This window comes from Carassius gibelio, chromosome B3 (assembly GCF_023724105.1).
Source record: "Carassius gibelio isolate Cgi1373 ecotype wild population from Czech Republic chromosome B3, carGib1.2-hapl.c, whole genome shotgun sequence".
NCBI lineage: Eukaryota > Metazoa > Chordata > Actinopteri > Cypriniformes > Cyprinidae > Carassius > Carassius gibelio.
In genome coordinates this window covers 25520484-25760288 of record NC_068398.1, presented here as the reverse complement: position 1 = coordinate 25760288, position 239805 = coordinate 25520484, and the positions used below count along the sequence as shown (strand labels likewise).

At 38.4% G+C, this 239805-nt stretch overlaps 4 protein-coding genes and 1 long non-coding RNA gene across 15 annotated transcripts; 2 read left to right on the top strand and 3 right to left on the bottom strand.

Moving 5' to 3' along the window:
* Nucleotides 1-4943: 4943 nt before the first annotated feature.
* LOC127952683 (sodium channel protein type 4 subunit alpha B) lies at nt 4944-37677 on the bottom strand. 2 transcript variants are annotated; one of them, XM_052551338.1, is made up of 25 exons: nt 37526-37677; nt 21550-21874; nt 21315-21433; nt 21037-21126; nt 20632-20760; nt 18880-18971; nt 18503-18754; nt 18276-18339; nt 17953-18094; nt 17133-17330; nt 16835-17045; nt 16493-16731; nt 16178-16351; nt 15261-15617; nt 14025-14381; nt 12581-12698; nt 12343-12497; nt 12094-12267; nt 10635-10757; nt 10168-10449; nt 10013-10066; nt 9776-9917; nt 9592-9692; nt 9218-9488; nt 4944-8354 (listed from the first exon to the last, which is right to left on the bottom strand). In XM_052551338.1, exons 2-25 carry the CDS (start codon nt 21817-21819, stop codon nt 7117-7119), a joined length of 5352 nt encoding a protein of 1783 aa, XP_052407298.1. In that variant the 5' UTR covers nt 21820-21874; nt 37526-37677; the 3' UTR covers nt 4944-7116. The 2 variants fall into 2 exon arrangements, with proteins under 2 accessions (XP_052407298.1, XP_052407297.1); XM_052551337.1 differs by lacking the exon at nt 37526-37677 and adding an exon at nt 23106-23282.
* A 9120-nt stretch (nt 37678-46797) lies between these two features.
* On the top strand, nt 46798-50732 carry LOC127952692 (uncharacterized). The gene is made up of 3 exons (XR_008153029.1): nt 46798-49566; nt 49661-49708; nt 49817-50732. It is a non-coding gene; the product is annotated as an uncharacterized LOC127952692 (long non-coding RNA).
* A 1598-nt stretch (nt 50733-52330) lies between these two features.
* LOC127952686 (microtubule-associated protein tau-like) lies at nt 52331-92619 on the top strand. 5 transcript variants are annotated; one of them, XM_052551347.1, is made up of 12 exons: nt 52331-52385; nt 52506-52589; nt 53798-53893; nt 68500-68685; nt 74270-75460; nt 80540-80574; nt 81286-81349; nt 81832-81882; nt 82394-82626; nt 86342-86423; nt 86638-86744; nt 89696-92619. In XM_052551347.1, exons 4-12 carry the CDS (start codon nt 68517-68519, stop codon nt 89909-89911), a joined length of 2148 nt encoding a protein of 715 aa, XP_052407307.1. In that variant the 5' UTR covers nt 52331-52385; nt 52506-52589; nt 53798-53893; nt 68500-68516; the 3' UTR covers nt 89912-92619. The 5 variants fall into 5 exon arrangements, with proteins under 5 accessions (XP_052407307.1, XP_052407312.1, XP_052407311.1 ...); XM_052551352.1 differs by adding an exon at nt 88004-88142 and having other exon boundaries at nt 52332-52589; nt 89696-89833; XM_052551349.1 differs by having other exon boundaries at nt 52337-52589; nt 74273-75460.
* A 1513-nt stretch (nt 92620-94132) lies between these two features.
* Nucleotides 94133-161988, bottom strand: LOC127952684 (KAT8 regulatory NSL complex subunit 1). Of its 4 annotated transcripts, none has more exons than XM_052551341.1 (16): nt 160784-160911; nt 142862-144134; nt 126800-126880; nt 108780-108921; nt 107650-107745; nt 107119-107231; nt 106811-107006; nt 103573-103738; nt 100085-100267; nt 98833-99000; nt 98582-98721; nt 98386-98504; nt 98232-98289; nt 97751-97863; nt 96797-97052; nt 94133-96296 (listed from the first exon to the last, which is right to left on the bottom strand). In XM_052551341.1, the coding sequence occupies exons 2-16, from the start codon at nt 144043-144045 to the stop codon at nt 96063-96065; spliced, it is 3249 nt and encodes a 1082-aa protein (XP_052407301.1). In that variant the 5' UTR covers nt 144046-144134; nt 160784-160911; the 3' UTR covers nt 94133-96062. The 4 variants fall into 4 exon arrangements, with proteins under 4 accessions (XP_052407301.1, XP_052407299.1, XP_052407303.1 ...); XM_052551339.1 differs by lacking the exon at nt 160784-160911 and adding an exon at nt 159418-159940; XM_052551343.1 differs by lacking the exon at nt 126800-126880 and having other exon boundaries at nt 160784-161988.
* Nucleotides 161989-163297: 1309 nt separating this feature from the next.
* On the bottom strand, nt 163298-173990 carry LOC127952685 (cell division cycle protein 27 homolog). 3 transcript variants are annotated; one of them, XM_052551346.1, is made up of 20 exons: nt 173814-173974; nt 172528-172603; nt 171505-171652; nt 169738-169863; nt 168949-169046; nt 168653-168825; nt 168351-168562; nt 168095-168206; nt 166848-166963; nt 166669-166768; nt 166497-166566; nt 166365-166427; nt 165840-166012; nt 165572-165724; nt 165270-165478; nt 164996-165113; nt 164666-164794; nt 164146-164220; nt 163886-164051; nt 163298-163814 (listed from the first exon to the last, which is right to left on the bottom strand). In XM_052551346.1, the coding sequence occupies exons 1-20, from the start codon at nt 173838-173840 to the stop codon at nt 163726-163728; spliced, it is 2433 nt and encodes an 810-aa protein (XP_052407306.1). In that variant the 5' UTR covers nt 173841-173974; the 3' UTR covers nt 163298-163725. The 3 variants fall into 3 exon arrangements, with proteins under 3 accessions (XP_052407306.1, XP_052407304.1, XP_052407305.1); XM_052551344.1 differs by having other exon boundaries at nt 166365-166566; nt 173814-173990; XM_052551345.1 differs by having other exon boundaries at nt 163298-163811; nt 166365-166566.
* Nucleotides 173991-239805: the final 65815 nt, after the last annotated feature.

The following is a 239805-nucleotide window of genomic DNA, read 5'->3' as shown; positions in this document are numbered from 1 at the left end:
AGCCAAAAGACCATTATTTTATTTATTAAAAGGAATAATGTTGATATGAAATGGATACAAAAGCAAGTTTATACTCCATATGAAAGTTTGTAAAAACTATATGTGGTCATTATATTCTGGAAATGTTTTACAAACCACTCACTCACTATATACTCAATAAATTCTTTATAGTAATTCAACTCAAATTGTTTAACTTGTTTATTAAATAAATTCAATCCTGAAGTAGTTTAGTCTTTGGTTCTTTTAACTGTGATGATTTTGGCTCACATTTAACAAAAACCAACCAATTCACTCTCACAACATATTAGAATACTTCATAAGACCAATAAAAAAAAAAAACTTTTAGTGAATTGTTGTCCTTCTGGAAAGTAGTGGATTTACTGTACATGTACTCAATACTTGTTATGGGCTCCTTTTACTTAAATTACTGCCTCAATTCAGCGTGACATGGAGGTTATCAGTTTGTGGCACTGCTGAGGTGGTCTGGGAGCCCAGGTGTCTTTGACAATGGCTCATCTTCATTTTTTGGTCTCTTATTTTTCATTTTCCTCTTGACAATACACCATAGGTTCAGATCAGGTGAGTTTGCTGGCCAGTCAAATGAAATCAGCGTCTTCAAAAAGCTGGACAGTAGAAGGAAGCATGGAGTGCTCCAAAATTTCTTAGTAAACAGGGGCAGTGACTTTGGTTTTCAAAAAATACAACGGACCAACACCAGCAGATGACATCGCACCCCGAATCATCACAGACTATGGAAACTTAACACTGGACTTCAAGCAACTCGGACTATGAGCTTCTCCACTCTTCCTCCAGACTCTAGGACCTTGGTTTCCAAATAAAATATAAAACTTGCTCTCATCTGAAAAGAGATCTTTGGATCACTGGGCAGCGGTCCAGTTCTTCTTATACTTAGCTCAGGTAAGACACCTCTGACGTTGTCTGTGGTTTAGCAAATTCCTTGACACAAATGTATGTGGTGTCTCTTGATGCCTCGACCCCAGCCTCAGTCCATTCCTTGTGAAGTTCACTCAAATTCTTGAATCAATTTTGCTTGACAATCCTCATAAGGCTGCAGTTCTCTCGGTTGGTTGTGCATCTTTTTCTTCCACACTTTTTCCTTCCACTCAACTTTCTGTTAACATGCTTGGATACAGCACTCTGTGAACAGCTTCTTTGGCAGTGAATATTTGTGGCTTACCCTCCTTGTGAAGGGTGTCAATGATTGTCTTATGCACAACTGTCAGATCAGCAGTCTTCCCCATGTTTGAGTAGCCTAGTGAACCAAACTGAAAGACCATTTTGAAGGCTCAGGAAACCTTTGCAGGTGTTTTGAGTTGATGAGCTGATTGGCATGTCACCATATTCTGATTTGTTGTGATAGTGAATTGCTGGGTTTTTGTTAAATTTGAGCCAAAATCATCACAATTAAAAGAACAAAAGACTTAAATTACTTCAGTCTGTGTGCATTGAATTTATTTAATACACAAGTTTCACAATTTGAGTTGAATTACTTTATCTGAAATAAATTAACTTTTCCATGACATTCTAATTTATTGAAATGCACTTCTAATCCAGGGGCTGTATGAGAAGATATAATAATGAGAAGATGCATGTAACATTGCCACATAATCTGTAAATGGTGTCAGCTCCTTCCAAAAGGACATGTTTTCAATAATTATGAGAGTAAATCAGGTCATATACGTGTTTGCTGTCACTGTGGGGATGCAGGAGGATTTTCCTATTCAGATGTGGTGTTGGCCTGTGTGTAATATTCAGCAGTCTTGGGGTTGTGAAATGTCAGAGTGACATTAAGAGTTTAATCTCTTGCGGTGAAAAACAAAATACAATCTGTTTACCTGAACCTCATGGCTGTTTGGCCTGTCACTTTAGGTTGTCGGTATAAGGACAGTGTGACACTGAATAATGATGATGAAAATACAGCTTTTTCATTACAGGGTTAAACTACATTAAATATATTCAAATATCTTTAAAAAAATGTCATCCTCAACAGTAATGAGAATATTTTTGCTGTAAAACAATGACATTTTTATAAATAATGTCACATAATTTGTTACATTCCTCAAAATATAAGGAAATCATTTATACAAAATATAGGCCTATATTTATTTTCTTTTGATTGTGGAGTTTAATATGTCCTCTTCACACAATAATATGATATTCACACAATATTCACAAAATAACTATATTATATTATATTATATGTGTGTGTGTGTGTGTGTGTGTGTGTTTTCACAGAAGCTGGTCTCAGATCAGCTTGGCAGAGAAACATCTACAGAGTGAGCAGAACTGAGAGGCAGCACAAGCATTCAAAGACTGTAAGTTACTTCCACCCTGTGGTTACAGTCGGAATGGAAGCAGGTGCCAGAGGTAAATCCCCCATGATGCCTCAGCTGTTCATACTGGGCATTGTGATGACTGTCTATAGCCTACCGCCTGAACTTGGCACCTGTCAGTCAAGTGTGAGGAACCAAAACTCCTTGAAGAAACCCCTGTCAGGTGGATCTAGGCACACCATCATGAACCAAAAACCAACTTAATGAAAAGGAACAGAAAGAGAATATTAGGCTATAGTGACTGTGTTTTGTATGAGAATGCGTTGTCAATGTCATCTCATTTCTAGCCACAAGAAGGCGCCACTAAATTCTAGATCTTTTCTAAAGAAGTTGCATTCACGAAATTCGAGCTTGAATGGACTCTCATGTTTTAAAAGCCTCGAGTTATTTTATTTGGAAGTCTCGGACATTCACAGAAAATAGCTTACTTCCACTTTGAAAACTAAGGTGGATAGCACTTTAAAAACACTTTATAATTAAATGGAGATCAGTTCCCTCTCAAGTTAAGGTGAGCTGGCGCAATGCTGCTACGATCCCATGTCCAAGTAGACGGCTTTACATACCGGACACATTTAAATAACACGTTCTATATAGAGAACACTGTCTAACAGACACCGACCCGCTTCCGCTTCTGACTGCCGACTGAACCGATATGGGATAGGACCCTCTCTTTGCTCTGAAGGCCTATCACTTTTTTTAACTTTACCTTTGGCTTCGTTAGTAAGATGGTTTCTCAGTCAGACACACAAAATATGAATTGTCCAAGCAGCTTGTCCTATGTATATTTTATAAATAGCTTCAATGGAAGAATGAAAATCAACTAGATTGAAGTCTGTACAAAGAGATCAGACTGAACCCACGGCCTTGGTGTTGCTACCATAATATTGGCCTATTCTTGACAACTTTTAGGCAAAGAAGAAGCACCTGGCCCTGAAGCCGCCTGCTGCATGTTCACAATGACCTTTGGCCCTTTCATTGTAAACTCATTTTGAAAGTTTGACACCATTGATGTCCCTCATGGCCTTAGCTTTTCTGCACAAAGACAAGAGCTGTATTTCTGTGTCCTTAAACGGTTTGAGGACCTGGATGAGCTGGGCTCTTCCTTTAAGGCAAACTCCACCTTGTTCCCACTTCTGGTCAACTCTTGTTTCAAAGGGGGCGATGTTACACATCTACCCTGGAATGCTCTGACTCCGGTTCCACAGGCTGCTCATCACAGCTCTCCGGTCGTCTCATGTTGCATCTCTTCGGGCAGCTGCGGCTTCTTTGCTTTGGAGGCACCACTCGTTGACGGGACGACTTTCTCCATTGCTTCCTTAGCTTACATAGAGGCTGAATCCCAGGAGAGGCTGTTCACATTCCTGTCCAGCCCGTAAAGGAAGCAAACAAAGGTTGTTCAGGTCAAGTGCACCACTCTAAAAATGCTGAGCAATGAGTAATGTGTTCAGTAATCAGTTAACGAATCGCCTCGCGCACGTTTCTTTGGAAAAGTTACCGAATAAATGTTGGACCTGTGACCTAGCGGTTAGTGCATATCCTGCAGACACAGTTGTGTTCGTGTGAGTTACTAACTCCACAATAATGACCTGTCAACTGTTTCCATTAATAAGCAGCCCCTAAAAATAAAATATAACTAAATAAATAAAGGCAAAAACCCTAATGACAAATGTAGAAGAGTTAAAAGAACACAAAAGAGTACAAATAAATAAATTAAAAGAATGTTTAAACTGGAAAATGTATTAAAAAAGGAAGGAAAAGCAAGCAAATATTACATATGTTATAGTACGTTTATTATGATTCTAGTGATTTTTTTTTATACCATATGAGTTTCACGGTCATTGCCATGAAAGAATGTGTCTCCAAAGACACATTTAAAACTACAAACCAAGTTTTCATTGGTTTCAAATGTCTGCTTTCAGTGGCATTACAAATAAAGAGGGTTGATTTCATTTCCTAATCTTCTCTCCAGTATTAAACTGGACACTGAGTGTGTCACTCAAACGGCAGTGAGAATGAATGAGCATATTAACACCACTCGGCTTCCACTCATCAGAGTGAAAGAGATGCAGTGAACACACTGACCGGCTGTCCTGAGGTCACGCTTCACAGCTGACCTCTGACCTCATTTGTATGCATGGCACTTGTGCGGCTGTTATCCAGGGGATGCCGCAGTAGTTCTGTGACGTCCAGTGAGGGGCATGTGTGCTTATGTGTATAGGGTTTGAATACGTGTGTGTATGTACAGTATGTGTGTGAGAGAGTCACTAATGCCTTGACTGAAGTATTCAGTGCACCTTCAGTGAAGCCTTCATTTACCTCTGCAGTTCATTCATTTTAACAGATATTTATGCCTTTTTACCCTAGTCTTTTAAAGTGTATTCAGGGTTAAGCCTATGATGTTTTAAATATGATAGACTGGACGGATAAATAGTAAGTATTGTGACCTCAGGGTGCCGTATGTTTGCAGTATCAGCTGGACAATTTGCAATAGAATTATTATATATATATTTTTTCAATAATTAGTTTCGATAATGTAACAGTTCAATTTATCATCTCTTAATTGCATTAAATGGATTAAAACCCCAAGGCTCAAAAAACAAGTTTATTTCAGTCATGTAAACAGAGAAAATATACAATAAAATTTACAAATGTTTCAGTTCTTTAATTTTTAAAACAATTTTTTTTTTCTTTTACAAGATCTATTGCATGCATTCAGCGAGTGACAGATACTGTGAGGTGTAAATACATTCAGAAAGAGTGTTATTAATGTTAAGAACATTAAAATAGAATCAAAAAAATATTAACCTAAAATTTCACAATTTGCTGATATTTGAAAATTAAATGACCTGCAAGATTTTGATCATTGCATTACATGAAATACATTTTGATTAATATTATTATTAATATGTCTCGTACAATTGAATAAAAATGATAAATGAAAATGTTTTTCTGAAAAGCATTTGGCCTCTGTAAATACTAGCATTCAGTTATTCTGCATTCTCTCTGGTATTCTCTGCTTCTGCATTCTTATTTTTTTCTCTGTCACATTATTATTGCATGAACAAACTGAATTATGGATAGGTTACATTTGTCCTCGTAATCTTCTGTCTCTCTGCTCACCTCCCTCACTGTTGGTTTGCATTCTACAAAGAAATATAATAAAAGTGAAAGAAATGCCATTAATAAAAGTTTGAAAGCATCAGAAACTTCATGTTTAAAACTTCCAACATTTTTAGCACGGAGGGCTTAAATAAATTGGTATCGGTAGCCAGTGCATGTTTAATCACATAAAATGGATCCTCAAAAGTGCAAAATGTTTCACCAATTGAATAAAAAATAAAAATAAAATTATGTGAAATGACAAGCAAATTAAACAATAATAATAATAAAAAACTTCCAAATAATTCTTTCAATCGGTTATGTGAGAGACAGATAAATTGTTCACTTTGCAATAAATCGTTGATAACCAAAATGAGAATACATTTATGAGTGTGCAACTGTAATTTCTGGATGAGTATATTAAAACATAATAGGGATGCTAGCAGTCACATTAGCTCATTGTAGCAGACATAAGTAATGTGTCCACAGAACATCATGCACAGTTTCCACACAAAGCTTATGAAAAGCTGGCTAGATTTTTTTTACTTATGACCCTGACACATCCATAGATACATGTTAGTTTTTCTGACATACAATGACCTGGTGAAGCAATCCTTTGCATAGTTTCATTTACAGACTATTCTCTGTATATTTTGTCATTACATCCATCATCCACAACACAACTGGTCAGAACAACTGCAAATCTGGCTCATACAGTATATAATAAATGATATCTAAAAGTAAAAATAACAAATAAATGACCTACATAAATAAGCCAGGGATTTCACAGACTATATACTTGCATTAAACAATTTGCAAGCACACCCCACACACACCACCTCATTACAGAATTCATATTTACAATATGTTCAGCTGGGGAGCTAACTGTTGGGAAGACTCTTTTACAGTTTGTGTGTTTTATGGTCTGACTTAGTTCATCTTAAAGATTTATTTTTGTCTTTGGGCCAACTAGAGATTCTGCTTTTACTTGATTTAAGGTTTAAAATACTGCCAGAGTCAAAAACCAAATTAACTGCTGTTAGTAAAGTCTGCATAAAGGCAAATATTGTTATATACAGTGAACTTTTAAGACTAATATGCTTTGCTAAATGCTAATAATCAGGTCATTTTTAATGTTAATCTTATTTAGTGCAAAAGTGTTTATTTTGAATTGAAATCATTCAAATTAGCTGTAAATATGGATCTCAGATGTGTTAAATGTTAAATGCAATAAAATTAGATACTACATAAACATATGCAATTCAGGATTTCTTTTAGGCTTTGCCAGGTATCATGACAAGTCCCTCCTGTTATTCCTCTTAATTAGTTAATTAAGGATTAGTAATCATTAACTTTTTTCTTTTTTAAAAATGTTGTCATGTCAGGTTCTGTGCATTAAAATCATTGATATCTGCACTAAGAGCCCAATCATTTCCATTGGCACTAGACAAACAGTTGGTGATCATCTTCTCAAGGGCAGTACTGAGAGGAGCCATCGACTGCATCAATAATACTGATTACAACTCGAATCTTCCCCATACTGACTCCATGAATTTCTTTCATTCTGGCTGTTGTGTGCCAAAGTATAACTCTGAACAGTCTCCTGAGGGGTCTCAGTATTGCTGGGCTTTTTTTATTTTTAAGTGTACATGTCTTGATCTTGTTACACAATGGACTCCCTCAAGTTTTCCGCAGTGGCTGAGGAGTCAGGAACGGGGAAAGGGGCAGAGTGCAAGACCACATCGCTCTGAACTCTCACCGGGGGACGCATCCCCCCATGTTGTGGCTTCCCACGTTGAGAGAGGGAGAAACCCTTAGGTTTGTCGTCTTCAATGGCTTGATCTCCATACAGACAACTCATTTTCTTAGCTATCATCCCCACTTTTTCTGGCACCTCTTCACCTTGTCTCTTCGAGTCCGTCTTCTCTCTGTACATATACGAGGCGTGTTTGAGGCCGCGTTTGAGGACGTGCTTGCGGTAGGCTCTTTGAATGGTCGAAGCGGACACTTCTTCTTGCTTCCGTCTGAGAGTGCTGGTGATGGGCTCATACGAAACCTTCGAGGGGTTGTTGGCCATGAACTTCTCCTCCATAGTTGCTTTCATGGCATCCATGGCATCAGAATCTCCCAGCACCTCTGTAGTGAGGGCCAGGAGGATGTCCAGACAGTGGATCTTATCACCGGGGACCATGGGAAGGTCCATTGTGATCAGCTTAAGGGTGTTCGGCTTCGCGATCCTCAGGGGGTCTTTCAGCGTGTCGCAGAACTCGGACAGTCTACTGTAAGCGATGAACTGAGAGGCGGTGGGGTCGAACTTCTCCCAGGTTTCGTAGAACATCTCAAAGTCGTCCTCGCACAAGGGGTCGCTGCTTTCTTCTGTCGCCACGTTGAAGTTTTCAAGGATAATGGCTATGTACATGTTGACCACGACGAGGAAGGACATGACAATGTAGCTGCAGAAGAAGACGATGCCTACCGCAGGGCTCCCGCAGTTTCCTCGGACAGGCGATCCCGGGTGCTCCACATCCGGGTCGCAGTCTGGTGGGCTGTTGAGTATAGGGGCCAGCAAACCATCCCAGCCGGCCGAGGTTGTGATCATGAACAAGCATATGATGCTGTTCCCGAAGGTCTCAAAGTTAAACATGTCATCGATGCCTCCTTCTTTTTTCACATAGCCGAAGTTGGACATGCCAAATATGGAGAAAATGAACATGATTAAGAACAGAAGCAAGCCGATGTTGAAGAGGGCAGGAAGTGACATCATCAGCGCGAACAGTAACGTCCGGATTCCTTTGGCGCCGCGGGTGAGCCGCAGGACGCGGCCGATTCTGGCCAGTCGGATGATGCGAAACAGCGTAGGCGACACAAAGTACTTCTCGATGAGATCTACCAGCAAAAGACCTGTGAGACGAGACAGGAAATGTTATAAGCAATGATTTATGAGAGAAAAAGCTAGTCTACAACAAGGTACTCTTTGAATTCATGTTGCTGTTTCTATGATTTTGAAGTTTAATGACCCTAAAAGTGTCATGTAAATCAAGTAAAAAATATTTCATGGATTATATTACTTTAATATAATAACTTTTATAATTATTAAGCGCATTTTCCTTACACCTTAACAATGTGTACATAAGTGAAAGCAACACACACACACACACACATACACACACATATATATAACATAGTATATGACATTTTACAACCTTAAATTTGCATTGTAATAAAAATGTAATAATTATATTATTATTTTAGGAGACCTTTATACACTGTTATTGTCACTGTCACTATGATATCATTTCATGTAAAAAAATTTTGCATCACATGACTAGCAAACACACACACACACATATATATATATACATTAATATAAATAAGCAGTGAAGCAGATTTGTTAAAGTATTAATTTTGTTGTAAGAAAAATAATAAAAGATTGCAATATTATCTTCTAAAAAGTTTTTTTTAAATGTATTTTTATTCTTTAATTTAATATCAGGACAGTTATATAACCCTGACATTTTCTCTGGCTTCATGCCTGACAATAAATAAATAACAAAAATATAATGTATATGATAATAAATACTATATAATGTAATGAATTTGGATTCAGAAAAACGTGCTCATAATATAATGGTATAGAAGATGAACATTAACTGTACTTAAATTGCAAAAACATGGAAGTAAAAAATGAGCATCCTGTCCCTGACCCATGAACATTTTTCTGCTTCATGATTACTTAATGATTAACATCAGTGAAGCAGACTTACCTAATATTGAAAGAATGACCACCACAAAATCAAAAATGTTCCACCCAATGGAAAAGTAGTGATAGCGCAGGGCAGTGATCTTGAGTATACACTCCCCGGTGAAGAGTACGATAAAGACGAAGTTGATAAAAAACAGAATATATTCCTTCTCTGCACTCTGGTCATCGGTCTCCACCATCATGGTCACCATGTTCAGGCAGATCATCACCATGATGAAGATGTCAAAGAACTGCTTGGTGACCAGGTCGAACACCAAACCTTGGCAGCAATTCTTCAAACATCAGAAGAGAAGACCACCCCAAGGAAAAGAAGGTGTGAGTTAGTACAGATTCAAGTCTTTTAATGGTTAATCTGGGGGGGGGGGGAACTATTACCGTAGGCCTTGGAATTGGTTTCTGTGGCTTTTTGGCGCCAAGTTTCTTCATGGCATTGTAGTATTTTTTCTGATCCTCGGTCATGAAGATGTCAGTTCCTCCTAAGTGTAGACACAGCGACAATTATTTCACGGCAGAAGGCATTTTAGTGTTTCTACAGATCCAGAAGAACAAGTGCCAACACTTATCTTTGCCTTTTGTTGGTTGAAATTGTCAATGATGACACCGATGAATAGATTGAGGGTAAAAAAAGAGCCAAAAATGATGAAGATGACAAAGTAAGTGTATATGTAGAGGTTGGACTCATAGTCTGGCTGCTTTTCAACCTACACAGAGAACAAAAACAGTGTTTAGGAATAAAACATGTATTACAGGAGAACAATTGAAGATCTGTTAGTCAAAGGCTGAAAATCAACATTACATCACGTGAATCCACAGCACTATACATGATGTCCATCCATCCTTTGAATGTTGCCTGGAAACCAAAATCATTTTTTTTTGGTTTTAAGTATCCAATTTTTAACATTGCAGTTGTTTATGGAGGGCAGACATTTGAAGATGAATATAAATGCTCACCACTTGCAGTAAGGAGAGGTATCCCATGCCTACGTTATCAAAATTAACCTTTGAATTCATCCATCGCACACTTGGATCATCCTCTGAGAGCATTAAACAGTCACTCTTATTGTTGACCAGATCGACTGGAAAACGTTCTTTGGATGTCATGTTATAGCAGTAGGAGAACTTTCCAGCAAAAAGGTTGACTCCCATGATGCTGAAGATGAGCCAGAAGATCAGGCAGACCAGGAGAACGTTGAAGATGGATGGAATGGCCCCCACCAGAGCGTTCACCACCACCTGTGAACACACACAGTGTGAGAGCTTGAACCATACCTTAAATTGTCTGTGGTTTTTAACTTTCAAATGTATTAGATGGGCACGAGCACAATATATGAAATGTGAGAACAAGGAGAGCTAATAATATTAGGGATTTGCTGATGAACAAATGATGTCCAGGTGAGGGTGGGCAGCGGAAAACTCACCCTCATTCCTTCAAACCTGGAGAGAGCTCGAAGAGGTCTCAGCGCTCTCAAAGTCCTGAGAGACTTAATGGCCCCCAGTTCAGAGTAACCTAAGATATTCGCAGTCAAACTGATCAGGGACACCTGCAGAGATATTCATTAAAAGACTTATTTTTCATCAATAATACATCTTGAAGTCATCTCTCAACAGTTATAACCATTTAAATCCATATTGTTTATCAGGAATGGGTTAAAAGTGACAAATAATATGCATGGTTAAAAAAAATCTATATATTTCCTCATATTTTTTAAAGAAACTAGGTAAAATATTATAATACAAATGTTAATAAAAATAAAATTATAAATACAAATCATTGATTTTCTGATTAAATTGAATGATGGCCATTGGCCTTTTACATTATTTCTTTTCAGGGGCTGTTAAACATTTTTTGTACACCACTGCCTGTCCTGCAAAAGTCGCTGCTTTTTGTCGATCTTTAACAATGATTTTCCAAATACATTTTTAATCACATAGTGATCCCTGTCACCACTACAAAAGAAAAATATTTTTTTTTGCTGTTGTTGTGAATGTGTATTCACAGTCTGTACTGCATGCAGTAAAAAGCAAAATAACATAAATGAAATATGAATCAAATTCAATTAGAACTGGGATTTGTTATGACAAACTCCAGTAACAATGATTCAGATTGACTAGTGAAATACGCAAAGACCAAACTTTTTTCCGATAAGATGTACACTATCCATACTTTTAGCAGAATAATGCATCAGAAATTAACTGTAATCTGCATTTTAAGAGGAAACCTGGTCCTGTATAAGCATGAAGACATTGAACTGTTCTATGTTGGCCGTCAGCGAACAACTTGACCCCACCCACAAACACATAATTTTACTGACGACTGCTTCTCCAATCTTGGGATGTTTAATGTGGGATTCACGAAACACTTGCTCTTGAAAGATGGATCAGTATCCTGTTTATCTGGAACAGCTGGCTCCACTGAATCACAAGTATGATAAACAATAGATGTTTATATTTTCTAACAAGTGTTCAAAATACGGAACTATGGCAACACGCCAAATTGTTTCCGACATGCTCTGTACGCGGTAGACCAATCACAACAAACTGAGCCATCTGACCAATCAGAGCAGAGCAGACTCACGGAAAGGAGGGGTTTAGAGAGACTGAACCTTTGAACTGTTGTGCACGAATTGTTTGAGAATCGCTGGAAAATGAGGTGATATTAAATGCTTGTTCTGAAAAAACCAAAGCGTTTTTTGACCTTGCATGCATGTAATCCTATTGTAGAAGACACCCAAAACAATATTAGGAACCTTAAAAATGGCGTAATAGGGCCAATTTAAGGATCACAGATGAACGAAGTTTCGTATAAAACAATAGTGTCAATTTTATATCTACTTTAACTTGACATTTTCTGTAAAATTAGGAACAACTGATACTCACATCAACGATGAGAAAGTCCAGCCAACACCATGCGTTTGTGAAATAGACCTTGAAGCCATAGGCTACCCATTTCAGAAGCATCTCAATGACAAACACATAAGTGAAGACCTGATCTGCATATTCAAGGATGATTTTAATCATTCTTCGCTGTTCAATATATATGTCCTCAAATGCCTAATAAAAAGAAACGAGGTTTCAGTGTACTGTGATTAATCAAGTATCATTTTTTGTTTCTTTCAATGGACTCACTAATGCTCCACTGCTGAGGAGGATCATGAAGATGATGAAGGTTTCAAAATAGCTGTGCTCCACAATGGCGTAGCAGGTTTTACGGAAATTCCACCATGTCCTCCCTTTACCTTGGGTCACGTCAAGCTCCAAGCAAGGACATCGCCTGAGGCAGTCTGGGAACGCAGACAAACCAAAACATTAAGAAGAAGAATATAACCCAGTACGGCATCATAATAAGTCATAGTTCACGTCTCACTCTCTGTGTAACAGTCTTTAGGGATGGTGGAGTCCTCTTCTTCCTCTTCTACCACCTCTTCTACCTCAGGAGGTTTGTCCACTGTGTTGCAGGTTGAGGATTCATCTCCATCTTTCTTCTATACAGATGACAACACTGTAGATCAATTTCTGGTAGGATTAGCACTTTTACAAACTCTTTTTCTAATATCCTCAGCTGGTCTGGCAACTGGCGAGTAAAGTCGAGGTCACACTAGACCAAGGTCTGGCAGACTTTACTTCCAACCCTGCTCCAACACACCTGGTTCACTATACAATGCATGGAAAATGTAAAACTATACAATCAATGCACTTCATTTTACCGCAATGCTTCAGTCTTGTGGATTTAAAGGTATTTTTGTTTTAAATTGGCTAAGAGTTCATGCTGTGACATATTAATTTCCTATTGGTCACACATCTTCACGTCATACAAATCCGCAGGCCTGAGTTCACCACAAGTTTCGCACAAGTTTGTGTTTCTTGTCTCTAGCGTTCACATGTGTACAAACTAAATCAATGGAAATATATAGTGTGATGCAAAGTGAAAGTTAAACAAAGAAAAACAAACCCTTCATTTTTTGCTAACTACCTGATACAAGCATGCAAAATTAAAATGGCTTAAACATCGTCTTAGGAACAAAATGATTGCAAAAATAGTTTTTACACTGACAAAGGGAATTTTTCTCAATTTCTCTGTGTGTTAAAAGTTACTAATGTGACTAAAAGCTAAAAGATGAGGCTTCATGTTGAAAAAAGTAAAGGTTAGATAATCTTTTCAGCTGTTCATTATCCCAGAAACCTCATATTTCACTTCAGATCTAGTTCGATTCTTCACACGAGACTTGAGTACAAATTTGCGTTCATGTTCCCTCTCCCTGACACATAGCTAGGTGTGAAATGCAGTGCTGTGCGACACATGGGGGCACGACATATGAACTGTGTTACTTGATCCATAGGCATGCCAACAAGCAGTTGCCTAATGAATTAGGGCCAGAGTGTTTCTACAAATAAAATATGAAATAAAATGCATGAACTGAACTGGAAAAATGTACATTTTACAGGGAATCGGGATTTAGTGAGGTAGGGATTTATGGCACTGACATGCTTTAAACGGGTTGTTGTAAAATGGGTGCTGATCAGAACGTTGTTCAGTAAGGTAACTAATCATGCTGGGGGTCTTTCCCACGCCCTGTCAGCGTGTCACATGGTTTCTGCCATTCCTTAGACATACTCTCTAAACAAGATGACCCGGGGGGCTCCAGATGGACTTTGCAGGTGTCACAGTATTTGAGACACATGTCTATGTGTCAAGAGATGTTGATGGACAGATGTCAGCGATACTCTGTAACCGGTTTTGCATTTGTGTGATCTTTCACACTAGATTGTAGGAACATAACTATCAACATTTTGCACTGAAAAAAACTCACTTTGGTATTTTTATCTATGTCCTCTTTGTCTCCATCCTCAGAAGAGCTGTTGCCATCATCATCGTCATCATCGTCATCCGATTCAGCGTTGGCTATAGGCACTTTGACATCGGACATACCCGAATTCATGGTGATTTTAGAAGTGCTTTCTTCGTTTGCTTTCACACCCTCTTCCTTAGGCTTCAGGCCCAGACATTTTCTCAAATGTCCGATAACAAAGGCCTTTACCCAGTCAATGCCTCTTGTAATTCTAGCAACGGCAATCTGCAGATTGTTCATCTCCCCTTCATCATCAGACGCTGACAGGTTGTCTCCGCTGAAGGAGCTGAGCAGCAGAGCCAGGAAGAGGTTCAACACCTTCAGGACGAGAACAAGGAAAAAGAAAAAAAAAAATAATAATAATTCAAAGATCAAATACAATGACATACTAAAATTGTAAAGTGATAGGGACCGGTGGCCCATGAGGCCATTCAAGAATATGGGATAGTTTGAAAATAGTATTTTCATTGTCAATAAAGGGATAGTTCACCCAAAAATGAAAATTCTGTCAATTACACACCCTCATGTCATTCCAAACCCATAAGACTTAAGAATTAAGATTTTTGATGAAATCCGAGAGCTCTCTGACCCTCCATCGACAGCATTGTAATAACCGTGTTCAAGGCCCAGAAAGGTAGTTAGGACATTTTTTTTAAAGTCCATGTAACATCAGTGGTTCAACCTTAATTTTATGAAGGCTCGAGAATATTGTGTTGAAGACTGGCATGGAAAAGAAGAGATTTTTGAATAAACTTCTGTTTTAGTTGAGCACAAAACGTATTCTCGTAGCTTCAGAAAATTATGGTTTGAGTTGCATTGCTGTCTATGCAGGATCAGAAAGCTTTCGGATTTCATCAAAAATACCTGATTTTCTATTCTGAATATAAATATAGTGTTTTACAGGTTTGGAACAACGTGAGGAGTAATTAAGAATTTTCATATTTGGGTGAACTGACCTTTAAATTGTCATGGTCATTAACTTTTAAGATCACTAAAAATCCAAATGTAAAAATAGCATTATCTGAAGAAGGCTGTCTATATCTATCATCTATCTATCTATCTATCTATCTATCTATCTATCTATCTATCTATCTATCTATCTATCTATCTATCTATCTATCTATCTATCTATCTATCTGTCTATCTGTCTGTCTGTCTGTCTGTCTGTCTGTCTGTCTAAGATGGAAATCCACTCACCACTAGGTTTCCTATAACCATGACCATCATGAAGACGACGATGCACATGCCTTGGCCAGCCACTTCCATGCAGTCCCACATTGTTTCGATCCATTCCCCACACAGAACACGAAAGATGATGAGGAACGAGTGAAAGAAATCTGTCATGTGCCAGCGAGGGAGGACACAATCCTCTGATATCTTACACACACAGTCCCTATAGCTTTTTCCGAAAAGCTGCATCCCCACCACAGCAAAGATGAAGACAATAATGGCCAAGACGAGGGTCAGATTCCCAAGAGCACCTACAGAGTTACCGATGATCTTTATCAGCATGTTTAGGGTTGGCCAAGATTTTGCCAGCTTGAACACACGCATCTGCAACCAAAGGAGTCATGATTTCAATAAATAGTTTAGTCCTGAAATTTTGAACATTGCAATTTCAACAAATGTTGTATTTAAAATGCATTAAAATGTACTTTTTTACAATGCAAAACAATTTCCCCCCACAGCCATTTCAAGTTTGGGGTCAGTAATTAAAAAAAGAATACTCTTATTCAGCAAGGATATATTAAATTGTTCAAAATTGTAAGTAAATGCATTTATAATGTCACAGAAGATTTCCTTTTCAAATAAATACTGTTCTTTTGAACTTTCTATTCACCAAAGAAACCTGAAAAAAGTAGCATGGTTTAAACAAAATTTTTTACATTATTAAAAACCGTTTAAATTTAAGCAATGTTTCTTGAGCAGCAAATCAACATATTAGAATGATTTCTGAAGGATCATGTGACACAGAAGACTAGTAAAAATGCAGAAAATTCAGCTTTGCATCAATAAAATGACAAATTAATATACTGTAAATTCAAACTGATGTATTTGTGAAGATTGGTGAAAAATCCCTTTAAGAGCGAGTCAAACAATGACATTTTCCCTACCAAACGGAAGGACCTCAGCACAGACAAGCCATGAACATCAGCTAAGCTCAACTCCACCAGACTCATGGTCACTATTATGCTGTCAAAAATGTTCCAGCCAACTTGGAAGTAATAATACGGGTCCAGTGCGATCAGTTTCAGCACCATCTCTGCTGTGAAGATACCGGTGAAAACCTGCAGGGGAAAGAAGACATCATAATGTAAGGAAAACACCAGATTTTGGGTGCTGGCAAAATAACTATAGTATAATAAACCTTAAGTTTTCAATATACATTTTAAAGGTTCAAGTTATGATTGATAGGTAGATCTATGTACCAGGTTTCCCACTGACAACATGTGTTCGAAATGAGGAGTCATAGGATAGTGCTCCATAGCCATGAACATGGTGTTGAGCACAATGCAGATGGTAATGCCCAGATCCACAAAAGGGTCCATTACAAATAGGTAGATGAGCTTCTTGAACTTCACCCATGGCAAGCAGCAATCCCATTTCAGGAATATGTCCGCAAACTTGTACCAGCAGGGAGGACACGGCCTTTGAGTATCCTCCAGCTCTATTGATGAAATTATTTGAACACACAAAACCCAAAAGGATAAACTGGCTTCTTAAATTATTGTGGATCTCGCCATCTACACTCGAGTGAAATGTGCACTTACCATCTAAAGCATTGTCTGTGGTGCTCACCGCACTCGGTTTTCTCATCTGCGAGTCAGGGACTTCCAAATAATTCATGCTACCTTTGGATCCATTTGACTTCGAGAGGGGCTTCAGTGCGATCCCGTCATAGTCCTTCTGCATTTGGTCATCATCGTCTTTCTTTTTGCTGGATAGTGATGTTTTACTGCCATTTATCATGTTGTTCTTCTGCTGCTTGATGCAAGCAAATATCAGAACTGACAATTAGTATTACTCAACCAAATGATCCAAGGGTCTATGACAAAGTTTATGACAAACCTCAGCTTGTTTCTTGAGCTGTTCCAGGATTTTCGCATACTCTTCCTCCTTCTCTTTAGCTTCTGCAATGGTGGCTTCGTTCTGTTCAGCATACGCCATGGCCACCACAGCCAGAATCAGATTGATGAGGTAGAACGAACCCAAGAAGATGATGACTACAAAGAAGATCATGTATGTCTTCCCTGCAGCACGGAGCGTCTGAAACGTTTAAGAGACTTTTTATGCTTCATTCGTGTTCTTGTTCAAGTCGCAGAAGCATAAAAAACAATAGTGCTGCGGATACTTTTTCTTTGCTAAAGAAAGTTCAAATGCTCACACGTTATTTTATGGTCCAGTTCTCGTTATTAACAAACCATTAACTATGATTTTGCCTCAATAAACTCCCAATTTGCTGCTTATTAATGGTTAGTAAGGTAGTTGTTAAGTATAAGTTTGGGGTAGGATTAGGAATGTAGAATATAGTCATGCAGAATAAGTGCTTTATAAGTACTAATAAACAACCTATATGTTAATAATAGACATGCTAATAAGCAACTAGCTAATAGTGAGAACTGGCCACTAAAATAAAGTGTTACCGTTCAAATGAACAGCATTAATTTCCTTCTTCATTTACTGGGTCTTTTCTGGATAAACATATTTTCTTATTAAAAAATAAAATAAAATAAAAACTCTGACCCTAACCATTTAAATGGCAGCACACCTAAAACAAGCTTATGTTAAGATGTGTTTTTTTTTGCTGCCATTGAAAGTATTGGAGCAATTTGTGCCACATAAAAGAGAGCAAAGAACAACGTGACTTTAACAAGATGCATATACCCACCAACTGGAACAAGTTCTCCCAGAAGTCTTGAGTCATTAGCCGGAAAAGGGCTAAGAAAGCCCACGCAAAGTTGTCGTAACTAGTGTAGCCATAATTTGGGTTTTGTCCAGCTTTCATGCATGTGTACCCTTCAGGGCACTTCCTGTGAACGGCAATGGCAAACAGGTCATTTAAACAACAATATATTTACAGTATGTTGAAAACGGCTTCCTTGAATACAATAAGTACTGAAATTTCTACTTGCTGCTGGTAATCCACAGTGTCAATTCAAAGTTGATTAAGAGTATTACTTATGAGGAAAATAACATATTTGAATAGCGTACCCTGCATCAGAGTTGTTCCCACATATTAATGGATCCATTTGGCCAGGCACATAGTAGTGGTTCGCTATGGCAGAGGAATGGAAATCAAATGATCAATACTACTGCAAGGAGAATCTGATCACTAAAATGGCTCAAATAATTTAAGCAACAAATTGTTTTCTTAATAATTCATATGTGCAGCTATCGTGGGCTACATTTCATGTCACATTACTGCTGCAAGAAGTCACCTGGGTTATCAATATATTCCTGAAAGTCGAATGTGCTGTTGGCAGTGCCATTGATGTCTGTGTAATTGAAGAGCATGGTCAGGTTATCACTGTCGCTCCAGCCAATAGACCGGACACACTTTTGCCGCAAATTTCCCATGAACAGTTGCAGGCCAATGAGAGCAAACACGCTGAGACAGAAGACAGTGAGGATCATGACATCCGCCAATTTCTTCACCGACTGAATCAAGGCCCCAACGATGGTTTTAAGACCTGGAATTTGCAGTTCAGCAAAACCTCAGCTCAGGTATTCCCAAATTATACAAAAACATGTTATGACTTCAAGTGATTAGCATTCATATTTCCTGTTGCCAGGTGAAATGACATGCTGTATTAACCTGGAATTACAGTTATTGTTTTCAGGGCACGAAGAACACGGAAAGTCCTCAGAGCGGATACATTGCCCAAGTCCACAAACTCAGTGAGGTACCTGAGGGTGAAGAGAAGAGGATTATTATTGGCTTATTACGCTTATTCTTTCAAAACCTCACAATTATACCACTGACACTTCATAAAAAACACCTTGAACATTACATAGATTTTTACAAGTTAGTCTTTTACCAAAGATTGACTATTACTGTTATTATAAAAAAAAGGTATATTTACGTATAATTTACTACAGCACTATTATAGACAATGTAATTACATGAACAGATAATAGTCAATGTTAGATTTAATTAATTGCAACCGCTTCCAACATGTCTGTTTATAGATTTCTGTACATCTGGTTTCGGTACATTGGCAGTGAACATGATTTATGTAACGGTTTCTTTTGAAATATTTCCGGCTGAAGAAAGTGTGCATTCAAAGAAATCTCTTTTACTGAAAGGAACTTTCTTAAATCATATTTTCGTGAGAGTTTGCTCAAGCAGAGTCTCAGCATGTTATTAGTGACACTTTGTTTTTCCTCCACAAGTATGGTCTTCTGAGAAGTGGAGAAACTGCTGGGGTAAGAGATATGTTCAGTGTAGACTATATTTAGCTGGAGTGCAACAGTCGATCACAGAAGCCAAATGGCATCATTATCTGTAAACTCTGGACCAATAGCAAGTTGGGCAACTGGATGACGGCGTGTAGTTTTCTGTGAACTGAATTTATGTAGAAGTAGTTCAGGAGATGTTTACTAAAATACTGTGAGAGAATATTGAGAGACATAAGCTTTGGCTGAAATTTGTAGCTAAAATATCCAACATCCTGCACTCCAACTTGATATATTGAGGATTCAATTGACTAGGCATCAAGGGGAAACACACTAGAAATCACAATTATTCCATTTTTCTGATAACCTACAACAAAAATAGTTCATAGACTACTGTAAGTATACTAACATACTTTTAGGTATTGGTACCAAGGAATACAATGGATGACAGCAGAGGGAATGCAGTGGTAATAACAACAATGTGGGATCTCAAAAGTCCTCGGACACCATCAGAACTACAATCAAACCACAGCCTTCCTTGTTCTGAGGAGGGCCGAAGTGGGAAGTTAAGAGTTACTGCTAAAAATAGGCCTGGTAAGTGATCTCGCTTTACAAGTGGATAAACGTTTTCATTCAGCCAGGCTGGGATTGTAAAGGGAGATGGGGGTGGACCTCGGGAACACGTATGGAGAAGCTGAGGAGGACTGCCTTGAGAGGACCAGGACCTGCACGCAGCCTCATTACACTTTTGGTGATGCTGTAAACAAACTGACCCTTGACCTCTCACATCTGAGCGGGTATTTTCACAATGCTTCTGTGTCTAATGTGGTTGCTGGACTCCACCTATCTCATGCGCCACATACCCTGACAGAGCAAAAACTGATTAGTCACACACTGTGTTGACTATTTGGATCGGCATCTGATTACGGAAACTGCTGTTAAAAATAAAACGGTAAACTATTCCAATCCTCTTCTGAACAATCCGTTTGCATTTAATCACACTGCTAATTGAAGTTTTTATAATGCAGCATTTTGCATTTACTGTCGCACTTTTTGTTTTGTTCTACATATTTTTTACATTCATCACTACACTGAAAGCCATAACAAATCTTTGCACTGGCTTGTTTAACCACGGATTTTTACATTTATAGTCATTCAGGGTCATACTTACGCCATGGAGATGACCATAAAATCCAGCCAGTTCCACGGATCTCGCAGGAATGTGAAGTCACCGATGCAGAAGCCTCTGGACATCACCTTTACAAGCGCCTCAAAGGTGTAGATGCCTGTGAAAACGTACCTGAGAGCGACCAAATTACACAATAAACAATCAAGGCATATAAACCTGTCTTAATAACTTCCACATTATGTTGCCGGTTGGCTCATTTTATGGGGATTTTAAGTCAAGAGCATTTATTATCAGGCTTGTGCACCGGAAATAAATGAAGAATGTCATTCAGTTTCCCTGAATTTGAATGAAGTTAGTATTGAGAATGGAGAATTGTCATTCAAATTTAAGGAAGCAGAATTATTAAGAATGCTGGGATAGATTTCGGAGATATGTTGCAAATCTTACTCCACTATTTTGCTCCATTCTGGAGGGTCACCCATCGTCATGAAAACGCAGTTTGCCAAGATGGTTAGCATGATGAACATGCTAAATAATTTGTTTTGAAGTAAAGGAGAACTCAGAAGGAATGATCTGTGGCTCTAAATGAAACCAGTCAAAGCATTACACAAAGTTGGAAATCAAAGAACAGATGGAGAACATTGTTATATGTTGATATACATTGACAAAATGACATTATATACAGTATATATCAGTAGTATTTTCACGGGTTATATGAAGGATATGAATGTATGAGTATTCTTATGGCCACTCGTCGAATAGGGCTGAATGGACTTAGAATGTAGCATGCAGGCTCAGCATTGAATCGGTATATTGTATTGCCTTTGGTGACCACGATGAACGTCTGCAAAACAAAAAAAGAGACACAAAATCTCTCGTGGTATAAACAATGTTCTGTTAAACCAGATTTGTAAATATTTCTGGACATCTATGCTTTGGTATTTCGCTTTTGCCACTGACTTTTTTGGCTTTGTAGAATGGATCCAACTCTTCCAAAGGAACATTGAGGAGATTCGGTGGAGGGTCTCCGTAGATGAAGGGTAGGGGCTTTCCTGCTTCTAAGTCACTGGTGGGTTTGGGCAGATCCTCCTCAGGTACCTCGATATTCTGGGCCTTCATCTGCTCCTGCTCGGCGGCCTCTTCTGCCATCCGCCGCTCGATCTCGGCCAGCGACTCCAAAGTGAAGGGGCGGAACACATCGGCACCTGTGGGAGGGAGCAGGCTCGCCATCTTGACATTCTGCTGAAGGAGGGCTGCCACCACTTCGGGGTCTCTCAATTGTGCCCTGCAGGGACAAAATGTATATATATTTTACATTATAAATAGCATCTACCATCACAGCTTAATTTCTGCACATACCTACAAAAGTTTTTCTAAGAGTTTGAAATAAAACAGGTTATTCTGAGATTTGAGTTTAAATAGTTAAAGTGACATCACGCTGCATTGGAATTATAAGTTCTATCTGCATTCTGAACAGTTTTGACACATTGAGATTCCAAGTTTTTGCGTTCCGTAGACTCCTGTAGATAGAAACCTTTTTGTTTTCTTAGAAAAGGTCCAAAATGCAAAATCCAAAATACTGTAAGTCGTCACAGAATAAGAATTTGGACAAAAATGTGAGATAGCGTATAATTCCTAGGTGACAATTCTGTACACTACTGAACAAAATACATTTTTTTTACTTTTTTAATACTTTTATATCATCATGATGCTTTAAATTGATTAAAATGTAAAGATTTATTTATTGTGTTATAAAACATTCTGTTTCAAATAACTCCTGTTCTTTTCAACTTTTTTTCATAAACGAATCTTGGAAAAAATGTATTCACCAAAATATTAAGCAGAGCAACAGTTTTCAACATTTACAATACTATTTAGAAATGTTTTGGGCATTAAATAAGTATATTTTAATGATTTCTGAAGGATCAGTTGACACTAAACACTGGAGTAATGAGGCTGAAAATTCAACTTTGCCATTATTTAAATAAAATGCTTAAAAAAATTATAATTGATCATATTTATTTCAAATTCAGACAAAAAAAACACATTTTACATTAAAATATATTTTAATTTATAGTAACTGTTAACATTATTACTGTTTTTTACTTAATTTTTGATTAAATAAATGCAGCCATTAAAAAATCTTACCAACCACAAACTTCTGAAATAACACAAAAATACACTAGTTTTTTTTTTGCTTTGTAGAAAGATCTAACTATCTATATAGTGAGATGACTTTATTAACATCATATTTATTTATTTATTTTTTTATAACTGTGAGATATAAATTCAAAATTACAAGAAGACTAATATACAAGGCTCTTTCTTTCTTCAGGACACAGAAAAATAAAAAAGACAACACTAAAAACTAAATCTAAGAACAATATTCGAGTTGAACTAAACTGCACAGTACATCACAGTTAAAGCACTATTTATATCACAGCACTGTCACATACAACAAAAAATGCTGTATACAGACCAAAGAAGTAACCTGTTTGAAAAGTTTTCAAACTTACAGTTGACGTGGCAATAGTTTTAGGTTCTTAGCTCTGTTTGGATGATCAGCACGATTCCTGCGCCAAACCTCCATTAGGTTTACCTTTCGCTTAGGCATGGCTGCTGCGTCCCCAAGTTCTGTGTACAGTTAAAAGCTCTCCACAAACTGAAGGATGTAACTTCAACTGTACGCTGAAATTTGGGGCTGCTTTTCTACTTTTGGGTCAAGCTTGACCAGGATGAGAGCCTGCCCCCTCAGAAACACAAAACAATTCAGATAACAAAGATTTGATTGAGGCCGAGTTCATTGGGTTGTCTACAAGTGGGTCGTCTGTGAGTTTCCACTTTAAGAGATTTGCTCCAGACAACCCTCACTTTTCTTAGAAAAGAAGTCTCACTTACGTTTCTAAATATGTAAGAACAAAGTTACATTTTTTCAAAATGTTTGAGTATATTTTCCAAGTTATGATATGTTGGAAATCATTGGGATTTTAATGTGAAGAATCAACAAACCTGCAGTCTTTTCAAGTGACCTTAGTCAAGTGGGCTTATTGAAGTGGCCTTATTGAAGTCTCTCTGTAGACTCTACACAGTGGCAATGTGAAGCGGTGAGTCACTGCACGTGTGCGTACATGGACAGAAGAGCACTGCTAACTTCCCAGAAGCTGTGTTTTGGTGCCAGATCCACCCAGCAGGGGGCTGGTCACTATCACATCTTTCTTCTGTCTTCACAGTTTTTGAAATACATTTTCTAATTTGAATGGATTTCTTTGGTCGTTTTGAAAACAGCAATATTGAATTTGATTGGCAGCCTCTATAGGACGGATGGTGAAAAAGTTATTTTTGTAGTGTTCATGCCATCACATTTTTTTAAGATATTAGGTAGGTCAACTAGAAATAATTTACTCCACATGTTTGGTGGACTATAGTATAAAATCAGCTTATTTCATTAAAAAAAAGGAAAAAGACACACTTTGACTAATAAAATGCCAAAACAGCTGCCATGTTCCACCTAGTCATTTCATATGTCTAAGTGTTCTACAATACAATTAATCTAATTTTTCATAACAGAATGCAATTTTTGTATTCAGATATGAAATATACCTCAGTCAATGAATTTTATGCATATGAAAACAAAGCTTTGTGGGACATAGTTAGGGTCTTTAATGTCATGCACTGTATAGATGTCCTAGCTCTTGTCCTAGTTTTTGTCTACTGGAAGATTTTTGGAAAAAATGTTTTGTCAGCTAAACAACTGTTTGGTTGTTAAGAGTACAATTCATTGAACATGCTGTACTTCCATCCCTCACAGACGCATTTTTTGCTGGGTGTATGCTGCTCCTTAAAGCACTGGTCTGCGGGCAAAGGCGAGCTTGGGTCATTCACAAACTCACCTGTTCTGACAGGAATGTGATACGACCTACAGTCTTTAATGAGGCCTATTATGCTCGGCACGCCTGCCGGTGATTAATATAGCTGTCACCCTCTGGCAAACAGGTGTCTGGGTCCTTCAGATTGTGCTACAGTGAATTTATGAAATTTGTTATGATTTAAAACGTCGGTCTGAAGTTGGGAGCGACCGAAGTCGAGGACTCATGCTGTACCTCAGCAGCTGCTGTAGGCCATCACCCCGAACGGCATCGGGTTACTGGTGACTCCACTCATTCCTGCCGTGTGTTTGCACGCTTACATTGTGCTGATAGACAAGCCCCGCCTCCTGCTAAATTCCTCCCCGCCCACCACTTCATCTCTCTGTGGAGTCTTAGCTTTTTTATTCAAGGACCCCTAAAATCATTATATCCTTTTTGTCAGTGCCTTTTTCTGTGTTTTAAATATATACACCAGTTGTGTTCTGAAACGAGGCGGCAAAGTCCTCAAAAATGTTTTTATTTTATATATATATTAGGGCTGTCAAATGATTAAAATTTTTAATCAAATTAATCAGAATTTTCAGTGGATTAATCATGATTAATCACTATTTGCAATTACACCTGAATCCTAACCATTTTTTTTTCTGAAATGCGTACCAAAAGATAAATAACAGGACACAGATACATAATTTTCATGTATTGATTCATCAATATGTGGTTCTTTTTTTCTGAATTTCAAAAGTTTAACATTTACTTAATCAAATTTACCTGAGCACTATATCAAACCATGCCATTTAACTACAGATAGTGTGAGAATATGAAAATATGCATAGAGAAACTTGAAAGAATGAACTCAGAAACACAAACGTACGCCACCATCACATAAGCGGCACTCTTGTTTTTGGGAGGTGTTCATTTGCTCTGCCACAATACTTTAGGATCGATATTTTCACGTTCTGAAGGCTTCAAGTGCCAGTAAAACCAAGTAAAAATGCAAATGCTTTTCCAAACAGCTGTAATTTTCACTGCATTGCATGTATGCGTTCTGTGCATGCGCAGTGTGAAACACAGGACGCTATAACAGGAAGAAGCTCCAGCGTATCAACTACCAAAGTCGTCTCTGTTTATCGAGCTTGGCATTAATGTATTTGAGAGTAACTGGGATCATCAGTCAGATTTTTGGGATCATCAGTCATAAGTGCTCAGTAAATATTGTTCACAAACGCGAAGAGGACACAAGAAGATTTGTTGTATGAACCAATCACAGCCGAATATAACCAATCATATCGAGATGGAGGCATTGCCTTCTCTCAGGTGACTTTCCCCCATTGATTCTCAATTACCCCCCACCAAACTCTCTGCACGCTTTAGAGGATCTGTTAAAACTCAATGGGCTCAGGGGAGGCAGGAGAGATGCAGAGTCGCTGTTGGATAATGTTTCTTTAGAAAAACATACAGTACACTTTTTAATGTTATGTTTTGTAATACTGGCATTGTCTTATTTTTGTACCACAATTTTTTTTTCATCCAATATTTTGAGGAGGCACTCCTCAGAGGAAACGCCCCTGATATACACACAGGGCTGTTATCAATATTAACAATTTTCTGTTATCTCTCTCTCTCTCTCTCTCTCTCTCTCTATATATATATATATATATATATATACGAACAGTAAACAATAATATTATGAAATATTTTGACTGTTTAAAATAACCATTTTATATTAGAATATATTTGACAATTTTAATTTATTTTTGTGATGCAAAGCTGAATTTTCAGCATCATTACTTCAGTCTTCATGGTCACATGATCCTTTAGAAACATTCTGATACACTGATTTGCCACTCCATAAACATTTCTTATCATTATCAATGTTGTAAACAGTTGTGCTGCTTAATATATGTGTAGAAACAGTAATACTGTATTTATTTTTTTAGGATTTTTAGATAAATACAAAGTTCTAGAATATAAAACCTTTGCAGCATTACAAATAGTTTTCTGTCACTTTTCATATATATGAAATATGAATATGAAATATATAAGTGTGTGTATAGAAATCTCTTCTTCCTGTTTTTCTTCTCTTTTATCAAGACTTCACACTGTACACAACAGATTCACTTCACAAGCTGAAAGTGCTCATGTGTCCCCTCCTCAAATGCCACCCTGAGCTCTTTCGCTCTTTCTGTGAGTCCACACATCATTGTGAGGTTGGTAAAAGGCCCTTCTGAAGCCTAACATCTCAGATGGGACACCCTACAGTCTTGTAGACTTCTCAGACTTGCAGGACTGCAAATGCACATCAAGTGCTCCATTTGGGACAGGGCCTTCCAAAGGACTGTAAACCCGTTAGATTGGGTTACATGTACTGGACTGCAAGCCACCTCAACTGTTCCCTCCTCCAAACATGCTCCTGTCAGGTTATTTTTCATCTCAGCTGCCAGAGATGAAAGATGGCTGATATTTTCCCACAACTATTGGGCTTCACAGTGCCAATCTGGTCTCCTTCAGATCCCACACTCTTGAGTTTGTGCTTTCTGTCTCCTTTTCTTTATCTCTCAGAGAGACCAGGGCAACAAGAGAGACACAGTCATCCCTGTTACGCAGTACCAGTGTAGTGTATTTTTTTTTTCTCCAAGCAATGTTTGCCTGGCAAAATAATGTCTCTGATATATCCTCATTTGGGGGCTTTTATTATCAAAGATTGTCACTTTCAATTAGTTAATTATCATATTTAATAGGTTTTTAATAATTTCACAGGCCTTGTCTAACAATATAATAAATCTTCTCTCTGATTGTATATATATATATATCTCTCTTAAAGGAAGGGCATACACAGAATCACCCATCAATGGTTTTTAATGGAATGTGTCAGACTTGGTGACAGCCACCCGGGCCATCAGAGCTCACAGTCAGCAGATCAGAGACACAGTTTCTGCTTGTGCCGAATCGCTACGCACCATATACTGTGAAGCAGGGGGCCCGAGGTGAGACCTGAGAACTAGCGTCTCCCTGACACAGACGCAATCCAAACAGGCCATTAAAGTCAGAAAATCTGATACATCCAAGCTGACAATAAACAGACAGGAGTGAAGTTCCAGATTGCAACATGTTCAATGAGTGTTTTCACCCGGCAGAACAAGGCATCAGTTGTGTAGGGCCAGTATAGGGTAAATGGGGATTTACACTAGTCGTGGACTCCTCACTGTGCTGACAATGCCACCAGTCACACGAGCAGAAAGGCTAAACTGGGTCTGTAGCGGCTAGAGGTTTGCCGTAACAGGGCCTTTCTATTCCAAAATGCTGTTTAGGATCATACTGGTCTCAAAACAACACTTCATTTTAGTCAACATACAGCAAGACTCAAATTACTTTTGGACTAAAGTATGGGGTAAAGTATGTAGGGATGTAGGGCAGAGTAGAGTGAGTATAGTGAAAAATAAATAAATGCATAAAAAAGGTAAGATGATAAAATGTAAAAAAATAAAAAATAAAAAATAAAAAACCCAGAAAACATGGAAAATGTCGATTTTCAGACACTGGAATTCTACCAAAAAAAAAATAAATAACAATTAATTAATGCTAACATATATTCTGAAAAGTTGCGTGCTGTTTTACCACAAGTTCATTTTCATATCTCAAATGATGCACAGACATTATATTACATTTCAAACATTTTTCAGATAATTTTTTGTTTTTTTCAACTTTTGCTAAGGCTAATTTCATAGCATTTTACAGTATGTACTCTATATACAAAATATATATGTGTATTTTTTTTTGGAAAGCTATAAATATAACTAATAAATTAAAATAAAAATGATTCAATAATAAAACAAAATTACTCAATTACTAAGTAAACCTTAATATATGATATGCTGGTATCAAATTTTCATGTTGCAATTAATTGCTAATGCTTTTATCATGGTATATCTATGGTATATATCATGGTATATCTTAAATCAATATCTATGGCATGTTGTAGTCCAGATTAAAATAAAATAAAAATTATAAATAGCCAATTAAGTCTAAATATTTAAGTATTTGGCGTTGTGATATAAATCATAGCAAATCCAAAAATCTGAATGGCTATTTAAATAAATTTTAAAAAGTAGCACAGCTGCTTTATTTATGGGGTTTCCAGGGTAGCGGCTGCATTTTCTGCAGTTTAGCACCATCTGCTGTCAGAGAGGGAATGTGCTTTCATTCAGCGCGTCTCTCACGTGTTCCTCATGTGCTTCTCTTATGTGCGCTTGTTTACATCAGAGCGCATGCGCTCTTTCAAGCAGCATACAGCGGTGTTGTGCATTTTGAAAAGTATTCTTAAAATGCACTCCAAATTCTGAATAATTTTTAATGTATAATTATTCACAGTTTTTAGAAATGCCCACGATAACAATATCGTGCATATTCATTACCATGATATATCGCATTACCGAATACTGGCACTTGTCTAGTTTTAATTAAAATCTTTCACCAAATTTTCATTTTCATATTTCCAATATGTATAGAAATAACATTTTGGTAATTGGCTTTCTTGACAATTTTTTGTTAAGACTAATTTCATAGCTATAGCATTTTATAGGATGTAACATAAATATACACAATTAAAAACACATTATGTCTTTTGTAAACATCAGTTCAAACAAGTATACAAACTGATGGAACAAACTACATAAACACACACTGATATTCTATTTAATACATAAATAACCATTTGATATTTTTTAGTCATAGTTTTAATTCATGTTAGATTTAATCTTTTAATGATGGATTTTCTTAGTTCTATTTAAAGTCTAGGTCTGAGACATAGGTTACTTAGATTTTTTTTTAAGAAAATGCATAAATAAATGTCCTGGAGGGAAAAAATGGATAAACGTGTTCATACATATTATAAGATCTGCTGTTGCTCAGGACCTGCCACATGAGAGAGGGCAGATCAGGCCAGCAGCGTGAAGCTGATCAACACAAGACTGTCTCACAGGAACAAGTGTCACTCCAGCATCAGGCTATTCTGTTCCACAAACAATGTTGCACGGCTTTAGGCCTTTGGCTCCAGTGCCAGAGACACTGAAGGAATCCACAAGCGTGTATAAAGCGAGGTGGAGGGGAGGTTTAGAAACAGGATGTTCGTGGAGAGCTGCCGATGTACCGTATCATGTGGAGGACTGACAGCAGGCCATGTTTATGAGCCTCTCGCACATTCTCAGTTTCACAAATAAGAGAATTTACATAAAGTGGAGCAGCAGCCCACTGTTAGCACAGTGAAATGGTAAGAGACTACTGATTCTACATGCATATATATTCCTTTCCCCATTAAGGCTATTTTTAACCAAACACAGCAGTGAATTACAGTGTAAGCTGTCAAATGAAATCTACATTTACATTAATGCATTTAGCAGAAACTTTTTTTCAAAGCTATAACTCAAGGCTTAAAAAGGCTGATTTAATAAAGTTGTCCATTATTAATACAAAAAGAGATTTTTTCATTTCACTAAATGAGCTGTAATAAAATAAAATACACAAAAGGCCTTGACAATCACAGTTTTCATATTAAACAAAGTTTAAAGTTTGGGCAGGGCATACACTACAGTTCAAAGGTAAGGGGTCAGTAAGTTTTTTTATTATTATTTTTTTTTTAAGGAAATAAATACTTTTATTCAGCAAGGACCTAATAAATTGATCAAAATGACAGTGAAGGCACTTGTACTGAAAAAAAAATACTTTTATTTTTTAACCAATTCAATAAATGCTGTTCTTTTGAACTCTTCATCAAAGAATCTTGAAAAAGGTTTCATGGTTTCCACAAAAATATTAAAGCAGCAAAGCTGTTTTTAACTTTGATAATGATAAGACAATGTTACTTGAGCAGCAAGTCAGCATATTCAACTGATTTCTGAACAATCATGTGACATTGAAACTAGAGTAATTATGATGCAAACAAAATAGTTTTGCATCACAGGAATACATGACATTTTACAATATATTCAAATAGAGAACTCTTATTTTAACTTGTCGTAATATTTAATAATATCCTGCTGTTTTCATTGTATTTTTTATCAAATAAATACATCCTCTGTAAACATTGAAAGAGATTTCTTTCAAAAAATCATACAAAGCCCAAATTTGAACAGTAGAGTATATTTTTTTAAAGTTGTCGATAGACTTGAATTATCAGTGTCAATAATTATCAATAATCATTGCCATTAACAATGATATTAGGCAGAGAAAGCCTCAAAGCTAACAAACATAGATCAGAAGCCACATAACTGTAATAAAGGTAAAGTCAAAGAAAGTAAAAAGTGACTGCAGGGAAACAGTACTAAAGAACGCCGGACATATAGGAATCAGCTCAGTGTTCAGAGATGACTAACAGTGAATAACGTGTCCGCTTGTTCAAGTCATGACGATAGGAGCTTTTTTGAGCAAGCATTACAACAGTGTTCATGACAACACTTTGTCACAGCTACAAGTGGCCACTCCACTGTCCCATCACCCCGCCGCCGCTGGGTCTCTCAGATATGAAATACAGTACCGTTCCTCCATCAGTGGCCTGTCATAAAACCACTCGTAGCTCTGATAAAGCGACGCCATAACGTGCTTTCAAAGAGCCCTGGACACAGACAGTCTCTCTCTATCTTCTTGTTCTCTTATGCATGCACACGTTGTGTTCTCCTGCTCTCGTGGAGTCATATCTCGTTTGTACTCGGGCACACTTCAACACTCTGACGCTTAGCGATCGCCTCTTGTCTAGCATCCTCACCCTGTGTGACCGCACGCGCTCCAGCCAAATACTCCATGTATGTATTCTGATGTATAGCCTACTCTTGAACATTTCATGAGGAAAGCAAAACCATTTCAAGTTCAACAGTGAATTCTGCTAACACTGCACTGATACTGAGAAAGATCTCCAGCAATGTTATGGCCATGGCAGTGTCCCCGCTCTCCCCTCCTGTGACCTCTGACATTACTAACCGCCCTTAACAACAGCTATTCTGCTCTTTCTGATTATATGAAATCATACTCATGTAGCTGCTTCACAATGTGACAGACCTAGAATATGCAGCAATACTACACTATTCTCTGTGGAAACACCAAAACATTTGGCAGTGCACTGAAACACAACTGGTGGAGAATTTACTGCACTCAGAAGTTCTCAGTAAGTTTCACAAATAATTACAAAGGAACAGCAATTACACATTGAGTTTACTGACAGAAATATTATTTTCTTGTAAACATACTCTAATAATCTTTGTTTTATTTACAGCTTTGAAAAATAGTTTTTACAGTCTAGCTCTAATAACTTCTAAATATCAAAACGTTGTTGTAATTTCACCTAATAACAGTTTTAAACTTAAAAAATAAAATAAATAATAATAATAATAATAAATCACTGACCAGCTTAACATCTTAAAATCTGTATTTTTGTCAAGTCTTACAATTAAGATTTTTCAATTAATCTTATACAGGGTTTCATTGTCTTTATCATAACACACAATGAAAAAATAAAATAAATTAAATTAAAAATAAATACATTATAATACAAAAATAAATAAAATAAAAAAAAAAACACAAAAACAGGGTTTTGTTGTTTATCATAACCACAAAAAATAAAAAATAAATAATAATAATAATAATAATAATAATAAAATAATAATCTAGGACATAGTCTTCACACACACACACACACACATGACTTCTCACAACATTTCCTCATGTCCTCCCTGACATGTTATCAGGGTTGTGCACTCTTCTCATTCTGTTAAACCCATTGGGACTGTATTTCTCCAGTTTCAGTGCTAGTGGCCAAGCAAGCATGAGAATCAAGACCTTGTCACAGCGGCCAAGAACAAACTAAACTCTAAGGCTAAACTCTACTGCTGTCACAAGCTTGGATCACTTTACATCCAATGCTGCTGTCTAGCGTGGCCCAGTTTTATTTTCCAATGACGAAAAGCATAAAACATCTCAATCATACGGTCATCACGCAGTCACAGATCATGACACACAGGTACACACACATACTTACACAAATTTACAACTATTTATTTGATCAAAATACAGTAAAACAAAAATAGTGTGGAATATTATGACAATTTAAAACAACTTTTTTTCTTTAATATAATTCTGTAAAAAAAATATCTATTTATTTGTGTTATGCGTAGCTGAATTTTGAGTCTTCAGTGTCACAGGATCCTTCTGAAATCTTCTAATATACTGATTTGAAACATTAATCCTCATTAACAATTTTGAAAACAGTTGTGCTGCTTAATATATATATATATATATATATATATATAATATATATTTTTTCTACTGTTTAAAAATTTAAAAGGACAGCATTTCTTTGAAATAGAAATCTTTTCTAACATAATTAATGTTTTCACTGTCACTTGCTGAAAAAAATTATCATTTATTTTAATTTTTTTTTACTTGACCTGATGTATATAATGTGTTCAAATAGAAATAAAGAACAAAACAGCAGCACTTTCACAAGTGGTCTCAGGCTTTGAGAGCCACTGTACCCCAGTGCACATTTATGAAAACATCTCCCTGCAGAGTCAACCAAACTAGATGAATGCGTCTTCAATGTCAGCACAGGCAAAAAATCTGCAGACATAAGATCTGAGGCTTCCAAGTGGGAAATGTATACCATTAATGCATCTTTATTAAGTAATCATGGTATACATTTCCAGCGCTGAAGGGCAGCGTAGGAAGTGATGATCTGCCTTGTGCAAGGCATGCATCTGAATTGAACAGGCAAACTAATTAAACGCAGAGGTGTGAAACTCCATCGCTCATGTGCCCCAGTCTCAAGATACCCACACATCACTGGAATTCACAACTGGAATTCATTCAATCTCACAAAGAGTCTGGCTTTTACCAGGAAAACATCTCTAAACAATGAATCAGTTGTCAGTTTTCCATTCCCATGCACAACCAATCCTAGCAAACTCTCAAAGAGGAGGTCCAGCGAGCAGTAGCGCAGGCGTCACTTCGAGGAGCCAGAGTCAGGACTTAAATGGAGTTTGGGCTGCTGACAGGTATTAATACGAGACAGAGACTCCAACCTGATCTGTGTGTCTAATGAAGGCCCGTGGGACAGGGGGCAACCTGGCCCCCTGAGATATCTTGCTCTCTTACTCATGGCATAAGCCTGGCAAGGATGTCGCAAGCTTTGGTAGGGTCTGGCAAAGAGTAGCAGGAGAGTAGTTGATCTGGGCCTAGACGTTCAAGAGCATGCATTTGATCCTCTCACTTCCAAAAGGCAGCAGATGAAGCCATCGGCTCCCTAAAGACAGCCCTCCACTCACTTGCAGGACAGCAGGTGATCATTTAGCAGAGGCTCGCATAGTGAGGTTGTCACGATACCAGAATGTCTCTAGTCTATGACCTACAAATTGAATTAGATTATTCTTGATTCTAGTTTCAATGCCACAGCAAAACCTAAAACGGCATTAAACACACTTGCTACTGAAAAGTTCTGTGACATGTAGTTCATGACCTTGGTCTGTTTGAGTAGCTATAGCACTACTGCTTGCCACTGTGTTTTGCTGCTGTTTCAAGCGACATTTCCAAGTTCAACTGCACCATCTTACTGTGATGAGGGCTTGGCTCATGAATATTAATGAGTTTATGTGACTGCATGCACCATGAAAGTTAGAAAACAACATTAGCACGACCAAATAACATAACATTCATGAAACAGACCATGCTTTCATAAACTATGGCATTCAAATATTTGGGGTCGGTACAATTTTGTAATGTTTTTAAATAGCAGTTCAGATTTTTTTTTAAAAAGAGCAATATTGTGAAATATCATCACAATTTAAAATAACTGTTTAGCCCATTCGTTTTCCAAGATACTTCAAATCCTGAAGCATTTATTTGAAATAGAAATGTTTGTAACATTATAAATGTTTTTACTGTCACTTTTGATCCATTTAATGCATCATTGCTGAATAAAAGTATTAATTATACAATCTGACTGACTCCAAAGCTTCGAACAGTAGTGACTCACTGGTCATTCTGCAAGCTCTTACTCTATTGTACAAGAGCAACATTTCTTGCCTCATTAAAACAGAAAAAAAAAAAAACAGAACAAGTTTCAAGAACAACATAACAAAATCAAAGCAGTAATATTTTGAGAATAAAGTCAAAATTAGGATAATTAAGATGATGCTTCTAAACCTTATATTGTTTGCTTAAAAATGCTTAAAAATTATATTTTTACTTAAACCAGACTTATATCTACTTATACAGAACTAAGAAATGTTGCAACTTAATATGCAATCACATTGTAATTGCTGTTAATAGTGCTCATCGTCAGGCTGACTACGTCTTGTATTCATTTTTCTGAAAATTCCTGTCAATTGCACATAAACTGACAGTCACCAATTATAAGCTAAGTCTAAATATTGTAGAAACTTAATTTTCTGTAAAGGTGCTTTGCAATGATTTGTATCGTAAAAAGCGCTATACAAATAAACTTGAATTGAATTATGGAGCAGCTAATGCCTGTTTTAATTTGAACCTACAATCTTTCTCATTTAACCATAAATGTTAAAATAATTAAATGTTGTACAAATAATCCATCAAATGTATAAAGAAAAAACCCCTAATTGAATATGTTCACACTGTATTACAGATGCTTATATGCTTGAATGGCCACACAGATTCACACATGTGAACTAGAGCGTCTGAGGTCAGTATGTCTGTAAACAGGATGTCTCTGGAGGTGAATATATGTGCTGAGAGATGGAAGAGAGACAGAATGTCGGCTCTAATGGCCAGATCAAAGGGAACTCCTACCAAAGAGACATCCTGCAGTGACATGGGACAGTCTCAGCCATGCAGTGCATCTGAAACCGAAATCTGAATCTCAGTGTTTTATCCAAGGGTAGGAGGAGATAGTTCATGTCCATAAGTGTCTGGTCAGGAGTTAAAACATCTAAAAGTGTCTCCAAAAATAAAGCCCGGCTATAAAAGAGGAATTCTATATTCATGCAGCAAGTTGCCTAGCAAAGGTAAACAGCCGACACTCTGCTTAGCGTCGTCATCTCTGGACCCTGGTTAAATCACTGTAACACATGCTGCCTGCTAGCTTGCTGCTTTAAGGGTTTTGTGAAATAAAGCTATTTGATAGTATATCCAAAAAAAATCACAAATCCATAAATATTACATTTTTTAATTTTACATTATCTGAAGGATTTATCATATCTGGAAGATGTTGTCATGTAAAAATTAAAATTTACAATTTTAAAAATTTTTTTTTACAAATAATATTTGGAACAACTTAGAAGTCTGTATTGTCACTTTTGATCAACTGATGCATCCTTACTAAATAAAAGTTTGGTAACACTTTATTTTAAGGTGTCCTTGTTACACATGTTACATGTAATCACTACAATATATTATGCATAATTACATGTAATTAACCCTAAATCAAACCTTAATCCTAACCATATAGTAAGTACATGTAGTTAATTAATATTACTCAGTACTTAAATGTATACTTACACTGAAACAAGGACACCTTAACATAAAGTGTAACCAAAAGTTTATTTGTTATTCAGTGTCCATCTTATTCTTCTCGTAAAAATGTGTGTGAATATTTGTCCGGTCTCACTTGCTTCATACTGATGTGTCATATTATATCAGTGTATTATCTGAATTATGAACACACTGGTTTGTAATGCAAACAGTTTTACCATTAACTGCACGTAACTCTTCTCAATATTTCCCTATAGCAGCTAATGAACCAGAAGTCTTGCACATAGGCTTACTTCCACGTTTGGGAAAAGGTGGATATCATTAGAAAGAAAATGACATTCTTGTCTCTTCTCACTTCTTACTCATCAAGATTCAGACCGGCACAGATTTCTAGCCTAAACTATCATTGCACAAATGAAGATGTGATCATTATACTCTGTCATAAAAACCTAACCTGTGATACTAATCAGTCTTTGACCCCGTGTGCTCTCTTCTAAAGTTCCTGATACAAATCAAAGAGTCAGTAACGATGAGCTCGATGGAGTGTCAGCCGACACATCTGCCAAAGACACTGTTTCCTCTCACCTCAGATTTCAGATTATCATTCATGCAAACCTGCAGCAGAACCACAAACAACAAGAAGTGACCCATCCTTAAATAATGAGCACATGGCACCCCATAAGCAGGGCTGTCATCCGGGGGGACAACATGAATGTTGTTTGGGGCTCTGTGATGAAGATGCGCACTAAGTTCCTCTGAGAGGAAAGAAAAAAGTTTCTTCAGGATTACAACAACAAGAAACAGCTGAAACTCCTGATAACTGATTTTAGGCTTTATCTCAGTATATCAGTGGACTTCTCTAACCAAACGAACTGCAAAATGAAGTGCAAGTGCATGCACTTCTTCTGTGAGCATCATCTTTAAGAGAAAAAATGATCAATAAAGTGAGACATAGACAGTTGATCAACACAGAAGCAGGCATGGGGCGATCAGAGAGACTGTTGGTGGGTACTGTGAGTGACCTCTCCACTGCAATCAGTGCCTCTGTGAATAATAATCAGCATTTCTCCATTAGTTATTTGACAGAAAAGTATTTATATAGAGAGAGTAGATCTTACAACTTTGAGATGTGTACTTCAAACACTGAATGTGTAAAAATATCAACACATTGTTTGCCTTAAAGAGCACCTATTACAACCAATAATTGGGCTCGGCAGGTGGATCTTTGTAATCCATACTATAAACAGAATATGTCATAAAAATCACAATAACAGAAAAATTAGGAAATAATAAAACTACAAAGCACAGATATACTTAAGTTTTCTAAAAAAAATAATAATAATAAAAAAAAAGTAGTAGCCTATCAGTTATAGCTGATGTTTTGAACCAATAGAATATTTGGAAAAACTTATTAGGCTATGTTGCATAAAAGCACAAATCAACTTTGAAGTTCAAACTTCAATGCCAAGTTATTAAAGACTAAGAAGATCAAGAGTGCTTTTAACCAGTCCATTAACATGTGTTGCCAGTACATGACGACCACTAAAATATCCTTAATCTTTTTTCTTTTTATTTTTTATTACCTTTCTCAGCAAGACAGAAGGTTTTCCTTGTATCGTACGTCCGAAGGTTAGTGTTTGTTCAAATCCACGCCGACACTTCTGCTGGTCTGGGAGAAAGTCCAGGCTCCGGGCAGCTGTCGCTCACGCGCGGGTGTCTTGCATGAAACCTGAGAAACGCCTCAGGTAGGATCATCACTTCGCCTTAAACTTCTGACTCTCTGCCAACTTCCCACAACTCTCACACTCCTGGGAGATAAAATCCTGATTACGATATAAAATTAATGGTAATTTTCAAACAGCATAGTAATGTTCGTGGATAATGCAGTCACGTAACGTTCACTATACCTATCTTAAAATGCTGACAGCAGTGAACAAGTTTGTAGGTTAATTAAGACGGTTCTTACAGTGGCGTCACAGCTGACTGAAGGTGCACGTTCAACATCATCTAGAGACTTTTAGAATTAATAACATTAACTTTCTCATATATGTATTGACAATTAAAGAGCTGTCATATTGAATTTTTAAATAGTTTACTACTTATTCACAGGACATCTGTGTCATGTCAAACGATTGCAACATCACCATAACCTGACATTATAAAATACGTGTCGTCTTTTCCTCTTAAAATACACTAAACACTAAATTTCTTACACTAACCAGATTATTTATACCCATATATTAATTTAATAGAGAAATGTTTCGAGGTTTGCCCCAGCGGTCACAGTCAAATGCGACAACAGCCATCTCGAGTAGCTATGTTCTGTTTTCTAACGAATCGTTGATTTTGAAGGAGCGTTTCATTGGTTGAACAGACTGAACGAGTCTCTGTTTTGAATTTGAACGCGACTCAAAGCTTAACTGAACTAGTACTCATCTTTCTGAACGAATTCATACACGCTTTCTGGAATCCCCTTAGTCAATTTGTAGACGCACATTTTACTAAACAAAAACATTCGTTCATTCATTTGGTCGCCATTTGGCATTTAATGAATCGGTTGAGTGAATGATTCAGTGAATCACTTATAACCTATATGAAAAAAAAAATCACCCACTTGTCACCATCTTCTGTAACTTGCAAATGACATGTTAAATAGCAACTGTAACGTGTCTACAAATTTCAGTGTCGGGGAATATGCTTTTAAAAGTAATGCATTAGAATACTGCGTTACTCCATAAAAAAGTAACTAATTGCATTACTTAATTACTTTTTAATGGAAAGTAGCCTAATGCATTATGTTACTTTTAAGTCACTTTTTGTCACCTGGGCTATGCTTGCATATTTTTTTATTTTGATAATAAAAACCCAAAAGTTGTATTTTTGTTAACTGTAAAGGCCCTTTCATCAAAAAGTGAATTAATAAGGCAGGCTGAAGGAAGTGCCTCACAGTACTCCGGATTTCTCTCAACATGGGAGAAGAGAGCTGTCAGTGAACAAATGGAAAAGCAAACTAACTTGTGTTACTTATTTTAAAAAGTCACTCTAAAGTAAATTTAAAAGCAATGCGTTACTTTCCTACTCATAAAAGTAATCTGATTACGTAACTTGCGTTACTAGTAATGCATTACCCCCAACACTGACCGTAACAACGAATTGTAACATGCAGAAACTTTTACAAAAAGAATCAGTGAATGAATCATTTTGATCAAACTGAGATGAATCAAAATCCTTACCATGGGTCGTATGCTAAATGTTTACTTTTATGCGGAGTAATTTTGCAAGGAAACTTTTTTTGAGTTATGTTGGGCACTTTTTCATTGAGAATGGGTAACAAATTTCTATGTGGATATTTTAGATCGGTCGTGGGCCCTGTGTCTCACCTGGATGCCCGGTGATGGTAACATTTCCCAAAGTTCTCAACATTGCTCAAAAAGTTGCCCATTCTGTAATCAGCCAGTTTCATGAATGCGGACCATATAGCTGATGTGAAGAGAACCTGATATGTTAATAAAATATGTTGGCTATTATTAATCGTATATACAGGCTTTATAGGGTTTGTCTTTCAGTGAACAGCAATGTTCTATTCATTTCTGCCAAGTGGCTCCTAGAAAGCACATTTTCATATAGTTCATAATGTTCTATGATGAACTGTATTAAGTCATGTTTTTGAATATCTGAAGATGAAAACAGGAAATCGACTGAATAGACTGCATTCATGCATATGACAAGATCCACTGTTCATGTAGTCTCGTGTGTATATTTCCAGAGGATTTGGAAGAGGGTAAATCTGGTCCAGGATTTTCCAGATACAGACAGGCTTTGTGGAAGAATAAGCTAGATCATACACAACAATACTGCATTCAAAGTTGCAATTCACAATGAAAACTCAGTAATGGACTAGAGACACCAAGTAGTCTGTGAGATGATGGATTGATATCCAGCATTAATTTAATATTACTTGAGACGTCAAACACAAGTCAACCTTATTTTGCTGTCAATGCTGCAATTGCAAATATAATATAATATAATATAATATAATATAATATAATATAATATAATATAATATAATATAATTAAATATTAGATTTAAAAATGAACCCAGTGTTCTGAATGGTGTGACTGATAATGCATCTAAATGAAATTGGAATAGTTCTTTAACAGACTTGTGCTTGAACTCTCTTTCCAGACAGAAGTTGTCAGTCCACCTGTCTCAACACCTGTCACTTCAGCTCATTCTGGCAGCACAATGGCTCACCCTATTGGTCATATGTAGTAATACACTAATTTGAGCATCAGAACATTAAAGACTAAAAATATAGTAGTATAGTAAAATAAACTGGAAATAACAGCAGTATCTTATCTACTCGCTGACTTGAAAAAGCCCATAGCCTATTTAAAGTAATAATAATAATACATGAATAATAATAATAATAATAATAATATATCTAGAAATACTGTATATCGATAGATAGAGAGAGAGATATAGAAAACAGAGCCTTGTTATATTTATGTAAATTGCAACATTCACTTTCAATTCTCAAATAACATTTGCCCATTTGAATAATCAACAGCAATTCAGTATCAGCAGCTTCTAAAGTTAATTAATGCTGCCCTCGTGAGGAGCATAAACAGAAAGACTGTAGATAAAGGTAGCAATTTTTTAGTTAAGAGAATCTTGTCTATTCTTTGTTCGAGTAGCCTATTTCAATGGAACAGTTTACCCAAAACTGAAAATTTGCTGAAATTGTACTCAACTTCAGGCCATCCATGATATAGATGAGTTTGTTTGTTAATCAGAACAGATTTGGGGCAATTTAGCATCACATCAGTTGCTCACCAATGGATCCTCTGCAGTTACAGGTAAACATCAAGATAATTTACAAGTACTCCACACATCTCCAGTCCATCAGTGAATGGCTTGTATAGTTAATTTTTGTATTTTGTAGTGTACTTTGGCAAGTTGCTTCTTGACAAAATACCAGCTATAGTGGATTACTTACATTATGTGATGTTTTTATCAGCTGTTTGGACTCTCATTCTGGGTGAGTAAAAGCTATTCTTAATTTTTTGGATAAACTATTCCTTTAACTATAACTTTATTATTATTCACTATTTCAAGGAACTGTTGCTGCTGCAATGTAAATCACTCATCACAAAATGTACACAGTGCAGCCATCATTGTTCTCTCAGACCACGATACTTTATTGAGTTACTCATCCTGGCATGATATACAATCAATGCATGTCTGCTTGAGTTATAAAAAGCTCAATCCAGTGAAGTAACAGATCTTAATCTGTGCACATACATACATCTCCCCTCCCACGCTGTCACTGAGACTTCATGCAGGCTTAACAACATGAAACCAGACACTCCCAACAGCCCTGCCTCTCTGTGTCTGGAGATGGGACATCCCACAGAAGGAGACCTAGAAAGAAGAGAGGAAATCACAGCAACAGAAGGGGGTCCCATGCCGCAGTCAGCGAGAAGGCTCCACAGCACTGTTCAGATGCAAGCAGAAACTGGAAGAGTTACAGGAGTTTACATCCCCCCGGTTGTCATGTGATTCACCACAGCTCAAGTGACAGATTGAATGGGAATATTTTATAGGTAGAAAATCTTAAAGGTGAGGTTCAGACTGAGCTGCAGGTAAGGTTACTGAATTTTCTGTGCCATTATATGCATTCAGATGCAAACAAATAAAAAATACATTCAAGTTTTAATGAAGCATTATATAGTTATCCTGAAATTAACATTCTTTCATAATTTAGTCCCTGGTGGTGGATGAGGAGATCCCTCCTCACAATGCAAAGCAATAATTATAATATAATTATTTAATCAGCATCATTTTATTCCAAACTCATATTATTATAATTTTTATTTTGTCACCAGGGGCAAATGAGGATTGAGAGCTGATTACCAGTGTATAGTGCCTTCAGTTTCAGTCCATTCCTCACACAAAGCATTCAGTATAAACCTTCAAATCAAATGACTTGAGATATACAGCAGTGTACACTGAAAATGACTGCTGTAGAAACTAGTTTCACTCAGGCCTTTCAGAGTTCAACACAAGCAACACACTGAATTTAACATCACATTTTGAAGTTTAAAGACTGAAAGTTTTTGTTTGTTTGTTTGCTTTACACAGTATACCTGATATTAAACCACTTTTATGGTACATCTATTTCTGTCCTTTTATTAGCTTTATGATCCCTGGTCCCTGTATACTTTTGTTGTATGGAAGAAGAAAAAAACTAACATTCCTCAAAATATCTTCTTTAAAGTTTCATGGATAAAAAAGTAATACAGGTTTGGAACAAAATGAGAATATGTGACAGAAAGTGTTCAATTGAAAAAAAAAAAACTACAAGACTTTTACATTGTTACAAAAATACAATAACTTTCTTTTAAACTTTCTAGTCATCCATTTAATATCATGATATCAGTTTATACAAAATAAATAAATAAAAATGTGCAGCACAACTGTTTTCAACACTGTTAATTAATAAGGCATGTCTCTTTAGCAGCAAATCATCATATTTAACTGATTTCTGAAGGATCAAGTGGCAATGAAGAATGGAGTAATGATGCTGAAAATCCAGCTCTGCCATCAGTTTTAAAATATATTACAATTGAAACCAGTTAGTTTAAATTCAAATAATTTTTATAATAAACCCCCCCCCCCCCCCCCCCCCCCCCCCTTGGTGAGCATAAAACACTTCTCTCAAAAACCTTTTTAAAATCTTACTTACCCCAAACGTACCGTTACACCGTTACTGGTTGTATTTCACAATTCAGACTTGCAATTCTGAGTTTATATTCTCATAAATTTTCTCAGAATTACGTGTGTGTATACAGTAAGGTGTGTAAAAAATGGAGGATGAAAACAGAAATTATGAACTATGAATTCCATGGAAAAAGAAAATCTAAATTGGAGATATAAATGCTCAATTCCAAGAAAAAAGTTTGATTTGTGAAATACAACCAATTAACCGTTTTATATTTGTATGCTGTGGCAGAAATAAGCTTCATCAGGACTAGTACATCCCACCTTCAGGCTATGTTGAGTTCAAAACATTTATATATTGACTGGTCTTTAACCTTGTTATTAAAGTATGTGACATTATATGCCATGAACAACATCAGTAAAACAAGGTTAAAAGGTTTCACACAAACTTTAGGCTTTAAAACCCCAGTCTCAATTGAGTACCTATTGTATGTGAAGACATAAATGTTTCTTCATATTGATTTGAGACCACATATGCAACTTGAACTAACCTGATGGTCAGTGATGGTCAGTATAAAAGAGCTTCCATGCGAGTGTCTGCAAGCTATTACAGTTTAACATCCCTGTTCTGTTGTCTGAGTGAGTCTCTCTCTCATGGGAACAATAAGGATGAGGTTTCACTGTGATACCCTCTGGTCCTAGAACAGACGTCTGTTATTCTTAGTCTCAAAGAAGGGAACGGCACTGTGATCGGCTCTGAACTTCGCCATGTTCTTTCAACATTGAGTAAATACAAAACACTGCTACACAACAGCTCTTACACTGTTTTGCTAACAAACCAAATGACTGCTTTGTTAAATTAAGAAGAGATTTATTTTTAACATACAGTAAGCAGCTTAAAAAAATCTGTGTTTGACTCCTGGGTTTACATATTTACTGTACCTTGAGATTAACGCTGCTGGAAACAAGCACGGAGCATCACATGTGGTACCTGCAGGTGAGAAACTGACAGAATCAGAGGAAGAACAGCTGATGGCAGGACAGGAGGAGGGAAAACCAATGACGGTTCTTACAGTGGCGTCACAGCTGACTGAAGGTGCACGTTCAACATCATCTAGAGACTTTTAGAATTAATAACATTAACTTTCTCATATATGTATTGACAATTAAAGAGCTGTCATATTGAATTTTTAAATAGTTTACTACTTATTCACAGGACATCTGTGTCATGTCAAACGATTGCAACATCACCATAACCTGACATTATAAAATACGTGTCGTCTTTTCCTCTTAAAATACACTAAACACTAAATTTCTTACACTAACCAGATTATTTATACCCATATATTAATTTAATAGAGAAATGTTTCGAGGTTTGCCCCAGCGGTCACAGTCAAATGCGACAACAGCCATCTCGAGTAGCTATGTTCTGTTTTCTAACGAATCGTTGATTTTGAAGGAGCGTTTCATTGGTTGAACAGACTGAACGAGTCTCTGTTTTGAATTTGAACGCGACTCAAAGCTTAACTGAACTAGTACTCATCTTTCTGAACGAATTCATACACGCTTTCTGGAATCCCCTTAGTCAATTTGTAGACGCACATTTTACTAAACAAAAACATTCGTTCATTCATTTGGTCGCCATTTGGCATTTAATGAATCGGTTGAGTGAATGATTCAGTGAATCACTTATAACCTATATGAAAAAAAAAATCACCCACTTGTCACCATCTTCTGTAACTTGCAAATGACATGTTAAATAGCAACTGTAACGTGTCTACAAATTTCAGTGTCGGGAATATGCTTTTAAAAGTAATGCATTAGAATACTGCGTTACTCCATAAAAAAGTAACTAATTGCATTACTTAATTACTTTTTAATGGAAAGTAGCCTAATGCATTATGTTACTTTTAAGTCACTTTTTGTCACCTGGGCTATGCTTGCATATTTTTTTATTTTGATAATAAAAACCCAAAAGTTGTATTTTTGTTAACTGTAAAGGCCCTTTCATCAAAAAGTGAATTAATAAGGCAGGCTGAAGGAAGTGCCTCACAGTACTCCGGATTTCTCTCAACATGGGAGAAGAGAGCTGTCAGTGAACAAATGGAAAAGCAAACTAACTTGTGTTACTTATTTTAAAAAGTCACTCTAAAGTAAATTTAAAAGCAATGCGTTACTTTCCTACTCATAAAAGTAATCTGATTACGTAACTTGCGTTACTAGTAATGCATTACCCCCAACACTGACCGTAACAACGAATTGTAACATGCAGAAACTTTTACAAAAAGAATCAGTGAATGAATCATTTTGATCAAACTGAGATGAATCAAAATCCTTACCATGGGTCGTATGCTAAATGTTTACTTTTATGCGGAGTAATTTTGCAAGGAAACTTTTTTTGAGTTATGTTGGGCACTTTTTCATTGAGAATGGGTAACAAATTTCTATGTGGATATTTTAGATCGGTCGTGGGCCCTGTGTCTCACCTGGATGCCCGGTGATGGTAACATTTCCCAAAGTTCTCAACATTGCTCAAAAAGTTGCCCATTCTGTAATCAGCCAGTTTCATGAATGCGGACCATATAGCTGATGTGAAGAGAACCTGATATGTTAATAAAATATGTTGGCTATTATTAATCGTATATACAGGCTTTATAGGGTTTGTCTTTCAGTGAACAGCAATGTTCTATTCATTTCTGCCAAGTGGCTCCTAGAAAGCACATTTTCATATAGTTCATAATGTTCTATGATGAACTGTATTAAGTCATGTTTTTGAATATCTGAAGATGAAAACAGGAAATCGACTGAATAGACTGCATTCATGCATATGACAAGATCCACTGTTCATGTAGTCTCGTGTGTATATTTCCAGAGGATTTGGAAGAGGGTAAATCTGGTCCAGGATTTTCCAGATACAGACAGGCTTTGTGGAAGAATAAGCTAGATCATACACAACAATACTGCATTCAAAGTTGCAATTCACAATGAAAACTCAGTAATGGACTAGAGACACCAAGTAGTCTGTGAGATGATGGATTGATATCCAGCATTAATTTAATATTACTTGAGACGTCAAACACAAGTCAACCTTATTTTGCTGTCAATGCTGCAATTGCAAATATAATATAATATAATATAATATAATATAATATAATATAATAAAATATTAGATTTAAAAATGAACCCAGTGTTCTGAATGGTGTGACTGATAATGCATCTAAATGAAATTGGAATAGTTCTTTAACAGACTTGTGCTTGAACTCTCTTTCCAGACAGAAGTTGTCAGTCCACCTGTCTCAACACCTGTCACTTCAGCTCATTCTGGCAGCACAATGGCTCACCCTATTGGTCATATGTAGTAATACACTAATTTGAGCATCAGAACATTAAAGACTAAAAATATAGTAGTATAGTAAAATAAACTGGAAATAACAGCAGTATCTTATCTACTCGCTGACTTGAAAAAGCCCATAGCCTATTTAAAGTAATAATAATAATACATGAATAATAATAATAATATATCTAGAAATACTGTATATCGATAGATAGAGAGAGAGATATAGAAAACAGAGCCTTGTTATATTTATGTAAATTGCAACATTCACTTTCAATTCTCAAATAACATTTGCCCATTTGAATAATCAACAGCAATTCAGTATCAGCAGCTTCTAAAGTTAATTAATGCTGCCCTCGTGAGGAGCATAAACAGAAAGACTGTAGATAAAGGTAGCAATTTTTTAGTTAAGAGAATCTTGTCTATTCTTTGTTCGAGTAGCCTATTTCAATGGAACAGTTTACCCAAAACTGAAAATTTGCTGAAATTGTACTCAACTTCAGGCCATCCATGATATAGATGAGTTTGTTTGTTAATCAGAACAGATTTGGGGCAATTTAGCATCACATCAGTTGCTCACCAATGGATCCTCTGCAGTTACAGGTAAACATCAAGATAATTTACAAGTACTCCACACATCTCCAGTCCATCAGTGAATGGCTTGTAAAGTGAATTTTTGTATTTTGTAGTGTACTTTGGCAAGTTGCTTCTTGACAAAATACCAGCTATAGTGGATTACTTACATTATGTGATGTTTTTATCAGCTGTTTGGACTCTCATTCTGGGTGAGTAAAAGCTATTCTTAATTTTTTGGATAAACTATTCCTTTAACTATAACTTTATTATTATTCACTATTTCAAGGAACTGTTGCTGCTGCAATGTAAATCACTCATCACAAAATGTACACAGTGCAGCCATCATTGTTCTCTCAGACCACGATACTTTATTGAGTTACTCATCCTGGCATGATATACAATCAATGCATGTCTGCTTGAGTTATAAAAAGCTCAATCCAGTGAAGTAACAGATCTTAATCTGTGCACATACATACATCTCCCCTCCCACGCTGTCACTGAGACTTCATGCAGGCTTAACAACATGAAACCAGACACTCCCAACAGCCCTGCCTCTCTGTGTCTGGAGATGGGACATCCCACAGAAGGAGACCTAGAAAGAAGAGAGGAAATCACAGCAACAGAAGGGGGTCCCATGCCGCAGTCAGCGAGAAGGCTCCACAGCACTGTTCAGATGCAAGCAGAAACTGGAAGAGTTACAGGAGTTTACATCCCCCCGGTTGTCATGTGATTCACCACAGCTCAAGTGACAGATTGAATGGGAATATTTTATAGGTAGAAAATCTTAAAGGTGAGGTTCAGACTGAGCTGCAGGTAAGGTTACTGAATTTTCTGTGCCATTATATGCATTCAGATGCAAACAAATAAAAAATACATTCAAGTTTTAATGAAGCATTATATAGTTATCCTGAAATTAACATTCTTTCATAATTTAGTCCCTGGTGGTGGATGAGGAGATCCCTCCTCACAATGCAAAGCAATAATTATAATATAATTATTTAATCAGCATCATTTTATTCCAAACTCATATTATTATAATTTTTATTTTGTCACCAGGGGCAAATGAGGATTGAGAGCTGATTACCAGTGTATAGTGCCTTCAGTTTCAGTCCATTCCTCACACAAAGCATTCAGTATAAACCTTCAAATCAAATGACTTGAGATATACAGCAGTGTACACTGAAAATGACTGCTGTAGAAACTAGTTTCACTCAGGCCTTTCAGAGTTCAACACAAGCAACACACTGAATTTAACATCACATTTTGAAGTTTAAAGACTGAAAGTTTTTGTTTGTTTGTTTGCTTTACACAGTATACCTGATATTAAACCACTTTTATGGTACATCTATTTCTGTCCTTTTATTAGCTTTATGATCCCTGGTCCCTGTATACTTTTGTTGTATGGAAGAAGAAAAAAACTAACATTCCTCAAAATATCTTCTTTAAAGTTTCATGGATAAAAAAGTAATACAGGTTTGGAACAAAATGAGAATATGTGACAGAAAGTGTTCAATTGAAAAAAAAAAAAACTACAAGACTTTTACATTGTTACAAAAATACAATAACTTTCTTTTAAACTTTCTAGTCATCCATTTAATATCATGATATCAGTTTATACAAAATAAATAAATAAAAATGTGCAGCACAACTGTTTTCAACACTGTTAATTAATAAGGCATGTCTCTTTAGCAGCAAATCATCATATTTAACTGATTTCTGAAGGATCAAGTGGCAATGAAGAATGGAGTAATGATGCTGAAAATCCAGCTCTGCCATCAGTTTTAAAATATATTACAATTGAAACCAGTTAGTTTAAATTCAAATAATTTTTATAATAATACTGTTTTGAATGTATTTTTAATCAAACCACCCCCCCCCCCCCCCCCCCTTGGTGAGCATAAAACACTTCTCTCAAAAACCTTTTTAAAATCTTACTTACCCCAAACGTACCGTTACACCGTTACTGGTTGTATTTCACAATTCAGACTTGCAATTCTGAGTTTATATTCTCATAAATTTTCTCAGAATTACGTGTGTGTATACAGTAAGGTGTGTAAAAAATGGAGGATGAAAACAGAAATTATGAACTATGAATTCCATGGAAAAAGAAAATCTAAATTGGAGATATAAATGCTCAATTCCAAGAAAAAAGTTTGATTTGTGAAATACAACCAATTAACCGTTTTATATTTGTATGCTGTGGCAGAAATAAGCTTCATCAGGACTAGTACATCCCACCTTCAGGCTATGTTGAGTTCAAAACATTTATATATTGACTGGTCTTTAACCTTGTTATTAAAGTATGTGACATTATATGCCATGAACAACATCAGTAAAACAAGGTTAAAAGGTTTCACACAAACTTTAGGCTTTAAAACCCCAGTCTCAATTGAGTACCTATTGTATGTGAAGACATAAATGTTTCTTCATATTGATTTGAGACCACATATGCAACTTGAACTAACCTGATGGTCAGTGATGGTCAGTATAAAAGAGCTTCCATGCGAGTGTCTGCAAGCTATTACAGTTTAACATCCCTGTTCTGTTGTCTGAGTGAGTCTCTCTCTCATGGGAACAATAAGGATGAGGTTTCACTGTGATACCCTCTGGTCCTAGAACAGACGTCTGTTATTCTTAGTCTCAAAGAAGGGAACGGCACTGTGATCGGCTCTGAACTTCGCCATGTTCTTTCAACATTGAGTAAATACAAAACACTGCTACACAACAGCTCTTACACTGTTTTGCTAACAAACCAAATGACTGCTTTGTTAAATTAAGAAGAGATTTATTTTTAACATACAGTAAGCAGCTTAAAAAAATCTGTGTTTGACTCCTGGGTTTACATATTTACTGTACCTTGAGATTAACGCTGCTGGAAACAAGCACGGAGCATCACATGTGGTACCTGCAGGTGAGAAACTGACAGAATCAGAGGAAGAACAGCTGATGGCAGGACAGGAGGAGGGAAAACCAATGTGTCAGATATGAAGGTGTGACTATTTTCCAAATTTGAAAAGTTAAAGCAAATATATTCGATGTATTATTCTATCATTTAATCTCGTCCTTTCATCCTTTCTCCCGCAGCGTTTGTTAAACACATCATGGCTGGGAAAATGCAAGAGCTCAGATCAGGTGATTATGAATTTGAAATGCATTGATGTTTGGTGCTGTTTCCAATTAGGATATAGATGGAGAAAGGAGGTTCTATTTTAATCTGCTTGTCTCACATTTTCCTTTTAGGCACTACTGTCCTCTGCAGTTATCAAGAGTCCTTCAGCCCAGCTCTACGCTCTCTAATGCCCTTGAACTAGTTTTCCTGTATCAGATTTATTTTTTTATTTTTTATGTGAGTTGCACAGATTTTCTGCATCATCAGACTAAACAATTATTTTGTAATGCGTTGCAAGGAGCAAACTCCCTCTAAGTGTGTCCTGAAATTGAATGCATTTGCTGGTATATATAGGCTATATTATGTATATTTGTTCTCATGAACTTATGTCAATGATTTTTTATGTGTCAGTGCAAGTCCACAAAGTCTAAAACTCACTGTCAGTTGATAAAAAAATAAACAAACTTCAAAATTAAAATGGACCTTACCTCAACAGAATCAGTTACCTACTTTATACGACACATGGAGCAGATTTTCTTATTAAAAACTTTTACAGAAACAGCTGGAAAGAGACAAGACTCTGGATCACTGGTGTCCATGTGAATTACAGATTTACAGGATGAATGATAAAAGGAAATACACATTACATGTGTAAAACATTTCTCTTCTAAGAAAGTGTCTTGGATCCTATATAGATTTGCATTTTGGTTAGTAGTGGTAAATGCTTTTAAATAAAGTGTTTATGTTGTAAATGTGATGTGATATGGATGGACTAAACCAAAGATATATCATACTGTGACTTATGTGTAATTACTGATGTAGTATCCAGCGTTTTCATACAACCGATGCTCAGATGTTTGTTTCTTCATGAAGAGGTGTATTTAGTGACAGTGAACGGCTAACTGTTCATGTTCTAACTTTATCCCATGTTAGTACAGAATTAAATATTTAAATATCAATTTGAGCTGAAACTATTTTATACATTTACCCATGTGTTATTCTAAAACCCAAAAAGTTGTCCAATGCACTGAATAAAAGCATTGCCCTATAGCAACAACAAGACATTTTCACAGAGTTAATTTCACGGTCAACAGTTGTTTGTATAAAACAATCAGGCACCAGTGTGAACACAGAGACATGCATTTTGATTCAGTTTTAGTTACACCAACAAACAGACTGATATTATACAGTGTGACCATTATTAGAAATGTCTGACCACTGGATACCTTGATTGACCAATCAGAATCAGGCTAGGTGAATAAAACATCGACAATACACACATGATTAGATTACAGACAGCTCATTCTCATGGATTAGTGATAGACCTGTGTGGGTCCACAGCTGGCAAGTGTTCATTCACAGACCAGAAGAGCTCTCCATTCAAAAGCTATTGTATTTTTCCTGTTTGTCTTTGTGGCTCATGGCAACGGAGATGCTGTCATTTGTCTCCCTTATTGTCAGGCTGTGGGACGCAAGCATCTCCTTTGATTTTTCAACACAATGACTCATAAATAGCACATTAGCTTCAGCTGTGTCCAGCAGGATTGAGAAACGCTGAGGCAGAGCGGGTTATTGTGTTAGTGACACATGGAGTGGTACGACGCGCAAAGATACACACAATCTATAGCTGCAGCAGCAGCACAAGAAGGGATTCTTCACAGTAAAGCTGCTGCATGGATTACTGTGAAGTTTGTTTTGCTAAATATATTTACATCCAGAAATAAACTGCTACTTCCTGTCTTGTTGCCAGGATACCTTTATATTCACAGTTTGAATAGCAATGTTCAGTTAATTTTGTTTGGCTATGGCGTGTATATTTACATACAGTCATAGTGTAACATGCTCTTGAAATAGATTTACAGGAACACCAAAAAACAAGAGGATAGCTACTGAAGACAACATTTAAACTAGTGTTGTCTTATCAGTTATATAATATCCGGTTCATGTTTTGTTATGGTCGAGGCTGGGACTAGTTGGTTGGTTTTATTTCTGGTTTTATTTCAGTAAATATTTTTCAGGATATATTTTGTATTGCCCTGGAAAAAAAAGCTTGCATTTACCTAAGTTACGATTAATAAATGTACATAAAATTACATCATTTAAATTACTATGTGCTATTATAAGAAAAAAAAATATATACTTTTTATTACATTACAATTTTAGAATGTTTTGAGCTAAGTGAAAATAACAGTGGCAAGGTGTAATGAAAGTATTTTATAAACTGTTATTATGAATTTTTATTTTTAATTAAACAAGTGCATACATTAATATCAAAAAGTCAGATTTATGCTGAAGAAAAAATCTACTACCTCAGTCCTGAAGAAGAACAGACAGTCATAGTGACAAGGCTGAGACGCCACCTAATGGCCAAAAGTGTTTGTAACAGCCAGACTTTATCTCCTGTAGGAAATAATGCAGCAATATCATCATTTGACATTTTAAAGTTGGTGTATCAAAACATATTGAAATTAAGAGGGGTTAAAAATCCAACCCAGGAAGGCAGTCAGTGCAACATACATTGTCAGTCTCCATTAGAAAATATATGAAAAAAGAAAAGAAAAAAGATGCCTATTCATTCACATGTGGTCTACTGTAGTTGCTGAGCAACTCCCACCCAAGCCCAACCTCAACCGAGCATCTCTCACATCTGAAGAACACAGGGACATTGAGAACATCAACAGCATCGCTCATTTTCATACAGTATTCGAAGATAATCTACTATTGTTGTTGTATGTAAAAGATCAAGATAACTTGCTAAGCAATAGGAAGGAGAAGGATTTACATTTGATTTTGCAATTTCTGTCTTTTGGGATAAAACAGCAGCAGGTTGTGAAGTGGTGAAACAGAGGAGCACAAGGACTCGTACTGTTAATGTGAAGCTGTCCAGGTGAAGGACTTGGCTTGGTATGTAACTCAGGGGAATATGGCTGAATTTGGGGGGCATATGGTGCAATGTGTGTGTCTGTGTGTGTGTGTGTGTGTGTGAGAGAGAGAGCTTGTGTGTATCATGATTGTCTGTTAAGATTAGACTGTAAAAATGTACAGGGGTTGATCAGAAAAGCACACAGTTTTTAAAACAGTAATGCATTAGCTTGCTTGCGTTCATTGTGCAGTGAATCAGCAAAAATCTGACCCAAATGTCTAAGACTTACTGTAGAACCAGCTCAAAATAAAAAGAATTGATGTCATATTTCCAAGTCTCGAATATGATAAGCTTTGGATGGCCTTGTCTGACCTTTATAAACACATTAAAGCAAGGATGTCCAATCCTGCTCCAGCGGGCCAACATCCTGCAGATTTGAACTCCAACACACTTGCCCAGAAGTTTCTAGAGAGATGAAGACTTTGATTAGCTGGTTCAGGTATTTTTATTAAGGGTGGAAGCTAAACTCTGCAGGACAGTGGTCCTCCCGGAACAGGTATGGACACCCTTGAATTAGAGTGGTCGCTAGTGTTATTTTAGTATAATTTACATAGTTTACATTTAATTGTATTGTTATATTTGATGCTTTTAGTACCCTTTTATTTAGTAATTTTCTGTTTTCTGTCATTTTCTAAATGTCTACATATTTTTATGCATTTTTTATCACTTCAAGTAAAACTGAATGAAAATTAGAAATTATGCTTAAATAAATGTATTTTAAAATTGTATTTGATGTGTTAATGTTTATTTTATTCCAAGTAATTAAAAAAAAAAACTTGTAGTCACAGTAGCATGTTTTATTCAGGTTTCACACAAAATCTTTAATAATAGTCTCTGCCAGGGATTTTCAAACTGAGGTCTGGGAACTTTCAAGGGGTTTCTAAAGGGGTCCATGTCTTTTTCTCACACAGTATAAGCTTCTTATAGGCCTATATGGAAAAAAAAAAAGTAAAAAAACTTAGGGTATAAAAAGGTTTGTAAACCCTTACTTCATTTTTAGAAAGCATCTGCAATAAATGCAGATGATCACAACGCAGACACCCTAAAAAGTAAAATATAATATAACACACAGGATAGCATTCGGTCGGTTGTGAATATGATAGAAATGTGATGTTATTAGTAGTGCACAGAGCTCATCCTGACATCATTCTTGGTCTCTCTCTCTCTCTCTCTCTCTCTCTCTCTCTAGCGCCATCCTCCCTCTGCAGGACGCTGAAGGAGCTGGCGGGGTTTGTTCATGCTGACTGCTGCAGTTGGACAGACAATAACTCAGTGTGCCACAGAGGTAAGTCAACCCGCTTTACAAACTCAAAGACTTGTATTTAACAGCGATTCATCATTGATCAAGCACTGAGATATGCTCTTAAGCCATAGCACCATGTTTTTCTTTTTTTTTTACCCCTGCGAACAGTGTATTGGTGTTGAGATGTTAGTGAATCCGACTGCTGGGTGTGTGACTGAGACATAACGGGCCTGATTTTCTTTAGTTTAATCTAGATATGAAAGAAAATGCATGCAGTTTCTCTGAGATTGCATCGATAAGAAAAACTGTTAATAAATCGGATTGCTTTCTTCATGCATTCGCACTAAAAGATAGTTGGTTTCATGGATGCACAATATAGACAATAACCATTTATTTTCATTTAAAAGAATATTACTTTGCATTATGTTTGCCTTTTAGCATGGCACGCAGGAATTTCATGAGATCTCGAGACAGTGTGGTGACAGAACGCATGCAATGGTTCACGTGCACGCGGTTTGCCGGTGTGGAAAAACCTAGAAGTATTGAGACACTGACGATGGAGCATAATGTGGCTCTCACCGGTGCGTAAAGTCAGTCGGGATGAAAGGTGGCCAGGTTTTTTTTTTCCCACAGGTCCGTTGTGGTCATAACGGATGACAAATCGATCATGAGGTTTTATGCGGCTTTTGCGCGTGGTCCTGATCCGCCTGACAGCGAGAAGCGGACTCGACGCGTCGCTGATCCTCCGGCGTAAAGCGATTTTCGCAGTTTGCTCTCGGCTGAGAATGGTGCTGATGTTGCGTGTGTGTGTTTCGCCATGGCTACACAAGGTTCTCCTTTATCTGTAGATTTAAGGTGGTTTAGAACCCAGGTCTTCGAAAGAACCCTCTTTTTCTCCTAAGCGAACACCGCTTTTTGAGGATGCTGACCGTTGTAACACCACAAGGGTCTTTTGTCTGGGCGACTCTGCAAATAAAACAGTCTATGGAACGAAAATGTGATATCACACAAAAACACTTCCACTAGCCTAATGGGAAATAGAAGCAACAAGCCTGAATCGGTAACATTTAGGCTAATCAATATCCCACGTATTTTTATTGCTTCAGTTTATATGTAATCTGACCGTTAAACTACATAAAACTCGCTGTTTTTCTTCTGTTTTATGATTTGTATGAGAATACAAGGATGTATAGACTTCATTCTGCATTTTCAAGGCAGCGGACACACCTTGCTCCCCCGCCCTCCCCGTCTCTCTCTCTCTCTCTCTCTCTCTCTCTCTCATCACGGCTGTTGCTTGGCCACACTCTCATCATCCTCGCCCATTGTTCGCTCCGTAAGTAACATTTCTTTTTTAAAATAAACATTATGAATTCGAAAATCTTGGCTGTAACATTTGAAACATAACGGTCGACTTGCATCTATCTAACACCCCCTCCCCCCCACGCCCATCTCCGCCGAACATGCCGCCTGCCTTGTGCCTTCAGCCCAACGGCACAGTCGCCTTCGTATCGATTATGTATGTAGTCTTTCATTTTTATAATATTGAAAGATCACGAAATGTCATTTGCGGTCGGTATTTCAGCATGGTTTTATAGTAGCGGCTCTTTCTGGAGAAGTTGATCGTTATGTAGGGTAATGGTCGGTCGGTTGCTATTCTGTCATACGTTTTTGTCATTGCCTGTCTGTGGAAATTATAAACACGTAGTTAACTAAACTCGTTATTTTGAGCCAGTTTTTAGATTGTAGAAAAAAAGGAGGAAATTTATAAAGTGGCCACAGAGTTCAAATATCATAAAAAAAAGATACAGCAAGGGATGTACCAAAAGAGCTGAGGAAATTAAGTACTAGTCCTCCTTATTAGCTTTGAACAGATTTACAAAAACAGACATTCCAGTAAAGCTGACAAACATTATTTAAAATTCAGACTTATTAACCGAAGTTGTTATACTAGATGCTGTCTGCAAGGCTGCTATAAAATAAAAGCCCCCCAAAAAGTTAATTACTGTAATAGTCTGGGGTGGGCAGGGGGGGTTGATTTTGCGTTCATAAAACTAAGCCTTTTACTGACAGTAGATCCCAGCGTTATAAAGAACCAAAGTGCCTTCTGTCCAGTTATGCCAAGCATAATCTAATTAACCATGGCAATTAAGGAGACCCATGGAACATTAGGTAAATCTGATTCGTTCACAGATCTCGCGATGAAGTGTGTGTTACTCCTGTTAGACAACCGCCTGTTACTTGCCTCAGTTTCTCACTGTTAGTCACTTATAGCTTCAGAATGGAGGAGGTTGGTCTTGATTTCGGATCACAGTTCTCCTTGCATTTAGAAGAAAATTCACTTCTTATAATGACTGCATCATAATTTAGCTTAGTTCATTAAAAAGTCATAATGATAAGTCATTTAATCAATATTCTCAATGAATTGCATTACCGTATGTAGTAATTGAGTCATATGTTTTTGACCATATGTTGTCAGAGGGTCTCCACAAGGGGGATGTGAGCAATAGAGTTCACTTTAATTTTATTAGAAAAACCATTATCGCTCAATAAGATCTCAGGAACATCCGGGGATACGACAAATACGACAAACCAGATTCAACAAGTCTTGAAGACAGTGAGACAGTGTCTCTCTGGTCTGGTAGGCCAGATCCCATGCAGTGTACACTGCAGTCCTGAACTCCCTGATGCACCATGGCAACAGATGACTAACTTCCTGTGTGCAGCGGCTGGAGATCACAAAAATGCATCTTGCACATATACGCAAGCTGATTTCATGGCGTTTATACATCTTATATTCTCAATATTGAAGCCGGTTGAGTGGTTTATGATGCCTGTGCCTCTCAGCTATCTGCATCCGCGCACATTTTGTGGTGGATGTATATCACCAGACTGACATTTTCCTCTTCATGACAGCATCTGTACAACACATGTTCACGTAAATGCCAACCGTCCTTTTCGGGGACTGAATATTTTCATATGCTAAGTGGATCATGCTGTTATCAGCAGCGACTTTGTCTGGCAGCATGAGCATTATTTCATGTCAGCCAGAGTCCGCGCACACAAACACATTGACTGCTCAGCCAGTTGGTTCATTTAACGTGCAGATTCAGTTCAGTGGGTGCGAACTGAACTCTTGTGGGGTCTGGGCAAGACTTGGGAGGTGGGTCTAGAACACATGGCAGATGGGAAGGTTGCGTCTCTCGATTAGATCAAGGACATCTCTGCTGTTGGATCTACACAGCAGTGTTTATGCATAAATGAGGCTTTTAAGTCATGATTGTAGTCATGCACATCATCTATGTTTTCTTTGAGAATGCTCATGTCATTATTAGTTCTAATAATCTTGTTCTGAAATCTTTTTATACACAAATAAAGGTTCTTTATTAGCATCAGTGGTTCCAAGAAGAAACATTAACACCCATAGAATTTTCCAAATGCACAAAAGTTTCTTTAAAAAGATAAAGGTTATTTATATTATTCAAATGTTCTTCACATTAAGAAAATAATATAACAAAACTTCAGCTAAATCTTCTTCACCTTGAGGATTACAAACCTATATGACTTTCTGTCGTCTTTGGAACTCAAAAGGTGCATCTCTGAAGAATATCTCAGTCACTTTGTTACATATCAGTTGAATTAGGTATGAAGACATCAAGCTCCAGAATGACCAATTATTTATTAATTAGTCATTATTCATGGAAAGTCTCTGCCCTACAGCTCACCTTGATGCGTTCATGAGATGTCCAATTTGTAAAGAAATCATTGTTTTCAATTCAGTGAATCAATTAATTTGCTCAAGAATCAGACCATTCTAGTTCTCACTAACTCAATGATCCAGTCTCACTGGATATCAGAGCAATGGAGTGAAGATTAATAGTGAATAACCACATAAATTAAGTTTTTCCCTCCAACAAATCTATCATGTGGCTTCAGAAGACATGGAATATAGTGAAGGAGCTGAATGGACCACATTAATAATGCTTGTATGATGCTTTCTGGGGGAATTTTGGAGCCATGCAGTCATGGTCATTGGCTTGATCATATTGAAAAGAGAGGCTAGAATCTTTTTTTAAATGTTCATCTGTTTAACAGGTGAAACAAACCCAAACTGTTTTGAAATGACATTTATTTACAGAATTTTGTGGGTGAACACATAAGCATGATTTTGGTGAGGGCCAATGAAAAGATAAGCTCCTGACCACTGGATTTAGTGTTTACCAGTTAATCTTGCTGGCTGGTGCAAGCATGCTGCAATGCTTGAGAAAATACTGAGCAATATCTTGATCAAGCTGCACCTGCCATGCATTTGGCACATGCAGACTTGCAGCCATCGCCCTCACTGATCTTGCTGCCCAGTGCTGGAGCTCTGCGGGAACAGACAGAGAGAGAAAATGAGAAAGAGATAGAATAAAGGGAGGAGACTTGAGATTGATGCACACTTCTGAAGTGATGCTGCAATCTGCGCTGCTAGCTGGGATGGACAAAACTGGGTCAGAGGCAGAGCGGCACCTAACTGTGCACAGACAGGGAAGCTAGCCGTGTTGCCCACCCTTCAATAACAACCAAAGCACACACACAATTATTACCGATCTACAAATTGTAAAAAAAACAGTAAACAATTTCACACTAAACTGCCTCTGGGAAGTAGTTTCACCTGAGTGGACTTGACTTGAGTGTTTGTTTTTGCTGCTGCATTGTTGCAGGGGCATTGCAGAACCATCTCCCGAACACTTCAATTACACCACGTATAGTGCACTTATGTAATTGGTCCGTCTGAGAAAACACTGAGAGAGACCAATAAATTTAGTGAACAGAAACGCTGAGCTGGAAAGGACAGTCTGGTTCATTTAAAGTGGTCATCGGATGCCTATTCTCCACAAGTTGATATGATTCTTTAGGGTCTTAATGAAAAGGCTTTGACATAGTTTGGTTAAATGTTCTCAATGATAGTGTAAAAAACTGCTTTTTTTTTTTTTTACCCTGTCAAAAACAGCTCTATTCAGAGGAAGCCATTTTCTTGCATTTTCCTTTAAATGTTAATGAGCTCTGCTGACCCCGCCCCTCTCTTCCTAGCCACTCTCTGAGGGACTGTTTAGCCGATTTCATTGTGAGACTTATTAATTAGCACATTATTAGGAAAGGCCATTGGCAAAGATTCAATAGAAAACCTTATACTCACTTCCTCTGTAGGTGAGGTAGCTGAAATTTTGAGAAAGGGGTAAAGATTTTTATATTTATAGGGTGGTTCTGTAAACAACATTGCCAACACACATTTCAGTTAAAAAAAACGGAAAAGTGCATGTCGCATCCAATGACCCTTTTAACCCTCAGAGAAGCTAAGGTATGAGTGTATCTCTGGGCTCTTAAAGGGGACAGATGATTAACAAGCTAGTATTTTAGTTGTAGGGCAATGACCACCCAAATATGGAGCTGTGTTCAGAGTATAGTAGCTGGATTTAAGCTCAGACATACCCTGTCTAAGGAATAGCTACCATGTCTAGACAGTCGTCTAGACCGTCATAGTTCATCTGCCTCCAGCCTGTTAAGGACAAAGTATATAATTTGGTTCAAAACATTTTTTTGTTATCCTGGTTGAAAAAGTCTCTTCACATCTGATAGCAATCACTAAGTTACGTTGTCTAAATGTATTTACATGTATTAATATCTGTGGAAGGCATAGGACCATAAAATCCTCCAAGGTTTATGAAAAGCTCATCATTTGTATGATAATACATCATCAGCATGTTCCATTAATATTGTAATATTATGAGCTTTGTACTCTAATGAAGGTGAAGGAGACATGAGGTAATCTGAAAGGGTAGCGTTCAACCCTATACCAATGCCATCTTTCATCGTGTCTCTGGTTAGTCTCTGGTCTGCCTGTGCACGTTCATGTGTTTTGGAGGAGGTGTGGCTTTGAATAGTGATTATGCAGGGAGGATGAGATCCTATGCTTCAAAGTGAGCTTGCTATCGCTAGCCTTTCCAAAATCACCTACCCTACATTTGACCTGGACATGACAGATATTTTGATGTAGGACTGAGAGATTCCTCAACATATTCTGAATAATGCATTATTAAACATTAGCACAACCAGGGTAATTGAAAAAAAAATCTGCATGATATGCTGTATGCAGCCGAACTTACTTCTACAGTGTGTATTCAACCATAAAGCTGATTTCAGTTAAAATAAGAGATTTTGAGATGACAGTTCACAAAGTCTTGAACTGAGTTATTACATTTAAAATAACATGAACAGATTCATTATTCACAATAAAACCAGGAATGTTTATTAAGAAATAAATGAAATAGAGTTAAAGTTTATTTCATGTTAACCTCAATGTATTAGAGGCTTGGAAAGCAGACAATCCACATAACATAGACAGGAAATGGAAGAGTGCAAACGGATGGCTTACAAATAATATATTTTAAAGCCACAAGGGTCTAACATAATTATTCAGAGTTCAGGACACTTATGTCATATGTACTGTTCTCATTTACTCTTTTCATTTAGACATGAACCTTCATTATGCTGCGAAGATTAAGATTCTTAGTGCTGGAAAAGCTATGGATTATGAACACCAACCAAGAAAAAAGATGATGAATTTCATGTGGAAGGAGGGTGTTTTTGTGTGGGAATTGACCATATTGACTTGCTGGGCTGGTTACCGTGGAAGCAAGAAATGTCTTTGAGAGCATTATGGGTATACATATTTAACTTGCCAGGTTTTTCCCTGCTTGTTGTTCGGCTCATTGAAGATGAGCGATTATTGATTTCTCTTCTTATGGCATCAGCTGGGTTCTGTCGACGTCTGCCCTTGCTAAGGGCTGTACATTTACTGACAAGCCCTAATTATACAAAGAGACATACATGAGGTAATGTGAGCTTATGTATTGCCATGTCATCATGTCGTGGCACACACACACCCCTACCTCCTGGTATCTGGTGTGCAGGGTTTGACAGATGGTCATTTTTCCAATTGAATAAGCAAAAGTCAGGTCAGTTTTGCAGAAAAACGGCCGATCTTCACCACACTAGGACCACTGACAGCTTACATAGCATCACATTTAGCACGCATGACTGGATTAGCATCATGCCATATTGAAAATTGGCCACGGGTTCTTCAATATATGACAAGGTTTCCTACGTTTGCACTATTTGCATCTGATCTAAAGTCGACAGTGCTGATTTTGACCATCTATGTACAGCTTTTAAAGAAACAAATATCTGATTGATTGGAAATGGCTCCAACAAAAGGTGGCAAAAGGTTTCATTCACATCACAATAATTGATGTATTATTAGTAAACTTATAGTATACAGATAACCTGTTTAGCCCGATAGCTTACGAATTTGCACTTACCTTACATGTAATTTTTTGTTTTTTATTTTATGTGTTAAATGTCCCAAGTTTTATTTTATGAATAAATGATTACACTTATTGACTTAATATATTTTTTTATTTATTAATTAGCAGTCAATCAGTTGTAAATGTTTATTATGCACTATATAGTAAGCCATACATATTTTACATTGTAACAGGATAAAAACTTAATTTCGGGAAGAAGGAGGCGGGAACCGGCAGACATTCAAATCAAAACTTTAATAACCAAATAAACACAAAACAGCGCAACAGCCCCTCGCGGACGACTGTCGTGCTCAAATAAAAACCAAACACAAAAAAAAGCCTAGGCCTGGTCCTCTCTCATCCTTCACTGTCGTTGCTCCTCTTTTGTATCCTTCCATCTCCTCCATAGGACGTGAGACCGGTGAGTGGAGCAGGTGTCGCTCATTTCCCAATCACTCGTCACATTCATATCATTCACATGTTTTTAGGATAATAATTAACTGATAGTTGATGGAGACCTTTCCAAGGAGGACACTACTTGTCATGACACCAGATGAGGCACGAAGACAACCATCCTATGGAGCTGCTAAGGACACATGGTGATGGAAATATGAGATGAGGAGAAACATTATACTTTAATGTTTACTCACAAAACTGTTGCATTCCTTCAAGAAACTTTGGGTTCTCTCGCAAAAAATTAGGGAAAAAAATTAGGGAAAAAAATTAGGGAAAAAAATTAGGGAAGTCGTGGCCTAATGGTTAGAGGGTAGGACTCCCAATCGAAGGGTTGTGAGTTCGAGTCTCAGGCCGGCAGGAATTGTAGGTGGGAAGAGTTTATGTACAGTTCTCTCTCCACCTTCAATACCACGACTGAGGTGCCCTTGAGCAAGGCATCGAACCCCCAACTGCTCCCCGGGCGCCGCAGCATAAATGGCTGCCCACTGCTCCGGGTGTGTGCTCACAGTGTGTGTGTGTGTTCACTGCTCTGTGTGTGTGTATTTCGGATGGGTTAAATGCAGAGCACAAATTCTGAGTATGGGTCACCATACTTGGCTGAATGTCACTTCACTTTCACTTTCACTTTCAAAACTGTAGCATTCCTCCAAGAAACTTTGGGTTCTCTCACAAAACTGTAGCATTCCTCCAAGAAACTTTGGGTTCTCTCGCAAAACTGCAGCATTCCTCCAAGAAACTTTGGGTTCTCTCGCAAAACTGTAGCATTCCTCCAAGAAACTTTGGGTTCTCTCGCAAAACTGTAGCATTCCTCCAAGAAACTTTGGGTTTTCCTCCAAGAAACTTTGTGATATCCTTTGCAAAGCAATTTGTGTTTGCTTACACATTTATTGCATTTCCCAGAGAAATGTTGTTGTTGTTGTTTTCTCAGTTTCTCAGGTAAATGTAAAGGTTTTGTGAAAGAACATACTGAGATATTACTTTTCCTCCCTTTTAATTTATTTCCATCACTATATGCCTTTAGGGGCTCCATTACCAATCAGATCAGAGTATACCAAATTGAGAAGGTCATCAAATGGTCAGCAAATGCACCCACTACATGGATACATGTCGGTGGGCCAAGCACAACCTCAAGTAAACTTTCAGATCTGCCGTGCTGCAGGATCATTTAGCTCCGTGTGCTCAGGCAAAATAACGTGATTTGATGAGAGAAGACAGGGCTGAGTGCAATGAAAATACCCACGATGCCCCAGTACTTTAAATGTGATGGCAGCCTATTGCACTGTTGCAGCAAAATCAGTGAAAGTCCCTCTAGAAATCTGCTGTATCATACAGCTGCAGGCTCTGTCTGCGTGTCTGTCACTCTTTCTTTTCTCTCGCCTGAAGTCCCTTCATCCTTTCATTCCCAAAGTGCTCTCTTTTTCTGTCCTCCTCCCTTTCTTTTTTTCTCATTTGCTGAATTCTTTCCTCCTGCAGTTTTGTCTTTGTTGTTTCGCTCTCCTTTCCGCCTACACGCTCTTGTCCTTTCAGCTCAGAAACCCTCACACATTCCCTCTCTGTCTCTCTCTGTTTTGTCTTCCTCATCACTTGTTCTCCTTTGCTCTCTGTTTACTGTATTGTTGCAAGCAGGGCTCAGCGATAAGGCTTATTTTCGGCTTGTTATTTACTTGCTAGTCTGGGCCAGTAATTCAGCAAAATTTTTACTAGCATCACCAATTACGCAATTTATTTAGCGATGTGTATAAAATGTGTCATAAAATAAAACTAAATTTCTTTAGGCATTGTTTCATTCTTTTTTATACTAACAAAAATAAACTAATAACTAACAAAGTAAATAATAATATATTTTGATTTTAATGTTTAAAAATGTTATTTAATAATAGGAAAAAATTACAGCTACTCCATGACAGCTGTAAATTCATAAACAGTAGGTTAACTAACACCTAACAAATAACAATTATTTTGAAAATCAGATAAACTGTTTAAGGGTTAGTTAGTTCACCCAAAAATGAAAATTGGCCCATGATTTCATGATTTAATTATTCCAAAAAAAGTATTCATGTTTCTGGATGTTTGTGCAAAAACGTGCACTTGTTCCAAGACGTGATTTTTTTTTTTTTTTTGCAATTCACCTAGATTTTTGGTGATGCTAAAAACATCAGTATAAACCAAATAGTTATGTTTGCAAGGCATGCAAACAATGTTCAACAGTGTAGTACAGCCCAAATAAAGAAAGTGACATTTCTGTCAAAAGGCCCAAAACTCCCAGACTCTGGCTCTGAACCAGCGTGTCATCCTTATTGTTGAGCTGTTCTGTTACATTAGTGTACTACATACCTCTTTCTTTTTCTGCCCCCCTCCTTCCTCTTTCTCTCAGTCTCCATTTCCCTTTCACCCTCTTTTTTGCTCTCTCATTCTCTCGTGCTTTCTGCAGTAATGTGTCTTGCATATTGATGAGGTGAGAGTTGCCCGTCTCTGGCTGAAGGCCAACTCACATTACAATTCTCTGTCTCACCCTTTGGCCACTTCGGTCAGGGCCACCCCTTAGCTATATCGACCACATGTTGCCCTGCGTTGTCTTTCAAGAGCCCTCTGCATTCCAAGGCCTACCCTTCATAAATCCAGCATTGCCCTTTCTGCTCCGTGGCAAGCCCTTAACCACAAATAAAAGACAGAGAGTGAGAGACATCCATCGTCAGGAAGTAAGGCGTCGGCTTCTTAAAGGGGCACTGACATTTTCACTGCACTGCCCAGGAAGGATCACAATCATTCAGAGCACCGTGAACAGCGATTGTTTGTCAATCTGAATTCCAGCCAGAGGAGACTGAATTGCATGAACATAAAACTTGGGCAGCAAAATCGGAACACAATGTTTCTGGAAATAAAAACAACATGAAATCTCAAATTGTACTGTAACATACTCCTGGATATTCATTGTGCATGTGATTGCACAGAAAGAAAATGTTTGTCTTTGCAGTCTTCTATCAGGATGTAATACCTTGCTCTGCCTACAATCTGGTTGATGTCATCAGTTCCTCTTATTCTTGAAACCCATCTGGTGTCTGCTCTCCACAATCCAGTCGATTCCCTATGGACAAGTTCAAGTGTTCAACTGATGGAAATTGTCATGCTTTTCATGACATGCATTCAGAGCCTTCTAGCAAACATTGAATTACACGCCAAACACATTTTTTCTTCTGTCCAGACCAGCATGCGCTTCCTCAGGCTAGTTTATGTTTTTTGCCAGCAAAGTCTGGTAAACCAGCAAGTGAAGCTGATTGATTGACTGAACTGTTTAAGATGGTTAAAAGAAATGTTCCATATAAAATACAATTCAAAACTTAAAATTTCTTCTGTGGAACACACAAACACAAAAATAAAGCATGTTCACACCGCTTTTTCAACAAAAACAATTAAATTGAAAATTAACCAGTAACCTTGGGCTATACTTAAAATTGGGTGGCCATATGCGCTGTTCATACAGGACACGTCCCGGACAGAATTTTAATATTGCCTAGAACATCCAAAGCAGTTTGATCAATAACATTCAATTAATGTTCATAATCGACCAATCGTGGGGCTGTGCGTGAGAAGGTGAGATCTACAGGGAACAATGAAAGCGATGCAAATATGCGCACGTTTGTTGTTCGTTCGACCTGAACTATTGCTGTGCACGATCAAATAAAAAGACACCAAAGTAGGTGCGAGAGTTATTCGAAAACATACAGAGCCGTCTGCTCTGCTCTCTAAAGCTCTCATGAATGACATACAACGATCGACCTGCACAGTGCAAACAGCCAAAATCTGGATATTTTAGGCAATATTAAAATCCTGGCTGGGACGCATTAATGGTGCATATGGTCAACCTAACTTAAAGCATCATTAAAATTATTGATATGGCCTCATGTACGCTATATTTCAACATTGTGTGAGGAAAAGAAAAAGAAAATCATGCAGAACCGTGTGAGAACCAATGGTATTTGAAATATTAATTTAATCAGTCAGTTTAAAAAGAAAGTTGCAATAAACCTTTTTTTTTCCTATTGTGACATTGGGAGTGAAATGACTTCTTGAATAAGGATATAGGCTTGGACAATTTTGTCAATCTGGAATTGATTGGATAAATCTCTTTTGCTAACTTCTAACTTCTCATATGAGTGACGGGTTGTTGGAAGAGATGGATTATGGTCTGATGGGGATTCCAGGATACCATGCTGAGGACAATCATCCTAAACGTACCATCTGCTGAAGGCTATCCTCCCTTTTTTTTCAGGTTTTAAGCATTTTAGATATTTCTCCCCAGTTTGTGTTTTCCGACAAATATTTTTGGTAAATAAACCAGTCCCTAATGATGTAGTGGTGGTTTCCACTGGTTATCTAGTTCTGGACTGACTGTGACTGCAGATGGTTTCTAAGCTCTGTTTACTGATATCACAGCTCGCTCTGAATAATGCATAAGGATCCTGCGGGAGTCAGGCTTGAATTTGCACCACGGCTGCCTCAGGGAAACCCAGCTTGTGAGAGTTTATTAAGGTGGTGACAGATCCTCCCTGGAGAATTTGGAGAACGACGCTTCCCAATCTTCAGGGCATTTGTGCAATCATGGTACTGGGGACAAAACACCTTCAAATACAAAGCATAAGGGAATAGTTCACACAAAATATGTCATTACAAACCCATATGACTTTGTGGAACATGAATGTTGAAAATTTTATGATGTTTTCCATATTCTTTGCAATTAAAATAAATGGTGACTGAAGCTTCAAAGCTACAAAATAACCATAAGTCATATGGGTTAGAAATGAAGACCGAATTTTCATTTTTGGAGGAACTATGCCCTTTAAAGGCCATTTTGGCTTCTGGTGTTGTTCTACCCTGCTGGTCACTGCTGACTTTGAGGATGATGTAATTGACAAATGTAAACCCACCCCTGCAGCTTTGGCACTATTTTCAGCTCCACAGCACTTCTTGCCTAAAACAACTTGGTTTTCATTATGACTCTCACATCCAGATGACCTTGATGTGTGGGTCTCGGAGGGCAGGCCAAACATTTGGGTGTCCGATAACGTACACAGGGGTCATCCACAAAAAGGAATTATGGGATGTGACAATGTCGTGTGTGAGCCATCTAATCCATTTCAACACAAATGGAATTCATGTTTATGGGCACCCCGTGTAAGGCAGATGGATGAGTGCGTTCACTTTTCTGTCTCCAGAGTTTACTAATAGCTCTGCTGGGACTACATAAATTTGGTTTAACATTGTGTAAAGTATAACTGCTAAAAGGAAAACCACATCCTAGTTGTATCAGGAAGAACAGACTCAGACACACACAGCACACCAGTGACCATAAGTAAAACAACAGGAAATGGCTTCCCCTGGGCATGATTTAAGTGTAAAAGAAATCCCAGTGCCATCAATCCATCTTTTAATACCTTCAAACAATATCTAATCTTGCTCTCTTCATTGGATTGAAAGGTTCTGGTACCTTCTATGTATGGCAGAGAGACTCGAATTGGCTTTCTGTCAGCCAGTAATTGGTTTTTACCTATAATGGACAACATGTGCACATTAGCAATTATGTGATCTCTACATGTTAAGAAGCTACATACCAGAAGCTGTTTCTGAGGAAGAGAGGTCTCTTACCACTTCCTGCTGTCCTGCTGTTTCCTGTAATCTTATTGCCCTTTGTGTGTTTCATTCACCATGGCAGATATATTCACTTTGCATCATGGGATTGATTGAACATTGATCATATAGAGTCTGAAAAATTGGGAACTTAATCATAATATATAGTTTTACCAAATAAAATAACTTGTTTTCCATAAAGGATACAAATTTTGACAAATAAAGATGAAACTGAGCAGAACGGATAACTGCTGAATGATTAGACTGAATACTCACTGCTCACATTGAGTTTATTAATCACTTGATTTATGGACTATCATTTGCTTGTATTTGCCCATCTTATCTCTCTGTATACAGTTGTCATTGCAGTTTTTGGTCAAATTATATTATGCATCTAACTTCTTCTTTTTATAAGATGTTTTGACACCCAAGCAACAAGAAAAATATATATCTGACAGAACTTCCTCCATGGGATGAATTTATACTAGAAGTTACTAGAAAACGACTTTGAGTGCCATTATTGGTCTCTATGGTATTTGAATGCCATTTTTGTCATTTTGATGTTGTTGTTTTTTTTTGTTTATTTATAAAATTGCCTATATTAGAATCTCTTTTAAAATGGACTTTTCTTGTGTTATTTGCTCTTGCCAGGTCACTCTTTGAATCTCAGATAATAAAGTAAGCTAACTAACTAACTGTGTTCCTGTAGCTCAATTGGTAGAGCACTGCCTTATCAAGCGCAAGGTTGGGGGTTTGATTCCCCGGGAACACATGATAGGTAAAAATTGATAGCCTGAGTAAGTCACTTTGGATAAAAGCGTCTGTTAAATGCATACATTTAATTTAATTTTAATTTAACTAAGATCATAGTGTAACCGTAGTTAAAAAAAAAGGTTACTAACCAATGAACAAACCAACCAACCAACCAGCTAACTCCTGACTCTATGTAAGTCATTTGTATCATACAATGGATCAATTTGTGATCATTGCTCCTGCCTGAGCTAGATCACCTTTTTTTTTTTTATCTCAACTAACTAAACTAAAACAACAACTAACAAACAAACAAGTAAATATGTCTGTGCATATGTACATCATTCTGCTACTAATAATATTAATTGGATGTGAGGGAGGAGACGTCTTATGGCTAAAAGGCAATGCAGCACTTATTTGTCACATTGCCACATTAACCCCTGATCACTATTTTCTGTTTTTACTCTACAGACTGAAATCATCTCAGAATGGACCATCAGGACCACATGAATTCTGGACAGGTGGGTGACTCTCAGCACTCTCCTGGGAACAACATAGCATCTGGTGTAGCCAACATGACCATCGGTGATAGCCATCAACAAGACATGAAGAACGGGAGAGCATCGCATATGGGACCGGGTGATGGGCCAGTGAAAGGTCTGTATATAAAGAGAAAAAAAAAGTAGTTACTGTAATAAAAATAGGCGAAAAAAATGTAAGCCTGAAAACCCCCTTTTCCCCACAAAGCGCAGAAGAGCTGAGTGATACTCATGACAGTGTGTTTCTTGTCTCATACTGAGAAACCGGACACATATGCTGACGGTGACACTCAGCCATGTGTTGGTTTCAGATGTCTGTGAAGATATTCATTCATTCAGGTCCACTGCAAAATGTCTTGGAGAATTTATTTGTTGGGCTTTATTTTTCATTTGTTGAAGGACACCAGAGATCACAATCACAGTTTCCACAGAACTGGTTTACAAAGTATTGCTTTACAAAGTGATTGTGATCCTTATGAAAATGTGGTATACAAACCATTTAATTTTAAGGCATCCAGATTCCCTACCAAAGGGTTCCCACTTCCAATGGAAAACATGGGAAATGAAGAAGAAAATGACATCTCCAGGTGTTGAAAAGTTAGAGAAATCAATCAAATTCATGGAAAAATTGCGGAAATAGCTTTGTAGAAAATATAAAAGGTAAATATATTTGCAATAACTAAAAAAAGACACCTAAAGATTTTGGGCAAAAGAGATGTCTTCAACTGTTGGAAAATGAAGTTAAGAATAGCTTCTTTAAGACATTTTGTCCTGCCTGCATTGTGTGCTCACAATCATTTTTAAAATGTACATTTGGTCATATAACATTGATAGATCGTAGATTTTCTTTTGGTTTCTCATGATGTATGCTTGGATGAGGCTCAGATGTGAGGAAATAGGTCATAGTTTACAAAAAAGGGTAATCTGTCTTCCCCGCTTTGAATTGTTCTGGTACAAGTGACAAGCTTTCAGCAAGCCCCAGGCTCCCTCAGAGAGCACAGACGAAACCTTCTTATCAACCAGCAACCTGAAATTCCAGCTCAATTGTGCTGGCAGAAGTCATCAGAGCAGAATGTCTCTAAAATGACAAATTCTGTAAAATAAATCTAGAGAAACAGCATGACACTGGCTTTTAGAGTTAGTTTGTCTATTAAGAAAAGCTATTTGAATGGCAATTATAGCTATTGTCTCATGAACAAACTAACAGATGCATCAAGGTCTTGTTCTTTGTTTAGGAGGAGGAACTAATTTTGACTTTGTTTGCAATCTAAACCACCTCAGTCCTCTGCTGTCCAAACTAAAAGCTCACCGTTCTCTCATAGAGGACACACATGAACCAACGCCTGAGGTGACCACCCTAAAGCCTGTTTTAGAAGACTCCAAACCCAAGCCCTCCTTTGATAAAGATGTTCCACTGGGTATGACCCACCTCGCTACAGTTGTGCCACTCTAATTCGTTGTACTGTCCTGCCTGTTGCTCAGCTTCATATGGCCAGTTCCCTTGATCGCATCACTCCTTATTATGCTACTGATTTGACTTTCAATTTGGTCAAAGCTTTGATTAATTTTTTTAAATTAATTTTAGTTTTTTGTAATGAATCATGAAAGCCAGCCTCTCATATTTCTCATGGACAAATGAGAGCGCTAAATACAAATGTAGCCATTTTTCATCCACGTCTGCTGCTTTTCTCCCGACACTAGGCTTTGATTTCCAACGGAGGGCCCTATGCCTATTACGGTTATTAACATAAACTTTTTATTTCTATTATTATTTTCCCAAGCCTAGCTGTAGAGTTCCCACGGTCATGAAAAACCTGGAAAAATCTGAGACTTTAAAAGTGGCTTGGAAAAGAAATACAACTTTAAATGCTGTGATAAAAATTATATGAGAAATTTATAGTGACAGTAAATTTCCCTGATTATTAGGGATGTCCCCGATCAGGTTTTTTTGCCCTTGAGTCCGAGTCATTTGATTTTGAGTATCTGCCGATACCGAGTCCCGATCCGATACTTCTATAATACATTAAAAAAAGAATAAAGAAGAGAGAGAAAACAGATCCAGGATGTTCAGTAAATCACATTTTAGAAATATATTCAAATAGAAAATAGCTATTTTAAATAGGCTAGTAAAAATATTTCTAAATGTTACTGTTTTGCTGTACTTTGGATCAAATAAATGCAGGCTTGGTGAACAGAAGAGACTTCTTAAAAAAACAGTAACAAGCTTACTGTTCAATAACTTCTGACTGGTATTATTATTGTATATATGTATTTAATTGGCTTAGAAATCTATAACAAATAATAATGATTTGTTTATATACTACAAACACTGTTTATCACATAATAAGGCAGAATAGTTTCTATACTGTAATAAATGCTATGTCTGTCAGCACTGCATTGTTCATATACTTTATCATCTGCTGGAGATGACTTGAAAAATCATATATTGTCGTAATCATATATTAATGTCTTCGTTTTTCCAAAGGTTTTTGTTTTTCTGTGAAAACAACTGTTTTCATACAGCGATAGCTAGACGCTTTTGCCCATATAAGGAATTTCCTGATATGACTTTCTGTGCGAGAGCACCCTCTGGCATCGAGTATTCATGAAACACACACTGCAGGAGTGTTTAGCGCTTCGTGGTGTTCATCTCGCCTTATCGGCTTATTCTGGGTCCGAATGAAACACCAGATCATGTGCAGACTATAATGTCTATAATGTCTGAGTTTAAATATATATTTATTCACACCTTTATTATATATATATATCAGAGTCCTAAATGGGAGGTAACGTCCGATTCCGATCCAGTCTGAAACCACGCGATCAGACCCGATTTCCGATAACGTGACCGGATCTGGACATCCCTACTGATTATGCTATGTATAGAGAAAGCCAAATCCTCCATTGAGTCACGTTCAAACCTTTTTTATTTTTAGAAACTAACTGATGTACAAATAGAAATCATTGTAGGAATCACAAAAAAAAAAAATAAATAATAATAATGAACAACAGAAAAAGTCACGCTATAAACAGTGGGAACCTTAACTCTAACATAATATTTTGCCTTGCTTTGCCTTTGCTTATAACAAGTTTCCAAAAAGAAATGCTTATTACATTATGAACAGTGAAAATGACATTGACTTTTTTGGACCAGCAATAGGCCTAGAACTTCTCAGGAGTAACCTTGCCATGTTCTTAGAAGCTTTTTGGAAACTTAGTTGAGTTTTTTTTTTTCCGCTGATGTTGTGATATGCTGATGTAAAACAGCACTGAAAAAATTCATTGAAAGCTAATTGCATGCCTTCAAGGTTGTAAGATGCAGTTGCAAAAGGAAGTAGTGTTCCCAAGCAACATAACTAGCTCTTTAAAGGTTTCAAGGCCAGTAAAAGCTAAGCATATTTGTCATAGAGCTATTAGGCAGGTCTACTCTATCCTTCCTTTTGCATAAGAGAATAATGCAAGTTCTAGGCAGGGTGAGTACTAGATGAAATAGTGGTGCCCAGAACATCCATTTAGTATTTTAAATGGTCAATCAGTAAGTGACATAAGCACTAGAGCTGCTAATGGCTTAGACGGATGCACCTGTCTGGTGCCGTGACCTGGACATACAGGCTGTAATAGATAAAAAGAATAATAATTGTTGTTATTAAATCAAAAGATTTAACAACTCTAGTTATCACCATTATAGAATATTGCAGTTATAATATATACAGTATATATATTTTTCAAAACGCTTTATTGCCAAATGCCAAAAATATTTACATTTGTGTGAATATAAAAAAATGAAATCAGAGTGCTGCACTTCACACTACAGAAGCATTCAAATGCTCTAGACACATCTGAGTTTATTTGGAGCACTCATATAACACTTTTCGCAAAAAAATTTATATTTCATGGAATTCTACTGTTGCTTATTTTATTTTAATTGTACTATTTGACTTTAAATTAGAGTTAAGTAAATAAGTACATTTGCACAAAATATAACAATAAATAATCACAGACACACACACACACATACACACAAACAAAGTCTGCCTTCTGCCATTACATAGGACATATAATTACCTCACAAAAGTTCAAGGTTTAGTGAATGGACTAAGACAATCTTCATTCATCATTTATCTCCTAGAACCACAAACTCATTGATCTTAGCAGTCTAGTTGAGACAAAGGCATTAAGATGGCGTCACGTATGTTGTATGCTGTGGTTCTATGAAGCTGGGAGTGATGTAAATGTATTAGACTCCCATTAGCCATCAGCTGAATATTTCATGTTAGAGAACATGTTGCTGATGTTTGCAGTATGGCTGAAATGGGTCTGCAACTTTAATGGCTACTAAGTCCACTTTACAATCGAGCTCTTCACTTTTTATGAACTGACAGCGAGATCAGATGTCTATAAAGTCATTCATAATGTAGACTTTTTCCATTCATTTCATATGATAAACCCAGTTTACTTTAAAGCTATAGAGGAAGGGTTAACTTAATAAAAACTATTTTCTTAGCTTCCTGTGATTTATAGGTTGATCAGCGGTGTGCTTGTCTGAAACCCATCAAGGACATAATATAAGCAGATTTAAAAAACAATTTATTAGCAAAATTGCATAATGAGATCAGTTCACCTACTGAACAGGGCAAAATAATCCTATAGCTGCTGTTAATGTTCTCCGTATATCATCTGCTCTTTTAACTTGCATGTGATCTCACAACTTTGACCGGTCTGGACGGACAGCAGGAGCTGGAGAAGGTATGGTGGGCCCACCACCCCCTTATCCCCCTGCAGTGTGAAAGCTCACAGTATTTACATCTAAACAAACATACACTGGGCTCATATTTCACCACAACTTCATTATTTCATTGCTTGTGCATACATACAAAAATAAAAAACAGAGATCTCAATGGGAACCATATTCTTCCCAATTAAGTCTGTTTATATTGACGAGTTTATATCTCGCTTCACTGTATCTAAGAAATGAAAAGTTTGAGAATAACGAAGCATTCATTTAAAACTATAACTGAATGCATTAAAAAATTTTCAAATGCATTCATAGCACAGTGTCAAACATACACTTCACTGCTCAGATCAGATCCAGAAGGTTCTATCTGTGCAGTAAATGATACTTGCTAATGGACAATGCACCAATTCATTGCTTCACTGGTCATTTTGCTACAAGTCATCTATGCTTTACACACTGAAGCTCACAGAGATGTGGGTCATTGTGGATATTGTGGTTTGACTGGCCAGTTCATACTGTTATTAATGGTTTTGATTGTTTTTGTTGTGATTGAATGAGTGATGAGGCACTTTTATAAGCATTGATCCCATAACCCCTTGACCCTACTTCACTGACCCCCTCATTTGCTACTGTAGTTATTAGATTTTAAAGTACAGTCCATGTTGTTGTCTCCTGCTTGCTAATTTAAATGACCAAGCATCAATTATTGTAAAAGTGTCTTTAACTCAAAGTATACTGTGTAAAAACAGATTTTTGGACTGTTTAACTTGACGTGAAAACAGAAACTTGTGTTTTGTGTTGTGTTCGGGCCCCTTACGTGGTTCTGTGCATTGAGTTCCTTTCAGTTCCTTAATTCCTTTTCTTTCTCTGCTTCTAATGTTGACTGTGGAGAGAGCGTGGTTAAGTGTTGCTAATTCTACAGTGTTGTCTGTGGCTGTTCCTATCATTCTGCCTTCCATGTCATCAGAAGATTTAACACCCGGAAGTCTGCCCGAGAGTGGCCGGAGCAGTGCGGCATCAGTGGATGGGGAGGGAGAGCGAGAGAACGGGCAAAAGGAGAGCTCTGTCAGCTCAAGAGAGTCTCCAGTGTCTCTACATCCACTACCGACGACTCTAGCTGATGATTTGGGTTCAGGGATCATGGGCTTTGACAGCCAGGTGAAGAAGAGTCCCTCAGAAAAGATGACTGACCATCATAGTACCAGTGGCTCTGAGGAGGAGGAGAAAGAAGAACATGAGATGGAGAAATCTGAGAGAAGATCCGGTTCTCCTAGTGTGGAAGAAGCTCCCAGAAGTGCTATCAACATTAAAGAGGATGAAGAAGAGGACAAAGAAACAGTTAGTGATGAAGAAGAGGAAGAAACTAGAATTTCCTTGGTGCCCAGTTCTGTCACCCCAGACTTGACAACCCAGAAAGGTGAAACCATTGACGATGAACAAGAAACCCCTTCTCATCTTCCCATGACTCCAGAGGAAGCTAAAAAGCGTGGCCTATCGTTTGACTACACTGAACCTCAGGATCCCAGTCGTCAAGGTGGTCCTGTGGGCTGGGAATGCAGCTCTGACAAAACACCACCGGAAAGCAAGAGCCCCGACTCCTGCAGGGCTGATCCGGGATCACCTCTTTCTCCCAGTGCTGCTGCCGAACCTACCCAAGAGGAATCATCTCTAACAGACTTACAAACAGATGCTCAGGAGGAAGAAGAGGAAGCAGAGGTACCAGAACCTGAACAAGTAGAGGAGGCAACAACCATTCCTCCGTCCTTCCAAGAAGTTGCTGCGCCCAAACTACAGCCTAAGGCAGAGGAACATAGAGAACACGAAGAAGTAAAAGAGATCAAGCAGGAGAAATATTTGGAGACGAGCGATGATGATCAAATTAATACAGAGAAGGTAAAGCCTGTTGCCAAACCTGAGCCTGTTGCTGTTCCCCAACCTGTTGCCAAAACCGAACCTGAAGCTAAGGATGCCGTTAAGCCCAGTGTGACCACAAAAGCACCAAGCAAAGCAGCTCCTATCAAAGAATCTCCTGCAGAAAAAACAAAGAAACCCGTCGCTACAGTTGCTGCCACTCCTTCCCCTAAATCTGCTCCTAAACTTCAGAAAACTCCCTCTAAAGATGCTGCTCCGGCCAGAAAAGCAAGTGTCCCATCCAAAGGTCTGTTTTCCGTTCTGTTCCTCCAAACCCCTCACAGATCTTCTTTATTTCACCTTCCCTTTTCTTCTTTTTAAAGTAGATCAGAACTACGCAGTACCCTTTCTGAAAAGCGCACACTGCAATAAGAGTGTGTTCGGTTGAAGAAACGGACTGCTTGTAACCACAAAATCTCTCTCTCGATCCCTTGTGCCCTGTGTGTCTTTCTCTTCTCCTTCCCTCTCTGTGTGTGGTCAGTGTTATTTGGCTTGTGTCTGTGGCTAACTCTGTGCATTGATTGACCGTTACTGCTGGCACAGTTTTCACCTGCCCCTCTCTATTGCATGTTACCTGTGCATGTATGTTGAATGTATCACTCACAGAACTGTGCTTTACCTTTATGGGTCCAAACCTTTCCCAGATGTCTGTGTTATTAAACATAACCAAGTGGACCCAAAGGCCCATGCTTGTGGGGGTGACTATAACACACACTGAAAGGAGAAGGTCAGCAATCGCTGCTGGGTTCAAGACAAAATACCTTAAATGTCTCCCACAGCTGTGCAGACATCTTCTACAAAAAGATCAAACAGCTCACTCAATAATGTGAAACATTTATTTTTGCGAACTACTGTATTTTAAGACAATCTTTTGGTACTCCGCAATCTAGCAAGCTAAGTTTGGTGCTTGCAAGGCAAGGCAACTTCATGACTTTTTTTTTATATATATATATATATATATATATATATATACAGTATTGTTCAAAATAATAGCAGTACAATGTGACTAACCAGAATAATCAAGGTTTTTAGTATATTTTTTATTGCTACGTGGCAAACAAGTTACCAGTAGGTTCAGTAGATTGTCAGAAAACAAACAAGACCCAGCATTCATGATATGCACGCTCTTAAGGCTGTGCAATTGGGCAATTAGTTGAAAGGGGTGTGTTCAAAAAAATAGCAGTGTCTACCTTTGACTGTACAAACTCAAAACTATTTTGTACAAACTTTTTTTTTTCTGGGATTTAGCAATCCTGTGAATCACTAAACTAATATTTAGTTGTATGACCACAGTTTTTTAAAACTGCTTGACATCTGTGTGGCATGGAGTCAACCAACTTGTGGCACCTCTCAGCTGTTATTCCACTCCATGATTCTTTAACAACATTCCACAAATCATTCACATGTCTTGGTTTTGCTTCAGAAACAGCATTTTTGATATCACCCCACAAGTTCTCAATTGGATTAAGGTCTGGAGATTGGGCTGGCCACTCCATAACATTAATTTTGTTGGTTTGGAACCAAGACTTTGCCCGTTTACTAGTGTGTTTTGGGTCATTGTCTTGTTGAAACAACCATTTCAAGGGCATGTCCTCTTCAGCATAGGGCAACATGACCTCTTCAAGTATTTTAACATATGCAAACTGATCCATGATCCCTGGTATGCGATAAATAGGCCCAACACCATAGTAGGAGAAACATGCCCATATCATGATGCTTTCACCTCCATGCTTCACTGTCTTCACTGTGTACTGTGGCTTGAATTCAGAGTTTGGGGGTCGTCTCACAAACTGCCTGTGGCCCTTGGACCCAAAAAGAACAATTTTACTCTCATCAGTCCACAAAATGTTCCTCCATTTCTCTTTAGGCCAGTTGATGTGTTCTTTGGCAAATTGTAACCTCTTCTGCACATGCCTTTTTTTTAACAGAGGGACTTTGCGGGGGATTCTTGAAAATAGATTAGCTTCACACAGACGTCTTCTAACTGTCACAGTACTTACAGGTAACTCCAGACTGTCTTTGATCATCCTGGAGGTGATCATTGGCTGAGCCTTTGCCATTCTGGTTATTCTTCTATCCATTTTGATGGTTGTCTTCCGTTTTCTTCCACGTCTCTCTGGTTTTGCTCTCCATTTTAAGGCATTGGAGATCATTTTAGCTGAACAGCCTATCATTTTTTGCACCTCTTTATAGGTTTTCCCCTCTCTAATCAACTTTTTAATCAAAGTACGCTGTTCTTCTGAACAATGTCTTGAACGACCCATTTTCCTCAGCTTTCAAATGCATGTTCAACAAGTGTTGGCTTCATCTTAAATAGGGGCCACCTGATTCACACCTGTTTCTTCACAAAATTGATGACCTCAGTGATTGAATGCCACACTGCTATTTTTTTGAACACACCCCTTTCAACTAATTCAACTAATTGCCCAATTGCACAGCCTTAAGAGCGTGCATATCATGAATGCTGGGTCTCATTTGTTTTCTGAGAATCTACTGAACCTACTGGTAACTTGTTTGCCACGTAGCAATAAAAAAATATACGAAAAACCTTGATTATTCTGGTTAGTCACATTGTACTGCTATTATTTTGAACAATACTGTATATATATATATATATATATATATATATATATATATATATATAAAAGAAATTAATAATCAAATATAAAAAAAAAAATGAAATTTTAATTTACAATTTGCTATTGGTTTATTCTGCCACTGAATTCTTCATTCAAAACTGTGACTGTGATGATGTCACTGTAATATTTGCACTCTGAATTGAAGTTGGTCTTTCGTTTTGTATACATTTTCATACTTGATTGCAACTGGTCTTCAATCTTGTGCAAATTTGCATTCTGAATTGCAATTAATTTTCTCTTATCTATATCTATTTAATAATCTAGAGCAACTGCAAACTGGCTCTGCTTTTTGTGCAAAGCTGAAATAAAATAAGATGCTTCTTTAAAGGAACACTCCGACTTTTTGGGACTTTAGCTTATTCACAGTATCCCCCAGAGTTAGAAAAGTCCATACATACCTTTTTAATTTCTGTGCGTTCTGTAAGTGTTATTTGACGCACCCGCCGCTAGCCTAGCTTAGCACAAATACTGGATGTAAATGGATAATGGTAGCATAGTAATCCCAATAAGTGACAAAATAATGCAAACATTTTCTTATTTACATGTTGTGATCTGTATACTCACAGCGTGTACAAATAACAAGGCTATATGAGACAGAGACCATTTTTAATCGTATAAATACTGGGAACTATATTCTCACTAGGCGTAGGAGCACAGCTAACGTTACTTGGGCGGAGTGGCTACTTGGGCGGAGTGATTAGCACAGCACACGAGACGCGCCGTTGATGGTTCCGTAAACTAAACAAGTGACTAGCTAGACGTGACTCGTGATCATGGCTGACTTTGAGGAATTGTCAGATTCAGAGGAATTTTACTGTGTATCAAACCAAGATCCAGTTGAATGTATTAGTCCTGAGAGATACATTTAGCGCTGCTCATTTGTTATTGAGCGATACAGTGTGTTCATGACAACACACTAATAACAATAAAGGGGATACACGGAGCCCCTATTCACGTAATAGTGTCACTACTAAGGTTATATTACATTAGCATGGCACTGTTACAGTATGGCTAATGTTAGTCATCTCAAAACATAACGGAACACTTAACACAGCAACAGGTGATCCAATTTGTCCTGTCTTTATTATCGATGGGATGGCTATATCCTTTAGCACTCGTTTCATGGTCCGTGTGGCAACTTGCATTTTTTCAAAATAGTCGCCTACAGTAAAATGTTCAGAGCAAACGAAATACTTCGTGATGGTGTTTACAGGTGTGTTTGGAACAAGTAGCCATCGATTCATCAGGTCAGCGATTTGGGTTAGAATTCTATGAAACATCATAATATTACCTGGTCTCCCCTGTTTATTGTCGCAGCTCTTTACAATACAGCAAACACCCATGATTGTACACTATAAATTTAATATCTAGTAATTGCTGACTCTATTACTCCAACTCTGAGCGAACTCTCTCTGCTCCTCACCACGGCGTGTCTCGTGTGCTGCGCTAATCACTCCGCCCAAGTAACGTTAGCTGTGCTTCTATGCCTAGTGAGAATATAGTTCCCAGTATTTATACGATTAATAAATTGTGTCACTTATTGGGATTACTATGCTTCCATTATCCATTTACATCCAGTCTTTGTGCTAAGCTAGGCTAGCGGTGGGTGCGTCAAATAACACTTACAGAACGCACAGAAATGAAAAAGGTACGTATGGACTTATCTAACTCTGGGGGATACTGTGAATAAGCTAAAGTCCCAAAAAGTCGGAGTGTTCGTTTAATGTCATGACAGCGGCAATGACAACTCTGATGATCCATTTTATTTACACAGATTCAAAGCTTAAACCCCAAGCTTGCTGAAACTTTAAAAATTATTATTATTATTTATTTTGTTATTATTATTTTTTTGCCTCGCAAGCACTGTTATTTCAGCATTTTTTTCCTTGTACAAGTTTAAAACATTCTTAATTCTTTGCATTTTATAATAATGAAACAAGCACAAATCGATTGATGCCAAAAAGTAAAAGTATAAAGTATGTAAAAGTATAGTTTGCTGAAGATTTACATTTTGTCATCATTTACTAACCCTCATTACACTAAACCCAAATGACCGTGTTCAAGGAATATCCTGACCTCTCCATTGGACTGTTTTCATTATGTCTTCGTAATGACCATTATGTTAGCTGAAATTGAGAAGCAGACCAGTTCAATCATTTAAATAGGTTGTGTGAACTGGATTCATCAGTTCATTTAAAATGAATCAGCGATCACTCAAAGAGAATTCCTTCATGAACTCTCATAATGAATACACCAAGAAGAGAGAGGACAGATTTTCAGTGATTTTGCTTTGTTCCTCATATAAAGCTAAAGAATGGCTTCAGAAAATTTAAAATAAACTCTCCTGTTTCATGGAATAATAATAATAATAAAAAAAGCATACAGGTTTGGAAGAAAGAAACTAAAACATGAGGAGGGTGAGTAAATGGTGACTCAATTTTCATTTTGCAATAAGTGTTTGTTTCTGAACATCTATCATAAACAAACACACCAAAATGAAAGGCTGGAATCGCTGCTTCAGGAAACAGGACATCCAACATCACAGCTGAAAAATCACATTGAGCACTGATGCAAAAACGTTTCTTCGAATCAAGTAGATTGACATCTTGATAAGTCTTAAGTCTTGGTTCAGGCCACCAAACTGTCAATATATGAGCTTGCACTTACTATTACTTCTTTTCTTACAGCCAAGGCTGGAGCAGGGGCAACTCCTGAAAAAAAGGTACATTCATTATCATGGGTGATGTTATGATTTGTTGGAAAAACAGCTATAAGTCCATAGCCAGATGTGCTAAAATATGCAAAACTCAGAGGAGTCATTGATTTGTTTTACACTTAATTTAAATCATCTTCAATTTTATTTTGGTATTTTTTCCATTGCATTTTGGCATTTCTTAAATTTTTCAGTTAATTTCCTGATTGCTTTTTGCCATTGCTTTACATTTTTGTCTTTATCACCTTCTCAAACACATAAGATATCCACCACAACCCTGCATGCAAAATCTAGACCCACTTCTGCCCCCGAAAGAGGGTATCCAGTCTCAGGCATCCCCAGCAAAAAGCCCCCAGTCTCTTCCTCAACTCCACCATGTCACTTTAGCAGTCCAAGCTCTGCAAAATCTGTAAAAAGGCCCAAAAGTGCAGGAGCAAGAGCGTCCAAGGCCACGGTGAGTACTGCCACCCATGCTTAACCATCGGCCTAGTGAATTCCCCCTCAAAGTGAAGTCCCCCCAAAATTCAAACAAGGAGACTGAATTTTCAACACCTGCGACTTCACAACATCAACATACTTATTAACAGAGCAGAAACAGAAGCTAATGAAAGGATCTCTGTCATGTTTTGCATGTATTGTTGCCATTAAATGGCTAAAAAAACTCCCTGAATAAAAGCTGAAAATGTACTATTGGCTGTTGTTTTTATTGTTCATATTTAGGCTGGAGATGCCAAGACAAAGACGGCGGGTGCCAAACCCCAAGGAGTTGGCATCAAAATCCCTGGTAAGTGATTTTCATATGCATCTTTCCAAGGGTCCACATTAATCTTTGTTTAGTGCCATGAAAAGGAAGGATACTTGCTGACTCAACCTTTAATTTCCCTTCTTGCCAGTTTAAAAAGGAAATTGATGTTATTATGTGAATTAAGCACTTTCAGGCAATGTCCTCACGATTAACAACAAATTTCACTTCTGAATGCATTCTCTCATGCAATTCAGTGTGACATGACTAATGAAATGCACTGATTACAAATTCATAAGCAAGTCAAATCTGGAGGAGCTGTGTGGTTCAGTGTATTCACTGCATGTCAAACTGCAGAAGTGATCACAACTTCTCATCATTTTACTGCGCACCATTTAACAAGTCTTCAGGAAGCACATAATATCTAACTACTTGAAATGGGTTATGAAACCCCAAGGGAATGATTCTCTATTTATAGAGAATTTACATGACTGATTTGTACCACTTTGATTTGTGAAATACAGCTGCTTCACGGATGGAGCAGCGAAAGGCAGGACCAGGGTCCATTGAAAGAGGTAAAAAAAAAAAGAGAGAAAAAGCCTCTTTTGTGTGGTAGCTAGTTTAATGCTTGCAATCGAAAAATCTGCACTGCTGAAATAATGAAAAGTGCACAAAACTCCATGAAAGCTCCTATATATTCTACAGAATTTCAAAGAAAGGCTGGAAGGCGATGGTGAGCATGTGTTCATGTTCCTGGATCAACATTCGTATGACTTTGAAGGAAATACCTGTTTTAGGCTTTGATCGGGGTTAGGTGTTTCTACACTCTTGTTAATCGGCTATAATTTCACACTGATTTTAGGAATAAATTATGGGTAGGGTTAGGTTTAGGGGTAGAAATTGGGGTAAGTCTATATTTTTGGACAGTAATGTTGGTCCAGGATCAACAAAAGATGTTGATCCAGGAACATGTCTTACTTGGCAAAATCACGGTGACTGGAAAGCGATAGTTAACTAAAGAGTAAATAATCAGAGGAGCATAAAAGTACTGAAATATTCTGGTCTTCTGATGTTTTTCATCGTCAGCTGACTCACCTAAAACCCCAGACCGTAGTGGTTGCAGCAGCCCAGCCAGTCGGTCCTCCACCCCTGGACAACAGGTGAAGAAAGTGGCGGTGGTGCGCACCCCTCCCAAATCACCTGGTTCACTGAGATCTCGCGCCCCGATCGCTCCTGTTGCACCCATGCCTGACCTGAAGAACGTCAAGTCCAAGATCGGCTCCACCGAGAACATCAAATACCAACCTGGAGGCGGGAAGGTAATTCGCTCATGCATGATTTTCAACTGGTAAAAACAAATGTCTGAAAACAAAACCAGAAGGTTTGGATGAACTTACGGTGAAGTTGAAAGATTTGAATACAGTCCAGCTCTAGGAGACAACTTTGACCACATCTGATGGAAGTAGGCCAATCATGTTCGAGTGGAGATTTGGATTCATTTTTTTGGTTCATATATTTGACAGAAAAGCCTATAATCAAGTTCACTCACGTTGGAGACAGTTAGTTAACCATTGTCAGACTGTAAATTGGAAGTACGTCAAGTCTGAAAAGAAATGTTATGTCTTTAACAATTGAAGAAACCTCTTTGCAGAGCCTGGGATCTTCAGCTCGACTCAAAGCATCGGGTTAACGCTCTTGACTCTCCTTGTCCTTTTCCAGGTGGCTATTGTTCATAAGAAGATCGACTTTTCTAATGTTCAGTCTAGATGTGGATCCAAAGACAATGTCAAGCATGTTCCTGGAGGTGGTAATGTGAGTAACAGATAGGGTTAGCGCCCCTCACTAATAGAAGAAAAAAAATTGTGTAGTTAGAAGCCGTTAACATTAGATACAGCTCCAAAATAGTGCAGGAAAAAAAGAGAAAAACAACCAAACATACTATTATTTTTCAGCTGTTTGATTGAAAAAAGGACCCCACACAGACATGATGTTTATGAAATATCCTGTAAAAAGATATGAGAATCAGAGCAGTTTCTTCAGGATATTACCCCACTTATGTCTAAGTCTAATAACCTACTTGACGTGTTGAAATTATCAAAAACGATTGACTTAAAGGTCCTATGACATGAAAATTTCACTTTCTGAGGTTTTTTAACATTAATATGAGTTCGCCTAGCCTGTATATGGTCCCCAAGTTTCTAGAAATTTTAATCGGTGTAAATCGAGATTTTGCTATCTTTCTCTGCCTTTGAGAAAAAGGAAGCTCAAGCGATGGGAAAAGATCGAAAAAATAATTATATAATCAACACTTCCACGATTCGTTAATCTCGACAGCTGTAATATATAATATATATATATATATATATATATATATATATATATATATATATATATATATAATATATATATATATATATATATATAATATATATATATATATATATATATATATATATATATATATATATATATATATATATATATATGAGAGGGGTTCCACATGTAATACGCATTTCGAATGCAAAGATGTCAGCCAATCACAACAGTTGTGGTTTACTCGGAGTCTCACAGCAGACACGCCCCTTCAAACTGAGCATTCAAGCTAGAGGGCTAATATCAGGATATAAAAATGCTTTTTATTTCTAAATTTTAAATGTAAAAGTCATACTAACTAGGGCTGGGTGATATATCTAGCGATATGATCATGCGAATCTAATCAGTAAACGTGCTTCTGTGATCACCGCTAAAATCGCCATCACCTGCTCATAATTGGAGTGGCATTTAATAGACTGAGCCGTAGATCGCTGAAAAGCTACGCAATATTGCGTTCATTATCGCGTTCAATGCCACTCCAATTATAAGCAGGTGATGCGCATGATCATATCGTTAGATATATCGCCCAGCTCTAATACTAACAATGTAAGTACACCTAAGGAAACATTAAAAAGCATTTAAATAAAGTGAAGTGACATTCAGCCAAGTATGGTGGTGAACCATACTCAGAATTTGTGCTCTGCATTTAACCCATCCGAAATGCACACACACAGAGCAGTGAACACACACACACACACACACACTGTGAGCACACACCCGGAGCAGTGGGCAGCCATTTATGCTGCGGCGCCTGGGGAGCAGTTGGGGGTTCGATGCCTTGCTCAAGGGCACCTAAGTCGTGGTATTGAAGGTGGAGAGAGAGCTGTTCATGCTGTTCATGTTCATGTTCACCCCCACCCACAATTCCATCCGGCCCGAGACTAGAACTCACAACCCTTCGATTGGGAGTCCAACCCTCTAACCATTAGGCCACGACTTCCCCAAGGAAATAATCCATGTCATGGGACCTTTAAGAACCTGGAGCTATGACTATGACTGCTGCGCATTTCTAACAGACAGGTTCAAGTATGTAAAGCTCCCAAAGACGGTTCTGCACACTCAGTGTGAATAGTTACCTTTTGTAACTAATGAAACCCTAACACACATACACGCAGTCAAAGCTTTGAAGTAGCTCTCCATCAACAAGTCAAGTTTTATCTACCAAACACCCACACAGCCAAAAGACAAGTCAAATCATTGTTTTTAAACAGTTAGATTAAGTTAGATTAAAAGCCATTCACCTGTTTTAACTTACTAATGAGCATGAACATCCAAGACTTAAAAAATAGACTTTAAATAGAACTTAGACAGTATAGTCTTGCATCTTAGCATATTAACAGTCCTGTTCATACTGTACTTTCTATAGTGATTACTGTTACTAGGTTATAACCCTGAACCTACCCCTAAACCCCTAATTAACCCATTTAGTTACCTTATTTTACCCATTACTTTCTTTTAGGGAAGTACATTGCAAGTATACATAAAGTCACTGCAAAAAAGTTCAACCAACTTATTATCTTTTAAGCTCTTGTTGATCTTGCAAGAGAGTTAACAGTTAAAATGTGAATTGACTAGTGGCTTTAGCTATGAGCTGTGCTGAAAAATGGCAGTTTTGTGAAGGTTTGGCGAGTCCAGGGAAAGCAGCATGCCTGCTCTGGCAATGCATTTGGGCAAGACATCCATCTAGATGCCTTTGCACAAACTAGGTTCAATTTATTTGCCTGATCCCCAGTGTTGGTATCTCCTCTTACCTGGTGTTCCTCCTGGTGATGCACTCGGACCGCTGACTGGTTGCTGTGTTGTAGATTGCAATTCCTCTGCAGGTGGAGATTGTGAAGGGGTTTCAGGTAGTCAGATATGCAGAAAAAAAAACCTCCATTACAGTGCTTGCAAGGTCAATTAAGATCCATTAATCTGCATTCAAATACTTAATTTCTCTCCACAAACTGCTTAAAGTCTCAATTCAGACATTGCTTTGTAGATAATTTCATCTTTTGGTGTGCTACTTTTCTTCTCTTCTTATCTGGATCACTTTGCCAAAGAAGTTGTTTTTGTTGCCTTACAAGCGCTGGTATTGCCTTCAGATGTAAATTGAGTTATATCTTAGTTTCGCCTGAAGCAGTTAATCAGATATAACATGAATTCTTGCATTACAATCTCATCCCTCTATGAACCCATGGGTCCCTTCCTTTGACTAAAATATTGAGTGATGCATAAATTGAGTGAATCTCTTTTCTGACTCCGTATTCGGGACAGAGAAGAAAATGTCCATGTCGAGAATATTTTTTGAAAAGGTATTTACACATTTTTACATGTGATCATGAAAAGACCATGTGTAAATGCCCTATAAGATGTATTCAGACATATAGTAACCAGTCAGACATATATCTGATGTCAACCTAGTCTATGTACATATATTTTATGCCTCCTAAATTGAAAAATGTCACTCCAATAAAATTGCATGAAGCTTGAGTATATAAATTGGATTTAGATCTGTGTTGTGGTGGCAAGTTACTTCTCTGTCCCATGAACCCTGTTGTTGTGAATAATGGTCGTTTTCCTACTCCAGATCATCAGCTCCTCGGGTGCCTGAGCATGCGCTTCATTTCCTCCCAAATTGCTCTGTTTGATAACTGACTCTATTTATTCCTCATGCTTCAGGTTCAGATAGTGCACAAAAAGATCGACCTAAGCAACGTCCAATCAAAGTGTGGCTCCAAGGTCAACATTCATCACAAACCGGGTGAGATTTGAGTCAGAAACATGACCAATATTGCTTAGTCAAGACATAAAATGTTTCTGCATGTAAAATTCAGAATGTAAAATTGCTTTACATCTTATTGACCCGGATAGATTAAAAATGCCATCCCTATTTCTATCTTCACCTTCAGTGCACTAAAAACAATTGGGAAAGGTTTGATTTAAACAGAAGTTGTCCGCATTGCTCTGTATTTTAGGAGGTGGAAATGTGGAGATCAAATCTGAGAAGCTGGATTTCAAAGGCCAGTCAAAAGTTGGATCTCTGGAGAACATTGGACATGTTCCTGGGGGCGGACAGAGGAGGGTATGTTCTTGAGAAATGTGCAATACTGTGTTGAATCATTTGTCATTTGGATGAAACTAATTCACAACAATAATACAAATGCATAGGACAACATAATGTGTTTCATGATGCATTTTGACGGTTTTTATCTACTCTTGCCTGCAATGCTCACCTGAGTTTCAAGTTTCCTCTTTATGTTAGATCTTGCTGTGGCCAGCATGCTTCCTCCTGCTTGGCAGACCTCAGTGTACTTGTTTTGCACATATTTTCGCCGACTCCTTTGAGTTGCCTTTAAGATCTACTGTTCTGCTCCTAATCTAGATCAAATGTTATTATCCTGTGGCCCATTAACTATTTATTTAAATGTTTATTTCATGCAAAATCTTAAACTTGCTCAGATTTTACTCATGTTGTTCCAAACCTGCATGACTTTATGTCTTCCATGGAACACAAAAGAATATTCCTAAAGGCTCTAATGAATTACATATAATTATTAAATGAATGAATAAGGATGATTTTAGATATATAATAAATGAAATCAGTCAACGTAGAGCACATGATTTATTGTATGATAGAAGCTGGGTCTTGCTCTCCTTCATCTTCTCTCTCTACTGAGCATATTTTCAATCATTTTTAAGATCACTGCATTTTCTAGTGCTCCCTTGCTTAGTGTTAACTATTCTTCCATTCAGCGATCTGCTGCTCCTGTGTCCCTTTTTATCACACATAAACTAAAACTGCTGTCTGAGTGCTGCTTTCATGTGTTCACACTCAGAGACATTCAGCGATCGAGTAGGAGTGCTGATCTGAGAAATATATCTGAGCGCACGAAAGAAAATATACCTATGTCCAATCATGGAACTGGATCTCGGATGAAAGTTTTTAATAAATCAGTAATAATCTCACAGAATCATGTTTGAGGAAGATGTTTTACGGTGGATGACATTTAAATTAATTACAGTTTTAGTCTAGCACTAGATACATCATAATTATGGATCCAGAACACATAAATAAATGAAATTTAGTCTTTTGATCAAAGAAGTTTTTGCTCTTAACTTATTGATGGGCATTATTATTTGATCCACAGGAGGAAGATGATAGAGTAGACCGGCACTATTACTAAATATTGAAACTGCTTCACGCCTTCTCCTAGCATTCCCTCTAGTTTGAGTGTTTTTATTTTTTTTATCCCTTTATAACCTTATTTCATACTTTGCATCCCAACACATTTTGTTTTGTTTACCCATAACCATGTGAACTATGTGGCGTCCACACTGTAGAGGGAGAAGGGGAAGGAAGCAGAGCCGCAGGCCGCAAATGCTTCCTCTAATGGGGACGCTGTTCACTCTATTGATGTGGACATGACCTTTGACCTTCCCTCCTCTGAAGGGAACAGTCTGGTTAAGTCAGAGGGCCTCAGTAAGTATAACACTGGAATTATCAAGTGTCTTTTTTCAATTCAACAGTGCATTATCTTTATAAGAAATATTTTAGTACATTTATAATCCCACTTATGTGAGCAAATAAAACTATTCTTATCAAAATGAATGGGATGGATGCAGAAAGTACTGAATGTTTATTTTATATATATATATATATATATATATATATATATATATATATATATATATATTTACTGAACTGTATTTTATAAGACTCACCTTACCATGTTGCATCTAGTTGTCCATGTAAGTCCACTAGAGGGAAGCCTTACTGCAAATTAAGCTGGGACAGATATACAGACTATTATAAAAAAATACACAATGCCCTTCAAAACATTCTACAGTTTTTTTTGAAGAAATTAATACTTTTTTTATTAAGCAGTGACACATTAAATTAATCACAAGTGATCATAAAACTGTCAAATAAATGCAGTTTATTTTCTACTAAGAAAAAAAAAATTACGGTTTCCAGAAAAAACTTTAAAAAGCACAGTAAATCGGCGTGTTATGCTGCATTCATGCCATATCGGAATTACAGTAATTTCTAAAGGACAAAACATGACGTTCTATTTGGCGCTGTTCATATTCTTGGACTCAGACACAGATCTATCGCACTATCACTGCCTAAACAAAGCCATGGTCAGAAAACTCCCAGTTCACAAGTTACAATTACGAGTTCTACGTCTTTTACGAGTTGGTATATCGTAATTACGGTAATTACAAAATGGCGTGAACACACCTAGAGAAATATTTCTGAAGGATCATGTGACACTAAAGACACCACTAATGATGCTGGAAATTCAGATTTGCATCAGGAATAAAATTTAATTTCAAAATATATTAAAATAAATATTTTTTATTTTCCAGCAAGACTGTTTTAGTTTGTATTTGCTCAAATAATGGCAGCGTTCGTAATAAACTTAGTGATATATAAAAATAATAAACCTTAGTGACCCCAAACAATACATACAACCTTTCATATTATGTACGATAATTAGGGCTGCACGACATTGGGAAAAAATGACATTGCGATATTTTATTTTTCTGCGATATAAAATCTAATCAAATTTTTTCTTACAAACAAAAATGGGGTGAGCACACTTACATTCTCATTTTAAATGATTTAAACATTGAAAACATCGTGTCAATTGATTAATATGCGCGAGGGAGAGAGAGCAAGACAGCGCTCATGTTGTTTGAAGGCGGTGAGTGTGCGGCAGGGGCTCGCTCTCTCTTTCTCACTCTCTCTCACGCTCTATCTCTCTCTGCCCTGTTAAACTTTCAGGACTTAAAAACTGTTGTGCAATTAATCTGCCAATCACATTGGTCAAGGGCCGTACAGTTAATGAATAATGGATCAACTATGACAGCCTACATCGCACATCCGCGATGTGACTATCGTGGATTATTCGTACATTGCGATATCGATGCTTAAACGACACATCGTGCAGCCCTAATATTATCTTAAAAAACCTGACAGTTGTTCATTTGCATCCAATTTAATCCGAATTCCTCCTTCCCTCCCGTCAGATTGAGAGCCACAAGCTGAGTTTCCGAGAGCAAGCCAAAGCACGCACCGACCACGGCGCTGAGATCGTGTACCAGTCCCCCGACATTTCCATGGATGGATCGCCCCGCCGCCTCAGCAACGTGTCTTCCTCCGGCAGCATCAACATGACCGACTCCCCACAACTGTCCACGCTAGCTGATCAGGTGTCGGCCTCCCTCGCTAAACAAGGCCTGTGAGCTGCCGGCACCAAACCACACATTGAAAAAAAAAAAAAAAAAAAATTACAAATGTATCTCCTTCAGTCCTTTCAAAAGAGGTGCTTGTCGGATTTCTCCTAACTAAAGGTTGTCCCAGCGGCTTGTCTGCTTGTGAAATAATTTTTGCCTCCTGGCACGGTGAGACAGGTATTGATGTTATTGACTTAGTATTAACAAAAGAGAGAGAGAAAAAAAAAACGCTTCAATTTAAAAGGAGCTGGTGGTGTATTGATCCAAATGGTCATTTACAGCACTGAGTAGCCTGATTTTTTTTCTTTTAATACCCCGTTTTTTTTTTAAGAAACAACAATGACATTTGCTTTCAAAGCTGTATTTGCTTCGTTGCCTTATTGTGAATGTTTTTATTTACCATAACTTGCACTCCTGTTTTGACATGCAACGGTAGTGAAGGCAAACGTGCTACATGGTTCGGAAGGGTGCAGTTAATGAGAGGCTGTGAATTTGATAGGACAGGAACATTTCAAACGCTCCTAGGTATAACTTACAATCGGACACAACAGAGGCCCGCTATATAGTTATTTCAATCAAACGCATCAGAGCGCTCTATAGTGCATGCTTTGGTGTTTAATAAAAGTTTTTAAATTCACAAAACACCTCAATTGTGTGTTCGATCCAAATTAAAACAGTAAAGACTTTGATAAATCATATTTCTGATGAGTCTAGGATAAAGTAATTCTAATATCATAGTTTGGAAATGTCGGTATCAGACTTTACCTGTGAATTGTATTAAACTGCGCATCCTCATTCATCACCAGAGCAGATTCTCAAGGCTTATCTGTCCTCGTAAATGCACAGGAAGTTGCATCGCTGAAGGAAATCTTGCTTGGCCTCTAGCGACTCTTGACAGAGAGGAAAGCAAATGTCAATATATAAAAATAATCACAAAAATTTAAATAAACTGTTGTACAGGGCTCAACAATAAGGATTTTTGTCTATCTGGACAGTTGTTTACATTTTTTTTATAGCGACATATTTTGTCTGTAAAAATATACATTTTAATTCTAGATTTTTTTTAAACGTTAATACAAATAATTAGAAACATAACTCCATTTTACATAGACTTTTTTATATTTATATATTTTTTTTAATTATTTTTAGCAAAATTGTTTAGGATGATCTTTTTACAATAATTTAATGCAAATTATTAAAAATGAAAGTTTTTTTTTTTTTTACACTGCCAAATAACAATGTTAACTCCTAACTGATAATGTCTAGTAATTAAGTACAACCATTGCATCATTCTGATGGCGTTTCCGTTTTCACAACAAAAATGATTGCCATGTTTAAAAAGATTTATGAGACCAAATATAAGATGTAGTGACGGCCTCACACAGGCCCCAGATCACATTGTCATCCTTACTGTTGAGCTCTGAAGTAGTTTGCCCTGCACAAGCACCATCAAACTCAATATACATCACTCGGTACATCCTCTCATTGTTTCCTTCTGCTTATATCTGTGTGGTAATGATGCTTCTGTATTGATGGATTTCAGCTTCTGTGTGTAAAATGCTGTTCCAAAGCATGAGTGTATGAACCACTTCAAAAGAAATGAGAGGATTTCAGTTAAAAGCACTCAATAAAATAACTGTAACATCACATCAGGAAATCTCATATTGAGGACAGACAACAGAAAAGTGCCTCCCGGTGTCCATCAGCTACATTTGAGAAGACCGTCTTATGTTTTAAAGATTCTCTTTGGTCTAAGATGGATCATTTGGTGTAAAACACGGAGCAGGACATTTAACACACAGCCAAGCTCCCCTCAGTATAGAGTCAAACCACATTCCCAGCATGCAATCCACTTCACCCATGGTTGTGAATATTGTAGCCAGTCACCAAACCCAACTGTTTAGAAAACTACCTTTTTACTAGAGCGTTAAACTCATCTTAAAACACGAAAAGAAAGAAGAAAAAAGTGGAGGAGGATTGAAGGAACAATGCTACCTGCTAAGATCCAGGTTTATGTTGCACTCTTTTTTTTCTAATAGTATTGTGTGGACGATGTCAAAGATGTACGAATGCGTTCAGAAGATCTGATTTGGATCGGACACTAAGCTTTTTGTTTAATATCTGCAGTGCATTGCAGCTTTAGGCTCGTTTGAAAGTGTATGCACTGATGTGACAGAAGAGCTGCCTTTACACAAACCGCATTACTCATTTAGATGTATATCTTGCATTCAGAAATGTGGAAAAAAATAATATAATAATAACAATATTAATAGGTAAAATAGAGGAATAATTTGCATCCAGAATATCAGTTTAGGACTTAACTAGTGCCACCTGCATCTTAACATGAGCCTGTGAGACGCTTTAGACGGACTGCTGTAAACCCAACACTGTGGCCGTCCTACAGCATGCTGCTAACATAAACATGAAGAACAGTTATCAGATCAAATGTTTGAAAACGGCACTGGATAAGGCCTTTTAAGTCATTCCGCCCTTTATCTGGGTTTCAAATGATTCTGTAATAATCTGTTAACCGGTTCCGAGGTCTCTCTATCTCTCTTTCCTCCGTTTCATTTCCCGCCTCTGCTCTTCTCCTCGCAGTTCTTCATTCTAGCTTGACAGTTGTGATTGTCTTTATCGTAATGTGTTTTATTAAATGGTTTACACTGATACTCCTTGCTGTAAACGTAAATTTGGAAATAAAGTCCTTATTAAACTGCTTTGTGTGTCCTTTGTTTTTCTGGAAGATCACTCTCTCTTGGTTTCCTTTTCCCTTCAGATGATTTACTCAGTGGATGCGTGTTATAGTCGTGTTTATAAACACTAGATAATATACTTAAAGGTACAGTGTCATTTTATTTTACGTTTGAAAGATTCACAGGTGAAAAGCTAGTCCAAGACTTGAAATATCGGTTTAAAATCATGAATACTGACATGGGACTAAAAGGTAAACAGGAGACAAACGAAAGCGGTTTTTAAAGTTACATATAGCAGGTCGCCTCAGGTTCAGATCACATGAAAAGACGAATTCTACGGAACCAAGTAAACCAATAACGGAGAATATAGCCATTTTAATGAAATTTGCAACCATATGAATGTGAGTGATGCAGTATCATCGCCGCTAGGTGGCAGAACAAAGACTAAATCGCTGTTTTTTCCAAGCGAGTACCACTGAAAGCATCCTGGGAACGTAAATGGCAAGTTATTTCAACAATGCAAATTTGAAAACGCTATAATCAACATATTGCTGCTTTAGTTTCAATTATAGTAAATTAAATGCAGTTGTCCCCTCTTTTTACACGCTGCTTCAGCTAAAGTGCTGCAGTAAAAATACAATGATATATATTATATATATATATATATATATATATATATATATATATATATACACACACACATATATATGTATTCCTGTAGCACTGCGCAATCAAGTGCAAGGTTGGGGGATCGATTCCCCGGGAACACATGATATCATATGTAAAAATCGATAGCCTGAATGCACTAAGTCGCTTTGGATAAAAGCGTCTGCTAAATGCATACATTTAATATACATATACACACACATATACATATACATACACACACACACATATATATATATACATATATATATATATATATATGCAGCCTGGTTTTAAGCTTCCTTTTAACCGTTTTTGTTAATTTTACCTGGCCATAACTTGATCCAGATGATTACATTGCAGACAAATAAACAACCTTTCTCTACAGACCTTGAACATTAATGTGAACAACTGTAATATGTTTTTAAGGGTTTAACATACACACACATACATATGTATATATATATATGTGTGGGGAATTCGTAGCCTAGTGGTTAGTTTGACTCGTGGTTTTGTGGGTTCGAGTCTCGGGCCGGCTATACTACAACTGAGGTGCCCTTGAGCAAGGCACTGAACGCCCAACTGTTCCCCGGGCACCATAGCATAAATGGCTGCCCACTGCACCAGGTGTGTGTTCATGGTGTGTGTGTGCACACTTTGGATGGGTTAAATGCAGAGCAAGAATTCTGAGTATGGGTCACCATACTTGCCTGTATGTCATGTCACTTTCATATAAATACATCAAAGGCATATAAACATGTTAAAGAAATGCAGGTTCTAATCCAAATTCTTACTGATCAAAGCAGTGTATCTGGAACAATTGAACTTTCTACATATAGGAACCTGATGAAAGCATGTTTGTAGGACAACAGAAAGACAGAAGACGCTTGAGTACAATATAATTCACTTTTAATTTGAGAAGCACAAACTGTTGCCTGTCTGTCAGATATTTGCCAATCATCCATAAACTTTTTTTCTTTTTTGTTGCCTCTCCATAAAGAAAGTTAAATATTCGTGTGTCTTCTCCCTAAACAATCAGGACAGCTACAGCCTGAACATCAAACACAGTAAAGAATCAAACAAGGTATGTACAAAATAAACTTTTTTGTTGTTGTTGTCGTTTTGTACAAACTATCACATGCTAAAGTATACACCAGACTCACCCAACCCTCATTCCCCACACTGGAAATTCAAAGTATGAAAATAACTCACACGATACAATATTGGCTTTCGAAAGCTTGTCAAACCTTAAGGTACATTTGCCTGATAAGTACACAGACCCCCACAGAGAGAGAGACATAAAACCATAATTAATGATATTAAGAATGAATGGGACAGTCGTAGATGGTCCCCTTATGATTTGCCACACAACCTCAACAGATGAGATTTCTCTGACGCTATGAACGCTGATACACTCCAGTGAGATAAAAGGAATATATTAAGGATTTCTGGTTTACATGACATCCCTTAAACAAGAACAAATGGCTACAATAGCTAGAAACGTGTGACGACAGATACAGAGAAGCTACTTATAAAAATCTTAAGTAACTGGTGTCCGCTATTAGACTTGTACATTCGTATTAGTTCAAATAACAGGAAGGAGTAGCAAGCAGTGACTCACTGACTGGGGAGCTAACAGAAATTAAAAAAACCGGGGCTGTGACCGCCAGCAACAGAGGAGCCAACGAATGAAAATTTGCCAAGTCCTTTTCTATCAAGCACTCCAGCTGACATTATTACTCGAACATCAAGTTACGGGATTCGATGATGGCTGTAGCTACTGCAGATTGTGTTATTAAACAAAGAGTTTAGACCTGACCAATCAATGAAGAGCTCTTTTATATAGGGTTCGGACGAAATCAAGGTCAAGTGGCACCAAATTTCAGTTTATATTGGAGTGACTCAACGTTTTCTGGACTAACCCGATCATGCACAGCAACGTCAAGTGCTTTAAAATTCACACTAATGCAGGCCCACACGAGAAAGAGCCATTTTGTTCCACGATGCTAAGCTACAGAGTGCAATCTTGTCTCAAATGTTCACATCCTGTGCGTTTATTCAGGTTTACTGGCAATCGTGTCGTGCAAGAGACCAATTAAGTGCTCTAATCAAACAGACAGTGGCGTTTAAAAGGTGCATGAGAGCAGTTTGGTTTTCTGGCACCTGCTCTCTCTCCGTCACTTTGACAGAAGTGGGCCACAGACAAACCGCGCTATTAACGAGAATGTAGGACTGAAATGAAACCAGGAAGTGGAATTCATGCACTTCTCGGGCAAGTTTGTCTGTTTAAAATAATAGGCAGGGAATGTGTAGAGAAAAAGAATTCGAAGTGCTTTCACACACTTTGTCTCTTGCAATCACTATCATTGACTTGATTTTTGCGTTTTATCACTCCAGTATAAACTTCAAATCTAAAGGAGTAAGTTTAGAATTGGAAAATATTGGAAAAATCTGGAAAGGTGCCACACACAATGCAAGCTGAGCCCCTCAGTACGACAGCATGCTAAGGGGGAAGTGCTCTTCTGTTACATACGATACGTTTCGGCGCTGCTTATTTTGGTTTAGCCCTCAAGCTAATTTAATTTAATACACTTTTTTTCTCCAGTGACCCAAAAGCGAGACTGAATTAAAACAAGTCTTCATATGCATCTCCATACAATTCACTAAAAAGCGTGAAAGAATTAACTGATGTTTGAATATCAAACAACAGGGTCTTTCATTCGTTTCGTCGTTGGTTATTTTTTTCCATCTATGCTGCTGCTGTTTCAGGAGTTGGTGAAAGCTGGTGGGCGGGGGTTCGTTGGGTGGGCAGAGTCTAGGCTTCATCGGTGAGTAGGTTTGGGTGGGTTGCTTTGTTTTTGCTTGGCGCAGTCATCATCGAGAGGTGACGGAGGCCCAGCGTCAGACTCCGACTTGGACGACCTGCACCCGGACACCCGTCGAATGGTCCTACAGGGCCTCTCGCCGGCTGGACTGTGTAGGGTTTCGCTCTCCTGCTGCGGATCCACATCCAGGGGAAAGGTCCGGCATTCCCACGGCTGAACCGGCTGGGGAGCCTGTAGGGACAGAGACACGGAGTGAATGTGATGCCATCTAAGAAAACCCACCACATGGCGAAATTTGACCTTTTTTAGGTTTTGATACAAAATGAAAGCTTGAACACGACAAAAGTTATGGCTATCTGAAGTTGGCTGATGTTTTCAGAGATGATGGAAAAGAGATATTATAGAATAATAATTAAATGAAAAACTAATTTTAACCTAATAACCTAACCCAATCTATTTTTCACATTTTCTGAAAATGTCCCAGCATGACATCTGACGGGTTCTCCCAGACTGCATCATAAGTATCTGAGCACAGAGTAACCAAAAGGTTTTTTGTTTCCCAATTCCTCCTCAGCTGCACCAATGTGATAGTCCTTGTAATAAATGTACTGCAGTACAACTGAGCACATGTGAATTTGAATGTACAATAAAGCCTCTAGCTTTTACCTGAAACACTAGCCAGCATAAATTCTAGGAAATGTATCAATGCGGCTTCTATATCAGGAGCCTACCATTTCCTCGTAGGTATCTGGGGTGGAGCAGCGCGTGTCCTCGTTGGACTGCAGCCGCTGCGAGTCTCTGGAGCCGGGTGTGTGGAGGCCGGACAGCATCAGCATCTCTGGACTGACGGGGCTGGAGGGAGATGTCACCGAGTTGTAATCATGCAGCATGTGGAAATGGGGCGTGTCTGGAGACGAGGGCTGCGGTGTGGAGGGGTTTGTGCCGAACATCAACGGGGTTGTCCTTCCGTCCACAGACTTGTATGACCTGTGGAGACAAAGATAAGTGCTGGTCATCATGTGTGTTCAGACTTGGCAGGTTTGATTCGATTTAAACAAACTCTAGTGCGATTGCTCCATGTGTGCTGTGAATAAGTGTAAACGCTGCCAATAAAACCTTGGTGCACACCAAACAAGAAAAGATGTGGTTTAACTGAAATACGAACGCAACACAGACCAACCACATCTAAACTAACCAAAAGCCAGCACAGTTAGGAAAAAGGATCAGAACTGCCATGTCTTTGAAGCAGATCTTTCTTTGTGCGTGGAACAGGAGTTCCCGGAACGAAGAGTGTTTAGCTCTGCACAAAACATTTTTTTGGATATTTGGTAAGATCTGTTACAAAATATATGTCATAAAGCTGCCCAATCAGGTTATGAGCATATCCTCATGCTTTTGGTTTCGTATCTTTAGGTTTGGTGTTAGAAATGAGTGTGAACCAGGACTAATGTACTGAGTGGAACTGAGGTGACGTAGCTGAAATGCATATTGAATAAGTCAATAAGTTCTCAATGTACTGTTGAGGTAAGCAAACAACCTGTAGTCATTTTCTCTCGTTTAAAACTAGAAAGTTACTCATTTGGCATCATGAAGTACAAAATGGAAAACCGCAGACAGTTGCAAAGTTGTTCATCAGGAGAAATTGCACTCTTTCCTAAAAAGGGCAGAGAAAAGCATTGCCCCACCTGCTGCCTCTTCTCTTTGCGATGTTGCTGGCAGTCCAACTCCAGCGAGAGCGCTCCTGCTCCTCACACGGAAGGTGAAGCTGAGAGAACGTGACGTCAGAGAGATCCTCGATCTGAGACAATGAGACAAGATCAGTGAAAACACTATTCAGGGCTACAGGCTATAAAAAAATTAACAAAAACCAAATGACAGAATCACTAGATAAGGATGTTTGTTCAGAACCACCTCAGTACAATCATTAAAAAGAATAGTCTCATAAGAGTCATTTTTCAGGAATCAGACATTGTGTGTTGACACTAATTAATGATATTTGACAAAACTGCTTTCCAGACTGTCTAGATTTTTATTACATTGTCAGCCAGTTTAGATCTTAAAACCCTAATGAGCTGCCAACCAAGAAAGCATTTGGGACATCATCATCCTGCTTCATGCAACAAACCATTAACACGGTCTAAAATAACTGTTAGTTGACAGGCGTACCTCCACAGCATCATCCTCTTCAGATATTGGTTTTGCAAAAATGTCCACTTCTCGCCAACTGCAATTAAAAAGCAAAGGGCAGCATGTTTAGCAGGTAAAGAACGATTCTTTGAATATATGATGCAGGTATGGATCGACAGCTTGTGTCTCTGACCTCGGGGTAAGGATCTCTTTGTACTGTAGTTTCTCCACGCGGGTGGTGGCGGCCACAGACATGGGGATGACGATGTTATTGATGTCGAAGGGGCTCTCTCCTCTCCGTCGGCGAATAGTCTGAAAGAGTCACATTCAGGCCTAAGTAACATGATCTCAAGAGTTTCCACAAACAGACGCTTTGAAGAGCATCTTACGGCAGCGCTGCTGTTGAGGTGGAGGGGTGTGTAGGTCTCGGATATTGACGGCTGTCTCATCAGAGGACTGTGGGTGGGTGTGTTGAGAGCAGACAGAGAGGGGCACGGACTCCCCATGTCCATATTCAACTTTGGAGCATCTACAGACAAACCAAAGACAGTGTTGAGTCACGGGACTTCACTCGATGAGTTAGAGGGAGAAAGAATGATTGAATGAGGAGAGAGAATGAATGAATGAATGAACAACATACTTTCAGCACGGTCCAGCGAGGGTTCACGAGGTCTCTTTCGGCCGTGAGTCCTGTCAAAAGAACTGCTCCGGCCGAAAGGCTGGCGAGAGTCATGTTTACTGGCACTGATTGGGATGTCTAACTGCTGCTGAAAGACCTTCTCTGAGCGCACCTTAGGATGCGACAAACCTGAGAGAAAAGGCAAACAGGGAGATTGATGAATTGATGTAGAGGAAACTTTTTTACATCTTAATCTCTGCATATTTTGATGTTTTAAAGAGATTGTGCTTTACACTTTTTCTACCTTTTTTTCCTAACTTGTCTTTTAACCTGTACTGTTTTCCATTTTAATCTTTCGTTTTTTGTCTTGTTTTCCAGAATCTGAAGATTTAATAACATGCTTTTTGCCAGTATACTCTATTTTATGTAATGTACATAGTTTTGCAATATTTTTCTTGGACATATACTAATTGTTTTTGCAAAACAAATGATTGTCATGCCAAAATATCTCAATAGTTTGGACTAAATACACAACTACCAATAACAGTAACATGTTTCATTATATTACACGTGACTCAACGCTACAATACACAGCACTACATCTGTACGTCCTTTAGAGCTCTAGGATTCATACATGGAATATGAAAGAAACAAATGGAGTCAGCAACTGTGGCTGGACTTGTATGATGCCAGAAATAACTGCTGAGACACTGCAAAGAGCGTCTGGCAGAGAGCACTAATGACAGCCAGACACTCAAAGGTCACTTTAAATGCCCATAGGGTCCGTCACATTTAGACCAAATTTAGACTCTCCTAAAGGTGTGAGAATTTGCCTCCATTACAGAAAAAAAAACAGCTCCTGACATTTCAGATGCTGAGGAAGCGGGGAATTTTAACTCAATATTTTGCATACTGCCAAAGCCATGGCCTACTCGCGAACAATAAGTCTTCTCATCGCGTCATACGTTATGGTTGAACCACTGATGGCAGATGGACTATTCTAATCATGTCTTTCATACTTTTCTGGATCTTGACAGTTTAAGTTACTTGGCAAATATTTGAAAATATCTTAAAATGTGTTCAGAAGACGAATGGAGCGCTTTTATAGGTTTGGAACAACACGGGGGTTAAGTGATTAATGACAATTTTCATTTTGGGGAGGAGTATCCTTTTAATATTTGCTATTTCATTTTTATTTTCAATTTTAATAAAAGCCCTTAAAGGCAAATCAATCAGGGGTTTTGGAGTCTCTTGTAGTTGTTTTCACACTCACGGACTGTGGAGAGGAGAGAGTTGGCGAGCTTGTGTCGGTCTTTGGATGACGGGTCTGAGATGCGGCTCCCCATACACAACTTGTGCTTGAGCGAGATCTTCTTGATGGGCTTGATCTTATCCAGAGGACGATTCTGCCAGTGTCCCTTCAGCACACGCTGCATATGGAGATTCATCATCACATCTGACAGAGAAAATGACACAGTTTATCATCTGAAACATGGTATTACACTGTCAGAAACCCATGCTTCCAGGTAGATCATGTCATCTGTTCCTCTTCCTAATCGGTCATCAAAATGTATAACTTTCTGCACCTCCAAGAACCTTGCAGACTTCAAGTCCTTTATCAATTCCAGATAGACAAGTCTCACATAACATTCTCCTTGTTGAATATCCTGTTTCACTTTAAAAACATTAGATAGTGAAAGTAAAATCGGATCAAACTGTCTTTATAAGACTTCCATTGGATTTTTTTTTCATTGATGGGCTAGAAACAGCAATAAGAGGTCAGGTAATTGTTGGAAATGGGATTGGGATTCAGACAGAAGCATTTACATGTAACTACCTTCCATCCAAACTGATTTGCAATGCATTTAAGGAAAGCATTATAACTTTAGGCATGTTCATTTATGAATCACATTTCACACACAATCAAAGTGTGAATTCAAAGTATCAAATTATTGCTAAAAAATAAATAACCATTAAAGAGCAGGGCATATGGATTTTTGAAAAATATCTGTTTATAACGTAGCTATCCTTAAAAACAAAGAAAAATCTCCAAAGTTGTAAATAAAAAAAGTGCATGATAAAGATAATGTCCCTCTCTCTGAGAGAGAGACAACTCCGAGTCGCCTTAAAGCTGCAGTAGGTAACTTTTGTAAAAATATATTTTTTACATATTTGTTAAACCTGTCATTATGTCCTGACAGTAGAATATGAGACAGATCATCTGTGAAAAATTCAAGCTCCTCTGGCTCCTCCCAGTGGTCCTATTGCCATTTGCAGAAACTCCATCTCTCCCGGTAAAAAACAACCAATCAGAGCTGCGGTCCGTAACTTTGTTCGTGTTCAAAATGTAGAAAAATGTATATAATAAGCGAGTACACCATGAATCCATTTTCCAAACCGTGTTTTTAGCTTGTCCTGAATCACTAGGGTGCACCTATAATAAGTGTTTATATTCTGACTATTTTAGATTGCTTCGGGGGTACCGCGGTGGAGCAACCCAGTACCTTTGTGATTCTTCATAGACATAAACAGAGAGAAGTAGATCCGGCCACAATGTTCTTCCGCAAGACGCAAGCAGCTCTGTTTATTAACCGCTAGAGCGTCAAAAGTTACCTACCGCAGCTTTAACGACTCATCATATTTTCAAATCTTTTCCCCGTCACTGGTATACGTCACTGGGTAACACATTTGCATAATCCTTGCCTGCCCACCGAAATATGAAGTCTGATCAGCCCACAAATACTTCCACTAGTTAGTGTGTGTTTACATCATGTTGAGAAGACCCTGTGTTCAAATATACCACAGAAATACAATTCAATTGTTTTGTGCAAATTTTATCAATAACTGCTTCTCTAATCTTGTCTTTTATCATCGATGGCTTCTAATCTTCTTAATTTGGACTAACAAGCTCTCCGAAACACAACCTGTAAGTACGACTGAAATGTTATGCATACATTTTCTACTGAGTGCTCAATGTGATGTATACCTTGTGCAGCTTTAGGTTTCCAGGTAAGAGACAATATTACTTTCTTATTGAAGTAGTTCTGATAATTTGCTGTGAACCGACTATTTCCTAAGAATGTGTTCGATTATTGTAGAGTGATGTTGTTCTTAATTACTTAATTTAATAATAAAGAATGTAGTTTAGCACACAGTCTTTTTTCTTGCTGTAGCGGTAGTTATAGGGTTAATGCATGAGAGACTGTCATTCTTTGAACATTATAATAGACAGATTTTGGCTTAGAAACTGTATTGTTTCATTAGTTAGTCACGTTAGCACTCAGCTAACCATTATCCACCATTATTGTTTTAAGTGTTCACAGTTTAGCAGCTAAACTTTAGCTGTTGGCATGATTCGCTTGCATAAGTGTATTTGTATTTTGTCATTATTATAAAGAATGCACTGGCGCTGTATATTATTGTTTTATGTATAGGTGCTCTGTCAATGGTAGCGCTGGCTAACTGGCTCAAGAACTGCTCTCTGTCCCAATCACAACAGGCTTAGCCAGTTGACCAATCAGAAGGGAGGAATTTGCTCTGAACTTCCTAGGAACGGATCATTTATGAATCATTGGCAAATGACTCTAATATTTAAATGTTACAATGTCTTCTGACCTTAGATGCATTTATTCGGCCTGTTTTAGATTTCTTATTTTTTTTATTTTAGACATCCATCAATTAGCAACAGGAGACCGTGCTACCATGACTGTCGGGACCGCCGCGGCTCAACAGTGTTTAGTGTCCCGCAGCAGCAGTAGCAGTAGTGTGCAGTCAGTAATCACCAGCAGAGGGCATCAGAGCTCACCTCTAGTGTTCATTATACCAAGGTTCCACTTCCTTTTCCCTCTATCTACTGGAGTTTCACCCATGCTGTCACCTGCCTCTTCCACGCCCATCATTCATTTGCACAATAGACACCAGATTAGAGAGGACAACCGGTTCATATTAATGAGGGAAAATGCATCTCTCTCTGCCAGTCTGACTAAGCTGGCTGCTACTGGCATGCTTAGTCAAGAGTCAGATTGCACTGCTCTTTAAAATGGTTATCACTGCAAAGGTCAGGGAGACGAATGCTTGATCAGCTAATCCGACCAGCACAGCACAGGACTGCTGATCTAAGATCAGCTCCTCAAATCTAATGCTAATGAATTCTCACAGACATGAACAGCAAAAACTTAATCTGAAATCTCAGAACTAATGCCCTGCTCTTAACCCAGAGCAGCCTGCAGGTTATTTTAAGAGGTGCAATAACTAGATCCAGAATTATTAACATTTAAATTAACACCTAGTTGATATGCAAAAAACCCCCCCCAAAAAAACTCATTCTTGAGGCAGACTGTGGGAAATTAACAGAGGGGATAGATAGAGCTGTGCTAGTCATGTGTGGAGACCTTGGTATACTTCAGCCGTCCATGTGACGCAATTGTCATCTTTAGAAGTGTCTGTAGACGTCCGCACAAGCAGTCCACATGCAGCCCAATTCTGTGACCACGTGGATGGTAAGCATACAACAGTGAAGGTGCAAGGTGAAATGTTGAGACAAAATGAGTGGTGCTGTACATGTATCGGACTGTTCCATGCGCGCTCGTCCACATTAGAAAAAACGTTGAAAGCTGTGTGGATACTGTGGTGCACGAGACGGAACAGAACAAGGAAATTTAAGCATACCTGCTTTAATGCTGTTACTGTTTTTGTCTACACGTGGGCATACCGGAAAGAATGAGAGAAACAAGCATTTAAAGGACAGGGGTGTGTCCTCACCGTCTGTAAATGAGAGGATGGGGTGAATGCAGGGGTCGAACTGTGCCAGTCTGTCCAGTAGAGGGAGCTGGTGCTGGGTGTCTGCAGGAGGAAGAGCACGTCCACTGCACATCACACACTGAGCATTCAGCTCACAGCCACAGCGAGGAGCCACTGACCTCTGAGCCTGACAAGCACAGAAGATAAGAGCAGATGTTAATTAAATAGAAACATCAGCCCTGCATTGATACATGACTCCACAAAAGAATAAATATTCAATGTATACTACAGTTATACTTTTATGGAGAAAGGACACACTGAACTGATCAAATTAAACAATTTATATAAATGCTGTTCTTCTGGTCAAAGAATAGTGAAAAAACGCATTACCATGTCCATTTAAATAAATAAATAAATAAATAAATAAATAAAAGAAAAAAAGGTATAATATAAACCAACTGTTTTCAACATTAAGATGATGAGGTTTCAATAGTAATGATGATTTGTGTTAGGAACAAATTCTGTTTTTTTTCACTAAATGTTTTGCAGCCTTAAATTCTGAATAGTGTATTTAAGATATTTAGGATTCGTGAACACGCTGCACATTGTTCTTTTTTGTCCAGCAGCAGAATAAACAAATAAACAAACAAAGGGGTCTGAAAATATATTTCATATAAAAAGACGGTGAGAGAGAGAAGTATTATACTCGGTATATAACCAGACATCTCTCTTTGTGCTCAAAACGCAAAAACAAGAAATAAAAACCAGCATACATGGATCATCATCACATATGCTTTTTGTAGGAACAATTTATGAAGTCTAGCTTTGGTCAAATGAATTCGATGCAAGACTTTAAGCTGAATGAGACTTAGCCGAGCACATACAGTGGTAGAGTTAACTCTAGCAAGAGCCTCAGACCATAGCTCTTGGGACAACTGGATTTGCAACTCATTCTCCCAGTTCATCCTCAAGCAGTTAAGAGAAGATGTACTAGAAATCAAATATGCTTTTTATTCATCTTAAAAACAACAAAAAACCAATCAAGGCTTTCAAGTGCCGTCCTCTGCGATCTTGCTTTTTGTGACCAAAATCTCAAAAGCACCAGCATCTGAAATGTCTGTCTGGCAGTGATCAGCCTTCCCCTTTGTCTCCGTTGACTTGAGTCAACCCTTCCAACCTGACGCTCTCACACAAATCTCTGCAGCAGATGACCACACACTGATCCGGAGCTGCTGACCCAGTTTTGCATGTGTGCCTAGCGCTCATGTGCTCGTGTCATTAACCCACAGCACAGCGCTGGAGAGAAAGAGCGAACGGGTTGCTATTGGCAACTGTGCCCAGTTTTTCCGAGCCTATTCAAACAAGAGTGCTTCACATTAGAGCAGGACGGTTGTACAGGGACTATCATCGCTGCAATCACAGAAAACACCTGGATTACAAAACTCAAAGGCTTTTTTAGTTGCAATGTACTGCAAAATTGGTTGCATTTCAACAAACAAAAAAAGTGTTTCCAGATCCATTTTGCACATTTTGAAACATGTCAACTAAAGAACTAACAAAGCTTTTATGTGCAAGTTAAGCAGAACACTATTTTACTGACAGATAAATATTCTGCACAGCTGCACATTTAAACATTGACAATATTCAATCGTAATCTGCAAAGCAGCCAATTTTTTATTTATTTTTTGACGTAATAAAGGTTGCAATACAATACACCTATTAAAACCATACTGCTCATATAATTTTTTTTATAGAAATGATATATTAAAATACATAAATATATATATTAGGGCTGGGCGGTATACCGGTTCATACAGAATACCTGTGTTTATTTTTCTTCTGTTATATGATACTGATTTCTGTCAGTATCATATGATAAGCTAATAAGCTGGCAGTATGTTTCTATCTGTCCTTGTTCAAACGTAATGGTGGAGATTTTAAAAGCCATTGAGCTTCTGTCTCTATCTGGGGCAGCGTTCATCTGGAGTGCTGGACATCAATTTAGCAGGTAGTTTATAACCGGCAGTGTGAGTGAATCTGGCTGTTAGTACACTGATGACACTAGTGGCATTTCTCCTAACATTTCAAGAGTGTTGACTCTGAATGACATCCAAGCGCTGTTATTTGAAATGGAGCTGAGCTTGAGTGGGGTTGCGCTTATTGTTTTAGCACATGCCTGCACATTCTCTCTCACAGTGGGCCTGCGTTATGGGAGGAATCGAGTTTTAAAGGCTGTTCAGGGAACAAATAGATCTGTAAAAGAAGAGCTGAGACTGTGTAGCCATCTTATGAATATGACAGGACAGCTGTCTGTTAGACATGGACTGTTTCACCAGGTCCTAACCAGAGATGGGCAGATGCAGGATAAACGCTGTGTCTTTCAGTCTTTTAAGTTTCGGTCCTAACCAGCCAAACTACATTTTTACAGCCGCTTGGTTTCTATTACACATAGAAACACCACTCGACCAAGATCCTGACCCTATAAATTACACAGTCAAATATGTCCAAGTTCTTAAAAATGCAATATTATATGACAAACCAATCAAACTCCACAGGGGTAACCATTAAAAGGATATTACTGAGGCTTTAAATATGGTTTTCTGCTTTCTAAAGACTGACACAAATCACACAATTACTACTTATATTGACTGTTTTTAGGAAAGTTAAAATGAATAATAAGTGCTTTAAAATATGTATTTATTGCATTTCTCTGTTTGCATGTACATATTTTCGAGAATAATTTATATCTTTAGTTCAATGAAAATATAAATGCCAATAATAATTTTACACAGACAAACACACACAACTGCACTAAAGATATGATAAACTATTCTTGAAAATATCTGGATCCAAACATATAAGATATGCAACACATCTCTATTATCACATTTGGAAGATAAAACTTGCTCTAGTCAACCATTTGTCATTCACAGCAGTGACAGTTCTGAAGCAGTACTGTGATCTCTGTAACACTGCGTCTCTTTAATCTGTAACCTTTGTAAGAAGCCCACTGGGACCTTAGAGAGCTCACTACATCTGGAGTAAAACACTTCCACAGGTGACATAGAAAGAGCTTGTTTTAGCCGCCTCGCTCACTACTTTCATACCTAGTGATCTTCACTGACATGTCATGTCAAAAAATTTAAATGAGGGTTTAAAAAGAAATGGAAATTTGTCATTAGTGTACTGTTTTAGTGCAAATGTGTTAAGTGTTGAAGTGTAAACAGCGCTCTCTGCTCAAAAGCACAAATCTCCTTACCTTACGATTGAGACTGGTGAGCGAGCCGGGCCGGAGGACTCTGCGCTTCCTGCATGAGAGCAGCGGACGCGTGCGGGCCGCAACACATGTGCTGTCTGGTGCAGGAGAAGCCTGAGGGCCCGTCTCCAGCTTCTGCTGGGACTCGGAGCGGCTCTGCTCGTCTGGGTCCAAGGTGACAGGGGAACTGGGCAGTAAGCTGAATGAGGAGGAGAAATCATCTTGAATGAACATGACAATAAAAGTGACATTTCTGCTTTTCAGTGAGAAAAAAAAGAAAAAAAAGAAGAATGATATATGGTCGTTCATACCTGTTGATAACACCATTGACTTGTTTCACAGGTCCACAGCTTTTCCTCAAGTCAGTTTCTGTGACGATACCATTAGATGATACAGATGTTTCCACTTCACCAGTATCAAGCTCCTAAAAACACAAAAAACAAATGTGATGTTGGAAAGGACATCCCCTGAGTTGGTCTGGATGAGCTGAATGGTTCTTGCTGCATTTCTTCACTCCTCTGAATGGATGAAAAGGTCAGCGGTGCTTTGCATATGACAGACAAAAGGACTGAGTGTTTGTAGCCCCTCTTCTCAATTCTCTCGCTCAACAATCCCAGCATTCTCTAAGGCTATGTGTGGGCCCGTATCATGAGCGCTTTATCTGTTAGTGTTGGAATTAAACACACTAATGGGTCTTTTATTATAGATAGTTCATTAGTTATAATATGGTGTAAGAGAAAATAACACACGTTTGTCTTACATGATAGCTTAGACTGAGTTCAGGACTAGGCTGACTGTGTAGTAGTTTGTTTAGTGTTCTTCAGTGTGGTCATGGGTCTTACCCGTGGGACAGGGCAGGTAATGGTCTCTGTCCTTGAGTCACTGTTGTCCTCTGGCACTGACTCACACACGGAGCTCTCCCCAAGTGCAACACAGCCCTATCAAGGCAAAAAACTGACAAATTATAGACCAGAACTTCAGTCCATCAAAATCATGTCAAACTTTCTATTTTTGATTTTCTAGAAAACAAACAAAAGTAATTCAGATCAGTAATTATTATTATTTTTAAAGAAATTACTACTTTTACTGAGCAAGGATGTGTTAAATTGATACAAATTGACATTGTTAAAAAAGATCTTGATTTTGAATATCACGTTTATTTTTATTATTATTCAAAGAATCCTGAAAAAGTATCACAGGTTCCAAAAGAATATTAAGCAGCACACTGGAGTAATGATGCTGAAAAATCAGCTTTGATCACACAAATAAATTATATTTTAAAAGTATAATAAAATAGAAAAATGTTGGTTTAAATTGTAATTTTTTGCAATATTACTGTCTTTCTCTGTTTGATCAAATAAGTGCAGCCTTGATGAGCCAAAGATACTTTAAGTAAAATAAAAAAACATTTTTACTATGTAGAAAATAAAAACAAAAAGTTTTACAGTCAATATTACATTTATCAACACTTGTCTCATGCAAATCACATATTATAAACCTTGATAAATGTAAAGAAAATGTTTGTGCCTGTTTTTAGAAAGAAATCTCTTTTGCTCTGCATTGTTGATTTATTATAAAAAGACGGTAAAAACAGTAATATTGTGAATAGTACAACTTTAACAAACAGTTAATATATAAAATATAATGAAAACTGGTTTATGAGATCAACAATACATATCTACAATTTCAACATTTCATGTAGAGTCAGAATGATCTTAATACACAGCCATCATTTCACATTTCAGGCAAATAGTGCCAATTAATGATATTCTCCAAATGATCTGATTGTGTTTGTGAAGTTGTAAAAGTGTCAGTTTAAACAAAAACAGAGCAAATGAATGATGAAACAATGCCACGGGAACATGAGAGAGCACCCACGTTGCCAAGTTACTGTGGCAGACGCTACCTCTGCTGGGTTAAAGCTTAAACTACACGGTAAACATCACAAAGTGAACAAAGTAAACATGCACACCTTGCTGGAGCGGATTTGTCTGTAAATGTCGGTCTGTTGGCGTATACGGTACTCCAGATCTGAAACCTGGGCCTGCAGCCAGTTCCAGTGACTGATGATGGCAGCTCGGTCAACAGCATAACGGCCTTCTGCTCTCCTACATCTGGAAAACACAGAAATATACCGCTTACAACTCACAGCAAGAATCATTCATGTTTTAGGAAACATTTGTCTTCATAATTAGCATTCGCACTGAAGTTTCAGCTAAATGCACAAATGCATCCCCAATGACTTTACTTCTAAAAGACTTATGTCAAGGTACTTAGTGTGGACAATGAGTTATAATTTGGTTGGAGTCATTTTCAGACGCAGTTCTTCACAAACTCCAGTCCTGTTTCTACCCACAGTTCTACAGTCCTTTTTCTTTATAAGAGTAATATATAATGATGTGGAGTGAAAAACATTGAGTAACCTTTGTCTGCTGGTTATTGCCTCCCCACAGCACAGTGACATGGAAGTGAGAAAACAAAATCTGACTGGAAGTTAACCAAGAACATCAGTTCCATCCAAAACTTCCTCTAGATGTTTGTGTGCGTGAGAATTTAGCAAGCCACTTGACAGGCTATTCAGTGAGACTTTTCCCATAAAAACACTCAACTTCCTCCCTTTGAACATCACAAAAAAAAATGAAATAGAGATAACCAGGGTCAAGCACTGTCAAAAATGCACGGAACTGACCTCTGACCTCTTTACATTAGCCCCAGTACATTCTTGCATAACCTCTGCTCTCTCAGCTCTTGCAGTGTGGCAACATTAACCAAGTAAAAGCAGTGCACTGCTGAAAATAAAAAGATTGCAAAACCAGAGAAACAAACAACATCTTTTTCATCTGAAGTACAACATGACTCAAGATTTCCCTGAATCAGAGCGAGTAAGAGATTTGAGAGATAAAAGTGAAGGGGAAAAGGAAAGGCATCAGTGTAACCACAGAGGAAAATGACGAGAAGAGAACTAAAAGCGTACTGAAGACAGAAACACACACTTATCACTACTTTGTGTTTTCTTCTAACAGTCCAATAAGTGTGCTTTTTATAGGCTGGAATTACACTCAGATCTGCTTTAGAGGAGCTTGACAACAACAAAAGCTTGTCTGAAGCCTCGCTCTTTTTTTTTTCTTTTCACCAGAGAAAATACCAATCAATAGACTCTCGTTCTCAACTTTTAAGATTTTTGTGTTTTCGTGCTTTTATCCTGTGGGTTTCAGTCCCAAATGTAGATAGAATGAAACCAACTTAAGGTCATTTTCACTAAAATCACAAGTTCCCAGTTGGTTTTCAATGGGAAAAAGCATTGAAGCTCATCATGATCATCATCATCATAATTCTCGTTTAAACAATATGCAATTTAACATTATTGAGTGTATCACAACAATCAAACAAACACCCAGAGAACATACACATAAACATGATTCAGATTATGCTTTCACTCTGTAATTAAGTCTATTAAAATACTTTTAGAATTCCCCCAAACTTTAAGATAATTGGGCCAAAAAATTGACTGATAATTAAGTTAATCACACGTAGAGTGGCGTTTTTTCTCCAAATATCAGCACGAGTGCAAATGTGATGTTGATTTGATCAAAAGTAAAATCTCTGCATCTCAATGGTGTTTGGTCAGCCGTTTGAAAGAAAGCGTTAAATAAATGACTCAACGAATCACTCATGCATTAAACAAGTATACTGCCACTTCAGATGCAGATTCTCAGTTTCCTCTGCATTGCAAACAACTTTAACTGCCCTATAGTGTCTTACTATTAGAATTTGATTCAATTTAAGCATGAGACAAAAATGATGCTTACATTTTGTAATGTAAATTTTTTTCTGACATAATTAAAAGGTAAAAATGTCCATAAAAGCTAAATATCAATTTTAACTTGCTGGAAAAGTTGATTTCTGTCATGCCTGCAAACTAACCACTGCACAGAATATGAAGAACATTAAATGCTTTGGGAGTCAGCTTTCCATGGCAGTCCTAAACCTGTGAAAGTACCAACACAATATCATCCAATTATCATATCAACAAAATCCCTTAAAATATCTAGATATCACACCACTACTACCAACACCACAGAGACAGCGGATTGCATTAAATGATTTGGACTAAACTTGTCAGATGTACTGATACTTCAGGAACATGCCAAACTGTATTCCCACTGAGAATCTGGAAAGATAACTGGCCCAGATATGAGCTCACAATCTGTGACCGTGAGGAGAGCTGGCATTTATCTGTGCTACAGCCTGCACACACAGACAGAAAATCATGCTCCGCTTCACTTCAACCAACCTTTCAGTTTCATTCTTTAAAAAAAAGAAAAAATGTAAATAAAAATTCACTAACATTAAAGGGATTGCCCATTCAAAAAAAAAAAAAAAAGGTCACGATTGTTGACAGTAAAAGCCTTGTGGGCAGCACACAGACATCCAGCACCATTGTGCTACGGGAGTTCGAATCCGGACTCAAGGACCTCTGCTGATACTGCACCTCCATCAGCTCTGATCTGGCCTATCATAAAGGCAAAAATGTCCAAAAAAGGTAATCATCTATATTTTTAAGGAAGCTGGTAACCAACTGGTTTTGCTTCCTATAGGCTTCCATTCTATGGACAAAAAAAGAAAAAGAAACTATAATGCAAGTCAATGGGAACTAGAACTATTTGGTTCCCAACATAATACTACAATTAAAAACATTACTAATACACAATTAAAATGTATAAATATATTATTATTAATATAATATTATTATAAACATCATCAGAACACCATGAACAGGCATAACAAGTATAACTGTTCGATTTTGAAGACAATGTGCATATAGATTTCACCAATAACAAGAATCTGTTTCGAAGAGGCTGACAAAGACAGGAATGAGGCTTCTGTAAACATGCTATGATTCCCTGGAACAAGCTTTACAAACATTGTTTGCAGTCTTTTTTTCTCTTCGCTGGAATGCCATGTTACCTCTGCTGCCAGTTCAGATGAGCGTTTTGTGTTTCTGGGCATTCAAAATGTTTCCACATGGGTTCAGGGTGGGGGAGGGACTGACACGTAATACACACAGCTGCCACAAGAGGCAGCACATGAACATAAGTGAATATGATGCATGTTTCATGCCAGGAAGAATGTGATTTTTTTTTTTGTCTGGGTGAAAAGAGCTTTTCAAACGTCTGTATGTGTGTGAGAATTATCTTGCGTGCATACAAGTAATACATTTGATCCGAGCAAGCGATTGTGGTGCAGAGACCCCAGATCTGAGCACAGATCAGATGCTTCCCAACCCGTTGTCCTCTGGAGGAAACAGGAAACAAGCTGGAAGCGGCCACAAAATTAAAACAAGAGACTGTGTGTAAAGATCTAAGGCAGGTAATGTCATCACAGCTGAGTGAGTAAGGGAAATTTGCATAAGCTAATTTGATCTACAATACATTTTCGACGACATACGAGCCTTCAAATGTGAGTCACATGCCTGCTATAACACGTCATGCCCATGTAGACTAAAAACTATGCAACGCAATTAAGTAGTATTACATGTAACTTTACTCAAATGCCTTTCAATTTGTCCCATGCAATCTTCCGGTCCACTTTCGCCAAAATAAATAAATGCATTTGTTTTAAAGGAATTTAAACATTAAAAATAAGCCCACAATCCAAATCAATAAACCTACAGGTCTACTGAATTTGCCACCATCTCATACTCTGCCAGTGATAAAAACACAGCCAATTAGCATTATAAAAACCCAGCCTATTTTCCAGGACCCAGATTTAGCTTTGATTAACAATTACACACTCCATTTGACACAAAACAGAATCATTTTAACAGGACAAATCACAAGCCCTCTAAAGAAACAAGTCACACAAATACAGCCAAACATTTATAGGCCAAATAATCCAGAAACCTTCAGCTTGATGCCAAGTGGTTCAATCATAAGAAAAGGCCCACGTTCACTAGGGTTGGCAAAGTCAGCTGACATCGTGATTCCTTCTGCATGGAAAGAAAGATGCAGTGACGAAAGAAGAAAGCAGTCATGTTTACAACTGTGGTGATGAGCACTTATCTGGATCAACTAAACACTAGATTTTCAAAACTATGTGAAATATATAAAGTCTGCTGTACATGTGCTTTTGAAATACGTCCAAGAGTTTTACACACTGATCTGTTATTGTGATGACACTTCCTTGCCCCTAAAAAACATGAGCTACGGTTGTCTGTCATATGGCCTCTTGGACAGGCCTTAGCCACTTAAAGCAGACAAGGTTCTGCCGTCAGTCTGAAGGTCTGGCTACACAAGACTAGAAAGTGTTAGAAAATTATTTCTCATACAAAACAGAACTCAAGACATTTTTGGTTGTAAATCCAGATCAACGACCTTAAAACAATTCATATTCACAAGACTGAACAGGATAGTCCCTGAATTTCAGATTTCATGATGCTAGTATATAATCTTATGAGTATATTGTGTAATAACCAACACATAATATTAGGGATGCCCCGATGTATAGCCCACCGATATTTATCGGCCGATTTTGGTTATTTAAAAGCCATCAGCATATTGGAAATAGCATGATTTTTTTTTTCAGGTAATATGCAGCTTTTTGTTTAAATCAGTGTAGAACACGGATTCACAAAAGGTCACATCACACACCTTCAGCACTTCTGTGAACGGAGAAAACAGAATAAAACTATATATGCTACACCAAAAGGAATATATATGCCTACTACACAAAATATTTTTCACTTAGGAAATCATTAACAGATTAACAAAAAAAAAAAAAAATTGTGCTGAGTTTCATATAATTGTAATGAAATACTGATTCTACTCTGTGTACCATTCTTTTTTTTCTCTCTTTCTCTCTCGTTTTTAAGATCTGCTTTATGCAATTGACCAATACAGTTATCGGCCGACAGTTGTTTGTTAAAATCAGTATCGGCCAAAAATAAAAAAATCCTAACTGTGTATTCCTACATATTACGTTTCACTTTCACTATGCAAAGACATCTATAAATAAGTCATTTGTAGATAAAATCCCCCTGCTGTGGTACTATCAAAATACTTTTTCCTGACACAAATGTTTAGAATGGGGGCATGATTATATGTTTGAAGAGTAATATTGCAAAAGGAATTAAAAATGCTTGCTTGCTACATGCTTCTCCAAAGCAAACATGGGCCGTATCAAAGAAAAAGTACATAAACCATACTGATTCTTGGTATTAAAAAAAAATAAAAAAATAAAAGGATGATGACTAACCTCCTCTTTAACTCAACTTGAACATCACATGATAATGTGGTGTAGCACTTAAAATCATAACAACTTGCAAGTAGAGCGCAACCACTCAAAAATCTCCCCAAGTTAAGCGAGATGTTCTGAAGTGCTGATGATCGACAGAAAAATAAAGCTGCTTAACCTTTCTCTGATGTTTCCTACAGACTGTGACCTCTGCACAGAACAAACCACGATAAAGTCTAACATTAGCACTAGCGAAGACAAAATCACAGCCCAACTCAAGTGGGAATGGGTGGAAGGACGGGAGCGTCCCATCTCAAGGTCAGAAAACTACAGAATCTCTCTCTGTAACACACACAGTGGCTGGGGATTGTCAACTGAAGCAGTACCAGGACTGATCAACGCTGCAAATCTCAAAAGCAGAACTCTCTCTCATTAAACAGTCATAATAATCATTATTTCTCATCAAAAATAACAACTGTATACACACATTACATTATATATATTAATATATTTCTATTACTATATTAACAGTGCCATGATTTATAATAATAAATCATGTTTTGTTTTATTACACTACTTCATTACATAATAAATGTAATTAAAAAAAGGATACTTTTATCACTACTGCAACGTTGGTGTCACACCAAGTGCATTTTCAGGCTGGACTCTCATCCACATCATTCATTGCTTTTATGATGAATTCCTTCGCCTCCGACACTTACATACACACCCTGCTTATTCAGGAAATGACAGAACAAGGTGGAGAGCAAAATGAAAACACAGGAAATCTAGCCTGCGGTGATTACGCGGGTAACATGCAGACAGCCGAGACGAGAAGACTGAATACACACACCTGCATGCATGCAAATAGCAACGACCTTGAGCACAATCATTCATAATAGAGTTAAGGTGGCTCAGGAAGATGCCGATGGCATGGGGGAGCGGGGTAAACTGTTGGGCAAAAAGTCAAAAAGCATTACCCTGCATTTGTAATCACGGTGAGAAAGTGTGCATGTGTGTGAAGGGCAGAAGAGTGCTGACTTCAAGGCCAGGGACAGAGCCACTCTACTGTAGACATGATATGAGTGTCGTCTGGAGAACAAAGAGTTTGATGTGATGAGAGAGAAAGAGTCCCGCCCCCTTCAATGTCACATGACTGGTAGGAGGCAGACATGGAGCAAAATAAAGGAGGAAAGAACAGAGAATGGAAAAGAAAGAAAAGGCATGCCAAGTTTACTGCATGAATATAGTGTTTAAGCATGCTTAAAATAGCTTTTATTGTATCGTTTAGGAGCCGTACGGGGCTGAAAAACTCATTCAACAGCATTCCGTCCAACGACGAAAAAAATATACAAAGTAGCATTTACTACATCATTCTTAATCATGTCTATTTCTGTATTTCACCAAACTTCATTATATCTGACTATTCTTTCTGCTACCAATAACAGCAGTCTGTAGTAATCTCAACACCTTGTTAATATTCTTCACCATATTTCATATTAAATTAAACAGATATCATCTAAATAATCCATGGCCCATAAACTCTGAACAGTTGAGTATGTGCGGCATGTGTGGATGGTGGGCCTTGTCTCTCACACAGGAAGCCCATGCCCCCATTTTTCCAGCTCCCAGTGCATTACTACAAGTCAGCAGATTTCCACAGTACTGACCATACGCTCCAAACACACTCCCATATATCCCCCACTGCTCTCAGTGTGTGCTGGAGGCCGTGGTTTGCTAGATAACGCTGTGAACTCGTAAATAACGTGCCCATAGTCGTGTGTGGGGGGTGTTAGTACTGATAGAAGAGGGTCTGGAGGGTGTGATAATAAGCATGTGTCTTTGTTGACCACAACACAAAACCGACCGTCGCTCCCGCTACAAAAGGGCTAAAGTGGCGCCTGAGGCTAACAAAAGAAATTATGGTTGAATTGCTGTGCTAATGTTTAACTTCAGCAGCTAGCCTAAATCAAAACAGTCTCTGACTAGTATTTCAACATTCTTGATGAACAAACATTCAATCACCATTATTTTGATTTTTGAGCCGAGCACTATGAACTTCATAATCACATCCCATTGCTAAAAGGCACTGCTCACAGATGTTAATCTCAGGTGTTTCTCCAAGAATATAGTCTCCACAGGTTCAACCACAGGTCAGAGTAGGACATGATCAGCTGATCACAGCTGCACAAGGACAGATATGAGGATTGCAACATATATTCCCAAACATGTAAATATTTCCAGCGTAATTTAGAGAAAAACAGTGATCCATCTGGAGAGTTTCTGTAACTGATGGAGCTTGCATGTAAACTCTTGCATAAACAGGGTGACGCTGAACTTTTTTAGCCAATTGAACATACACGTGGTCTATAACCAGTTCAAGATTTATTTGTAGATAGTGAGATGGTCAGTGCAGTGCTGAAATTGGTTTACTACGGTATTCTGCATATCAGTTTAAAATGCTTTCTACACATTATTTAACTACAGGAGGAAGCCAATTTATTTAGGCGTGCAAAAAAATAAATAATAAAAATAGAATATTCTACCAAAAATTCCATAGATTAATCGAGTAATCGGATAAAATGTGTTTTTGCTTAATTAAAGTGCAATATAAATGATGCAAGAAAAAATACGACTCCTGGGTCTCTTAAAATAAACAACTAAGTTTCCTTTTTTAGAAAAATAAATATATATATTTTTAAATGTATAGAATTCAATACATACATCAAAAATAAGCATTTAATTATTACCCATTGTTTCTCTGTCATGTACTGTGAACAATGACAATAAAGTTGACAGATGGATTAAGTGCATTTAAGTGCCATTCAGTTGGGGTTTTAAATAAAGCATTTTCTGAGATGCACATTAAACATTAAACACAAAACATTAATTTAATTTATTTTTTAATTATTGGAAATTTAACAAACTTAACTTTTTGGTAAACAAAAGGGGATTTACTATAAAAAACAAAACAAAAAAAAACATGGAAGAAATGTTGTGATTTAACCCCTTACTAGTAACCCCCCTTTTTTGGCATGGAGACCGAAATGACATACCCAAAATAAAAAGGTTTCTGCTCATGATTCTTTCTGACTAGATACATAATCAACCTTTGTTCACAAAGCTGACACTTTAAAGTTTACTGTTCAGGAATCAGAATCACTCAGACTGTTATGATAATAGAGATATATAAGCTCAAACATAAAAACAAAAATAAAAATATTAAAAACATATGTTTTAAATGTATTTTAAAAAATGTTGATGTAGGAAATGAGTTTGAAAACACAGTGTAGCTAAGGCCACAAGTCTTCCAAGACTTCATAATCGAATCTGTAAAACTGTGAATTTTATGAAATATTTTCTAAGGCCATGTCATGTGTGTTTTTAGAGAAGGCAAATCAGATTGATTTATGGCCCTTGTCATCTCTGTAAGATCTCACATGTAAACATTCCTGTGCTCTTTGTGTATGTTTCACTGTTGAAAACTGCCCGAATCATGATTGTATTGTTCTCACCAAACGGTTCTTTCACACCTCCGCCAAGTATGACACATTATCAGCATTATTCTTTTATCATTATTCTTTTGTTTTTATTCCACCTTTATTAGCTTTGATTGTGGTTTTTCAGGCTTTACAAAGCAACAAAGCAGCGATCTCACTTCAGTCTCTCTTTGCATTTAGCCCTTATTTATCAAAAGTCTTACTATAAAAATAAAACAAAACATTTTCTTACGACCTTACGTGAATTATTGAGACAAAAATGCATTATGAAGAAGAAAAGCACCTGCTATTAGTAGCATTGGTGCTAACGTTAGCATCAAGCTACATCTGACAATTTATGAAATTATTAGTACACTTTTACTCAAAACTCACTTTAAACCCCGATCGAGTGTTTATAATAACTTCCTTTAGCGATCAGGGGTGGCATTTGGTCGTTTACTGTTGTAAAAATATGTTATTTGTAGCCTTTTTCATCGCTGCACAAGTTAGCATTTCCGATGTACATTTTCGATTTTTTTTTATAAAAACGCCCCAGATCTCAAGAAATTCTCATACCAAGCTTTACTATCGTAATCGCGGGTTTATTATTCGGATATTTTGTGTGTACAGAGGTGTTTCAGTGTTGTTTTGGCCAGATAACTACCAGGAAGTGTGCAGGAAGCATGTGACACGATGGGGCGGTGTCCAGATATGAAACTCTAAGATTGACGTTTGAAAGACCCAATCAGAGTCTGAGTCACACACCGCACGAGCTGTGACTACTGCACGCACACACCGATCGCTGGGAGAGGCTGTTTATCATCTGATCGCGTAAATCCGTGGAAAATGAATAGAAATGACGATTCTGTCTGAAGAAATATGAAGTAAACATCAGTAAATATATCCATATATCTCCGCAGATATGCATCTTTGGTCTATAAATCCTTATTGACGCTGTTCAGTGAGTCTATGTGAACACAAATAAACCGCTGCTTATGTGACTGAATATGATTGAGTTGTGAATTTCTATTCAAAATGTGGCATAATACGGATTTATTATTTTGCACTCCTGACATAAATCACTAAATATCTGTCACTGCAACAATGTTTTATCAAAATATTGGTCAAATATCGAAGCTTGAGTCTTTAAACTTTCCATTGATGCACAGTTTTTCCAGATGAAGACAGTGATGTTTAATGTGCTGTGAAAGTGAAACAATAATAAACTGGGGCCGTCAGCGATGTTTGCACGTAAAGGGGTTAAACCTTAAAAAAAAATAATGTTTGATTTTTCTTTTTAGTAGTAGCCTATATACATTCTGCTGAACAATAGTAATACATCTCTGGCAAAGACTTGTCTTTAAACTAAACCGGACTTTTATTTTGAAGGGTTTACATACATTTTCAGTTCTGTGTATGTGATGTGACGCTAGTCTTACTTGAATCAAACGGTCAAATGCTCATGAAGTGACTGTCAGAGCAGTTCTGGAGATGTTGTACATGTGTTCACGTCTTATTTAGTGAGACAGCAGACGCTGAAATTACCACAAGCGTCACGCGTGCTTCAGTGTGTGTGATAAAAGTCGCCGCGCTTCTGCTCCATTCATTAACAGAGACATGCAGAACATGCATGATTCATATTTAAATAGACTGTACCTGCTTAATATTTACAGATATTAGTCCATATCGTGATTTGATGTAAGTGCAATGACAATTGACAATGGCAATTTGATTAAATCATTAAAAATTTTGTTAAACTGTGAATTCTGTTTTTATGACTGGATTCCACGATTCCCTCCGTGTTTTCTGCATTGCGGAAAAATCTGAATTATACCTAGGGCTGGGTACCGAACTTCGATACCTTTATGGTATCGAATGAAAAACTTAGATACTATGAGTATCGAAAAATTATTTATCTTTCGGTGCCAAATTTCGGTTCCAAAAACCAAGCGGCCGGGTTTTTTTTTTTTTTTTTTGCCAAGCGGCTGTGTCTGTGTGAGCTTGTAGCATACGTGCATGTAAGGACCTAAATTCGCCGTGAATGGCTGTCGACCACCACGTGACTTGACGGGGAGGATTTCTGAAGATACTCGCAGTCACACAACACAACTGTAGTTGTTTTTTCTCAAAACGTTTCCGTTTTACAATGTCAAAAGGTCTAAAGTGTGGCTACACTTTATAAAAGTGGATGCCGAGTCAGCAAAGTGCAACATATGCGATAAGTATTGCAACCAAAGCCGGCTTGCCCTCCCTCCCTGTTTAGTTTGGTCTACTCCATTGCGTATCTTGAAACACGCCCCATATCACGTTGTCTAAAAACGGAGAGAGAGACAGATTTATCCGGTACAGCGAATTTCTCTAAACAGCAGGCCACTGTATACGTTCACTTAAAACATAACCGACTGTTTACGAGAATATTTGCAGAGACAATTATTTTGATATAATTGTGTGTATGTGTTCATTCAGAAGCTACGAAACGCGAAAGATGAATTCATTATCTGTACGCGCACTGTCTGAAATGCTGCTCGTATCGCGTGCTTTGAATGAGTGAGCGCAAGCTCCGAACGCGCACGAATTGTTTAAAACGCTTGAATCAGCAATATTTAGAAACGAGTGCAAACGATCAGCTACGATCCGTTTCACCCCTTCAAGCGAGTGAACAACGCGAATCAAGTTAGGAATTTTACATCACTATTCACGATAGCCCATCGGACTGGAAAACACAATATCCTCGGGACGTGGGGCTAGCGATTTTGCGAGCCCTGCACCTCAGATCTATCCAGTTTGTGAAATACTGGTTTCCACACTGGTTTCATTAAACAAAATAAATAATTATTTTAAAAGATTGACTCAAAATAATCATCGGTTCACTAATCGGATCATGAACTTGCCAAAGATTATCTATTATTGAACATCTCGAATGAATAAAGACTTCAAGTTCATCTGTAAAGCACATAAAGCTATCGTTTGAGTTTATAAACTTCAATTTCATGCATGATTTGTATGGACCTGATAACTGAATGCAAAGTGTGAGTTCTAGAATAATGTTTGTGTCTTGATGAGCATGTATCGCTCACTGAGTCGCTAAATGAACAGCTGTTGTTCTTTTTTTTTCTTTTTTTACGTAGGATCAGTTGCCATATTGGTTAAAATCCCCAAACTGTTTACTTAAATATTAAATTAATAAATGACATAAAAACAGGAGCGTTTGCGTTATGATGTGGTGGGCTGCTGTGGGCCAGAAAGTCCAGGGCCACTTTTTGGTCCCAGTCCGCCCCTGAATGGCGCACCCCTATCCAAAAAGCACAACCAGTTGTATTAATAATGTTATCCTGAGTGTGAAGTGTTACCAGAAATTGTTTTAATTAAGGTGAAAAATAAAAGTTTTGTGTTTCATGTATTTGTGTTGATGTTGAAATGGATTTTAAAACATATGGTATCGAAAAAAGTATCGTTAGGAACCGGTATCGAAACTGAGGTATCGAAATTGGCACCGGATCGAAAGATTTTGAACAATACCCAGCCCTAATTATACCTGATGTGGAGTGCCCAATGTTAACATGAAATTTATGTCATTACCTGTATTGTTATAATGTGGTGCATTTATGGAGGCCCTTCATAATACCTATAGTTAACAAAGGCCCTATATCATACAGTGTTTAATTAACAGCTGTTTTACTAAATTCTGATGAAGAGAAATTTATTCCAGCCCCGTAATGTGATAATGTATTGTAGCCTCCGTATCCTTACACGTACCATAACTTTGCTGGCAATACAATGCCCTAATGTTCACTTGCTGTCCTGTATGCCCTGCTACAGCAACTTGACAACCATCATCTCAACATACTGGGTAAAAGAACATCAGGCTCTCAAGCTCAAGGTACTAAATGCAGTTTAATCTGTACACTGGTAATGTCTGAGTGCATCAAGGAAAACATATGTGGTAGGTCTTGTTGACTATGACTCATATAATAGGCTAAAATAAGACTGGGGACTGCAATTTGTTCAAAAACTAGCATGCACATAAGAAATACAGAAGAGCCAGATGGGTTAAAAGGTAGCCAAGATGCAATTCTTAAGTAACTGAAAGATGCACCTTTACCATGCCGTTCTTAGCATGATAAGAGGTAAAAACCCTTAAGCACTGCTGCTACTAGGGATGCACGATCATGATTTTTTATGGCCAATTCCGATTTTTTTACAAGCAAATTGGCTGATTCCAATACTGATTTCTGTTTTTTTTTTAATTATCTTTCAACAAACAAGAAAGATGGAAAATATGCATAAAGAAGATGTTTATTTGGTATTGAATAGGCCAAACTGGCTTTTGGCTATTGAAAACAATAACCGTAACCATCTGAAATTAACAGCAGTAACTGCACAGCAAGAAGACTACAATCATTACAAACATAGATGATACAGACATCAGCATTTAGCTTTTGTTTTTGAATTGTGCTGAAACTACAGAGAACTAGCCTTAAATTAAAAGATTAACTGTAACCATGTGAATTAAAAGGCAATAACTGCATAGTTCTACAATCCAAACAACAAAATCAACACACATTCAATAAGATGTTTCTTAATTAGCATTCAGTATTTGTTTTAGTTTTTAAATTTGCTTTTAAATAAAAAAAGGTCTTTATCAGTTAGACTAAATAAAAGTATGCTACATACATTATTCCAAAATGTTAAAATCAAATAATGTTGGTGCAAATAAAACAAAGATGCAAAAAGTATTTAATTCACCCACCCCCAAAAAAATTAGGGTAATGATTCACATCTATATTTTTTTACTTGAGCTAATGAAAAATAAATAATTTATTGTCTCAAGTAAAAAAATATAGATGTGAATCATTACCCTAAAAAAAGATTATTGGATGAATGAAACACTTTTTTGAGTGTGCTACATGGTGATTTTTAAATCAAATTAAGTCTATGTAATTTCAAGGTAAAATAAAAATAATCATCCTAATGCAGAACTGACGTTTACTTCTGGCTTTTCAAACGTGTATGCAAGTTCTACTAAAAAAAAAAAAAAAAAAAAACAGTTTTGTCATAGTTTAGTCCGTTTCGTTTCTCATCCAACACGTGAGAAGTTGATCTGAACATCTCTTCATGGTCTACTCGTGTTCAGGGCGTGGACCGGTCCGGTACAGTATATGCTAGCACAGCTTTAGTGCGCGCAGGAAAGGGACTCTTATTTGTGTGCCAGCACACCAACGGCTGATCGCTTCCTGCTATCTGTGCCTCAGACATGAAGCTCTGCATTTCCAGTACTGATCGGCTGCCCGTGTCCTGCGCACAGATTTCGAAATACTTCCACACAAATGACATAGCGAACGATTACAATGTATTCTGTGCACGCGAGCGAACTTCTGGAAAAATCGGGCGATTGCCGATCGCGTATTTTAATCAAAAACCGGCCGGTTCCGATGTATGGCCGGTCAACCGGTGCATCCCTAGCTGCTACAGCCATCAAAGCAGCACTTTTGTACAAATTCAGATACAAAAAAATGCACAGAGAAAAAAGGGCTAAACAAACCTTAAGATGTGATAAACTTTTTTTTTTTTTTTTTTAACCCAGATTAGTTATGGTGTAGGGCTGGGACAACGCGTCGAGGTCATCAATGACATCGACGCAAAAAATACGTCAACGCAAAATATGCGCATCGATTCATCGACCTGTTTTATTTCTCTAACGTTTACCTTATGTGCACTGAATATTTGCGATGGCCGGATCAACATTCTGTCCAACGTTATATAACCATTCCAGGGGTTTTTCTGCATTGATCTTTATTTTTTGGCGGCTGTCAAAGCCTTATTTGATCGGTGAGTGATTTAGAATAGAATGACTGTTGCGCCACGTGACAGGGCACGTACGAGAGAGAGCCCTGGCTGCGTGCAGTTTACAAAACAACACGAGTGCTTCTTGCTCTCTCTCCCTTGTGCATATTAATCAAAATCATTAAACACGATAGAAAAAGGGCGAAACACCAAAGTTTCACGCACTCTCGCGCACTCGCAGTCTTCAAACAACACGAGCGCTTCTTGCTCTCTTTCTCTCCCTCCTTCGGGCATATTAACCAAAATCATTAGACACGATAGAAAAAGGGCGGAACGCCAAAGTTTCACGTGGAGCATTCTGAGATTTTTTTTTTTGCTCCATGACAAGCTGCTGGCTCCTACTGTTAATTTATTATAATTTTTTTGGGGAAAAGCACTCGCTGTATTAGCTTAAAGCCCTCAAGTTTACATTGGTTACTGTATTCTTTCAATTGCTCTAAACAAGTATTTTGGGTGATCTTTTTTATTGAATGCTAGACATCAAGTTGTTATTTTCATCTGAAAGAATAAGTTTTTTCAGTAAGCTACACCCTATGGGTTCAGTAAGCTTGTTTCAGTAAGCTATGTGTTTTCAAGGCTTCAAGGTTTTATTGAATGCTATCTCTATACAAGTGCAAAGTAATGCATTCTTAGTTGTCTTTTATTTTGTAATTTTAAGAGCAATAAACATATATTGCAATGTTAAGGAATTCATGTTTTTTTCATTCAGATATGTAAATCAGCATGTATAAATTTGTTAATAGTCAATTAATGGGGAGATAATCGAAATCGAATCAGTCTGAAAAAATTAATCATTAGATTAATCGATGCAGCGGAAAAAAATTATCGCTAGATTAATCGTTTAAAAATAATTGCTTATCCCAGCCCTATTCTGGTGTAATGGTTATGAACTCTTAAATGCAGAGCGAAGATTGTTATACATGTAGAGCCTTAAGATTTTCATGATGCAGAAAATGTGGACGGAATTGTGGATTCCAGGCCTGAAAATGGAATTTACTATATAACATGGAATGTTTTTTATTTATTAATTTTATTTCATTTATCAATTTGCTAATTTTGGATAAATAAATAAAAAGTAGGTCAGTACACTTAAAGTGATATGGACTACGGTCCATGAATATTAAGAAGCAAAGCGCTATTTAAATAGGAATTCAACATTTTCTGTGTGCCTCTGAATGAGGTAGACACACTGTTTAATTTACTACACACATACTTAACCGTGCGTTATGCCCACTGTGATTTAAGTTAATGTCACCTCAATATGAGTACATGAACAATCTCTAAAACTGCTCTGAGAGTCACTTCATTAGCATTTTTACATTTCTTTTGAGAAAAACTAAAGTCATCTTAAACTTAAAAAAAAGTGCCTGTAAAATTCTGAGAATGGTTTCTGAATGCATTATAAATTAGGGCTGAAACGATTCCTCGAGTAACTCGATTACAAAGAATGATCAAGGCAAATTCCTCTGCCTCGAAGCCTCTTTTAATTTATTTTAAATCTCACATCAGGTTCTTTGGCAATGATTTTTTTTAATGTAACAACGGGTTTACGTCACCCACAAAGCGGAAGGAGACACAAGCTCTGCGTCCGAAGTCGCATACTGCAAGGAGTCAGCAGTGTTTTGATTTGAGTGCGCGGGCAAACGTAAAGAGAACGTCGTGGCATGTGTCCATTGCAAGATAGAGCTGGCGTACCACAACTAGGGCCCTATGATTTCCGCGATGCAGAAAACGTGGAGGGAATCGCGGAATCCAGTCATAAAAACGGAATTTACAGTTTAATGCGGAATGGCAAGGAACTTGCCAAATTTTGAATGAATTCATAAAAAATAGCTCATTGCCCTTACATCAAATCACGATATGGACTAATATCTGTAAATACTAAGCCGGAATAGTCTGTTTAAATATGAATCCTGCATGTTCTGCGTCTCTTTGTTAATGAATGGAGCAGAAGCGCGTCTTCATTCATTAAACACACTGAAGCACGCATGAAGCTTGCAGTGAATTCAGCGTCTGCTGTCTCACTAAATAAGGACGTGAACACATGTACAACATCTCCAGAACTGCTCTGACAGTCACTTCATGAGCATTTGACCGTTTGAGTTGAGTAAAACTAGCGTCACATCACACTGTAAAGGCACGCCAACCCGTCAAAATAAAAGTCCGGTTAAAGACTGTTGTTCAGCAGAATGTACATAGCCTACAAAAAAAAAAAAAAAAAACCTTACTTTTTTTTTTAAGTTTTAATCACACAACATTTCTTCCATGTTTTATTTTTTATAGTAAATCCCCTGTTTACCAAAAAGTTAAGTAAATTTTAAATAATTAAAAGATAAATTAATGTTTTGTGTTTAATGTGCATCTCAGAAAATGCTTATTTAAAACCCCAACTGAATGGCACTTAAATGTACTTAATTCATCTGTCAACTTTATTGTCATTGTTCACAGTACAAGACAGAGAAACAATGGGTAATAATTAAATGCTTATTTTTGATGTATGCATTGCATTCTATGCATTTAAAAAATAAATAAAATCTAAAATCTAAAAAAGGAAACTTAGTTGTTCATTTTAAGAGACCCAGGAGTCTTATTTTCTCTTGCATAATTAATATTGCACTTTAATTAAGCAAAAACCAATTTTATCCGATTACTCGATTAATCGATGGAATTTTTGGTAGAATACTTGATTACTAAAATATTCGATAGCTACAGCCCTATTATAAATGTTACAAATGTATTGCTGAAACACATTACAAAGAATGTGTAGTACTGAAAAATTTAAGTTAGACCGTTAAACAGTGATTCATCAATTCTGAGTTCAGGATTTTTTGGGCGGGGCTAAAAAAAACACACTAGAGACCCCAAACCATGGTCCCTCCAATAACATTATAACTAGAGCACATTCGCATAAGTTCACCCACTCAATCGTGAGTTTTCAGTACCGTTAGTAATACACTAGGACAGTGGTTCTCAATTCCAGTCCTTACGTCACCCAGCTCTGCATATTTTGCATGTCTCTGCTAACACACCAGATTCAGATAATCAGCTCATTAGATGTGAGCTCTTGATTTCAAGGCAACCAGTTAAAATAAAAGTACATTTTTACATAAAGGCATTGCGCTTTAAATATTACTATCATTTAGTAGAATGTATGTGATACTGCTACTACTGTTTTGCTTTGGTTCCAAAATTGGTACTGAGAACCGTGGATTTTCACTAATACTGGTACCGAATACTAAAATGTTTGGTACCGTGACAACACTAGTATCTACAAGTTTCTATGAGTGTGGTTGCACTCATTTGTTTGGTTTTCTGCACAAGTCTCTCTCAAAAACTCACTCAGGCTGCGCAAAAATCATCTGGAACGACACAAATACATTAGCAATCGCCATAAGTGTGGCGTCAAAACAGACCGGCTCCGATTCGGCAGACTGACCGGCTGGTCACTGGTTTGGGCCGATCATGCAGAAAACCGGCTAATTCCAGTCCCTGGCCGGTCGATTGGTCAGACGTATTTCTGGAGAAAATAAAAACTATTAGTTTTTCATAAAATTATTATTTAGATATGCTTTTAATCATAAAATTAAATGAAACATAAAAATGGAATCCAGACAATTAATGAAAACTGCTGTTAAATTGTGATAATTAGACATATTTTGATTCATACAATTTAATTAACCATTAAAAGACTAGAAAAATGTTAATGGAAAAACAATTCAGAAAAAAAAATCTACGCAATATCGCAATAGTAAATTTGATAATTTGTGATTATAAACAAGATGTTGCGCAGCTTGTTAATGATCTACAGCTCTGTATATTAAATGCCACTCCATTTGAAAGCATGCGATAGAGATTTACTACTAATCACAGAACCAGCTTTACTGACGAGATGCGCATAATAAGAGTATGCGCCTTATGCAGCCCTACTGGATGTTACAAAACGGTTACAGAGAGAAGATTTCATTTCACACCACAGATGTGTGCTGATCAAGGGAGCGTTTAAGCCAGACACACTGTGGTGATCAGATATGAACCAGCTTGATCAAACCACTAAAGGAGGAATCAGACACTATTTGGAAATGTGTGCATCTGTGATGCACCAAACACCTGCTGGTGTGACATCAAACACGCTCTGATCTGAAAAGCAATCACTCACAGCCTATGAGAAACAGACACCTCGAACAACCAACGAAGAGCTAGCACAACGCTAATGTTTCAGTCATTGATGCACAAGCAGTGTGACCAGACAAACGTGTTTGAACGCTCATCAACAATAGCAAATAGACAAAAACATGTTAAATATAACAGTTTACATTTATGCATTTGGGAGACATTAAACTTTTTTTTTTATCCAAAATGACTTGCATTGCATTCAAGAAAGACATTTTTTTCATTTCAAACAATCAGACAAATACTTGAATAAAAAAAAATAAAAAAAAAATGTTGCAATGCATATGCAATGATTCAATATCACAATGCATCAAAATATAGCAACTAGAAGAAATTATGAAATGACAATTTCAATCAAACTTTTACACAAAAGCTTAAACACCTTTAGAACAGGTTTCGATTTCTTCCCAGTATTTCACAAAAGGAAGCTGAACAGTTAATTGATTTAAAGACACTGAACTCTGCTGAACTTGTTTAGACAAACATTTCATTAGACTGAAAAACAAACTCCATTGCTCTAAAGTTACTTGAGCAGCCAGCAAAACACAACCACATGTGGCTTCAGCTTCCAACAGCTCGGGGATTGCTGGCTGATGCGAGCCTGTACTGCATCCAGGCAGCCCTTTTGTATTTGCGGTGGGATAAAAAAACTATTGCGTGTGGAGTGTGAGGAGTGTCTATACGTGTTTGGCAGTTATGAGATCCATGTGCATGGCAAACCTGAAATTTCATTCCAACCTTTCAGGACTGTAGAAATCGTTACACATAGTGGCACTCCCAAACACCACAAGAGCACATTCCAGTAGATAAATCTGATGTTCATCCAGACACAGCAAGAGGATCTCCTCTTGAAAACGGTTCCTGGTGGAGTCAGGTCCAATCTGCTCATAAGCTCTGGACTGAAACAGAGCCAAAGTAGCGGTCAAAACCCAATGCTGGAAGAGAGCAGAGACTCTGTGCTTCCACCCCAACACAGTTCAGCAGCTCAGGAATTTGTATTGTGGTCCCCAGACAATGTTCAAAAACAATAAGATTATCTGCAGCGCATTAGTGCTGCTTCCCGATCAAACACACACACACACACACACAGAGAACTCTACATGAGACTAAAGTCTTTCCACAGGTTTAGGATTAAGTGCTTTAAACAGGTTTAGGATTACAAGTCAACTTCAAGTCTAACACAAGCACGACCTGCTGACATAAGATATTACAAACTAAAGAGAGACCAAGCGGAGACAGAAAACTTGACTTTAAAACAATGAAAAACTCAAAGCAGAATCATTCTGTCGGTTTTCTTCACAAGACATTCTTCAAAATATCTTTTCATGTTCAGCAGAAGAAAAAAAATATTACAGGTTTGGAATAAGTCGAAAAGTAACCATGTCCCTTTGAGATATCATAGAGACAAGCAACTCAAATTAAATACAATTTCTAAATCAAAGATGTCATCTTAAGCTGGGCTCACACTACAGGAGTTTTAAAATCCTAAACGATTACGAAATCTGGTTTCTTTGTAGATTATCTTTCCTTGAATCTTAAACATGCACACACCACAAGATATTAAGATTATGATTCCAGAGGGAGCACCTAATGTGATCTCACGCAGCTGATCGTCATTGATGTGTCAGTTATGCTTACGTATGTTAGCAAGCGTGCTAGCAGCTTTCTGCACTTACCCGGTATGTTCAACACTGAGGCGATTTCACTCCAGCACTTCTCTTTCTCCTTATGGTTGTGATATGTTTTTATCATTATATAGACAGTCATGTTACAACAAAATGCCAAGAAGCAGTTTCCTCCTATTCCTCCACTATCCATCTCATAGAACAGCTGTTTAGCGGTCACGCATTGGCTATTGTGAAAGTACTGATAATATAGCAGTCATCAATCCCAGTTTAAATCCTGAATATCAAACATGTTTGTTAAGATCGGGGCGACCAAGATTTGACAGGTGAATGACATTACCAGATAATCCACACCGAACATCGGGACTGATCAAGGTGCACGACAAGATTTTTGCTCCGATTGTGGGGAGGGGTAAATCAGGCTAAAAGTCCTGTAGTGTGAGCCCAGCTTTAATGTTTTGATCTGGAATATGCATAACTTTTCCACTTTTTTTCATGCCACTATAATATTAAAAAAATTGGGCTCAGTAAGCTTTTCATAAAGACTTTAATTCAGCAATGATGTATTTAACAAATAAAATAAATAAATAAAAAACAAATAGCAAAACAGCTGTTTTCAACAGTGATAATAAGAAATGTTTCCTGATCAGCTAATTAGCGTATTAGAATGATGTTTTTGCCAGCAAAGAAATAAATCACATTATAAAAGATTAAAACAGAAAAACAACAAAGATTACTTTTTGGTTCAAATAAAAGTTACATTTTTCTTTTAATACATATTAATTGTTCTAATAAATAAAATAATTTTTTTAAATCCCTAATCCAGAGAGCTTGTTCTTTGGCCAGTACTGACTATCTGTCCAACAGCTGCCTGACATGTTAACACAAGACCCAGTTGTTAATGGCTCTGATGGTGAAGAAAAAAAGCACAAGGCCAAATTGTAAAAAGCTGGTTGCTGATGTACTGCCACATCTATAAACTTCTTGCTTGTTTGCAAAAGGCTCCATACATATATTGGCCCTAGAAACAGTAAATGAGTACCATTATTTGTGCTGTTGCTTCTAGAAGGTTTTGGCATTGTTAATTTGACCACCTGGGAATAAGTGTTCGAGACAAGGACTTTAGCAAGAATCTCTTTACTGCCAAAAAACAGGCAGCTAAACTTCATCCTACTGGTGCAGACTGGGGAAATTGACGAGGTGATTATATGACATCACGATAGTGATGAGTCATACTAATGAACCACCAAGTGTGTGACATCATATTCATTAGCTGTGATCCACACCAGCCGAAAGACACAGACAAACCCTCGGGAAAAGTTATGTGACCTGAAACGCAGATATGATGCTTGCATATTTCATTACAGAACAAAAGCAGGCCAAAGAAAGAGGCAACACATTGAGCAGTTTTATTCAATCACTGTACCACACACATTCACAGAAGCACGCACACACACACACACACCCTTCACAGAGGAGTCTTTTCATTATGGGCCAGGCACTGCGGGCGCTGCCAGGTACAGATGATAGTGAGCCATACAGGCAGAAAGAGGAAAACACCCACGCTGTAGGTATAACTCTACCTTATCAGAAATAAATAAAAAGTGCTTAAAGACCTCATGAAAACCAAATATCATGACAAACCATGTTTATAAGCCAGTTATATATATATCGGTGCTCTTTTGAAAGTAGACATAGTAAATAACCCCTTAAAGGGATAGTTCACCCAAAAAATTAAATTCTGTCATTAATTACTCACCCTTATGTTGTTCAATTCTTAAGACCTTTGTTCATCTTTGGAATACAAACTTAGATATTTTTGATGATACCCAAAATCTTTCTGAGCTTTTCGCATTGACAGCAAGGGTACTACCACAATCCAGGTCCAGAAAGGTACCAAGGACATCAATAAAATAATTAATGTGACATAAGTAATCTCGTAGCTTCATAAAATGCATTTGAAACCCTTGTGTATTCAGTTTTGGAACAACATGAGGGTGATTTATTAAATGACAGAATTTTTTACATTTTCATATTGGTTTACTGTAAGGAACTGAATTATAGGGCCCTACTTCAACAGACAGGCACATGTTCAGCCTTAATGAGACTGAGACCTAGTGATTCAATAAAAAATAAAAATAAAAATCACCCTCATCAACTAGGGCTGCATGATACTGGAAAAAAACTCACATTGTGATAATTGGTTTTCTGCGATATATATCTTGCGATATAAAAAAAAAAAAATTATTATATATATATATATATATATATATATATATATATATATAAAATTGATTTTGTAGGTGAGTAAATCTGCATAGAAAAGCATAGATAAATAGAACAGAACAAAGATACAAGTGAAATAATCAGTGATTTTTTCCAGGAGTTCTTGACAGTACTCAGGTATAGGGATGGGCATTTTGGGAAATTTCTCATTTCGATCATTGATAGGTTTCAAAAACGATTAATCGATTAATCGGGGGTGGGGCTTAATGCGGGGGGCGGGGCATGGCCATAATGTATATAATGAAATAAAAATCTGACATGAAAATCTGTCTATGAAAACATGAACACATGATTAGGACAGGTTAGATTATGATTATGATGAAGCAATGTTATTAATAAAGGAGCACGAAATATCTGCCTGAGGTGAAGAGTATACCAATAAACGGAAGCTAATTCTATGACACATCCATAAATCAGATAACTGAGATACATATCAGACGTAACATTACAACTTGTATCAGCACAATAGGACGCTAAGTTATGCATTAGACAGAGAGAGAGAGAGAGAGCGCGCGAGCTCCCGCTGATGCGTTTTCATGACCGCGCACTGAAAGATGGGCAAGGACAGATTTTAAAATAGATTCCTATAAAGTTCTCATTATAAATGTATGGCAGATTTGTGCTATATTTTCATCTACGTTATTAAGTGTAATAGTTGTAATAAAGCTGTATTTTTAAGTTAAGTTTTATTTTCCATAAACCACCTGCGCGTTTTCGAAGACATATGAATTTAATTATGCCCAGATATATGACGGAAAAAAAGCTCGACTGCATTATTATAACATCAGTAATAAAATAATAACAATAATAATAGAAAAATAAAACATTTAAGAGCAATATCATTATCGTGCATTGCTTATATGAGCATGAAACGAATCGCTGATATGCAGCGATTTCAGCATAGTTGTTCATGTTAATTAATCAGATATAGACTAGCTCCTGCAACTTTTATCTGAAAAAATAAAATAAAAAATAGCCGATGCAGATGTGAAATTGACCGAAAGTGTAACTTGGATTGCGCTTTACAAACACGAAAGTACAATAAATTCACATTAGTGTCACTATCGTTATTTCTTATGTAGTATTCTAATATTTAATTTATATTTCGTATTAAATTTGCACTTTCTGATCAACCAAAATATTATTTAAATATTATTTAACAGCATGGAAATAACTGATTGTTGCTAAATAATTGAATAAGATTTAAAATATATTTAAAAATATTTTATGTACACATTTTAGATGATAGCGCATTGTATTTGTTGTAGATTTGTGTGACAGCTTGGCGCTGCACAGCTTACCCTGAACTGTACTTTCATCGTTCTTCTCAAAGGGAAACCAGCCATCACTTACGTGACTTTGAGGCCATGATTATCTGTCTTCTAATGTCTTTTGAGGTATCAAATTGGAAGTTAACCAATCAGAGATCAGGGGGCCGCCCAACTTGATGCCATAACCAATAAAAAAAAAATAATAATAATTTCGATCATCGTTTATGTGATCGATCATCGCTGTCGCGGTCGAGTACTCGATCACTGTTGCACATCCCTACTCAGGTACAGAAATTAAATAATCAAATGTACAATAACACAATAAGATTAAGTCTTCACTGTATAAATTATATCTAACAAATCTGTTAAAGCTACAAAAGTGATTGTTCTGTTGTTTGATTAACATGCATGACACAGAAAACCTCATTAAACTGCTGTGAACCAAAATACTTGCACACATCCATTTCCTTGTCTACATTCACCTAAGTCATAAACAAATTAAAAAGGATACTTACAGAGACATGCATTTTGCCAAATTTCGCACAAACAGACGCGGAAGTGAACGGAATTCACTGTTCACGTGCATCTGCATGGCTTTCACTGTGTCAACACAGGACACGAACAGTGCGGCACGACAAAATACTGAACCCATTATAATCTGTGATGCTGTCTACAGATGCTGCACGACACGACAAGTCCCCGTAAACAGCCTTGTAGGGCTGGGCGTTATATCTAGCAATATGATCATGTGCATCTAGCCATTAAAACTGGTTCAGTGATTACCGCTAAATTGCCATCACCTGTTTTCAAATGGAGCAGCATTTAATAGACAGCAGTAGATCACTGACAAGCTATTCAATATCGCGTTCATTATTGCAGATGAACTGACTTTGAGAATGAACGCAATATTGCGTAGCTTGTCCGTGATCTACGGCTCTGTCTATTAAATGCCACTCCATTTGAAAGCAGCTAATCACGGAACCAGATTTACTGACTAAACGCGCATGATCATATCGTGTCTGTGTGCGAGGAAAACATCGCACATCCTGCGATGTGACTATCACAGATGTGCACATCACGATATCGATGCTGAAATTATATCGTGCAGCCCTATCATCAACCAAATAGAAAGTAACAAAAATTACATTATCAGAAAATCATGTTGTTGTCGTCACTTCATTATTTTCGCTCTTAGTATTAGGAATAGCTATTAACTGTTGTTTGTTTATTATCATAACTATACAATTTTATTATTTTATTATTAACAACAACTACTTTATTATATTTTTTTGTAAAAAGACAAGCCCTTCAAAATGTCGTTAAAGTTCATTTCAAAAGAAAATATCAATGCTGGTTTAAACATTTGTAAGGCGGTTTAAAATGGTTAAATTGAGCCAAAAGGCAGCACAGGCTCAATTCAAGCACATTTCCACCTCACAAACTACCAAACATCAATTTTTCAGTGCAGAAGTCTTTTGTACTAAGAGCAGGGTAGTACTACCACACTTCCTACAGCAGCATACTGCAGCTCTGAAAGGTCGCGGACATGAGCTCAGAAAGATCACCAGACAGACAGAGCATGATAGACATCTGACGGTGGGAAATTGAAGAAAAAAAGGAGAAAGAAAGAAAAAAAACACCTTTACATGGTTTCCACGGAGATACTCTGCCATCACCAGTAAGACACAAGAGACGGTGGGGGCTGCTGTATCCCGCAGTGCAAAGGGCAACAGGGTGGATGGAAAAAGCTGCTGGCAGTTTCAAAGCAGCGCTGATGTTTAAAAGGATGCCCTTAAATATTCATTTGAGAACTGATTTACCATTTCTACACTAATGGTTAAGATGCATACTCAAGCAGGGAAAACCAGTGCTTGAGCAGTGGGTAAGAGCAAATTAAATCATTTGCAATTAGCTTTGAGATGGAAGTAAGGACTGATGGAAGAGAGACCAGAATGCACATGCAATGGAGTGAAACAGATGACCCAAAAGCAGTAGAAACTAGGCAAAACTAGGCTTTTTTTTTTTTACTAACTCTCATGTCCTTCCCTTTGCGTAACATTTAAATATTTTTTAAACCACATTCTAGCCATTCTTTAATAAATAATTCAAAGTAATTGAGGGCCAGGCCGTCAAGTTACAAAATCACAAATAAATACATGCATAACAGTAGTCCATGTGACTCACAAACTGTTACAAACTGAATCAATTTTTTACAGATTGGACAAATCTGGTTCGAGTTTAAATCCCTGACTCAAAGATCTGGACACAGCAAACCACAATCACTGGAAAGAAAGCATTTAGTGCACAATGAGAAAGTTGAAAATATTACATCTGCTAATCACACAAAGCCATTGCAGCTTTACTTTAGCTTTATTTTTTGCATGAACGACTTTCACTTTATGGCACGTTCATGGCACATTAGCAACAGTTCCTAATCATTTCTTCTTTTGTGTTTTACTGAAGAAAGGAAATCATTCAGATTCCATATAGGTTTGGAAGAATGTTCAGTTTTGGGTCATCTAAGCCTACATTATAGATCAAACATCTTTTTACAGATTCAAGTCTGTGCATGAACAGCCTCTGCATTCATTTTACATTTTACTCATGTGTATAAAGGACAACATCAGCTGAACAGAGCTGCCTCATAGTGATAGCCCTGAGAGCAGAAGCAACAGTGCACAGCTGGGTCTGCCCTTTAAAAACCAGTCAATCTTTCTCTGCTGCAGGCTACCACAAACACAAACAGCCTCACAATCACTCAGGACCTGTTGAGATCCTCAACATTTCTTGGGTCACACCAGTCGGTGGCTACAGCAAACGACACACAATCCCCCTGTAGTTAGGCGTGTATAACACATGACTGTCTGTCTCATTGTCTGAGTTTGTTGTTGTCTTGTACTGAGTATGTGTACCGGAAACCACAGTGCCACAATTTAAGATCTCTCACTTCCTGTACTCACTAATGTGGGACACTGCACACAAAAATTAAAATGGCTGGTGGCATCTTTAACTGTACTATGCCCCTTTAGTGATTTTGTAAGATAGAACTTAAAGTAAAGGTTACATTTTTTTGTTCCCAAATGACTTTATTATGGCTGGGTTTTGACAAATTTCATGATTTGATTCTCATTCACAAGATTGTTATTTGATTACCAATAAGACTTGATTCAATTCAATATTGATTATTTTAGATATATATCAGGTACAGTACATCCCAAATTTCTCAATGAAAAAAATCTCAACTAATGGGAGTAAAATACGGCCTACATGAGAAACGACAGGGGGCGACAAGGAGTAATTGTCCTCTAAAATCACCGGTGAGTAGTAGTCATTTTCCGGTACAAGATTTCTTGTGTGGTTGATGAATGAATAATTTCTTTATGTAAAAAAAAAAAACATCCTTGGACAAACTATGGAAAAAACCCTATGCATAGTTTTCCATCAAAGGGTCAAAAAAACACCTGATCAACTTCACATTAAACTGCTTCTGCTTCATACAAATGCCAGCACAGACGTACATGTTTGGATAGAATCACCCTGAACTCATGCATCTTCGTAGGGCTGTGCGATTAATCAAAATCAAATCGAAATCGCCCACCATAAAAAAAATAAATAAAAAAAACGAAAGCAGGAGAGATACGGAGTGGGATTATGGCCTCTACAGGGTCAGGTGAATAGTTAGGCAAATTAAAACTAAAGAAAAACGTAAAAAAAGACAGACAATGAACAAAAAATATAATTTACAAGAGCTGCATCACAAGCATATCAAGAGCATCTCTTATTGCATGTTCGTTATTCCCAATTCAGAAGACCACACACACAGCCTCGGTCACTGAATGCTTCTCATACTTGCTCCTCTCTTCCCAATGCGGCGCGAATCCCACGTCACGCGAGCAGTTCACACTCGCCGCACTCACGCAGTCAGTTTCGTAACGCAAGGTTATAATCTCACACGGCCCTGCACTGCAAATCTCTATGAGCGCATCTGGCAGTATGGATGAGGCTCGATGCAGGTTCGCGCCTGGCTCTCGTTTAAAATGAATGTAAATTCAGATGCAATCTGTCAAAAAAAAAAAAAACACAAACGCAATTAGATATTTTCCCCATATCGCACAGCCCTAACATCTTCGGATGTGGAGCTGCACAGAAAGTTACAAAAAAAATGTCGTACACAGCGTCACGCAAAATGAGTTTGCGCACTCAAAGTGAACTTCCGGCAACTCCACGATGACGTCAAATTTGTTGCAGACGAATAGATAAGCATGGTCAGCAGTGGATGTGATCTGAACTTTTGCTTGCTTCTCCCAGCATATTCTTTAGCTCTCATGAAGTCTCTGAGAGAGGAATACTGTAAGTCACCATAGACTCTACGAGAACACAGCATTGTCTTGTCTTCCACTACACCTGCTCCTCTTTCCAGATCCCTCCAGAGGATCAACAAGTTGAGGCTGTTGGCATGTTTCTAGCGCAGCATACATGATTTAACACACGTTAAAAACAGATTAATGTGAAACCCACACTGAAGATTGTTAAATGTTTTTAAGTGTGCCATACGTTTTTTTTTTTTTCAAAAGCCATAACAGCTCATTTTAAAGTATATTTTAAAGAAAATGTAGTTCTTACAATATTTTTCTATACAATGACTCGCTGGGGTCTCTAACCTGCAATTACCCTTTAAGCTTGTAAAAACCATAGAATACAGTACAATAGAACAGAACATAATTGAACCTCCAAATCAGAATTATGTTGCGTTTAGTCCGTGTCTTTGTGCTTTGACGTTAGCTATATAATTTCTAAGTCATTTTCTTCAAGGAAAACAGAGCAGAAATATTGATAATTCACCTCGCACTCAGACTTGCAAATTTGTGTTCAGAAATATGCTCTTGAAAATGAAAACTTCACCTTCCTCCAGTACCACCTGCCTCGGACTAGCAATAGCAAAAAGCTAGTCATATGCTGTGTTCAATTTACCTCGGATGTTGGAGCTGGGAATGCTGTCACACCCAAGTGAGAAGTCAGAAAACCAAGATAAGATGATGCATTAATTTTTTGCAAGACAAGTCGATAAAAAAAAAAAAAGAAAAAAAGACAAAAGCAGTATTTTGGACAGATAACACCATAGTATCAGGTCCAAAAATATTGGTTAGTACTGTGTAGGGCTGGCAAAATGGCAGAAATGTTTTTGCAATTAAATTTTTTCAGTTTACTCTCCAGACTGATATACTATTTTACACACACACGTAAAATAGTATATCAGTCTGGCGGGTAAACTGAAAAAATGACTAACCAATGGTGATTATATTGCCAAGGTGTGAGTAGAGGGTTGGATTATTAGAATGATTAATCAACTAATCTTTGATTATTTTGGATTTTTCAAAGTCATTATTTCATTACAATGAATTGAATTTCCAATTACAAATGGAATGCAGTAATATTCATGGTTATTGGCCTGTATATATCAATTAATAGATCAATAAGATTAGAATGAAAACTAGGTGGCCTATCAACCATGCATACAAACAGAAGTACTTACACATTTGTGCTCGTGCATACGCACACATAGAACACACACATTAACATGCAGACACAGAACAGGTGCAGACACATGACTGTGGATGGGATGCAGAGACAGGATATTTTCCTGGCAGTGCTTGTATTTTAAGCAGCAATGTGTGTGAAGGAGAGGGAGCAGAAGATGGAGAGAAGGCAAAAAGAAAAAGAAGCAGAATGCAGGAAAAGCAGCACAAAAGCTTTCAGAGAGAAGGAAAAATGAGAAGGAGGAGGAAACAACAGGAGAGATAAACATAGAAAGTGCAAGGAAAGCAGATCCACGACAAACTGCTTCTGTGAGGCAAATCAACTGTACGCACAATTTTGTCCCTCAACATAATTAATTGATTTTCATGACAGATACAGAAACGGAGCACATCAAGCCCTTAAATATGGATCGCCCATGAATGTCATGATTCAGTTCATCAGGAAGAGAAGACAAAAAAGCAGAAGACCTCAGATGTGTGGGAGTACTTTAAATTGAGTGAGGACAAGACAAATGCAGTGTGCCAAATATGTGATTTGAAACTGGGTTACCACAACAGCACATCATGTTTGAAAAATCACCTGAGTTCTGTTAGTATGCCTACAGTATATTGTTGGTGTAAAACAATCAAAAAAAAAAAAAAAACAGCTTTTATCCGGAATGTTAAGCAATAATAGTACGAATTAAAAAAAAATCTTGCACTTAATTTGCTTGTAAAATACTTACGGCAGTAAAAAACAAAACAAAAACCCTACAGTAGCCCAGTCTAATGATATTTTTTCTATATTAAAAGTATTGCACCAAAATGCAACAGTGCACTCCCTTGGGTCCGCAGCAACACACCCACCACACGTGAAGTCGACTGGATGAACGATTCTCGACATATGAAAAATGCAAATAGACAGACAATCACAGAGATTCTTGCCTTTATTACACTGTGTCTATACTGGAAGCGACAGTTGTTGTGTTGCACCATGCCACAACAACTATATCTGTCTATAAGGTAGGGGTGTGACGGTTAGTATATAACCGTGAGACCGGCGGTTATAGTTGAACACCGTCATTAGAACTTTATAACCGCCAAAACCGTGTCACTAAAATATTTTTTACAAACATTTATCAAAAATTATTTTCATTTTTTAGATAGGATCATCAGATGCGCAATATATCGGGAGACATGGTTTTTACCACTTAATGAAGTTTTGTAAATCGTCAGACATGATATTTACCACTTCATTAAATTTTGCTTTGTAGAAAACCTTTCTTAAAAACGAATTTCGTTTTGAACAAATTTTATCTTAATTTTAATAGATGTTTCATCAACCAATTGCATGTATTTTAATAAATAAAAAGCAAATATAGCAGACAATGATAACCGTGACATGGAAGCACCAGCGCGCTGCGTTCACTTGCACTGCACTGTGAACTAGAGCGCATCTCATCGTAAATGAAACTCAGCGTAGGCCTATGCCTCATACTCTAGCATTAAATATCTTTGCTGCATCCTTTCCAGAACATACAATGCCTTTTTTTTTTTTTTTTTTTTTGCGGCTCGCATCAGCAAAGCATAGACCGCAAAACAATCAGCGGATGGCGGGCGGGTGCGGCTTTGAAATTTGCTCAAAAAACTTTGGCGCGGATGATGAGTTTTGTGACAGATCTCCTTAATAAACGGAGGTCTGAAATCTCTGCCCCTTTACCGATCAGAGCGCGCGCTGAAACGGAGTTAACCCGCTATCTGTAAGAACCAATTGACTCTACGGCAGATCCACTAGCATGGTGGCGAGACAATATGAAACAAAATGAAACACGCTATCCCCCCCCCCCCCCCCGACGGTTATGTTATGAACCGTCACATTTGACTCACGTCATAACCGTCATCACCAATTCTGAAACCGGCACACCCCTACTATAAGGGACGTAAAGCGAGTGTTGAAAATCATTTGAAATGTGTGTCAGTAGACTACGTCATAAATAGAATGCAGCGGCAGTTTACTGTTGGGAATAGGCATGGGGCGGTATGAGAGTTTAACGGTATGATAACCTTAATCAAAAATATCATGGTTTCACAGTATTATTGTTACAGCTCTGAAATGTGTTATTTTTAAATATGATCAAAAAAAAAAAAAAAAAAAAACTTTTTTTTCCCAATGGACACACAGTATACTTTGTTTTTGAGCAACATACAGAATATTAGAAACAGTAGAATTTTTTTTTTTTCTTTGATATTTTTCCTAAAAATAAAATAATGACCTATATTATTTAACCTAAATCTGTAATTAGTTATTTAATTTTAGTTAGTAAATATAATTCATATACATATCATTTCATACCATTTAGTTATATAATAATAATCATACATGATTTGATTTAATAATAACCCAATTTGAAGCAAAAACTGAATGTTCTGACAAGCTTACCAAGTAAACTTTTCAGTAGATTCCCCTCAGAAACACATCCATCTAAAACTCGAAATCAATAGAGGATTTTCTTCCAATTCATGAACAGTGATTGATCTGCCCGTTACAGTATTTTTTTTTTTTGTTACCTTGAAAGGCTGTGTCTTTATAACAGGGACATTAGTTTGGCTGTACAGCTCAGACAACTTGCAAAATAGTAAAACCAACATGACAAAGAACTGTGATAAAATTTTAATATTTATGAAAATAATAATAAATAAAAAAAGTGATGTGATTTTTTTTTTTTCCATACTGCCCACCCCTACTCTGAAGCACTGTCTTCTCTTGAATTGCATCCAGGAGAGCCTGGTGGGAAAAAAAACTATTTTTGAAGACTCTTGACAGCAGAAGGCTGCATGACAGGTACAAATGTCTGATGTTTGACCAGTTCAATGACTCGCTTTCATTCAAACCGGTTCTAGCTAACAGGATTACAACACGGAAACAATGAATGCCACCAGCTGTTGCATGCAAGTACGTGAAAGCTAATAGCTAGTCCATGGTACCAAAAGGACACTAGCACGAATGAGAAATGTGACCGCACTTGTGTGTCCATAATGGATTTTGAAGCTGGTCTTCATGGAAACTTGGTTATTTAGTGTGCTTTTGTTCCAGGAGGGACACGGATCCATGCTACACCTTATATGGGCTGCTTGTGGCCAACCGGGTTAATCATTAGCTGTGACTGAGCTTTCTTAATCTATTTGACACAAGGAAATAACACATAATAGCAACAAAATCTCAGTAACTCTACATAACAGAACACGAACAAAGCATTACATCCTGCTTACAATGACTCCAAAGATGGTAAACAGGGTTTAATTTCTGAGAACCAAACTAGCACAAATGAATCATTGGGTGCTAGTACAGACAGCACTCAAGTGACATCTCGGCTCATCAAGACACTGGCTTTAATGGCTGATTAAGCAGCAACACAAATCAGCTACCTATTAACAAAAAGGCCTTGCATGCATTTACAACATGCAGTCATGTGGTGCTCAATCCCACAAGGAAATCTGTTGCATTACCAGCAAAGGACTAAAAAACTCATGAAAAGAAGTGCCTATGGATGTGTGGAAAGCAAATGGTGAAGTTCAAATAATAAAAAAATAACATAAGCTAGACAGTCCTATGTCAACACGCTTCACTATGCTCGTCGCATAATCTGCAAGTAAGCCTATTTGTCCTTGCGCAATAGTCATGTGACCGACTCTGCTGAATGTAGGTTATCCCCGCATGGAGTGGCCCAAGACTGTTTGACTAAAAAAAAAAAAAAACCTTCTGACTCACTGGGCCGTTGAGACATTTTCCAACTACAATGATGTAGCAAAAGAGGCTGATTGAGGAATTGTTGTCAAGGAGCTGATTTTTAAATAGACATCAAGTGAATTTATTCAAATGTGGAATTATTCTCAGCTACACAACTTTACATGCTATTGTCAAATATCAGATCTGCCTTGTGTTTCCTTGTGAGTCTGAAACATTTGCTGGGTTTGAGAAACAAGGCACTTGGAAAACATGAAAAATAAAAAAAACTGGAAAGATGGTACAAAAAACAACAAATAAATATAAAACAAACAACAAAAGGATGTAGAAATTAAACACCTCATCTTTGCCCTCCGCTTATTCGGTGTGTTCTTATCCAGGGTTTTGGATTGGTGAAAACAGGCCCAATCACTGAGTGACAAAGTGTACTTTTGGGTTTATGGAAGTGTCTGCCCTTCAAGAAAATTCCTTTGACTTTTGAGTGTATTATACAAGGCTCAGCCCCTTGGAAAGAGAACGGCTGACTTGGTTTGTGTTAGAGAGAGTGCAGGCTTTTGTCCTCGTCTAACCAGGAGAGTAATGATATTCATGAGATGAACACATACCTCAATTATCAAGAAGTTCCATTGTAACAAAGATAATTGGCATGATCTCAAAATTAAGAGAAGAAATCTACACTTACAAATGAACAGTGATGCACAACAGCCACTCACTGATTGTTCAATAACTTTTGCAGATCACATAACACGCGAGAACAAAATGGTTTCATGAAACAGCTTGACCCAGCCTGCATCAGCACTTATCCTACATCAGAAAAATTGACCATCATACTAATTAATCCATCTGGATTGCATTATCGGAGGAATGATGAAGGTTGGTACTCACAGAGGAATGTGGCGTTGCTCGATGTCGACCCGAGCCAGTTCATCCTCCTCTACATCAGTTTCTCCTCCTGAGCTGCTTTCTGTGGCGTCAGAATCGAACGCGCATTCGGTGGAATGCAGGTTGGTTGTGCAGCTCAAGGACAGTTGCTCCAACTCAGCCGGCATGGATCCACTCTTCAGGAAACGTCTTAGTCCATCCCTTTCCTGAGGGGTGAGTGAGTCATCGCCGTAACGCCCCCTCGGCCGCCTGGCATTCAGAGCACCCAAAGTGCTCTTTAGTAGTCCGCCTAACTGTTGTTGCACGTGCCGCTCTACCTGCTTGGCCTGCACCACCTGAAGCCGTTTGCGTAATCGCCGTAGCCGCGACTCGATCTCCCCTTGTCTGCTCTGGCTGTGCTGAGTACGGTCACTTAGCTCCACTCCAAGACCAATTAATGGATCTTGGTGGGCAGCGAGTAAGAGTGCTAACGTATCTTCACTGCCTAACGGCGGACAGTCCGAGATTTTGTCTTCTGTAAAAGGTGCGATGGAGGTGAGGGATGTTGAGGGAGGTTCTCCATTACTGGGACAGTTCTGGGACTCAGCTGTTGGCGGCTGGTGCTGCTCCACACCTTCTCGAAGAGGACCGTTACTTGTCAGTCCTCTGGTAGAATTGACAACTTCAGTCTGATTTGACAAATCCTGCTCGATGGTATATTGGCCACCATTTAAGGTCACCGCATTGTCTTGGTCAGTCAGTTTAGTCACTTTCTTTGCTATGCCATTGACAGTGGCGCCTTGCACGGTGGGCGGCCCACATGGTCCACCTCCTCCACTGGCACTCATGATGCTCTTTGGCTGCTCCTCGCAGAGATCTAAAGCCTGGTGCTTGCGTGGTATGAGGCTTGGCAGTATGCTGTGCGTCTGCAGAAGAACACCTTGCAGCTTCAGGGACTCTTTTGCCGAGGACACATCTGAACAGTGATATGAGGTTACAATGGGCTTGCAGGGCCCGGCCCCGCGAGAGGGGCGCTCCTCCGAGGCCTTGCGCTTGACGGCACCGTTACTGGACACGAGGATGTGGTTTCCGGTGCCGCTTCCCTCCACGCCACTCGGGGAGAGGGTGGAGGAGGACGGAGCCAGTTTGAAGCGTATGCGGTGAGCTTCGGCCGGAGCGTCGGTCAGAGCGGGCGCCATTGCAGCCATGCAGCACTGGGAGGGGGCGGGCGAGGGGGCCTCTCCCGGTGCCGAGGCCAGCTCCACACCACCCACCTACCACTGTGCCAGGGGGCAGCCTGAAGAAACAAGACACAAAGAAACACCACGAGTCAAATTTAGTGGTACATCATGGATTGATTAAACACAAAACGGCAAACAAACCACACTTCAAGTATAAAAGGAAAACATGCAAAGCACATAAGGCTAATAAACACTACTCCCTTTTGGGTTTCTGTAACGTGTATGTGCTGCACTGAACAGTTAACTGTATTTTTCAGTGTACTAATGAAATTAAACAGCAAGTGCAAAACTCCACTAAATTACTGTGGTGGCTGACAGAGATGGAAAGCAAATTTACATCTCCCACATTCATGATTCAAGGAATCTGGTGTTGTTGGTGTAAAAAGGTTTAGAATGGTTTGTTTAGATACACAGTCACACATTCACAAGTCCAGTGGATATGAACCAAAATAGTTTTAAGTCAAAATTGTATATAGATAATAAGCAGTATAAAACAAACAAGTAATAATTTAAATCACGCTATTGATCTATCTATATTAATATTTTCAGTAACATTAAATGGTTAGTGCTACATTTCAACGGAGGTGTTTGTGTTGAACATCATAAAGACGTTAGTTCCTGTTAATTTTAATTGCAGGAGAAACTGGTTAATTTAATTTTTTGCGTGGTGTTTGCCTTCCAGGTAAAAAATCTTCAAATTAACACTGGCCTAGTGCTTCTGAACTTAGTTTTTGTGCTCTAGTACCTGAATTTTCTGTTACAACACAAAAATAAATATATAAATAAAAATATGAAAACTACATAAAGTATTATATGATTTAAAAATACTTATTTAATTATGTATACACATACATACATGCATACATCAACAGGCTGAAAGGTGAAAAAGACGATAAAAGTGGACCTATATTTAATATTCTCATGGGTTGTATTTTTATTATAGTCTCAGAACCTGCCAATGCTGGAATCTCAGCTACTTTGTAGTTTCTACCAGGCAACAGATGAATTTCAAATAACATTAAGAGTTTGACTGGATTATGATGCCAACTATAAAAGATAATTATCCCAACTATGAATGATTCTATGATTTGTTACATTTCATTATTTGCATCCAAACAGATGTACAACTCAATTATGGCACATGACCAACCATTGAGGACCACTCCACAACAGTATATGTATAAGAGTTTGGAAACTACTACTAATATTAAGGCTCGTTGCAAAATGGCTAAAGGGTCTATCACACAGGATGCTGGACGCTGGGCTCAGCGTTGCCCTTCAGATACAATGCGATTTGCGCTGCACTATGCCAAGAGCAAAGTAGGTGGAGTTTTCAAAACTGCCCGTGCATACATTCTATTTATAACAGTTCTTCTATCTAATAACGTGCAGGCAGGTGCACCTTTTCAAAGATCAATAAACTTATTTTATTTTATGGCAGACTCAGAGCAAGAAATACCAACATGTTGACTTTGTGTGGCTCAAAATTAATACATTTTGTATGTTATATTATATTTATATGCCAGTTAAGGATGCTCATATTGACTGTTTAACCATTAACTGTAAGTAAACATTTTGACTGATGAAGGGGTTGTTCACATATCACGTCTTTTTTTGTGCTCAAGTTCGTTATTTCAAATGTGGTATGCTCATAATGGAAGAGACACACTCGTTTTTTTCCAGGTGCGTCAGCAAGACAAATGAAGCGAGCGAAAAGTAGGCCCATCTCGACAGAAAGGGCAACGAAGTTACTTGCAAAATATGTGAAATATGTTGATGTCATTTTCCATTTTTAGGTGTTTTTTTTTTTTTTTTTACTTTTATACAGGCTAGTTCCAATGTTTGGCTGACGTGTAAAGAAACATAATGGATGTTTACTTGGCATGTGTGTGTATAATAACAAGAACACCGCTATTGTGGAAGGATCATAATCCTGTGGTAGTGAGAAAAAAAAAAAAAATTTAAATACCAAAGATGACAGAAGAAATTGAGTCCTGTTGTTTTTCCCAGTACACTTAATTTTGCCTATTTCCTCAAAAAGCCTCACTAAATAGTGGGAAAACTGGATGATAAAACTTCATGTTTATGTCCAGTGTGTGAACAGAGATAGATGAGTGGCAGATTTAGGGCTGCTCTATTATGCCAAAAATCATAAATCACAATATTATTTTGCTCAATATTGTAATCACCATTATGAGTGGCCATAGGAACAAAACTTTAGCCTATTTGAGTGATTTATTTAAAGATTTGACTTTGTTTCTTATTAAAGCTACAAAAGTCAAGAGCAGTGTGTGATTTTGAATTTGTCTGTCATTTGACCTTTTTGAATTTTAGTCAGTGTATAGTGTGTATGATTGGGCATAAAAATTATCTTCAAAAAAAACAAAAACGTACAAATCTCAAAGTCCACTTCAAAGGGAGATATCTCATTTAATAATAATAAATAATTTTTCCAAAACTACAACGAATGGCTCGTTTGGACTACAGCACTTGTTTTCTTGGTTTTGTGACATAAAGCTGCCGATTAGAATATCATTAAAATAAATCCTGCCTATGGTAATACGAATGGCTGGGGGTGGGGACATGGTCGTGGTTAGAACTTGGTTGAGTGCATCACACAACACGACGACAAAGTGCTGCTGTAGCCTCAAGTTTTTAAAGTTATTACACATGCACCTGAATAATAATCTATGTAAGTACATGTTACAATTATGAAACTTTAATAAATTGCTTACAGTACCATACTGGCCAATGATGCAATCTGCAGAATTTACACTTCAATTATGAGAACTCAGTGTTTGCCATATATTGAGTGCGGATGTTTTTACATAACTGTATCTTCAAAAGGAAACCTACTGTCTTCAGACAATTGAATGACATTTTTATTTAATCTTGCATGTAATGTCTGATAAAGCAGTGGTTTGTTTTGAGCAGAGAGCTGGTTTGTGTACAGCGTTTACCAGGGAAACCTCCATCTCTCCCACTGCTGGCAGAGAATGAGTTTGCCGCCTATATATATGCCGCCTGGGAAAGACTGGACTAGTTTTGTCAAAAGACCTGGTACTTCGATACCAAGTTGGTACTACAAAAATAAAAATTTTACGTTTTTTTTTTTTAAGTATTGGTTGGTTCAAAGTACCCGGGCAACCCGGTTCTTGATGCGCTCGCTATACGAGAGGTTCGCAGATGTGCTCTCTTCATAAAAGCACAGAAGTGGTCACATCAAAAAGATTAAACAGCCCAAACTACCAAAACACTTTAAAAGACAGACACCCAAATCAAACCGCAGTGCTTATTTGAATACAGCCATTACCAGAGAAACCTATATATTTCCCGCTCTACAAGCGCCTCCTGCTGGCAGAGAATAAATTTGCATATATATGCCACCACAAATAAAGTGCAAGGCTATGGAAAACACAGCCATTGTTATAAATATGTGCACAATACTTGTGCTTCATGTGCACTGCACACAAACATGCTATAATAAGTTATGATATTCTAAGCTACTTTAGTGATAAATCACAGGACAGCGCTGACAACTAGTTTCTGTGTTCCTCTGTGTGCGCGATCTTCATAGCTACTGTTTATATGCGAACATGGTAGCTCGATATAATAATACTAGGGCTGTCAAAAATAGCACGTTAACGACGTTAATTAGTTGTTTGTTGTTAATTACGTCAAATTTTTTTACGCATTTCACGCATGCGCAGTGTGACAGATTATTCAGGTCAGGAAAAGTCTCGTCGATCTCAGAATTCTCAAGATAGTAAAAAACAGCGGCGAGCGCTGCGACGAAAACACAGAAGAAGCTTAAGGTTTTACCCCAATTACTCTCAAATACATTCATGCCAAGCTCGATAAACAGAGACGACTTTGGTAGTTGATCCGCTGGAGCTTCTTCCTGTTATAGCGTCCTGTGTTTCACACTGCGCATGCGCAGAACGCATACATGCAATGCAGCGAAAATTACAGCTGTTTGGAAAAGCATTTGCATTTTTACTTGGTTTTACTGGCACTTGAAGCCTTCAGAACGTGAAAATATCGATCCTAAAGTATTGTGGCAGAGCAAATGAACACCTCCCAAAAACAAGAGTGCCGCTTTTGTGATGGTGGCATACGTTTGTGTTTCTGAGTTCATTCTTTCAAGTTTCTCTATGCATATTTTCATATTCTCACACTATCTGTAGTTAAATGGCATGGTTTGATATAGTGCTCAGGTAAATTTGATTAAGTAAATGTTAAACTTTTGAAATTCAGAAAAAAAGAACCACATATTGATGAATCAATACATGAAAATTATGTATCTGTGTCCTGTTATTTATCTTTTGATATGCATTTCAGAAAAAAAAATGGTTAGGATTCAGGTGTAATTGCAAATAGTGATTAATCATAATTAATCCACAGAAAAATCTGATTAATTTGATTAAAAATTAATCATTTGATAGCCCTAAATAATACACATTCGTTCATCTAATCGCTTAAATGTCCAAACCATAAAACAAATACAATTGACAAAGTTTAGTGAAGATGCAAGGCTCACCGCTCACGCGCCATCAGTATGTGTTTAACCGGCGTTCACCTCCGTGTTTTGCTTTTATGCCACTGACTGGACGGGGCAGAGTCATGTGGGTACAAACGTGGTAGTATGCTTTTTTTGGGGGGGAGGGGGGGGGGGGGGTGGATGCTGGGAAGTGTTAAAAGGATTAAAAAAAACAAAATAACCGACATGGGAAACTTACATCAGTTAGAAGTTATGAATTTCGGTTTTGATTACTTTTTGATTAATCGTCAAGCCCTAATAAGATTCCTTAAAGAAAGTTTACATGATTAACCACTAAGCATCACATTGTGTTTTTAACCGTTTTAGGTGCACACCCTGAGTTAAAAGATGACTTTACATGTCCGTGTTCTGTTCCTTCTGAGTGCATCACAGAAATCCTCGAGGAAAAACATGAATAAATCTAATACACTTCAATAAATCACATCCCATAGGCAAATCCCATTTAGCAAAAGTCATGTTACATGATTTTAGTGATTTGCATGTGAAATTGGGCTTCTATGGAGGAACAAAAGCAAGCCGCTAGAAAAGGGGTGGAATGGAGCACAATACGTTTTTCTTGATCATTGTATTTTCATAATTGTTGGAGGTCGAAATCGAAACTTAGCAAATTTTTCTATTAATTTCATAAGCATAGGCAGATTTAGGTTGGGAATTGAGCGATAAATAAAAAAGCTTCATTTATTCAGCTTCAATAATGAGACTTTCTACTAAAGTTCCTACTAGTACTATTTTTTTTTACTCGCACCATGTCTGGTGTGTATACTTAAAGTGTATGGGAATAATTAAAAGAAAATTTAATGAATTTTTTGCAGTGACAAAAGTCTGTGTCATGCTGTAACATGAAAATATAATGCTTTTCTAGTAGATATATGAATGACTAAGAGATTGACTTCTCTTTATGGTTTTGCTCATTTTATGACACATTTGTGTTCAAATACACTTCACAAAACGACTTCCTGTTATGTGGAACTAAACTGAACTCTGGTATTGAACACCATGTGTACCACTGACGTGTATATCAGAGTGGTTGTACTGCAGCTCATATGACCATTACCAGTACTAAATAACTGATCTTCAGGCTGTTATTGGAACAAAAAATAAATAAAATAAATAAACTGTCAGCCACAAATCAGATTGTGTCAGAAAAGCATGAGAAGGTCTTTGTGAACTCTGTGTGTGCATCCAAACCTCCCTGGGTGGGGTGAAGGCTTGTCACAAAGCCTTTTATCCATTATCTCTATTAAGAAACTACTAGTCAGAGCAACTCTGATCTTACTTAGATTCTTAGATGAAAACACTATAACCACACCTATAAGAGCAGCGATATCCTACAAAAAATGAATAAATGGCATATGCCGACAAGTACCTTTAAATTAATTTGGTGGATAAATGCAGATACACAAAGATGTAAACAAACTTGCTGAATTTAAAGGGAAACTGTGTGCACTATGCTGATTAATGCCTGACATGATCGTTGATTCGGTTACTGACACTGAACAGTAGGGGTGCAACGGATTGTAGAGGATCTGTGATCCGTACGGAGCAAGCTGCATGGTTCGGCACGCATGTGATTTGCAGATAAACTTATGTTTAACCATTATTTGGGCTGGGTAAAAAAAAAAAAAAAAAAGATCTCTCGATATTAATCAATTCACTTTTTTTTCTTTTTTTTTTTTATACAAAATGATATTGATTCTTAAATCCCAAGAATCAATAATTCTAGCCTGTTTTCAGTTAATGGATGGAACGTTGAAGGCACGTCCCATCCAATAAATTGCAATAAGAATCAGTGCTTTTAATATGAAACCGAATCAGGTTTCAATTTATGTCCATCGTATTGCAGTATTCAAACAATAAATGTAAAGGCAAGTTAAAAGAAAGAGTGCAACTTTACAATCCGTATCCTGTCTAATGAAATTGCTTAATGTTTCAGCCATGCAAATACGTCAATATAAAGTCCTGTTAACAATGTCACGTAACGTCACATTTACCTCAGAAACAAACATTCACAGTTCATATGTCTACAGCAATATGTTCAATATGTCATACAGCTGAAAAAAAAACGTATGTATGTCAGTATTAGGTCTGTGCATTTGGTCTTAAAGAGACAGCAGCCAATAAATAGTCTGTTTCTGTCTGCTAATCAAACACCACAACAGTTCTAACAAAGATTAATCTACATTCAACTTGTGCAGTGAACACTATTGTGGTATTTTACACTTAATTATTACATCTCTGCACCTGAATGCTTGTTACTGACTTTATTTGTAACTGTGTTTTGTCGTATTCATCTATGCTTATAATTTGTGTAATTGTTTATTACCAACTTTATTAGTTAAGCTAGTAGTTTTTGCTGTGGTATAGCAGTAGGGTTGCGCGATAAATTGAAATGGCGATTTGACAGAAGCTGCGATTGTCATGCGTATCTTTCAGTGAAGCATGGTTCTGTGATCATCAGTTAATCTCCATCCAAAGGCCAGAGGGCGCTCTCGAGCTGAAACTCCAAATACGCCTCACAGAAAAAAAAACCAGGAAATCCCTATAGTTGTAGCTGGATAAACAGAAGATTGAACTGCTTTTATTGATGCAATGTGACTAACACACAGTTATGACAATATATGGTTTATCGGATTTAATTAAAATAAAGTATATTACACAATGCCTTTATCACTGCTTAGAATACTATGAAATATGTTGTGCACCTTAATCTGTGTAAGAAAGCCACATCTCGAAGCAGGATTTATTTCAAACACTCGACCGACATTTTGAAGTGAGTTTGGAGTAAAAATGTGTTATTAAATGTGGTATTTTCACATGCTTTCAGATGGAGCTGCATTTATTACACAAAGCCATAATTCATTGAGGAGCTATGCAAACAGCTGTCATTATCGCGCCATTTAATCATCTGCTTTTTTTGAATAGCTTGTAGGGCTGGACCAGCATAATTGATTAATCAAATATTCTTTTGGTGGGTTGGTATTCGATTTAAAATTGAGATTCGAATATTCTTTTTTTTTAACACCTGGCATCCCCCACGAAACAGTTCTTATTCGCCCTTGAATATGAATCACCCATGTGTGAATGTTATGATTCAGTTTATCTGGAAGAGAAGAAAAAAAAGCCAAGACCTCAGCTGTGTGGGAGCACTTTAAATTGAGTGAGGACAAGACAAAGGCAGTGTGCCAGATGTGCGATTTTAAACTATATTAAATATAGAAGCTCTCTCTTAAGTAATATGTTTAAATGGACAAATTCACACAATAATTGTGTCAAAATACCCGTCTTGTTAAGTTTCCTACAGCAGACATAGCCGGATGAACGTAGGCCTACTGCACCAGTGCACTGGATCATTCTCTTAAGCGACAGCCTTAATATTACTCGAACAGAAACAAAGAAATCACTTACTGCTCCTAATTAAAAAATTTATTAAAGAACAAGCTTTAATCTATACAGTCCAATATGCAATACTGTTTTAAATTTAATTGCTTTATTCAATTTCTTTAAAAATTGAGATTTATACATCATCTGAAAGCTGAATTAATGCAAGCATGTTCCATTTTTAGGATCTGACAATATTTGGTCGAGATACAACTATTTGAAAATCTGGAATCTAAAAAAAAATCTAAATACTGAGAAAATCACCTTTGAAGTTGTCAAGAAGAAGTTCTTAGCAATACATATTACTAATCAAAAATTAAGTTTTTATATATTTACAGTAGGAAATGTACAAACATTTCTTCATGGAACATAATTTTTACACAATATCCTGATGATTTTTGCCCTAAAAGAAAAATAGATAATTTTGACCCATACAATGTTTTTTTGGCTATTGCTACAAATATACCCCAGTGACTATAATTAGACTAATATTATAAAACACTTTTTTCCATATTAGATAGAACTGTTAATGATGACAGCGAACAAGAGAGAATGTGAGCACTGTGTGCATTTAGGCGAAGCCACTCTCTGCGCCATCAAAATAAAAGTCCCACCTCAAACACATCGACCAAGCAGAAAAACTTATCGGCCAGTGCCGATATTTGATAAATGACAAATCGTCCCCTTGGAATAAGGTTCTATGTGACATTTTTGTCAAAAGTGAGTTATTCACAAATTATTATTCTGTGACAATTTATTTACATTGTGATGTTTTATTTTAAGTTGTTTAAGTTTTGGGATTTTTTATTGAAAAAACAAAAAGGTTCTATCTACAGAAGTCTATGGAACACAAAAACTTTAAAGCTCAATATCTCAAAACGCAGATAGAACCTTATAATTCCAAGGGGACGAAATGTTGACTGATATATCGGCCTTGGCGATATATCAGTCAACCACTACTAAAAAGCTCATCAATATTAAAGGCCTAACCAATACAGAAAGCTAAAAAAATATATATATTTTGGTAATTACCAATACTGTTAGTTAAGAGCAGCAGTGATGGGCTCTAATCTTGACCCTCAAACTACATCTCACAAAAAAAAAGTTTTCAAAAGACCTGCTTTGTGGACTGTGAAATGTGTGAAGGTCAAAAACATGCATTTCAATGACTCCGGAGTGGAGGAGGGAAAGAAAAGCTTCCCTGGTGCCCATCTCTCACACAATCCAAGAATTTGCATTTGGGCACTCATTTACAGACCACGGACTATTCTTAGACAGGTCGAGAATGTCATCAACTACTGACTCGTATTTTCCCAGGGGACACTTTTTATCCTGAGCACAGTGCAGTTGTGTAATTGCAATTAGCTAAAGCCTCAACAACACTATCAACACCGATCTCAGCACCTATGCCACACAGAGTGCTGGCTTCTGAGAAAACATAAGGTACTTACTAGGGATGTCAAATTTCGATTATTTCCATGATCGATCGTCGTTTAAATTAACGATCAATTAATCGATTAATCGTTAACCATAATACTGCAAAATGCGTCTATTGCAGGCACGCAGTCAGCGGTATGACAGGATGTGCAAAAGCCACACACACACACAAAACGCTTTCTCACTTGAATTAAAGAGGTTTTAGTCTGAATAAAATGTTAGTAGCAGCATTATAAAATGAATAGATGCGATTATGATCATTTGATAAAATGAAGAGAGCGCGCCATACTTTTGAGGTCATTTTACTTTGTTGACAGTTTCCAATCCCGCACGGAGAGCGCTGAATGCGCCTCTTTAAATGGTTTTGTGGTGCTCATTGTTGTATTTTAAAGCACAATTGCAATGTTTTCAACTGACATTATTGTATAAAAGTATCCGAAATGTGGAGCGTGTGTGACTGCGCTGCACATTAAGTGAACTACATCGGCGCTGCTGCACCAAAACACAGTTGCTCACATTAATTTGATCCTGCTGGATTCTGTCCTGGATCGTGACAGTGCATGCGTGCAGACGAGGATGAGCGAGCGCGGCTTTGGCTAGATTTATTTGGAGGTTATTGCTCATGTCTCATTCGGCACAAATCGAAATGTTTCCATATTCGCAATGTATTTGAATGTTAAACTATTATTTATAATGTAAACTAGGCTTGTACTTAACACGCATTCGCATATAGACGGAAAAGATGATCCTCTTCATATGAGCAAAAACGTCCTTGGAACAGCAGAGAGGACCGGTATACTACGGTCTATTTAAACTGACCAGTGTAACCTTTTAATGTGTAGTTGACATTTTATTTTGATAGTGAACAGACTGCGATGTAAGTTTGAATCGCTAGAATATACGTGTGCAGCAGGCTCCGGGGCGATCGAAACAGCTGAGACATTAAAAAAATATATATATTTTTTCCGCAAAAGTGTTTACTTTCATTTGTGCGCACTCACAATAAAAACAGAAGATTTGTGCTCTTGTAAAATAAAGCAAACAAACAGAATGCGTTGTCATCATTTTTTTCTTTTTTTTTTGTGAACTTATGGAGCGCCCACACTTCTGTTTTAAATCCGTTAATCTTAATTAGCCTATTTAAGTCGGATATATTTCGCATAGCCTATTAAAAAAAAAAACATGAAAACAAATTGTTATTTTTATGTTGGGCCTATTACTTAGTAGGCTATAAATTTTCCTTAAAGCATCCCATTTTGTCCCAGGGCTTAGAACCTGTGCCCTAGTCAGGTCCATGCAGAAACTTGTGAACGATGCTCGGCGTCACCGTTTAGTGACAGCAGTGAATGCTCCAGGAATGTGTCGGTCACAGCGCCTATTAATCGCCGTTTTGAATCCAGCAATTATTTATTTAGAAATGATAAGATCTGATTATGACAAGTGTGGTATAAAAGCTTTGTTTATTAGAGGAATAATAGGTTAACTGGAAAATGTTAGATTAAGACCATGCTCATGGACCACATAGTCTTCATTTACGCGGCTTCTGGTTTGCCGGTTGGTCACGAATTTCCACAAATTCAGTATATTTAGGCATAGTTTCTTTTCCTAAATCTTCATAGTCTAACCCTCTAATTTCCCAGGTTTATTTTATTATCTTTCGCTTTTAGTAACTGTTTTCGCATCTCTTACTGTGGTAAACATGGGAAGGGAAATTAAAGATTTCATGAATTAAGAATTCGTTCGATTTATTAATTTGTTCCCTTATTTCACTTAAATCATGGGTTATTTAGGGAACAAAATTAATGAAACATGGACAATTGCCACATTAATAATTTTTAGGAATGAACTAACAAGTTGTAGGAATGAATAGACTACCTGTCCTGTCACTGTGTCCCGCAGCCCTGCAAAGCGCACGATATAAAACAGTTATCTGATGAAATGATTAGTAACTACATTTCTATTGCATTTAATGTTGAAGAACTTTTATGTTGTTTCTATTTTAATGTACTTTAAAGTTTAAATCACATTAAAAGCTTAATTTGTACATTGTGAATGAATGATGATGCTTTTATATATCGTCACCGTCACTCACAGCCGCTCGCACGTGTTGAGTGCGCATGAGCCGCACGCAGCCCAACATTGAATCGGTTAACCGACCATCGATAGCCTTAATCGATTGCATCTCTTATCGACAATTAATCGATCATCGATTAATCGTTGACATCCCTAGTACTTACTAATTAATCCAATAGCAGTTTCTCCACAGGAAATATATTTGTGTTCTCTCTATAGATATATAGATCGATAGACAGACATACATACATAAATACATATCTTAACTGAATATATCAGCTAAAAGACCCAAATAAATAAAAACCTTGTTCTTTTTTTCCTTCTTTAAACTAAAACAGGGATGGTTCTTCGCAAAATGACCTAGGCATTAATCATTCACATTCAACTGAGATTGAAACTCATCTTTACTCATTTCAAAAGTCAAACACATAATCAATATGTTCAATTAAATAAAAATTTCAAGCGGTTGTAATGTTTAGATTAAATTTCTCAGTCTGGCCTGAGGAGGAAGTGCCCAAATGAGAGCTCATCTTTTTGACTGTGTACTGCCTTTTATTAAAAGACCTTGTCCATGAATTACTTAAAAAAAAAATATATTTTTTGTCCATGAACATATCCATGAACTACTTAAAAAAAAAAAAAAAAAAAAAACTGATATGAAGAAAGTAAAACAGACTTAATGTGTGAAACCTGAATGGCAAAAAATGAAATGTTCCATATGACGCAATTTAATAAAAGCTGCAAATATAATCAAAAAGCTGTTTAAAATAGGTTAGATGGAATCCAACATCACACCACTACACATTTCAACTTCCCGAAAGTGATTTTTGTCAGCTACCCTCGTGGGAGGTAAATTAACTTTAAACCCTAGGTTTGGACTAAACCTTGGCTAACAACTTTTAACAACACTGACACAGCTGGTTCGATAAAAACAACAGTGGTGGACATGTTCTTTAAAGTATAATTATTCTGTGCTATCATTCTCTTCAGAAGATCAATCTATGAAAAAACTTAAGAAAATCTTTGACTTCAGAGAAAGAAGGGCAACTCAACATTCTCATGGAATCTTGAAGTCCTTGATTTCTTCCATATGACTCAAGTATTCCCAGCTGGGTGAATTTACTTTCAGAAGCCCTTAAAGACTGAAATCAGAAAGCATTTCATTTAAAAAGACTTAAAGCAAATAACTTTCCCCCACAAAAAAGACCTGTTGTTTGTAAAACAGACACACTCGCCCTTGTAACAGAGAATCCATGTTAATTGGACTTGAACAACAAAAATCTCTGGGTGCAGGCCACCGTGTCAGGTTATTTTTCCCAAACACATTAAGCAGGTGGTCCTGTCTCACAATCTAACTGACTCCTCTCTCTGCTCCCAGGCAAATGGCCCAGTGCATGTCTCCAGCCCTGGCCTTGAACTTTCCAGAACATCCGTGATGTCTCCAGACACTGTTTGTCAGCAGCTTGCACTTTCTTTCACTTTTCATTTTTAACCTCCCAAAGAGCAAAGTCTTGCCAATCTCATCCCCTGCCAAAAAGAACAGTGTTCAAATTTTGCACTTAATGGATACAAGTTAGGAGTTAAGCCTTTTAAGTTTAAAATAAAACCAGGCCTTGGGGTTTGGAGGTCAGACAAAAAGCAGGTACTGTAGGTGGCATTGATGTATACTTCAAACTGACATTGATTGTGAATTACACAGTAGTATGGGTATCAATACTCAAATGGATCATAACAGGATTAAAGATTGATTGATTGATATGCATCAAAGAAATAATTATATTCTCTTTAAAATTCACTTCGACAGCCTTCAACAATGTGGGAGCCAAAAATAACAATTCCATGCAGCTCAACAGCAGAGATCTGCAGCTGCCGACACAAAATTTACATCAAGAGAGTAACAGACGAATTAAAAAACAATATATACAAGTGTGTCAACATGACTTTAAGGTCACATTGCTCTACCTAGAGCTCATTTCTTGCCCTTAAAATCACAAAGGCGGAAAAAAAAAAAGTGATTTCCAAATGACTGCACCACTTTGAAAAAATTACGGCACTTAGTCAATGGTATTGATGTGTTACATAACAGCTCATCCTGTGAGGAGGGGATGTAGGACAATGATAATGGATGGAATGAAAAGAAAGTACATAACAGCTCATAATCATATGCCGATCCCCAAAAAACTTAAAATATTCCACAGACCTTATGCGTTAATACATGTGACAGCAATAATATGGAGAAAAACATCTAAAACAGATTGATGTTCCAGTACAGAACGCAAAAGACCTCAAAACCAGGAAATAAGAGAGCGAACGGAAAACAAACAGCAAGAAAGAGAAAGAGAGAGAGAGAGAGAGAGAGAGATGCCATTTCCAATTAGGGATCAATACAGAATCTATCTATCTATCTATCTATCTATCTATCTATCTATCTATATATCTATCTATCTATCTATCTATCTATCAGGTGGGGGGGGGGGTCTAGCAAATCTTTGTTTCAACCATGTTTTAAACCCCATCTGGGGAAATACAAAGGGTTTCAGAGAAACAACCAGGCCTTCATTTAATAAATAACAGTCAATTTATTGTGGGACAGACAATGTGTAATATATCTGAACGTCCTAAAGAGATCAAGGTACAAATGTCAAATTTACCACGGAAGACATATAACAATAAAATCGCGTCATTAATCAGGAACAAAACATCACGGAGGTCTCTTTAAACCATAAACATCACGTACACATGCGGAACGGAACCTGTTATATTTGAGACCGGAGATCAAGTGAGTGCTGCGAAAAATATGCAACGTAACGCATTATATAATGGAAAAGTACAGCGCGTTACACTAACCACAGGTTGAGCAGGTTAATGTTCTATTACACATAAAGCCCTCTGCTGTCCACAACCACACGAAATACTGCGCTAAATATAAATAAACCCCCAGATTATACAGAAAATACGGGTTAGGGCGATCTTAAGGCCATGAAGAATCGCTGGCAGCGTTTCAAAAGCTGGCGTGATGCCTACTGAAGCGGCATTTTTGTACATTATTAGAACGTTTCGAGACGCAGCCGAATGTTGCGCGGCGTGAAGGGTTCTAATTAGAATTCTCGGTTCGGCGGGGCGAGGACAGAACTGGAGGGAAAAAAATAGGGGGAAAACAACCAAATATTATGCAATGCAGCTAGTTAGGGAAAACTCCCCATGTCCAGGCTTGATGCAGAAGTTGTAACTGTTTACCACCCGATTGCATCATTTTTTGCACATACATTGCGTATATTTAGTACTGAACAGATACTGTGAAACAATTTGTGCACTTCATTTCTTCAGAAGATATTGGAATAACATTCCTTCTCATATTTTTTAGCCCCAATGCCCAGTCTTAAAGGGCCAGCTCGCGTCGACTGTTAAAATTAATCTGTATTACTGGAAACCCATGTAACGCATAGGCCTGGGACAACATCGAGTAACTGAGATAGTATACGATTCGCACCAACACAAACGAAAGCCTACTGATCTAGATACAGCAGACATATACTGCGCACCCACCCCGCGTGCGTTTAACCTACTCAATGCAAAGCGTGAACGAACTGGTCTCGCGCTTGATTGCCAGCTACGCGCTTTCATAAAACTGACACGTATATTTATGTCGGGCTGATTTTGCAACCTTGATGGTCTGACTTTCAACGCCGCCTACTTCACGGGTTTAACCAGAACAAACGGTGCAAAATAACTAAGGAGAGCGAAAAGCGTCCGCATTTGTGGAGTTAACGTGCCCTCGACGTGCTCCGTTTCACGGCGCGTCGATTTAAGTGCATAAATGCGCTAATAACGTCTCGAGTTGCCTCACGCCAGCGAGTTTTAAACTAACAAAGAGAAAAGGAGGAACCTACCACGTGATGAGGAGCCGATTCCGGGGGAAATGTATGTGATAAATCCCCACGCTTAAGAAATATAGCAGTAATAACTGACAGGCAGAGGCAATTATCCAGATGCAGATTCCGCTGTTGCACGTTCAGGTGGAAAAATCCCGGGCCTCTCGCGCGCTCCGGTGCTCGGTAACCCCCTCCTTTTCCTCCTCCCACTCCTCCGGGCTTCGTTTAGGAATCACGAAATGGGCGAAAGAAACGGGGGCAGTCGAGCTATAGGAGCCCAGTCGGCTGTTTTTCAATCGCCCCTTACAAAAGCCGCGAAAAAGCAGTGAAATGTATCCCTTTTCCGGTCGTTCTTTGAGCGCGGTCCCTTCTCTCCTTCTCCGGAAGGTCTTCGTACTCGTTGTCGGCTGAGAAAACCCCGCTTTTGTCCGTTTTTTATTGTTGTTCGTTCGAGGGGGAAGCGACGAGCTCGGAAAATGGCGGCTCGATCCTCTCCCTCGGATCGCGAGTCTGACAAACAGAAGAGCGGAGCGGCGCAGTGGCGGGAGAGATACGCTTGCTCCGAGCGCCCGCTAGAGGCGCTAGGCTTCCTGTCATGACGCGGCAGGACAACAGAGGGCGCCACAATGAGAACATTTACTCTAGCACCAAAGTATTCGATTGAAATGGTCATTTATTTAGTTGCAACCGACCAAAATATGAATTTGCCCATAGATAGAATGTTCAAGTCTGAAGAAAATAACATAGCATGACACAGTTTAACATAAAGATGAAATGAACACAATAAAGAGTACATAGAGCCCTGCCCAGTGTTGAATGTTTCTAGAAAGAAGCTCTAAAGTAAATGTTGTGCCAGTAGAGGGAACTCAAGGGTCTCTAAATTGACTAAGAGACAGGAAGTGTTCGAGAAAATCATACTGAATGAAGTGCAATATGACCTAAAACGAAATCTGAATTGCTATGCATTAAAATAAATGTTATTCTTGACCCCTTCATGTAAACTGAACTAAAATGCAATAATTAGTAGTTAATGATAGTAGTTATAATCAGGAAGACAAAAAAAGGATCAAAAATGGATTAACTAAATGTGGAATTAAAATCTAACAATACATTTCTATCTTAAAACTCTGTGGCTAAGGCATATTTTATCACAGCAGATTAGAAATTATGAAACCTAGTTAAACTTCCTGTTTCTACAGGTCCTCATAAACAAAAAGACAGCACCATCTGCTGTTTATAAAGGGAATAGTTTAAATACCCTCCAGTGGCAACTTATTTAGCTGACCATTTTGCCCGTTTATTCTAATAACTTTAAGTATGGATACTGCAAGTACATTCCCCTAAAATAGTACACGTGAATGTATTAAAACAGATGGTGTCCGACCTTAGAAATGACTGTGTTCCGTTTGATCTGATGTTTTTTTGGGACTTCCATTATTAATCCAAATGTGACTTGTAGACTCCGAAACGAACAAGACAGTGGTTCAACCTGCAGTCTGTAACAAAAACAAAACTGTTAGCATTTCCATTTATAGACAAGGTGTTGGATACATTTTTAAATATTAAGTCTGAATGACATAAAATCGCTTTGGACAGGTGTTTTACACTTTTAATCCCTCTCGAAAATGTTTAAACTTTATATTTTGAGGTTTAAATATCAAACCAAAAACATTCGTTACATAAAATAGAGCCAACGTACTGTAAACACGTCGTTAGTCTGTCACTATCAGATCTCGGGAAAACAATAAAAAGAGATTTTAAAGTATTTACGTACGTAAGTTAATCTTAATAGATCATTAGATGTAAATAAATTAAAGGGGGGGGGGGGGGGGACTAACAACAACAACAAAAGTCAAATTCAAGACAAAAACGGCGCTTTAGCAACTGCGATTCCGAAAGTGGATGGTGGAGTTATTTCAAAAGTACACAAGCTGCCTACCTAGACAGCAATTCTGACGCCATACGCGCGTTCCAAATGCTGTCTAAATAGTCAGTTAACTAGGTTTTGAAACACAGCCACATACAATCAATTCCAATGTAATAAAAACTTGTATAGAAAACAAATAATGGTTATTATGAATAAGAATATTACATAATCTATTAACGTTAATTAGATAAGTTCTTTAAATACAGTGCGATATTATTTGTATTTACTCATAGGCCCGTTGACTGTAGGTTTAGCATGCTAACATCATCAGATGATAGTCTCTGCTGTATTATAGCCTTTCTTTCATCCGCGCTCACATCTTGAAGACGAATTTAAAGAGTCAATTTTTAGCGGACATTTTCAACTATAACTACAGGAAACATGTACATTTTAGAGTCTTTTTAATTTTATCTGGAGGTTAATTCTGACAGACTGAGAGATTTTTTGCACCCAAACAATTTTTGGCCTGTTGACTTCAATCTCCGGGATGAAATTACTTTGTCCTAAGGTCTACCGCTCACTGAATGAGAGGGGAAATAAAACACTGTTTTCTTCTAGATCTTATGCGACATTTTACGTTGAAAGTTGTATTTTGCCCATACGAAAATAGCAAAAATAAGTCTATTTTAAATGACAGAGTACAGAATTCACGTTCACTTACCTGCACAGAGCAACCAGACTTGAGCCGGAAGTACCGCCTCATTTCAACCTGTGATTGGTCAGAGAACGGAAAGGCGGCCGCTGATTGGCTGGTTTATATGTTTTTAGCAAGAGATGGGCTTACGAGTGAAAGTAAAAAAAAAACTGTTAACTTTGCTAAAGAGTTGTTTTTTTGTTTGTTTATTTGTTAGATGTTATTGTCTGTTTAATGCCTACGTACTAAACACACGGTCACGTTTGAATTTAAATTAGGGCTAACATGAAGCTTAATATCACCGTATCACTGTTAGCTGTTGTCAGTCTCGCAAACGATTTTATAAATGTCAGCGCCTATCTATGTAAATAACTTATTATTAAACATTCGTAATCACGCTATAAGTGCTGAAACCTTCTTTAACTGTCCACTGAAGCAAGATCGCATTTTAACTTGTTATATTTCACATTAGTATCAGTAACTAACAATCGTGGTATTTTCGGGTAAACCTTGGTTCTACAAACCCATGAACCCTCAAAGATAATATTTAGGGCAAACCAAAGTGTGGATCAACGTATAACGTATTTTCCTTCAATGACCACAGCAGGACTTTCAGTCAAAGTTGTTTATTCTATGACCTTTCAATTCATTTAAAATATACAATAAGAAGCATTTAGCAGAGATCAAAAACATTTTTTTTAATAATTAACATGTTCTGGTAAAATAAAATCCATTAAAGATGCTTTGTGCACATTTTCTATGTTCATCAGTATTGTCCTAAACAGCACCAACGTTTCAGAAAATTGTCTTAAGAAGTCTGACCACTGGTCACTGTGCCATACAGTAGTGTTATTCATTTGGACAAGGTGGTCTGGTTTCCTTAACACAGATGAAAGTGTGTCAAGGAAACCACCGCACCTATACACTCATTTAATCAACAATTCTCTAATCAATGTCTTGCAGCTGGGCAAAAAAACATGGATTTGGATGTTTTGAAGGTAGAAAAGAGCAGAACAGATGAGTGTGAGTGGCACATTTTTAAAATTAAGACATTATTATTATTATTTTAAACATAAGTGCTTCTTGAGCATCAGTCACACACACAAGTTTTAAAATCAAATTTAAAAACATCTGCATCCTCCAGAACTGTTACTTTCTAGCTAACACTCAGAAACATTGCTCTTCTAAACAGATGGTAATCTGATAGAAGATATGCAGTTTACATTGAATCTCTTATGCCAAACGCTTTTTTGATGTGGGCAGAAAGTGCTTTTTTTCTCCCAGCAATACGTTCCATGATGAAAAAGGGAGGGGAGAGGAATCAAAGGACTACCAACTCTTACACAGGTCTTTATTCAGAGTAAATGCTGATAAAATAACATAAAAGGCCTAAGCATTAAGACAGGAACATCCATGAATGTCTGTGGCTCTTTTTTGAGTCTTCAACTGACAATTAACTTTTTGAGAAGACAGTGGAGTCATTGGAAAATCTGGGCAATTTGAGTCTGCGATAAGGGATGCCTGCCAGTGACGATGAGGGATGAGACAGGACCAGATGATCAGACCGATGAGAGACTTCTAAGGCATGATGACAAGGGGATGGAAAAAGGCAAGAACGAATGATGAAAATAAAACGACAGAAATGAGGAGGTACTGTTATTAGCAGCAGTTTGTTTTCCTTTTTTTCTTCTTCCTCCTTTTTCAGAGCTGAAGTCTTCAAGTAGCCCCCAGATTGGCATTGTAAAGTCCAGAGTGGTGTCGGGGGCTACAGAACCTCATCGCTCTCCGTGGTGTGGAGCTGCGTGTCATCAGCGTCCGTCATACTGCTCTCCTGTGACTCCTCCACCTCCGCTGCTGAGAGCAACAGACAACATTACATAGAGCACACAGGTCCACTTACATAGCTCACTGCATAGTAGACTTACTTGAGTAGTAGGGATAGTCATCAGGAGTGACAGGTTCGTCATCATCTGGGAGGTATCGCTTATCTATGGCCTCTTTGATCTGATTATTGGCCCCTTTAGGGTCCAAGTCCATGGCCCAAGAGAAGTTCATTAGCGCCAGATGAGTCTGGCCAAGCTTCTTATAGACCTTTATAGATGATGAATATTTTTTAGTAAAATATATATTTTATTGAAAATATCAAATAAGTACACAGAAGTATACAACTGAGTTGTAGGAGTACCTTTCCTATTAAGAAGTAAACAAGGGACTCTTTGGGCACTATTTGTTTCAGCTCTTCAAGCTCCTGCAAAGCCGCCTATAAAGAACAAATTAGTTCAATTTAAAAAGATGGTTTCAGAAGGTTCTGAAGTAAGAAAAAATAAATATGGTGTCTAAAATGTAAATGTTTTGCATTAGCAATGCTTCAAAGTTGCTTATTAAGAAGCTTATGGCTTGAATACCTCTGCTCCAAATCAACAGGATATGAAAATATTTTTTACCTTTTGATCATACTAATGTTCTTCCAGTATAAATATCCAAACATTATTAAAATTTGTTCATTTTAAGCATAGACTATTTAAATTTTGATTGTAAATGGATCTAAATGTATATGAGACATTTGTTTTACAAAACATAAGGTGCAAGCAACATTTAATGCCATAACTTTTAAGACTTTCTTCTGCAATAGCAGACTTTTGATGCCTTCATTAGTGAATGCTGAATCTTGACTGCTTAATATCATGATACAAGTTGGGGAGTACCTTGTACTTTTCATTGGCAAAAAGAATAGAGGCCCTATGGAATTTGCATAGCGGGTTCTTGGGGTCGATGCTTATGGCTCTGTTGAGGGTTTCCAGTGCATGGTCTGATTTCTTCAAAGCATGTTGAACCTGACATGGAGCACATGAGAAAGGATATGAAGATGCAGCAATGCAACAAACAGTCTGCACCATGTTTTACATGAATTTATGTAAAATAAACAAGTACATCTGTGCTAGCCTGGCATTAACAAACTCAAGCAACAATCTTGCACTTATTTCCCAAAGAAATAAGATGCTTCACTTTAGTTACCATTATTTTCTCTTACTTACCACTCCAATATGACAAAGCAGCACAGAACTCTGAGGATTGATGCTCAAAGCCTTCTTGAAATGGATCTCGGCTAGGTTAAATTTCTCCTGCTTGTAGTAAATCATTCCCAAACCGTACCTAGAAGACAAACACTGAGCCTTTTTACAGTAAAAATGACAAGTGGTTTTCATAATTTCACAATATAAAATGAACAGTTAGATTTTTTTCACATTTCTGTTTTCATTTAAAGTGGTATCTCATTTCCAAAGCCAAAGAATAGAGTCTGAACCGTACCAGGCATTGTAGTGACGTTTATTGAGGCGTATAGCATTGCGGAAGCAGCCCAGGGCTTTCTCCAGCTCCTCTGTGAGAACTAGTTCATGTCCTAATAGTGTGTATGCGTATGCAAAGCTGGGGTCCACCTGGATGGCCCTTGTGAAGAACTTAATGGCTATGTCATGTTCTCGCTGTAAGCTGAAACAGTTACCAGCTACACACCAGGGCTGTACACAGAGAGAGGATGATATAAACCATGAGAAAAAGCATTCAAGATCTACAAAGTCTGCTCATTTGCTATACTACTCTGAGAGATTTACCTCTGGTGAGTTTTTGTCCATGTCAGTGAGATCTTTAGATAGGGCAGAAAGTGCCACATCCTTTTGTAAATGCCAGAGCGTTGTGGAATAGATCTCCATACCTTCCACTCGATAGCTCTCAATACGCCGGACTTCTGAGAAAATCCTCTCCGCCTGGTTAAACGGACACAAAAATTCAGTCTAGATTATCTTTTCTGTAATTCACTGTTTGAATCATTTTTCATCTCCATCTCGCTGAAAACTCCTAATTTGAACAACTCCGACTCACCTGCATGTATTCAGCCAATTCAAAGTGAGCTCGCCCGATCTGACCCAGCACCCAGCCTGTGTTGTAGTGGTGTGAAGGCAGCTGACTCAAGATGTTAATGGCTTCTCTGCAGTTGTACGAGCAGAGAGCAAGATAGCCCCTCCCAATATCCCGCATCAACGTCATCAGTCCATCTGAACGAAACAGAGCAAACAAATTCAAGCTTAGATGGAGTTACATTTTCAAAATGCTTCATATTTAATAATAAAGAATTTCTTTTTAACAAATGTTATAATTTGTTTAAAGTTCTTTGAAGTCAACATAAAACCGAAGTTTTGATGGTGTTTCCTTCTCTAACGACTTTTAAGAGATATTTTGATAAAAGATTATGAGGGCACATAATACAATACAATTTTTTATTTATAATATTACAATTAGTTAATTAAAATATAAATACTGCAATATTTCATTTAAAAAAAATGCATTTGCATTTGATTAGATTTAATTCCTTAAATAGATCTTAAAAAGACGACAGATCTCAAATACCTGCAGCAGCCTTCTGAAGACTAAAAGCCTGGAACTGCGGTGAGCTGATGCTGCCCTTTCCTTCTATGGAAGAATCAAGCTTGAGGATCTCGATGCTCTCATTCAGGTTAGATGGGGTGATTCCTCCCTTACCCGTTTTCGTTTTGGTCTTTCGGTTAGGAATCTTGGTGGGGAACTTCATTTTCAGCTTCTTGCTGTTCTCCTGCTCAATTTCATCATAAAGATATTTGATAACACTTACTCTCAAGAGTGGTTGAGGATTTTGAGGAGTGTATGAATAAACTTGTATGTGTGAAGACAGTACCTTGGCAGTGGAGCTGGCACTGGTGAAGAGTCTTGAGCTCCGCCGTGGCTGCACATTTGGGGGAGCAGCAATGGTTGGGCTCAGCACTTGCGGTGTAGAACTACAAAGCAGAAAGAGATGTCATCAGAAGCCATTATCATAGCCATGAGCTGCTGGTAGAAATGTGCGGTGACGTATACCTTGTCTGTGGGGCAGTGGTCTGAGTTTGGTTGAAAGGGTTTGGAATGACCTCTCTGCTGTTTCCACTCTGTGCAAACACTGACTTCGTCCCCACTTGGCTGATTCTACTGACGGCCTGAAATGGCAAAAATTCTTGATTTAAAAGATTTTAATTGATCATTTGCAGTTTGATTATATTAAGACTATTTTGTCTTTTTTATATATATATATATATATATATATAAACTTCACATAAATATAATTTAGAAAGTTTTATTTAGATGGTTTGTATTATAACTAGGACATAGAGAGTTTTTTTCCCCACACTCTTTTTGAATAAGAGTTCAATGTACTACAGTGAAATTAGTTATTATCTTGCTACTAAACTTCACAATTAATGACAAAGAATAGGGTGACCATATGCGCCATTCATACGGGACACGTCCCAGCCAGGATTTTAATAATGCCTAAAACATCCAGAGCAGTTTGACCAATAACATGCAGGTATTGTACATAATCGACCAATCGTGGGGCTGTGTGTGAGAAGGTGAGATCGAGAGGGAACGATCAAAGCGATGCAAATATGCGCACATGTTTGTTCGTTCGATTGACTTGAAGGGTCGCTGCGCACAAATCCCAAAAAAACAAAAAGTGCGCCACAATGCTTCAAGTCAAACGAACGAACAAACATGTGAAAGCGATTGGAAAGCATAAGGAGCGGTCTGCTCTGCTCTTTATAGCTCTCATGAATGTTACACAACGATCAACCTGCACAGTGCAAATAGCCAAAACCTGGATATTTTAGACAACATAAAAATCCTGGCTGGGACGTGTCCCGTATGAATGGCGCATATGGTCACCCTAACAAAGAAACATAACGTGGAATTAATTGTTAAGACTAGACAATTTAATAATTGGATTACATGTACAAAGACTAACCCAGACAATTTAAAGAAAAAGCTGCAAAATCACATTTACATAAAAAGTACGCTTCAATACCATTTTTGTATTAGAAACCTGTCCCTTTCTGCTAAAATTATCTCAGTAACCAAGGGTTACAAACAAAGACTTAAAGTAATACAAACAGGTGTACAAAAAGGGTGTACAAACTAAACTGCATTACTTCTGGTGAAATAAACCTAGACTAACGTTTCAAGATTTTAAGGAAAAAACACATTTATACAAAATCGTAGATCACAGCCCCTGAAAAATTCTAATCCCATGGAACTACTTGAACTGCAGGCTGCTAGAAATAAAGCTGACTAACCTTCTTTGGAGGGCCAGGCGGAGGAGGAGGTTCCATCCCACTTCCACTGTGACTGTAATTTTGAAGGTATGTTGGGTCTCCCGGGCTCGGCTCCAGAGGCAAAATTCCAAAACTACACAATTTTAAACAGATAGATACATAAGAGCCAAATAATCACATCCATAATTTGAATCAATAAAAAAAGTACTTGGGAATACATTAAGAGAGCCTCGTGCAAGTGTGAGGTGCGATGGCCTTAGTGATGTTTGGTCATTACCTCGGTGTGAGGGGGCTAAGTGTGGCCGTGCCCCCCAGCAGACATCGGCCGCTCTTGGGTTTGTTTTGCACTTGTTTGGATAATAGTGAACCACCAGTGCCCAGTGGCACAGAGTCTGGCGAGATGACGGAGGAGTCGATGTAGGACACAGAGGAGTCCGTATTCAGGGAGTACTTTGAGTTAGAAGATTCTAGATTGAGCCGGTTTAGCTCCTTTACAGAGAGAAGACAGACAATCCATTTGATATGTCCCTAAACAATATCTCCCTATAAAACACTATAAAAACCACAGGAAAGACATACCAGAGTGTCTTGTGGGGTCTCCATTAGGATGGTGTCGACTTGTCGGTGTCCCATGTTGTTACTAGGTGTGTGTGCAGGGCTGATGGGAGGAGGGGGTACGACTCCTCCACTGCCTCCACTGAAATTCTGCAAGGAGGTCAATCTAAAGATCTGCTCTGGATCCGGTCGCTCTCCTGTAGCACAGAGAGCAGAGTTTCAAATCAGATTATCGGGCATCCTCTCCTCAGGGAGTCTTGTGCTGCTGCTTGGATGAGGTTCTTATGATGACCCTAATTAATAACGAGAAAGGAACTCACCGATTTGACATAGAGACTCAAATGGAGACCATAGGAAAGGGTTTTCGCTCATGCTTTTTTGGTAACATTCAGCTCCTTTTGCTATCCGGTCTGTTTTGCTGCAGGAACAACAAAAGGAGCAAGATAATCAAAATGTTTGTTTCATAAGATGACATTTTGGGTTTTCCACAACTTGAAAATCCAATAACAATCTTAGACAAGGACAACAGCAGATTTTACTGGATTTAATGTAAATAACAATGGATCATTGGCTGAAGGAAAATGTCACATTTACAGTTTCTCTGTGTTCGGGAGAGTCATGAAGAAACAGTGAGAACAATAAACCAACAAACTTATTGACGTCTATGGAGGTATACTGCAGTCAAAATACAAACAATACCAATTTAATATTATGTAGTGAAGTCCACATCCCCAGAAGTGATTGTTCTCTTGGTTATTAGCACTTGAACGAGAAGTGTAAAGACTATGAGGCTATTTAACAAAACATCTCATTAAGTACAGGAAGAGAGGAATCTCTCATATGAGAATATTCAGAACTCTAAAAGTAATCTATCAATAGTAACTGAGTCCTGCTCTACTCAAGTGCAAAACAAAACAGTCAAAAGAGCCCTGTCTGCCTCTAAATCCATTACAGGTAAAGAGCTTTGGTACCGGCTTGCTTCCTCCAACAAATTAAACACAGCCTCTCACTAGTGGATTGGGGACAACTGCAAAGCAGATATTTTCGTAATTCACTAAGGTTTATTGATTTCAGTAGGTGAAGGTAGGTAGTAAACAAGCTCAACGTACCAGTAGATTTGCCCCAGCAGAGCCAGAGTGAAGCAGGCCGAGTCTCCAAACTCAGTAATGATGTCGTCTTGGCTCTTCTGTTTGTTTAGGACACCTCCGGTCAGGATTTGCTCTCCCTCTGCCAACCTGCCAAAGAAAAACACAAATCAATCAAAATGGCAAGAAATTTGTAATCAGCTTCATAAGATGACAATCACTGTGTTTAGACCTCATGTTAATCTCATGGCTAATAAAATGTAAAGTTTTAAATCACACTCATTCTTATGATTAATTTCCTCTTGTATTACATTACATTGCTCTCAGGTAGGGATTTCAAAAGTTACTCTACTTCAATAATAAAGCATTGTTTCCTATACATGGATTTATTTGTGACAATATCCACATTGACTACCACAAATACCCACCGCCCCCCGCCCTCCCACGTCTCTCACACACACTAGCGTGACTTTAGCACTATATTGAACAACTGACAAACCTAGCGACTTTTTTGGATAACCCTTAGCTATCATTCATTTGGAAGATGTCACCAGTACTGCCCTGTGAGCTCGAGGTCTGATTCTCCTGATGCAGTATCTAAATATGTATCTAATACATAGTTCATCTGTCAATATGTTTGTTACTCAGACGCTGATAGTGCGCTTAATGGGACAAAAAAGTAATATAGCCAAAACCACCACATATAGTGGCTTTTATCTGTAGATGTACAATGGTTTTATCAGATTATAAATCAGGATTTAAGGAGTTTAGTGCGAGTGATTACTGGTTAGAATGTAGTATATTAATGGGTCGTGTTTAATCACTATTTATACTTGTTTTATGTACGACAACAGAAAATACACAATGATATCATTAATATGCAAATTAATATGTAACATCACCTGCTGTGATGTTATAAGACACAAGGCTCGTTTGAGATGAGCAAAATCTGCACAGAACTGATCACCATAAGATGCATGCCAGTTAGAAATGTGTCCGAGGGCTGTACACTTAATTTGATGTCACGCTGACGTGTGCCCAAAATCTCTCGCGATAGCAACCCATAGCTTCGCTGAACAAAAGCACGATGGGAAACGACTTGCTGATGACAAAGCTTCATTCTCATTGGCTCAAATAACCATTATGTTGCATTCTCTTCTAAAATATTAGATTTTTATATCTGGTATCATGTGATTATGTGTTTAAGAATTATGCATTAATATTCACAATCACAATCGCAGTGCAATCTCTGTGTGAGATATGTAACTGTTGTCAAAAAAAAAAAAAAAAATCTCTGTAGGCTCTGTATTAAAGTAGAAATGGATGATAAATACACATTGGAATGGAATTAAATAGCAAATACTTTGAGTGTCATTGTATCATGTAATGATACATATAAACGGAACAGAAATGAAATTATATCAATACAGCATGAGTGTGAATAACGTGATATCTGCCTTTAAACTCGTTGGTATCTGTTCCACTTCGAGAATCAGAACTGTCCATCTTGACTGAACTTATTTCACTCCTCCCCTCACTGCAGCCACCTACTCTCGCCTTGTCACCTACATTTCAGGCAAGGCTAGGTGCATCTCAAACGAGCCTACAGTCTACAGCACAGGTTTGGAGGACTGGAGGATAGTGAAGTTTGAATACAACTACTGAAATTTTAGTATAGTATAAACCCTTCCACTAAGCTTCTGGCAGAGATAAACATAGATACAGACATTGGGATATGATGATGATGAGTCATGAGTTATGATTAGTTGGGGAATAATTAGTCATCCATACTTGCTCAGTTCCACACAGCACTTGGCGAGGAGGTATTTGCATTGTGGCGTGGTGCAGCTGTGTCCTTTCAGGAGGTGGTAGGCCTTATACGCCTTCCCTGAACGGTAGTAGCATGTAGCCAGCAGGAAGAGCGCTTCTTCTGAATGGACTGATAGGTGAGAAGAAAAGAAATTCAGAGGAAGCTAAATTTGCAAAGCTAAGAAAATGTAAGGAATAAATGGAATGGACCTCGATACTTAATAAACGTCTTGTACATGTCTTATCTTGTATTGATCAAATGTTTACAATTTTGAAAATAAAACTTTCAACAGATGTCAGAAAAAAAAGCTTATGGCCAGAATACCTCTGTTCCCAACCATTAGAATGTGAAAATATTTTTTTACTCTTCCTTCTGATCACACTGCAGTATTATAGTTTTGTATTCCAGTGCAAATCTCTAAAATATATATATATATATTTTTACCTTGATAAGAAAAATGACAAGAGTTAGTTTTGTGGTTAAAACAACAACAAATATCTGCCCAGAAAAATCTAGTTTTCATACCCTATTAACAGATATTTGTTTAAAGCATTAGGCCTATAACTCTCTTAATTTTGTTCAGTTTCTCAGAAAACAAGACGTCATATATTCAGTTTCCATTTCAAGAAATTGTATCTTGTTTTCGGGATGTTTAGGAGATTTGCATTGGAAAACAAAATACAGATACCGATGAAAATATTCATGTTCTGCAGTGCTTCCAACATTTAATGCCATGACCTTATGACTTCAAGAATTTCTTCTCCAACATTTTAATTTGTGGAAGGTTGAATTAGCCTGTATAAGATTAATTTTAAAAACAACAATGCATGAAGCACAAGTTACTTTACACCATTTTTCTTCATGGGTGAAATCAATAAAAATGTCAGCTTTCATTTTGAGTCACACAAACTTGTTTTAATGGGATGCCTGAAATGCCAGCTCTGAAAGACGAGGGGAAATGGAGGATGCTGTCTGCCTGTATGGAGGACGATTTGTGCAATTACCCTCAGCATAGAGTCTCTCTGCCAGGAATACTGCATCTCGGTAGGCGTAGTGGTTCAGAGCATGCCAGACAGCAGCCTATGGAGCAAAACACAACGGCTGTTACCTTCATCCCTTTTACAGTTGATGAAACGGATTGTGCGTCACAACAGAGATAAACCATAGCACTTTATGAATTAGGGTTAATGATTTTATTACCACCTGACAGCAAGTATACACTTCTGAACATCACCATTACAAAAGAAGTGGGCTTCCACATAAACAATGATACTGACTGCAGAGATTGTTTTTTACATATATATACCATGTATATGAAATTTTACATATATCATGAAATGAAATCTGCTGTCAGTAAGTCACGTCTTGATCACAGTTTTATGAAATGGTGAAAGATTTCAGACACTATATACAAAGTCTGAAGATAAGGAGGGAAACCAGATGATGTTGACAGACGAGATAAACATAGGCGCGCTTGGACGCCCTAAAATACTGTCTAGTTAGGCTGCTCGTTCTTGATTTGAGACACAACCAATGTACACATTGTACATACATTTGAACTGACAGACACACACACACAGACACAGACACAGGTTTAGCAGCTGTGCTTGATGAACCGTTGGCTAGTTGGTAACGTTATTTGACAAAGACTTACTAAACAAACATCCTTTGACGTTTGTTGGCCCATTAAACATCATACCATCATACAATTTAAAGTCCAACCTAAAAAGGAAATCATATGATATGTTTTTATCGTTGATGAGCTTCTATTTCAGACAACTGACCAGCTCCAGAAATTGCTAATGCACCAAATCTCTTCAAATGCACTAATTTGTGTCAACTTTACTCTTCATATATTTCGTGTTTGTGAATACCAGTCATCTCTGTAAACATTCAATTTCACGACTTAATTATCCTCATCCCCGCGATATTTTAACGTAAACGTCAAAATAAAACATCACTATCCAAACATAAATCCCAATAAATCAGAGATAGCTGGCTAACCTGCAAGACAACACATTAGCTTCCTTGAAAACTACTAACAAGCAAACTGCCCCGAGTTGACAAGCATCGAGTTTATTACAACAGCTATTGTAAATTAAAATAAAAGCAATGTGTGGGATGTTTAAAGGCAGGTTTTGTGTGAAGTAAAGGGCATAGGCCGTTAGCATTAGCTGCTAACTAAAGCCGCGGTGTAGCAGTGTTCAATCATCCGGTCTCTCGCGCTGGATAAAAGTCTTCTCCCGCAACAGTGTCTGCAACAGAGCGCTTTAACGTTTAGCTAAAATACCTGGACAGGTTCCTGCAACACCGTCATTCCGTAGCCAGGCTCCTCTTCACCACCTTTTGTTTTGGGTTCTTTGCTCCTTCTTCAGTTGCCTTCTTAGCTCAGTATCCACTCCAGGCCAGAAGTAGCAAAACTAGCATCGAAGATTTGAACATTCCAACCGTTATCGGTGAATCCGGAAATGCCCGAACACGACCGATTCAAATACATACTTTCCGACAAGGGCCGAAGTCTGACGGAAATTTCCGATTAGGAAAACTCAATTTTCGGAATCATAAGGTGAAATTCAGGTAAAACTGACATAAAATGTCAACTAAGTATAGTGTTGTTAAGTTAAGCTTTAACAAATTATAATATTAAACCTCAATACAACACCGTTTTTACAATTTAAATGGGCAATTTCTTTATTTGTTTGTAAAACATAATCATCTATAGTATTTATGGGGACCAAATAAGCTGGTGACAATACAAAGAAAAGTTAAAAGTTATTACTGCACCCCCAAAATTGAAAGCAAGCTAAACTAGCATAGCCTACTTTACCTAAACAGATAGCAATAACATGCATGAGATGTAATAAACAATACTATAGTATGCTATACTATACTATATACACTATATTCTGATGGAAAGATGGAAATTGAGAGAGTTATAAGTGTTTCGTAAGGCATCATCATCTTCAGTCTCACTTTCTGTCCAAAAATTGTGCATATGTTTATGGGGACAAAATGACTCTACAAAAATTGGCAATATCCAAAAACCTTGTACTTGTACCTTGTACCTTGAAATAGTTTTGGCCCCCATAAGGGAAATTATAAATCATACAGAATTACGTTTTTTGATAGTCTAAAAATGCAGAAAGTTGATGGGTAGGTTTAGGTGTATGGGTTAATGGATAGAAAAGACAGTTATAAAAACCACTATGTTTATAGAATGTCCCCATAAAACATGGAAACCCAACATGTGTGTGTACTGAAATGGTAAGCCAATCACATCAAACACCAATTCAATCACCAATTTGAACATAAAAAAAGTTTTTAGTGTAATTCAGTAACAATTACAAAAACCAAAACTACTGGCTACTTTTTTATGTGGCTTGGTCTGAAGTTGGTCTGAAGATATCTTGATCAGATCACTGCACTCAGTGTGATACATTTCTCACTTAATAAGACTGCCCTCAAACAGAAACATAAACAGATGTCTTTAGCCCAAAGGGGGTATTTTGTGATTATGATATATTGGCCAGAATCTGTATTTCCCAAATGTCAGACAAGAATTCTAATACTGAACTGCTCATATCATCTTTTCAATGCAGTGACTTCATGAGGGGTATTCAGTCCAAATGCATGTCTTTTTAACTTGTACATAATAATTCCATGCATTTATATAGCGCTTTTCTTGGCACTCAAAGAGCTTTACATCGTCAGGGGGATCTCCTCATCCACCACAAGTGTGCAGCATCCACCTGGATGATTTGACGGCAGCCATACTGGGCCAGAACGCCCACCAGAGAGGAGAGGAGACAGAGTGATGAGGCCAATTAGCAGATATGGGGATTGTTAGGAGGCCATGATGCCAAGGTCACACCTCTACTCTTTTTGAAAGACATCCTGGGATTTTTAATGGCCACAGAGAGTCAGGACCTTGGTTTAATGTCTCATCCAAAGACGGTGCTTGTTAACAGTATAGTGTCCCCATCACTACACTACACCCCCTGCTGGCCTCACCAGCACCTCTTCCAGCAGCAACCTAGTTTTCTCAGAAGTTCTCCCATCCAGGTACTGACCAGGCTCAGCCCTGCTTAGCTTCAGTGGGCAACTGGTCTTGGGCTCCAGTCTCCAGGGTGATATGGCTGCCGACATCAGTGTCTTGCCAATGTATTAGTAGCAGTAACATGGCATGGCTTTGCAACATTTGTTATATAATATTTATATTACCTACTAAATAATATGCTCAAATGAAAAGTAAGATTGCTGCCCCAACAAACACTGAATTCCAGCAAACTGTAGCAAAATAAAAAAAGACAGCTGATTCAAAACATGCAATCCAACAGACAAATATGCAATGCTTTTCCTGCTGTTTGTCAGGTGTGACAGTGTGAACTTGCCTTAACAGTGGATGCAGATGTGCTCCATTAGATGGCACTAGTGCTATTCATAATACATCTTGTCTGCATCTCTATGCTGACAGTTCATAAAGCTAATCCTATATAATATCACTTTTATATGCAGAAAACATTGATCTATATTACATACATATTACAGACATATTTGAAGGTTTGCTCAGCAATGAATCTTTTGACAGTCCAAACATCTGATTAAAACTTTACAATAATTCACAAGAAATCTACACGACTCCAGTCCATCTGTGTATTTATGTTTGTAATAAACAAATCCATCATTACACATTTTTAACTTCAAGCTGTTGCTGACTCTCAATCTGCTTGAACTCTTATTCTGACGGCACCCATTCACTGAAGAGGACTTGTGAGCAAGTGATGCAATACTACATTTTCCAAATCTGTTTTAACTAAGGGAACCAACTTCTCTACATCTTGGATGACCTAAGGTGGGCATTTTTTTTTTAATATGGCTTTTTTTATGTACTACAATACTGAGACGCAGACAATTGCTACTATCTGCAATAAGTAGAATAAATAGCAGAAAATCGCAAATAGCTGCTGCCCTTTTTTTTGTTAGTTAGTCAGTGAAATAATGCATTGATACTCATTAATATGATGCAATGACACTGAAGTGTTTAAGCGGCCATTGTATATAGGCAAATGCATTCCACTACTCCAGGCTTATTTGAATGCTGGATGCATCCTCTTGGGTCTAATAAAAACTTAATGAAAGTTCCTTGTAGGTTGAATGAGTATCTCAGATTCTGCACTCTAAATTTACTCTCTTCAGTTAAAGTGACACACTTAATTGATTGGAGTTGGGATGAACTCCAGCACGGGATTGAGGATACTGGGATACGATCCTAGGGCACACCAGCACTGATGATGTGACATGCTCAGCTGGGATGATGTGGCACTGGGTCGATAAGTAATTTAGCTGTGGTATGTTCAGCTGGGTGCTGCATTTACAACATTTAGATAGCGCAACACTTTTAGATCAAGTCTGGTAATTCACACTGTGAACATCAGCCAAAACCAATGCAATTCTGCACCATGTCGGATTTAGAAAGAAGTTGGCCTTTAAAGCGCATCACAGTTTACTGCATTTTGAATGAAAGAATATGATCTAACAGTAGTCTAGCTTGAGCTAGTTTTAAACATTACACATCACATCTGCATGCATTCCTTTAAAAAAAATAGCATTTTTAGCTGACCTGCTCTTGAAAATGTTCTGTATATTTTATTAATTAATATACATTTTTAATGACATTGGAGATTATTACATACCATTCTACTGGAAAATCCAGACTTTGTTTCCTCTGGTTTTTCATGATGTCTGGTACCTGGTAATGAGATCTATTTACATGTTACTCTACATTTCACTTGGTGGCACTGCAGAACCACGTTCGGCTCAGTCCGATTAGTCATTGATCCTGAAACTCGGCTTCTAAGAGTAATGGAACATGTTAGTGATTACAGCTTTATATATTAAACAGTTTTTTGAGAATAGCTATGCCTTGAGGGCACATGGACTTTTGGGAGAGAGGAAGAATGGCTCACTGATTTTCATTAAGGTTTGGGAGAAGTCCATCGGGACACTTTTTGATTTGAATCTACTTTCTCTTAGAACTAATTACATTTTCTTAACCGAATTTGTAATGATATGGTGGTTAACAGTGGTTCGATGATGGTATATAAGATGCCTAAACAACAAGCCAGTTTTACGAAAAACAACACTGATTCACACCAAATGCTTGCAGACAGTCTTTCCTGTCTCACTGGGAATAAACATTGTAATTTTATTGTAGGTTCATGTTTATAATATCTATAGCTCAGACCTCTTTTGTGAATTTATTACATATTTTGGCTAATTTGTACCTGCCAGCAAGAATTTACTACTTTCAGCTTAGTTTGACATATTTTACCATGTTTAAATCCATTCTGCAGAGCTCCACAATTACTGAACAAAATGTGAAAAAAAGTCTGTAGATTCTGTCTGCCTGCATACGGGCTGAGAGAATCATATGAAAACATTGTTATTGTTCAAAGATGTTTGATGTTGCATTACCATCGACTTGCACTCCCCATGAGAAGCTTTATTATTATTATTATTAGATGTTGCAGATGATATTTTCCTTTTTAGATGTAATGACCTAAATTTGGTCCCACTGGTATTTGTTTATGCTCCGAGACATCAAACAAAAGAAAATCAATTAAAGAACAAAACCAGCACTAAGAAAAGACTCGTTTGGCATTAGATCTAATCATTCTGAGATACAGCAGACCTCAATCACTGTCACAAATCACCCCACCAAATATACAAGATGTTGTTTTGTGGTAAATACAGTAAATGTGGTTTTAGTTTGTTCTCTTTGGGGCTCTTTGGGGTTCTTTGGGTGGTGGTGGGGGGGGGGGGGGGTGGTCATCCATGGGAAATAAATATTAATCTCAAATCCATATGCTGCGAGTGTGGCTATTTCAGAGCATCATAAAATCAGCATGTCCATTTCTTCCCACGCCAGGCTTCCTCATTCAGCTGCCCAGTTCTGATCAAGGCCCAAGCCGCCTGGTTCGCTCCATGCTGCCCTTTGTGACATATAACCGCATTCGCTTCTGTTGATATTGCTCAAGATTGAAACCAAACATCTTATCCTTATTCTGGGTACACATCAAAAGATTTTTTCATCATATAAGATTTTCAAAATAGACCACAAACATGAGGATAAAAAAATCCTAGATTTAACCGCTTTGCTCAACCGTATATGTATAAAAAAAAATTGAATCACAGCTTTCATGGTTTTTTAACTTAAGGCTTAATTAATATGGACCACTCATATTATGTAAGGAAATTAAACAGCAGTGTTATTTAGCCAGGAAACCATGACCTGTGGAGGTGGGACCATGAGTGGCTCTTATTCAAATGGGAGCAACACAGTTTTACATTGCCACAAGAGAGTCAGTGGGCACTCTGAGATCATATCAAGCTAAGAGAACTTGGTCCTGGATCCATTTTACAATTCATGGTTACAAATGGGAAATCAAGGCCAAATTCTAACACATTGGATGAAATAATCATCTGTTCTCAGGCATCTGCTTGTTTCAAGTTGTTTAGTTTCAAATTTCAGTCGTTTATTCAAAATACACCATAGATGACATATCAAATGTTTAAACTGAGAAAATGTATAATTTGAAGGGAAAAATAAGTTTATTTTAAATATCACAGAATCAACACATCTAACACATCCTGGATCAACATTATTGTCCAAAAATATAAACTTAACCCAATCCCTACCCTTAAACCTAACCCTACACATAATTTATTCCTAAAATCAGTGGGAAATTATGGCTGATTAACAAGAGTGTAGAAGAACCTAACCCTGATTGTAGGCCTAAAACAGATATTTCTTGAAAAGTTATATCTCAATTCTGATTGGTTGATTGGAATGTTGTTCCAGGATCAACAAGGATGTTGATCCAGGAACATGTTGTACTTGGTGAAATCATGCTCACTGTGTGGCATCCCCTCTTCTTTTTATAACAGTCTACAAACGTCTGGGGACTGAGGAGACCAGTTGCCCAAGTTTAGGAATAGGAATGTTGTCCCATTCTTGTCTAATACAGGCTTCTAGTTGCTCAACTGTCTTAGGTCTTCTTTGCCACATCTTCCTCTTAATGATGTGCCAACTGTTTTCTATGGGTGAAAGATCTGGACTGCAGGCTTGCCATTTCAGTACCCGGATCCTTCCTCTACGCAGTCATGATGTTGTAATTGATGAAGAATGTGGTCTGGCATTGTCATGTTGGAAAATGCAAGGTCTTCCATGAAAGAGACGACATCTGGATGGGAGCATACGTTGTTCTAGAACTTGGATACACCTTTCAGCATTGATTGTGCCTTTCTATTTGTGTAAGCTGCCTATGCCACACGCACTCATGCAACCCCATACCATCAGAGATGCAGGCTTCTGAACTGAGCGCTGACAACAACTTGGGTTGTCCTTGTCCTCTTTAGTCCGGATGAAATGGCGTCCAAGTTTTCCAAAAAGAACTTCAAATTTTGATTTGTCTGACCACAGAACAGTTTTCCACTTTGCCATGGTCCATTTTAAATGAGTCTTGGCCCAGAGGAAAACGCCTGCACTTCTGGATCATGTTTAGATGTGGTTTCTTTTTTGACCTATAGAGTTTTAGCAGGTAATGACAAATGGCACGGTGGATTGTGTTCAACGACAATGCTTTGTGGAAGTATTCCTGAACCCATGTTGTGATTTCCATTACAGTAGCATTCCTGTATGTGATGCAGTGCCGTCTAAGGGCCAGAAGATCACAGGCATCCAGTATGGTTTTCTGGCCTTGACCCTTACACACAGAGATTGTTCCAGATTCTCTGAATCTTTGGATGATATTATGCACTGTAGGTGATGATAACTTCAAACTCTTTGAAATTTTTCTCTGAGAAACTCCTTTCTTATATTGCTACATTATTTTTTGCCGCAGCATTGGGGGAATTGGTGATCCTCTGCCCATCTTGACTTCTGAGAGACACTGCCACTCTGAGAGGCTCTTTTTATACCCAATCATATTGCCAATCGACCTAATAAGTTGCAAATCGGTCCTCCAGCAGTTTCTTATATGTACATTTAAGTTTTCCGGCCTCTTATTGCTACCTGTCCCAATTTTTTTGGAATGTGTAGCTCTCATGAAATCCAAAATGAGCCGATATTTGGCTTGGCATTTCAAAATGTCTCACTTTCAACATTTGATATGTTATCAATATTCTATTGTGAATAAAACATAAATTTATGAGATTTGTAAATGATTCCATTCCTTTTTTTACTCACAATTTGTACAGTGTCCCAACTTTTTTGAAATCAGGTTTGTAATAATAATACATTTTATCTGTAATGCACCTTTCTCAAACTCTAACCTCTACTGCCACAGTAAGTGCCATTGAGATAAATGGGAAAAAAACAGACAGGGTTCTTGCCACATTATAGACATTCTTGGTTTGAACATATGGAAAACCTGAAATGTCTATGGAAAGGAATCAATAATCTGCATCGCCTGTAGATTTTTTTAACAAGTAACTGAGGACTTAAATTTACTCATGGGTGTCGCTAGGACATTTTTAGGGGAGCTATGTGCTGACTTCGGAAACTTAAAACTGGACTTCAAGCAGCTTGGATCATGTGCCTCTAAAGTCTTCCCTCAGACTTCAGACCTTGATTTCCAAATTAAATGCAATTTTTTTTCTTTTCCCTAGTCCAGTTAATATGCTTCTGATATTGTCTCTGTTTCAGAAGTGGCTTGGGAGCCCTTTTCCTGAAGACGTGTGGTGACTCTTGATTCACTGACTCCATCTTCAGTCCACTCCTTGTGAAGTTTTCCCAAGTGTTTGAATGCTCTTTGCTTGACAGTATTCTTAAGCTTGGTGTCATCCCTGTTGCTTGTGCACCTTTTCCTTCCCAATTTCTTCCTTCCAATCAACTTTGCATTTAAAGGGGTCCTAAATTTTTCCTTTCTCTTTGGTGTGTTAAAAGCTCTTGGTGAATAAAGACGATCTGTAAGGTTGCAAAGACTAAAGTTTCAAAACCAAAGAGATAAAAGTTAAGACTCCTAAAACGGTTAACTCTAACATGCCCCCACATGTCTACATCACTGTGTGGGAAGATTTGAATAACACTGACCAAATTTTCAAGCAAAGAAAGAAAGTGTTACTTTTATTCTCACTGTTGCCACTAACACAATTTTGGGGAGATGCTGTGTGCTTCATTGTGAGAGTGAAACTACTGTTTTTGTTTTCCAAAAGAGGATGATATCAGCTTCGTCATACCTAGAGCTGATCTGTGCTTTAAAGCTGAGGAAATACATAAACTTTGCAATGTGGATTGTCGGATCGGCTTTCACTGTAGATGAAGCTGAGTCCAGCCCGGGGTCATCAAATGTGGTTGCCACAATCCCGCCAACTGCTCCTTCTTTGATTCGGCTGGCCGTTCCTCACTCAAGCCCACGGCGTGTGGCACTGTGTGATGCATTTTATGGAGCACTGTTTCCTTAATCTGCAGAGTAGCCTACAATGGGTCTGTGATCAAAGGCTATTCTAATTAATGTCCCCAATGGATGCAACAAATGCCTCGTTTGTAATGGGTTTTATTGGTTTTGTCTTATCGAGCCAGGACACGGCATCACAGTATGTTAAGGGGCGTAAAATTTCCATCACACACTTGAGGTATTCGGCCAATCACAATGCACAGGATAGCTGGCCAATAAAAGAACACCTCGCTTTTCAGAACATTGAGCTTTGTAAAATCGTCACGATTCAGAAAGGTGGGGCATAGAGGAGGCATTTTTTTTTTTACCTTAAACCGCATAAACACATGACAATGTTCTTTTTGCAAGGTCATATGACCCCTTTAATATGCCTTGATACAGCACTCTGTGAACAGTCACCCCTTTCAGTAATGTCCTTCTGTGACTTACTTTCTTTGTTGAGGGTGTCAGTGATTGTCTTCAGGACACACTGGTGTCAAAAGTATTCACATTCATTACTCAAGTAGAAGTATATATATACTAGGGTTTAAAAAGATTTTTGTAGAAGTTGAAGTATCAACTCAAGCTTTTTACTCAAGTAAAAGTTTAAAAATACTGGTTTCAAAACTACTTAAAGTGTAAAAGTACAATTAATGTAAGGGAAAAAAAATGCCATTAAGAACAAAAGCTTAGACCACGCCACAGGGGTACAGTAACTACCCCACACCCTTAAAAAAAACATTTTTTCTAAAGACCCCCCCCCCCCACACACACATGGGTAACATTAAAGAACATTACAAATATTTAAAATAAATCCATAACTTTCACACGCTCCTTGGATGCTCTCATTTCTCAAGTTGTGCTTCCCTTAATCTAAGGCTAATAAATGCATTTCACAATCTGGGTCATTATTTAATACAAAACCACACATAATGTTTCTACTATATCTCTGTCAATCACTCTGTTATTTAGTTAAGATGAGTGCTGTCTGTCACTGTCTTTAATCAGTTCTGTGAAATACTGTATGGTCATTCTTTATAAAGTAGCAACAATGTCGTTTGTAAAGTACAGTACTGTGCAAAAGTCTTAGGCACGTTAGTATTTTCACCCCAAAAAAGGGTTTTAAGCCAGTTATTTATATCTTTTGCTGTAGTGTGTCAGTAGAAAATATCCGTTTGCCATTAATTTTAGTAATAATCTAGTGCGATTTTGAATGCACAAGCAGTCTGACAACGGCAAAATGAATGTTTGGAAATGTAAACTGATATTTTCTACTGACACACTACAGCAAAATATATAAATAACTGGCAGAACACCATTCCTTTGGGTGAAAATACTAACGTGCCTAAGACTTGCACAGTAGTGTATGTATAAAGTACATTTGATTAAATTAAGTATATTTAAATGAGTACAATTGAAGTATGCCTTCGTTCATTTGTGTTAAGGGCTAGATTTTCACTGGAGGAAACAGCTGCGGTGTGATGAGCGGTGAACAGAGAGAAAACTTTACAGTAGATGAGAAACCGACTGCTCCCTCGTGACCTTTTGTAAACTGTATTTATGACAAAGAACTGCACAGATAGAGATATTCTAACAATCTATCGATAAACACACACCTTGTGTCCTCTGTTTCTTGTGTACTCGCGCTGCTCCGCGGGGACTGACTCTGCAGCGATCACAAATTTGTGTACAGTTTATGGAGCTAAATGCTATAGCCCCGCTAAAAAAGCATAGCGACGCCCATGCTTCCTGTGTAGGCCTACATTTCGGAGAACCAGGACAAACATTTCAATCGATCACTCAGGCATTTAAGAGGCACCAAAATGAGGCACCGAAATCTGCGTCCTTATTCGGTTCGGTGCATACCGGTTCCATACCCAACTCTACTTTTAAGAAATACATTTTTTGATAAATGAACCCAAAATTGGCTATGTCCTTGCTGGAGTGTGATGTGATTTGTGTCATGTGCAGGTGCGATGGATCGCATACAAACCAATAGGGTGTTGGAATTGTATATTTTTATACTTCTCTTTCAACCACAATCAAATTCACTCCATCCGGATGGCGCAATTTATCTGGATAGACTTTTTTTTTTTTTTGAATGATGACAAGCTGGAATGGCTTACACTTATTTTTAAAATGTAAGGAGTAGAAAGTACAGATACTTATGTGAAAATGTAAGGAGTAGAAGTAAAACATTTTGTTCTTATTCAATAGTGTAAGCAGTCAAACTGATAATGCAGTATTGTTAAATAGTAGTTTTAAAGGGTTCATCGGATGCCCATTTTCCACAAGTTGATATGATTCTTTAGGATCTTGATGAAAAGTCTACAATATACTTTGGTTAGAATTTCTCAGTGGTAGTGTAAAAAGCACCCTTTTTACTTTATCAAAAACAGCTCTGCAGAAATCAACCTGATTTTTGGAAGTGTCTTTAAATGCTAATGAGCTCTGCTGCCCCCGCTCCTGTATTCTGTGGGCTGATTAACCATGCTCTGAGAGACTGTTTACTTTAGCCACATTTAGCTGCAAAAATTGCTAACCAGCACGTTATTAGGAACAGCTATTGCAAAGATTCATGAAAAAAAAAACAAAAAAAACCTTTCACTTCTGCCAGAAGTGAAGCTCGATCACGAATGATTCAGGTGAACATAAACGTATTTAGGTAGATCGGGGGTGCATTCCCTTCACAAACAAGAGTAATCCACTGCATCTTTAGCGGCTCAGATGTCGGGAGTAAATGACGACTGCTATGTTCATTATAACATCCAACAACAGAACACCTTGATCGCTTAGGAGTCATTCTTGTCTAGATCTGCTCCGGCGGTAAAACAATGCTCACTCAAGGTAAAACGGCACTGTCAATCAACTATAGTGGGGCCTTCATCTTTATGATGTGACAGACAAGAAGCTGAGAATGGCCTGATTTGAAAAAAGGGGATATTATTTTTAGGGATTAAACAAAAACCACTGAGTGGATTTTTATCATTAGGTGTGTTCAAACAACATGTAAAAGTGAATTTAGCATCTGATGAGCCCTTTAAACTCCATGTAAGGAAGCCAAAAGCAACAATAGCAAGCAATCCAAACTCCATCATGTGACATAAATGGAGAAAACCAGTCTAGGGTATCAGCTTTCCTCTTGCCAAATGATCAAACACAATGTGATTTATGATTCCAGTCTGCATCAGATTTGTGGATTTGTATTATTTAAAAAATGTAATCCAGCTCCTTCTGTAAACCAGAATACAAACTGTCAGCATTAGGTGTGAGAGGGCTTTACTATACAGTCAATTCCTAATGTATAAAATTAGGTCTCTTCCTAATTTCTTTCTTCCTCTAAATATCTTGTTTACTTCAGAAATACATCAAATTACAGAAGTAAATGGCAGTTCACAAACACGCCGTCTTCTACTTGGTTGATCTTTGACCTCATGAAGATGTATTTAAAGAGTGATGTGATGTTTACTCATTAGCACCATGTTCTATCTGAAATTGCTTGGCATGACATTGAAGCTTCAGGGTCAATTTTCAGGCTTCTTCCTTTGTTAGAGGGGGCTGGGTTTATTGAAGTCATGGTGGGAGCTCTACAAAACCAGAGAAAAACACTGAGAAGCGTCTAAGCTGTTTTGACACCTTGTTGTTCATTAAGGCAATGTGCTATTGGCATGAGATGTCCCTTTAAATAGAACACAAGCCATTTAGTTTTCTCTTAGCTCTAAACAGGTCTTTGTTTGTCCTCTTCTTGCTTAGCATTATGAAAGACGTTTTAATTTGTTGTCATTTAGTTTTACTTAGGCAAAATAATACATGTGCTATTGGTCACCTATTTGATTCCTGATGTTCACAATGCACAAAACCTTTGCAGAAAGTGGTCAGAAAGTACAAAAGTATATGGAAGGAGACATACTGGAAAACATAATGTGAAAAATTACATAATACATTTCCATATATGGGAAACTAGTGTTCATACTTTTCAATACTTCTATATATACATGAAGCATGCATTGATAGAGAACAATATATACAGGAATAAAGAAAAATACTGCACTACATTTGACATGTAATAACTTTAAGAACTTTAATTCATTTCTATTTCATGACTTAACTCTGAACACATATTCATAAACATTTATCTCACTGTATTGGTTGAATACAATGGTATGCAAGTAAAAAGTGTTAGCTGAAAACAAATATTGAAATTTTAGGATTAGGGTTTTTGGAGCATTAGATGAATTGGTGGATGTAAAATGTAAAATAGGCTGTATAATATCTAAACAAATACAAATATATTAATATATATCACAATTCATATTTTCCTCATACACTGAACATCTCATATAAATGTGAACATATAGTACATATTTGTTCAGATTTATTAATACATACACAGTGCCATATTTTATCACATGTACAGCATCTATATATTATGAGTGTCAGTTCCTTATGTATCATATTTTATGTTTTAATAATTAAGACAACATATTATTCTGGAAAATTCGAAATACATTCAATTATTAAATATACTGATTGTTCATAAGGAAATATATTTAAGATGTTCTTTAAGAATGGATAATATTACACCTGTTATTGTTTCTGAGTTAAATCTTAAAAGACATATATGATGCTTTAAGTGAGGGGAATTCAGTTAAACGCTTCATCGTTGCCCCCCCCCCCCCCCCCCCCCCCCAAAAAAAAAAAACAGATGAATTGCTTGTGTATTTTCTACTTATATCTGGATCAATATTTTGTGGTACTTGAAGAAATTCTTAGAGAAATTAGATTTGGAATTATTATTTGCATTATTTGATTTTTGAGTAAAAATAAAAAAAACATGACCACAGGGAAATTGCGTGCAAACGGAGCCTTTTTAAAATTGTGTCAAATGCTGTGCCTGATGTTTACGATAATTAAATTAACTGCAAGGTTTATTTGCCCTAGTGAGGTTAGATTGCTACAGATTTGTTGAGATTGTTTAGTTGTCATTGCTTGAGGGCGCGTGCATGATTTAATATCTTTTCTGAGTGAAGCTTGAAATACAATGAAAGAGACTGAGACTGCATTTAGGGGAACAGTTTAGTTTTCCCGCTCTAAAAGGTCTTAAAGGCTTTTCCTCATGAATGCACGTAAATGCACACATATTCTCAAAGGTCAAACAATGTCTGTGTCCACATGATGAGATTGGGGTCACAACCTTTTACTCTTGAGACACAATTGCCTGGAAGACAGCAGGTCAAAAACTATTGGGCACTAATCTCACAAACTGGATGAATTCGATCCCAGAGGTCAAAACAGAGAGACTGTGATCACGCTGTCTATTTATTTGTCCCTTGAGGGCATATGAGAGGAAACATCATACCGAATCTCAAATTTAATTTCACAAGGAAACCAAATATATATTTACAATGGAAGGTTTTAGAACCACTTATATTAAATATATTGAAACAGGAGCATAGTCACAGTGAGTGGACTTATGCCCCATTCCAGCAGATTTGAGAGCATGTAACTGCATCTGATTGTGTCAATTAGTATTCGTTAGTGTCATCCAGTGACGTGTGTGTGTGTGTGTGTATATATTTGTTCTAAAGCTGTTTGCCTAGATGCAGTTATAAGGGTTTATGCTCATGGACTGGTATTGATATTGTCTGAACCATATCATTGTCATTTGTTTTTGTGTTAATGACAGATAGTGGTGAGAAACAAGATATGCCATGTTGCTTCAAATTAACATTTAAGGAAATGCATAGCTATTTGGGGGGGGGGGGGGTTTATGTATTTAGCATACAAAATAATTAATTTTGTAATAATTTCTTGGTAGTGTTAATTGACTGAAATCTAATCTTTGTTTTTGTCCTCATCACCTGTGCTCAGTTTTATTTGGTTCATGTCTTTTACAGCACATCACTTTATATAAATAAATGTGTAAACATTAACTTCAGACACCTCCATGTTCACTTCCATATGACAGTATTCTATTGCACATGTTTGTCAGTTCAGGGCTGTGAACAGTTTACACTCAAATCTGATATATATATAAAAAAATATTATAATGTTAACCCCCCCTCCCCCAAATAATATAAAGAAATAAATAAAAGAAATAAAAGAAATTGAATCTGAGCAATAAATCAGAAGTGAGAACTAAGACCTGCAATGTGAATACAGCCATGGATACATTCTTTGGTCTTTTTCACAGGGGAAGGACAAAAGCCTTCATTTGATCTCCATTTAATCTCATTACTCTCTAGGAAAAAAATATTGAGATACTACAGAGATCTCAGTTGTGATTTTCCTCCTAAGGGGCAGCTCATATTGACAGACAGTGAAAACATTTCACATTTACATATTTATTAGAAATGATGATTTCTGCAGCAGATGAAAGATATTGATGTTTGTGTTCTGTTTCATGTGGATTTCTATTTTTCCCTTTTCCCCTCTCTGTTTTCATATACAATGTATTATTCATTTCGAAATGACTAAAAATGTAAACTGCTAGCCTTTCATCCTCACCTATGTAAACAAACATACAATAAGATCTGAAAACAGCAAAATGGCAATCGCATTCACAAAGACTGGCTCATTCTTAAATATAGAATGCAATCAATTCTGTGCATAATACTGTTTTCCTTCATTTGCTGTGACATTACTGTAGCTCACAAGGCTCATTGCCCCTATATCATTGTCACACCTGTGTGGTGAACGCTGAATCATTTGCAGCTCTGCAGGAACAGAAGTCACTAAAACTCTTTGACAACTGCCCATGCAGTTTGAGTCATTAAAGGGTTAATACTAAACCAGAGAGTTTGAGCAAAACACTACCCATCTTCCTCCTTTAAAGGGGTCATATGATGTGATTTCAACCTTGGACACTTTGGAGTGTTACAAGCTCTTGGTGCATAAAGACGTTTTGTAATGTTGAAAATACTAAAGCCTCAAATCCGAAGAGATATTCTTTATAAAATTTAACAGTCAACCACTCCCTCCTAAAACGGCTCGTTCTAACACCCGCCCACATATCTACATCATTATGTGGGAAGATTTGCATAATGCTGTCCAAATGTTCATGCAAAGAAAGAAGGCTTAACTTTTGTTCTCGCTGTAGTATTGTTGTTGCTGCCGCCACCATGTTGTAGAGATGTGTGTGTTTAATGGTTAATCCAAAAATCAGAATCAAAACAAGCAGGGGGTCATAACCAAAAATCAGTCCAGAAACAAACAAACAGGAAACAAGAAACTCAAAACACAGGGAACGCGAGGAAACCAGGTGACGGAAAATAAGGACTCCATGACAAGACGGAAAACAGACCGGTTTAAATAGACAGGATAATGACGATGAAAGTGAAGACACCTGAATGCAATTTACAGGTGTGCAATTACCGTGATGAAGGGACAAGGCTTTGTGGTAAATGTAGTGCCTGCAGTGAGGTGCCTACAGGGAAGTGAGACCACTAGTGGAAACCCAGGGAAACACAGACCAGACACTGTGACAACTTTTTATATTTAAAGAATTTGCCACTGATGATTCAAACTTGAGTTTAGAGCAGTGTAGAGTAGCGCTTGTTGTTTGTGTTTTCTCCGATCACAAAGGCAGACATGGTTTTATTTTTACACATTTTTACAACTATATAAAATACAACTATACAGTCATTGAAGCAGGATGGAGACTGTTTCTTCGGGACTGGAATGATGGTGGTAAAAGCATGTGGGGACAACAGCCAGACTAAGTGAGATATTGAAAATGTCTGTGAAGACATCAGTGAGTTCCACTACATAGAGTCTCGGTACGAGCCCAGAAATGTTGTCAGGACCCGGAGCTTTGCGTGCATCGATCCTGCTGAAGGATCTCCTCACGCTGTCCGGGGTCAGCGTCATCACTTGGTCACCGGGACGAGGTGGAGTCTTCTGTGTAGTGGAGCTGTTTTGTTTCTCAAAGTCAGCAAAGAAGGCGTTCACCACCTTCAGCAGAGAGATGTTGCTGTCAAAGGTCCGTGGTGGGGGCTTGTAGTCCATAATGGTCTGTATCCCTTGCCACAGGCTTCGAGTTTCTCTGCTGTCACTGAATTGATGGGCTATCCTCCTGGAGTACTGTCTCTTAGCCTCTCAGGCCCACCCTATCTCCAGCTCTGAAGGCAGCATTCAGCGTCTTCAGGAGTCTGTAGACCTCCCCTGTCATCCACGGCTTCTGATTGGCCCGGACAGTGATGGTCTTTGTGACTGTTACATCATCAATACACATCAAAACACTATTTGGCCAATCAAAATGGACTGGATAGCTGGCCAATCAGAGCACACCTTGCTTTTTAGAATGTTGAGCTTTATAAAAATCAACGCATTTCAGAAAGGTGGGGCATGGAGGAGCAACAATAATGTACAGTATGTGGAAAATGTTTTTTTTTTTAAATCTTAAACCACATAAATACATGAACAGTAACCATGGGTTTAAACTCCGATATTATCTCCTCCCACCATTCCTGTGCTCCTTTCTGAGTATTCAGCCCTGAAATTAGCTGATCTGTGTTTGCCTCTGGCCTGCTGCATCTGATAAAATGGAAGCAATTTGCTCTGTTCCTGTGGAGATGTTGCAGGACTGGACCTACGTCTTTATGAGAGTGTGACCAATTGGGGATGTGCAGTTTCAGAATAAAACAACATTATTGACTCTGTTTAGCATTCCATTACTCGGCTAGCAAGAGCATATTCCTGTGCATATACAGTTGGTTTTGATTATTATGTTCATCATCATCATTCATCATCATTACAGTTTATTATTTACATGCATGTTTTAAAGGCATATCAGTTTAAACTTCTCATATGTTGTTTTCTGAGCACACACATCTGAAGCAAATCCCTAGCACTTACAATAGCCAATTGTGTTTATGCGACACCCTACTGTGATTGGCTGTTGTCACTTTGACGGTAGCATAAGCACCAAGCTTTAAGACACACCCTCCGTCAAGTGTTGAGAGTACACCTGTATTCTGCTACTGCAATTCTCTGTGATGATGAAATAACTCGGAGGATAAAAAAAATCTTTGGTCTGTCCAATGATTGTAAACATTCATTAGGTCCATCAGACTTCAGATATTTTAGCTGTAATCTGACCAAAAATATATATAAAACATTTGAAGTCCTTTTATTTGGAAAACATTATTTAAGACTTTTTAAGGACACACTGGATGCAGGTGATGTGCATGTCTTTCCCAGTACCACCTATTCTATTGCAGCCTATATCAATACTCTATTAATAAACACTACCATAATATGCTCCTGCTAAGTGCAACCCAAGGAAGTCTCAGCCTCAGATGTCATGCTCACGGACCGTTGGCTAAACATCTGATGCATATGCGAAACACAAAAAACTAAACACTTAAGGAGTGTCAAAGTAGTCATTGGATTGGTTGAATTCAACAGGATTTCCGCGAGACATGTGTGTCGTTTTCATTAACATTCCAAAGGCACCAAACCCCCTCATGCAAGAAACGACCTGTGATTGGATGTTTGAAATGTTGGTCAAACGGCCTCATGGGTGGGCTTTGGCTAATGAAAGCTGCCATGAATTCCAGACCTTTAGTCTGAAGGTCTGGCTACACGAGACTAAATCCTTGGTAACCTGTTTCCCAGTAACCCTACTGGTACTTGGATAATTTGCAGTAATCATCTTGCAAATAATTACATTAAAATAAAATATTTGTTTGTCATATAATTATCCTTTAGTCAATTTTATCTCCATCATTTACCGCAGGCATGTTACCTCTTTTCCTGCTCTTCCTGCTTTTTTCCCTGCTTCTGGTTGCCAGAACAGTAAGTCCTCTTCATGTTTAAATTAGCAAATGCAGGAGTAAGCACTGTGCCAGTTTGAAAATGGCAGCCGAAGCATCACGAGGAAAAAGCAAGCACATACAACGTAACACGTTTGGGGGCCCCCTTGGGTGGAAGCAGATGTATTGCTCAATGTTATATTAATAAAGACATTTTCCGATTGTTCAAATGGTCAGCTGTCAGGGGCCCCAGGCCATTGCATGCCCTATTGCTATGCCTCCAAGGACAGGTTTGGGAACCACTGATATAAAGTATTATGCATTTATACTCTGTTTATTTGCCTTCACAGATACAAAGTTTGACATTAATTAGACTTTGTGTTTATTATTATCAGATTTTATTGTCAGGGAGGAGTATGTTGATATCCAAGGTGTGTTAACACAAGCTGGTTGAGTAGTGAATTGATAAACCTGCAATTTTGTTTTTAGAAAAGGGACACGTCTCTGTACTTAACTATCCAAGTGTACAGTATTTGCTCTTTAGATTTTTGTTCGTTGTTCCCAGTAATTTAGTAAAGAAGTGTTCTGCTATCTAATGCTCAACATAATTACCATAATTATGTGGTATCCCTGATTTTAACAGAACAACAATCCTACTACCTTTAGTCCCCATAGTAACTGCTAAGTGGTTTTCCCAAGATCAGCTTAAGAGCTTCTAGAGTGGCGATTTAGGATTTACTTTTACTGTTACAGTATAAACACAATGCTGGCAGGGGACCAGCATTACATTACAGGCACCCCAGGTTGCTCGTAAGATTAGATTCTTAATGGCAGCTGCTGGGATGCCAAATTGGAAAGGTTTTAAGGAGCGGATTCATGACTAACCTGTAAGCCTTTTGGAAGTTTGCCTTGCCCTTGACTAAAGGACAATACTTTAGTTATGCATAAATGTTTCTTAAGATCTTCAGGTGTCAGGTGTGTAACTATAATTTTAAGGGTAACTAAAATTTCCTCAATGTGAAAGTCGTGACATTTGCCAAGCATGGTAACCCATACTCAGTGCTCTGCATTTAACCCATCCAAGTGCACACACACACACACACACACACACACACAGCAGTGAGAAGTGGGCAGCTATAGATCAGGCAACTGGGGTTCAGTGCCTTTTTCTAAGGGCACTTCAGCCATATAACTCCTGCGAGCACCGAGACTCAAACCTGCAACCTTCTGGTTACAAGTCCAACTCTCTAACCATTAGGCCACAGCTGACCCCTATGACCCCTTACATATTTTTTAATATGTAAAAAATAAAACAATTTTAATTCAGTCAGGCAGCCAAAAATAATGTTGCAAGAGTAGCAGTGTAGCGTATCATAATACAACATGACATTTAATTCTTATAATAGTTTTTTTGAGGTGTGCTATAAACAATGCTTCCCACGCTTAAAAAAATACATTATTATTTAAAAAAGATTAACAACGATTGTTGGCGCATGTTTAACAAGGTGACACAATTTCAGTCTTTCTACTTCAAAATTTAATTTAATTTAATTCAGTGTGTTACTTCCCATTTCTTTAGAATGAATTGTGAAAATTGTTTCTATTTTTTATTTTTTTATTCTCTATATCAGTGGTTCTCAAACCTGTCCTGGAGTACCCCCAGCACTGCACATTTTGTATGTCTCCCTCATTTATCCCACCTGATTGAACTCATCAGCTCATTAGTGGAGACTGCAATACCTAAAGTGTATCTAAGGTTTGAGAACCACTGCTATAATCCTCAATATAATGTGATGAGGGAATTATAAATTACTTAACAAGCAAAGTCGAATACAGCAAATGTGTCATAAATGACGTGAAAGTGATTATTTAAAAAATGATGCCTATGAAATAATGACAAGAAAACACATCTTTTTATTGAGTTGGCACAAGTTGCACACAATAACATTGTAGCCGGTCTAATTCACAAATAAATTACTGTAATGAACCACTTCTTTTTAGTGAATCAAAAGCATACCGGGTTGCCAGTGAAGTCTGCTTCATGAACAAGTGACTCTTATGAACAGAATCTTTTTTAGTGAATCAAAAACATACAATACCACCTGTGTAATGTAAACATTGACAAATTCATCTCTTGAATTGGTCCTTGTAGTGAACTGTTCAAAAAGACTCATAGATATTTAGAATTAATCAGGTAATTTATTCACTGAATAACCTGACTAAATCCATCGGAGAAGTTACTGAATAAACATCACCAAATCCAAATCGAATCGAAAGATTGTGCTAATTGAAACTGAATCAGGAATTGTGTAGGAGCCATACTGACTACATTAGTCTAGTATAATAATACCTAAGAAAACTATCATTACAAGCCAAACCAAAATACAGAAAGAGACAAACACTCACATGTAGTGATGCCATACTCCAATTAACTGCACAAAGAACTGTGTTATGAAAGACAAAATTAATACAAACCTCCCCTAAAGATTGAATTAAATGTCTAATGACTATATGGAGCAATGCCAGAGAACCTAGTCCAGCTCTGCATCTCAATACATTTTTCTCACTTCATTTATCCAGGCTGCTTATGTGCTTAAAATGTCCACACATAGGTTCTGGTCCATTTCTCTTCTGTTTCACCACAGTAAGTCGTCTTGATAAAAATTTCTGTCCACTTTCTGGGATGTACCGTTACGAGCCCATCTGTGAGGTGTGAATGGAAAAGCTGTCAGCTAGATGTGTTGAACAGCTGAAAGCTGTGAAAATGTTGACGCAAGCCATATTTGTGCCCATGTCCAGAAATAAATCTACTAACTGTTTGGAGTGCCAATTCAGGTATTTATCCATTAGGACACCACATCTCCTTCAGATGTCACTTAATCACTGCAACATCAAAGTTATTATTATTATTATTTTTTAAGTCAAAGGATTCTCTTGAATTAAATTATGGTAAAGTACAATTTTCTGATCTCTCAAAATACCTAATACTTTAAAGGATTTTTTAGGCTATAGTTATAAATCATTTCGCAGTAGTTGGCGACAAAAAAAAACTCTCTTTGTGAGTTACTAAAGCCCAGTTCACACCAAGAATGATAACTATAAAGATAACGATATTAGCGTCTGTTTATTCTGAGCGCACGTGTGCCTGCCTCGAGAACTGATTCATTCAAAACGCATTGATTCACACATTAATGTCTGAAATGTTCAACCAGTTTGTTCCATAACAGCTCACTACTAACACAACAGATGTGCAACAACACATTTTTTTGCTTTGTTTTGAAAAAAATTTCATTGGTGGGGAAAAAAGACAAAGCAATTGTCGCCAAATCAGTATTAACTTCTTTATAAAGCTAAAAGCAATATGACATTCACAATCATTTTGCTTGTCTGAATCAGCAAAGCTGTTTTGATATATGCTAAAACATAAACATACAATATGGATGTACTGACAGCATAACACAAAGTATTCAGATATGCATAGATTTAGAAACTTCAACTTCAGATCAATTACAAAACAATAACAAACCCCAAAACAATAAAGGCTAACCATTTCACTGTTGAAAAGTGCACAGGCGCAGTGATATTATGCAGTGCCTGACATTAGTCCCTATCACTGCACCTGCTGCACCAATGGCACGGCAGTGTAGTGTAGTTCCTAGCCATATCGTCCTAGAAAATCGCAACTTTTAATTTCCCGTCAGTCTTAGTACATGATGTAACTACAGAAGAGTCAAGTTTTAAATCAGAAAAATATAAAACTCTTTGGTCATTTTTGAACGAGATGCTTAGGGTCTAATCGGATTCAATGATCTGTTAAGCTACATCTAAATTGCTACTGCCAGACCTGGGGATCGGGCGAATGGATTCGAAGATGGTAAAACTCAACTGTTTAACTCTAAGGGAGTTGGAAAATGAGCGATTTTCAAAAAAAGTGGAGTGTTCCTTTAATTATAAGAATGATAACATCTTTTTTTAAAAACAAGATCAGTACTGAATTTCAAATTTACATTTACAAGTGTTATATACACATATATATCTGCAGCTCTGCTCACACATGCTGTTCTTCTCTAACCTGAGCATACCTGCACACCCACAATGCTCTTTTGTCACTTCAATTTGGACGTCGAGGCAGCAGAGTGAACTTAAAGAGTGAATCACATTTAAACATCTGAGTTCACATTTAAAGATCATCAAGAAAGCTCCACTTGAACCAAGCAGAACATAACATAGTGTGATGCTTTCTGCTGTCAGAAATCTTGATGAGAACCATATGGAAAAAAATGTATCATAGTATGCTATATCAGAGTATGAAAAAAAGCACTGTTTGCTGCTGTCAATTAGAAGAAGTGCGACATTGTCTCAAGAACAGACAACATTTTGAATCTGTTTACTATTTTTTTTATAAACTCTAGTTATATTTGGGACTGCAACCAAAAATCCTTATAAAATTAAACATCTCTGGCACTTGTGGGCAAAATCTCTAAGGAAATAAATATTCATTTTAGTATTTCCAGAAGCTGGTGGTAAACCACAACTTCAGATTCCCCAAAGAAATCCTGTTTGTGATATGTTAAATTGAATGTACCGCCCTCTCTGGGTCCTTCGGTCTCCTGTGGCGCAGTCCTCATTCCATGCATTTTAACGGCTTGACAGGATGCTTTCAATAGTCCGATATTGTAAACACATCTCAATATCTGGATGCCTTTCTGATCATTCCGAAGAGCGGGAGGCAGCAGAAGCTTTGCAGTGTTTTCCTGATCAGGTTGGTGAGTGCTTCACATCAAGTCCAGTGTGCAAGATACTTGCAGAAGCTCCAATAATATCAATATCAACCAATTAACCAATTAATGCTTATTGTTACGGATCACTTGGAGACGGATCACTCGGAGTAACAGATGAAGTAGATGTTTATTTATAGACACAAGCAGAGGAGCAGGTAGTGAGGAGTGGATAGGTGTTGGAATCCGTGCCGGGAACGTAGTGACCACACACACGCACCGTTGGGGCTTAGAGGAGTCTTCGGGAGTTATTCTTAGAGAGAAGATGGAGGAGGAGTCTTCTGAGTTTATCCTTGGAGAGAAGGTAAAGAGGAGTTAGTCCATATAGTTAGCGCAGATGAATGATCTTGTCGTGAACGTGACCGGACAATGACTGGGTGCGTGTGTGTGGCTTTTATGGTGCTGTGGTGGATGACTGGTGATGAGGATCAGGTGGTGATGGTTTAATACTAAGGTGAGGGTGTGCGCTGTGATTGTGTGGAGGTGGAACCTGGCGTGTTTGTAACAGTACCCCCCTCCCCAGGGCCCGCTCCTGAGGGCCGGGGACCACGACGACGTGGTGGGCGTCCTCTTCCTCTGGGAGCAGGTCGGTTGGGGTGCATGGAGTGGAAGGTATCCTGCAAAGGCGGGATCCAAGATGTCGTTGCGTGGGACCCAGGAACGTTCCTCTGGACCATATCCTTCCCAGTCCACTAAGTATTCCAGTTGTCCACCACGCCGCCGGGAGTCCAGGATGTCCTTGACCAAGTAGACTGTTCCGTCATCTAGGAGGAGAGGAGGGGAGGCTTCCGTCTCGCCAGGTTCTGTGGAGGGAAGAACAGAAGGATGGTGAGGTTTGAGGATTGAGACATGGAAAGTGGGGTGAATCCGGTTCTCAGGGGGAAGTTGAAGTTTGTAGGTGACCGGATTGATCTGCTGGGTGATTGTGAATGGGCCAATGAATCTGGGACTGAGCTTGCGGCAAGGTAGACGCAGGCGGATGTCCCGGGTAGACAGCCAGACCTTCTGACTGGGTTGATACTGGGGGGCCTCGGAACGGCGAAGGTCTGCGGAGCGCCCGTTGCAGTTGGTGATGGGCCGCATCCCAGACCCTCTCGCTCTCCCGGAACCAATAGTCGATCGCGGGAACATCAGAGGGCTCTCCAGACCAGGGGAATAGAGGTGGTTGGTAGCCGAGTATGCACTGGAAGGGTGTGAGTCCGGTGGTGGGTTGACGGAGGGAGTTCTGTGCGTACTCGGCCCACCCCAGGAAATGGTTCTAGGAGTTCTGGTGGCCGTGACAGAAGGTACGGAGGAAGCGTCCGATCTCCTGGACCTTTCTTTCCGTCTGCCCGTTGGACTGCGGGTGGTAGCCGGAGGACAGGCTGATGGCCACACCTAGGAGGGAGTGAAACGCTCTCCATACCCGGGAGATAAACTGGGGGCCCCGATCCGACACAATGTCCTCTGGAATGCCGAAGTACCTGAAGACATGGTTAAACATCAGTTCTGCCGTTTCCATGGCAGTGGGGAGACCCTTCAGAGGAAGAAGACGACAAGCTTTAGAAAATCTATCCACAATTATCAGAATACATGTATTGTTGTCAGAGGGTGGAAGGTCCGTTATGAAATCCACTCCTAGGTGTGACCACGGGTGGTTGGGAACGGGCAGACGATGAAGTTTGCCAGATGGTAGATGGCGAGGACTTTTTGACATGGCGCAGCTGGTACATCCACTCACATACCTTCTGACATCCGAGGCCATGTTGGGCCACCAGAAACGTTCCTGTAGCAACGAGAGGGTTCCATTGACCCCCGGGTGACAAAAAAAGGCCCTACTCACGCAACCACTGCCAAACTGTGGAACCAGGTAAGCACTGCACCGCGCACTCAGACCAGCTGAACCAGCTGTTCCAGTCCACTCACAAGCCACCTGAGTTGGGTCCCTGCGTTCCACCTCGCTGCCCCACTCCAGGTATGGTAGTGGTTCCGCTGGTCCTGCTTGCAAGTTATCTGGGTGACTGGCTAGTGCTACCCAACGAATTTCCCTGGCTTCTGAGGACCATCAGCCTCAGCTATGTGATTCAGTTCACTCCGCATTCCCCCCAAGTTTTGCGGCATCCACTTCACAATAGTCAAGGAGGCTGGTGCTCCTGTCTTGCGGGCGGAGATTGCAGTCCTACTGGCGAAGGACTCAATAGAGCTGGTCCTTCCAGCTGATTTGGGGTTTTACAGCCCTTACTCCATTTAACTTAAGAAAGGCGGTGGGTTATGGCCAATCTTGGACCTGAAAGTCTTGAAGGTGTTGACACAGAAACACATCTTTGGGTGAGTCCGTCCCCAGGATGGGTTTGCAACGATCCACCTGAAGGACGCGTACCTTTCCAGCCCCACTCCATACCCTCTTGGAACCTGGATCTAGTGCTTTAATTAATACAGCAGGGCCCATTTGAAACTTTGCACTAAGTCTAGCTAAAGTTTCTTTCATTGAAAACTCTGTTCCTGCTTGGCACTGGCCTCCATCAAGAGGGTAGGGGACCTGCATGCATTTTCGGTCAACGATTCATGCCTAGAGTTTGGGCCGGCTGTCTCAGAGGTAATCCTAAAGCCCCGGCCTGGGTATGTACCCAAAGTTCACCCTTCAGGAATCAGGTGGTGAACCTGCAAGTGCTGCCCCTGGAGGAGCTTTGCTCTGTCCCATCCGAGCCTTGAAATTCTACATAGACTGGACACATAGCTTTATGACCTCAGATCAGCTCTTTGTCTGTTACAATAGCAGAAAGGGAAGGCCATCTCTAAGCAGAATATGGCCCACTGGATTGGGGATGCCATCACCCTGGTTTATCAGGCACAGGGTATGCCTTGTCCATTCAGGTTGCAAGCTCACTCAGCTAGAAGTGTTGCATCCTCCTGGGTGCTGGCTCAGGGTGCCTTGTTGACAGATATTTGTAGAGATGTTGGCTGGGTGACCCCCAACACATTTGCTAGATTCTATAGCCTTCATGTGGAGCTCGTATCTTCCTTTATTCTCACCTCAAATGGGTAGTGGCTCTATGAGGCCACTCCAGAGAGTCAATATTGGCAGCCAGATGTGGTGGAGTGTCTGGCACCAGGCCTTCACTTGCTGGGTTCCATATGTGAGTCCACACATATGTCCACACATAAGTCCACGGCATAGCCCCAGAGCCCGTGTTTCACCTGCAGACTTCTGCCATTTTCCAAGAAGGTTACAATCACCTCCATTTTTCCATATACACCTAAATAGATCATATGTGTATTTGCTCCCGAGACCTCTTTCAGGAAGGATGGAGCTTCCACTTCGTTTCCCCAGTGTTAGTGGGTAGTGCTTCGACAATGGTGAATGGAACTACTTGTTGTGAGCCCCAGCCTACACCCAAAAGGGGTGCAGGCGGCTCGCACTGGGCACGGAAGGGGCAGCATTCATGCCACTTTGGTAGGGAAGGAGGGAATGGAAACATCACATACTGTTGCCCAGTGTTGGGGCTAGTTACTCAAAAAAGTAAAATATTACATATTACATATTACTCTCAAAAATAGTAATGCCTTACTTTACTTTATTACTTCCTGGAGAAAGTTACTAGTTATATTACTAGTTACATTTTTTTTCTTAATTACTCTATGATTGCCTGAGATGCATCAGACGGAGGGAGAACATACAAAGGAGGAGTGTTCTTTAGGGTCTTTATTACGCCAACAACAGACTGGCACTGTCTAGCACAAATAACTACAAACAACTGTACTTGTGCAATCAAGTACAAACAAGTATTAAGATTCTGCGATCGTTGACACATACTCAGTGCTCTCAAACGTTTTCTTCAGCTCACTTTCCATCATGGCGTAACTTTTATCTAGGTACATTGCGAAGGTTTTCCTGTCGGAAAACGGCTGGTCTGTCCCTGCTATCTGTATTTTGCAGAGTATCTTTCTAAAAGACAGCGATTCGACGGTAGGAAGAGGTAACATTTCTTCTACTACGTACGAGGCAACAAGCTTATTTATCTCGGATTTTGATGTTGGTAGTAATTTATGTTCAAATGAAAGTTTTTCTGCTTGTGAGGCTGCTCGTTCATGTCACTCTGTCGCTTCGCAACGAGCTTGATGTGTCCGTGCTGTCGCTGCAGGTGCTTCTTCAAGTTGGAGGTAGAGTTACAAGCGGTGGAGAGCAGCTTTCTCCCCGGGCAGAGTGTACAAAGTTATTTTCCTTCATTTGAACATATTCAAAATAATTACTGAATCTCCACCCGCCGAAACTAGCTTTCTGTTGCTGGGAACCTTCCTCTGAAAAAGAGCTTGCCATTGTTGACGCTTCCATTTTTCCCCATCTGTCTGAGGGTGCCGCTCTGCTGCCGGCTGCCAGGTGTCAACCAATCGGTGATGGTAAATGATACCTCTTGCCAAACCCAGATCAATCACTGTTCCATTCACGCCCTCCTCCCCTTCCTTTCTGTTCTCTGTGTTGTGTGCCTTGTGTGTGATGAAGGTGCTACTGGAAAATGTAACGCAAGTAACTAGCTCGGGAAAACTGTAATATTATTACCATTTTCAGACGAGTAATGCCTTACACTACTAGTAACTGAAAAAAGTAATATTATTATTATTACTTTGCAACGCGTCACACCCAACACTGCTGTTGCCACGGCTGCTGTACCACCGCTGAGCGGTGGGGTCATCAGCTCTGCTCCTCAGCGAAAATGTTTGTTTTTTGTATTTGTATAGATACAGACATTACATCCACATTTTGAATTATTTGATAGCTACTAGCAAATGTACAGTAAGTTATTTATTACTGCAAAGTAAACCCCAAGACTCTTATGTGTATGGAATGTTCATACTGTATGTTTGGTAATTTAGTCCTTCATTTATCACATCAATGAAGCTTGAAACAAACCTTGAGAGAGAATCTTCTTAAGCTCTCTTTGAAAGAATATCGAAAACTTTACCATATAACAAGTGACATTTTCCTTTTAAGTTAAAATCAATTTGCATCAGTGCATGCTATTTGGTACACACATGAAAGCCAGCAAATGAGTCTCTGTGGTGGCAGATGCTAATCTTGGCCTCCTTTACCACAGTAATTTAGTAAAACTGGCAGCAGTGCCATGCTCATGAGCGTATAGAACTTCCATTAAAAATAAGTGAAGATTGGACATGCTCAGTCTGTTTGCAATCTACTGCATGAGTTTGCAAAGAGTAAAAAAAAAATATATATATATTTGTGGGAAATGGGATCATTTAGCTATGGTTAAAGAATGTTTTGCTGATATTTCAAGTGAAGACTTTAAAATGCATGATTTTTCCCCTCTAGTGCTATAAAATGAGTCATGGTCCAGAACTGGAAGCTAGTTACTGTACATTTGCGTTTGTTTCATATTCTTTATGTGACTTTCTGAGTACAACAATGAAATCCAAACTAAGCAAAATGGGAAATACATAAATCAGGCAGTTAGCCTGTAAAAAATCAACACTTAACAACTGTGGTACTGCGACATGCAGTATTTTATCATTTGTTTAAATATCATATTTAAATTAAATCCATATCTTTTCTATGCAAATTATGCTCATTATAATTTTTCCCCCCAAATATTTGGATTTTGTGAACACATTTGCATCTTTGTCTGGTTTATGAATTGCAATGGGAGCTAAAACAATCTAAACAGGGAATTCCTCCCATGATATTTCATTATTGTGCTTAGAATCCAATAAAGTTTTGTGCTGTTAGTGAAAAGTGTTTCTTCTTTTTTGTTCTACTTATGTCCTTCATGAATAAGTAGGACACAGGTGAATCTCTTACACATTTCAGATCAGCTTTGGCATTTTTATGTTAAGGTAAAGGTTAAAATTTGGATAGAAGAGAATAAATCCTCATGGGATCCTTAGTGTGCTGAAAAAAAAAATACAGTAAAAAAAAAAATAATGAAGAAGAATACGGTGACATATGTACCCCTCTTTTCTGTCAAACATCACCCAGTTTTACATATTTTGTCAGTAGAATAATCTCAAGGTCAGGTCTACATATAGGCCGATTTTTATTAGAAGGAAACAGGGAGTACTATATCACTGGTCTACAAACACACAAAGACAGAAAAAATCTCCTTTTTTTAGCCGGGTTTTAGCTGAAGTAATGTATAGAAAACCTCACGGTAGCCCAGTTAGAGGAAAAATAGGTCACAATGGGTGCAAGAATCATTACTTTTTTGTATTTAAGTTAGAGGTAAAGGTGAAGTAACCTCAAACATGTCATCCTTGCATTTGGCTTTTAAAATAGGTTATCAGTTCAAGGGTGTATAGAGGTGGTTGTAATGAATACTGGACATGAGACACAAGTAGGTTAGGCAGGTCTGCTAATAGTGGGAGCAGCAGGCTAAATTTTGGACAATATTTTTCATTTCTGTAAAGTCAGGAGATTTTCTGAGATAATTACTTTTTAACCTTATCTTAGAGTTCACATTATAATTCACTATTGAATTCACTGGATTCATTCCAGTTGGATGCACTGAAATGAGTTCCAATGCTACACTGATACTCAGAATTATCCTTCTTCACATATTTTAATGGATTAATTCACTCAAAAATGAAAATTCTCTCATCATGTCATACCAAACCTGAATGCCTTTCTTTCCTCTGTGGAAACGATATAAGATATTATTTTTTTTAGCTGTTTTCTTTTATATCATCTAAGTGGATGGGGACCAGATGCTCAAAAATTTAACAAACTTCACAGTTAAAACATGATAAATGTAAAATACCATTCTACTACTACTAGCGTTAATATATATATTTTTTATTTTAGGGTTTTCATTTTTTTTATTTTAGGATTTTATTCAGTGACAGTAAAGACTTTTATAATGTTACAAAAGATTTCTAATTCACATAAAAACATTTAATTTGATCTTTCAATTCATAAAAAAAAAATTATAATTGTGAAATATAATGTGTGTTAAAATAACTATTTTCTATTTTAATATATTTAAAATGTTTATTTATTCCTGCGATAGCAAAGCTGAGTTGTCAGCATCATTACTTCAGACTTTAATGTCACATGATTCTTCAGAAATCAATCTTTTTACAAGGTCACTATAGTTAATCTCCTCTTAATGTCTTTGTATTTCGGTCCATGTTATACTTTAGTTATTAGTGGCCAGAAAAAAAAAAGAAAAAGAAAAAGAAAATATATTCCAGCAAAAAGTTACTGGTGTAAGAGTACTTATCTGTGGTTAAGTCTTTTACAGAGCCAAACTTTCCTGCTGAAAATCACCTTTCCTTCAGTGGAGAGGTGTGGAACAGTGCCAGGTTGAACACCAACTTCTCAGTGAAAAAGGGGTAAGAGTGCCTCTGCTGGTTATGTCCCCACATCCAGCTCATGCTGTTCTCCCTCTGAAAGCTTCTGGCACTTTCACAAGGGCTTTCAGTCAGCTTTATTCAGTAGTGTCCCTTGGTTGACACACCATGCTGGGTGTGTACGTGTCATTCAGAGAGAATACCTGAGAGTGTGTGGAGCCAGAAAGCTTTTAGATGTCAGCCAATGTTAAGCAGTAAACCAAGGAAATATGACTAAGTGTCTATCTGAAAAGACATTTGAGCAGATTGCATATTGGCAGTTAGAGAACACTAGCCACAGAATTAAGGCTCAGCTCCATTTGTAATGCTTTCTTTGCAGGAGCATGAAGATTAGACAAACAGTGAGCATACTGCCCTGAATGTACTGTTACAGTCAACGTAATACATGCTGCACTGATGACTACAAAACTCCTGAATAAATGAATAAAACCCCACATACATGTGATGAGGCTAAGGCAAATAAAAAAAACTATATATATAATATAGAACACCAGTTTCAACTAGATTTGCGTCAACAATGTCTTCATTGTGATTTTAAAAACTTTAATAAAACTCTGTCAGAAATATACTATAATATAAGAATGATTTATGAGAAGAAAAACATATTTCTAAATAAATAGATAGATAGGCTCCAGCATCCTATGCCTGAAAGAAAAGAAAAGCGGTGTGGAGAATGGATGAACTGATGGATGGAAACAAATGGCCACACTTGTTCATAATATAATGCTATTGACCTAACCGCATGGCTGTGCTATATCGCAGCGGTTTTGCAAATGTAACTGTGATTGACAATTTCAATTGTGACTGGTAATGTAATGACAGCAGAAAATCCTCCCGTGTTGATTTAACACATACTGAGTTGACAAGATGTGGCTGGACTCAGTTAAGCTCACATCTTGCATAACTCCCTCCACACAGTTTTCGTAGAACTTGTTGACATTTTTTTTTTCCAAGTAACTGACTTTCATGTCCATGATATTTTTTCATATTATTAAAAAGTACTTCAGCATCTCCACTGGCTACTTTAGCAATTCTGGGCAAGGTACCTTTGAAGGAATTCAAGAAAGCGAACATGTAATGCCTCTCAGGGCAGCTTTTCTATTACAGTGTACTATGTTTGTGTGTTTATCTATTTATTAAGTTAGAACCAACAACAATAGCGATTGGTTTAATGCAAACCAAATTTTATTTATTTATTTATATTTCATATGCTTCAAATAGGCCTGCAATGAAAAAAATAGTTGTGTGGTTCACCCGCTTCCCAGCATGCATTAGTAACTTATCTTCTGATGTCAGGATGACCTTGTTCCTCTAATCCAAATGATCATTTAACCTTATCATGTTTCATCAAGCCACTTTTGAGGTCTGTGTGATATTTCAAACGATATACTGTATGTGCCTTGCCATAAGTGCTTAACTGCTGATGTTATGAGATATCACTAGTCACTTTGTTTTCCATGCTAAGCATTTCTCTTGTTTGAGAAACTGAGCAAAACAGACAACATTGTGTCTAAAATAACACAATATTAACTTGATGAACTGTTGTATAGGATGAGTATCACATTTTCACTAGTGTTATATTGCACTCAGCCTACAGCTCGTGTGATATTTCTTAACTATGTGATGTAAATATGAGACACAATCTCAAATGGGCGTTTTACCCCACATCTTGAATTTTAGGGACATTTTCTAGGCTCCATCACGCAGTAAGTTTTTGCTGTGCCTAATATTATTCATCACTCGACTGTATGAAATGGCAGATGATACACATAGGTCTGGGGCTGGGCAAATGTGTTAATAATTTTAACGCATTATTTTTCTCCATAATCTATAATCGAATTTACACTTTAAATGACCAGCCCTACTAAATAGTATACCTAGTTAGTTGATACTTCGACAGAAAGGTTCAGTCCAAACCATTTAGAAAGATGAATTTTAAGTTACCCACAAACACCTAATATTAATTGAATCAGTGGTAACTATACAACACTTCAATATGCCCTTGACATTTGACATGAGTTGCAGTACAAAACGTTCAGTAAGAAGCAAATCACAGAAACTGTCACTGAGAAGCAAATTAGAGACACAAATGTGAACAACAAGTTAATTTCATGGTGGGATTGTTGGCTGAAAGCTCGGCCATGGTAACATAGCCCCCATCAGTTGTTGATACGGCGCTAATTAAATCTGAGAAGTCTATCCAGGATCTCCTCATTGGACCTCGGCTCCCATCACATTCTGTCATGAAAATCCCTTTTCCAACATATTTGGCATCATTCTTCCACTCTCCACATCTCAGTGCTGTCTCCCTGGGTCTTATTTTCTCCAAAAGTCTCTCACCCCTGTCGACAGCAGCTCTGCTTAATTGGAAAGGACAGCATCTCTCCCAGCACCCAATAATCGCCCTTGACGGGCTCAGAGCCTGGCATCCCACACTGCCCCTCCTCCTCTGGATTTCACAGCACTCACATTTAACATACGCCAGCCTTAATTACCCATAATCTCGCCTGTATCTGCATTTTAACCTTTATTATTGGTGGAAATACGGGAATGTGCTACTCTTTTACAAGTGTCAGTGAAACAAATTGCTTTCAACAGACGACCGAATAGACTGAATAGATTTATATACATATACTGTATGTATACACACACACAGAGGAAGGCAGACATATAGATTGACCTATATATCAAATATCAGTTTGTTTGTTTGTTTCTTTCTTAAAATGAATATAAAATTTAGAGCCATAATCAACACAAAGGTCCACTAGTGTTTGTAATTGTATAATATTTCTAATGTCTTCACTATCATTGTAAAAGGTACTACTACAACTGCTACTACAATTTGCTATAAACTTCTACAACTGCTACTAAAAATAAAAATAAAATAAAATCATCACATGTACATAAGTATTCAAAGCAATACTCTGTTGAATCACCTTTGGCACCAATTACAGCCTCCAACATTTTTGAGTATGATGCTACAAGCCTGGCACACCTACTTTATGGACAGTTTCTCCCATTCTTCTTTGCAGGACCTCTCAAGCTCCATCAGGTTGGATGGGGAGTGTCAGTGCACAGCCATTATCAGATCTATCCAGAGATGTTCAGTTGGGTTCAGGTCTGGGCTCTGGCTGGGCCACTCAAAGACATTCACAGAGCTGTCCTGAAGCCACTCCTTTGTTATCTTGGCTGTGTGCTTAGGATTGTTGTCCAGGTCCAGAGCAGGTTTTCATGAAGGATGTTTCTGTACATCGCTGCACTCATCTTTCCCTTGATCCTGACCAGCCTCCCAGTTCCTGCCACTGAAAAACATCCCCACAGCACGATGATGCTATGCTTCACTGTAGGGATGGTATAGGCCAGATGATGATGACTGGTGCCTAGTTTCCTACAGACATGATGCTTGAAATTGAGCTTCATCAGACCAGATGATCTTGTTTGTCAGTCTGAGGGTCCTTTTGCCTGTTGCAGTGATGTTTGTCCTTCTGTAGGTTTCTCCCATCTGCATAAATGAACATGGAGCTCTATTAGAGTGGCTATCAGCTTCTCACCAGTTTAACCAAAGCCCCTCTCCATCAATTTCTCAGTTTGGCCAGGAGACCAGCTCTAGGAAGAGTCCTGGTTGTTCCAAACATCTTCCAATATGGATAATGGAGGCTACATGCTTCTGTGAACCTTCAGTACTCTTCCCCAGATCTGTGCCTTGATGCAATCCTGTTTCTTAGCTCTACAGGCAGTTCTTTTGACCTCGTGGCTAGGTTTTTGCTCTGATGTGCATTGTTAACTGTGGGGCCTTATATAGACAGATGTGTGCCTTTCCAATCAACTGAATTTACTCCACTCCAGTGAAGTTGCAGAATCATCTCAAGGATGATCTGTGGAAACAGGATGCAATTGAGCTCAATTTTCAGTGTCATGGCAAAGACTGTGAATACATGTTTTTCTTTGTCAATTTTTTTTTAATATATAAATTTGCAAAGATTTCAAACAAACTTCTTTCATGTTGTCACCCCATGTATTATTTGTAGAAATTGACGAAAATAATGAATTTAATCTTTTTTAGAATAAGGCTGTAACATAACAAAATGTGGAAATGTGAAGCACTGTGAATACTTTCCAGATGCACTGTATATAATCTCTGCCCTTGCGCCAGTAACAAATGGTGCAGGGGCAAAGATAAAATCCCAAGTCTCTCAGAGCTGTACTGACCCCTGTTTTAAACATCATCCATGCGAACTGTACTCACAGTGGAAGTTAGTTCCATTTTTACTTAGCAGATGCTTTTCCATAGAAGTGACTTATGGTACGTTAATTGCAGGGACAGTCTTCCCCTTGAGCGGCGCGGTGTTAAGTGCCTTACTCAAGGGCAAAAGACAGAACTGCAGTAGTGCTGTTACACATGAAGTGATGTGATGTTTTAGTCAAGAAGGGAAACGTGACTAAATCAATAGATACAGCATCAAATATTCATGTCTCAAAGGTTGGCATGCGTACGTCTCTAACTTGACAAATAATTGCGCTGAAAGGGTTTTTATTCATTTATTTATTGCCGGTTGTGCAGTGGTGCAATATATCATATTCTGTGTCACAATTAATCATATTTTAAACAAACTGGTTATGTAAATTTAGTGGATAATGTGTGTATATGCAGTGGCTTGTTTCAGTCAAATGATTTTATGAATAAGCGTTTTGATAAAAAAATATCTATAAGTCACTTTTTAATGACTCAACTGAGTAAATGAATGAAGCAACTCACTCATAAAACGAATCACTTGTTACCAATGAAACCTGCAGAAAGAGTCAATTACAATCACCGTGACACAGACTGGCAGCATATCGGAAATTAATTGTTGTAATATATTTGCCATTCACTGTGAAATAATGAAGGCGAAATGGGAAGACACCAGGGAAAAACATTAACCAGAACTCTTGGAAAAATATCTCAGTTAATTCAAACAGTGTCTTTGTACTGTTTGATGTTTGACATATTTCATAAGATTTCATGATATTCTATTCTAGACCTTTCCTCTGGGCTTAATCTTTCTTTAATGCAGATATTGTAGTGACCTTTAGCTGTCAAATATCTGTATACAGTGTCTCAGAGGTTGCTGGATGTGTAGCTGATGTGTGTTTTTTTTTTAATAAAAACAAAACAACTGGAAAAAAAATCCCCAAAACTCTAATCCCTGAAGCAGTGATAGCATAAATTTAAATCATGACTGTAGCTGTATAATCTAACATACACCAGTTATAGGCCAAATATTAAAATGAATAGTTTGCAATTCTTTTTGAATATTTAGGGAGATTTTGCATTACATAATTTGCATTCGTGGAGCCTCTGCATTGCATATTGCCAATTTGCAGATTTTAGCTACCCAAGATGTTAATTAATGGACTGGATTTGTGTGGACTGCTTTTTGATTGATGTGATGTTTTTATCAGCTGTTTGAACTCTTATTCTGATGGCACCCATTCACTGCAGAGGATCAATTGGTGAGCAAGTGATTTAATGCCAAATTGTTCCAAATCTGTTTAGATAATAAAAAATAAATAAAAAAGAGTTATATATTATACTCCTTTATTTGATAATGGTTTTATAATTAACAAATGTAATTCTTCAGATTCTCAGCATTGATGCAACTGAAATAACTGAACCATTTGATTTAATTCAGTTGATTAGAATAAACACCCTTGAAGTTTTAGAAGTTAAAATAGATTTTTGATTGGAGAACTTTTTTTCCTGATGCAAGAACATATTCTGCCTTTTTATTTTAGAGTACTGCCAGAATATGTGGAAAACATTGAGCAATAATAGTACATTTTGGTGATGAGGTGGCCATAATAGACTAATAAAAAGTGTTTCAAAACAATTGCCAAGCAACCCGAGGAGAACAAACCTGAAACTGAATTCCATGCAGTAAGTTCAGTTTCAGCAAGATTTACAACTTGATCCTGCAGCAGTAGGTTAATTATGGTTTCATACAGCTAAGCTATCAGGCTTCCCAAAACAAGAAAATTGTTTTGGGGGGACAATAGAGCTGGAATAATCACATTATTGTTAACTGTGAGTTGTAACCAGTGTTCAGAATTTGAAGTGATTGCCATCTCTGATTAAAAGCCGTCGAGATCCATTTAAGGAACAATGCAGCGTGAAGCAAGTGCTGCTGTGAATACCCGCAGTATCCTTGACCCGTATGACATACAAGAGTGAGTCAGTCATTAAAAAGGCATTTTCTCCCCTCTGTGAATAGACCCAGATGGAAACAAGAAAGAAGGACACAGGTGCATGCGTTGACCGCTGTAAGGAGGCGATAGTGGAAATTGTCTTGTTTTGTCACAAGCCTGTGATAAAAAAATGTCTTTGCTAGAGATGAATGAAAGGACTTATGCTAACAAAGCCCTCTGTTAAGTGCAGGTCAATGGCAAGGAAGAAGTAGAGCTTTGATTGTATGCAAGACTGACATTAACACTTCTAGATTCTAAGAAAAGTCTTTCAAAATATGGTCCAATATAGTGTGTTAATGTGACATTTTTTCACAGATGTGTTACTCTGTATTTTAGGGTTAAAGGAAATGTCTGTAAACTTAACCGATATATAGCTTGCAGAAAATTACATGTACAATTTTCCATTTATACTATATATTTTCTTACAGTGTATAATACAGAAAACAATATACAGTGTATAAAACAGATTATTACTCGTACCTCCAAATGACCAGTAAAAGTCTCTGAAAAACATGCTGTGAACAGCTTATGTTAAATTCAGATGCAGTATAGAGACATTTTATTAACTTTCATTACATGTTTTAGCCATGATTCCCATCCACTTACTAAAAATCTCAGTTTGTGTTCTACTGAAGTAACAAAGTCTTCTACATCTTGGATGCCCTGGGGGCGGGAGCGGACCCTAAAGCCAGGGGGCCCCTTAAAATGCTTTTCACAAAGGAGTTGCACATTAAGCACTGACACATGAACGGTTGCTGTTTACAGTGTTTATAGGCTTTAGGCCTGTGTGTGTCCTGTATTTCTGTCCACTGAATCATCCATGCCATTAATTATGAATTTATCAGTCTTTTGCATGCCAGTCAATTTCTGCATAGAAATATTATGCCAAATAGAAGCAGAAAATTGTGCTGTACACACTTTCATGAGATTGGGTTAGCCTACAACAATTAATTTGTTAGCTATTTTACCAATGGGAACACAACAAATTCATGACATGGGTAAAAATAAATAAATAAATAGGCTAATAAATAATTTACATATCATACAAAATTGCTTTGCAGAAAATCCTTAACATGTTAAGGTATTCAGAATAGAACAACATAAAAAATTATTTTACTGAGTAAATGACTAGCCTTCTCCATATTAGACGTCCCTTTAAAGAGAAATCTATGGATTACATAATGAAAGTGTTTCTATTTTCGATTTGAATAATTTTTTGTTTTAAAGTAGGCTAGTAATATAAAGCTTTCTTTATATATATGTCTATATATACAGTACATACCCAAAAGTTTGGACACACCTTCTCATTCAAAGAGTTTTCTTTATTTTAAGAAAGGCCCGTGCAGGGCTTTAATCCACTTTATTTAATGCTGTTTTATTCTCATCTGTGAGCATGCTCTTGATATATGTATTTAAAGCCATTTAACATGAACATGAAACAAACATAACAAAATTAATATAGAAATAAAATAAAAGCTAAATAACAAATTTATAACAGTTTATAAATAATACTAACATAAATAATGAATAGTACATTTGTAAAATGCATTTAAAAGTAATCACATGAAATGAAGATTCATATGAGGTGCTGTTCTGCATTCTGGTGATTTTTACTACTAAGCTCCAAAAAGGACAAAGAAGTAGTAAATAAAGTCATAAAAGTATTAAAAAGAAAATACATTCAAAACAGTCTTATCAAACCAGGTTTGATGTCAAGCACCTTAGGTTCTAGCATGTCACATAACCAAGTTTAAAAATATTTAAAGAAAATTTCTGAATTATCACTAAGGGGAAGATTATCAATAAAGAATAACTAAAATTTTCGATTTGAATTTTTTTTTATTACGTTTTTGTTTTGCACAAAGCTATGGCTTTAAAAGAATTGGAACATTCATATGGACTTTTATGATACCATCAAGCTGTTCTTTTTTGTGTTTAGAGCTTGGCAGCATAAATCATCATCCCCTTCATCACATGGAAATTAGCAGTGCAGACATTCAGCCTATAGCATTTCTTTTTGTATTTCACAGGGGGAAAAAAATGATAATAAGGCATCAGAATGACACAAGGGTGAGTGCATGATGACAGCTGTACCTTTAAATCATTTCACACACTGAATGTGCTTTGTGCAACAAAAGAGCAGATTTAGAAATGGTGCAGAAATCAGAGAAAATTCAAAGGGGCTGACTCAAAACATCTACGGTATGAACAGCAGGAGGAGCAGAGGCAATGGCACAGTAGTTCCTGAGATAGATATGGAATATAAACACAAAACAATATGCTCAGTCACGTAGAAGGTATGCTGTTGTGTCCATTCAGTCAATGCCTCGCTGCTCGGTGGTCTTCACTCTCATCCCAGGGCAGCTTTGCAGAGAGGCACATCTAAGATAGGTAAAGGCTGAAAGGGTCAGATGGAAAGGAACATGGTCTTCATTCAAGTCGACATAGTGGGCACACATGAATACAGAGAAAGAATGGAAGGAACAGAACACGATTACAGTGATGTCTTGTGCTTGGAGGAGAAATGTGTGTGATAATGTGTGTTTGTGTTGGAATAAGGCCTGTTTGGAGTGGATTTAGGTCCACTTCAGAGAGTCTCTTCTCAGAATGTGAAGCACAGATGATGCTTTGAATAGCCTTGTTAGCCTTGAATTGGCTTTTTTTGTTCATGAGTTGGAGTTTAAGTTGAATTGAATGAAAGTCAGTGTGGTTAAGTGTCGCTTTAGTCTTCTTTTCTTCCACTAAATGAGAGCAGATTGATCTATTCATTCATTCATTCATAAAGGAAATATAAATGAATTTAAAAGGTATTCTCTATTCTATTCTCTATTTTATAATCTGCATTTAATCCTGCACGGTGCATGATGCTTGAGGAAGACCATGACTATAGCTGTTTATGGAAATGTGTAGCACTATCATCAAATATAAGCTATTCATTTTGCTCCAGGTTGCTATTCATATATTTTACTTTGAAAAAGAAGCTCAGCACAACATGAGACATTCACCTTCACACATGTCTGTGTAATCTAGCTTGAGGTTTCGAAACCCTCCTTCGCCTTCTTTGACATATGAATTAATCTCCGCCTGCACATATTTAAAAGGTCATCTGTACTGGCTCATTGCTGGATAATGATGACTGCTTCACTTCCCTCTGTGCTGCTGTACTGTGTGAACCTCTCTAAAACCATTGCTTTTGTGGAAGAAATAGAAGCAGCACAGCCTAGACATTTATGGGTGCTGCTGTTTACTGAACATTCCTATAATTTAAAGTGACCACTTCCCTTCAGTAATTAAGTAAATCCATCAGGAGAGAGATGAAGTTTATAGTGACGTTTGGAACACATTACAGACAACTTGTGAAACCAAAGTCATTTTAAGGACTGTTCCCACCAAGACAAGAACTTCCTATGAAACACATGCAAAACAAACTCTTAAGGGTCCCCTTTTTCGAGCTTTTTTGAAGCTTTGATTGTGTTTACAGTGTGCATTATAACGTGTTCATGTTCGCGTGTAACAAAACACAGTATTTTTCACACAATTCACCTATCTGTATACCGCTGTTTTCACTGTTATAAAAACAGGCTGATGACTTCCTTGTTCTATAAAGTCCCTCCTTCAGAAATACGTAGCGAGTTCTGATTGGGCCAGCGGTTCCTGTGTTGTGATTCGACAGCAGCTTAGTGCACGCGGCCCTCCCGCAAACGCGCAATTGGGCTAGTTTTGAGAAGCAAGTGGGCAGGAGCATGTGCTGGAGATGTATTTATAAACACAGGAGCGTTTTTACTGACTAGATGCGCATGAAAATCGCATTAGATTTTTTTGCACAGCTCTAACATCTAGTTAACAAAGCTAAACAGCATTGCCCTTTGTGTAATAAGTTACAGAAACTGTTAAACGCACCAACTTAAATAATGAAATACACTTACTGGTTGTGGTCCATAAACAATGCCTTCTCCAGACAAAGAGGGAACTGCTCCATCTTTCAAGAATAATCTTTGTGCGAATCCGGCATCAAACTGATTGAGATTGATGAAGTTGTCCTGTGCTGCACATAGTTTTACATATGGATTATAATTTTCGGGAACCGAGTTAAACATAAATTGTGAAAAGAAAGCTCAAACAAAGATGATTGGACTCCGAAATGAAAATAACAGCGTTTCAACGTCATGGCAAACACAAACACAGCTCTTCCTCTTCTCCGTCGGAGCGCAACAAGGCAACGCCCTCCTTTTTATGAATTCATGTGGGCAGAGGTTTTTCAAAAAACTGTTTTAGTGACGTCATTACTGCAGGAACTAGAGGGATGTAGTACAAACTGGTCTTTCGTTGTAGGCGAATTCTGTTAAATCAGATATCTCGCTTGGCATTGAACTTTGAGCTTTAGAATTTTACAGATATTATTTATACTCTAACAACAACATTACACACTAACTAAAGTTTAAAACATGGGATCACGAAGAAGGGGACCTTTAAAATGGAGTAATCGATAAACCTCTTCTGACTTATTCCAAAATATTTTACTGTGATGATTTGCTGTTTATTTCTTAGGCTAGGGTGCTTTATAATATGAATACTCAAATACTGAGTTAGGGTTAGGTTAATAAGTTAACCTAGTTCACCCAACAATTCTGTCATTAATTTGTTGTTACAAACCTTCGTTCATCTTCAGAACACAAATTAAGATTTCTTTGATGAAATCCGAGAGCTTTCTGACCCTGCATACACAGCTATCTATCTACATTTTGTTGATAATTTGTTCAGCACCCTAAGCTCAGATTGTTCAGAACCCAGTTTGTACCTTATCACTGCTGTTTTGCCTCCCACTAGAACTGGATGAAACCAGTAAGAAACTAAAAGACAGATAAGATTGTGAGAGAAAAATGCTTCTCCAACTGTGGGGAGAGCAATCAGTTTCACAATAAGCCTATTAGAAATCTGGAGGCTGTTAATAGTTAAAAAAGCTGTTGTTAAGTTAGGTATTGGGTAGAATTAGGGATGTAGAACATGGTCATGCAGAATATGTACTTTTTAAGTACTAATAAACAGCCAATATGGTAGCTAATAAGCAGCTAATAAATAGTAATATTAGGGAATTGGTCCCTATACTGAAGTGTTACCAGTTTACACTAACTTCCATATATATATATGTAAATGATTGCAATCACCTGCAATCACAATAAATTGATTGCAATCACTTACTTTCAAAAAAAAAATTTTAATCCTAAGAATCATATTTATATATATAAATGATTCTTCAAATTTACAATTTGTTTGAAGGTAAGTTTATTTATTTTAGCTACTTTTAAATACATTTGGCTGAAAGTTAGTTAACTAAATTTATTTAAATGTAGCTAAAATTGATTGCATCCACTTACCTTAAAAAAATTTATATAATTAATCCAGTGTTTATGAAAATCTTAAAATGTGTGTTTTTTATTATATGTTTAATTATTTGAATATAATCTTTCCATGGCAAACACATTATATATTTCATCTGGGAAAATACAAATCAACTCAAAGAGCCAACTTATATATTGACTTCTATATATAATATATGTAATATACACTTATATGTGAAATATGCTCAGCAACAAAAATATATTTTGGCATACATACAGGCTTTGGTGTATCAAATTATGCTGTAGAGGGAGATCTTGAGAGTTTGTCTGCCTGCTGCCTCCACCTGTCAAATGTGTGAGAGACACAAAGCGTGTGGTGTTTTTTCCTAATATTATTGTACCAACAGAGAATATTTATCCCCTTTGGCCATAGATTCAAATGAACGCTGCCTTTCAAATGCAAATGATGATTGTTGGTTTCACTAAATGCATTTTTTTTAAGTCTCATTTTTAGCTTCACAGAGATTGCCGTCTCTGATGTATTGGAAAGCTATATGATGAAGGAACTGACCTTTCCTTTAAAAAAAAAAAAAAAAGAATCTAAACAACAATTTCCTCACCTTTTATATTTTGTATCCTCTTTTTAAACTGTTGTCAGAGGTCTGGGATTTTACAAAGACACCCAAAGCCGTGCGTGAGCTAGTGTGAGGAGTACACACGTGTGGGCATGTGAGAAATGATCAGATTCGACATGCAGGAAGCTGTCATTCACATACAATAGGTGGCTGCATTGGGTGTCAAGAGGGTGTCAGCTGGCGAGGATTATGGTTTGAAGTGTTGGTCTTTTGGAGATAAGATATCTCCAGGCAACAGCTGCAAAGGTGATTGCAGAATTCTATGGAAAGTCAGGCAGAAAAATGTAAATGTATTATGCAATGGCAAGAATTAAAAAAAATAAAGTTTACAAAGCAGTCGTGCTTTTGAAAGCCATTGTAATTGATTTTTGGAGCTTTAACTGTCTTGCTCTGTCTGGGGTGTCAAAGACCACAAGGCCATTTTAAAAGCTTTAAAAAGCAGATTTATTTAATACGATTTTACTCATTATAGAAAAAGTTATTATATTTAAATTTAAACTTAGTTAAAAGTTATGTATTCTTTGACTGGTCTACACAACGCCTTTTCTCTGTTTTGATCTTTTATGTACTAACATGTCCACTTTAGATACTAATGTGTGCATTTAAAGTACCAATATGGGCCCTTTTGGTTCAAATGTGTACTTTTTGATAAGGTACTACCCCAGTGACAGCTTTTGTAAATTTCTTTTTTTCGTGAGCGTGCATGCACAAAATGATGAATAAAACGAGTGTTTTTTGCTTTAAGTTTTTATTAAATTAAGAATCCACAATAAAAGTATATTATTTATGATGTTATATATTATATAATATGAAAATATCCTAATTGTGTAATACTATGGAGTTTTGCAAATAGGCTATAACTTATCTCGTTTTATTGTAAACCAAAAAAAAAGCCAATTTGAAAATTCAGAGTTTCCCACTCGTAATTTCTGACTTTCTGCTGATGTTTATGTGCATTCAACTCAAAAATATGATCTGTACAACATGACTTGAATGCACCAAAAGCATCTGAACAGTAGGAGCAGTAAACAAATTCCTAACCTATACTGAATCAGTTACAGAATCTGTGTACGGAAACCTTTCGCCGTCACAACAAATTCCAACTCCTTTGGGTTTTATTTGAAATGGTTGGATTTCCCCAGTAAAAATGTATCTAACAATGTTAAATGTGATGCCATCTTTTATGATGATTAAGAGAAAACTGCTAACTTTCTGCTGGAGAATGTTTATATGGTTTATATAGTCTTTGTAACACCATATAAACTGCATAATCTCGGGAAGAAGGAGGCGGGAACCGGCGGACAATCAAATGAAGACTTTATTAACCAAAATAAACACAAAACAGCGCGACAGCCCCTCACGGACGACTGTCGCACACAAACTAAACCAAAACACAAAATAAAGTCCAGGCCTGGTCCTCTCTCATCCTTCACTGTAGTCGCTTCTTTTTTGTATCCTTCCGATCTCCTCCATGCGACTCAAGGTTCCCAATCACTCCATCGGCCTCGCTCCATTCCCACGGCTCTCGGCCCCACCCCACTCGTCACAGTCTTGTAAATGCATAATCAGCAAGTTAACATGAATACGAAGTTAACGTTACATTCAATGTTAAATCATAACATGAATATGGGATACAGTGTGGATCACAAACTTCAGGTCCTCAGTGTCTAAACTTAATTCTTAAACTTCCAAAATTATAATGATCTAGTCAATATAGGCCTAACTATTCTATTTAAACTACAGTACTTACACAATAAAGTGCACATATCACAGTACTGGCAATTACCGGCACAGCCAGCTGAGCCAAATGAGTCACACAAAGTCATTAAAATCAGTTTATGCATGCTGGCTCAGAATGTAGGTTTAAGTACAATACAATATTGTGTTATGACTGATGGTGGTGGAATCATCTCTGTACATGAAGACTTCCACCTACACAAGGAAAATTTCAAACAATAATATATTCTTGCTTAAAGGGGTCATCGGATGCGACATGGACTTCTACAAGTTGTTTGAACTGAAATGTGTGTTGGCAGTGTATGTACACAACCACCCTATAATGATCAAATTATTTTTTAATCTACTAAAAATTTGATTTTGTTTCTCAAATCAAACTGTTCTCAGATTCTTATCAGAATCTCACAGAAGAAGGTCACTCCCACTAGATGATTGAAAGTACATTAGCGATTCAGCACAGACTGGACTGGTGTCTTACCTTAGACGCCATTGTTTCACCGCCAGAGCTGATGTAGAAAAGAATGACTCCCAAACGATCAAGGTGTTCTGTTGTTGGATGTAATAATGAACATAGCTGTGACGAGTGGGGCGGGGCCGAGAGACGTGGGAACGAGCGAGGCCGGTGGAGTGATTGGGAAATGAGCGACACCTGCTCGACCCACTGGTCTCGAGTCCCACGGAGGAGATGGAAGGATATAAAACCAGAGCCACGACAGTGACGGAAGAGAGAGGACCAGGCCTGGGCTTTATTTTATGTTTTGGTTTTTATTTGTGCGCATCAGTCGTCCGTGAGGGGCTGATGCGCTGTTTTGTGTTTATTTTTGTAATTAAAGTCTTTATTTGATTGTCTGCCGGTTCCCGCCTCCCTCTTCCAGATGAATATGAAGGTTTTATTATTACAATAGCATTTGTCATTTATTCTCCCGACATCTGAGCCGCTGAATATGCAGTTGATTACATTTATTTAAGAGAATGCCCGGCCCGATCTACTTAAAAACTTTTATGTTCGCGTGAATCTTCGCGATCCAGCCTTACCTACAGAAGAAGTGAGTATAAGGTTTTTTAAAAATGAATCTTTGCAAATTGCCCTTCCTAATAACGTGCTATTTAGCACGTTTCACGATGAATGCGGCTAAAGTTAACCATCTCTCTTGAAAAAGGCTCAGTAGAGAGGGGCCTATGAGCATAGCTCATTAACATTTAAAGCGGCATGTAAGAAAATGACAGGTTAAAAAGGGTGTTGTTTTACACTTCCATTGAGAAATTTTAACTAAACTACTGTATGTTACAGACTTTTCATTAAGACCATAAAGGATCATATCAACTTGTGGAAAATTATAAATACTAGTTGCCTTTTTTCCTTCCAGCAATCCAGCTGTTTACTGACTGACAGTAAATTTGATTTGAGGTAAGGTGATAATAACTCTGGGAATTCATTTAGTCAGTTATAAGTGAGAATAATGTAGCCACACGTCTGTTCAGAATGTTAAGTGGCCTGGGACCGCGAGTGCTAAAACGGGCACATCTCCGGCTGGTTACAGTATTGATTTGTGCGATGAGAAGCATGATTACAGTGTCAGAAAGCAATCTTCATGGACCTTTTAAGGTACAGTTAAGAGCTGAATGAGACAGATTTGTCCATAAAGTCGTCAGGCTGAGGAATGGAGAGAAAGGGCTTTGTGATTGTCACTGCAGTGGTTTGGTGGATCCATATGCCAATTTCTACAGACTTCAAATGCTCCCTATTCAAGAAAATGTGAAGAAAGTCGAAGCTCAGATAGCCTGCAGCTTGTGTGATTGGCAAGCGTAATGCAAGAGGCCAAGAAATGACCTTGGCAGCCTATACAGGCCACACAGATCAAAAGATAGTTTGCCATTACAGACTAAAAGCATCTAGGTTTACTCTCTTTTGAGTAGGAAGTAATTGCTTTTATCTTTCTATGACATGTAAATGAATCAACATTTTACATAATGGCAGAGGGTGACTGAGAATTAAAATCAGTTTTTCTGTCCTATTCCTTCTCAGGGTTTCACATGTGCTCTTCTTCTTTGTACATAAGGAAAAAGTTACAAATAAAGATAGTTTTGGCAAGAAAATTGAGGCCTGGACATATTGGCCCAGAAATACCCAATAGGATCTTTTAATTCTGCATAAAAGTAATGGGGTTATAAATGAATAAGGAGGCTGGCAAAAGTTCAGAAGAGCAGTCATCTATGGTCTGGTGCTCAATGCATTGTTCATTGTACAGGAAGTAGAATTCATTCCTTTGTTAACACTCTGTTAAGTCAAATTTGGAAATGAGAGGAAAGCATGTGATTCTCTGAGATCAGAAAAGATCTTTGTGATCTTCATTTGGGTAAAATTAACGGTAAAAAACGGTTTCCTATTAATATTTGCAAGGAGGTTAAGGAAATTGCTGTTATTTTAAAGAATTTCTTACTATTGTGCAAAAATGTTTAACTATTTGAAAATCCACTGATGACAGATGGACTATTCTGATGATGTCTTTCATACTTTTCTGGACCTAGACGGCATAACTTACTTGGCAGTCTATTGGCCAGGCAGAAGCCTCCCGGTTTTCATCCAAAATATCTTAAATTGTGTTCTGAAGACGAACATAGCTTTACAGTTTGGAATGACATAGGGGTAAGTGATTACTGACAAATTTTTCATTTTGGGATGGAGTATCCCTTTAAGACAATGACTTGTTAAATCAATCCATGACATTACTTAATTAATCTGTACTTAATCTGAACAAGTTGGTTCAAAGAATGATTCAAGAGTCTCATCGATAAAAACAGGCACCTGTCACCACCAGCTGGCCAACTTTGTTACTGAAATAAGCATATTTCATGATAAATATAATATTTAAACTATAACAACTCAACTGAAAACAGAGTTCAGATTACGTGTAGTTTATTATATTTAATGAAATTATTCTTAACCTGATTACACAAGTTTTTGTGTGACAGAATTGAATTTTAATTGAATACTGTCAACTTGTTTGGATTTGTAGCAACAAAGGTCTTGATCTGACTTTGAACTGACTCAAACTCAAGTCTGATTTCACTGAAATACAAAGTGCATGCATATATAAACATTCAAACTTCTTACACAATGAGGTTTGATTAAAGTGACTAAATAAATCAGTAAAGGCAGTCCAATACATTATTTTCTCTTAGGTCAATGACTTGGAACTCTCCTGAGTCAGTTTTAAACTTCTTCAACTCTTCCAAACCTAAAATTTTATGAATACACAAACCATATGGTCTCAGGGACCAAATATTTTACCTCAGAGGGCAACTCACCCTATTCTTTGTTATATGAGAAGAGCATGAACCAAACTCTGGGTTATCCAAAAAGTGATCCAAGAAAATGTAAGGGAGTAAAGTGAAATCTGTCAAAGATGGGAATGAAAAAAGAAATCAAAGTGCTTTATAAAAATATAATATTCTGTCTCCGTTAGAACTTTCTAATCACTTCTCTTATATTTCCTCTCTTAGTGCGTAGTGTCTTCTAATACACAGCATACAGTATGTCTGATGGTTTATATAATGGTTTACATATTAAAATTATAATCAAGTAAATGTATATAAACATTAAGCCTAAAAAGTAATACTTAAAGCATAATGTAGCAAAAAAAATGAGTTTTTTTGTTTTAGGAACAGCCTCTATGATTTTATATCTACATAATTAAATAAATACTGGAATTATAATTGAATGTAAGTATTCATATATTCAGCCCGAAAAGAGTTTAAGGCATGAAACACACACACACACACACACACACACGCACGCACGCACGCACGCACACACACACACACACACACATATATTTTATCCATGTTGCTGGTTTCATTGTGAACTATTCATCCATGCATTTGTTTTCTTCTTCATGAAAATATTATTGGCCTCATTAATAGGTAATCATTCATATATTTTTCATAATTTGTACTTCTTTTAATTCATACTTTTAAGCTTTTAGGCTATTCCTCACCAAAGCACTCCATTAACTGCAATACACTTCTACAAGAGGGTGAGGACAAAATAGCACATCATATCTAAAAGGTATGCAACTTCTTGCTGTTTTATGCAGTACATCAGGCACCTCATTTGGTTTTGAAGCAGCCTTATTATCTCTATCAGCCACCGCTGCTTGTCATTTAGATTTCTCTCATCTTAGAAATCCTGCATCAGTGTGTGAATGGCCAATCTCACAGACACAATCCAAACGGACCACTCGGTTTTCTTTCACGCCACACAGCAGCATCCAGATGGCTGTTAGTCACACTCACTTCCTTTCATCCAAGAAAACCGCCTGATTCTGCTCTTCTGTGAGGCTGCCATCCATGCATAAATGTTATTTGACTCTGGAAAAGACATCATAGCTTGGTGACAATGGGGTCTTTGATGGAAAATAGGGGTTTAAGCCTCAAACAGCTTTGTGGCTAAACTAGCACTGACAGATTTGGGAACTCAGCTTTCAGACTTTGAGAGGCCAACTCTGTAAAGCCAAGCTGTTAGCTAAATTAATAATGATAGCTTTGACTCCACTAAATGACAGGCCTGATTTTCATGACGACTGTATCAATTTAAGGCATATTGTGCTAGGATCAGAGAACAAGCACATGAATTTAGCAACCTAAATGAGTGAAATCATCCATGTCCATTTTGTAGCATTTGTAGACATTTTCTACTAATTAAGCCACTGTTTATCACGTTTCTTAATGTAAAACTTTAATAGTGTAAAATCATACTATTCTGTAACACTATACAATATACACTGCACTGTACTATTATACTGTACTATCCAAGTATTATATGATTTGTGTGAATTTTTTCTTTTTTACATTTTAAATGTATAGTGTTTGGCTTGCCAGCCATGTTTGTTATAGCTTTATGTGTTTGTATAATGTTGTTTGTACTGTGACTTTAAAGCATAACATATATAAAACTGCTTAAACTACATTGGCTTGTCAAGTCATTTTAATTTATGCAGTGTTCAAATACCCAATAGTTTATTAATTCTAGATGTGTATTAAATATGAAGCAAAATTGCTTTCTAAACAAGAATCCTATGTTATGAAAGCCTATTTCTGCCTCAGAATAAACTTAATGAATGGAGAGGGAAAAAAAGGGAGCCAGAATTACAATATATAAACTCAGAATTGCCTATAAAATATATATTTATATTCCTTCTTCCCTTAGAATTACGAGAAACAAAATCTGAATTGTGAGATAAAAAGTTGCAAAGTACCCTATGCACTTCTTTATTCCCTAGTGGTAATGGGCTTCCATACTTTACAGATACTTTTACGTTATTGAAATTATGAGGTCACCAATATTACAAAATCACTTCTGACAGATGCCACGGAGAGAAGCAAAATAAGGCATTAGTGACATTCTGTCTGAGACTTTCAGACATTCTACACTTACCTAATCATGACCAAAGTACATAAGACATGATTTAATTAAATGTGTTGTAAAGCATTAACTGCATTTTTGTTGAAAGCTAATATTACTCACAGCCTTTATTTTAATAAGGCAAAGGCTAAATGAATGGATGAACTCTGTTTCACCCCCTCTGTGAGTGTTACTGCCCGGAATAAGGAAAGTACTGCTTTAAAAACCATCAACTTTTTAAAATAATTGCAAGATAATTAGTGGCATTTAATATAAAGTCTGAAAAGCACTTTGATTTAGCTTGATTCAATTTATTCTGCTCTCTACATTCAATTTCTTTAAGCTTGTTATTATTTTAGTTATTTAGTTTTTACACGATATGCCTATTTTTCTTTTTATTAACCCTTGGAGTCAAGATAGCAATGTTGTGAAGGGTAAATGTTACATTTTGTTTATATAATTAGTAGACTATTTGTTTTCTTTGCGTCTTGTCTTACAACACAGGTGTAACCTGAAGTCAGTCGCCCGATCTCCTCAAAGTGCCTCCGGTCAAATGTTTCCGCCCTGTCTGAATCCATCTTGAGATGATGCTGTCACCAGACATGCCTTGTTATATCATAATGCCTGAAACTAAGACAACTAAAGTAACTGCCTTTGTCATTTCTACTTGTGCTCATGTTGTCTTTTTTTTTAAACCCTGAGGACGAGCATTAGTGGAAGTTTCTCATGTGTACAAGAGCTCAACAGATGGCCCAGTGTTTGTCATTGAGACTGCTGGCTCTACTCCCACCCTGGCCACAATCCAGAGACACAGTCCTGGAGTCCCTTCTATCCTTCTTCCAGCCATTACTAACAGATTCACTAGAGAAACTCTGAACGAACATTCATGCCCCTCAGAGAGCTTCTCTTCACGAAACATTAGGAGAGGATTCTCCCATTTCAAGAGACTTTCAGTAAAATGTTACACTTCTGTTGTTGCTGTACTTATGGTGAGAATAAAGAAAGGTAGAAGTAAACTAATCAATATCCTAATCCAGTGTCCGAATAAATGTTTCATATCATTTTTGGATTATATCTTGTAAACTAAAGCTATATATAATGTGATACGATATAATATAATGAAATGATATTGATAAGCCTCAATACTGTAGCATCCCATTATAAATAATCCTATCGTAAATATTTTTATTTGGCTGTTTGATTCAAAATATCATAAGAATGAAAAAGTCACAACCTACACCTCTAACAATTTCTAGAATGCTGGATTGGATTGATTGTAGGATCATTTTGTGTACGGAAGCCCGTTTCCAACACTGAATATCAAAAATAAAAAAAGGTAATTGCAAATTTTTATCTCACAATTCTGACTTTTTTCTAACAATTGTGAGCTTACATCTCGGAACTGACTGACGCAATCTCACAATTCTGGCTTTTTTTTCTTAGAATTGTGAGATGTAAACTCATTCTGAGAAAAAAGTCAGAATCGTGAGATAAAAAGTCACAATTGCTTTTTTTATATATTTTTAATTCAGTGACGGAAACAGGCTTCCATACATGATACTAATGACACTACAGTCCCAAGAAAAATGATGTCACGGAAACACTGATTGGCTGATGGCACCAAGAACACACATAGTTCCTTCTCTGATGACTATCCTGAGACATTTACGTGTATGTGACTGTCACTGGGGTATATTTGTAGCAATAGCTAAAAATACATTGTGTGGGTCAAAATTATAGATTTTTATTTTATGCCACAAATCATTGGGATATTGAGGAACGTTGAATAAATGTTCCATGAAGTTATTTTGTAAATTTCCTACAGTAAATATTTCAAAACTTATTTTTTGATTGGTAATAGAACTTCATTTTAACAACTTTAAAGGTGATTTTCTCGGTATTTTCTCAGATTCCAGATTTTCAAATAGTTGTTTCTCGACCAAATATTGTCCGATCTTAACAAATCATACATCAGTGGAGAACGTCTCGGTTACGTACGTAACCCTCGTTCCCTGATGGAGGGAACGGAGACGTTATGTCGACCGACAAATGGGGTCTCACTTGGGAGGCCAATCATCTCTGATTTTAAGAGAAAACGCCAATGAAATTGGCAAGTGGATTAACACACCTGAGCCACTCCCCGTGCCAGCGGGTATAAATAGGGCGACAGGTGCATCCACTCATTAGGTTTTACGCTGAGGAGCCGAGAACGTGTCCCGGCAACAGCGAATGGTTCAAGGTTGTGGCATGGGGACATAACGTCTCCGTTCCCTCCATCAGGGAACGAGGGTTACGTACGTAACCGAGACGTTCCCTATCTGTCGGTCACTACGAGTTATGTCGACCGACAAATGGGGTCCTATGGAAAATGCCATAACCTGAACCACGTCACAACCCTGAGGCGCTGCAATTGTTGACAAGCCTTGGCGTGCCACAAAAGCTACGCTTAAGGTCGTAACCTTCCCAAAGCCCCAGCGCAAATTCACTGACCTTGGTACCGAAGGGGCCAAAGGGTGAGTACATCGCTGCTGGAGAAGGCCATGCTGCTGTTCCGCCCACATAAAGTAAATGGAAGGGATTTCAACCTTCAGTGAAAGATAGCTTCAAATCTTCCCTATTTGTTCTTTCAGCTGGCAAGACAATGGGGAAGCGAGCCTTTAGGAAAGGCCGCTACGGAGACCACATCCTACCCGTAGGGAGGTGACATGTGGATATAACGATATGGACTGACCCAGGGGGCAGTACTACATATGGAAAGGGTCTCTGAGGCAGGTCCTACCTTGGAGCAGGGATGGAACGGCTGCCAGAAGAGACTGACAGAGCGATCTGTCAAGGGAAGACACGGGTTTGCCAAGAGGGAAACCTTACCGTGGAAGAATACACATATGGGATTACCCGTAGGGAACCCAGCCATATGGACACCTAGCCCAGTACAGGGGCTGACCGGCTCCGGGCATGCTAACGCCAGTACTGGGCCTGGCGACAGACTGCTCCGCCAAGTCTGACGCCGAGGGTGCTGGAGGATGCTCGACCAGGGTACGCCAACCGGGGCACTCTACTGGGAGAAGAAGGCGCTCACATCCCCGTGTTAGGGGGAATGGCGCAGCAAGCGAGACACCCAGCCAGCCCTACCCGCCAATTACCTGTTACCCAACACACGGGAGGAAACTGGCTCTACACGGAGGTTGTAAAACCTCGCAAAGGTGTTAGGTGTCGCCCAGCCCGCAGCTCGACAAACGTCTGCCAGAGAGGCGCCGTGCGCCAACGCATAGGAGGAGGCCACACTCCGTGTGGAGTGGGCCCTCACCCCCAGGGGGCACGGCTCGCCTTGGGAATGGCAAGCCAAGGCGATGGCGTCCACTATCCAGTGGGCCAACCTCTGCTTAGAGACAGCCTTTCCCTTCTGCTGACCTCCAAAGCAGACCAGGAGCTGCTCAGAGCTTCTGAAGCTCTGGGTGCGGTCCACGTATATGCGAAGCGCTCTTACGGGACACAGCAACGACAAGGCTGGATCTGCCTCCTCCAGGGGCAGCTCTTGCAGGTTCACCACCTGGTCTCGGAAGGGAGTGGTGGGAACCTTGGGCACGTATCCAGGCCGGGGTCTCAGGACAACGTGAGAGTAGGCCGGCCCGAACACAAGGCACTCTTCACTTACCGAAAATGCTTGGAGGTCCCCGACCCTCTTGATGGAAGTGAGCGCGATCAGGAGCGCTGTCTTGAGAGACAGGAACTTCAGCTCAACCGAATCCAGCGGCTCAAAGGGACCCCTCTGAAGTCCCGCCAGGACAATAGAGAGGTCCCAGGAGGGAATCAGGGGTGTCCTAGGAGGATGTAACCTTCTGGCACCCCTCAGGAACCTAACGATCAGGTCATGCCTCCCCAGGGACCGGCCGTCCACTGCATCGTGATGTGCTGCAATGGCAGCCACATACACCTTCAGGGTGGAGGGTGACAGCCCACGCTCCAGCCTACCTTGCAGGAAAGAAAGCACGACTCTGACCGGGCATCTCCGGGGGTCTTCTCGGTGAGAAGAACACCAATTCGTGAAAAGACTCCACTTCAGAGCATAGGCCTGCCTCGTAGAAGGGGCTCTAGCCTGAGTGATAGTGTCTACCACCGCTGGGGGCAGATCACTTAGGTCTGCCGCGTCCCGTCTAGAAGCCACACGTGGAGGTTCCAGAGATCTGGACGCGGGTGCCAAATGGTGCCAAGCCCCTGAGAGAGAAGGTCTCTCCTCAGGGGGATGCGCCAGGGAGGGGCTGTCACGAGGAGCATGAGTTCCGAAAACCAGGTCCGGGTGGGCCAGTAAGGCGCAACCAACAGGACCTGTTCCTCGTCCTCCCTGACCTTGCACAGTGTCTGTGCGAGCAGGCTCACTGGGGGAAACGCATACTTGCGTAAAGCCCGAGGCCAGCTGTGTGCCAGTGCATCTGTGCCCAGGGGGGCCTGGGACAGGGAATAGTACAGCTGGCAGTGGGAGGACTCGTGGGAAGCAAACAGGTCTACCTGGGCTTCCCCGAATCGACTCCAGATCAGCTGGACCGTCTGGGGATGGAGTCGCCATTCCCCGGGGAAAGTGAGCTGTCGTGAGAGCGCGTCGGCTGCACGATTGAGCTCCCCCGGGATGTGGACAGCGCGCAGCGACTTGAGCCACGTCTGACTCCAGAGGAGGAGATGACGGGCGAGTTGAGACATGCGACGTGATCGTAACCCGCCTTGTCGGTTGATGTACGAAACAGCCGCAGTGTTGTCCGTGCGGACCAACACGTGCTTGTCCAGCACTAGCGGACGAAACCGTCGCAAAGCTAGATGCACTGCCAGCAACTCCAGGCAGTTGATGTGCCAAAGCAGTCGAGGTCCTGTCCAGGACCCTGAGGCTGCCTGCCCGTTGCATGTCGCGCCCCAGCCCGAGTTGGAGGCATCTGTTGTGACAACAACGTGCCGGGACACTTGTTCTAAGGGCACGCCGGCCCGTAGAAAGGCAAGGTCCGACCAAGGACTGAATAGGCGGCGACACATCAGTGTGATGGTGACACGATGTGTACCGCGGCGCCATGCCCATCTCGGGACTCGGGAGTGTAACCAGTGCTGAAGTGGTCTCATATGAAGCAACCCGAGCGGCGTGACTGCGGCTGCGGATGCCATATGCCCCAGGAGCCTCTGAAAGTGTTTCAGCGGTACCACTGTCCTGCCTCTGAAGGAACTCAGGCAGTTCAGCACTGAGTGGGCACGCTCGCTGGTGAGGCGTGCCGTCATACTCACCGAGTCTAACTCCATACCGAGATAAGAGATTCTCTGCACAGGGGAGAGCTTGCTCTTCTCTCGGTTGACCTGAAGCCCCAACCGACCGAGGTGCCGAAGCACGAAGTCCCTGTGATCGCACAACTCCTCTCGGGACCGGGCCATAATGAGCCAGTCGTCGAGATAGTTGAGGATCCTGATGCCCACTTCCCAAAGTGGGGCAAGGGCGCCCTCCGCGACCTTCGTGAAGACACGGGGGGACAGGGAGAGCCCGAAGGGGAGGACCTTGTACTGCCATGCCTGACCCTCGAAAGCAAAGCGCAGGAACGGTCTGTGACGAGGGAGGATAGAGACATGAAAGTACGCGTCTTTCAGGTCGATCGCTGCAAACCAGTCCTGGGGCTGGACGCATTTGATAATGCGTTTCTGCGTCAACATCCTGAACGGGAGCTTGTGTAGGGCCCGATTCAAGACTCGCAGATCCAGGATAGGTCGAAGGCCACCGCTCTTCTTGGGCACGATGAAGTAAGGGCTGTAAAACCCCGTCCTCATCTCGGCTGGAGGGACCGGCTCGATTGCATCCTTCGCCAGGAGGACAGCAATCTCCTCGCGCAAGACAGGGGCGTCCTTGACTGCCACCGAAGTCTCGAGTACGCCATTGAACTTGGGGGGTCGCTGGGCGAATTGAATCGCATAGCCGAGTCGAACCGTCCGGATGAGCCAGCGTGACGGGTTGGGCAGCGCAAGCCACGCTCCCAGATACCGTACAAGACCTCTTGGCCGCTGGCGAAAGGGGGCGTCGTGGGTGAGAGTGAGGAAGCTGTGCGTCGCTCATTGTCAAGCCACGAGCCTTGCAACTCGGAGGAAGGAGAATTTGCTCTTTTATTGAAAATGTGGGTACCACTGGCCGTCCGGCCAGTGGCGGAACAAAACAAAACAGAAACTGAAGATTCTCCGCCCGGCCCTCCTCCGGGGGAAGGAGTGGCGCTGTCTTCGCCATCTCCTGAAGAGCAGTTCTCCGCATCTCCGAGTTGCCCGTGTCAGGGCCGCTTGGTCGACTTCTTGGAGGACTTCGCAGCCGGGAGTGACACGGGGGGCGCCGCTCTCCTGCGCGGGGCTCGACGCGCCGGCCTCGAAGAACTCTCAGCACGGGGCGGAGCTGGCGTAGAGGACGCAGGGGGGCACCCACGGCGACGAGCAGGCTGAGGCGCTACCCGCGACGGAACGGTGGCAGCCGGAGAGACACGTCGGGGCAGGATGTGCTGGATGGCCTCAGTCTGCTTCTGTACCGCCGAGAACTGCTGGGCAAAGTCCTCGACAGTGTCGCCGAACAGGCCTGCCTGGGAGATGGGGGCATCGAGAAAGCGCGCTTTGTCCATGTCCCTCATCTCAGCCAGGTTCAGCCAGAGATGCCGCTCCTGGACCACCAGCGTGGACATCGCCTTCCCGAGGGACCGCGCCGTGACCTTCGTTGCCCGTAAGGCGAAGTCGGTCGCCGTGCGCAGCTCCTGCATCAACCCCGGGTCGGTACCACCCTCGTGCATGGTTTTGAGTGCCTTGGCTTGGTGTACCTGCAGGATAGCCATGGCATGCAGGGCAGAGGCAGCTTGGCCCGCAGCACTGTAAGCCTTGGCAGCGAGAGCGGCCGTCAGCTTACAGGCCTTGGACGGGAGGCGCGGACGATTCCTCCAAGTGGCGGCGTTTTGTGGGCACAAGTGCACCGCAACCGCCCTCTCCACCTGGGGAACCTCTACGTACCCCCTGGCTGCCCCGCCATCGAGGGTGGTGAGGATGGAAGAGGGAGAAGAGCGGCTTCTGGCCGTGAAAGGGGCCGTCCATGACTTCGTCACCTCTTCATGCACCTCCGGGAAGAAAGGCACCGGAGCAGAACGAGGTTGTGAGCCGCGTCCCGCGCCGAGAAACCAATCATCCAGCCGTGAGGGCTCGGGACTGGGCGGTGTAGTCACCTCCAGTCCGATACTCACGGCTGCCCGGGCAAGCATGGCCGACAACTCCAAGTCCGATTCGGCAGTAGCGACAACACCCGAGGGGGGCAGCCCCGCCGAACCTTCATCCTCAGAGGTCGATAACCCATCCCCCGATGCAGCAATCGACATCTGGTCCTCGGGCGGCGCACCGAAAGACACGCTGGGACCGCTGTGAGACGGCCCAGCAGAATCAATCGGCAGCTGCACGGGACAGTCGCTGCGTGAGGAGTGAGAGGTTCGTGGGGCGTGGCCCGGCGGAGAAGCTCTCACTGTGATCCTCAGATCTCCCAGAGCGCCAGCCGGCGGCCCTCTGCTCGAGCCAGAGAGACCGGGACGGGTGGCGACAGAGGGGTCTGCTGCACTCCCCTTGAGGAGTGAGAGACGCGATCGCAGCGCTGCCATGTTCATACGCCCACAGTAGACGCATGAATCATCCACGAGCGCAGCCTCAGCGTGTTGGACGCCCAGACACTGCAGACAACGCTCGTGACCGTCAACCGAAGACAGGAAACGACCGCATCCAGAAGGACACGGACGAAACGGCATCTTGAAAAAGACGCGAATCGTCCGTGATTTGCTCTTTTAGAACTGTCTCTTTTAGCCGAAGCGCCCAGGGGAATCGCCGACTCGCAGGGACACCGCTGTAATGCGCCGTCACACCGACCAGGAACAGTTAGAACAAACAAAGATGATGGCTTTGTAGAGGTTTCTTCATCCACTACTCGGCTCCGAAGCAAAAATCTAATGAGTGGATGCACCTGTCGCCCTATTTATACCCGCTGGCACGGGGAGTGGCTCAGGTGTGTTAATCCACTTGCCAATTTCATTGGCGTTTTCTCTTAAAATCAGAGATGATTGGCCTCCCAAGTGAGACCCCATTTGTCGGTCGACATAACTCGTAGTGACCGACAGATAGGGAACTTACTCAGCTTTCAGATGATGTATAAATCTAAAAAAAATTTACTCTTATGACCCTTATGAGGTTTTGTGGGCTAGAGTCACATATATTCATTCAAAAACAGAAAATATGAGATCATGTTAGATGCAGAGATAGTGTTGTGTTTGAAAGAAATGTAAGAGAAGAGAAAGCCTGAGGCTGATGGACAGTGATGCATGAAGACACTTGAAACATTTTAATCCTGTAAAGCTTTGACATATGTGCCCAACCCCATTAAAAAGCTTTCACCTACTTTGTCATCCAGTGCCTGGAGTGCTATTGCAAAATAAATAAATAAATAGTTTTGTTTAAGTTTTAAAAGGTTTTATGGAAATGTGTTATGTGGGTGTAATTGCACTAACTGCATTTCACTTTAGATGTTATTGTCTAATAATTCTCAGAGGGCTTATCCAGAAGGTCCCTCGCATTGATTAATTTAAAACTAGTCATACAACAGTTCTCGAATTTCAGCCTTCCACATACAGGCCAAAAGCATATTGTCAGGGAATCATCACTGTCACATCCACCTCCATCATCACAGTCACCTGTTCCCACTCACACTCGATCCCTGTCACTGGGTTACTGATCACCCGCACCTGCACTCACAAAAAAAGTCAGCTACAAAGCCACTCTCACCACAGTGTTTCATCCTCTGGTCTTCTGTTCACAACCTGAACCTTATCCTGACTCAGTGTGTACTTACCTGTGTTGTTCTCCAGTTAAGACCCATTGAACTGTCTCCAATATTCAAGATTCTCACCTGCCATTTGCTCCTCACCTGTTGTTTCTGGTGTGATTTGTGATGCATATTGGACTTTATTTGTTTTCATGCGGTGCTGTCCATGTTTGCAGAATTCCAGACCAGAGTATGTGTGCGAGTGTAATGGAGAGTTTGTCTGTTTGATAAAAGACTAAAACAAATCTGAATTATTATTATTTTATTTTTTTTGACAACTGAAAATTTGACAGTGGACTGAAATTTACAGAGGGCTATGCATATATATATATATATATATATATATATATATATATATATATATATATATATATATATATATGCTGCTTAAGTACATTTGCACACACAAACATTTACATATTTTAAAATATACACAAAATGCTTGCAAAAAATGACCCAGAAAATATACTGGTAGAAAATAAATTAATGTAAATATATTTTGAAACATTTTAGATTATATTTTTTTGTGGAGATCTGGGAATATGAATTTAAATATTATGTACAATATAATATGTAGAATGTATATATGTATTAGACTTTTATGTTTAAAAAATTTTTGTTGAACGCTGCATGCTTTATGAAATTATAAAATGTAATATTAATAGCATTATATTAATGATTAATTCCATTTTCTAAATTTATATTTAGCATGTTAACATTTACCGAGAACTTCAGTTTAGTTTATTAGTTATATAAGAATTTAATTAAATTGAGGGGACCTTTTCCACACAATTAATTCAAGTTTATTGAACACTTTAATTTATTTTTCTAGAGCTTTTAATTTGGATTATAGTGCTTGGAGCATTTGAATAAAAAAAATTAAAAAAACTGATCCTGTTAAACACACACAACAAAATTTGTTCTGCAAAAGAAGTATCTCATTCTTCTCTAGCTGTCAGTCAGTGTTCTGCTCAGGCGTGACTGATGTGTGTCTGTATTTGTCTTGACAGATATCAAGCAGCACTAAGACAGAGCAGGTTAGGCGATGCAGTCTGTTACTTATTTGGCATTTAGAATAAAACCAGGAGACCCCAGTGAGGTGTGTATTTTAATCGGTGCCATCCCTAAAATGTGCAGCAATGTCTCTTTGACAGGCAGGTTTCATTAATATAACATGGCATGCTCTGTTCTAACATCTGACCCATTAGGCTTTGAGTTTGGGTAGATAAATCTGACCCGGTTGTGTCACCACCTGACCTGTCCAAACCATTTTATGACAGTCATGTTTCATATATTCAGCTCTGGCTCTGGCTATTATCTTAATTTACTGTGAAATCACTGGGGCTTCAAACATTCAGGCAGATCTGTTCTTTCACAAAGGAGCATAGAGAAAGGCAGCTGTGTTACGAAATAATCCCTTCTTGTTCATGTCCAACTCTTTTAAATGACTCCTGTTGTGTAATGATTTTCAGGGATCCATGAATCTTTTTAAAGTATTTGAATTGCTTAACACGTACTATGACAGCAATACATGTACGCAATACCTGTAATGAGGTCAGTACGTTAGCTTAAGTAGAATCTCTATTATAATTATAAATCATCCAACATTATTTATTTCTTGTGATGTTCAGCAACTTTCATGTAAAAAAAAATGACATAACTGAATGCAGTGTAATGCACTGTGTGTGCTATTTTTTTTTTATTTTTTATTGAAGTTGTATCAAGTGTTTTTCCAACATTGAAACAATCTACTGTAGGAGGATTTAATTTGCACCCTGAAAGCTCTGATGGGTCATTTATGGAAATTTATGGATGTGTGTCATAGCAAGTGACTTTGTAAAACTGATGAGATGTGTTTCTCCCCATATGGCAATATATATGAAGTTTACAGTATATACAGTACACACGAACACACATATAATGTATGTGTGTGTGTATTGTTCCTTGCTGATTTACATTTAAATGTGTTATATGTTAATGCAAATTATGGACAACAGGTTTTTAAGTATAAATTTTAAGTATATTTTCTTGGATTAAAATATATAGAGCATCTTAAAAATGCATTTGTATTTTCTAAATTATACAAATATTGTTGAATAGCATATTATAGTTTTGGGGTTATGTAATAAGATAACTTTTTTTCAAGTAACTAGCAACGCATTACTTTTTAATTTACAAGAAAATATCTGAGAAAAGAAAAATAACGTCAGTTATTTTGTTTTCACATTCACTGACTGACAAGTATCCTTTCCCCATAATAGGAGAAATCGGAGGTACAGAGGCATTGTGTGCACTGTGTGAACATGATGCAGTTTTAGACTAACGTAATTAGTTACTTTTTCTGGAGTAGCACAATATTTTAATGCATTACTTTTAAAAGTAACTTACCCCAACACTGATTATACATGCCTATTTTTTGAATATGTGGAAATATATTTTAATATATACCAATATAAATATTGATTGGTTTATTGACCGATGTATGGATCAGATCCTGGAGCAAATAAGTTCCAGCAGATACTATAAAATTGCCAATAGTTCCTCCATAAAAGAAAATAAATTAAGCATGATCGATGTTAAGCACACTAATCGGCAAACTCATTAAGATGTTTTATTCCCTTTTGGATAAAAGTAATATTTGTTTTTTACATTTTTAAATTTTGTTATTATTATTATTATTATTATTATTATTTAACAATTCGATCTTCAATTTGACAATATATCATATATTTCATATGTATATATATTTTTTGTTATGTTACCTAAAGTTTAGTTGAACACAGCAGGCTCTGTAAGTCTATAAATAGTTATATTCATCAACAATGACTCTGATCAGGCAAAATTAACTTATTTCCTTGGTTCCTTTAAAGAAAATTAGCCTTGTTGATAAAGTCAATACAGACACCAGGCAGCCATTTCTGGTCCTAATGTACCAGACTATTTTCAAATGCTTTGGGGTGCAAGGCGAGTTCACTCTTTGACCGCCATCTTTACCATCACAATTGTACCCTAGACTGATGTGATTATTCCTAAAGTCTCTGAGCATGGTGTGCAAGTTTGATGGCATATCAAAGATAAACAAGATAAACCTGTCTGCAAGTTTTGTCTAGCATTGCTTTCAAATCCTTAGACAACGATACCATCTCTGTATAGTAATATTGATTCATTTAGCAAATTTCTTGGTTACAAAATACATTTTTACAAAGCCAGAAGCCGTGCCATCAGGGAGTTACAGTTAGGCTCTACCTGGAGTCTCTGGGGTTTAGTATATTCCCAAGTTAATTTATAACCCGTTGGTTTAAATAAATGTAAAAAACGTCCCTAGGTTACGAATGTAACCCTAGTTCCTCGAGGGAACGAGACGCTGCGTTGAGTGCTTTTGGGGAACGCCTTTGGCAAGAACAACTCTGAATATCGTGTGCAATCAGTCCAATGGAAGAGCGTGACGTCACGGGCGGGGTGACGTAGCGACCAGGAATCTATAAAGGCACCTGCCACACAGCTGACTTCAGCTTCGAGTAGGGAAGCAAGCGCCGGCAGGGGTGCCGGGAGTATGGCTCTGCAACGCAGTGTCTCATTCTCTCGAGGTACTAGGGTTACATTCGTAACCTAGGGACGTTCCTCTTCGGGAACTCGAGCTGCGTCGAGTGCTTTTGGGGAACAATGTGCCAACGCTGCCAGACTACCAACCCCCTGCCTAGTGTGTATCCGAAGAGCACAGCTAAGGCGAGAGGACAGAAGAGCCAGGATTGGCTCGCATATCGAGATTGTAAAATCTGGCAAATGTAGAGGGCATGGACCACCCCGCAGCGTTGCAGATGTCCAAGAGGGACACACCTGCTAGAAAGGCTTATAGGCAGCCATACCCCTAGTAGAGTGAGCCTTGGCTCCCAAAGAAAGGGGAAGACCAGAGGACTCATAGGACTCGTTCATAGCCTCGACTATCCAACGACTAAGGGTCTGCTTAGAGGCAGGGGAACCCTTTTTAGGAGGACTGTAGCAAACAAGCAATTGGTCAGGTTTTCTCCACAGCACCTCTGTGGACGTATGCGTCCAGTCCTCGAACTGGACACATACAATTTAGCTTCTCCTAGTCTGGCTCCCAAAACGGAGGAGGGCAGAAGTCCTGCAGTACTATGGGTTGTGGCGTAACAGAGGGAACTTTAGGAGCGTAACCCGCTCGAGCGTATAAAAATGCTGTGGCCATACCAGGGGCAAAGTCTAAGTAGGTAGGGGCCACCGAGGGGCCCTGAAGGTCTCCAACTCTCTTTAGGGAAGTAATAGCCAGTAATATTCATGAATCGGCTCAAATGGAGCTTTACAAAGAGCCTCTATCACCACAACCAAGTCCCAGGGGGGAACACGGGACCGTACTGGAGGTCTCAGCCTCAGCGCACTGGGCAGTTAACAGGGTCAAGCTGGCGGTCTCTGCACCACGAGGAGAACGGTTTCAACCTCAGGGCGTACAGTTTCCTCGTAGAGGGAGCTCTGGATTGGAGTGGGGGGGTCTCAACAACCTCGGTTGGGAGACCGGAAGCTATGAGCTGTGCCCGCTCAGGGGCTACACAGACAACTTCCACAACTCCAGGCGAGGGTGAATTATTTTGCCCTACGCCTAAGAGAGTAGATCTGTCCTGATCAGAATCTCCCATGGAGAGCCGTCGATGAGAAAGATCATATCTGCGAGCCATACTGGGCCTGGCCAGAACGGGGCTACTAATAGAAGACGGACCCCGTCCCGGCGTACTCTCGCCAGAACTCCCGGGAGCAGAGCGATAGGGGGAAAAGCATACAGACGAAGCCTCGGCCAGGTCTGTTCCATAGCGTGCAGTCCCAGAGGAGCTGGATGAACTAGAGAGAAACAGAGGGTACACCTTGGGATGAAGCCCCAGGGTCTCGGCCCCTGTCTCGACAGTATGCCTGCTCCCACAGTCAATCTCCCAGGAATATACACTGCTCCGAACGAGAGGAGTTTGTCCTGGGACCACAGAAGGATCTGGTGTGCCAGCTTGTACAAGGGGCACAAATGCCGATCTCTCTGGTGACTGATATAAGAGATCGCCAATGTGTTGTCGGTGCGCACCAACACATGGTGACCTCTCAGGTCCGGGAGGAAATATTTCAATGCTCGATGCACAGCTAGCATCTTTAGACAACTGGTATGTCATGTCAGATGGCGACCGCTCCACAGACCATGGGCAGCCCAACCGGTGACGGATGCGTCTGTCGCTATCATTACACTGCGACCAAGAGCTCCCAGCACCGGGCCCTGATTCAAGAACTAAGGTTTCTTTCACATATCTAAGGCATGAAGGCATCGCCGCGTGACCTTGATGGTTCGTAATGGATTCCCCCGTGGGAAAATCCCTTGGTCTTGATCCACCACTGTAGGGGTCTTATGTGCAGGAGGCCAAAAGGTATCCCATTGGACACAGCTGCCATAAGCCCTAACAGTCTCTGAAACTGCTTGACAGTGAGTGGCTGGCCTTCTCTGACTCTCTTGACTGAGATAAGGATTGACTCGATCCGAGCAGGAGACAAATGTGCCTGCATCGTGGTCGAATCCCACACTACGCCTAGATAGGTGGTTCTCTGAACTGGAGAAAGTACACTCTTCTGGGTGTTCAGTCTCAGACCCGGCTCCCCAATATGTGCGAGAACGACATCTCGATGTTGAACCGTCATTTGCTCTGATTGAGCTTAAATAGTTGATATAGTTCAGAGTGCGGATGCCCTGCATACAGAGGGATACCAGAGCCGCATCTACACATTTCGTGAACGTGCGGGGTGAGAGTGCAAGGCCGAAGGGAAGTATTCGATATTGGTAGGCTTTGCCCCCGAAAGCGAACCTCAGAGACTTCCTGTGCTGTGGAAGGATGGATATTTGGAAGTTTGAGATCTATTGCGACAAACCAGTCCTCGGATCTGATTTGAGCTACAACCTGTTTGACAGTGAGCATTTTGAACTTCAGTGACATAACTGAGAGGTTTAGATGACGTAAGTCTAAGATCGGACGCAACCCCCCCATCCTTCTTTCGAACTATGAAATACCAGCTGTAAAACCCGGACTCCCTGTCTAGAGGAGGGACCACCTCGATGGCCGCCTTCCTTAATAGGGCATTCGCTTCTTGTTCCATCACCAGAGCCTGCTGGGGGCCAACTACTGTCGGTGTAACCCCATTGAATGTCGGCGGTCGATGGTCAAACTGAATGCGATAGCCTCTTTCTATTGAGATACATTGAGACCCATTGAGATACATTTGGCAGTAGTTTTCACGCTGCTAACTGATGTACTAAGGGAATCAGTCTCTCGAGACTGAACTCTGGTGTAAGAGGTGCTACGCTCACGGGCAGAAATAACTGAGAGCAGTGCTCGCTGGAAACGGTTGCGCCCTGAAACTCTGGCAGGGTTGGCAAACCCACCTCCCGAGGGGACTGAGGTGAGACGGGCACCGTATAATGAGGTGGACCCCGCTCTACCCCAGTAGGGGCCGCCCTCTGTAGTCGTGACTGAACTTTTCCACTTATGTGGACCTCCCAGCCTGACATCGGATTTGGATTAGGCTGAGAAGTCGCTGGCCCAGAGCATTGCTCTGTTTGTACATGGAGGGGGCTCCCGCCCAGCAGTCCCTCCAGTACATCTAACTTCACATGTTCAATAACTGTCATTATATTCCTCAGAAATTAATGCAATCAAACAATCAGACAAGTAAATGGTCTGGATTGTGATACAATTCACATTGAAGTGATATATTGAACTTCTTGAAGTTAGATGTCCTTCTTGAAGTCCTCAGAATCTAATGAAATTCAGCAATCAGACAAGTAAACACGGTCTAGATTGAGATAAAGTACACATTGAAGTGCTGACTTCTCAAAGTCATTATATTCCTCAGAATTTTAAACAATCAAACAATCAGACAAGTAAACACGGTCTGGATTGAGATAAAGTACATATTGAAGTGCTGACTTCTCAAAGTCATTATATTCCTCAGAATTTTAAATAATCAGACAAGTAAACACGGTCTGGATTGTGATACAATACACATTGAAGTGATATATTAACTTCTCAGTTATTAAATTTCTTAGAATTTAATGAAATCAAAACAATCAGACAAGTAAACAGATAAAACTAGATTGTGACAAAGTACACATTGAAGTGATAGAACTAACTCCTCCTTATTAAATGGAGTTTAAACAACCAGACAAGTGGTCGGGTATGAAAAATTCACAACTGAAAATGATGTAATACACGCGTTGCCTCGACAGCGCGCGAATAATTAGTCACACAAACAATATTAATCCCTTCGGAGATTATATAGCTTCTCGTATAATGTTAGGCATAACACTGTTTATTGTATATGCTTATGCAACTTTATGTTTGTGCAACTAAAAGCTCGCCGACGCCCTCTGTATCAATCTCCTCGGAGAAAGAAAGGCGGAGTGTCAAGTCCGATGCTCGGGGGAGAAGAACCGAAGCTCGGGCTTCCGAACCCAGGAATCTGGCAGATTTGATGGGTAAGGTAGGAGATAAGGATGTGCCCGTCTCCATTCCCTCCAACATATCGATCTGCGAACCTAACGAATGACGGCGCCGTTCCGCCTAGGCGAAAGCGGGACCGGTATCGTGAGGAACGCTGGCGAAGGCTCCCTCCTCCAAGAGAGCCCTCCGAGATCAAAGCGTACATAACGGCCGGGCACTCGGCTCCCTCGAGAGCCGACTCAGCGTGCTTCGATCCCAGGCAAACCACGCATAGACTGTATCCCCACCCGTGATGTACGTGGGCAGGGAGGA

Bases quoted from the DNA above. Each gene is read 5' to 3' on its own strand.
- LOC127952683 (XM_052551337.1), bottom strand. From the start codon at position 23,203: ATGCCTAAGCGAAAGGTAAACCTAATGGAGGTTTGGCGCAGGAATCGT. The intron at 16,732-16,834 runs GTAAGTGCACAT...TTTCATCAATAG, and splicing joins CACAGACAATGCTTTAGATG to AGCTGGAGGATACTCAAAGG. The intron at 15,618-16,177 runs GTAGGGAAAATG...CTTTGGTTGCAG, and splicing joins TGCTGAGGTCCTTCCGTTTG to ATGCGTGTGTTCAAGCTGGC.
- LOC127952686 (XM_052551347.1), top strand. From the start codon at position 68,517: ATGGACCATCAGGACCACATGAATTCTGGACAGGTGGGTGACTCTCAG. The intron at 68,686-74,269 runs GTCTGTATATAA...CCATGTCATCAG, and splicing joins GGGTGATGGGCCAGTGAAAG to AAGATTTAACACCCGGAAGT. The intron at 81,350-81,831 runs GTAAGTGATTTT...TGTGAAATACAG, and splicing joins AGTTGGCATCAAAATCCCTG to CTGCTTCACGGATGGAGCAG.
- LOC127952684 (XM_052551341.1), bottom strand. From the start codon at position 144,045: ATGGCTGCAATGGCGCCCGCTCTGACCGACGCTCCGGCCGAAGCTCAC. The intron at 99,001-100,084 runs GTGAGTGTGAAA...CTTTTCTCTCAG, and splicing joins CTCTCTCCTCTCCACAGTCC to GTTTGTCGCATCCTAAGGTG. The intron at 98,290-98,385 runs GTCAGAGACACA...TTTTAATTGCAG, and splicing joins AAAGAGATCCTTACCCCGAG to TTGGCGAGAAGTGGACATTT.
- LOC127952685 (XM_052551344.1), bottom strand. From the start codon at position 173,840: ATGACGGTGTTGCAGGAACCTGTCCAG. The intron at 166,769-166,847 runs GTATACGTCACC...TCTGCTTTGTAG, and splicing joins ACCACTGCCCCACAGACAAG to TTCTACACCGCAAGTGCTGA. The intron at 165,479-165,571 runs GTAAATCTCTCA...CTCTGTGTACAG, and splicing joins TGGACAAAAACTCACCAGAG to CCCTGGTGTGTAGCTGGTAA.